The sequence below is a fragment of the Scomber scombrus genome, chromosome 23 (assembly GCF_963691925.1).
Source record: "Scomber scombrus chromosome 23, fScoSco1.1, whole genome shotgun sequence".
Classification (NCBI taxonomy): domain Eukaryota; kingdom Metazoa; phylum Chordata; class Actinopteri; order Scombriformes; family Scombridae; genus Scomber; species Scomber scombrus.
This window is the reverse complement of record NC_084992.1, coordinates 16687338-16972110: the sequence shown is the minus strand read 5'-3', so window position 1 is coordinate 16972110 and position 284773 is coordinate 16687338. Positions and strand designations below refer to the sequence as shown.

General features: G+C 40.4%; 17 protein-coding genes, 2 long non-coding RNA genes and 15 other non-coding genes across 43 annotated transcripts; 28 read left to right on the top strand and 6 right to left on the bottom strand.

Annotated features, from left to right (window-relative positions):
* Window positions 1–5170: 5170 nt before the first annotated feature.
* dok1b (docking protein 1b) lies at window positions 5171–19778 on the bottom strand. The gene is made up of 5 exons (XM_062444902.1): window positions 19413–19778; window positions 9359–9682; window positions 8498–8594; window positions 8222–8394; window positions 5171–7559 (listed from the first exon to the last, which is right to left on the bottom strand). The coding sequence occupies exons 1-5, from the start codon at window positions 19467–19469 to the stop codon at window positions 6216–6218; spliced, it is 1995 nt and encodes a 664-aa protein (XP_062300886.1). The 5' UTR covers window positions 19470–19778; the 3' UTR covers window positions 5171–6215.
* A 2447-nt stretch (window positions 19779–22225) lies between these two features.
* On the top strand, window positions 22226–25778 carry nagk (N-acetylglucosamine kinase). The gene is made up of 10 exons (XM_062444901.1): window positions 22226–22272; window positions 22655–22739; window positions 22925–23023; window positions 23179–23320; window positions 23608–23718; window positions 23799–23911; window positions 24425–24512; window positions 24601–24698; window positions 24798–24876; window positions 24984–25778. Exons 1-10 carry the CDS (start codon window positions 22244–22246, stop codon window positions 25184–25186), a joined length of 1047 nt encoding a protein of 348 aa, XP_062300885.1. The 5' UTR covers window positions 22226–22243; the 3' UTR covers window positions 25187–25778.
* An 812-nt stretch (window positions 25779–26590) lies between these two features.
* LOC134005557 (uncharacterized) lies at window positions 26591–29714 on the top strand. Its single transcript, XM_062444480.1, has 9 exons — window positions 26591–26614; window positions 27605–27748; window positions 27848–27925; window positions 28025–28196; window positions 28284–28355; window positions 28515–28637; window positions 29169–29253; window positions 29352–29520; window positions 29596–29714. The coding sequence occupies exons 1-9, from the start codon at window positions 26591–26593 to the stop codon at window positions 29674–29676; spliced, it is 948 nt and encodes a 315-aa protein (XP_062300464.1). The 3' UTR covers window positions 29677–29714.
* A 911-nt stretch (window positions 29715–30625) lies between these two features.
* On the bottom strand, window positions 30626–45233 carry paip2b (poly(A) binding protein interacting protein 2B). 2 transcript variants are annotated; one of them, XM_062444792.1, is made up of 4 exons: window positions 44992–45233; window positions 34050–34216; window positions 32914–33096; window positions 30626–32787 (listed from the first exon to the last, which is right to left on the bottom strand). In XM_062444792.1, exons 2-4 carry the CDS (start codon window positions 34203–34205, stop codon window positions 32731–32733), a joined length of 396 nt encoding a protein of 131 aa, XP_062300776.1. In that variant the 5' UTR covers window positions 34206–34216; window positions 44992–45233; the 3' UTR covers window positions 30626–32730. The 2 variants fall into 2 exon arrangements, with proteins under 2 accessions (XP_062300776.1, XP_062300775.1); XM_062444791.1 differs by lacking the exon at window positions 44992–45233 and adding an exon at window positions 41342–41499.
* Window positions 45234–52111: 6878 nt separating this feature from the next.
* hspa12b (heat shock protein 12B) lies at window positions 52112–69084 on the top strand. Its single transcript, XM_062444679.1, has 14 exons — window positions 52112–52462; window positions 54959–55022; window positions 55544–55626; window positions 56202–56326; window positions 56412–56598; window positions 57487–57591; window positions 57689–57805; window positions 60740–60917; window positions 65318–65404; window positions 66494–66598; window positions 66679–66937; window positions 67091–67194; window positions 68243–68433; window positions 68517–69084. The coding sequence occupies exons 2-14, from the start codon at window positions 54977–54979 to the stop codon at window positions 68991–68993; spliced, it is 2064 nt and encodes a 687-aa protein (XP_062300663.1). The 5' UTR covers window positions 52112–52462; window positions 54959–54976; the 3' UTR covers window positions 68994–69084.
* Window positions 69085–70883: 1799 nt separating this feature from the next.
* Window positions 70884–76120, bottom strand: cct7 (chaperonin containing TCP1, subunit 7 (eta)). 2 transcript variants are annotated; one of them, XM_062444677.1, is made up of 12 exons: window positions 76082–76120; window positions 74600–74683; window positions 74425–74494; window positions 74228–74334; window positions 73887–74065; window positions 73562–73733; window positions 73293–73457; window positions 73009–73197; window positions 72548–72645; window positions 72328–72460; window positions 71759–71965; window positions 70884–71656 (listed from the first exon to the last, which is right to left on the bottom strand). In XM_062444677.1, the coding sequence occupies exons 1-12, from the start codon at window positions 76085–76087 to the stop codon at window positions 71432–71434; spliced, it is 1635 nt and encodes a 544-aa protein (XP_062300661.1). In that variant the 5' UTR covers window positions 76088–76120; the 3' UTR covers window positions 70884–71431. The 2 variants fall into 2 exon arrangements, with proteins under 2 accessions (XP_062300661.1, XP_062300662.1); XM_062444678.1 differs by lacking the exons at window positions 74228–74334; window positions 74425–74494; window positions 74600–74683; window positions 76082–76120 and having other exon boundaries at window positions 73940–74001.
* Window positions 76121–82211: 6091 nt separating this feature from the next.
* On the top strand, window positions 82212–88619 carry krcp (kelch repeat-containing protein). Its single transcript, XM_062445042.1, has 13 exons — window positions 82212–82367; window positions 82676–82837; window positions 83596–83677; window positions 83976–84035; window positions 84544–84772; window positions 85014–85112; window positions 86222–86353; window positions 86455–86642; window positions 86753–86949; window positions 87077–87171; window positions 87290–87344; window positions 87574–87671; window positions 88037–88619. The coding sequence occupies exons 1-13, from the start codon at window positions 82306–82308 to the stop codon at window positions 88273–88275; spliced, it is 1698 nt and encodes a 565-aa protein (XP_062301026.1). The 5' UTR covers window positions 82212–82305; the 3' UTR covers window positions 88276–88619.
* A 6957-nt stretch (window positions 88620–95576) lies between these two features.
* mark2b (MAP/microtubule affinity-regulating kinase 2b) lies at window positions 95577–146670 on the top strand. 4 transcript variants are annotated; one of them, XM_062445066.1, is made up of 20 exons: window positions 95577–96988; window positions 116507–116677; window positions 118374–118427; window positions 119830–119878; window positions 120162–120227; window positions 120786–120856; window positions 121372–121428; window positions 123097–123333; window positions 125255–125374; window positions 126244–126343; window positions 126636–126748; window positions 127159–127197; window positions 127537–127594; window positions 128024–128175; window positions 129558–129652; window positions 133317–133457; window positions 138264–138533; window positions 144561–144596; window positions 145407–145516; window positions 145732–146670. In XM_062445066.1, exons 1-20 carry the CDS (start codon window positions 96938–96940, stop codon window positions 146079–146081), a joined length of 2340 nt encoding a protein of 779 aa, XP_062301050.1. In that variant the 5' UTR covers window positions 95577–96937; the 3' UTR covers window positions 146082–146670. The 4 variants fall into 4 exon arrangements, with proteins under 4 accessions (XP_062301050.1, XP_062301048.1, XP_062301051.1 ...); XM_062445064.1 differs by having other exon boundaries at window positions 127159–127233; XM_062445067.1 differs by lacking the exon at window positions 133317–133457 and having other exon boundaries at window positions 127159–127233.
* Window positions 146671–153243: 6573 nt separating this feature from the next.
* On the bottom strand, window positions 153244–161254 carry rcor2 (REST corepressor 2). Its single transcript, XM_062444872.1, has 13 exons — window positions 161131–161254; window positions 158811–158867; window positions 157777–157857; window positions 157314–157366; window positions 157071–157232; window positions 156813–156937; window positions 156395–156465; window positions 156048–156283; window positions 155883–155960; window positions 155556–155613; window positions 154558–154625; window positions 154049–154210; window positions 153244–153597 (listed from the first exon to the last, which is right to left on the bottom strand). Exons 1-13 carry the CDS (start codon window positions 161252–161254, stop codon window positions 153244–153246), a joined length of 1629 nt encoding a protein of 542 aa, XP_062300856.1.
* Window positions 161255–174350: 13096 nt separating this feature from the next.
* Window positions 174351–174432, top strand: trnal-aag (transfer RNA leucine (anticodon AAG)). The gene has a single exon. It is a non-coding gene; the product is annotated as a tRNA-Leu (tRNA).
* A 1362-nt stretch (window positions 174433–175794) lies between these two features.
* naa40 (N-alpha-acetyltransferase 40, NatD catalytic subunit) lies at window positions 175795–187159 on the top strand. 2 transcript variants are annotated; one of them, XM_062444728.1, is made up of 9 exons: window positions 175795–175969; window positions 176062–176127; window positions 179109–179204; window positions 181269–181321; window positions 181548–181643; window positions 182092–182250; window positions 182379–182462; window positions 182793–182870; window positions 183496–187159. In XM_062444728.1, the coding sequence occupies exons 2-9, from the start codon at window positions 176122–176124 to the stop codon at window positions 183641–183643; spliced, it is 720 nt and encodes a 239-aa protein (XP_062300712.1). In that variant the 5' UTR covers window positions 175795–175969; window positions 176062–176121; the 3' UTR covers window positions 183644–187159. The 2 variants fall into 2 exon arrangements, with proteins under 2 accessions (XP_062300712.1, XP_062300711.1); XM_062444727.1 differs by having other exon boundaries at window positions 175795–176127.
* Window positions 187160–188066: 907 nt separating this feature from the next.
* Window positions 188067–192570, top strand: b3gat3 (beta-1,3-glucuronyltransferase 3 (glucuronosyltransferase I)). Its single transcript, XM_062444680.1, has 8 exons — window positions 188067–188193; window positions 188529–188636; window positions 188863–189043; window positions 189144–189327; window positions 189416–189577; window positions 189730–189816; window positions 190169–190372; window positions 190791–192570. Exons 2-8 carry the CDS (start codon window positions 188543–188545, stop codon window positions 190887–190889), a joined length of 1011 nt encoding a protein of 336 aa, XP_062300664.1. The 5' UTR covers window positions 188067–188193; window positions 188529–188542; the 3' UTR covers window positions 190890–192570.
* Window positions 192571–196000: 3430 nt separating this feature from the next.
* sb:cb1058 (uncharacterized protein LOC394209 homolog) lies at window positions 196001–235331 on the top strand. Of its 3 annotated transcripts, XR_009927902.1 has the most exons (4): window positions 196002–196240; window positions 198903–199701; window positions 201511–202685; window positions 235319–235331. XR_009927902.1 is itself a non-coding variant. In XM_062445070.1 (3 exons), the coding sequence occupies exons 2-3, from the start codon at window positions 198997–198999 to the stop codon at window positions 201625–201627; spliced, it is 822 nt and encodes a 273-aa protein (XP_062301054.1). In that variant the 5' UTR covers window positions 196001–196240; window positions 198906–198996; the 3' UTR covers window positions 201628–202960. The 3 variants fall into 3 exon arrangements, 2 of the variants coding, with proteins under 2 accessions (XP_062301054.1, XP_062301053.1); XM_062445070.1 differs by lacking the exon at window positions 235319–235331 and having other exon boundaries at window positions 196001–196240; window positions 198906–199701; window positions 201511–202960; XM_062445069.1 differs by lacking the exon at window positions 235319–235331 and having other exon boundaries at window positions 201511–202960.
* LOC134005734 (uncharacterized) lies at window positions 204986–209253 on the top strand. Of its 2 annotated transcripts, XR_009927888.1 has the most exons (14): window positions 205008–205018; window positions 205587–205622; window positions 205856–205889; window positions 206248–206297; window positions 206484–206543; window positions 206728–206782; window positions 207017–207069; window positions 207268–207316; window positions 207519–207577; window positions 208022–208081; window positions 208339–208383; window positions 208644–208688; window positions 208891–208939; window positions 209112–209253. It is a non-coding gene; the product is annotated as an uncharacterized LOC134005734 (long non-coding RNA). The 2 variants fall into 2 exon arrangements; XR_009927887.1 differs by lacking the exon at window positions 208644–208688 and having other exon boundaries at window positions 204986–205018.
* On the top strand, window positions 207120–207184 carry LOC134006363 (small nucleolar RNA SNORD29). The gene has a single exon (XR_009927935.1). It is a non-coding gene; the product is annotated as a small nucleolar RNA SNORD29 (small nucleolar RNA).
* Window positions 207374–207443, top strand: LOC134006366 (small nucleolar RNA SNORD30). Its single transcript, XR_009927938.1, has one exon. It is a non-coding gene; the product is annotated as a small nucleolar RNA SNORD30 (small nucleolar RNA).
* LOC134006376 (small nucleolar RNA SNORD22) lies at window positions 207642–207766 on the top strand. The gene has a single exon (XR_009927948.1). It is a non-coding gene; the product is annotated as a small nucleolar RNA SNORD22 (small nucleolar RNA).
* Window positions 208141–208215, top strand: LOC134006371 (small nucleolar RNA SNORD31). The gene has a single exon (XR_009927943.1). It is a non-coding gene; the product is annotated as a small nucleolar RNA SNORD31 (small nucleolar RNA).
* Window positions 208446–208520, top strand: LOC134006370 (small nucleolar RNA SNORD31). Its single transcript, XR_009927942.1, has one exon. It is a non-coding gene; the product is annotated as a small nucleolar RNA SNORD31 (small nucleolar RNA).
* Window positions 208751–208825, top strand: LOC134006369 (small nucleolar RNA SNORD31). The gene has a single exon (XR_009927941.1). It is a non-coding gene; the product is annotated as a small nucleolar RNA SNORD31 (small nucleolar RNA).
* On the top strand, window positions 208971–209045 carry LOC134006373 (small nucleolar RNA SNORD31). The gene has a single exon (XR_009927945.1). It is a non-coding gene; the product is annotated as a small nucleolar RNA SNORD31 (small nucleolar RNA).
* LOC134005733 (uncharacterized) lies at window positions 210951–215988 on the top strand. The gene is made up of 16 exons (XR_009927886.1): window positions 210951–210984; window positions 211555–211590; window positions 211981–212016; window positions 212255–212288; window positions 212733–212782; window positions 212969–213025; window positions 213209–213263; window positions 213500–213552; window positions 213751–213799; window positions 214074–214121; window positions 214318–214376; window positions 214761–214800; window positions 215034–215078; window positions 215406–215447; window positions 215630–215678; window positions 215854–215988. It is a non-coding gene; the product is annotated as an uncharacterized LOC134005733 (long non-coding RNA).
* Window positions 213603–213667, top strand: LOC134006362 (small nucleolar RNA SNORD29). The gene has a single exon (XR_009927934.1). It is a non-coding gene; the product is annotated as a small nucleolar RNA SNORD29 (small nucleolar RNA).
* On the top strand, window positions 213857–213926 carry LOC134006365 (small nucleolar RNA SNORD30). The gene has a single exon (XR_009927937.1). It is a non-coding gene; the product is annotated as a small nucleolar RNA SNORD30 (small nucleolar RNA).
* LOC134006364 (small nucleolar RNA SNORD30) lies at window positions 214173–214242 on the top strand. The gene has a single exon (XR_009927936.1). It is a non-coding gene; the product is annotated as a small nucleolar RNA SNORD30 (small nucleolar RNA).
* Window positions 214441–214565, top strand: LOC134006375 (small nucleolar RNA SNORD22). The gene has a single exon (XR_009927947.1). It is a non-coding gene; the product is annotated as a small nucleolar RNA SNORD22 (small nucleolar RNA).
* Window positions 214842–214915, top strand: LOC134006368 (small nucleolar RNA SNORD31). The gene has a single exon (XR_009927940.1). It is a non-coding gene; the product is annotated as a small nucleolar RNA SNORD31 (small nucleolar RNA).
* On the top strand, window positions 215490–215564 carry LOC134006374 (small nucleolar RNA SNORD31). Its single transcript, XR_009927946.1, has one exon. It is a non-coding gene; the product is annotated as a small nucleolar RNA SNORD31 (small nucleolar RNA).
* LOC134006372 (small nucleolar RNA SNORD31) lies at window positions 215710–215784 on the top strand. Its single transcript, XR_009927944.1, has one exon. It is a non-coding gene; the product is annotated as a small nucleolar RNA SNORD31 (small nucleolar RNA).
* arl2 (ADP-ribosylation factor-like 2) lies at window positions 215991–220088 on the bottom strand. Its single transcript, XM_062444723.1, has 5 exons — window positions 219891–220088; window positions 219406–219516; window positions 217374–217536; window positions 216868–216948; window positions 215991–216734 (listed from the first exon to the last, which is right to left on the bottom strand). Exons 1-5 carry the CDS (start codon window positions 219953–219955, stop codon window positions 216600–216602), a joined length of 555 nt encoding a protein of 184 aa, XP_062300707.1. The 5' UTR covers window positions 219956–220088; the 3' UTR covers window positions 215991–216599.
* Window positions 222920–229286, top strand: batf2 (basic leucine zipper ATF-like transcription factor 2). The gene is made up of 4 exons (XM_062444479.1): window positions 222920–223184; window positions 225178–225297; window positions 228123–228497; window positions 229146–229286. Exons 1-4 carry the CDS (start codon window positions 223035–223037, stop codon window positions 229284–229286), a joined length of 786 nt encoding a protein of 261 aa, XP_062300463.1. The 5' UTR covers window positions 222920–223034.
* A 361-nt stretch (window positions 235332–235692) lies between the features above and the next one.
* ppp2r5b (protein phosphatase 2, regulatory subunit B', beta) lies at window positions 235693–269441 on the top strand. Its single transcript, XM_062444377.1, has 13 exons — window positions 235693–235885; window positions 254029–254225; window positions 256830–256931; window positions 257620–257712; window positions 258233–258363; window positions 259219–259278; window positions 262361–262469; window positions 265524–265577; window positions 266872–266922; window positions 267055–267174; window positions 267339–267466; window positions 268095–268196; window positions 269156–269441. The coding sequence occupies exons 1-13, from the start codon at window positions 235693–235695 to the stop codon at window positions 269382–269384; spliced, it is 1569 nt and encodes a 522-aa protein (XP_062300361.1). The 3' UTR covers window positions 269385–269441.
* A 6872-nt stretch (window positions 269442–276313) lies between these two features.
* On the top strand, window positions 276314–278083 carry gphb5 (glycoprotein hormone subunit beta 5). Its single transcript, XM_062445103.1, has 2 exons — window positions 276314–276517; window positions 277895–278083. The coding sequence occupies exons 1-2, from the start codon at window positions 276314–276316 to the stop codon at window positions 278081–278083; spliced, it is 393 nt and encodes a 130-aa protein (XP_062301087.1).
* Window positions 278084–280876: 2793 nt separating this feature from the next.
* gpha2 (glycoprotein hormone subunit alpha 2) lies at window positions 280877–281618 on the bottom strand. Its single transcript, XM_062445135.1, has 3 exons — window positions 281498–281618; window positions 281068–281252; window positions 280877–280981 (listed from the first exon to the last, which is right to left on the bottom strand). Exons 1-3 carry the CDS (start codon window positions 281616–281618, stop codon window positions 280877–280879), a joined length of 411 nt encoding a protein of 136 aa, XP_062301119.1.
* Window positions 281619–284773: the final 3155 nt, after the last annotated feature.

Below are 284773 nucleotides of genomic sequence, written 5' to 3'. Positions count from 1 at the left end.
TGTGCACCCGCTCCACATTTCAATTCAGTCAGTTGTGTTAAATATTTCAGTTGCCTTTATCCAGTTATGTTGGATGTATTGGCCAATGGTGTTGATGAATAAAGTAAAAATAACACTTTTACTGAGTGAATAATCAGCGTTTTAGGCATATAAAAAAACAGGCCAGTTTTGTTTGGAATAGTCTCTCATCTTATGTGGTCTCAACCTCTCTGATAACCCTTAACATTGTAATAAATCTGAAATATAGGCTTTAATATAGGTGGACCAATCCAAACGTGGTGTTAAAGGACACTTAAGGCTCTTACAGTCAGAACAGTAAAGCAACCAATTTCAACCCAGGAAACCAGTCGAGTCTGTCCCGCTTTATATCAAAAGAAAACATAAGGATGGGTATCAGTGGTGAGTCTGGAATGAGTGATCACACACTGTTTAGGAGACAGTTTGTCTCTGACTAAAAACATTTTGATTCATCATTTCGTGGGTGGAAGGGTGACCTTTCTTCGCACCATTTTGTCTCGTTTTGCAGACGCGTTGGTGCACAGACGATGGCATGAGAACAAGTTTTTGGTTCGATTTCTTGGCTTCCTCTTTATTTATCATTTGCAACTGTTATATAAGTATGTTTTTTTTCCATTTTGACCTCAAAAAAGAACGCTTGTGGTCTGCCTGGCTAAATGTGTGATAATATTTCTTCTATGTCTCATCAGCCACTATATCTGACTCAGGATAATATTAGTGCTGTGACTTCCTGCTTTATTCTCAATGTTCCATTTCCTTCTTTGTTGCAATCTGCAGAACATTAAAAAACTTCTTTCAGGCTCTCTATCTGTCTCACAGACTAGTAATACACTGTCTTTCCTGTAATTGTCTGTGTGTTCAGGCCACAATGTCGACACAGCACTCTAAGATACAAACATAGCAGAAATGCACTCACAAGAGTCACGATTCATATACAGGTTACGGGCAGAGAATAATCGACTCTCTCACTGGCACTGGTGTTGAGCGAGAACAGAAAGAGGAAGTGCATCTTTAGTGAGGAGGAAGTGAGGAGGTGAAGTCAGGAGGCTGACAGAAATCTGAAAGGCTTGTTCTCCTACGCAGGTCACAAAAGTCTAGAAAAGTCTGGAAATTTAATTTGCATATCTGCAAGTCTACAAGATAAAATCATGAGTGTGAATCAAACTGAAAATGCAATGCTGCTATCACTAAATCTTGTCTTTAAATTTAGATCTAAAATGCATAGAAACAAGAAGTTAGTGTGGTCTGGGAAGATTTTCCTGTCACTGCACACTTTTTGCATAATTATGATTAGCTATAGCAGGATTATCACTCAAACACTCTGAAAGGCAATAAAAATCACTTCACAGTCTGTCATTAGACACATATTCTGCAGGCTTTTGCATAAGCATTTCTTTTATTTACATGAGAAAGTCATTCCCTTCAGATAGCACTGAGAGCCGAGAGCGAGTGAATGAAATGCTCGTTGAGAGGCATATGACTGAATGAACTGCCCACGCACGCAGCTAAAAATACAACTTGGTGGTCTGCAGAGTCAAAGACAGAGGAAACCGGACAGTTTCAGGTGCATCTGAAGTCAGATGTGCCGAAAAAGGAAAGGCTAATATTTCGGTTATGTTAAAAACAGAATGAGGAAATGCTGCTGGGTTTCATCTCAAGACTGCAGCTGACAGGTGTGAAAATGATAAGATTTACAACATGCCTGCATTATATGAAAATAATCCTAAATATGACAAATGTGAATTTTTGATATTTGCTGTTTCTCTTTCAACACTGCAGTCCTTTGCGATCATTTGGAACATAATTGGTGACAGATTTCAGTATGTTGCCTACATAATTTGGGAGTTATACAGTGTCCGATGAGCTTACTTTTACACACAAATTATCACCCAAGTCTGCAGTTCCCTTCACATCAATAAAGCTTTTTTTTTTTTACAGCCAACCGTTTTTACTTCAGTCAGCCTCACCACTCTCACCAGCATCGTTTCAAGCCACACGAGGCATCTATTTCCAGTGAAAGATTTCTGATAAACAAGAAACAAACAAAGCAACTAGCTGATGAGCAGCGTAGAACATTAAGCAGCTAAAGAGTCGGTGGCGAACAAAACAGAGCTGAAAGGAGGGTGAAAATTGGACTTTAATGACTTCAAATAAATGCTAATCAGGGAGATATTTTCTCACAAGTAAGGACAGCCCAGCCTCTAATATAACACCTGTTAGCGTAAAGACCAGTTTCAGTGCCTGATCCTGTTTCTGTAAGTACATGACCTTTTAAAAAAACAAAGGGGGAGAGAGAGGCCAAGTAATACACCTTGAGAGGGAGAGTACAATCACGCGACACGGAAAGATAGAGGACAGGAAGAGTGTGACCGTCAGGATATAAGTGGTATGATTGCATTGCGCAACGTCTGCATACAGACATGCAGAAACCTCAAACAGGCTGATAAAACTGTCTGGACAAAGATAGCATCATGTGGCTAGAAACAGCAAACACACAAACACACGCCTACATACACAGACATGTTTTACCTTAAGCTCAAACCCTGAAATACATTTTTGATTAGAAAAAAATATGTAAGGTGTTAGTCATGCTAAAGTCAGTGAGTTTATCTGTACAGAACCAATGGAGTCTCTTTGTCCCTTTCATCATGACCCCAGAGACTTTGGAGCCATGTGTCCCTGTCTTCCTACTGACTTGACATTTCTCTATAAAACTGAGAAATCTTGCAGAAGTTGATCTGAAACTATGAAGTGAGGTCTCTGATATGCTTTCAGTATGAGGAGACCAACCCTAAGCACACACATACACACCCACACACACACACACACAATCACACAGGAATGCACACTAGGTGATTTGGCAGCAGTAGTGAAGAGTATTCTTACACTTCACATCAAGTCCCACCCTGATGTACCCTACACTGCATCAACTTGACAGCAACAGCCCTGTTTGCACATTTCCAAACACTTGCCTGTAGCTGTCAAACACACACACACACATACACACACACACACATACACACATTCATCAGTGATCAGGCTGGCAGTTGAAATGTTCTGCAGATGTGTGAAAGGTCAAAGCAGATGAGGAGAGAGATGCGAGAAGAGGTGACACAAAGCACAAAGGAAAAATTTGAAACAGAACCAGTTAGAGTTGTCAAGCCTATAACCGAATGTGTTCTCCATACGCGTTCTCATTAACCCAATATCGTATGTCACTAACTGGTTCTACTGGTGTTTAAGATGGAAAATGCTCTGAAACTACATTTAAACCATGTTGAGATACAAAAACACCCACTGAAATCCTGCCAGCGTTAGTGATCTCTCGACCCACCACACCTACAATTTTACACGCATTACTGCCTTTAAAGGGACACTCCACACATTTTACAACTAAAGGCTTAAGTCTAATAACCCCCTGATGATGTAATAATGATGTCCCTAGGGTTTGCCTTGGCTTACACTTGGAGATGGCAAATTTGTAATAAAAAAACGTACAAACTGGTAGAGAGGGTCTAACAAAAAGATGCTAATGGTTATGGGAAGTGCCTTATGGGAACTGTAGGATTTCAGCATTTTCAGAATAAAAGTCAAAATATCTCATTCTTTTGATTTTTTTCAAATAAAATGAAATATGATGGGTGAAATATTAAATAGCTGGAGGACCTCTTTAATATTTGTATATGTGATGTGGCCCAGTAGACCAGTCTAGTCCCAATGGAAACTGTGTATAAACAGTTGATTCATGGTTTTTAGCACACTATTTCTCCATGAGTATACAAAAACTTTTTTTTAAAGCTACAGCCACCTGCTCAGTCTGACCAATGCACAGTTTGCACATTTCATATGGTTTTCAGCTCCAGATGGTGTAATAATATAATAATATTTCCTTCTGTTAAGTGTGTAAATATGAGCAGCTGTGTTCAGTGTCTGGGTCAAAAGGCAAAGTCCAGTTTCCAGATATAAAAGTCATATAAGATAAAACACAATTACAGCCATTTAAAAAAGCAGGTCACTCTGGGCAAAATCTCAAGCACGCACACACACACACACACACACTGTAAATGTGTCCACAGCTTGTTTGGGATATTCTAATGAGGAAATGTTGACCCATATAAGCATAAACAAGTAAATGGTGAAGGCATGAAAACCATAACATGCACTGTAGGCTGAGTGTGTGTGTGTGTGTGTGTTTGCGTGCGCGCGTGTGTGTACACCTCTTTTCCAATGAGTTCACCGAGAGTTTAATGAGAAAGACAGAAGTTTGTCGTCCTGTTTTTCTTCCCTCTTTCCGTCTGAAAGAACAGAGGGGAGAGGCAGAATTAGGAAATGTACTCTCAGAATGTAATCCTGTTACTTTTGGAGGATTTTCTCATCCAGTACGTAGTGCAGTAGCAGGTGGGGAAAGAAAGAAAGAAAGAAAAGAAAAGAAAAAACACGGATGAAGAGGGATGAAGGGGATAAAGAGCCGCAGCAGTGGAGGGAACAGTCTGTACCTGCCAACCAGACACAGACAGGTTTCATCCAGCCAGCATTCATCATGTCAGCATCTTTTTCTCCTCCTTTAAGTCCCTTCTCACTCTTTCGTCATCCTCAGCTTCGGATAAACACCCACACGTTCCCCTCTCTCCGCAGCATTCTTCAACATGTCAATTAGCAGTTTTTTTCCCGTCTATCTTCCTTTTTTTCCATCCTGTACTCCTGCCCTCCTCTCACGGTATCTTTGCAGTTAAAATGCACGGCGTGTCGGACACAAACCAGCACCCCATTAACTGTCGCCACAGCAACCCAACAACAGAATCGATGCGGAGTCGGAGAAAGGAAAAGGAGAAAGACGAGAAATAGAAAGCAAGAAAGAAAGTCGTTGTTTCGTTTTCTTGAGGCTCAACTTTTTAACGGTGTGATTAAGTGGTTGGAAACGGACCGAAACAACAAAAACAGAGCGTGGCAGAGGGAGGGAAGTGGAGGATGAGGTCAGACCGTTTTACTATCCCGTTTGGTCCAGAACAAAAAAGTCTTTTTAACATGAATAACTGTGTGTGATTGGCTCCTGGCAGGACAAACACACCGACGGGAAGTGGTGATGTAGCAATTAGAGTTTTCATTTACAGATCCACTTTAGAGAAATATTTCAGGTGTAGGTCGCTTTTATTATTAGTTTATTTACAGACAGCACAGCTGTTTCTGAAAAAACATACAGACACATTGCAAGGGATGAATTAGTTTCATATTTAGTTTGTATATACAAACAACCATAAACAATTCAAATAATATTATCTCATAAAACTGTGATACTTTGTGCAGGAAGTATTTTAATGGCCACGTGACCACCTTTATGACCCCTTTATGACTGGTAAAATCCCACTTTTCATGCTTCCTCAAAGCAGTAGCAACAATGTTTGTCCATTTTGAGGAAGCCCATATGAAACCACCTCATGTGTTAGTGTCCTGGGCTGAAAATATTCAAATTCTCCCTGCTTTGGTGGCATGTAGAATGATTAATCAGTCCAGAAAACACAAAACCGAACGGAAAAAAAGCTCCACTCTTCTGGCTCTGCAGCCAAGATCCAGAATGTAGTCGGAGCCTCGACCTGTCAAACAAAAAGCTGTCATATTGTTTCATATTGCAGAGAAACAGAAACGCAGCAGTACAAAACACATATTTCCCAGTCGCTTTATAAGCAAGGCAGACATTTTATAAAAGAAGAGCCAAGCCGCTCTCTCAGCTTGTTAAAGTGAATCCTGGAGGCCGAGCTGCTTTTGGCAAATCCATACACTTTCTGTGTGCGTGTGTGTGTGTGTGTGTGTGTGTGTGTGTTCAAGTGAAGTGGCTGGCTCCAACCACACTGTGGCTTGGTACACCAATTATGGGTTTGACCATGCAAACACTCTCACTCTCTTTTCTCTCTCGCACTCACACACACACGCAGAAGGTGGCCCATGCCTACCCTTCAATACTTGCACTCTGTGTCTCAGGCTGTTCTCTAATGAGCTAATCCGCTCTGAATGAATCCAAAATAATTATTCAAGTCCACTGACGGAAGGAATCTGAAAGGAGAAATGTGCTTAGGCCTTAAAAGAAGTGCATCAACTGAAAGTTTATCTTAAACATCTTTTCAGCGTTAGCGTCTTTCCCCTTCTCAAAGAGGGGAGAAGCAGCAGCTTTGCAGTCCACAAAAAAAAAAAAAAGATGGGTGTCAAATGTCTCCCAAGTTGTCATAGATGATATCGGGTGACCTCAGCGGCGCTTGGTGGTGCTGGCTGTACCACGAATTAGAAGAGGAAGGTTTCTGTTTAGACACTTTGCTGTACAGCTCCCTCCCCCCATTTCCTCCTCCTCCTCCTCCTCCTCCTCCTTCACCCCAAATGTTGTTGTTGTTGTTGTTGTTCACATTACTGCCAGGTTTCCCAGGGGGCAACGGTACGGGCTCCTTCCGTCCAAAAGGATTCCTGCCAGGCTTTGGCGCGGTGGTCGGTTTGGGCCACCTCGGGGCTGGAGGTCCGCCACGGCCCAGCTGCGGAGGAGAGTGTCTTTGGGATTCCGACGCCTCCTCCTGCCTCCTGTGGCTGTGAGGCTCCAAACGGGCCTCGTTATAAATAGTCATCCCCGTAGTAATGCACGTGCTCGCCATGGCGCAACCCTCCGGCTCGTCGTATATGTGCTCCAGAGGCATAGCGGGAGGCGTTGACGGCCCTTCTGCTTGACCTGCCGGGGGTCGCCTGGTGTTATTCACCCCTCTCACTCCACCTCTTCCCAACCCTCCCGTGTTTCCGGCTCCGTTCAGATTCAGGCCGCTCGTTTTTTGGCTCAGCTCCAGGTTGATCTGGTCGTACAAATGCGTATACAGGTCTGGCTGTTTCCTGTGGTTGCTGCTTCCGTGGTGAGGATCCCCTCCCGAGTTCTCGTCGCCCACCGGTCGGAGGCGTGGGGTGGGCACTGGAGGATTCGACGGGTTGCTGGATTGGTTCTGGCCCTTGATGCTGTCCACCGGGTCGGAGTAGAGGCAGTCGGAGCTTTGCACCCGGACCGAATCGGCCGGCTCAGAATAGAAACATTCGAGTTCATCGGCTAAAGGAATACCTTTTGCTCCTCCCTGCCCTCTGGGAGACCGCGGAGGCGTGGTTCCTCCTCCCATAACTCCCAACATGGCCGGTGGTTCTGGTAAACTCCTCCCTTTGTGCGCCGCTCCTACCGCGCCGCCTCCTTGCCCCCTTCCTCCTCCCGCTCCGTCTCCTCCCTCCCTCTTCCCGAGCACGCCGTCCGCAGAGCCCGGTTTGCTGCCGCCCGAGTCGTTGTCCGCCTCCCGACTGCTGCAGCTGCTGCTGTCTCCGCCGGCGGGGTTGCGTACGTGCTGCAGCGACGAGGGGCATTCAAGATCAAAGTTGATGGGGCAGCTGAGGTGACGCTCCTCAGCCTGCACCTTCTGCGACTGGATGGCCTGGTCCACCAGCGTGAAGATCTCGTTGCCGTGCTTGGTCTCGAAGGTGAAGTTGCCCGGGCCCGAATCGCAGCGTCGGCCCGCCTCGAACGAAAACATCACCTGGAGAAGAGAAGAAAGGGAGGAATGAAGCGAGGAGAAAAGAAGAAGAAGAGTGTGAGCATATAAATAAACATGCAAATGCATCAATGTGTCTGCAGAGAGTAATGGACGCTGGTCACAGTAGTTCCTGCTCTCTTTTCCAGTCAACACTCGAAAAAAATATTTTCTCATAATATCTTTTTTATTGCTTCATTTTACTATCACCACTTCTTTTTTTTCATAAACTTCCTCCACGTGAATCTTTCACAAATGCCAAACACCTATCATTTCCACATAACCATCAATAAAGTCATCTTTTTTATCTTTAGATGCAAACTGAAACCCGATGACCTGACACATGCATAAATATAATATAATGTTCAGACAAATGTTAAAGGTCATCTGGTATTTTTAGGTGCTTGTCTTGTGCTTTGAAGCATTAAGGTGACAAAATAACCAGAGTCAAGAGCACAACATCCTCTGTGACACTGAGCCTCTGACCACACACATCTGCTAAAATTATTATTTGCACTTCTGAGCTGTGATCAATCGCTGTGCTTAAATTAAACAAACGGCACATCCTCTGTCTGCACTCGTTAGGTGTGTCAGAGATCAACCTTCTTTGCTTTTTTTTTTTATCCCTGTAGAGAAATGTTCTTTGCTCACAAGCCTCATGCACCCACCCGGTCTCTCCCATATCTCCTCAGCAGCTTGTAGGGCCAGACCAGAATTTTCTTCTTCGTCTTTGGGTCCTTACAGATCAAGATGTCGCTTTCGGCTTTTAGCCAATAGTTGCCAGCCAGCCCGCAGCGCTCTGACGCCTCGGTACGCTGAACGCTCACCCAGAACTCATTCACTGCATGGAGGAATATAAGAAAAGTTGTTTTTTGCTTTGATTAACTTCAATTGTCCTAATTATAAAGGATATTTTGTGCCTAATTCTTAGATTGTGTCCTTACCCTCCTCTCTGGAGTAGTAGATGAGGTTCTCAGACATCTGCAGGTCATGTGCTCCTCCATTAGAGTCTACAGCAGAACTGCTGGCGCCGCCTCCTCCCTGTGAACGCACAGAGCAACAGAAAGAGACACTGACAGTCAACCGGCAGTTTTTTTATTAATATTTAATTATATTATTAAACTACACCCACATGCAGGAGTTTGGATTATGTGCTGTGCTTTGTAGACTGAGAAAGAAAGAAAGAGAGAAAAAGAGTACCACAGATGGATTCTTCCCCATGGAAACTCCCTTCAGCTTCCTCTCTGAAAAACTGTGTGATGATCGTGTGTGTGTGTGTGTGTGTGTGTGTGTGTGTGTGTGTGTGTGTGTGTGTGTGTGTGTGTGTGTGTGTGTGTGTGTGTGTGTGTGTGTGTGTGTGTGTGTGTGTGTGTGCGTGTGTGCGTGAGCAATAGAAGCTGCGGCCTGTTTAGGCACTCCTGGGGCATGTGGGAAATTTTGGCAGACACAAACAAACAAAAAAAACAAAAGAAGGAGCTACTATCCCAGATGAAAACTAAATTTAAAGCAGCAGGTCTTCAGGCTCATCATTTTCTCCTTTTAAAAACATATTTTCATCACATTAATATATGTATGTATGTAGAGTGAGAGCAAAGAAACATTTTGTAAATGAAACAAAAGGCAAACACACCTACACATGGGTTAGGTTTGCACCTTAAGAATTCACACACACACATTACATACTGTGAAAACACAATTTCCTGAAGCTAACACTCTGTGGCCAGTGGCCACAGTTTTTTTGACATGCACACACACACAAACACACACACACCTAAGAACAGAGGAGAAAAAAAGTGTAAAGATACCTGAAATGCGATGTCACACATGGTATCCATCCAGTCCTTGGCGGTGCTCTTCTCCGCAGCGAACACATGGGTCTTGTCGTTGGTTTCCACACAGAACGCTGCCATGTTGTCTTTGGGACAGCTTTCCGTCAGCGAAGGCAGGATGGAAATGCACTCCGACAGGCGGATGATCTTCTTGTCCAGCTTCCTGGTTTTCTCGTTTGACCCGCTGCCCGAGCCTCCACCTGCCACGCCCCCTCCGCCCGATGGAGAGTCGAAGAACTCGAGGCGGGCGATGCCGTTTTGGCTGGCGGGGTAGAGGACGAACCAGTTCTTCTTCCATTTCTGATGGGTGGAAAACAAGGGACAGTTATAGAGGAGGAAACCTAAAGCTGCAATAGAACAAATGAGCGATGTGAAAAACTTCCTCTAAGGAATCATCACTTTAGTGTGACAACCAACCAATGACAGCAACAGCAAAACAGTAGTCTAGTTTATTTATGAACTTATGTTTTGTGGTGTTAAAACAAGCAATAAACATTCTTTTTCCATTTGATGCCATTTAGTATCAGAAACCTCCTGCAGAAACCGAAAGTAGACAAAACGAGAGGGAAGACTGGAAATGGATGACAGGAAAAAGAGGAGGTCGAAAAAACAAACAGAAAATGTGATTCTTCTTTTTTGCGCTGCACACATCTGCACAGCTGTTTAGGGAGGGTAGATAAGTTGGAAGTGGTTTGTTAAGAAAGCATTTAGGGAAAATGCAAAATGCTTGCAGAGCTCGCCACAAATAATCAAAATCTGAGTGAGTGGAGAATTCGAACACATGAAGTCTGTAGAAGATGTGAGTCAAAATGATATTTTCAGGTCTTTTTCTTACCTCTGCTCTACTGACAGAGGCTTAATGTGGGAGGCTTGCGGTGATAAATCTAATACAGTTTGACTCAGATCAGTTGCACACTACACTGTTTCCTCTACATTCAATCAGCAGCAGCGGACCACAGATACAGCATTACTCACTGCTGCTCGTAGAGAAAGGAACCATTTCCCCCAAAAAACCAAAACCGGTGCTGTCCTGGTTTTTAAAAGGTTCATCCAAAAAGTGAAAGGTTGATGTGATAACCTTGATCACAAGCGAGGAGTCAAAATGAGGGCATCATGTGTGCTCAAAACCAGGAAGAGAAAACAAAAGACGATATACCTTATACTACTTTATGACGTTCAACGCTTTCCAAAAGTATTTTGGGTATATGAAGTCACTCCACCCTTAACTCAATCTGCATCTGTCAACATCTGTTTAAGTAACAAAGACAAAAGGAGTGTTTTAAGGTACATTTTTTCTTTAAATACTCATCTGCTGAGTTGAGTTCCTTGAGATTTTGTCAACGTAATGAAATAAAGAAAAAAGAAGGTGACGTTTAAAAAAAAGAGTGGACCAGCTTCAGTTTAGGATTACACATTAATATTCATTTTCAGTATTGCAGATTTTATTTTTACAGTCTTTTGAAGTGTGCCTTGAGTCAAAATACCACTTGGTTTAAACTACTGTTGGTGACAGGTGCATCGTTTCTCCCTGAGGATAGCAGAAAGGAAGCAGCAGCTAACAATGATATCTTCCCCCTCAGACAGAGACAAATATGGACATAACACAACACCAAACAATAAGACACAACTAGTGTGTGTAACACTCCAGATGTTCAGCGCTAACAATGGACATTATGACACACTGCGTGCAAGATTACTGAGATCTCTCAATCACACACTTGTTTGGGAAGTCCCTGTCGTCCCTTGTACCCTCTGGATGGGCGTCAGCTATATTTCTCCACAGTGTGTGTGTGTGTGTGTATTTTCCCCTACATTCACTGTGTACGGCGGACGCTGGCTGACAGTCAGAGCTGAGCTGGTGATAAAAAGGTCAGCAGTATGAAAATCCTGCAACCAACGGGGGAAAATCCGGCTAACGAAGAAGAATGACACAGTTAAACCTACAGTGAGTTATGTCAGTTATGTCCACTGTAAAAAAAAATTAAAAAAAAAGAAGAAGAAAAGAAACAGCAACCAGAGGCTGACAGATGTGAATTTTGAGGCAACACCAATATCAATATTTTGAAAGTTAGAAGTCCCCTTTAGACATGCATTACGCCATGTAAAATGACTCTGCTTTGAATAATAGATTCTTTCATATGGTTAAAACTTCCACTCTCGCTGTGTGCATGCTGGAGGTTTAAAGAGAACACGTCACACTTCTTTAAGTTGCATAAAGAACCGAGTCTGACTTACAAAATATTGGTGGTTTCACAAATTGTTCTTATACATACATACGCATATTCAAATTAGTTTGAAGGTGACGTTCATCCTCCTACAACCGATGTCTGCACATACATCACTCTGACCAGATTAAAGAGAACAAACAAAACGTAAGCAAAACATATTTTTGAGTGAACGAAACTTCTTTTTTTTTTTTCACCAAACACACTTATGCAACAGTAATCCTCACTGGAGTGGAAATAAAACTATTTAAAAAATAATAAGTATTAATAAGACACATTTAATTAGACAGGATGTAAACTGTATTAAAGCTTTTTTTAAGTCATTTCCTGGAACTCAAGCCTTTTTTTACTGCAGTATTACATTTTAATTCTGTTGTACCCTGTTTTCTTTTTTATATGAATTTCAATGTTTCAGTATTGGTCAGTTTCATCGTCCTGCAGGCAGACAGCTGTCGTTGGTTTTTACACAAGACGAGCTGGTGCAGAGTCCCTGTACAGATGAAAATATAGTATTTGCATGATGGACCTGATACAGCTGTAGCCATAGGGTCTATATGCTGCACATGAACACATTATATTTAGATCTCAAGAACAAAAACCGACCACGTTGGCTCCGTTGAAGCGTTCGTGAACTCATTCGAAAATGTCAAAACTACAGAAATAACAGTGTTGATCCACTCATGCATGAAAGCTATTTTCAATTCAACATCTAAATAAAACACACACAAGATTTCAGAAGTCAACACAACATGCTAAAATTAACTGCCAGAGAGGAAACGTGTGGGATTGTCATTACCCAGGATTCTCTTCGCTTCCTTCTTTTGACTCCAGGTGCGTCTCAGTATATATATTTGTGTGTGTGTGTGTGTGTGTGCGCTTGTGTGTGTATACATGCATGCATTTCTTTCTATTGTGTATGTATCTATTGTATCTACTGTTTTTATTATTCCCCTCGTGTATTTTTGAACCATTTGTAACTGTGCACACTTGCAAAAAAGACTCAAACTAAATGTTAAGTCAGTCCTAAAGGTGTGAAACATTAACCTCTGCTGCAGCATGTTCCACACATGTGTTTGCATGTAACCCAGCGGCTCCATATAAGGCAACAGACAGTTATCAGCCGCTAATACACAGAGTGGAAAATTATGCAAAAGGCCTCATGAAAGGGAGAAAGAGAGAGAGAGATACTTCCTCACCCATGTCCTGCCTGTTCAAAGGACCACAGCAGCTTTAATACAACACAAATGCTTGGGTGTCCGGTGCGTGTGTGTGTTTGTGTGTTTGTTGCTGTCGCTGCCAAAACATTACACGGCTGTCACATTATCAGCTGCATTTTATTTGTTATGCTAAGAAAATGGCGCAAACAACAACACTGCTTTACATCCATTATTGAAGCTTTCAGATTTTCCCTTCTCGCCATTTTTCTCTTTGTCACTGATTTCATGCTTCTTCTATATCGGCAGCAGTTTTTCAGAATATCATTAATATCAAGACAGTAGTTTTGTTTCTCTTGTAAAATCATCAATTTGTCACCCGTCAATTACTGAATTCATAGTTTCATTTTGAATGCATTTACTTCTGTATTATTTTTAGATATGCTATTTTGAGATACTGATGCATATTTCAAAGTATTATTCATTCATTTGTAGCCCACAAACACATTTGGTTCCTAAAATCATACTTCACAGAGGATTTGTTTTTTGAAAAACTTCCAGAGTAACAGGTGACAGCATATTGAAAAGACCTTTATGATTCAGTGTGATTTCAGGCTACCGTGGGGAATTTAGTCACTTCAGATCAGTTTTCTGTGTAAAAAAGGGGGGGCTTCATTCATAGAGGAGTCATTATTAATCAGGGGGAAACCGCTCTAGAAATGAGGAATTTACCCTTAAACTCCACACGTTCATCACTCAAGCACAGCTAAACCACTGGACCATGTTCCCACTGGCCACAGACAGACCTCAATGACACATGCAGGAAGAGAGTGTGTGTGTGTGTGTGTGTGTGTGTGTGTGTGTGTGTGTGTGTGTGTGTGTGTGTGTGTGTGTGTGTGTGTGTGTGTGTGTGTGTGTGTGTGTGTGTGTGTGTGTGTGTGTGTGTGTGTGTGTGTGTGTGTGTGCGTTTACTGTATGTTTAAGAGAGAAGAGTGTGTTTACGTGTGTCTATTCTTGTTAGTGTTTGTTAAAGGAAGAGTGAAGGAAAACAGGAAAGTTGGGTGATTGTGTTCGCTTGTTTGTATGTGTCATGTGTGTGCGTGTCTGTGTGTGTGTGTGTGTGTGTGTGTGTGTGTGTGTGTGTGTGTCAATGTGTGAGACCACAACTTTGCTGCCCTAACCTCAGCCCTCTCCTGTGTCAATATCAACAATAGAGAGTTTTTATTTGAAATAGAAGAAGTGTACACTTCTGAGAAATACTCCAACCAGACTAAAGGGGACAATAACTTTAGTCAGGTTTCGGGGTTTTTTTTACTATTAAACCTTTTTATAAAAACACTGCGCGTCTGTCATGCATCCTCACATCAATGGCTGCTTGTTTTACTGAGAGATTTCATAGAGAGATTATGATATCTGCAAGCATGCTCAGTTGACTCGGGTGCAAGAAGTGAAGCCTGTGCATGCCCGAGTTAGCGTAAACACACACGATAAAAAGACCGGAGAGGATCCATGTCCATCACAGCGAGCCGTGACGCCATGCTGCACGCAACATACAACATCCCCCCTTTAGCTTTTTATTGTAAAGGACTGGTTCACCCAAATCACTAACTAACTCATTTCCATCAGACTATAAGGCTGCAACTAGCTATTATTCTTATCATGGATTCATCTGGTGATTAGTTTCTTAATTAATTGATTGATCATTTGGTAAAAAATGCTCATCAGAACATCCTAAAGTCCAAAATGTCTTATTTTAGACCAAACAACAGCCCAAAACCCCAAAATATTGCATTTATAGTAATGTAAGACCAAAAATAGCAACAAATTTGCACATTTTTTCTCACTATTTTAATGCATTTCCTGCCAGTAGATGAATTGTTGCAGCTCTAGACTGCAGTCTAATATAACAAAACCTTTACTGTGTAACTGAATACGGGTGCAGCCTCCCTGATGTCTTTTATCAATCGTCACAATGTAACAGAATGAACTGTTCGTGTGTCCGACTCAAGAAAGAACCTGTACGACAGCAAACATTCAACTGGTGCCTATTACGATAGAGATTATGTATATTTTTGTTTATTTTAGCCTTTGAACAACAATTACAATGTTTGTTTGTTTTGGTGTTTTTTCGCTTTCGGCACTTTCGTTTCTTTTCTCGACAGAATAAGAACCTGAATTCATAAGCAGAACGGGAACTGGGATTGATCAAATCTACATGACAACCAGCTTTGTTACAATGTCCCAGTGTGTGCACGCTAACTACAGTGAGAGGTGGACTCCCGTCTGACACAATATACAGTCGAGTTTAAAATCAGCCTGGTTTCTAGGATCATAAATAGTCTCAAAGTCTAGTTTCTATTCTCTCTTCTTTTCTTTTGCTCCTATAAATTCACATCAGTTATTGTGTCAGTGTTACAGTAAAGACGCCACATCAGCTGAGCAGCTGACCAACACTCATACCTTCCAGCTACAGACCTACATTTACATTTACAGCACACATGGTTACACACAGACAGTAGATTCATGTTCACACGCTACGAAGCTTTCTGGGTTAATCACATGTTTAAATACAGATATGATTATTGTGGAGAAAACAATATGTCAAGTTACAGTGATTCATCATGAATTGCGTGCGGGTAAAAGTCAATTAGCTTGGCTGAGATGGAGAGAATACCACAATAGGAAATGAATGAATGAATGTTGATGTGACTGGCAATGGTCCTTTATTGGATAAAAATGATTAGATACTATTTTGATATTGGAAACTATTACAATCCATATGACTAACCTCCAAAAATGACATCACATGCATCACTTTTCTGCCTATATTTAATCATTCCTTTCCACTTTGCGTCAAATCACACCTCTCTTCCTAAAAAACACGCCTACTGCAGAGTATTTACGGACCATTACACACTTTTCGGCGTATATGTGCTACTTAAATACTCTTCACACCGCGAATGATCTGGCATTCCTAAGAAAAGTCATTAGGTAAGATGTTGTCTAAACTTGTGATGAAAGAATGAAAGAACAAATGAGAACTTCTGACAAATCATAAAGCTGTTAATCCATCCTGCAGCTATTTCTGTAGACATGAATCACATAAATGTAGCCTGAGGGTGTGCAATATCACTTTATCCTGACACACCCTGTCTGTTCAAGTGCCGGCTAGCTCCTGGTTGAAGCACGATGAAGGATCATCTACTACTCCCACATCTGCAGCCATCGCCGTTAGCTGGAACGTTACAACAGCTGCCAACATCAACATGACAATAAAAGCTGTTTGTGGCTCCAGGGGGCAGCTAAGCTACAAACCGCTGGTCCAAGCATCTTGAATGCGAATGTGTGGCGGGAGAGCAGATGTGTTTACAGAGTGCTATCTACCCACTAAATCACACACTATAAAATTATTATTGCACACATCTAATGACTGCTCATCAAATGTAAAAATTGTAATTACAGCAGCAGGTTTGGGACTCGTCCATCGCGCTCTGATCATATATCACTACACTGATGTATGTAAATTCAGACAGCTCTACATCCACCTCACTGCAGATATTTGGCACGCTTAACCACTGTGCAGATTTAAATTGAGGTACGCGTCATGCTTTGAATGTTATGAATATCTTTGTTATCACAGCCTGCATCAAACTTCAGAACAAACAGAAAAATCTATTAATTTAGTTTTGACAGGGTTTCCTGAGCATTGAGCCAAGATTCAATAAAACTTCATGTCAATCCATCCGTCAAATTGCATTCCAGATGTGCAACATGTAAGATTTGAGTGTTGAATGAAGCACGTTGTGGTTAAAAGTGAAAAATAGATGTTGAAGATCAACACTAAATATTAAGGCTGCAAATTTAGAATTATTCTTAATGCAATTCATCTGGCAATTATCTTCTTGATTAATCGATTAATCATTGGGTCAGTCTAAAGCGATGTCTTATTTATCATAATCTCCATATTTTAGATTAAACAACAGTCCAAAACCCCAGAATATCAAATTTACAGTAATTTAAGAGCAAGAATAGCGATACGTTCTCACATTTGACAGCTTTGAACCAGAAAACATTTGTCAGTTTCACATGAAAAATTGCAGTTATTTATACATAGTTGTCAAATAATTGTCTGTAAATCAAATAACTGACTTATCATTGCCGCTCTAATGAATGAGTGTAGATACAAAATAACACCTGAGGCAGCAATGATCCGTTTTTTTATTTTTGATGGAACTAAAACAATTAACTGAGAAGCCAAAATCAAAAATGATGCTTCCAGTTCCTCACACGTTAATATTCTCTGTTTTTTATAATCCTCTATGATAGTAAACTGAAGATTTTTCGTTTTTTTAACTGTTTAAAGACTTAACCTTTGCTTTCATTTTATAGACCAAACAATTCATTTATTAATCAAGGGAATAATTAGTAAATCAAAAATGAAAACATCAAACTGTTGCAGCCCTTAATCTATCAGTTTGGGTGTCTTTGTGGCTTAACGGTTTATGATGTGTGCCACATAACTGCAACATCTCCAACTTTATCTGTCTTGAGTATTCCAAAAAGTACTTATTAACTTTAAACTTAAATATACAACCTTTATTTTGTTTTTTTAAACCTAATAATTTATCATTTTTTTCATAACTTCATGAGTTAGGGAAGCTGGGGATCAATCCCATCATCGACGAATCATTTCAGCACCGATAGAGACAGTGTAGTTTAAAGCAGAGATGGGTAATCTCTTGATATTATATAGATATTGTGATACAAGACTATCATCTTGAATTTTGAATATCATAATATTGTAATACAGCATAAGTGATAAGTGTTGTCTTTTCCTGGTTTTGAAGGCAGTAACGCATTACAGTAACGTGATGTCATTTTCTGAACGTTGCAGACTGTTCTAGCTGTTCTATTATTTGCTTTTACCCACTATATCATTATTTATTTAGTTTGTCAAAGCACCAATATTCATTCCTACAATATTATTGCAGTATTTTTGTCCAAAGTATTGCGATATTTGATGTCAGCTGCAGTTTAAAGGCTGCAGTTAGTGTGCGAGCTGAAGACACTGAGCATGTGAGCGTAATGTAAAAGTTTCACATATGAAAAGGTAGATGCAGAATGATGAGTTACATCCTCATAGCCTGCTGTGTAAACTCTATATAGTCATTATTTCACATGCCACTACAGTTAGAAACAGAAACCATGGTCGGACATTGCCAGTATGCTCTTGAGTCACATTTTCCGACCATGCACGTGGGAACTAACCTATATGTGTGTATGTGTGTGTGTGTGTGTGTGTGTGTGTGTGTGTCCACTGACAGCTCTAAGATTGCATAACTCTCCCAACAACCTCACACCAGTTTCAACACTTTCAGATGAGCCGCCATTCAGCTTCCTGTTCTATTCGCTCTATTATCCACTTCAGCGTACTTCAATTCGTGATAAGATAACGTGTTACTTCTGAAAATACAGACATTTAGTTTGATTGTTTTTTTCATACTGTACACAGTTTATAAAAAGGCATTGAAAGTGTGTTGAATATCTATTGTTGACTGGGAATTTTGGGGCAGGAAACAGGGGCAGAATGTTTTGTTGGTCCATGTCATATGACCAGAGAGGAGACACACAAACACACAAAGACCCTTTTACAAATCTGAAAGAGTAGATGAGCTCTTATCCAGCGGTGCAATGAGAATAAAAGCAAGGTTGCATGGACACACACAGCCACACACACACACACACACACACTAACACTCACAGGTGATATCACTAACATAACAGAGTGTCCAGTCCTGCAGATTAGCACCAGAAACGCAGATAGGTGACTGACATCATCTTCATCATGTTATCTCTCCTACAGGCCTCTTGAGATGCATCACACAGTAAAGTGAGTGCACAGACACAGCTTGTTGACAGCGCTTGCAATGCTGTGAACCGCTGCGAGCTCTGCTGAAATTAACTGGAAACACGTCTGCCACCTTTGCCATTTCCCAGCCCTGCTGTTCTGGTACTGCGGACACGGTAGTCTTTTCCTCATGCAGCTCTGTTTGTTGTTTGATCAAGTAATGGGTCACCAACACACACACACACACACACAGAGAGAGAGACACACACACACATATACAGACACAGATGCATGGCAGGTTTACTCCAAACCACCACATCAAAACAAGGGCAGCACAGTGAAACCTTCCGATGGCTTCCACTGCATCTACAAAGTGTGTCTTTGAAGCAATGCTTTAAACAATGCTTTAAACAGCAAAAAAGTTGTTATATGTGAATTAAAGACAGTTTATACCCTCAATGAGACATAATCATCTCCCTCAGACTATCAGGACGATGTGTAGTGTTTTTTTCTTTAGTAAACAGGCTTTATTTTACTCTTATGGTACAACTCAATGCTCCTAGAAAGATTTCACATTGCGTTTGTACTTATGAAAACAGTAACATCATCTATACATTTTTATAAAGACTTAGCCTACAGAGTCTTTTGTAGTGACTTTATCAACTTTTTGCTGTGCATGTTTCCTGAAGCTGAATCTCTTCGTACTTATTTATATGAGTTATGAGTCATTTATTAACAAAGCATCTTTCTTCATTTCTGTCAACGCAACACCAACAAAAACAACGGTTTTTTGTGAGACTCACCTTTCCAAACTTCTGATGCTGCACATAGAGCTGTCCCTCTTTAATGTGGGTGTCCATGCCCCCCGACCTCCAGGGGCCCCCCGGGAGGAAAAAAAAGACTTGACTTGAACTTGACAGACGACAAATAGCAACTTTTTTTGTAGGGGTTTATGTTTTTTTTTCCGTATGTCCCCTAACAACTTCCCCCTTCTCTCACTTCCGCTACCAAACTGTCACGGCGCGTGTATCGTAACGCTCGTGCGCAGATAAAGGTGTCATGGTGCTCATTTTAAAATAAAAAAGGGTCCAAACAGTCTCTGGGTGCTCGAGACCAACTTAAATAGTGTCCAAATGTTGTCGGCGAGACGCGTAGCTGTCTCCTGTCCTCCTACAGGGCTGGACCAATGACCAATGAAAAGCTTCAATTAACGGAGAACTTAAGCTTCCCTTTGTAACTTTCACAATAAAAGCCTAATTGAGAAAGTTGTCATTGATCTCCATGTTTCACCTACTGTGAAGTGTCTGAATATGATATATATATTAGTAGTGACTGGTCTACTTATTCTATGGTAACTTGGTGTATTTTGTTTAATAATGTGCACTATTTAAAGGTGCAGTCCGTAGCAGAATGAACTTGGCCAAAATGAAATGTAACATTCATAAGTATGTTTTAATTAGTGTATCATCGTGGAAAAATAGCTTACAATGAGCTGTAATGATCCCTGGTGTTATCTTTGTTTGGCCCTGTGGTTTACCTTTCTGCTCTGTCTCAACAGGTGTTCAACAGGACACCTGATAGCTCACCGGGTTGCCAGGTTATTAAAGTTCAGGCTGCATCTGCTCTTTATCTCCTCTAACTGCTTTGTGCTTCTCCCCTCAGACACTTGGTTTAGTTTGGTTTAGTTATGCAGCCTTAACTTTGTGGGTGTGTGGTGTAAATTTGCAAGACTGCAGCCAGACCCCTCGAGGTTGCATGTGCATGTGTTTTCTCTTTATCTTGAGGCCCTTATTCGTTGATGGTCCCTGTGTCAAAATCTAGTTTCAAGTTCTTAATCACTTTCATTTCTACTGTGCTCACATGGTGAATATTCCTTTAAAGATGTGCATGTAGTCAAACCCCTTCAAACTTTAGTAGATTATATATAGTATATATTTATTATATTGATGCACATAAATCCTGGGGCCAAGTTTCATTGCAGCATCAAATATACAAGCACTTTAATTTAGCTTTACTGTCCTGAGCTTGATGATTCTCCAAAGGAAATACTTAATAAAAATGAAGGCTGAATGTTCTAATATAATGTAAGTACACTTATTTTGAAGGTATGCTCAGATTATATCCGGTATGGTAGTGAGTGTGCGGCGTTTGACGGAGCTTTCTGTCTGCAGGAGGAGTGCGCAGCGCTCACTGAGCCGCTCCTCTTCCTCTCCTCCCACCTCCTCTCTCTTGTGTAACTTCTCTAACCCTAACCCACACACACACACACACACACACACACACACACACACACACACACACACTTTCTAACGCAAATAAAGCCTACAGCTACATGTAAACTACATGCACGCAGCAACAGGTGATGATTATATGGACAAATAAACATCTTGGCAGAAGTCATCCAATTATATCACATAATAGGCGATTTTAGTTTGTTTGAACTCTCTAGTAATAGTCAGATTTAATTACAGACCAATTATAAGAATTTTAAACAGCCAAGGAATGATAATTGTTTTTAAGGAGCCTAAGTTGGCAAACAGAAGCAAGTCCCTAATTGTTGCCTTAATGTGTTGCAGATGCCTCCTGCTGGCTCACAGTGTAACTCAAAGTTGGTGTCTGTGTTTTCAGTCCATAACCAAATGGTGCGAAATCTCGGTCAATATTTTTCTTGAAACAAAGTGTGGATTTTTAAACCATGAGTCAAGATACAAACTTTTTTTCTTTTTTCTTTTCTTTTTTTGTGGTTGGCCAGGTTTCCTTCAGAAGACTTGAAAGGCCTTTTTTTGTCCTGTCAGACTGTATTTCTTACATATAAAACATACAGAATTAGAAAATGCCTCATACCTTACACAAACTAACATTTACTGCAGTTCTATATGCTTTCCTTTAAACTAAATTAAACACCATGTTATTATTCATTAGGCTGTGTATTAGGTTTCCTGTGACCATAATTAACATCAAGAAAAGATGTCAAACCTTGTGTCATATTTCTGTAAAGCCTGACAAGAATTTTTTTTTAAAGCACACACATATTTTTCTCCCATCATTGAGGGTCCCTTTCTGCTTAAGGGCCCGTGGTAGATCCAGCCATGGGTATATTTTAATTGCAGATTATTCTAATCAAGGAATATCTGCAGTCTGTATTTGTAACATTTTTCAGCACACTTTTGTACTATTTTTTATCAAATTTACTTACTTTAATTTTAAATTTTGTCTCATGTATACAAAATGTTTTCCATCCATTTGATTGTATATAATGGTGATATATTAATGTTTAATTGTTCGGAGTCCTTGTATATATTAAAATACTTGGCCAATAAATCTGATTCTGATATAAAACATATAGTATCAAAAAACCTTCTCTTATATAATCCAACATTTAGGCTATTCCATATGTTTTTCCTTTTTATATCACCATAGCATCATTTATTCTGACATGCAAACATTATAAATTGTGTAATTTGGTTTATTTTAGTAGTTTAGTAATAACTAATCATGTGCACCATTCCCAGTATACAGTCCACACATAGCACACAGCTTCCCCCTACTGGTGACTGAGTAGCACTACAGGTTGAAGTTCAGCTGCTGTTCTCGCGATATCAATCTGTCAAAGGACCAAAACAGGAAGTGAGACATGGCGACAGTGTTCGGCGGAGTAGAAGGGTGAGAATGAATCAAAATGTACACGAAAACGGGCTTAACTTTGTTTTTGTGACTTGGCAGTTGTTACTGGTGTGTTTCGCAGACTTTTAATCGTTTTCGCTGTTGTTTTAGCGGTTGTCATCTTTGAATAGCTACTAGTGTGTTACTGACCACAGACCAGTCCTTTCACACTTTCACTCTGGGACTAGGAAGCTTTTCTCTTACTGTCTCGTGATCATATCCCCCCCACCCACCCCCAACCCTTATCATTATATTTGTGAAAGGACTTTTGTGTATCCCTGCCTCCTTAACTGTCAGTTTCTATATCACAGAAATGCATAATACTTATTTTTATTGACGTTGCCTTGGTCATCATGTACTATAACTGTGTTTCTGTCTCTAGTGGGGGGACCCACTCCAAAGCGGTGCTGGTGTCAGGAGATGGGAAGATCCTGGCAGAGACAGAGGGACCATCTACCAACCACTGGGTGAGCAGAAGTGGGGATGGAGGAAGTTTATGGAGAGAAATGAAAGAAATATGCTGACTAAATAAACTGTAGATACACAAAAGATGATCGATCTTTCTCCATAGTGTTATCAAAACCCCCTTATATTAGAAAAAACTGATTGTATTCTAAAGGTTTTTGTCATTTGTGTGTTGATGTGTGTGTAGTTGGTTGGTGTGGACAAATGTATCGAAAGGATCAACGACATGGTCCAGAGAGCCAAGGTGGAAGCAGGACTGGATCCAAACACGCCCTTGTACTCACTGGTCAGTCAAACTGTCCCTCACACTTTTTTTAACCCATGAATTGGTTGATAAAGTAAAATGTGTGTGTGTGTGTGTGTGTGTGTGTGTGTGTGTGTGTGTGTGTGTGTGTGTGTGTGTGTGTGTGTGTGTGTGTGTGTGTGTGTGTGTGTGTGTAGGGCATGTCTCTGAGTGGAGGGGAGCAGAAGGACGCCATCGACAAACTGATCGCTCAAATGAAGGAACTCTACCCCAATCTCAGCCAGCACTACTTCATCACCACAGATGCCATCGGCGCCATGGCAACAGCCAGTGATTGTGGTAACCAGTCATGTTCTGCTGTGTATAATAACACCATATATTATATGTTATTGCTACTTTAGTTCTAGCTACATTTACATTTAAGATACACTCACACAGTTGAGATCATGACCCTAAAATGTCATAAAAGGGCAGGGCTTGATACTTTACCCCCTGACGTGAGGCTGTATAGCTGCTATCACTCCTAGTGTAGCTTCCTAGAGTTTATGGCTTAATAAAATGGACATTGTCAGGTATTATTGTGTAGTAAAAGTCATCTCACTGAGACATCTATGTTTTCTTTCCAGGAGGTGTAGTCTTGATATCAGGGACCGGCTCTAACTGCAAGTTAGTCAATCCTGATGGGTCACAAATTGGCTGCGGAGGCTGGGGTCACATGATGGGTGATGAAGGATCGGGTAAGACATGTAAACATACACAAACAAAAGAAATATACACTCAGTATAAATATATATTTAGACTTCTTTCTGTGTCTCAGCATTCTGGATCTCACATATGGCTGTAAAGACGGTGTTTGATGCCAAAGACAACCTTGTTGCTCCTCTGCATGACATTACACATGTGAAAAAAGCCATGGAGGAGTACTTCCAGGTCAGTCAGAGAAATATGTTCATTTGTACAATAATACCAGTCATGTTAAGGTATAGAACTGCTGAATAAAACAAACTAGAGCTGAAGTAATTAGTTGGTTTATCGATTTGTTGATCAATAAAAAATAAATCGGAACAGTCACTTTTTTAGGACAAATTTTATAAAATTCACTAGTTCCCGTTTCTTGAATGTGGATATTTACTGGTTTTGTTTGTCTGATGATATTCCTATGGATATTTTCACATAGTATGAATAATATCTTTGTGTTTCAGTCAGACAAACACACTATTGAATGACATTTTATAGATCAAACCATTAATTGAATACAAAAGTAATCAGAACATGAATTAATAGTAACAGGGTTAGTTTCTTGGAGCCATAAGCACTTTGAGTTTATTAAATTATGTTCTAATCGGGGTTAGAAATGATCTGGTGTTTGGAGCAAAACCATCCATGTGAAGTCACATAGAACCAGGACTCTGGTTGAAAGAAATCATGTACAATTCATCTCAGGTGTCAGATCTGATGGGCATGCTGCCACACCTCTACAGAAACTTCCAGAAGTCTCACTTTGCCGGTCTCTGTAAGAAGCTGGCTGAAGGTAGGCGGAGTATCTTCTCTGCTTGGTTTTGTTGTGAGGAGGAAAGCAAAAGATTAAAACAATTTGTGTATGTGTGTGTGTGTTTAAGGTGCCGAGGCTGGGGATGCTCTCTGCCAGCATGTGTTCACTCAGGCTGGGAGAGTCCTGGCAAAACATGTAGAAGCAGTTTTACCTGTAGCACAGGAGGTAACACACACACACACACACTAGCACACACACATATATGATGCTGTGTTTTCACTTATTTACTATAACCCTTGACTATTTAATTTTTTCTCATGACAGCCTCTACTAAGTGGTGACCTCGGCCTGCTCATCCTGTGTGAGGGCTCAGTGTGGAAGAGCTGGGAGCTTCTGAAGCCAGGTCAGTGTCCGTGTGGAAGGACTTATCTTTCATTTCCAGCTGTCAAAACATCTGCTAATTTTTTTCTAATTTCTGCTTTGTTTCTGTGTCTCTATGTCTCTCTCCAGGTTTTACTCAGGCCTTGGATAAAGTGGCATCCTCTGACAAGTTCAAGGGCCGTTTCCATGGCTACAGCCTCCTGGTTTTGCAGCATTCTTCGGCCCTTGGAGGCGCCAGTCTCGGGGCTCGGAGTATGGGCGCCAACATCAAAATGGATTACTCAGCCAATGCCAAAGTTTTTTATCGGCACACCTTCAACAGCAACAAATGAGAGTTCAGCTGAGAAAAATGTGTAATTACCAATAATGCTTTCTGTAATGATGATAATGATAATGGTTTTTTAATAAGGTTACAGTGCCTGATCTCACTACAAGATTCCAAGACGGTGGTTGAAATGAAGACTTATCAGCTGTACGTCAACCTCTCTGACCATGGAACTGATTTTACTTTCATTGTACTGTCAAAATGAACCTCTGCACTTTCACAACACTTGTTTACATTTCACTTTTCTTATAAAAATGCAGTTGACTTTTCAGAAATCTTAATTAAGGTTACCAATACATTTCTGAAGTGACATGTTAAACTTAAGGTGGATTCAATCTTTAGATTATTTCCTGCACTTTTGTTTTAAACCAGTAGGTGGCGCAATAACATTCCCTTCTTGTGACTGACACATGTTGGCATCCTCTCTGCATAATGATGCAAACAGGGGCAGCACCTGTCTGATAGATCGTGAAATGACTGAGATATTACTTTTTTTCTTCCCAACATGGAATCAATTTTGTACAACACAATTTGTAATTTTGAGAATAATGTTAATTGTAATCAGTCATATTTTCTAATAAACGTGATGTATTATGTTGTATGAAGGCAAATTTATTGATATAGCACAACTCATGCATAAAGTAGTTAAACTTAAACTTAAAAAAATACAGAATAAATAAAAGTGTGAGCATGTACACACATTTGGAGGCAATACTGATAAAAAAAGATACGGTAAAACTTTATTGTTCATTTACACACAAAATCTGTCTTGCATTACGCATTCTCCTGCAATCATAACATAAAACATGAAATCTCACACTGAAAAAACATCTGACATAAGAACAACATTGTTGTCGTTGCCCACATGCTTCAGTAAACAGTCTCAGCGTGTGTAGGTGTCTGCAGTTCATACATGAGTGGGTGTGTGATAACAGTCTGTGTGTTAGGGGTGGGTTGGGGCCACAGTCTAAGTGTACATAGGGGAATGTATGAATGCAGGAGAACAGCACATACAAACTGAAAATAAAGACAGAATAACAACAGTAAACACATTAGATGGCAGCAGAGCTTTGGACACACTTTACATAAGGGGAAAGTAACCGAACAAAGCTTCACTCTGTATAAGTGATATAATTGTTTTATATCACAGCTGGAAGTCCAAAAGTAGAGAAAACTCATCTTAAACCCCAAAAGAAGACACAGTTTCTTGTTTCCTGCTTCAGGTTTAGCAGTAATTGTGTGTGCTGTGCTGCTATAGTGAATAAAATGAATATAAATACATTTTAATTAAAAACAGTTACTGAACATTCCAGCTGTTCCTTCACAGAATGTGACAGTCTGACTCCTCACTTCAGTTCAGCTTCAATGCTGTGAGGATGAAACTTCACTGAAGAGGAATCAAAACACCATCATGATTCCCTTTAAAGACCTGAAGGTATAAACTGAGATTTAAGTCATTTTTATTCTGCTTTCACATCTTATAGTTGAATTATGCATTAGCGAACCTTGTTTTTTTTGTTACTTTTAATATGTTTTGAATTGAATTGAGGAGGTTAAAAATGTTGTTTTCGGCTGCTGCCGCGGCCATTATAACTGCAGCACACAGCTGCTGACCTTTTTCTCTCTCGTACACTGAGTCTGCAGCCTCCAGGCGAACTCGTCACCCACCACAAACTGCAACAACACGTCAGTCAGCATTACTGCCTCACCCACAACACGCTCATCTATGCCCGTGCATAACAACTGTTTTCTCTCTAGGATTGTTTGTTTAGTTGAAAAAATGATTATCTTCTCACAAGTGTACCACTATAATTCTGTTGTTTTTGACTTCAATAATAGCTCTTGGTAGAATTAGGCTTGTCAACAATGTGGGAAATATGATTAGAGCAAATATTTCCTACTAGAATTTAAGTTTAAGCTCCACTCCACCAAAACTTTCAGCCACCAGTTCTTCTCTCAACTGTGTTTTTCACTTATGATAAAGTGTCATATAACCTTTAAGTTATATCTAGTCTATAGGTGCAGCTATTGCATATGAGCGAGAGGAAGATTGTGTTATTTCCTGACTCAAACGTTACACAGTCCTCACTTTAAGCACAGCTTTGAGGTACTTCTCTATTTCGAGCTACATTTCTTTGACAGCTGTAGTTACTAATTACTTTAATGTAAAATGCTACTTACATGAATTCACCTGTAATTATAATCCATTAATGTTAAGTAATTATTTCACCCTTTTAGCTAATAAGAAATGAATAAAAACTGTTACAAGACTCATAAAACATCACATAATAAATCTTTGAAATTTCTCCGGACAATGAAAGTCACACCATTTTTGACTTTGATACTTCAAGTTTTGCTGATAATATTAATGTACTTTAATTTGAGTAACATTTTCAGTGCAGGAAATTTTGTCTTTTCCTTTCAGACTCCAGGTATGAGGCCCTGGGAGAGATTCGTCACAACATACAGTAGTGACTACAACCCCTTCAGTGAGCGCCTCCTACAGGACAACCAGCTGAACTTCAGAACTGAAGCCAAACCTGCTCTTGCATTTATCAACCCACCACAGGTTGGATGGATTAATGAATGGATGGATGTATATACCAACTGAAGCATTAACCGATCCATAGATTTACTCTCTTCCTTGTTGACTGTGTTGTTTTCACAGACCAAACGTGAAACCTGGCCTGTATTTTATCGATACATCTACAAGACGACCAACAACACCTACGGCTCCTTTTCACAGGTGAAACGCAGCGACTCACACCTGCAGCAAGTTCATAATGACCTCTGACCTCTGTTTCAAACTAGTTTCCTTACACTCCCCTCACTCTTTATCTCTCAGCCTCCCACTTGTTCCCTCAACCTCGCATCCTCCCCTCCATTCGGCATTGTCTCTCCTGTGTCTGAAGTGACTGGAGATGTCGGCTGCGGCCTGAGGGAGGCCAGGAGGGAGACTGGGCCTTTACTTGTGGAGAAGGGAAAAGGCCATCTGCACTGTGTTTTTGGTGGAAATGGTAAAAAAAAAAAACTCTTTCTGTATAAAACGGGCAAACAGCTAAACAGACAGCATTGATATTTAAATCATTTTTTTCTACCGACAGCAAATGTGTTGGAGCAGCGGGAGGCAACAGACGAGTCACAGCAGAAGAAGGTTGACATTCTCTACGAGGAAGGTGAGACGGCTGCTTTCGCTTCAGGAATGTTGTAGCTTTGCTTTGTGGTTTAACTGGTTAAAGCTGCCGTTTTTAACATACCAACCAACCTTTGAAGTGTATGTTACCTGCCAAAGTGACTTATTTTTATAATCCCAATCTATACGTGTGCACTTTTAGGTGTGATCGTGTTGTCGTCTCATGTGATTCCGGCCTGCTGTGAGGACTTCCTCGGTTGTGTGAGAGATTCCAGACTGCAGCAGCTGCTTAACCATCCTGTACCCTCCTCTCCCTTTGTCAAAGGTTAGAAAACAACTGTCTTTAACTGTCTAACCCAATGAATGACCCTTTTACAGTAAGATTTAGGGAATTTACGCAGGTGATTTCACCAGAACATAGTTAAAACCAATCACAACACTAGCAACATTAAATTATCATTATTAGTTATTACCAGAATGAGCACAATGTTCTTTCTCTATTCATATCAAATAATCTATCAACCCTTCTAGAGAACATCTGCAAATAATGACAGAAATGATTAGTCAAAGAAATGTATAAAGACAAAAAGAGGACAACATCCAAAGAAGAAATATGCTCATTCACTTTCCATGTATGTCTAGTAAATATATACAGTCAGGATTCAGTCATCTTAGCTTACCATAAGGAGTTACAAACACCTCTAAAGCTCACTGTGTGATATGTTAAATCTTTGTTTAATTTGCATAAAGTGGAAAAAAGCAAACATCTACTGGAGAGAGCTGAGAGTGGTGCATTAATTCATCTTGAGTCTTAAATTCTAAAATATTTAGAATAGATTTGTTTCCCTGTAAGAAGTTGAAAATTGGGAGACGGGCATGAGACAAGCAGTCGGACAGATAGAGAACAGCTTCCTTCAGCCTACCTGCGGGCAGTGCACTTGGTAAGCCACAAACACACATCTCACAACCTCATCAACACATTTTTTTTTGTCTTTTAATATGTTCCTGGCTTCTTCGTCTCCTTTCTTCTCCCTCTCAGCTACACGTGGAAAACTGAAGGTGCTGATAGGTGCTGCTTTGAGATGCAAACCGAGCCTCCTCACATCCCTCAGAGCAGCACTCTACTAGTACAGCCTACTTTTAACCGCTCAGAGACGAGCAGGAGGACGCCCCTGCTGACGGAGTACCAAGCCAGCTACAGTGCTGGGGTAAGGAGAGTGTCATTGTCTTTATAATGTTCTTATACTTTATATGTCATTTACTACATTTGTGTCTCCTCCTAGTGGGCTCAACCTCCGATCCAGCAGAGTGACTTTCACCATCGTCAGAATCCTCAACAATGCAGATTTCATCCTTCACTCTGAATCTGAACTTTTGTGTCAATAAAAAGCTGATTAAAAAAAAAAAAAAAAAGCATGTCTTTTGTGTCAAATATGACAGTTTAAAGTCCTGCATTTTATCTGTCATCAGGTTTTTATCTGTAGTTTAAACAGTGGCAGAGAAACGCATCAAATAGTCCAAACATCTGCAGGTCAGAGGGCTGCCAGATGCTCACATGAAAAATATTTCGAAAGTAATGTTGTGGTCAGATCTTCTGTGACAAATGGTGAATCTCGTTGCCAAGGAATGTTCAAGCCTCAGGAGCGTCTTCTAAACCTGCATTGAAAATATATGTTTAAAAAAGGGGGAGAAAAAGGGAAGACAAGCACAGATAGGACAGTCTGGTATGAATCACAATTGTTGCAAATTTCTGTCTTATGGAGAATGATGTCAAGTCAGGGACTGAAGAAATCTGGCTTGAGATTGTGTCCAAACGGGACAGGTAACAGGCGGAACTAAACACCCGTAGAAGACATGCTTGACTTCTTACTGCCAGAGAAATGTGAATTTAAAAGACTTTCTGTTGAAAAAGCTGCTGTGAAAGTACAAACTGTTCACGCTTTATTATTTCTTCAGCCAAATGATGTGCTAATATGTAAATTAGAGGAAGAATCAGACAAACGTGTTAACTTTATTCTCCTAACTGAATCCATCTTGTAATGAATATTTAAACTTTTTTGATGTTAACACATATTACCAATATCTCGCAGCGCAGCCATCTGCTGGTAACTCCTGAAAGGTTAAGCTGACCTCTGGAGCTCCCTAAAACAATACCGCAGACCATGTCAAACTACATCTTTACATGTTTTACCAGAGCACTTCCTCTTTATGTTCAGCTCAGATCCTTCATTTGGCCACCAAATAATCGTTAGAATAACCTCAATTGTGCCGTGTGTATGAGTCAAGAGTGCAACAAAAGATGAGAAAACCACATTTGTCTTTAACATCTTTATTAACTTTTTTCATTATTTTTATTTGTAATGAAATTGATACTCTGTGTCTTCTGGACCTCTTTTTGTTTTTTTTTTTAAACGGCTTCTGTCGCCTAACTCAAATAAAATCACCAAAAATGATTTCTTGTAGTACAATCCACCTGGCGGACATTCCTATTGGCTTCACCAGGGTGCCATTCTGACAGCTGTGGTCCAACACCATGTGAGGAAGTTCAACTTTTACCTGACACGTCACTGTCTCTACTGTTTAAGAACACACCTGAGTACTTGGCTGGGCTGAAAAGCTGCGTAGATGGATTGAAGCGCTTTTGCCCTTCAGATGCTTCTAAATTCAAAGAAGCACAAGTGCTCAAGTGTCTACTTAACACTGTTACGGTAAAATGCATGACACATTATTGACACTAAAACCACAAATGAACAGTGGTCTACTTTAATCGTTAGTGTGAAAATTAATGTTCGGATCATGCAAAGTAACTGATTACTGTTGATTAGAATCTGGGTTTCCTCCAAAGCATCTTCACATATACAACCTTTTCCTATTGGCTCACAAATTAACGGAGTTTAGACTTGACTGGGAGGGAGATGCTTCAGGGAAAGCCAGACCTCAACAGGGACCCATGGTTAAAAACATGGAACATGTTTCTACAGTTAAAAAGAAGAACTTCCTCAAAAAAAAGAACAAAAAAAAAAGTCAATCCGTGTCCTTGAGGACGAGGAAGAACAGCAAGGAGGCAATACTGTCCGCCACGTGTTCCATACTGCTTTATTCAGACAGGCTGTGAGAACATCACCTCCCCACGTTTCTTCCTACTATCAGGACTGAATGGACACCACAGGCTACTGTACCCAGTAGAGACACAAAATGCCTCATCCTCAAAAAACATGAAGAAAAATAATAAAGAAAAATAGAGGAGGAGAGGCTATTTGAAAACCTGATTTGGGTATGGACACTTGATCTGATGCTGGACAAACCAAGCTGTTCCAGCTGAGAGAGGCAGTGGCTGCGTTCCACACCAAATACTCCCTGTAACAAAAACCTTTACTACACCTCGTTCTTTCACACTTAACCAAGGAATGAAGCTGTGAACGAAAATATATCTGACTGACAGCACGCTTCAAAAAGCTCTGACCTTCACTCGTGATGACTTGATGCAAGGTAATCGGAAAAAACTCGCACCTCTGATCTAATACAACTGGACAAAAGAGAAACATGGACTTCCACATAAATTGGGAAAATAATTTCTTATCCATGATTACAGCTGTCCACATCTGCTCGGATCACTTCAAAAAAAACAAGCGTGCAGGGAGGGCTGAGGGTGGGCTGTATTTGGTTTGGGACGCAACCGCTGCAGATACAAATAACAACCTGCATCTTGACATGTACGAGAGCTGTGATGTCACAGGGAGCTAATGACATCGTAGGAGCAAACATTAGCGGATTTAGACTTTGATGACTCTGCAGAGCAGCGGCAGAAACCAATGAGATCCCCTGAAATGTTAGTCATTCTATAACCTCACTTGTTGCGGAAACCCTGGATGTTTTTCAATTGGACAGCACGCAAATTAACAAGTATGTGAAGTTATTTTTCAAGGTTTTGTTTTGTTTTGTTTTTTTTAGACTTTTTGGATTAAACTTTTGTCCTGGCATCACTCCTTGGTAGCTGCCTCAGTTCCGAGGGGACATCGATGAAATCTGCGTACTCTGCAAGACATCAACGTGTATTCTGAAATGCAATGATGAGCTAGCGCCCGCTGTAGGGCGGTGCTGGTATTACACCCCTCCCCCGCCCCAGTTCCCAAATGTCCCTCTGTTTACAAGAAACAAACAGGAAATAAAAAGATTAAAGAAACAAAAAGAAAAGAGATAGAAAGAAAAAGAAATCCCCCCACCCCCCAACTGGGCCTGCCAGCACGCCATTGACTTCAAGTGTATTTGTCTGTGTGTGTGTGTGTGAGTTTGTTTGTGTGTGCATGCATGTGTGTGAGAATCAGTGTGTGCGCGGTCGTGGCCGCCAGAGTCTCTGAGAATATGTGAGGACTGCTGTGTGTGTGCGCGTGTAGGCTCCATGGGGGTGAGGGGGACTCCTAGTATTTCTTCCCCGGGACGAACTCCTTCGCTTCGGGATTCAAGATGCTCTTCCTCTGCGGAGATAAGTGATGAAAAAAAAAGTAAGAATGCATTCATCTTAAACTCAAGTCTGAGTGTTTCTAAATCACAGGTGAGATTTAAACATGATTTCATTCTGAGTTCCAGCCTTTTCAACTCACCGCCACTTCCTCCAGGTTGCTGTGGTGATCGGAGACCGACAGGCCGTTGAGCTGCTGCTGCAGCTGCCCCACGCCCTGGTTGTTGAGGTCACGCGAAGGGATGAACCAATCCTGGTCCTCCTCCTCCAGCATTTCCTGGAAGCAGCGCTCCAAGAACTCCTGCTCCAACAGCTCCTCCTCCACCTGAGATGAAGAGGGAGAGGAGTCAGAGATGAGTGACACAACACACGCAGAAAAAACTTGACAGGGGGAGGGTGGGGGAGCCTGTATATGTATATATGAGAGATTATTTGCATAGCAACTAAGGTGGGAGGTTAGTAATGTGGTGGTATTAAAACATGTGACTCATCCAGCCAAGCGAGAGAGAAAAAGACCTGCGAGGTCGAGCTGGAAAAGGTGTTAAATATCAAGGGAGCGTTTTCTACCTATACATCATAAACTTTCTAACTCAGTGATTGTGTCTGAATAATTTCAGATCCGCAGGGATTAAAAATAACTGTCTCAGAAATAAGGGAGTGGACAGGAAGAGTGTAAAATAAAGGAGAGGAAAAAAACGGCAACGGGGCAAGAAAACTGGTCGGTTAAACTCTTGATGTTATCAGTCGTCAGCTACTCTGAGAACCTGTGGAGTGGAAAACAAACGAGAGAGGAGGGGGGTGGAGAACTGCAGGAGGAGAGATAAAATGGCCGACCTGAATGTATAGGGGGGTTAAAAGGAGAGTAGAGGGAGACAGGAAGAAAAATGAGGGGGGGTGAGTTTTGAGGTGAGAGTTATGTGTAAAAAGACACAATGGGGAGGTTAAAATTAAAAAAAAAAAAAAAAAAAGTTGAATAAGCATCAGGGGCCGAGCTTTTAAAATGACTTATTTGTTCATACTTTAACACATTAAACAAATATGGAAAGACAGGAGTTTACTGCTCTGGAAAGTTTGAAAAAAAAAAAAGTCTTAAGTCCTCATAATATTGTCCAAAATGAGTTGACTAGTGGTAGAACAGAATATGTAGGTATGTAAGAAGACAAAATGAGACAGCGAAAAGACAGAGCGAGGAAAAGTCGGGACAATTTAAACCAGTTAGACAATTAAAATCAACCCAAAAGTGTCCATACTACATGTATGAGTGAGACAGACACACACCTGTCTGTTATACTCTTCCTCATTCTCCATCCACATGTATTCAGCGAACGGGTTGGCGTCGTTGCCCTCTCCTGCATGCCCATTGGCCACCGGCTCCTTGCCCTCCTTCCCTGGAGCTCCTCCTCCCGGTGTCTTGGCCACCTCTGGACCGCTCATCTCAGCCGGCTCTGCACCACAAAAGAAAAAAGACAAAAAAATAAGACTTTTTTGGTCAAAAATAATGGAAAAAGTATCCTTACAAAAGAACTAACTGAAGGTATTTTCAAATCACTTATTAATGGCTCTCAAAAACTAAAATTTCATCATACTTTTATCTTTTTATCATACTCTTATCAATCAATCCAACCAACTTTCTTTATATAGCACCTTTCATACAGGTTAATATAGTTCAAAGTGCTTCACAGTTCACTGATAAGCTGATAAGACAAAACAAGTGTGGACTGAGGACGTGATAAAGAAAACAACAACAACAAAAGAAAAAAATTACAAAAGAAAAAAAGACCGATGCACACGAGAGAATAGTAAAAATGTTTGGTTTCTTTTTCATTTTTAGGATATATAATAAATTTAAACTTAAGTCAAATAAATAAGAAAAAATTAAAAATGAGAATAAGAAAATAGATTAAAAATAAATTAAAAAGACAAAAAATAAACATAAGAGATAAAGTTTAATAAAAACAAGAGTAAGACTAGGCTAAAAATTTTTAAAAACATGAATAAAATATATAAGCTAAAAATGATAGAACGATAAAATAAAACAAAGCAACATTTTTAAAACATCAAAACAAATGAATTAAAAATAGAATAAAAAGCCTATAAACCATTCTAAATAAAGAGGCAGTCTGAACAGGTTGGTTTTGAGATTACTTTTAAGTAAGGGCAGATAACTTCAGCTTAACTCCTCTTCATTACACCACAGCTGTGTCTTATTGGCGGTTAAGTTTACATCGTCTCCTCTGAATGGAGGCTTCGACATGTCGGCCCGGGGACCAAACTGAACAGATTAGTGGCACTATCTCAATTAGATTTTAGCTACAGCTGGCAAAGTGCTCCCACGGGTGGGAAAAGTCTTCATTGAGCCTCTTTCTGCTTGTAAACAATAAAAGCAGCAAACAACCATTTCCCAAATCTCCTGATCAGAATAAGAAACAGACTGAAAACTGCAACACCAGCTGTGAGTGATCCTGCTCTCTCCACCCTCTTTTATATATAAAAAATAATAATAATAAAGTTCTTGCTAAACACTTTAAATGAGTCTGAAGGCTTAATAGAGTCGTTGGACTTTTTACTACTGCAGTTTTCCAGTTTGGTGAATTGCAGTGCGGCTTTAAAAGGCCACAGTGTGTTATTATTAACCACCAACACACACACACACTGACCCAGATTAACATCATGAAGACATACAGCACCACTCCCAGACAAACACACACCCAGTGTTAAATCAGTTAACTTAAGTTAACAGAAAAAAGAAAACAAGAGTGCAGTGTTGACATCCTCGTTTCCACAGCGGCTTCAGCATGTTTGCAGAAAGTCAAATAAAAATCTAATCATAGTCGAGGATGGCAGGAGCAGAAAATGGGAACAGACAAAAACGGTGCACATTAGGGCAGAAGAGGGGCATTATTAGAGGACGATAATTAGTCAATTTAGTCTATAAAACATGAGAAATAAGTGAAAATGAGCATAATAATTCCTCAGAGTCTTTGCATTTACTGAGAAAAGCAGTAAATCTACATTAGAAATGCTGAGGTCGTACTAAAATATAACCATTAATCAATTATTAAATTTATAGCTGCAAATTAATTTCCTGTCTATTTTACTGATCAACTTTAGAGCTTCACTGATTGGTCGATCAAGCCGTCATCTAAGAAACTTTGAGTGAGAAAAAAAAAAAACACTCATAAAAGGTCAAAGCTCTAGGTTTGTGTGCCGAGGGTCACGCGCCTCTTTCATTCATTCATGTTGCAACGTTTTGCACAAAAAGGTTATGTGACAAAACATCAACTGCGTCAATCTATGATTACTCACTGGCCTTTTAACCAATCGCTTCTGTAGAGGGCTGCACCAATCACAGCGACACATTGCTCAACATATGGGAATTCCTGTTAGAAAACTCTGAGGTGGATGTGCATCAACATGCAGCGTTACAGAGCTGCTACAATGGAACCAGAGGTGGTTGTGTTATTAATGCAGTATTTATCACATTGCTATGAATCAGACGTTTGTGTTAGCCGGACATTATTAAATGAGTAAACAGTGAGTCATTGTAGGTTATGATGCCACATAATTTACTTGAGACTGCAGCACACACACACACACGTAGGATTTCAATCAACAGGTATAATAATGTTATCAGGTGTGTAGTTTTAATGTTGATCTTTCTGCACCAACTGCAGTTATTTTGTTTGTGGTTCATTATTTTTATGTTCTAGCTGCTACTGACCTCTGAAGTATTTCATCATACACTTTCTGACTAAATTATTAGACGTGGTCCCTGGATGTCTATTCTCAGTTCAAAGAGCTTTCATCTGCATGTAAAAAAGCCTCCAACCTCACGTGCACCCGTTTAACGAGGGACATTTCATAAATCAGGAAAATACTAGAGCTGAAATTATATATTATTTTCATTATCCAATCATCTGAAGACTTTTTTGTCAAAAAATTGTGGGAAAATGCCTGTTATTTTTCAAAAAACATGCTTTCATATGTCATGTTTTGTCTGAGCAGCAGCTCAAAATTCAAAAGGACATTTAGTTTAAAATCATGCCTGACCAACCAAAAAAAGGGAAAAGAAAAATAATAAATACAGAAGCTGCATGCAGCAAATTTTTGGCACCTTTAAAAACAAAAACAAAAAAAAGAAAACACCCCTCTGTACACACCCACCAACCAGGAGTGAATCCATTCACTGAGGGGAAACCCACAGAGGCACTGAAAAGGAACCTATCTGCAACTATAAATCAACATGTCCTTCAGTGGAGCCGCTCGGAGTCTCCCTACACTGAGACTGTCTGCTTACATGTGACATTTCCTGCTGATCCTTGAGCTCAGATTGAATAAGTGATCACATAACGAGCACATCCACTTTTATTTTTATTATTACCTGGCCTTCTCTGTGCTGCTGGATTTCCTGGAAGCTGCCATGAATTCCAATCAAAAACAAACTGTATATAGTCGGGGACAGATTGAGTATTGATTGTGTATCCAGGCCTGTAACTTTTTACAATAGGACAGGCCATCTACTACAGAAACACAGAGACAGGCTTGTCATAATAACACGATCCTGCTGATATAGAATGACAGAAAAACTTGGAAAAGTTGGAGCTGAAATGCTGAGTGATCCAGATCATTATCATTTTGATCAACTGTGAAAGCATTTTACTTAGCTTCTTTCTCCCTGATATAAAAACTGTGACTGTGCTTAAATGCAGGACAGTCTGATAGAAATGTAATACTTCCATATTCAGGTATTCTACATTTAATGAAAAATAGGGGGATGATCAGACATGATTATTTACTCCTGCTAGGATGAGACATGCCCGCTATGATGACATAATCCTCAGACTGCCTGCCAGCTCCAACAGACTTGTCATGACTCAACTGCGGCCTCACAGTAGGGAGAGAGAGAGAGAGACAGAGAGAGAGAGAGAAAAAAAAAAAGAAGAAAAAAAGGGGACGATCTCAACCGAGCAGCTCACTCAGCCCCCGGGCTCAACCTGATGCAGACGCACCATTGCAATGTTTGACTTGGGGAGGATTGACTTACATTCACAAACTGCTGGCACCTTCACTCATATGATGACCTGATTTCAGATTCGGGACGTTATGTGACTTTGACAACTGGCTCCTGATGTTTCTGTCTCCGTGACAAAATCAACATCTGCGAGCAAGCGAGCTTGACCCGAGGCAGAACGCTATTCACAAGTGACGGTGTGGACACGCCGTCCTTCAGAGGAGTTCAAATAAACATGTGTTATCTAAGTAGGTTAGCAGACTGAGAGTAGGTGTGTCTGCCTGGTAATAAGCTGTCTGTCCGTCCTTCACAGGGAGTGATAATGTCCATTTTAAAGCCAAATAATGAGAACAGGAATGAATGTAGAGTGAGCAGGTGGGACAAAACGCTTTGGGGAGAAAACTAAAAGCCTGCATTTAAATCTCCACTTGTGAGCGAGGCGCCGGCATGTTCAAAAGAGTTTAAAGCCTGCATGTGCCGATGTGTGAGTGTGTCCCTGCTCACTTTTACTGCAGTCTATAAAGTGTTATGGTACGACACTGATTTTTTATAAGCCCATCTCTACTCTACTGGATGCTTTTCAAACATTGCACCGCTATCGAGGTGTGCTGCTTGTCAGGTATTCAAGTTAGAAAGGAAACTATGAAGTTAACATAATAAACATGTCAATTAGAAATGTAATGTTGGAGCTCAAATGATGATTTGAGTCATTTATCAAGCTAAAAAAATGCCACAGTCTGTTTCCAGCTTCTGAAAAGTAGGGATTTTCAGTTTTACTCTATCATATCATTTTAAATCAAGTATTTTCTTTGATTATTTTCTCAGTTATCTATCTATAAATATATCTATAAAATATTCTTGTTTTGATTTGTCCAGGCAAGAGTCAAACACCTAAAATATTCTGTTTACAACTAGAGAAATAGAGAAAAGCAGCAACTCTTTGCATTTGAGGAGTTGGAACTAGCAAAATCTTGGCATTTAGGCCTAAAAGATAAAAAAAAGTTCACAAAAAAACTATCAAAATAGTTAGATTATTTTTCTGTCCATCAACTCATCATTGCAGCTTTGGGCTCAACTTGGGCTCTAAACAAATAATTTAAAAAAAAAATGATGACCAGCAATTTTCACCTTTTTCTGACATTTAATTTAGTTCTGTGATTGAAAAAGAATAAAATGAACAGTTTAAGCAAAAAGAAAAATACCAATAAAGTTGCATCACTTCAAAAAGTATGAAAATCCTTTAAACTAGAAATCATCATGTGACTCCCAGCATTAAAATCAACCTCCCAAAAGCTGCCGAGAGTCACAGCAAACAGCCTGGGCTCAGACGACACAAGGGGGAAAAGAAAAAAGGGAAAAAAAACATGAATAAGGAAAAGTGGAGACGGCAAGCACAGTGCCATTATGTGCTGCATGAAGCACTTAACATGTTCGTGTTGCATAACCATGTGTTGGTCACCATGTAATATTTAGTTAGTGAGGCCTCGGCTGGCCCATCCTCCAGGGCTGCAGGCACAGAGTGATTTAATCCAGTTCGATGAGGGTGAAGGATAAACAGTGGAGAGGTACAGCGCTGGTCTGCAGCACGGATACACAAAAATAAGAAAACAGATTAACTCTAGCTCTGTGTAAAATGATGCGTTACGTGATCTGAAACACCTCCCGTTACACACGGGTTGTGGACTGATTGGAATATTTTGTGAATGGGTGCAGCTGATGACCACTCCTCCTCACACGTGGCCTCTCTCAGCTCAAATGTAGCCTCCTGCTAAACGCTAATAATCAATATTCACTTTGCTGCCTTGATTATGTTTTATGTCATTGCCACTCGTTGAAATGAATTATATGTTCTATTCTATGTTATTTTGCATGCATGTCGCTCCTGAAGACTTAAATACTTGTTGTATGTGAGGATTGTATAACACGTTAAACAACTATGCACACAAATGAGATCACTGATGGAAATTTCCAGTCTTCTTCACATGTAATGAGGTGAACTTTTCTTAAAACTTGAGACAAATTACAAAATTTAAAACAGATCTTAAAGCAAAAAATGCCAAACTTTCTCTCGTTCCAGATTCCCAAATCTTATTTCGCTAGTTTATCCGTTTTTTGTTGTTGTTGTTTTGTTTTGTTTTTTAAATCATTGTAACTTAAATATCTTCAGGTCATAAGACCCTTAGACAAAAATATCTGAGAAAGTCAAAATATAATTACTTCTACTTTGACATTTTGATAGACCAAATTTTATATTTTCCACAATTTCAATACATCATTGTACAAAGTACTTCACTGTTCCTAACTTGTAAAACAGGAGGATTTGCTTCTTTTCTCTTTTTTTATTTAACTGTGAACTCAATAATCTTGGACATTTTTGAAACAACGGACCCTGGCCTCTTAAAAAACTGGAAAAGTTTCACAAGGATTGACCTTTTACAGACAAAAATTTGAAATGTATCATTAATTAATGATATTAGTTGAAGCCCATACATTTGTAAAAAATGTTAACATCTAACATTTCTCAAAGTTAGGGACACTGTAGGACGTTAAGATATCATTTTAAAACTAAAAAAAAAATCTCTTTATAAACTGCTGAAATTAATGATAATACAATTAATAAGTTCTGCACTTTTCAATCATTGTGAAATTCAAAGTGTGCCAATATAAACAGAACACAATACAAATAACAATATTAATAATAATGATAATAATCCGAATAGAAAGGATTTCCGGCCTTTTAAAAAAAAGAAAAAGAGTGGGGTCTGAACTGCTCTCAGCTGGTTAGCAAGTCTGTGGGATAACAACAAAATAGGCTTAAACTCAACTCCCATTACTCCATTTAAAAGGTCATATATTAAACTCCATGTGTGAAAATGTAGTCGGTCTGCTGAAGTGTTTTTTTGTCTTCATATAATTTGTTTAAAATGGCATTAAACACGACCATCGATTGGGACGCGTGTAAAAAATAAGTCTGAAATACAAATATCCAATCTGAGAACAAGTATAAATAGGTTTATGCAACTCCATCAAGTGTACATAATAGGTGCTTTAAATCGCTCCACAACACATTATGTAATGTGTGTACATCCATCTAAAGTAATGGGGGCTACGTGGATGCAGCCTGCTAACACCTTCACGGAGCTCAGGCCTACCTGGAAAGTTGGTAAATGGATTTAGTCGAGGTAAAGCTCCAGTGGCTGGCTGCACACAGATAGAGATACATGGCTGTGCTGTCAGTGAACGGGCCTAAATGATAGCAGCAACAAAGGGTGGACGGGCTGGGTGGCTGCTAACACTTATTACCGTCAAACTCACGACACGCGCCGACATGAAAAACCAAATGTACCGTGTATAAAATAAAAGCTAACCAGTTACAATACCGACACCGTGCAGCGAGGTCAAACTCCTTCCCCGTTTTTGATGCGTGGGGCTAAACAAAAGTCGGCTAGCACGCTGTGCTACAAGCATGGCAGCATCTCTGAAGCAGGTCAACAAAAAAACAAGCTGCGCTCCGGGGATTACAGCAGCTTTACACAACGTTTTCACACGGTAAAGTTACCTGGCATTGTGCTGTCGGCGTTCGCCTCAAAGTGTCACGTTTACACAGACTTGTTTCAAGTTCACCACGAAGTGAGAGCGTGTTCGTCGTTTTTTCTCCGCTGGCTGCTTTTCTCTGTCCGCTGCTGCTGCGATGCAACGTAGCTCGAGTTAGCTAAGTCCCGTTAGCCACCTTGCTAACGTTAGAAAGCTGGGCTCGTCACGTGGTCTGATTATGGTGCATTCAGGTGTTCGCAGGAATGTAGGGAATTACAAAACTGTTCTAGCTCTTCGAGTTTATTTGTTTGTTTTGTTTTAACTCAGCTCAATTTTTCATGAATCATTTTTTTAAACGCAAAGCCATTTTTTTTAGCTAAATACCTATATCAACTATCAAACCATACCTGTAACCTGTAAAAGATTTTCATGTATTTTTAAATCTTCCTCCCTGTGTTTGTTTACAGTTATGTAATCGCTGGTAAATACTTGAAGATCCCTTCCAGGCATGTATTAATGCATACAAATATACTCTGTTTGAAACAATGTGTGTCTTATGTGTTTTTAACAGAAAAAAGTGTAATGTAAATCAATTCTACTATTAAAATAACAATCAATCATGTTGAAATTAAAGAGTGTGTGAAAACAAAATATAGGGAGTGATAATCGATCATACACTCTGTTTTGGAAACCACATATAAGTCATCCAAAATCAAAAACGTCTAAATCCATTACATTATTATCTAAAATGAAATATGTGTTGAACCAGAAATCCAGAACCTTCTTTTATGGTTACATTACTTACTGTGTGGAGGTCTGGCAAAAAAACCATCACAAATCAAATTTTTATACTACTGAAGAGACCTATAGAACTTAACACCTAACAGATTATTATGAACCAACAAATTCACTATTTATTAACTTCCATACTTTAAAAATTCTGCTATCTAAAACTGCACAAATAATGTACAAAGTTTAAAAAAAAACAACTTCCTGACTGTCTACAAAATCAGAGACAGTCAGTTTGAACTCAGGGGAATATGTTTTAAAAAACATGGGCTAGGACAAATATAAAGAATAAAGGTGCAACTGTTAAAGGGGTTAATTTATGGAATAACTGTATAGCACTTTTTGTTAATAAAAAAAACAAAAAACATAGTAAATATAAAACTGAGGTATGAACATTATGGTGAATGAAAAGTTTGATGTTTGTATTTTGGCACTATAGTTTTGTACTGTTTGTTTTCTGTATGAGTTAAAAGTGTAAATGAATGTAATAATAGCGTGCACATGAGAAGCAGGACATGCTCGTGCCACTTAGAGGCCTGGATGTCTCATAATAAGATATAATAGGGAAAATGATACTCACTAATTTTCCAGTTGCTTGCAAAGGTTTTAAACATTTGACACATTTTTTTAACAGCTGCTGTCTTGCCTTTATCTTAGTACAATTACTTACTTTCTCAAAGGAAGCATTTTGCAAACCAAGCTATGAACGATCTAAGCTCAGATGTCTTCATTCATTTAGATACTAATCTATGAAGCGAGCAGCAAATACCCAGAAAATAAGAGGATGCTGATTTCTGTTCGAAGGCTGACTTGCATTATCGCTGATAAACAGTTAAGCGAGGGCAGGCTTACCACAGCACATGTGGAGAGCGCATGAAGAACAAATATCATTTTCCAAAATACTGTCAGACAGAACAGATGCTTGTTTATTGTGCTGTAAAATATTTGGCTCAAACATTGATGCGTAGAAGCAGACATCTTGGCCCGGATATGGAAGTAGCTACACCAAGACATCTGGTTATATCCCACATTATTCCCATTCCTACCACCCCACCCCTGGGGCTAATAGTGAGTGCAGCGTGATTAGATGATGAATCCCAAGACCGAACATGGTCCAGCTCTGCTGCACTGTGAGCAGAAAAACACAGTAAATCATTGATCCTTTTTCCTCTGCTAAAGATACTGATGAAAAGGAGCCAGTCTGCTTTTTTCTGTTTCTGAAATGTGGATAGTGGGTTTTTTTCTCCTTCTCACCACCAACTAAGAATAGTGCTTATCATATCTTATCATGTCCACTTATTATGAAATGTCAGTAGAGCTGCAACGCTTCATTTATTAGTTGCCAGCTATTTAATGAATCACCGTTAACAGGTAGTAACCAATGTGGTTAACCACTGTCCCATGTGTGGAAATAGCCACATACAGAAAACCACCTGTTAAATTATAGACCCTACTGTTCATGACTAAACACATCACTATAGCTGTAAATAACTATTATTTTGATTTTATTATTCCTTTTTTCCCCTTTTATTTAGTCATAGCAGGAAAGTTATAAGACACTTCTTAGGGCATTTTCACACTATGAACACTCACCATACCCAATCCTATATATCCATAACTAAATAAATTATATTAAATATTGATCATTATTAGCAGTCCAGTCCAAAAAGTAGGTTTACTAGCACTCATTCAAAAAGTTAATACACTAAAAGGAATAAATATGAATTATTATATATTTTTCCTTGTCAATTCATCTGCTCTTAATAATGGTTTATTTGTTTAGTCCATAAAATTATAGATTAAAAAAAGAAAATCACACATTTTGTAAGTCCCAGTCAGGGTTTTGAAATTGAATTTTTTTTGTCCAACCAACAATCCAAAACCACAAATCATTCACAGCGAAATTAGACAAACACAAAAAGAGAAAGAGAAAAGCCATAAATAACATAATGAAGTTTGAGCCAGTGAGTGTTTGGCAGTCTTGCTTGATAAAAGACATAAATGATAAATCACGTTTTAATATTGTCACTAATCCTTTTTCCGTCCATCTCGTAACTGGTTAACATCACTTGTAGTTTTTACCGTTTGCTCCTGATTGATGTGTGCGAGGCCAAGAGATCAAATGCAGACACAGCTTCAACTTAAAGGGTCACAGACCTACACAAATTGGATAATAAATGACTTAACTACTGTAAACGATCAAACTGTTTCAACACTACAAATCGAGTGTCGAAAATCGGGGCTCAAAATGGGTACCTGAATGCAGCACGTGAACAAACATCCCTGAAGCTCCTCCACCACCACTTCCACTACTCTTTCTTTCTTCAGTCTCCTCCAAAACACAAATGCCTGCGTGGCTTCACAACCAAAAGCTCTTTTGTCGATTATTCACTGATAATCCAGCCAGTCAACACTTTGATTGACTTTTAAAAGATGAAGAAGACTGGTTATTAACAAGCTATAGGATCTGTTGTTTAAACCAGGGTGTTTATAACCCCACATATCACTGATCTAAGTAAAGATATATACATCCAGCATGAGGGAACTGCAGATTTTCATGACCTTGGTGGTGCTCACGCGTTGTAGTCGACTATCTCTATTGCACAGGAAGGCTCCTAAGTTGTTTCACCACATTTCACCACATAGTAGACTCATCTTTTCAGACTGATATTGAAGGTTTTGAGAGGTGAAACACAGAAGGTAATATTGGCCTACTGTGAATTTTGGTGCTGCAGATTAGAATAACATCGAGCATAAAGAAAGTAGGATAAGTTAATGAATTTTCTTGCTGCTAGGGAGGTCTTACTTTTCTTTTGTTTTTCTTTCATTCTTTAGCAATAACCCAGCTTCATTCTTTTACTCCAATAACAATAACAACAGACTCACCTCTCAACTTCAGTGCAAATGGGGGGATCTGCAAACCAGCTGTCGTGGGGGGAAACGGTCCTTTCCGGTCCTTTTTCTCCACGCAGCGAAGAAATACTTCTATAAATCCTCGATATACTAAACAAACACGTGTCTACTTTGTCCGTTTGTTCGTATTATTGACTAAAAACGAATAAATCTGCTGTTTTACTGCCTAAAACGTGAGAGGGGAGAGCAATACGTCGTGGTCGCGTTTGTCCAGCTGTACACGTCACCCATTGGCTCGAGTCTACGTCAGTCGCCGCTTTCTCGCGATGCCATTGGTCAAAATGATCACATGTCCCACCTTTGCCTCCCCATTCACGTAAGTAAACAAAATATAACACATTTTTCCTCGCCGTCCTCTCTTTGTAATCAATATAAGCGGTTAATATTTGACAAAGCGGTTACGTTAACTAGGTTTCATCCATCTTTAACAGATGAAGGTCTAGTTTCTTATGTGTTTAGACTATTAGGAGAGAGACAGCGAGTGAACAAGACGAGAATAAAAGTAAGAATCTCATGTGAGTGTCAACAGTGGCGTGCACAAGCTTTTCAGGGGCGAGGACTGCACCAGGTTGTGCCACTCAGTTATTTCAATTAGATTACATCACATTACAACATAACCATTAAGTGAGAGCGTGTTACTGTGTGGTTCATGTTGTAAACTGAGAAAGTGCATGTGTACTTTTTAGTTACCTTTTTTTTTTTATTAGGAAATGGAGCCACAACTTTTTAGTATGCAGAAGATCAGATGTCTTTTCCTCCATATGGTTAGGAGTACTTGTGAATTCTGAACAGCAGTAATGTCTGGGTTTTTCAATTCAATTTTTTTTTTTTTTTTTTTACTAGGACAATCCACTCAGTAGGCTAGCGAGACTGACGCAGGGCAGGTGTGGAGGGAAAAGTGTGATGGGAAAAGTAGGCTCTCTTAAATATGTCACACTAACATATTAAATGTAAAAACATACAGGTAAAGCCAGCATAAAGACAGACAGACTGATACTGTTGGATCGTTTTAGCATCTATAGATATTTACAGAACATCCACCTTCTGGTCCACCTACAGATTCTCCTTCAGTCTATCCGTGAATATCAACAGAGAACAGATCGATAAACACACAGGGCATCAATGGCAATGTAAGAGCATAACTCAGGTTTAAACAGTGGCATCTTTTTATTATGTTCTTCTTCCGCTCAGTCCAGACTTGACGTCACGGGGAGGAAAAATGCTGAGGGTCTCTGGAGGACTGATAATGGCAGCAAAGGAACATCGAGGCAGACTGGAACAGAACCATAACAAACAAATGCTTTTCAAGGACCGTCACGACTTCTTTTTGGTGCTGGTCAGGAAAGAGAGATCACATGAGAGAAGTTTGAAGAAGAGGAGAGGAGAAGAGAAGAAAGATCTTTCACGCTCAATGAGTTTCCCAGATTTTATGGTGACATTGTGCTTATATAAAAAGATGGAAATCTCTCTAATGTGAGTATGCCTAGATGCAATTTCAATTAAATTTGCTTTTTCACTAAATGACTGATTCAAATTAGACTCAGTGTGATTAATCCAAGCATGGAAAATAGCAGGAGAGACTGTGCCAATACTATGAATGTTTTATGCTTTTCGCTCCTTCACAGTAACTTCCTCTTTTGCATCAGATTATTTTATAGCTTCTACTATGACTCTATATTTTTGGTCAAAGCCAAATGTCTCAGTTCCACAGGTTTCTTTTTTGCAGGTTTGGAGAGTGTAGTCTTAAAAAGTGTTTGGTATGGGGAACCTCACATGTACTGTATGTGGGTGAGGATTGATAGTGGAAGTGTGTGCACAAAAACAGATATTAAATATTCCATATTGACTCTTTTTAATACTTACATGTCAAACACAGTCAAGCACAGTTTGTATTAATATGTTGAGAAAGGTGAAATGTTTGGGGAATCTTACTATTGTGAAGCTGTACTCTAAATTGCAAGTAATAGAAAATTGCACATTTACATTTCCAGGTTTAATATCTAATAAATCTCAGCTTGTGTTCTAAAAAAGGCAAGTTGGGAGCACAGATTAATAATTACAGCTTTCACACCACTTTTCTGAGGCAGAATTTTAAAAACCTATCTGAAGAATTGATTTTTCAAATCCTCATCCAGCATCTATCCTCCACACCTCCTCATCATGACTGAAGTGAAATGAACAACACATGGTAACGGCTTCCACCTGCAATCACACAGCCGTCCTCTTCAGAGGTCCTGGTGTAGTTCTTGTTAAAATGTGAGGGTGCATTACCCTAAAATCACAGTGGAGGGAGACTGTAACACACAGTGTGACTGTTGAGTAGTGTCTTCTATTACACACTGTGGCTGCTCAGTGAGAGTATGCGTCTACTGACATATTATTTATGTGTTGTAAATGTATGTTAATGTATGTATGTAAATTGTATGATCTTGATCTAAGTGGTGTACCTGCATCTGGAGATGTAAATATTGCTACTCAGCTGTAGTGTGACCAACCTTTTTAATCAATAAAATCTATCCAAACCATGCTTTTATATTGCTTTGGGAGTCGTATTATGTGTATAGTCCATCATAGAGGTTGTAAGTTTAGGAGAGTCTTTGAACAAAACACTATTGTATTCTTTCCTTTCAGATTTTTTTTTCATCACATACTTTTTATACACACAAAGAGGTCAAATTACCCAGTAATTTACAAGAAAAAAAGCAAAGATTAGAAGAAAATCTGAAAATATGTTTGTCAGTGTGGTAACTGTTAGTGCATCCCGAAATATTTATGCATCACCTGAGACACTGCGTAACTGTAAAAACAGTTAGAGAAACATGAGCCGTGAAACACAACGCAGCTCCATGTCACCTTAAACCATCACTGTAACATATTTCCAGCTTGCTCCATTATGTCTGTTTTCAGCTGGATGCAAGATGCATGGCTGTGCGTATGTGTTAAAGAAGGAGATGGGGACATTAAATCAGCGTGCAAGAGCGCCAGATGTTTCTAAGACTTTAGATTGTGAGTGTGCGAGTGTGTATCTGCAGCTGACGTATCCACCCTGACCTGTGATACGTCTCCTTGTGAAGCTCATAAAGGGTCGTAGGAATGGTTTGCGTTCGCGTGATTACATGCATGAAAACACAAGCTGTATGCAAATTAATGCCAGAACTAGTTGAATATGTTTTGAGACTAACTGGAGTAATAATAAAATATTTTGATTTAAGACACCCCATTTTGCAGAAATTCAACAGCCCATACCCACTCACTGTATTGTGCTCCTGCACACAACTATTCTCAAACTACCTATCCAGTTACAGACAAAAAGGAGGTACACTTTACTCTTTTCCCCTTTCTTTTCTTCTCCCCACTGCTATTACATCATGCCCCCCTCCCTCTCTTCTCTCCCATTCAGTCCCCCTCTACAATAAGTTTCTCCCTCTGTCTCTTCTATTGAATCATAAATCATAATTTCCCTTCCTGTTCCTCTTTCTCTCTCTTTCTCTCTCTCTCTTTTTATTACACAATGGCTCAGACTTTATGTCAGAGGGCAGTCATGTGTGTGTATGTGTGTGTATCTTCTACCCAGTCTTTCCTGTGGCCCTGCGTCCCCACCCTAGGCTTCACCGGTGAGTTTGTCCAGCGCTACTCACACAGACACATTCAAATAAATATGTGCACTGGGAAACACACCCTTTCATGCACATGCACAGGAAGCGGCGCGTTAGCACACACATACACACTCAAGGGTACAATATTGCCTTCATTATTTTCTGCACAAACTCAATATTCCTGCACGCACAAGCGCTTATAGGCTGAGGTCCTGTTAGCACTCACAAGAGGTGCTGTTAACACTCAGCTTGTAATAAGCAACAGGTCTACAGTGTGTTCAATATTAACGAGGAATTTGGTGAACATGGAAATATATTCCCGCAACACATTTGTTCCAGCAAGAAACCTTTAAGAAAGGAGTCATACAGTACACGCAGATATTTCTACTTCACTCCAACTCTCTAATGGTTCCCCTGTGTGTTCTATACCTCACATGTACAGACCCTGGGCCCCTCATTTGTTTAATGTGTTTGTACGAAAAATGGTGCAAAAAATTTCACTGTACTTGTACGAGGACATGTTTTTTTAGGGTTGTTGTTGTATGCACAGTACAATACAAGTACATTTGCATAATGATGGCTGTTGTGCACCTGTGATTTTAAGTGAATGTGATTTCACTGGTCAGCCACAACATTCAAAAGAACACTTCCTCGCTTATTCTGGAAGTGAGTCAGAGCACCGCTAGGACATCCGTGTTGACTTTATACTGTAAATAATATATCGGGTAATAATAATGATGACAGGTGTAGTTAACAATCCCATCAGCACTGACTAATAATCAGGAGCAAAGCAATTTGTTGGCTTTTCACACTTTTATGCCACTTTTCTAAGGCTGAATCCAATCTGTGCACAATGATGGGTAGAAGTATTCAAAGAAAAGAAGTACAAAGTTTTAAAAAAAAGGTTAAAAATACACTCTTAAACTACACAAAGAAAACATTAAAACAACAAAAACAAATCATCCAAAAAACAAAGTCCTCACACATATGTATTGCATTTTTCTGTTGGAAGTAATGGCTCATCATTTTGGGAGATTTGCTTATTGGATTTTTTGCCTACAGTTTGATCAACACCAGTCAGTTAGCTTAGCACAAAGACTGGAAGCTGGAAGGTACTGTCCAAAAGTTCTGTGCCAGGCTAGCTCTTTCCAGTCTTTGTGCTAAGCTAAGCTAACTACCCTGTAGCTGTAACCTTATATTTACAACATAGATGCAAGAGTCATATCAATCTCTTCATTTTACTCTGGGCAAGAACGTGTATAAGCATGTTTCCCAAAATGTCACACTATTTCTTTAAACATATGCTAACATTGATGTATGTTATGGTGGGAAGCTATCACCACAATAGTGACGAAATTCCTAAAATTGTCACCGCATGGCTGTTTTACATCAGCAGTGTGGCATTCGATGCTATCTAGAGAGGAAGTAACAGGTTCTCAATCAGGCCGTGCTTGAGATCCATGGCTATTTAGAGGACCTGGAGGAAGAACATTTTCTTGGAGTTGCATGTGTGTGTGTGTGTGTGTGTGTGTGTGTGTGTGTGTGTGTGTGTGTGTGTGTGTGTGTGTGTGTGTGTGTGTTATGGGCGTGTTTCCGTTGCTCTAGGACTTCCAGGGTCCCAGAGATAATGTGGAATTCATGAGAGGAATGGCGCACAGGGGTTCCTTCCTGTCACCTGACTCCATCACTTCCTGCACTGGGCTTCCTGTGTCTGGACCTCCAAGGAAAGACCTGGACCAAGATACCCATTCTGATTCTGCTTTCTAATTTTATGTCTCAGAAATGATGGAGCTGGATGGTGGCCCTCTTAATGAGTATAATCAGCTATAATTCAGGTTAGGTTGGAGCTGATTGCTAAACGAAGGTGTGAGGAAGCGGAAATTTTGAAAAGCTAACGTTTGATAGGGAAGCTGGTGAAATTATGTTACCACCTAAATGCTAATGTTGAGAAATGAACTGGAACAAATGGGACAGGATCAAATAAAATGCATTGAACAAAGAGAGATGCAAGAGAAAGGAGAGGAGAATGGTCTATAAAAGAGGGCAACGACAGATGTAGAACAATAAAAGAGGCAATAAAGAAAAGAAGAGGGAGAAACGGCAGAGAAAGAGAGAGGTGATGGCAGGATCCATATGGGGCCTCTTGGTTTTTGGGCAGCAAGGGGAGACATGCCAGGTAATGGCTTCCAGACACATACACACAAACACACACTCTCTCTCTCTCTCGCTCTCTAATTCAATTTTGAAATCTGAAAGGACAAGAAGTGTGTGTGTGTGTGTGTGTGTGTGTGTGTGTGTGTGTGTGTGTGTGTGTGTGTGTGTGTGTGTGTGTGTGTGTGTGTGTGTGTGTGTGTGTGTGTGTATTCCTCATGTTGTGGGGACTCGCCTGTGTTATGAGGACAAAAAGCAAGTCCCCTTCACTTAAATCATTAGTTTTTTGAGTAAAGACTCGGTTTAAAGTGAAGGCAGGGTTATTTTAAGGTTATTTTAGGGTTATGTTAAGGTTAGATAAGGGTTAAGGATAAGTCTCCAGGAAATGAATTTCAGTCAATGTAATGTCCCCTGAAGTGATGGAAACACAACTGTGTGTGTGTGTAACATAGGCCTTTCTTTCACTCAAGAGGTCTAACTTCCTCTGCCCATTGGGAGTGGGGCCGACTAGTCTCAGCATATGTGTGTGTGTGTGTGTGTGTGTGTGTGTGTGTGTGTGTGTGTGTGTGTGTGTGTGTGTGTGTGTGTGTGTGTGTGTGTGTGTGTGTGTGTGTGTGTGTGTGTGTGTGTGTGTGTGTGTGTGTAACAAGCACTGGGGGTTAATGTATGCTTTCAATCACAGCTCTAGTGGGGAGAAATCAGATCCCTGCAGCGTAGATGTGGAACCCCACAAACACAATTCTACACACAGCATAAGAAAAACACTTACAGATTTGGGGTTCGGGTAAGAATGCAGCAAATCCATTTATCTACAGTTCAAACATTAAACTGATTCTCGTTAAACTGGAACTAAACATTCGGACTGAGTCACCACTTTTCCTCCCCTCCTTCTGTTATCATGTTAGATAGTTGACATTAAAGAAAACAGGGGAAAATGGTATGGAGACAAAGAAAAAGAAAGAAAATGTTTTTTTTTTAAAGAGCAACAGCAAGTGAAGAGAAAATAGAAAGAAATGAACATGGGAAAAGATGAAAAGAGAAGTGGGGAGGAAGACAGGAAAAGTAAATTAAACAGAGGAAGGATAGATATGGAGGAGTGGGAGGGGAGAAAGGGCATGATGACTTAACTGAGATACATCGCCTGCTCAGGAATACTCCACCCTCACTCTCCAACTCACACTTACGGCATTTTCCCAATGAGGTAAATCCCCCAACATCCCCCTCCATGCGCTGTCACAGCCCTCCCACTTCTGTTACTCATGTGTGTGTGTGCATGTATGTGTGTGTGCATGTGTGTGTATGTCACCACTTTTCTCTGAATTTTCTGAGTGCAGAGCAGAGAGACGGCGAGCTTGGCTGCAGAGAGAGACACAACTGCAAATTGAAACTCAGAAGTTGGGATTTTTACAGAAGAAGAAGATAATAGGTTGCGGCTCATTTCTCCATCCATCACATCTTGCTGATTAGGGGATTTAAAATTTTTGGAAATCTGCCTGCAAGTCAGCTGGGAAGAACAGCATCCCCTTGTATCTGTTCACAGTTTGCCCCCTTCTCTTTCTTCTCCTCTACATCTTTCTCCCTGGAGGCGGATTCCTAACATCATACTGCCATTTTCCAAAGTTTGGGAACATTTTTGAGCTCCAGCCAGGAGAAGCAAAAAGGGACAAGGGCATAGTGTTGCAGCAGCACTCAAAGGGGTGAGTTAAAATTTTGATGAAATGATGAATGCACTAAAGGCAGTAAGTCCATTTTGGACAAGTGAGTGCTATATGAATAAAATGTAATATATTACTGTCTGCAGCCTTTTGATTTTCCCCTTTGTGTTGGTTTTTAAGTTGCATTAAAGGTTCTTCAGCATTGATAAGTTTTTCTTGACTTACTGAATCTGCAAGTAAAGTTTCCAGACTTTCCCTACAAATGTCAAAGTGAGAGTGCTCTATTGTTAATTGTGCGTAAAAGTGGAGTGTGTTGCACAATCGCCCTGTAATGCAGCGTCTCAGGGGAGCTAGAGTTGCTTGTTCTGCTGTTCCCCTGCTAGACCTCAGTCATATGTGTGAGAAAGAGAGACAGGAGTAAAAAAAAAAAAAAAAAAAAAAGGAAGGCAACTGAGGGAGGCTAGCAGAAGGAGAGAAGTGTATGTGTGCAGAGGATAGATGTGGAGTTTCATCTTTCTCTGGTTTTATCATCAAACGGCAAGGACAGGAGAGAGCCAATGACACACACATGCACGAGACACATTATATTCAAATGTTTCAGGCATATGTTTGATTAAATGCACTCAGATGTTGCATGCATGTAGCGTACGTGAGGAAAGGATGACAAACTAATATATCATGTCTTTCTTTCTCATGCACGCACACACACACACACACACACACACACACACACACACACATATACACACATAAATAGATCTAAACAAACACATCTTTGTTTCATTGAACTCATCTGTTCAGTTTGCTCTTGGCTCAGATCACAGACTGATCCAATCATTCCCAGTGCTGCAATTTAATACGATACGCACACACACACACACAAGCCAAACAGGACACATAATACACACAAAGACATAGTAGATCCATGTACAGGAGCACATAGCAGCACAGAGACGACTCACTAATAAGGATAGCATAAATAAACAAATTCAATTCAATCAAGTGTATGTAATCTACCAGGTCCTTTTCTTTTCTTGTTGGCTGTCTTATTTGTTTAGCCCTGACAAAACGTGTGTCTCCATATGGTGTTTGGCAAAAATACAGATATATAAACTAACACCTGAAGCTACACAGTGCAGCCTGTCTTCAGCCTCTGATCAGCTGTAGTAGCCGGGGCTTGAAGTTCAAGTGCACTGTGAGAGTTGCTGTGAAAGATGATCAGGGTGTGTCTCAGTCACTTCCCCTCTCAGGCCACTGAATGTCCAAAATCACTGCCTAGGCTATTCCCTGGCTAGTATGCTATTTTTATTTTCCCAGCTTTGTAATTGAGTGTCCAGATTCTCTGATTAAAATGTTTGCAATACATCTGTCAGTGATGGAATACATGACAATGACTCATTTGTGCCTGAGGTTTTAAATTCTGACTTATGGAGTACATTATTGAGCTGTATAAGATGATTGGCACTGGCATTCATCTGCAAGGTCTTTCAAATGAATCACTTGAAGCTGCAATTGATCTCTTTATTATGCTTGTGACAAATCCACAGATACTGATTGCTCAACTCAGTTCCCCTCAGTTCTATGGAGGGTTTTAGTGTCTTTTAGCTCATTGTTTTGGTCTTACATAGCACATAGTTTCCAGCATCAGAAAGAAGCTTTTTTCAACAAGAAAAAGCACAGTTAATCCCGCTGCAGCACTGTGTCCCAGTGCCAGACAGCAATCAGAAAAGTTAGATTCTAGCTACAGTAATAGTTAGTTGACACAGTGCAGCATTTAGCAGCTCAGGCCAGATATTTCTCTGTGGCGCAGCTGTAAACCAAAACAGAGCTAATAGCAGAATATTACATTCATCAGGTTGCCAGAAACTCAACTCTAAATGAAAGCTAACATTGTTCTGTGATTGCTGGACAAGTAAATTGTTGTGTAGTGGAAACTTCATTGACCAAAATGGGTATTGTATGAACTTAACATTTTACTCGCCAATATACAGTTTTACAGAAAGGGAAGTGCACAATGGACCTTGCACCGGACATCTTGAACACACATTTCGTCATTCAAGCTAACGGCAAAGCATAGGGCAGGTTATTTTCTACAAACTTGCAAACACTTTCCCCATAACTTACATTTATTATACATATTGTAACAGTATATACTGTAAATAGTACTTTTTTGTATTTCTTTCTGCCTTATTTAATCACAAAATAAGTAGGCAGCTGTTTGGTAGCACATTAGCCAAAACAACTTTAGCTAGTTTCGATTGTTCTGGCTAATGAGCTGCATCCAAGTGGGTAAAAAAAGACCCAATTAAAGTTTGAAAAATATCAAAATTATTTTATTTAGATGACTCATTCTACATAATAATTCACCATAAGTACCTAAATCATTGTATTGATATGTCAAATTATCTCTATATTATATCTATATATCTATTTATATTACAGCAATTCATCCCAACATTAGACTGATAGTCCATAAACCATAAAGCAGCATTTTCTTTACTAATTAATGTGTATCATGTTGGTGTTCATTTTCTCCAGACGCTGGCTCCTGTAAAGATGGCTGACGTGGTGCAGCCAGAAGCCAATAGCCTGCAGATACCGGGTGAGACACATTTACTATGGTAACCTGGTCAATATGACTCACTTCTCTCCCTTTATCTTTAGGAGCGTGGACACACTGACCTTTCCATGTCCCTCTCCCACTTGGGAATGTTACTCACTTCAAATTCCGATGACATTCCAATCATTCCTGTTCATTATAAAACATTTAATCTCACATTTATAAAGCTCCAACTGTGGTTACACCCTAACATGCTAATCTCCAAAATGAAAAATAAGTTGTTCCTGTGCATTTTTGTATGTACAGTATGTTACTATCAGTTGTTGATGACAGTCAAAACTGCCTCTTTCCTCCTGATAAGAGTTTCCCATGCCTGCATATCACTTCAAACAGACTTTTTGGCTTATCTTTTCATTTTCCAGCAAGTACAGTACGTGTGGCACTTTTCCAAAAGACACATATATAATGACATTTCATAATGAGATTTTAATTGTTTGGCACCACTGAGTGTTGCACTCCAGTTTAATTTCTCCTTTCTTACCTTCTTTTTCTTTCATTCATAGGTGATAATTTATCAGTCCCGTCTTCACCTGCCACATCTAGAAATGACTGCAGCATCACACCTCTCACGCCCTCACCTTCGCCGGTAACGAATGCACATGCACGCGCTCACACACGCACACACACACACACGCACACACAGAAATTCTTACACACCCTTTCCTCTTTCTATGTATTTTTCTTTATATAGAGCTCCTAAACAGGCCCTGTAAACCCACATCCACTTCACAGTGTTATTAGTGGTTTTTATAACGCTTACAGTCGCAGCTTAAAGTGAAGAATGGACTTAAAACAAGTACCCAATAATAACTGTAGTCTGTGGCAGAAAAATACATACACACTGGAACTTTTAAAATTTAACCCTCACAAGTAATAAAGGAAATGTGGTAGAAAACATGTTATTTCAGCAGAGATTGGAGGACAGATGAGAGAGCACTTTTTTATTATAATAAAAGATGATAAAAGTACACATCTAAACATTTATGAAATTTTAAAAATGTTGTCAGTATCCGCTCTGACACACTCTCTCTCTCTCTCTCTCTCTCTCTCTCTCTCTCTCTCTCTCTCTCTCTCTCTCTCTCTCTCTCTCTCTCTCTCTCTCTCTCTCTCTCTCTCTCTCTCTCTCTCCTCTCTCTCTCTCTCTATCTCTCTCTCTCTCAGAGGGTGGAGGTCAGACCCAGGATGGCCTGTCCGTTCTCAGTTGTCGTGGCGATAGACTTTGGGACGACTTCCAGCGGCTACGCTTTCAGCTTCACACAGGACGCAGAAGCCATACACATGATGAAGTAAGAGTGTGTGTTCTCTTCAGTTAGTTTCCTTTGTACTCTATTATTTTCTATCCTTGACAGCTTTTTCTTTCCATCCACACAGGCGCTGGGAGGGTGGTGACCCCGGCGTGGCCAATCAGAAGAGCCCGACGTGTCTGCTGCTGACCCCTGAGTTGCGGTTCCACAGTTTTGGGTTTGCGGCCCGTGATTTTTACCACGACCTGGACCCAGAGGAGGCCCGGCACTGGCTCTACTTTGACAAGTTCAAGATGAAGATCCATAGCACGAGTGTAAGAGAGAGAGAGGGATGAGGAAATTTGATGAAACAAAGAAAGACAACTTTATACAGTACATCCACATTGAAAGGGGCACTCCAATTTTACACATAGATTAATTCACCAGTCATATTAAGGTGAACAGCCTGTGAAAACAGTGTAAAAGGCCATCTGTGGCTCTGGAGAAGCTTTATCAAGTCAGAGAAGATAACCCTGTTGATGATGTCATTAGGATTTTCTCAGCTTGGTTGTGAGACTGGGTTAAAAAAAGGTGTGGATTCGATTTTAGCATTAAAAAAACATAGGAATGCTATGGAGTTGTATTATGGGATTGTATCATGGGTTGTATTAAAGGATCCAGTGTTTTGGGAATTTAAACCACACCAGGGCCTTCACTTCTTCAACTTTGACCGGCTTTTTTAATCTTCATCAAGCAAGTGTCTAATTGAAGTGTTTAAAAGACAATAACAGTACATTTCAATAATATTTTAATCAAATTCACATAATTATGTTCATTCTGACTTTGTGTCATGATATCTTTGCAATCAGTGTCAACTTTTCATAGATTTCAGAAATGCAACTCCATGAAAAACAACATATATTGGGGGCAAGCAGCGCAAGACCACCCTGAAAATTGCTCTGGAAATACATCCCTATGCAGTTAGCTACAATAGCTAATACAAGGGGTTAATTTCCATGTTTATTTTGGTCTGACTTGAAGAATTTGTATGAAGTTGTTGTTTTAGGAGAACCTCTCTGCTTGCACAGGTATATGTTGCTTTATTGAATCATGTATCCCAGATCTCCACAGCAGAGGTGGCAAGTGCATCCATTAGTTACACAAATTGACACAAAAATAATATTATTTTCCTTTTAGCAGCATTGTGTCTATGTTTGCTGCAGGACCTCACCATGGAGACAGAGCTGGAGGCTGTCAATGGTCGGAGGGTCAGAGCCATTGAGGTGTTCGCTCACGCCCTGCGCTTCTTCAGGGAACATGCTCTAAAGGTACACTTTCAAACTCCCCTCCATGTGTTGACACGGGTGAAACCTCATGTCTTCAATGAGTCTTACCAACGAAAATGTTTGATGGATCACGTTTTAGGAGGTGAATGACCAGTCGTCATCTGTGCTAGAAGGAGAGGAGATCAGATGGGTGATCACTGTCCCTGCTGTGTGGAGGCAACCTGCCAAACAGTTCATGAGAGAGGCGGCATACCTGGTAGGTGCACACATGCATTGCATACACAGAGGCACAGATTGTTGACATGAGAGTCTACAAAATCAACACATTTCTTGTATTTTCATAGTACGTTTATTCTTTTTAAATCAGTCAGAGCTATTCTGTAACTGAATATAGCTGCTTGTCTACAAAAGTTTATCTCAGATTCCTTGGCATAAGTTTTCTAGACACACACACACACAGACACACACACACACACACACACACACACACACACACACACGCACACACACACACACACACACACACACACACACACACACACACACACACACACACACACACACACACGGAGGATGACTGTATGATAGTGTGCAAGCATGAGACCTGTATGAGAGAAAAAGAAGGAATAACAGGGGCATGGAAAGAAAGACAGTGTGTAAACCATGAGATAAAGTACTACACACACACACACACACACACACACACACACACACACACGCACATCATAACACTGCACTTCTGCCTGTCCTTGGTGTACTGTATGTGTTACAGTGACTTGTAGGAAGTGTGCACAGGAACACGGGGAGTCCAATCACGATACACATCAATGAGAATGGACTGACCTCTGCGTGTGTGTTTGTGTGTGTTTTTAAATGGGTCGTACATACGTAATGTACAACCTTTTTTACATCCTTTAGTTCATTATCATGTTTTCCACATTCTCTTTCTCTCTCACTGTTCAATTGTGTCTTTTTCATGCACATACACACACACCTTAATTTGCTAACCATAATCTGCCATCTGCCATTCACTCACCCGGTTACATACATAAACAGTCTAATGCATACACACTATAAGGTGCACACTCACGTACGTATGTATATTTATATATATGGACACACACCCTGCGCTGGCTTGTTATATGAAGCTGTCGGGGTGTGTTTGCTTCCTACTGGTGATGATGTCATCACGAGGGAACAATGAGGGAGACCGGCATACAAACACAGGAAGCCGAGACCAGACCCCCGCCCTGCGCACTCACACACACGTTGTTCCAGCCTTTCAACTTTGCTCCCGATTTATCATGACCAATACTTATAGTATATAACTCCTCTTCTTTCTAACATTACTGATATCTTTTTCTCCTCTATCCCATCTCCACCTTTCACCCTGTGTTTATGTTCCCTCATATGTGTTTATGTTGTACAGCTGTCTCTCAGCATTTTCTACCCAGTGAGTCCTCCTCTATCCAGTTCCTTTCCTCCTCCTCTTTTCGATGACCTCCACAACTTGGCCTTGGCCCTCCATCCTAATCCCATCATATGTATACTGTAGGTTTGTTTTGTTCGCTGACATCTTCAAAAAAAAATCCTGTTAGTTCAATCTGAACTAAAAATATATGAATTACCCCTCTTCTTTTTTATGCAAGTCCTTGGAAAAACATAGAAGCAACATTTGCATTCATAATTTCATACCTTACATTTTTTTATTTAAATTTTACTACTGTAGGTGCAGGAGAAAAAAAATCTCGACATCTAAATGAATACATACTTGTCAGTGTGCTTATATAAATGCTGTATTTTGTCTCTGTTTTCATTTTGCAGTGCTAATTGCTGTGGTGTTCCTGCAATAACCTACAAATATGCAAATAACAACTGCATTACAGTTTTTCCTCAACACATTGCTGGAATAGATGTTCCATTTCCCAAAACTCTAAACACCACTGCATAACTACACACCCATCTTCAAAATAATATCTATGTCAAAAACCAAACTCTCCACTCAAAACCATGTAATATTAAATCTAAAAACTAAATTTGCCTTCAGGCATCACACAAAAACCACCAAATACCCAAACCAACACAGCCATTACACACTGGTGAGATCACACTACTGTAAAAACCTGATACTGCAATGAATAATGGTGTTCATAGTTTTCCCCCCAAAACAACCTCTTCATGTGACGCACTCAATATACTGTAATAAAATGAACTGAAATTGAGTGAAAAAGGGAAATGCATTGTAAAAATATGCAACTTATAACGTATCTAGAATACAGTAGAATCATTTCCATGTATTAACAATTAAAAACCATTAAAAACAACAGTTTGTACTAAAAAAAAAATCACATTTATTCATGCTTCAGATCTTTATGGATCCATTGTTCCAAAACAAGCGAATTGTCTATTCTGCTGCTCTGATTTATGTATGAACAATTTTGACTCAGTGTTTCCACCTAGTGAACTTTGTGTTAATTGGGTTCCAGCTGAGATGACTTGAGTTGATGTTATTGAATGCCAGCACTTTGTAAATGAGAACATGAGTGAAAACAGGGGAATCGTTTTGGGAAATGAGTCTGTCTTTTGGCAGATGACATCATAGTTTGAGGTGTGTAGTTAATAGACCCTGTTATAGTGTGTGTGCTATTGAGGAAAAACTGAAAAAAATGGCACTAGGCATAGATGTATACAGAGCAATGCAGAATCCATGTATATACCTCTGTACACATATGCCATTTCATGCTGTATTAGATGTGGTTTGCAGCGGCAGTCATGTTGTGAGAATGTGATGTTAAATTTAGTCGCCAAGGTCCTATATTCACCGTATTTTCATCTAGAAGCACGTTTTGGATAAACAACTAAAGATTCCACCTTCCAGTGTAGCGAGGCCTTGAAGATTTGACTTGTTTTGACTTGAATTGAAGGCAAAAACATTCTTGTGACCTCAAATCAAAACTGGAGACTGTACAGGGATTTGAGCCTAGAGGACCGTTTAAATTGTGGTATTGAATTTGATTACAAAGACATGCGAATTTACCAAAATACTTCCCCTAAAAAGCTCTGTCTCTTTATTGTAAAACAACAAACATGCTAAATAAATGTTTGAGAATTACTTTTTTCAAATCACTAATGCTAACAGGATAATACAATTCTGCTTGTACATTTGTCTCTGTCTCTCTTCTTTCACCAGGCTGGTCTGGTCACCCCTGATTGTCCTGAGCAGCTCCTCATCGCTCTCGAACCTGAGGCTGCTTCCATTTACTGCCGTAAGCTCCGCCTCCACCAGGTGATTGATCTGAGTCTGCAGCCAATCACAAACGGCCTGGATCTGGATGGGTCCCGTCCCTTCGACTCCAGCTTTAGACAAGGTATTGGAGAAAGGGGAAGAGAGTGGGGGTGTAAGTGTGTGTCTTGTAGGCTTTGTCATTAGCATAGGCATGAAACCACACTGTGTTCCTGGAAATGTTGTTGTTAGGTTTCATTTGGGAATTGTGGTTTTTGCAAAGGATGAATCTGTGTTTGTGTGAGAGAAAGAAAGAGTGCTTTGGTTGAAGATCTGACTTCAGATACTGCTTGTGGTTTTGCCTCGGATGACTTTACAGTTTGTGTGTTAGTGTGTGTGTGTGTGTGTGTGTGTGTGTGTGTGTGTGTGTGTGTGTGTGTGTGTGTGTGTGTGTGTGTGTGTGTGTGTGTGTGTGTGTGTGTGTGTGTGTGTGTGTTGGGGTTGAACACAGTCACATATGACTTTGGACAGGCAGGCCATATGTGGCGTGTAAAGCCCACAAAGCAGCAGGAGAGATGGAAACATGAACAAAGAAAGAGGAGGAAAGCTGTGTTGAAACAGGCTGCAGGAAATGGGCAAAATCTGCCAAAGCAACCATTAGTCATTAATTGTGCAACTATTTAGCAAATGAGGTCTTTGATTGATTTTACACTGTGTAAGAAAAACTTTGACCCTGTGAGGTAAGATGAAACTTTATTGCTCCTGCAAGCACAAAAACTGAGAATCAACACATAAAAGATTACAATATATTAAATATATCTGAAAATTATAATCTGTGTTCAAATGCTAACTGTGCTCTTTTTATATGCTTTTCAACTCACTGTGAAGTAGCAGAGCAGAGGGACTTATTTCAGGCATCCAAGGTTACATTTTTTGCATAGACTTTAGGTGACTCTGTGTTGGAGCTTTTACAAGGCTTGGATGGATATGAAACTCTCCTGGTTGAATCATCAGTGAAAAAGATGAGCAACTGCACAAAAAATGTGTGGTTCCTTGATAAAAGATCAAATGTACAAAATGTTAGTTTAACTTCCATTTCCAGGGATGCTACGTTCTGCAGCTTCAAAATTCACAAAGCATTTTGGATTGGCTACAGCTCTGATTAGCACCTCTATTTGGCTCTTTTAACAGAAACAGCAACTGAGACACATGGGTATTGTGGTATTCAAAGCCAACCACCGTACTAAAGCAATTGAAAAACATGTATTAATTGTCTTTTTTCCTACTTGGGATCAGTGGAACAATCTGTAAACACAACAAATATATTAGATATCACCTTATTAAGTTGATTTCATGAACGTGTTAGGTACATAGGTACACATCCAGCGGACACAGTGCAACATTATCATTCTCTTGGAGTTAATTTCTGGCCAATATTCACCCTCCTCTCAGCTCTGGTTTGTCTTCCACTAACCTTGTAGGAAAAATATTAACTGCTAAATGCTCCACTGTGTTTAAAAGTTAGTCAATAACTTAGTCTGCCTGCTCTTTGGTACTGGGCATTTACAATACAGTTAGTTTGAGCTTTTTGAGTTAGACCTTTTTTGCCAAAAACTGCTGCTTAAAGTAATAAGAGCAGCTGGAGTGAACCAAAACACTAAAGTTTCAGGCTGTAAAACCAAAACAATGAGCTAAAAGATGCTAAAAGGCGAGCTGAAGCTGAGGGAAACTGCAAAGTCGGGTGATAATTTTCTGTGGGTTCGTCTCTATGAGCAACACCTTTCGCTTTACTATAGTTATTTGATCCATTGTTAATATAAAAATATTGATTAGTGCAGCATTAAACCTTTCAAATACTTATGGAAAACAGCATCCCCTCCCACTGTGCAGCTCTTTAGTACATGCTTCAAAAAAGCTTATATGGCAGAAGTAAGTGTATGGTTTTTTAAATAACCTGTCAGACATTGTGATAAGTCTACATTACAGCTGTATAAAATGTTTTGTGTTTGCAGAATCCAATGAACTGTAGTTAAGAAACAAAGAGTGATTTTAGGCTGGGTAAAAGGAGACTTGATGCATAATTCAGCAAGCGAACAGGCCGTCCAAAAACCCCCGCACACCCCCATTTATACATATGCAGTCAGTGACACACACAAAGAGCATTCACACACTCGACTCGCACACAAAGACACACACTAAACACACGATATTGTAATTGGAACAAGGTGCAGTGAGACTATGATCTCACCCCCCCCTGGTCTGTCATTCTCCCTCTCCTTCACTCACTTTCATTTTTCTGTCTTTTCCCTCATTCTCTCTAATATTTGCTCTGTTCTTCTTTCTCTCCCTCACTTTTTTTTTAACCAGGTCGTACCCTCTGCAAAGAAATCCACCACACACAAAGATTTATTTGCACAAACACACACTTGGCATCACAGTCGTGGGTTTTACTATCTTTAGCTTTTCTTCCAGCTCATTTCGTCTCCAAAGATAGCACTGGGGAGTCATTAACAGACACACACACACACACACACACACACACACACACACACACACGTACACACACACACACACACACACACACACACACACACACACACACACACACATGCACACATGCACACACTCATACATTTTCTTTTCTGCTTTTTCATGTAAATGGTTTCCAGACTTGCGTTCCATTCATCACCCCCATACACACACACACACACACACACACACAGACACACACACACATGAAATCAAGGCCAGTATGATTGTGGTGTTTTTTGTTCAGCATCATTTACCACCTACACACACACACACACACACACACACACACACACACACACACACACACACACACACACACACTTGGGCGCACATACATGACCCCCTGCGTCATCTAGCAGGTAAAATAACTGTACATGTACTTGCTTTCAAGACAATGCAGGTCATTGTTACTCAAAAACTCTATAATCTTTACAGAAAATCTGTTCTCAGAAACATAATATCTATTTTTTTGCTTTTCTTACTCTAATTTTTGTGGCGTGTAGTATCCATGTGGTTTGAGGGAACCTTGTAAAAACCACTTTTACCTAAATTACACAAACACTTCAGTCCAGACTGTCAAACCTTTGACTTAAGACGCACACTTAAACTCCCATACACACTCTTACATCAGGCCAAAGAAGATGTTTTATCAAAAGACAGAGATAATTTTTAAAAAAATTCATTCGGACTTCCTCCTCCTGCTTCCTTGATCTGTGATTATTTATTATATTAAAGCCATTATGTCTCATTTCACAAGGCCACTGGCCTGTAATGAGTCATATACACCTATCTGATCTGTCAAACAAGCTGTCCGCTATTTCATATTCCTGACAGCTGTGTTTAAGTGTGTTGTGTTTTTCTTGGCCTCCAACTAAAGCCTTAACCTGCCATTCAGGCGGGTTACATGTCGAGAAGGAATAGATGTGTGAGAGCGTTCTGCGTTTCCAACAAATTGCTCCTGTCATGCAAAAACATTAGGACTCTCAGTTTGGTATGTTTGTCCTGTTTTACTTGGATGGAAAGACATATTATATTTTAGGTAAATGTCATGACTTCAAGGGTTATGAAACCAGTTAAAACGTAAGTACTTGTACTAATAAATTAGTCGCTGATCTTCATTTGTTTTAAAATGTTTCTGGTTTTGCTTGAATGAAGTTTGCATTGAGAATCAGTTCAACATGAGCTTATGTGTCAGTACGCAGTACGTTTATGTAGAAATCCTCCCCCCAAAATAAGGCTTGACTGCAGTTAAAACAGTACAAGCTGGTGAAAGGTGGTGGTGACACTAGGGGGCCACCGCTGGAGAGAGTCCATAGGAATTCTTGCTGAATAATTTTATTTAAAACCAGGAGGCCCACAGTTCCATTTGAGGGGTTCAGAGCCTCCTACTTGTGATCTGTGGCTCAGGTATCCTTACTCTGCCCCTGAAGCAGGCAAAATAGATCCACCATTTTACTTTAAATATTGCAGTAAACCCAATTAACATTAGTTTAAACATATAAGTTACATATAACATATAAGATATACTAAGTTTTTTACATATCCAGGATGACAGAGCATTATTAGCATTCATTTGGAGTCGTGTTTCTGGCCATCTGGTAAATATAACTCCAGTATTCACTCTCCTTTAAGCTTTGTTTTTGGCCCTGACAGACTCCTTAGCAGAATATCTGCCCCTTATCCTCTAAATACTTCACAGAGTTTATCAGCTAGTTGCTAACTTTTCTGCTGTTAAAAGCTGAGCAGGTAACACTCAGTGAACATTTTAGAGCTTTTTCCCAGTGTACTAGTAACTGTAGTAGGGAAAATGTCTTTTTAATGATTTAAACTAGCTATATGACTCTGAATGAATGAAGAAAGTTTGCCAGCAACCTACAATGTCTCATCATTCCTCACTAGTCAGAAATAAAGTCAAATAAAGTCAAGGAAGACACAGAGATAATATGATATGTAAATATAAATGGTCCAGAAACTGAAGTACATCCTGTACCTGTGTGTATATGTGTGTTGCAGCCCGTGAGCAGCTGAGGCGATCTCGACACAGCAGGACTTTCCTGGTGGAGAGTGGAACTGGAGAGCTGTGGTCCGAGCTGCAGACTGGTAAGGCTGTGTGTGTCTGTGTGTGTGTGTGTGTGTGTGTGTGTTTGTGTGTGTGTGTGTGTGTGTGTGTGTGTGTGTGTGTGTGTGTGTGTGTGTGTGTGTGTGTGTGTGTGTGTGTGTGTGTGTGTGTGTGTGTGAGAGACAGAGAGAGACAGACAGACTAGCAGACCCCACATGTCAGAGATATTGATGATTTTGACCTATGAGGCTGACTATGAGAAGCAGACACACATACTGCCTCATTTCTACTGACCCTCACATTATGAGTTTTCCTCTCTGTGAATTATCATCTCTTCCTCCTGTACAACAAGATGAACCAATGGTCAAATCAAATTCATCCACTCCTTAATCTCAGCCTTTTCTTTTTGTTGAGCCATGACAACAATCTGAGGAGCCACGTGCCCCTGCTGACCCTTTCTGCTCCCTTTCCTGTCCACACACACACACACACACACACACACACACACACACACACACACACACACACACACACACACACACAGGAAGGACCCAGCCCAATGGGACTGCGAATAAACTGAAGGAGCAGAAACCTTGTTTTCTCTTTCTTCTCTTGCATTTTCTTCTCTCATCCTTCTCATCCTGTCTCATTTTGTTTGCTGTAATTCTTCCTTTTTGTCTTTGACTCTCATACAACCACCTCCTCTCTCATGTTCAGGGTGTGGTCAGCTATACTCGGGGTTGCTGAGTTGAAAACAGCCCCTTATCACTGAAGATATCATAAACATGCACAAAAACACACGCACAGAGGGAGCGCAGCAACCACAGTTGCCTGGAGGTTGTTTATGTTAGAGGGTCCCCTGGTTGAAGAATTTCAGGACACACACACGCACGCACACACACACACACACACACACACACACACACACACACACATTTGAAACGTGACACTCTGACATTTCGCAAATAAATGAAGACAAGTTATCAATCACAATCTCCTTCTACAAATTAAGGAGAAACATCATGTTCTGGCTAAATATTTCCTGCCCCTGGAATCAAACTGAAACTGATAAGCTATCCCAAATAACTAAAGGTCATAAAACTGTGTTTATGTGTTCTCCTTTCCTGTAGGTGACAAGTATATTGTTGCAGACTGTGGAGGAGGAACAGTTGACCTGACTGTCCATCAGATCGAGCAGCCGCAAGGAACACTCAAAGAACTCTACAAGGCCTCAGGTACAATTTCTTAACAATCCTCTAAAACACAAAAATAACCATATTTTTAAGGTCCTAAAGCTCTGGTTTCTCTCCTCCAGGTGGTCCGTATGGTGCCGTCGGTGTAGACCTGGCCTTCGAAGCCATGCTGTGCCAGATCTTTGGTGAGGACTTTATCCAGAGCTTTAAAGCCAAGCGGCCGGCGGCCTGGGTGGACCTCACCATCGCGTTTGAGGCGAGGAAACGGACAGCGGCGCCGGGCAGGGCCAACGCCCTCAATATCTCCCTGCCCTTTTCTTTCATCGACTACTACAAGAGACACAGGGGACAGAGTGTGGAGGCTGCCCTGAGGAAGAGCAAGTGAGTGTTGGCTGAGGGGATTTTGTATTTTTGTGTGTGATAGAGAAAGTGATGATAGATCGAGTGCGTGAGCAGTTTAATTAAAAACCCGTCCCTCTGTGTGTGTGTGTGTGTGTGTGTGTGTGTGTGTGTGTGTGTGTGTGTGTGTGCCAGTATGAACATCGTGAAGTGGTCGTCTCAGGGGATGCTACGGCTGACACAGGAGGCCATGAATGAGCTCTTCCAGCCCACTATTGTCAATATCGTCAGACACATTGGTAAGAAACACACACACACACACACACACACACACACACACACACACACACACACACACACACACACACACACACACACAAGACACAAGACACAAGACACGTGTACAGACAACAGGGTGGCACACATCCACATGCACACATATGCTCAGACACATTCATTCTGCTCTGTTTTTGTTTATTTCTCCACTGAATACTGGGGGAAACATCTGGCTGTTTAGCTGCTAAATGCTTCACTATGTTGACCAGCAAGTCGCTGACTTTGCTGAGTGGGAAGCTTACAGTGGTTTTATCAGAACTTTTTTAGCAGTAAACAGACGCCTTTCTGAACCAAAGTAGTAAAGTTGCAGGTTGCAAACTAAAACTAAACCTCAGTAGACCTGAGGAGGACTGCAGAGTTGGGTGATAACTCTCTGTGGGTTTGTCACTACATGCGACTCCTTTCACATAACACATAGCCATTTGATCCATTGTTCATATCAAAATTTTGAATGTGCAGTTGCAAAATACACATGGCTGTATTTTGACTCCCCGACACTGCCTGAACCTTTGACCTGATGGGATAACAAGGTGCCAGAACTTGTGTCTGTGTTACTTAGGTCACACATCCTGGTTTGCTTGTACATAGACAGTTTGAATATAAAAGGAGGAAGTAATGTCCAGTGCTAAAAAAAAAAAGCACTTTTTTGCCTTGGCTGAGACCAAACAAAACAAACTCCAGCCATAAAGGCTTTTCTTAGAATCCCTTTCCTAGATGGTGGTGACTTCATTGTTTGTTTGTTTTTTAGCCCTGTCAAGACAGAAAGAAGGCAGAGACATGGAGAGTGTCTGTTTTAAATCAGCCACTTTCCAGTGTTGTGTTGCATGTAGCTTTGCTGGATCACCATAGGGCAAAGAGTGAGTGGTAAAGATGGATTATACACGTTTCAAACTGAAGAAATATCGACTCTGAAGGAAAGGAAGTCGATTGGTATTTGGAACATCTAGAGTCATGGTACACCTGCCTGTCTTACATCTCGATTTTTTAAAATTTTCTTTTTGTATCTGACAGAGGAGCTAATGGCGAAGCCGGAGGTGCATGGTATACGTTTCCTCTTCCTGGTTGGTGGGTTTGCAGAGTCCCCCATGCTGCAGAAAGCAGTTCAGAGAGCGCTGGGGCGGACGTGCCGCATCATCATCCCCCATGACGTCGGTCTGACCATACTGAAGGGTGCTGTGCTCTTTGGGTTGGATCCCACTGTGGTAAGCGTTTTGGAGCACTTGTTAGTCCTGAAGCTGACCTTTGAGAGCTGATTTTACAACATCTCTTTCTTACAATCTCACAGGTTCGAGTGCGTCGGTGCCCCTTGACCTATGGCGTGGGTGTCTTGAACCGATATGTGGAGGGGCGCCACCCCAGAGACAAACTCCTCATCAAGGATGGCCGCGAATGGTGCACCGACATCCTCGACCGCTTTGTCTTTGTTGACCAGTCGGTGGCACTGGGCGAAGTCGTGAGGCGCAGCTACACGCCTGCTCGTCTGGGCCAACGGAAGATCATCATCAACATCTACTGTAGCGCAACAGATGACGTTACGTACATCTCCGATGCCGGAGTCAGGAAGTGCGGGACGATAACTTTAGACCTACCAGAACCGTTACCGCTACCGGGAGCAGTGGGAGGAGCTGCAGGAGGAGGAGTACCAGAGAGGAGGGAGATCAGAGCGACCATGCAGTTTGGAGACACGGAGATTAAAGTCACAGCCGTTGACATCATGTCTAACCGCACTGTACGGGCTTCCATAGACTTCCTGTCTAACTGAGGAGTGGCAGGAAGGGGAGACGAGGATTCGAAAACACAGAATAAACTGATTCCAATGATGATAATTATAGAAAAAGCGGTACTTTGGGAGTGGGCCCCATATTCTTTTTGTTGAAGGAACATGAGCTTTGCATTCAAAGTAGAAACTCACATCTCATAATTCAGATATTTAGACTTTACTTCTAGAAATGTGTCATGAAAGGAACATTTTTTAAAGTGTACTCCTAAATAAAAATTTGACTGTGTCACTATCTCCCCAGCTGACAGTTGGGGTGCCCTCTCTGCACCAAAAAAAAAAAGAAATTTGTCCACCTTCAGGCTTCATGGGAGAGTTTGTCTCGATGCACTGTATAAAGGAACACTCGTGTGAACTCTATAAAGATGGAGGCTGAGTGAAGTGAACAAACACATACCTTCTAATAATTCCAAAAGTATTTGGATTTAAGTAATCTGTGCTATACTACCTAGAGTGAGACTCACTCATGTTCACCGCTGAATATAAAGACTGTCGCCTTTTACCTTATATAATGAATGACACCTGGACATCTCTTATTTCTGATCTGATACCTAATTTAAATCCTATTTCTCCATCTATATATAAGATATTGATAATACCTGGACTGCAGCTTTGTTTCCCTCATGTGGTCATGGTTGTGCTCCACCTAGTGGTAAAAAGAATGAACTACAAAAAAAATCTGGATTCATCAAAACACATTTGAATGTCCTATACTAGGAGGCAGTATTGCATCATTTTAATGTCTTTTATTAAGGACATGTGTCATGTACATGAATGTGTAAGACAAGTGTCAGTGTTGGTTTTATACTGCACCGGGTGGGTTTAAAAAATCAGGACAGATGATTTTTTTAATGTCCAAATCTGAATAAGAAGTTGAACTGTGTGACAGTTTAACAGATAAAGCTTTTTTCTGGAGCTTTCAGCTACATCCCAAGGTCATTGGTTTAGGTTTTCATCATGTGGCACAAGTATTCAGTTACATTATAACTTATTTCAGTTCATTTGTCTAAATATTCTCCACTCAGAAACAAAGACCCTAACCCAATTTGGACTTTTCGTTTGACAAAAAAACTCAAAGTCAATTTACTCAGCTTTTACCAGTTATCAGCCACATCTTGAGCCATTAGTTTGCTAAATTGTCATGGAGATAGCCATGTGACATAACTCGTTTAAATGCGACTGAAATGTCATACAGATGTGCTGCCTTAATGATAAATGAGCAAACTCCACCTGCTGAGGAAGACTGCAAAATGTTGCTAGAAGCTCCAGAGAAAGCTGGAAAGTTGACATTTGGTCACTTTCCAAGATCAAGAATGAACTTAAATCAAATGTTGATGTGATGTCCAACTGTACACGAAGTTACTAATCAAAGTCTAGGGAACTTCTGTAGATATAAGTCCGGTGGATAAGTGACGGCACCAAGAACCATGTTTTTTAAGATTTCCTTCCATCAAATATCTGGTGTCACATTTATGTTGTGTATGCTGTAATAAACTGTATCCATGTTTATTTTTCATGTATAACATTTAAGAACCACTATACCATGTTCAACATGTTGCCTTGTTTCCTCTGATTTCCAGTTTATCAACATTTCATGAGACATGGAACTAGATTTTTTTTTTTAAACATACTATACAGTATATCAGTAATAATACCAAGCTTTTCCTATTTAAAAAAAAAACTAAACTAAACTTTGCCAGTACATCTGCTATTAATATGTTGATACACTATCAGGAAGCAATTATTGTATGCATGTTTAAATAATACAAACATTAACAGCCAACAGTATGATTTCAGCTGTGAATTTATTGATAAGAATGGTCCAATAAATAGGTTCACACAGCATGACTAATGAATGGTTCAGAACTACTCAACATCCTTTCAGTGCTTTATTCTCTGTGTTACACATCAGTTTGTCACAAACAAAAAACCGGGTCAGAAATTATGAAACAGCCTTCTCAGGTCAGAGAAGAAGAACTGGCTCAAAGTGGAGAGGAGTGCTTCTCTCAAATCAAAGGGGGAACTGCTAGAACATCATTTATCAGTAAAAAAAGACATACAAGAAGTAAAGTTACAGTGCTCATTAACACTAAGAAGCTTCAACAAGTTACCAAACCAAAGTCTCAGTAACCAAAAGACTACAGCTGGAAAAAAGGAAGAAAACAGATGAATGTGAATGAAAAGTACACTGACAATGTCTTCTAACTGCCCGTTCAAATTCCCCCTTTTGTTTGTGTTTCACTCCACCTGCCATTTGCAATGAGTGTGTTCATTACACCATTTTATCTAGAATTCAAATCCAAATGCAGGTTAACAAAGCCGAGCTACATTGGCAAACCTTTTACTGTAACTGAAGACACAATCTTCTTTCTACATTTGGATTTTAATGTTAGGTTAAAATGGGATTTTGTTCTGGCCTCCTCTTAATGAGCATGGGGTCTCCCTCTGCCCCTGCCGGCGCCCCCTGGAGGTCCATCCATAGAGCTGCGAGGGTTCTTGATGGTCTCATCCACTGACAGGATGAGGCAGGCTGCCTCGGATGCTGCCGTCAGAGCGTTGATACGCACGATGGAGGGCTCCCAGACGCATGCGACGAAGTTATCTGCAATGTCTTCGTTGTTGATGTCCACACCGTACCACATGCCGCCCTACAGTGAGACGAGCAAAGTTACAAAGTTGTCTCGATTTCCTGTCAGTTCCACTTACAAAACAGAAGGCTGTGAGCTTGTGTGTGTGTTTTTGTTTCCTACCTGTGCGTGTTTGGCGCGCAGTTTGTTCAGAATGTTTGTGGCGTCAAAGCCGGCGTTGTCACACAGCTGTCTGGGGATGATCTCCAGGGCCTTGGCGTACGCTCCAATCAACAGCTGCTGTTTTCCAGGGATGGTCCTCGAATAATCCCGCAGGTACTTAGACAGCTCCATCTCCACAGCTCCTCCACCTGCTACAACGGCATCATTCTGGAAATGGATTCAATACAGTCAATTTATTGGAGTCAGTGTGCACAGATAAGCCAATAAATAGGTATTTTTCCAGGCAGACATTTTGGCTTGTAATAGTGGGAAAGGCACAGATGTTACTCATAACATTAACGATGGCTCTTGTTTTACATGTAAGACGTAAAATGACGTAAAACAAAACATGCCACAAGTTTCCATAAATGTTGCTTTTAAAAAAGGCAAAAAAAGGACACCTGAATCCTGAACAACTCAACACACAAGTCATCAGCATAAAATGTATGATGACACGGTGCATTTATAACAGCTACGTGTCTCTCACTTCCTGATACACACACACACTCACTCCCCTGTGCGTAACTGACCTTGATGGCTCTGCGCACGATCATGATGGCATCGTGCAGTGATCGCTCCGTCTCCTCTGTGAACTGTTCGGCTCCACCTCTCAGGATGATGGTGCACGTCTTGGCCTTGGGACAGCCCTTAAAGAAGTTATACCTACAAACACAAAAAAGGGCGTGAGCTGTCGCAACTAGTCGTGATGTTTGTTATTCTCTGGAGAGGATTGGAAGGGAAAGCTCTTACCTCTCCCCTCCGACCTGGACCTCCTCGAAGACTGCACACTGTCCCAGGACGTCGTCTGTCATAGAGCTGACTGTGGTCTGGATGGAGCCGCCGCAGGCCTGGAAGTCACATTACACACAATCAGTCTGATTCAATCATTTGTTAAGCTGCTTTTATCATGTGAATTCATCTTTTATGGCAGAAATATGAGTTTGTAACACAAAAGTCGACTTTAATAATTAACGTCCCTGGGTGCAGGATGAGTCAGCAAACATTTGAAACCGTTTAACAGGGAAAGAAAAAACTGATTTTGACGTAAAAATACTCTAATATTGATTTTTTGATAAATGAACAATTAACATATGGAGATATTGGATGGATTAAAACTTTCATTTCGCTGGGACTTTAATTCTTGATGTGTTGAAGCCTGTTAGCTTGAAGTCATAACTGTGTAATAGAAATTCAGTGTGAGCGTGACTTACCATCATGGTCCTCTTCAGGTCCTCCTCCTGGACTCTACCGGCGCAGAACAGGTCTCTGTCAGCAAAGTACTGGGTGGCCACATCACCAATAGGCAGCTTGGACAAAACCACCTTGGCTCCTGACTTATAGATCTTCTCCAGTTTGTCGTACAGGATGTTCCACTCTGCGTCAACAATGGCCTGGTAGTCCTGCAGACAGGTGAATAGAGGATGAGAGATTAATAACACTCATTTTTTTAATAAGATGGTTTCACATCCTGATGCAGCGTTTGGGGACTTCATACCTCCACATTTTTCACTCGGACCTCGGCGTTGTCCTTCTCAGCCTTCAGCTCCAGCTCTATGTTGAGCAGTGCGATCTTTGGATTCTCATAGGATTTAGGCTGCATCTCAAATCCGGCGTAGGAGAAGGTCTTCTTGAACGCAACTCCAGAGATCAAATGGGAATCCTGCACATTACACAGAGAAAGTATGAGATTGAGTTGTTTGGAAAAGAACAGGATGTTTAAACACAATAAATGTAAAGGAGAAGTCGATGTAATGAGATACAGACCTCAAGACCTCCACCCTGGACCTTCTTGATACCAATCATCTTCAGAGACAGCAGCTCTTCCAGAGACATGACGGCATCCACCACCATCTTGGAGAAGAAATCCTTCTGACCAGCAATGAGCTTGGAGTTGAGCGCTGTGGCCGCGCACTTCTCCAACAGCTGCCTCTGCTCTCTGAGAGGACAGAGTGACAAGTACTCTATTTTTAACAGCTCATTTTAACTACAACCGTTTATAATTATTATACATATAATAATTACATAGTGCCAACAGGATTGATCAAACAGCAGATGTCAATTGATTGTCAGAGAGTGAGTGAGCACTTACTGCTTGTCGTCTTTCTTCACAGGGACGGCGATCTCCTTGATCTTGTTGACGGCGAGGTTGGTGGCGTTGCGGAAGGCTCTGATGATGGTCTGAGGGTGGAGACCCTCCTCCACATACGGCTTCAGCTGCTTCAGGAACTCTGCAGCCAGGAGAGTGACAGAGGTGGTGCCATCTCCGACCTAAGTGTGAAGGAAAATAAAAACTATATGAAAACCTGTTTTGAACAGTAGGGATCCTTCTGTGTTGAGTTATGTGAGTGATGTCATGATGGAAACAGATGTCCACCGCCTTCATTCAAACAGAAGTGGCATCAAGACCTGAGAGACATAAAAACTTCTCACCTCAGCATCCTGGGAGCGAGCGATGTCCACCAGGGTCTTGGCTGCAGGGTGGACCACATCCAACAGTTTCAGTATGGTGGCTCCATCGTTGGAGATTGTGGCCTTGCCTAGAAAACAAGCATCCGAAGGTTTTAGATGTGGGTGCTAAAGTCTAACCCATTTCTCCCTCTATCCCTTTTCCATCCCTGTCTTCTCACCTCTGGGGTCCACCATCAGTTTGTCCATCCCTCTGGGCCCGAGGGTGGTCCGGACCGCCTCGGCAATGACCTTGAAAAGAAAGATAGCAGGTACTTTTAGCTATTTTTACTTAATTAAACACATAACAGAGAAAATACATAGACAGCTTTGCAGAAAGGAATCAATTGTTCTGACCTGGCAGGCATTGATGTTACTGATGAGCTGGGGAATGCCCTGAGACGAGTCTGTCCCTTCCTTAAGCAGGATAACCTGTGGGGACTGGGATGACAGACGAAACGAGGGAGAGGAAAACAAAAGGGAAAGGAGGAGAAGAGATCAAGTCAGATGAGCTCAATCCAGTATTTGACAATTGTGGTGATCAAAAAAAAACAGAAAGCTTGCCAGCATAGTTTGCTTCTTTATGAAAGACAAACACAGAATACCAGGGGCTTGACTATGACCCTAACCTTAACTAACAGGCTGAGTGGTTTTCATTTTATACAAACAATAATAGGCACTACATCGTCTTTCACTGTCACTGCCATCATATTAAAACAATATGGTCATATGCTGTTTTACGCTACTAAAATTCTAGTACTCAAATTAATAACTTAATTCATGAGTTACTTGGGAAGAGTATATTAAGATACAAAGTCAATTTTAGTTAGTCAGTTACCAAAATAGTTAGGTGAGGTGTCAAATATAGAAAATAAAACTTTAAATCTAAATCCACCCCACACAAATCTCTATTTTATTAATACACTCAGAATATGTCATAAGAAATTAAGGACATTTACTACATATCATCAGTATATATTAATAATGTTATTTGTTGGGCAAACATCCAAACCCCAGTACAGTCTATAACCTTAAATGGTAAAACACATCCGGGCTGAGGCTGCAGGGTGTGATGCCTTTGTTGATGCCCATCAGAGATGCAGCTTATGTGACTGTCAAATGCAAACATCTATTTAAAATCAGTTCTGCTTATTGTAGTTAATTAAATATTACAACTTATCAAAAGCCTTAACACATAAAGACAGAGACACACACACATCTCTATTTCCTGACCATTCATCAGCAAAACCTTTGCTAGTAATGACAGTGACTCAGTTCCTTCTCTTTATCCGGCCTATGTCTGATAATCTGCAGGTCATCGCTCACATCAGCTATCTTTTATTATGAAACGCAAATTCTACACAAATATAGCTGCTTAATGACAGGTAACCATAGCAATTAACTGTATCCAATGAGTTCCTTAGGGTGTTTCCAATGCAGACACTTTATACAAAGAAGCTACTAGAGGCTACTGCTGCTAACTGGCTAACAACTGCACTGCTAAAAGAGTAAGAGCACAATATATCAAAACTAGTGAAACAGACTTAATACCAGTTTCAGCTATGTCTAACTGAGCGTGCTTTCTTTATAATGAGCAGTATTGCTTAAAAACACTAGTTAGCATCCCCGTTAGCATTGTATACGCCCCATTCACATCACAGTCTGGCTCACTATTAAAACCCTTAAAAGACTAATTTCCAGTAAATAATCACTTCTAAAGCCCACCGACAGACAGTAATATAAACTCAGGGTGGTTTCGGTGCGAATGCGAGCGGATAAACATGCGGATTGAGACGGATGTATGGTTTAAGTGTCGGGCATGAATGCTAACTCGCTCACCATCATCTTTGCCGTTTCTTCGAGAAGCTTTCCACCGGCATCCCGTCCCACAATGCCTTGCGAAGTATACAACTAATCCCGAGGTGCGTTCAAGAGCTTGCTGCAGCGTTGTGCAACTGTTTTTTCAAGTTTTATTCTGTCTGTCAATCTAACAAAACGTTAATACGGCATGAAAATGACAAAAATGATAAAATAATAATAAAATGTGAAATAAAAAGTTGTTTTTCAAATTGTCGTGCAAGATTAGTTTAGATAGATAGATAGATAGATAGATAGATAGATAGATAGATAGATAGATAGATAGATAGATAGATACATACATACATAGATACATAGATATGTTTATGTTTATGTTTATGTTTATGTTTATGTTTATGTTTAATTATCCTTGTTCTGTTTGTTGTTCATGGAGATTGTTGTGGGTACATTGAGAGCCACTAGCTTCCGGAGTGAAATTCATTGTATGCATACTTGGCCAATAAAGCATATTCTGATTATATTATATATTTGTGTATACTTTTAATTAGATTTTAGTTTGATTTTGCCAAACTTTCTTAAATGTTGGTTGACACCTGTTGTCACATTGCCATAAAGAAAGGTTTAATCAGCATACAAACACACAACACACACACACACACACACACACACACACACACACACACACACACACACACACACACACACAGACACACGTTCATTTAACATTATTTTCATGTCACCGCCATCATAATGACCATGAGGTCTGTGTCTTTGCATAACGTGATGGAAACAAAGCAGCAGACACAGCAGTGGGCTCACAAAATTTGCATTTCTTAAAAATACAACAAGTCAGCTGCACTGTGTATTTATATCAGATGAGATCCTACATTTCATCCTGCTGTATAATTGTTTTGGTTATATGAGATTTTTCCTCTAAATGTATTGTTTTCCCTACAGTAACAGCAGATGGCTGGATTCACTTAATACATTTTGACCTCTAAGAAGTGCTTATAACAGATTACACTCCAATCAGAACAAGTTACAACGAGATTTTAATCAGAGTAAAATAAACACCCCTTCAAATATAACCAAACATATGATAAAATGTATTATATTCAACCAAACATGGTAAAATTGTATAGTTAAAATCACTCTCTACTTGATTCCCAGATGTATGCTGCTATACATATATACAGTGGTATGTGTAGTTTTTTCAACTTATTGTGTTTTATATGTGCTCTAAGTTTATAACATTATAGATGTTATTCATTTATACAGCAAAGACACAAACTAAGATGTATATTGACACAGTTGTATTTAATTTTTTTTATTAATTGACTGAATTCTTTATACAACATATACACAGTCAGTCTCTACACTGCAGCCTGTTTATGTAACAGTGTGCATACTGTGTGCACTGTCATGGAAAGGCCTAAAACTAAATACATCAAGTATTTAAAACAATCTGAAAACCGCTTCAAAAAATGTACAACCCTTAGATGCCTCCAGTTTTGTGATACATTTATACCTTTAAAATGTTCATAATAAGATTATTTCTATGAGTAATCAAATTAAACCAATTTAAGATACTATAGTTTGCATTTTCTAATAAGCATAAATATACTGTAGGTGATTACCTCAAGGCAAAAACCTTCTGTTGGGCCCCAGCTGACCCCAGACTACCATCCTCTGTGCATGGTGCAGGTGCCTGTGAGGCAATTTTATTATTCACCCAGTGACCTTTATAGAAGAATATGCACCATGTAAGCACAATCTCAACTTAAATCATAAAGGTCTTAAAACTACAGTAGATTTTGATACATGCAAAACAAATCCAGCTGGATATAAACAACTCTTAACTATTGAAAACTTCCTAAAACAATAAATGGACATTTACAAGTTTAGGATCAATTTTAAATGACATTTGGACATGTCAGCATACATGTGTATCACAGATCTTTATTCTTTTTTCTCCAGACATTAGACTTTCACCCAGTGGTGATGCCTTTGTCGAGTCTGTACTTCAGTGGTGCAACTATGCAGTTAAAATAAAATAAAATAACCAAAACCAAGTTTCATGCAGTCAACGTAGATCAGGATACAAAGCAGCAGCATTGTTCTGTGTATTGTAGATGTTAGAATTTATTAAAACTAAGACCACACTTCCCATAAACCTCATTCATCATGTAATTGTGTTTGTCTTTTTCTGTAATTTGGCATTAATGTTAGAAGAAAGAAATTTACTGTAGCAATAATAGTTAATAATGTTTAGTGATGCAGGTGTTGGTCTGGGGGTTTCTGTGATGTCATACAGGGGAGTTTGCCCAGTTTGTGCAGGTAGAGCAGAGGCTGCAGGAAGCTGCAGCTGCATGCAGCAGCTATAGCTATGGGCATAAACTGACACTTAATAGTATAACTTGAAAGGAACAATTCCATAGCCCAGCAGATGATGAAGGGGACGTAGTTGAATGTGAGGACGACCTGGATTATGGCGATGGTGATGAAGGCTTTCCTTTTTATGGAGTTCTTCTCTCCTATTCCCCTCGTCATGCTTTTCTTCTCTTTCATCACCCTTTCTTCCTTCCCACTGCTCTGCGTACTGTCAGCTTTTCTTTTATCCACCTCCTCTGTATCTCCCTTCTCCTTCTTCTTTTTCTTCTCCTGCACCATTTTTCTGTCTCCCGGTGGAGGTTTTCTTAATGTCTTGAGCACCGACAGGCTGCAGAAGGTGTCTACGGCCAGAACAGGGAGGAACACCGCACACACTGTGCCGCTGGCGTAGCGAGCAACACTAATTGCGGTCATCATGATGTAAATTAACCATGAGACAGCCAAGCATCCCCATCTGTACTGAGGCCCCTTGTACCTGGACATTCACACAATGACAATGTTAACTTGCTGACTTTTAAAGAATAGTGGGTTTTTACACAGATGAGACAAAGTTCTGTCAAGGCACAATAATAGATTGTGAGAAATGATATATTGGACTGGTATGAGCCTCAAAACTTGTCTAGATTTGAATACATAGGGTTTTATGTTCTACATGTGTGAGGATGTCAACCTTGTGTAGGCTTTTACCGTAGGTAGACGAGGGGTCGCACCACTGCCAGGTACCTCTCCACACAAATCAGACAGAGGAGCAACGGCTTCATAACTAGAATCATCAAGGTTACGACAGACATCATGTTCAGCATGTTAGGTTCACGCCAGAGGTAGTGATTGGCAAAGACCAGCGGCAGCATCAGGCAGAAGGACAACTGGCCGATGGAAAGGTGGAGGGGGAAGAAGTCTGCAGGCAGGACACCGGCAACCTTTGACCTTTAACAGGAAACCATTTTTACTATTTGAAATCAGTAAATGCAAAATAAAACAATGTGTTTCTAAATCTTAAATTGGATCATTTAATCGTCACTGCACCTTTTCCTGAGGATGTGAAAGATGAGCCAGAAGTTTAACGGGGTACCAATGGGGAATTCAAGAACATAGCTGATTAAGAGGATTAGGATGCCTGCAGTGGTTGCTTCGGGTTTTCCATGTTGCTTACACTCTGCCCAGAAATACGCCGAGGCTGAGGAGGCTGAGGAGGAAGAGTTGAAAGCGGAGCCGTTCATACTGTAACACAGGAGATAGAGACAGAAGGATTAAAGTAGCGGTGAGAGGAGAAAGAGATGCAGATCCACAGAGAAAATGACTGTTGTCACAAAAGTTACATTTTCTCAAAAAGGAGATAAAGAGATGTGCAGTGATTACATTAAAACTTGACACTTCACATCGGAAAATAATAAATCAGAAAGATAACATAATCTTATCATTATTGCACAGAAAAGTCACCACTCTACCTCAAGAAACTGTACTTTACTATTCTTGTTACCTTTCAGCTTCAACGACAAGTGAATGTCTGCAGGATAATGCCGATCATGAACATGCAGTAAAATAGCTGTAACTAACCTTTCAGTGTTAAGGGTGTGTGATGCTCTGGTGGCAGCTGAGTTTACTTAGGGTTAAAGAATTATTTGATTTGAATACTTAGAATGGCAGACGTGGTAGATTTGCATATAAATCACTTATGCCAGCTGTTAACAGTAAATGCTGTGAGCCTGCCAGGCACGTTTTAGATGTGTTAGATATTTTTAAACTATGTTTTTCTATCAGTACTTTATTGTTATTTTCACACACGCAGCACAAGGGGCATGTGTCTTGCACAAAAAACTCATAGAACTCATAGCAGTACTATAGCCGGTGCTGCAGAGTGGCTGCAATGCATCTTCTCTCACATCACATCTTTGCACTCCACTGCTGGATGGTAGTGTTGTGTATTTTACAAAGGAGGTGTGACGTGTGGACTATGTCTTAGACTGTTTCTTTTGTGCACACAATGCAAACCATTTCCCTCTGAGAAAATTACAAAGTAAATCTTTATACTCAATCTATGTGGTTATACTAGGTATTACAGTAGGTGAAGTCAGCTATATTGGGCCACTTTTTGGTTAATGGCATGGGAAACTAACAAAAGAACAATGTATGACATTTATTTGTGTTATTATGATTAATATGGTTTGTTTTTGATATTTTTGTGTGGAATTTATGTAAGAAAATATAATTGTTTAGGCCCTACAGCTGTTGAAAGATGAGCTACCCGACATTTTTGAGATCGACAGTGTTAAGGTAAAATGGGCCAGCTGATCAGCAAAAATGAGACACTAAAATTGCAAAGTGAAACAGAGTCATTTCTGATAAAACAATCTAATAAGCTTTAATTTCAAAACACATCTATGCACTATAACAGTATAATATTAAAGTTAAATTGCATTAAAACAACTATTTCATGAAAAAATATTCCATGCTCTTGCAAGAGAGTGTGTGATCACTTTTTGGCTTTTCTGGACTGTCTTCCTATAATAACCTCATGGTCCCCTCTTCCTCTCCTTTACCCACTGATTGTATTTACAGATTCTTCCCTCATTAACATCCTTTATTTTCCTTTCTGTTTCTTTCTTAACCTCTTCTCTACTCCCTGTTTTTTGTTTTTGTTTGACATATTGTCCGTAATCATAAATTGAATGTTACTTTCCTTAAACATCTGTTACTTCTTTATTTACATGCCTCTTTCACTTTTCCCCTTTTAAATTGGTGTGGTGTATGTGCACAAATCATGTTGGCACACACAGTGAGTGAGTGTGTGTATATGTGCATGCATGTCAAGAATGCACACACACACACACACACTCATATGCACAGACGAATATAGTTGTGTACACACAAACACACACCTAGAGGGGAAAATGGGAAACAGGCATATCATACATGCATAATATAATAATATATTAATAATATAAATATTTCTTGATAAGAGGAACCATTAAAATATCTGATAAATTCAATTCAGAGGGTGGCACATTTTACCTTAAAAGAATGGCCCATTTTATCTAACACGTTAAGGTAAATTGGGCCAGTAACTAAAAATGCCTTTTCAAAAAAAAAAAGTGTATTTGCAAAAGATCAGCATTGTATCTGATAGAGGCCATCAAGATATTTATTATGATTCACTACTTCTAGATGTTTGTTTCTTTATTATTGAGTTATCAACCTTATTATTGACGTAAGATTTGGTATGCCAGGCACCTAACCATGCAGTTTTCTTCAACAGTCTTGTAATTTTGAGCGGTTTAAAAAAATATCAGTGTACACACATCAAAATATGTACACTATTAAACTACTATAATTACTTTATAAAATATGCATTTGTGATATTTTTTTAAATATGTAATAATTACATAAATATGTTAAGATGTATATAAAAACATATATTTTCATTTGTATATATAAATATAGCTCAAAGAAAAGATTATATAAATTGTGGTAAGGGTTCTTGAACGCAGCTTTTCTTACGTTTCGCAGCGCTGCTGAATGCGGGCCTCTTATTGGCTCTTGGCCTGTGAGTCACTGACAGCGTTGTGCTCGATGTAATTTTCAGGATGTTCCGCACGGGCGGAGATTTTGTTCTGCTGTACATACCCTAATGTTAGACTCCACCCGGGAGAAAACGCTCGTTAACAAAAGACGCGCACATAATCTTTTTCCCAGAGTTTAGAAACTGTGTACATTGCAGTGGCGGGAGATGTCCTGCCGAAGAGAGGGAAGCTGTTGTTGCTTTTATATTTAACATAATTAAATTGTGTCAGGATAAAGTAGAAAAGCAGGAATAGCTTTGACAACAACAGTGTTTGCTGGAGGGAAACGAAAAGATGGATGAATTTGGAGTGTTTGCTTGTTTCGGAGTAAACGGTCCACCTCAACGGCTGCTGAGGTAACATTTAAGTCTTTTATCGGTAACGTAAATATCATATTTCATATTTTATAACTATTACAACTGTTGCTGTTGTTAAAAATAATGCTTTCATGTTAGTAACGTTAATGGTTACCAGCTCATGTCATAAACCTTCATGTCATTGGCGCCTCTTCAAATGAGTTAACCGCGATTACTGAGAAGAAAACGTCGGCTAGCCTCTCTGTCTTTATAAAACATATTTTCTGTTTCTAGCAAAGTTTTACTCTTTAACAAAAGACCAGTATTCATGTAAGCCATTTCTCTATTTTTTTTATCTTTCGTGTCAGTGCTGAAGGGTCGAGCAGGGTGGCTGTGGCTGTTCCTCCATCTGTCCGCCAGGTGGTGCTGTTCAGCAGCGGACCGTGGGGGGAAAGGATCTGTGTCAACGCGGAGCTCAACGACGCTGAGCGGATACCCATCACTATCGGCAAACTGACCCCTTATAACAAGTAAGTTATGGCTACACAGGTTTTACCAACTAATCGTTATTTGCAGAAAATCAAGAAAGACATTATTGTAAGTTTGTACCTTTTCTGTTGAGCTCAGAAACGCTGGTACATTTATTTTGGTCTTTGGCCCTCAGACAAAACAACTGTGGAGTGAATTGTCATGATTTATAGCATGATTTATCTACCCTCTCTTTCCTGATTACTTTGGAAAGATGTATACTTAAGATTCATTGAATAAGGCAGGAATCTCTTTTCGCAGTTATATTTGATTATTGTTCTCACTGTTTTGATCAAATTTTATATTCACAAATCAAAATTCTTCAAGCAAAAAGCCAAACTTTCCAGAGCTTAATGTCTATATGAACAATACATTTCTTAATTATCTGAATGTACAAACAAATAGCTTTTCAAATGTATAACCTATTAGATTTACAAGATGTTTATTTAACTTTTTTATTATTATTATTTTGATTAAAACCTTAAGTCCTCCTGATGTGTTTGATTGTAGTCTCACATTTTATTCACAAGGTGCTGTTAACTTGTTGTTTACTTTTTACAGTAATGCTGTTTATTGTTTGACTTTGGCTCAAAAGACAGGGTTGAAAAATGCTATTTACCCCCCCAGAAGATACCCTGAGACCTTATTTCTGTATCGCTGTACTCTTAAAAGGAGCTGCTGTCATCCACTGTTGACAAATATGAATATTCAGATTTAGTTAGCAGCCTTTCACTGAATATTGCATATTTTGTTCCTCTAGGTGTTTGTCATGGGAGCAGTGGGAAGAGGAGACCTGGACCGACAGCGTCACACTGAATGTCACTCTGGAAGGAGGCAACCTGGTGAATATCAAACAAAGCACACATTTTAGGGAGATAGTATTGGGAAGAGAGAGGCAGTGACTGTATTATTCCAACTAAATTATATTATATCAGTTGTTATTAATATGTATACGGAAATAAAATACAGTACACTTGAGGCAGTTTCCTTTAGTACTTTTTCAAAGCAACATTGAAGTAAAATAACAATATTTATTTTTCATGGTAAACAAATTTGTTGTCTTCATTAGTGAAAAAAAGCAAATAAGCCTGTTCCCACTCAAGGATCCATTCACAGGCTCATGTGTGTTGTTTTTTTCAGGGGAAAACAAATTGGTCAGAACCACAGCTCATCCTGGCTGTTAAGGAATACACTCCGAAGGTAATCTGTTTGAAGGATGTATGTAAATAAGCTGTTTAGACAGTGAAATCTTGTTTCAAGAACTGCATGTGGCATTCAGGTTCTTAAAAATAATTTCTTTTAGAATCAATATTTGGTGATATTCAATTGAATCCAGTTGTTTTTAGAGCTGATTTCCTTCAATTGTTCCATATTTACTTAATTTTGTGGTTTCCATTTCCCACAATGCCATATAGCAACTTAGAGTGGGTAAGGACTTGTAGGGAAAATGCAGTAGTCAGAGTTCCCTTGAGATAAGTAGTGTGATGGCTCTGAGCAGCAATGCATTCTGGTCTATTGAGGCTACTGTCAGCAGTGAAATTGTCTTGTGTTTGCATACAAAATCTCTGTTTTTTCATTGTTGAATATTGAGTGAAAGTGTCTGGGGGACTGACACATAAACCTGACCTGGAAATTCATGTTATATTAGCTGTTTGTCGCATTTCACGAATCAGACTTCTCATATCTCCTGTCCCCTGTATCATCACAGGAAACCGTGGCTCCCCTCGCTCCCCGAGAGATCAACAGCAAGAGGAAGAGAGAGCGAATGGCAGAGGAAGAGCTTGATGAGGGGAAGGAGACAAAGAGGGGGGAGGAAGAGAACGTGTGTCCAAATGGCGGCCCGGAGAAGACCACACCTGTCCGAAAGGTCAGAGGTCAAACCAAAGGAAGCCAGAAGCTTTTCACAAGCGGAGGAGACGCGAACAAAACTAAAGGAGGTGAGACTTCCATGACCTCCCAGATCAGTAGAAATGATGTTTTATGGATGCATTAAGACATTTAGTTGCTGAAATGTGTGCGTGTCTGTGAGATGTGAAGATTTTCAGTGTGAGAGCCAGAGCGGTATCTCTAATGATAATTGATGCTAAAGACCCTCTTGTGGCTCAGTGTGGAGGTGTAAAGCACTTCTTTGTGTACTGTTTTTTCTCTCAAACGTCCTCTACTTTCTCCTCTCTGCAGTTAATGGAGCAGGAGAGGCGCAGGGGATTGTGGGAAGAACGCCTCCTCAGAGTGCAGCCAGGACGAAGAGTAGGCTGGCCAAGACTCCCACACAGACCGGTGAGCCTGTGCATACACATTACATACCATTCTTGTTGTTTTTCTGTTTGCTTTTTTTTTTTTAAGTTGTGGTCATATTTATTCACTTTTTAGTCCATCGGCTCGCACACTGCTGCATATCGCCCACTTGAGTTCACAGAACGATCCTCTCTGCTCGTCTTTCTGCTATAGTGAGGAGCACAGGGCTGTAACATAAACTTGTGACTCAAAATTTATTTTTTTGCTCTTTTCTTTTATTAAACAGCTGATAAATACAACCTGAAAACACAGGTGTATGAACCAGAGACACTACACTCCGAACAATCAGTGTTTTACACATTTTTAAGTATTTTTGATATCAGTCCCTCTTCTGTCTTACAGAAAAAATATGCTTCCATTTTCAGGATATCTGCAGGTCTTGAAAAGGTTTAATTGGATTCAGTTTCCTTTATACTTCATTAACAATAATATAAAATATTTTCAGACAGTAATGTTACTTATAAACATGTTTTTGTAGCTGGTTGCGGGCATTTAACGTTAAACTACAAGAGGGATTGTTTTACAGTGTTTTACATGATTTAATGTGAATCAGCACCATCAGATCTGTAGCAAACACTGTTACTGCTTAGCGTTTTATGACACCTATCTGGGTCTAGGTTGCTTAATTTAGTTAATTATGTCAATTATGTTAATTATGTTAATTGTTAAAATGTTTATGTACAGTTACTGAAAATAATGTCATATAAATGTCATGTGTTGCACTTCTCATCATTGTTAGAGTCACTGTGGAGAGTTAAAAAACAAAAAAGATAGAAGTCAATGAAGCATAACCAGACATGTGATCTTATTATTGAATGCATTCTTCTTCCTTGGCAAAACCTGGCAGAAACACTTAGTAGCAGAGTACTTATGCAGTAGTACATGCCAAGTCCTGAGAGCAGACATTGATGTGTAAAAATATGATGTGATAGGATATCCATAGACGACCATTCAAATAATACACTGAGCTTCCGTGAGGCACAAATGTATTGACATGTGTCTAATATCAAATTTTATTGGATGTTCTTTGACATTCAGACATCCATCTTGAGGTTGTGTGTGAGACGTTTAACCCTCTGTCCTCCCTGCAGCCCCGCTGGTCAGCCCGTCCGGTCGCTGGGGTCAGACACTGTGTCCCATTGACGCCCAGACAGCTATTCTGATTGGAGGACAAGGAGCCAGGATGCAGTTCTGCAAAGACTCCATGTGGAAGCTGTGCACAGGTCAGTCAGAACACCATTTTGGAGTCTGTTTAATATCAGTGAAAACCCATTTTTAAGGTTCTGGTGGGTCCATGTTAGAGTCTGTGTCCTCCGTCCAACAGAGGACATGTCCTGGATGGCAGCGGAGACACTAGCAGAGGGTCCCACACCAGATGCCAGGATCGGCCACACAGCCATCTTCGACCCTGACTCAAAGCGGATCTTTGTGTTTGGAGGCTCCAAGAACAAAAAGTGGTTCAATGATGTTCACATCCTCGACACACAGAGCTGGAAGTGGACCATGGTGGAGGTGTGTGTGTGCGCGTGTGTGGGTGTGTTATTAACTCTCTTTGAGTCCATACATTATGAGGACTTTTTTTCTCTTCCTTCACATCCTCATCCTCCTCTCGTCCCCTCCAGGCTCAGGGTAAGGTTCCTCCTCTGGCCTACCACAGCTGCAGCTTGTTCCGGGGTGAGCTCTTTGTGCTGGGAGGAGTGTTTCCTTGTCCGAACCCGGAGCCTGATGGTTGCAGCGACTCTCTGTATATCTTCGATCCTCACCTCTCCATCTGGTACGAGCCCATCGTCACAGGAGACAAACCCTCCCCCCGCTCAGGGTAAGAAAGTTTCATTTAAATCTCATCACAATACTCCAAAAAGCAGCGCGCTTCAGAAACAGCTGTGAGTGTGGTCTGACTTCTTCTCTTCTTCTTTTCCATGTTAAAAAATAAAAATCTCTGTTAGTCATTCAGCATGTGTGATGCAGGAGAGGAAGATCTATGTGTTTGGTGGATGGGACACTCCTGTGTGCTACAATGACATGTACATGTTGGACCTCGGTAAGCCTCACACACACACACACACACACACACACACACACACACACGGAACATACATCTCAGTACCAATGCTTGATTGATAATTGATATCAAATCATATCAATTTTGTGTTTCTCAGGTTTGATGGAGTTTTCTGCTGTGAAAACAAGTGGGAAAGCTCCCTCTCCTCGAAGGTACACAGCTAAACAGTTAGATCTACAGCTCAGTATCAAACCACGGCTTGTTTTTTGTTTTTTGTTTGGTACCAACCAAAAGTAATAAAGGCTTTAATTAAATTTGTCAGAGATCCTTTACATATAATTTTCCCCCCCATTTTTAGAGCATTTTATTCAGTGAAAGTTCTTGTACGGCTACCATGATTCCTAGTTGTTTGACAAACGTGTGTGTGTTTGTGTGTGTCAGCTGGCACGGCAGCGCAGTGCTCTCGGACACAAAGTTCCTGATCCACGGCGGTTACAACGGAAACAACGCTCTCAGTGACACCTTCATCTTTGACACAGGTGAGAGGCAGCTGACGATCACACTTTTACACATGTGCACATCCCAGGAAGAAAACTTGTAACCTCTTTAGTTGTTCATTCAATTAAGAAAAAGGTTTGATGTTCAGGTAATAATCTTCCTTTTGAAGTGAGGGATCAAATGTTATCTCACTTATAGGGCTGCATCATATGATCATTGTCATTATCATTTAACCAGAAAAATGATTTCTCAATTAAAAAAGCAGAGCAAGACTGACATAAATCATTTATATTGTATATAGTGTATTATCTTATTGCAAATAAACATGTATTAGTGTATTGATATTTCATTATTAATACTGAATAGCTAAAAATATCTTTTTTTTTTGTCTGTTTTTTCACTTCAGACACCAACAGCTGGACGGAGGTGACGCTCCCTCAGCTTTCCATCCCCAGGGCGGGCCACTCCATCATCACCATGGAGACACCCGGCCACCACCACTTCACAGAGGAGGCCGAAGATGCAGATATGGACGCGGGCTCCATTAACAGAACCCTGCTGGTGTTCGGAGGCGGAGACAACGAGCGCAACTTCTACTCCGACCTGACGACTGTGACTGTGGAGGAACTGCTGGGTGCTGTTTGAAGAGACTCAGAGCTAATTCCTCACACCCCCACACCTGCCTCTGTTATTTATATTCCTGTAGTTTGCCCGTTTTGTCTCTTCATTTAAAGCTTTTAATCTTTTAATAATGTTTTAAAGAGGTTTTTTGTTTGCTTTCAGTTTTGTAAAATGTGCATGCGAGGTGTATATTTTGGGCATTTATTGAATACAGATTTCAACCGTTTAGCTGCATTTTCCATGTAGTGAATCACAGGACAAACTTTCATTAAAAGGGTTCCCACTTTAATAAGAACAAAGATCTTTTTTAAACACATAAAACAAGTACATTACTCAATTTTTTTATGTACATAGTTTAAAGCTTCTCAAGTTCATCCTCAGGTAAAATGTATTGATTTATTTTTGATACATATAAATATATTGGGGGGTTTTGTGTGTTTGTTTTTTTCTTTCTCATGAATAATTTGGACTCTTGGTATCATGGGACATTTGAAATACATTGCCTCCACATATCTGACAGTGCATAAGCTTTATTTCATTACATTCACAGTTACAGTATTGTGTGCATTTATCATCATCTCCAAACTATTGCACCGGCTTTGGTACAAAAATCTTCATGTTGCTGTGTTTTCCTGCTGTTTGTACTTAATAAAGTTTTGACTTTCTGTACAGTCTCCTTGAAGAGAAATCTGATTTTGACTGAATTTAGTTTTTTGGCATGTTTTATGCTCACTAACATATCTATAAATGAACTAAGCCATATATGCAGATGTCATAGAAAGCAAACATACCTACTCAGTTAGCAAACTTTCCATTAGCAGAGTAATTAGTCTATGAAGTAAACCTTACTGTATACCAAACAGTGTTAACCCTATATAAATTAAATGAGATTTGACACTTTAAGCAGTAAGGCCCATTAATAACATCCTGGTTTGCTTGGAAACTCGCTAATGCTAGCATGAGCTAATGTCAGACTAGCAAAGTAATCTAGTTATCTTCAAAGGAGCCACAGCTCTTTAAATGGAGACGTTTTAATTAAAGATTAGAGGAGCTATACAGAGCATACTTATATCATTTTTTAAGGCTTTTTACAGCATTTTTAGACTCCATGTTTAAATTTGACTACTTTCCAACCAGCTTAATAAATAGCTCAAGCATTCAGTGTCTCTACTATACAGTTTGATTGATAGATCCTGACAGTGTGAAGATTTGAAGAAGCATATTTGACCTTTATGTAACACTAACACTCGAGTATTTTACATTATTGATTAGTCTGTTGATTATTTTCTCGATTGATTGTTTTTTGGGGTTTTTTTAATCTACAAAATGGTGAAAAATCTCAATCTCTGTTATCCAAAACCCAAGTTGTAGCTCCATAATGTCTCATTTTGTGCCAAACAACAGTCCACAACCCAAAGACATTCATGTTTACTGTCATGGAGGATAAAGGAAACCAAAAAATATTCACTCCTGGAAATACTGGAATGATGCAGTATTGGAATTTTTACTTGACAACTATTATCAGTAATAGTTGTCAATTAATTTTCTCTCAATCTGTCAATGAAATAACTGCCCCATTTAAAATATTTAATCACTAACCAAAAAAACTGTACTTGGCTGCTGGCTGCCTCGCTGTGACAAATCTTTCAACAAAACATTCTTACCAGCAAATACAAAAAAACAACAACTTCTTTCTAGAAAAATGAGCTTTCCAAGTCAGCTGGAGGTGCAGGTTTCACCTACTCTGTGGCATTTCCTGTGGTGATGCAAAGGAAAGCCTGGCTTCCTCCAAATTTTCAATCAAAAGCAAATAGTTTCCACATTTTCATTTGTGTCACTGGATTCTCCAAATTATGTGACTAAAGTCTTTCTTGCTTTGGTTATAATTGGAGATACTGCAGTTGAATGTTTTCGTTTATATAGTTTAAAACTTTTCTTACTAGTAGAGACAGTCCTATTATAGCAGTAGTCTGTACATGAGCCTGTTTTTGGTCTTCCCTCTTAGTGCTTCACTCATTTTCACATTTCACTCAAATTCACAAACTTGTCCGTGAGGCCGGGGCATTGTGGAGCTGGAGCTGGACTCTCTCGCGGATGTGTCAAGGAGGAGGATGCTGTCCAAGGTACGTGTCAAATTGGACAATTGTCTCCCACCCACTGCGTGATGTGCTGGTCGAGCACACAAGTATATTCAGTGCAGGACTCCTTCCACTGACATGCACCGCAGAGCGACACAGGAAGTCACTCCTGCCTGTGGCCATCTAATTACTCAACCTCTCCCTCAGAGTGTCATACACTGTGAGTTGGTAGACTTATTTCACCCCTGTCAGCAGCTTCATAACCCCATAGTTAATCATTCATATTTTAAACTGGGGCAGTACTCACTTAACAGTACAATCATTTTGTGCAACAATTCAGCTGTGCAATAATCTAGTGTAAATGTACATTTATTCTGCATTAATACTGCATTGATACTGTATATTTTAACTCATATTTCTTATTTAGTTATACTATTCTTGCATTTTAACATTTAACACAGCATCTCTGAACCACCCGTCTAACCAAATGACACACATTTAGGCTTTTCAATGACATCTCCTTTTAATAAATAATGTAATACCTAATGTAATAATTTTTTCACTACCATTCAATAAGCCTACCCTGGAACAGTTTGGAGCCCCCCTGAGGAGGCCCGTCTCCCACTTTGAAAATCTCTACTGCTCTAGTCTATACTACATATATATTTCTCTTAGCGTGTGATCAACTCTAACGTGACCCAGTTTCCCTTCAGGGATCAATAAAGTATTTCTGATTCTGATTTTGCCCACGCTGTGACTCAGCACCTTCTGAATTACCAGGTGAAGGAAGGATTTTCACACCTTTTAGACCGCTGAGCCACGAATTAAATAAATGGAAGATAATCCTTCTGCTTTGTGCTCTGACTTATGTTACATGTGTGCATATAAATACAGTTGAACATACATACAATTACAGTATGATCAAAAACAACTACTGGGGTCAAAATTACAATTGGCATTGCTTGTATTAAGGGCTAATAAAAGACAAATGACACTGTAGAAATAATAAGATTAAACCTTTATTACCATATTCTTAAAATATGTCACCAAAACAGCTTTTTTTGGTGACTTATAGATTTAGTCCAATAACTTGCTTATTGAAAATGAAGTGACTGCTAACAGCTGGGTGTTTCACGCTTCAGTGCATTCAGATCACATTTGCGACAATGTGACAGAGAATGTGGGTGCCGTTTTGATCGGGTGTCACACTACTCAAGATCTGCATGCAGTTGGACTGAGCTGGGTGTTTTTTTTTTTTTTTTTTGTAAAGGGAAGTAGAGGCAGGAAAAGAGAGTCTGACTGTCACGTATCTAAAGTCTGTTGATGCTTAGAGGTTGCCAGCCTCTACTGAGAAAATTATTGGCTACATATTAAAAAAACAGTTATTACAGTCACAATCTGGCCAGATACATTTGGCACCCTGAAATAGGAGACTGGAGATAAAAAGGCTGGTATGTTTTTTTTTTGTTGTTTAATGTTCATCCAGTGAGACTTAAAATACCATCTAATCAGCTGCAATTAACAGTCTGCATCCCAGCCTCCTACTCATCATGCTGTTTCTTCTCCAGAGCAAAGTAAGAGCGCTTCAGCCAAAAAGTGTTAGCAGCCAAATATTTATGGGACTCACAGCAGGAAATAGTCCATGGATAGATAGATAGATAGATAGATAGATAGATAGATAGATAGATAGATAGATAGATAGATAGATAGATAGATAGATAGATAGATAGATAGATAGATAGATAGATAGATAGATAGATAGATAGATAGATAGATATAGTTTATACTCCGTGATATATTCAGGCATCCTGCAGATGGCGACACTTAAGCAGGATTTCCTCAGCACAAAACCTCTTACTCAAGCAGCCCCTGTTAAAAAATGTGGAGTCAACGAGTTCATGTTGTAAGTTCATTATTTAATAAGACATAATATGATGGTTGTGGTGTTTTCTGATACTTTTCAAGTGCTGCTTACATCGCACAGTACAATAGCGGTGACACAAGCTCTCCTGTGATCCACATTCAAACTGGACACGCTCCAATGTACTGAAATAGAAAAGGAGGAAATCTTCTGGTAAATCAGTAGAGTTGGTGTAAGTGTTTACTGATAGATAAGTCACAAGCGATTGTATGTGGTACAGTAACGAGGCTGTTAATGAAATGGACACACTGCTGCGCGCTGAAAACAGAGGTGTTTGTCTCTTGTAGCAGGGCCTTGAGAACACTCCCTCCATCATCAGGGATGTGATTTTCCCTTGATTCATCGGGAAATCCTGCCAGTTGGATGCTCTCCCAGTCATTACCAACAAGCCTCTCATACATCCTTCATTTCCGGATTTCTTTTTCTTTTTTTTTTGTGGTATTTTCTCCATAACATCCTTTCATTGTGCGAAGGATAAAAAATTGGGTACCATGACTTGTCCCAGCAGTCCTGTTGATGGACAAGAGTTCAGACACTGCCACTTCCCAACGGCCGCCATGCTGTCTTCGTCAGTCCGCGGCTGTTGCTAAGTAACTTGGAAATGTCTAAGCCAGCTGTCAGCATCTCACAGTCACACTTGTGGATAGCATGAGGATATATTTACAGATGACACTGTATGTGTGTGATGACAAAGTGAAAAAATAGGGAAGATCAAAACTAAATCTAAAGAATGGAATCTAGAAAAACACCCACAGAAAATGCTGAGTAAAGACTCAGAGACTTTAAAATAAAAAAGATGTATTCATTTGATCTTGTTTTTGAGTTTGATTCTATGTTTAGCCACAGGTTTATCTCTTCCATAGTGTAACACTTGATGACTGCACTATATTCATATTTTATAGTCAAAAATAGGCAAACGATGAAGTATTATGTATTCTCAATAAAGTTCATGTTATAGTTTAACACTGTGGATGGATGAATGGGTAAAATCACAAGGTGGGCTGCCCCTTTATGTTCTGTCCTGACATGCAGGACGGATGTTTGAGATTATGTATAAAGGTTGGTATTGTCTGAGGTGTAAAAGGTTCAAACTGAATGTGTGACAGGTGAAAGAAAACACAGATGTGACTTTGTTGTAGAAATATCTGGGAATCCCTTTAGAAATCACCTGCAGAACTAGAGCGTCCAGACAGAGGTGGAAAGAGGAAAAAGAAATGTGTGAGTGTGTCTATGTTTGTATATGAAACAAATCTGAACTGAAGACTCTGCTTTGCAGTGCTGTTTTTAGGAAGTCTAGTCCACCCTGAAAGGGAATTGCCCTGGGTATTTTGTGGGCTTTGTCTAGCTTCTGTCCCCCTGAGTCATCACCAATAAACAATAACATACTAGTTATTACATTTTAAAACTGCTGTTGGCTTTTAGTTATTCACATGTAACATCATATTTGCTACTGTGATTTTCAAAAATCATTAACATGGATGGATTAACTACCACTGGTGCTCAAATCTGCTGGCGTCCCTGTTGCCATCAAGTACATTTAGCATACTGTAGATGGCTGGATTATTTTATTTTGCTTATTTTTCCACAAATCATTCAGCCCTCCTGAAACACCTTTTAAAGTAATACAGGCATACAAAGAATGGGTCTTGGCCTTTACTCCCACAAATGCAACATAGAAGAATAAAATAGATCAGAAGTAAGGTCATAATAATGAAATAAACAAAGTGACACTTAGATTGAATGAAATGTTTTAAATCTCTTCACAGAAGGGAATAATAATAGTGTAAAATGGGATATGAATCTTGATGAAGAGTATGAAATATATGAATAGATTAAATGTGACATGTGCAATAAATTATGTAACAGTGGAGGCTGAATGTAATGCACAATGGTGTAAAAGTAGATTTTGACACTGCTCCACTGCAAGACAGTGCCACAAGATTACATAATGACACAGGACCGAGATGACATTGCGCTTAATTGATGTCAATTCACAAACAAATGTACAAGTAATAAACTGTCAAAAAGTAATTTACACAGTGAAGCTGGGGCTTTTGGGGCCATGCTAATCCATGCTTGATTATTAATATTTAAATTCACAAATGTCAGGTGTATCTAAGTGAGCTAGGATATGTTGCTGGAATTTTTTTCAGGTCCCCTCCACTCAAAAATGTGTTTTTCTTCTTGTTACTACAGTTGGATGTTTGAGATTCACTGTGCAGAATGATGTGTGCAGTTTGTTTTCACATTCATATGCTGAGTTGAAGGTTTCTTTGAGTACGTTGAAATACAGTTTTAATGTATGGGTCTGCGGGCATGATTCGTGACATCACAAGTAGTATCGAAGTCAATCATTGTTCAATATTCAACTCACACAAGCGTGATATGTGAACTTGAAGCCTTCAGTGCACAAACACTGAGAATGAACAATATTTGAATATTTATAGATTTCACATTTTTCAATGGGGGAGAAGAAGGATGTGGAATTTTAAGGTTTTTAATGGGGGAATTGGACTTTTGTTTTGTGGAAAAACCATATCAGAGACAAATTATTATTCAATGTAGAGTATTCTATATAAATCTTAAAACATGTCTGGATGGGATCTTTAGAGAAAATAGAGAATCTATATTTGGAGCGCACCTGCCACTGACCAACATGGAGAAACACAGGAGGACACCATATGCAGTACAGTGAGGAATGGGAACAGTGAGGTCAATTAAAGGAGCACCAAAGAGGAGAACATCTTAACAAGGGTATTCTACAAACATGGCTGATCAAAAGAATTCAGTGCTTAATTAAATACAGTTTATTTTATCTATATTTACTTTCTTGTGTTAGTCTGTTTAAGGCATGGATGCATGAATACATTGCTGGTTTAATGGGACAGATAACTTTGGTTCACACTCCAACATTGTGGGTGGCACTAAGTGACATATCCAGGTAATTTTATGGAGGGTCCTCCACACTTTTGATAGACAAAGTGTTAAAATATCGCACGACATTTTAAATGTATCTCCATGGTAACTAGCAGCTGTCCCCCAGAGTGCTTGTTTAGTTACAATATATCATCCAGACCTAATTACACAAGGACGTTAAAAGTTATATAAAGTTACAGACCAAAATATCAAGAAGGAAGTTCAGTGAAAACTACAATCTCCATGGCGACAGTAGGAATACTATCCAATCACATTGAGCAATAAAATGTGACGGTGTCCGCGACATAACAAAATTCTCCAGGTGCTATACATGAAAGGAAAGTGGCAAGCGACACTTTTTTGCCGAAGATACGTCGTTACTGTCGAGCAACACTTCTTAAAACTATCGAGCGACCTGCCATACCTCAGCCTGAATGCTAGATGTCATCCGTCTTTAAACAGAAGAAAGAAGTAACGACCTGAAGGAATCGCGGTCACCTGGTTAACGTTCCAGAAACAGCCGAGTGAAGCCGAGCCGCAGCACGAACCCCCCTCCCCGATCCTCCCCGATCCTCCTCCTTCAGTCGTGGTGCAAGCAAAGCAGCAGCCATGTTACCGCGGGCTTGTTCCGGTATCAGGGTAGGATCGTGCGCATAGACTGCAGCAGCTCCTCGCCTCTCCGCGACTCTCCAAATGAGAAACCCCCCCTTCCCAGTTTATCGATAATGGATTTTTACAACTTGATGACCCTGTCTTTAGTTGGCTGCTCGCGGGGATAACAGCAGTCGGTGTACCGACAGGACGAGCTGGTAACGTGAAGGCTACACCGCCTCACTGCAGTGCAGCAGTGGTGAACGACCTTATTCCAATCACGCAGCCCGAAGGAAGAGAGCCGGTGATTTCCGTGGATGTTGAGTTTGGTGGGTCGCTGTGTGGCCGCTGGAGGATCAGCTAACTAGCTTTCCTTCTCGAGACACTGCATTAGCTACACGGCCCTGTTAGCTAGAGCCACAAATTAAGTCTCACCTGCCATGTTACCGTTTTTACACGGTAGCGGCGCTTTTATTTCGTGGATACCGTTCCTCACCTGGATATCTCTCTGGGAACATTTTGACTTGTTTTTCAGCGAGTTGGCGAGAAGCTCGAAACCTCGCTGGGAATAAAACTTTGGCCTGAAAGTTTGTAGAGCCCCTCGGACCTAGCTTCAAAAGGAAAAACGCCTCTCTTATTACAAAAAAAACCCATCAAGAAAAAGGGTGAAAAGCCTGCGTTCAAGAAAACGACACACCAGATAAGATTTGGTGTAGATTTCGGCGACAGACGTTAGTTAGCTTTTACTGGTTAGCATGCTAGCCACCTAATTGAACCGTGTCCTGTTCAATACAACCGTCGCCCAACTTTTCCTCAAGGTAGCTGGCTCGCTTTCGACGCTGTTAAAGGCAAACCGTGAACTGAATGTTTTCCAAAAAATAAGGAGGATATTTGCCTTTTTTTCTTGTTTTGTGCTTGTTGACAAACATGGGACGTGCGGTTATTGCGAGCTAGTTTCCAGCTAGCTAACTTGGCTAGCCGCTGATGTGGGATTCAACTTGTTGATTCACGGGCTATCTGTCGTCGCTGCTGCTAGCCGGCTGGCTGGCTAGCACTGTTGGCAGTTTCTCTCTACCACCAGCTACAAAAGTTTTAAATGCACAATAGACACTGAAGAGTCGCCCTTGTTTCACCGTTCCTTTCCCCCCTCTTTTTTTGGCAACTCTCAAGTCTTTGAAAAATGTCAACAAGGATCCCTCTGGTGCAAGTCATAGAAAATTCAGCCGGGCAGGTAAGATTCACAACTAAGTTAATCCTCTATAGTAATGTTGTAGTTGATGTGAAGCCATACAGTCTCTCTCAGTGGGAAATTATTTTTCTGCTTTGGGGAGAGAGAGAGAGAGGCCTTTTGTTTGGCCTTCCACAGGCTGTGATTGTCTCTTTGCCTTTTCTCTGTCTCTGTTTTCTTTGCCACACAGCAGTGATTCACCAACTTGCCTACGCACTCGCACTGGATTTCCCACTCCTTGCAGAATAGAAGGAACAAATTTAGGTTTCTATTTAGTCTGTGTGTCAGGGCATGTCCTCCTTCTTGACTTTTCATAGCTGTGACCTGTTGCAATACATAAAACTCTTGTCAGCCAGCCACCCGTGAATTTCACATAGATGACAGTACAGAAGATCAACTTCCACATATTAGCCTGAATGTTGAGGATCAAGTTTTTAATATAGAGGACTGATTTCCAGCTTCTATAGTGTGTTAAAGGTCTTTGAATCCTCTGTAGCGATGGCCTCTTGTTTGTGATTGACATTGATTTTGACATTATATTTATATATATATATATAAAACCCAAAGCTAAACCTGCTGCTTGTTGTAAGAAGCATTGGTGCCAGTGTTATAATAGAAACCTCTTTCAGAGGTTTTGGTTTTAATAAATGAATGGCACACAGTACCCTTTGTGATCATTTGAGAGCTCCAGTGAACTTGTGAAACAGATGTATATTTAAAGTTAGTAGCAATGTTTTCATTGGTTCCCAAGGAGTCCCTTTGGCATTTGCAGGTGTTTAGCTGGAACTGTCATGTCTGGGTTTGGTGAATGGGGGGTTTGAACACACTATTAATAACATTTACGCTACACTCTACTCAAAATAGAGAAGGACTGGATGAAATGAGAAATGAAAAAGAAAACACTTTGGCAGTGTGCTTTAAAGTTTAAAAACTATCTTTCTTAATCTTACAGACAGTTATATCTGCAGCTTCTTTGTTATTATGAATAAAAGCCACACAGGCTCACATGAAAACCATTATTGTTTCCAGTGCGGACAATGAGTTACACTGCTTGGACAGCTGTCGACAGGCATCAGGTGAAAAATCTCTCTTGAGCATTGGATGGAAAAAAGTGCGTTTGTGCATCTAACATGTTGACACTGTTGTAGCCAGTGGATGATGTCAGCACCTGTGTGAAGCTAAACCCATTTCTATATTTATGTTGCTTGAGTATCTTTACGTGTATGAATGTAGCTGTGGTGGTGGTGTGATGGATGGTTTGAGCAGTTGGTCAGCGGCTTCGATCAGAGTAGCAAAATAAGTTTATAAGATCGACTTGAGCTATCATAAAGTTTGCTCATTACGGTAAATGTGGTCAATAGTTCTCACTAAATGAGAAAAAAAAGTACAACATGTGTAATAATGACTGTTATTAAATTGCCCTTTTCAATCTGTCAAATATTTTTTCTACCTGAAATATTGAAAGCCCAACCCAGGTGTGTAAGAGGGCAGCTGCACACAGGCTGTCAGACTGTAGGTTTACTCCTACAGCCAACAAGGAAACCTCATGGTGTCTCAGACTCAAAGGTTCAAAGATTTTGTCTGCCTTTGCTTCTTGTATAAATAAAACGCTGACGGAAGTTGTCTGTTGATACCATGGTCTCACTGTGTGTGTGTGCGCGCGCTGGCTTGTCCCACGCAATGGATCACTGCTTCAATTAAGATTATACAAGAGAGCAGATCGACAGCTGCGCTGGTATGTAGATAGGTGTAGGCTAATAAATGCACGCACGCACACACGCACACACACACACACACACACACACACACACACACACACACACATTCTTATATGGCTACACCCTTACCTGGAACAGAGGTCAGAAACAACACAGGTGATTAAGCTTTTGATATAGTTTGTAGCTGACTCATACAGACACACAGGGCCGTGACATTTCCAGTGGGATTTTTGAGGTTGATGCGAAAGTCAATGTTTGGTGTCTTTTGAACATATTGGTAAAACGCACACTTGTCCAAACTTGTTAGAGTTAACCTTTTAATATTAGCTGACTTCCTCGCTGAATTCAACAGCAGCACAGTTGTTTTCCTCTGCAGAGGTGTGCAGCTTAAAGCCACAGGCAGATGCATAAAATATACCGTCACTCAGATCATTTTTACTTCTGTGCAGTTGGGCGTGAAAGAGTCTGAAACTGAAATTCTGCGCCTTGGTAATTAATAGCTGCTCAAACTGAACGTCCTGGTATACCCTGTTTGTGTACTTTACAGCAACACGCCCGTACCAACGCAGCCCTTGTTGTTTTGCTGCCTGCTGTTGTCACTACCGTCGGTCTGAACGCGCCTATACTCATCCCACGGCACGTAGCGAGGATTTAGGGGCAGGAGAAGAAAAACTTTGGGGTCACGGCAAGTCCTCAACTAGGCTTGTAGGCAAAAGGTCATGGATGGATACCGCAACACAAACACACAGTCTGTTTTAAAGGCCATGTATAGAAAGCCTTTGGTGTCGGGTCTCAAGACACAGGACAAAATGGCACTGGACATGAAGGCGGGCCGAGTGTGGACATGATGATCCCTGAGAGTGGAGCGTGTGTTGTGATTTGATTAGTCTATGTGCCGCTGAGTGACAGTATGTATCCGCTGAATGCTCTCAACTCCGCCTGTGTTTAAATACTTTACATCCAGTTAGCCTGATTGTCAATTATTTGACCCGGCCTGAAAGCTCACACGCACACTTTACTCATGACTGACAAACAAAGTTGTGAGTTAATGGTTATAAAAATTTGAGGGAGGTTTGTGCAATAAAAAGTCACCGTCAACCGGACTGTCATTTTTCTAACAGTGTGAAATGGCTGAAATGTTAAGTAGCTTTTGACCTGACATGTTGATGTGTTTCACAAGTTTTGGTACTGCCGGTTATTTTGAGGAACTTGCTTGAATACGGCGGTGTGGTAAACACTGTGAGAAAGCAAACTCATTAAAATAAAGTAGGAGGATTTTTATTTTTAAATTTGAAGAAATTAAATAAATGTAGTAAACATGTCCAAAATTGGGTTCTATTTGTCAGCATGTTGTGAACTTGCCTACTTGTTGGTTTGTACTCTTTGTCCACTTCCCCAGACATGATCACTCGATTGTCTGATTTCCTGTTTTACAATGTTCCCCTCTCTATTCAGTGAGCCACGTCTTCAGAAAAGACTAATGCAGCTGGAAATAATGGTCTGCCTCTTCAATTGTTACTTCATCCTCCATTTCATTGTTTAGGTTGCTGCACACTAGCCGAGCAGGCCGGATCCTCCCCGCATCGAAGTGTGATGGATCTGAACCATTTGTTTGCCCATGAGTAATTTTTCTCATTGTAGAAGTTGTGTAAAATCAATTAAAAACTAGCTAAAATATACGTAAGACCCCCTTTCTGCTTGATTTTAATGTCTACAATGGGTTTATTTAAAGTTCACCAGGACCTTCAACCACAAAAGCAAAACAAAAACTGTGAAATAAACCGGTCACAAAAAAAGGCGTCTCTTTCCTACCCGGTTTATTCTTAGTATGGGTGTATCACGGTTTTGAGTCATGGATCAGATGATATTTTTCACGGATCACGGATTAATGACATTCCCCTTACACAACAAATTCTTCACGTCACCTGCAACCTGTCGTCCCTCAGCGAGGAAGCCGTAAAGGAAGCCAGATTGGTCCCTTTGTTGAGGATCCCCCGCTGGGTGTGTGCTGAGTTTGCAGTTAAAAAAAAAAACTTAATTAACGACTGCTGTCATTTCTTTCTGGCTGCTCTATAAACCTGCCATCACATACTGAGCACTGAGCATGTGCATTACTTTTATCAAGCAGAGAAAAAGGAACGGGTTCTCTAGAGCTCCGTATATTGTGTCGTAGAGCTCGATACCAGAATCAGCTGACCCCACCTGGATCATTTCATTTGTTGGAAGTCTTCACATTTTTGTTACTCTCCTACAAGCTTTTCCTATCATGCTCAGACACACAGGATCCAATGAAGGTTTTTGATATGAGAAACAAAGAGTCTGGAAAAGAAAGATTTGGAAACAAAACATCACAGGATGGAGAGGGAGCAGGAAGAAAATCTTGGAGGAAAAAAAAACATCTAAATGTAGGCAGTCAAGCAAAGTTTGACGTAAAACCAACTTCTCTTCATGAAAATTTAGCCTCTTTTTAAATCCTTTTTTAAGTCTTGTAAGCTGCGTATTAACTGGAAACTGTGTGACACAGGCTGTCGTATTGTGTCCTCTTTGTTCATCCTGGGAGTCGGACTGCATCTAATAAATGTCGACTCCACACGAAGCTTTCATGTTCTTTATGATTGTACCCTCCAGTGTTACTAATCAGTCAACATTATATCATGAGAAAGAAACAAGACTCGACATAATGCTTGTGATTCATATAATTATAATATAAAGTAATTCTCAGAATATGAAGCTTTTATTTGTGAATAGTAATATTTCCTCATATTTTTGGCCTGTTTTGGTGCCATCATCACTATTTATTTGTTTATTAATTCATGAAGTCAATATGAAATCATTAAAATGCTTTCATAGTTTGGCCCAAGGTTTCAGGTCCATCACAGTTTGACCTTTAGTAACCTGCGTCTGGACCCAAACAGGGAAGACTGCAGCATTCAAAAGACAACACAGATACACAAACAAAGCAAATGTTGTTAAGCAGTTTGATATATTTCACTCGACACCTCGGAAGTATGAGAGGCGAGCGGAGAATCCCCCAGCAAGCTGTTGAGCTGGAAATTCAATAAAGATGTAGACAGAGAGACACTGACTGTGAGTGTGGAGACACAGGTATGCTGCTGAAGATGTTTTAGTATTCCAGCATTCACCCTTTTTTTTTTCTGTCCGTCTTCATTCATTCCCCCTTTGAATGAGTCATCGTGTAAGTAATCTATAGCCCGCCTGCATGCACGCGCTCACACACACACACACACACGTACACGTCGCCGTTACGCCCAGGAAACCATAAATTATGCCTCTCTTCTTACCAGAACAGTCACTAGGCAGACGAACAGAAAGACAAAGCTAGCCAGGGCCCTAGCAACAGAGAAGCTGCCTTCAAACACACGCGCGCACATACACACACACACACAAGATCATTCACTCCATCACGTTCACATTTGTTCTTGCCGACACTCATGGCACTAACGCTTCCTCATTTTTCCTTCACACAGATACATGCAGTTAATTGGATTGGAAATACGTTTTGATTTAATTCAATCTGTTATAAACTTGGATTTCCTGTAGATGAACAAATATAGAATAAGCAGGTGCTACCTGGGTGTTTAACACACTGTGCTGTGTGTGTGTTGGAGTGTCTTGAGTGAGCGGGGGTAAAACAGGCCTTTCCAGTTGAGCTGAGTGGTAGGTGTGGCGGCTAACTGTAGACCTGTGAGTTGAAGGACCTGACGTCATTCAGGTGTAGGAGTGTGCGTTTCTTTCTTTGCTTAAGTGTAATTCTGTTTAGTCACCTCAGATCAGGTCGTCATCGACACTTTGATTTCTTTTTTGAGAGCTGGGGAGATTGTCATAGATTAGATTAAGCAAAAAACCCTTAAATCATGTAGTTTTTAAGTTTTCTGAACTTTATATTTTTATCTGGAGTGTAGTTTGTAAGAATAAAGAATAGAATAGAAAGCCTTTATTGTCATTGTACAAGAATATACAACGTGATTTGGAGTGCTACATCTGAAATAAGTGCTCAATGGTCAATAACAACCAATAGGACAGACAACATAAACAATCAAACAAGGGGGAATAAATAGTTAAAGAAAAAAGTGTAAAAACTAGAGAATAATGTAAAAATAAATAATAAAGACATAATAGAATAAAACTACAGGTGTATATTATGTTGTTAATTGTCTAAAAATACCTTTTTAAATGCATGTTTTGAGTAAACATACAAGCTGCCATTGTTTATGCTGTCATTCCTGCATGCAAATAGTAACGTTGCCTATCATCCAAAACTAATTTCCCAAGGCTGAGACGGTCTCTGTCGGGGGTGTCTGTTGCCATGTGTCTTCCACTACAGCTTGATTTATCACCGTCAGTGTTTTACGAGCCCCAACTGGTGCCCAACCTGACTCTTATGGGTCATACTGAGTATAATGGTGGCAACTCTCTAATATCTGCAGAGTCACCAAAGACCTGATCTAGAAATCCTTTCAGAAAGGTAAAATTATTTAGTTGGCATTCAAATCACGCTGGAACAAGCAAGCCACCTTAATAATGGTAATAATTTCTCATATTTGATTAATGGAGAGTCGACCAGTATCACAGTCACTGAAACCCAGCTGCTTAAGAAAACGTATCCTCAAAGACAAATCAGGATTTGTAATCATATAAAACATAAAATCTAATTTGGTGGCACTCTTAACTCTAACACAGTTAAGTATTTTCTACTTCGAGGTTTAAATGGAATACAGTTTGCTGAAGCTTTTTGTTTTGCAGCGTCTTCGCAGTGATTCAATTGTCCAAAAAATGCATCACACTATTCATTTAATCTCAAAACCACTATTCAGGGGTTCCTGAAGGAAATGTGTCAAAGCTGGTTAGTCACACAGTCTCTGCTGCATCTCATTTCATATCGTTTTAGTTAGTAGATGACAGCCTAAATAATAGCCACACTCTCACCTCTGTTATGGCACCTCAGCTTTTCTCCCCCTAAAGAGTGATATCCTGTTTAATAAATGTGGATTTATTTTATTATGAGCGCAGGTGATCCTTGTTTCAGGCAAAATGTCTGACCATCACTTACATACGACCCTGTATCCCATCTATCTTTACATGTGTTCACCAGCTTTTCCATCAGCACCCTCTGAAAGTTACAGACCTGTTTACTCTGGTGGTACTCTCACACACACACACACACACACACACACACACACACACACACACACACACACACACACACACACACACACGCGCACACACATACCTAGGGAGTTAGGGTAATCCAGTTCAACAGAACAAACACACACACGACACTACATTCACAGCAAACTGAGACTCAGCTTGACACTAGCTTGCTAAAGTAAAGGGCCTCTCTCAAATTTACTTAGCTGGGTGCGTGTGTGTGTGTGGTGGAGGGTTTGTATAGCAGGCATATGGATCCTGTATGGATATACTAGCTGTACTGTATATTAGATATTGGCCGGCAGAGGTCGAAAAGAGGTCACAAGACATCAGGCCAGCAAGACTTTGACTAAATTATGGTCGGAAACAGATCAGCTCAGCTCTCTGTTTTATGTAGCTGTTTATTGCTGGCAGACAAGCTATATCGTCATAGTTGCATATATACAGTGTTGTATTGTGTCTTTAAATGAGCCATTTGGCCCTCTGTAAGGTTGTGATGTGACAACTGTACACTCAGCATTTCCCTTGCCATTGCCTTGGAGGGACGACCCCCCAATTGGACACCCGTCCAACCTGAAAGTAACAAAATATGTTAATGTTATTTACCTAATTTATGTGCATTTGTTTGAGTTTAGCTCAGTGAGTCTCTCCTGTGTTTTGCAGTCATTCATGGTCGAGCTAGTTTCTCTCCTCTCTTCTGCTCTAACCTGTGGTCTACCTGGGTGTGTCTCACTCACAAAACAGTCAGCCAATCAGACGAGACGGACATCGAGCAGACGCAAAACAGCCTTTTCAGGCTCAGTGAGACAGGCATCCATGGCTTATACAGCTGTAACTAAGGGTTTTTTGACCATAAAAACATGCAAATATTTGTAAATGGACACGAAAATGAAAGTGTTAAACTTCCTCTGCAGCGATCTCTACCAGGAGGTTACATAATTGTTTATTGAAACACAGGCCTGATGAAATAACACCTTACTTTGTAAGACATTTATAAGTGTGAGTTGCAGACTTCTATTTTTGCTTCAGAGTTAAAAATGACAGCTTTGTGAAAACCATCAAATGTGACACTTGCATGCATGCTCGTCTTAAAAGATTAAAAAATATTAAAGGAAAAAATATGTAGTAATATGTAAATTGTAGTGGTGGAAATATATGCACGCCTACGCCAGAAGGTTATATTTTTAAAGCCAAACACTACCAGAAAAAATCTGAAAAGTTAAAGCGTTTATTAAAGGTTTAAGATTTTTTTTACCCGTACATGAAAATATTTTCACCTTGTCGGGGTCGAGCTGTGTGGAAATTGGTTCCCTGCTTAGCAGAGGCAGCACATGTATTCAGATTCTCCTTTTATATCCTATTGTGTGTGAAAAGGACTGTTTATTCATTTTATTTTATGTAATATTCATGAAAAACTCTGCATGCCCCCGTCCTGTTCAGCTGGCTTTCTATTGTGAGTTGGATCAGAACAGCCGCAACGTTTCACTCAGGCATTTGGCAGCTTTTTAACACGTGTCCTTTTAATTTCCTTCTCATTAGAGCGGTTGTTTCACATGAGCCCTCCTAAAGTTATTCCCTGTTGGGATTATCCTGTAATTGCGAGTAGTTCCAGTTAGTACTGTGGCCACAGGAGTAACTGGTGTTAATATGTAAAGGTTATTGTATGATACGCATGGGTGCAAGAGCGCCGCCGTAAGACGTATTTCGGTTAAAAGTGTTTTGTCTTAGATTGTTTTACAGCTAACGCAAAACTTTTTTTTTTTTACCCTGCCACTGTATTCCTACTTTTCACTTTTATATAAAAGAAAGATGCTCTCTTTATTCCAGACATAAATGCTTGTTCCAGTTTCCCCTGTTATCATATATATATATATATATATAATTAATTTCAAGTCAACCTGGTTTGTACAGCCTTTTTATGTAACGTTTAGTTATTGTAGAGAAGGGGTTAAACCACAAAGATCATAATGTCACTAAGTTTTAAAACAAACAAGCTAAAACCAAAGGTGTCTGCATTTAGTTTAACTTTATACTTCAGTTTGTAATTTATATTAAAACTTGTCCAATTATGGTAAATGTATCTGCTGGCTGAGACAAAGCAGCTCTCCTCCTCCTTTACCTGCAGCAGGGACGAGGACGGTGGAGCGACTGATACTGACTGATGTCTTTGGTCTATGTGTACTGACATGTTAGATTAGTTTCCTGTCAGATATTATTGAGTTTATACAGTGACGTTGCTGTTGTAAACATTACTGCTGCTCTGGAAACAATATGTTGTCATATTTATAATCTAATCCTGATCTGAATCAGTGTGCAGTCACATATGTTAACATGAAAGTTCTTTCTTTATTGACTGATGTAGATTCTGGTTTCTTATAAAGTAGATAAAGATAATAAGCACAGATATTTGTGTTATTTTCACTGTAAAATATCGTTAGATAGTTAAAAAAGGAGTCCTACATGTTGTTTATTCACGAGCAGCACACTTTTTGAAGTTGTTGTGTGTGTGTGTGTAATGTGTTACTTTACACGTATAAATGAGTGCCTCGCCAGGAATAAAAATCATAGTCAGATTGCACTAAATTGAGTTAAATGTACCAAAACAAAACTAATTGACATCGTTCTTCATGCATCTCTTGGTGCTCGTCATTGTGCTGCTTCACCACACAACCTGGTTACCAGTCAAAAACAAAACAAAAGTGGAGTCAATCATATATTTTTGTCTCACCAGCACATTTGTGATGGTGAATGCAGGTAAATTTGTTTGGTGATGAACACCAACTTAAAAGTTGCAACTGTGTGCAGGATTTATTGATCGCTGTGTGGTAATATCTTAATACTGACCACTACACATAGCCGGTTAAGGGCAGCTTTCACTTTTTGTCCTGAAAAAACTCATCTTGGCATTAAAGCGGAGTATAAATAGAAATGTAAACATACGACTAGAAGGCCAGGGGAAAAAAAAGAGGAGGGAGGGAGCAAGAGAGAAGGAAAGAGGCATGAAAGAGATGCAAACCAACGTTAAAATAGAAGGCAGGATTCAGAAAGCGACAAATCTCCATGGCAACACAGCCATCACAGCTCAGTCGGGCAGTGTGTGTGCGCGCGTGTGTGTGTGTGTGTGTGTCCTCCCTCCCCGCCTACAAATTTCAGTATAATGCAGCAGCTTTTGTATGTGGTTGTGTTATGTATCCAATAAAGACCCTGTTTGTTCAGAGCTTGTGCCACTTATAGGTTTAGTTGGTGAGAAATTGCTGATATTGGATTTATTTCTATTAAATGTTGTGTAAATAAAGGCTATAAATGTAATGTGTCAGTATTTCCTCGGTGAAGAGAATAATAAATAATTAAAATTCTTTCGTAAAATCTTAAATCTATTCACCAAATTGAAGTAGCAGCGCTGATATTAAAGATATTGACGAAGAGCAGTTTGATAAGGAAAGGAAAGTTCGAGAAGCATCATCAGCTATTGAGTTAATCCCTTATGGATTGGATTAATTAATAAACAAGATTAATTGAGACAAGTATAGTTTTAGCAATCTCCTTTTTAATAGCAGGTTTCCAGCTTGTTACATGGCACATTAGTTACATGACAGCAGCCCAGAGGCTCAATAGTAAGCTTACATGTAGCTGTCATTAAAACCGCTCATTTAATGAACTCACAGGGGTGATTGTCTTAACAGCTTTCCTTTCTTTTTGTCCTCTTTTTTTAGATGTTCAGACTTGCAATTAGGACTGTGTGTGTGTCCATGTAAGTGTTTTTTTATCCATCAGGTTAACCCCGGAATGCCAATCTGATTTAAGTTCACTAAAAAAAGCCTTTAAAATACAAGGTGTTTATCTGGAAGGAGCCTTAATTATTGTTGCAATCAAACAGGTATTCGGAGCTGTAATTACTGTGAGCTGGAGCTACGCTTAATTACCCAACCTCCTGTTGAGAAAAAATAAACCCTAATAATATATTTTTCATATATATTTTATGTTATATAAATATGTTTTGTACAGTTGATGTATCAGCTGTCCCCCAGCTCACCCCTCAAATACCCCTCACACCTTTTGAGGGAAGCAACATACGTAACGATGTCATATCAAATGGGGTAAAATGGTCTCTGGCAGTGTGAAAGTGTGAAGACCTTGAGTTTTAACCTCATAAATTGAGTTTCCCGCTCGTTGCTCTTAAAATTGAATCAAGTGTGATATAGTTTTTCCCCTCTGAGGTTAAAATAGTCTGTTCTGTCATTATTTCACCGTTCAGCCGCAGCACAGCGTCTAAACCACAGTAACAAACTGAAGTTAAAGTCCTTAGACAGGACAGGATGGAGCAGTTAATTTATAGCTAATTATTTCAAATGAGAGGGAACAGTGTGATTATGTTAAATTACTAACAGCAGGTTTTAATGTGGTATTTTTTTAAAAAGAAAAAAAGTCTGTATCAACAACAATAGCTCCCATTGAGCCATCAATTGTTTGGTTGCAAATTTGTCAGAATAGCTGTAATATTTTAATTTAGTATAATTGGACTGTGGTGGTCCTGTGAAATGAGGCTCTTTAGTCGGGTAATGAAAGGTGAGAAACAGTCAATAATAACGTTGAAGCCTGATATGACGTGTGGTCGATAGTTGAAATGAAACAGGAAAGACTAAAGTGTTTTGTTTTTTATAGTGTAGTTAATGGTTTTGTTTTTTTAAGCTCAGCCTAATTCAAAGTGTGTTTTTTAGCGCACTTCTCATTTTTATTACCCCTGCTTTTCCTCTCTGCTGTTGATAACATTTTTGCCGGTCTTTGCCTATCACTCATTTTTGGCTTGGCTGTCTTTTTGATTGTGCCGTGTCGCTGCGACTCTTCGTACTGTGTTAAATTCCATCTGGTTGTATCTCTGTGGCTTCCTCTCAGAGCTGCGATTACTAAAGGTCAGTGATAATGAGGCTCGAGTCAAAACACAACCAGTACTGCCTTGGATTAGCATTACTGCCCTGTGTGTTTGTGTGTGTGTGTATGCATGTTGGTCATGTGCACATGCTTGTGTTTGCAGTGTGGCAGTAAATGGCTCTCAGCTGCAAACATCTTGTCAGTGACTTTTCACTTGGTGTGTGTCTGTGTGTGTGTGTGTGTATGTAGTGTTGGGAGGGAGGTCTGAATGCTGCGCCGGATATAAACAGTATACTAATGGTCTCTCCCCACGGTCAGCAACTAACGACAAAGACTGACTGGAAAGGGCTGTGCTCAGTGCAACAGGCCGGACACACTAAAGCAGAAAGCAGGTGTGTCGCTCTTCATGAATGAAGGCTGCTGAAGAAACTGCCGACAAATCAAACCTGGAAATAGGAGAGAGAGACAAAAAATCAAAAATCTGGTGGCAAAAACGTAATAAAGGCAACACACATCCAAGTTAATCAAGTATTTAAACTGTCATTAAATCAAACTGCAAAACACGACCGCACGAATAATACATGACGGAGTGATATAAGTCTATTTAAACTATGAGCCAATAAACAGTAAAGTATATTATTCTTTTACACTCGTTTCAAGCAAAAAAACATTTACAGAGTTCCAGCTTCCTAATTGTGTGGATTTCCTGCTTTTCTTTGTTTTATGTGACAATAAACTTTTGAACTGTTGGTCAGACAAAACAAGCGATTTGATCCTTTTGATTTTTGTGATAAGTGTTTTCTCCAATTTTTTCTCCAATATTTCATAGACTAAATAGAATCAGTGATGAAAATAACGCAAAAAGTTGTATATTGTTTAAACCCCAATGCACCAGTTTTATGGTGGGATATTTGGCCGCTCTTCATCATCTAAAGACTTCATATACTCTAATCTATCTTCCAAAATGCTCCAAATCTAAACTGGGCCCAATAATGTCTTTCCTTTTATCAACTTGGCACACTGAACAGAAAGCTGCTCACTCTCAGTTAAAGTGGCACACCCACAGACCCATTTTTCCACAGTTTTGCTCTTCTCAGAGCAGGAACACCCCCTCCAGCCCCCCGGCCCTCTTTCCGCAAAGGAGCAATTAAGGTATCCATATTCTGTCTGACGTCTGTTATGAGGAGGGTCTTTGAGCGTTTAATAATTCGCACATTTTATTTGATTTACTTTGCTTTTCATTTTTTCTTATACCTTCAATTCTTCCAGTTAATTGTTTTTAAAATTTGGACTTTACTTCACTCTGAGGAATGCCACCTCATGAAACTCTCATTCATGTCCAATCTGCTCCAAGGGCTCATTTATTCATACCGGGAGCAGTGGTGGCTGTCATAATCTATTCCCCCCCTACCCATTTAAATGTTTTAATGGTGATAAGACATTAGTTGACTATTTTTTTCATTCCTTTTCATTTTTTAAAATAATTAGCACAGCTGCGCCCCTTCTGTGACCCAAAGTGACCTGTCATGGTCACAGACTCGCTCCAAAGCATCCAGTCCTCAGCTCTTCAACACGTTGTCAGCACCTGGATGGCGAGATGCGTTCAAAGTCCAGAGTGGTAGGTCAGCAACGATGCTCACATGCTCCCATGGCAATCTTTTTTTTGACAGATATAGTTACCCCCGCAATGTTCTCTATGTGTAAAATTGAGAGGGTTTGCACGTCTGCCCACGTGAGCTTAATGCCACACAACTTACTGTCATGTAAAGCCTCACTGGAACATTCATCAAGTTGTTTTTTTTTTTTGCATCCTCCACCATATCAGTCCCTCTTTTTTTCCAACTTGTTTATCAATGCCATTACAATTATCGGGCTTTTTAAGAAACTTTGGACACTCAGCTGCTGTGACATTTTACAATAGTATGCAGTGATGGATAAAGCCCACCTACACAACAAGGTCATGCACTTGAAATGAAAGACTTGATAATAAGCTCATTAAAATGCACACTCGCTACCAACTTGACAGGAGTGTGAATCACTTAAATGTACTTGTTTATTTGTTCCAGGTTACTGATTTTGAACGATACCTCATCAAAAAAAAAAAAAAATTTAGACTTAAGATGGACTCCTCCTCATTAACACTTTTCTGAACATACTACTAATTGAATAAACAGCTACAATACGTGAGGCTAAAGAAAGGACTGTCCCGTGTGTATATAGGTGCACTTTGCTGTAAATCTTTTAATCTGTGTACTATAATGTAGAGCTATTGTGGGATGGCAGGGGAGGGGAGCTGGTAGTCACATGGGTGGGAGGGAGGGATGACCTTTTTTGGTCGTAGTGGAAGTAGTTATACTCTGATATGTTATGTTTGTTCCTGCAGTGACACTTGCTCTACTTTTTTAAATTTTAATTTATGAGCTACATGTGCGTACTGGTCAGTAAAAGCTCCTTGACGTTCTCCGTAGCCTTGTTGACTGTCACCTGAAGTGGTCATCCGTGTCATGTGATTGGTTATATTTATGTCTTTTGGGCTATGTGTTTTCAATTTACTACCCGTACTCCTTCCATCCCGTTTTCTCACACTAGACGTCCCCTCATCTGGTGTGAATGTCATTAGCTGACTGTTTGAGTTTCGAGCACGCTGGAACCCCAAGTTCATATTTTCTTTGCTACATAGTCTCATGTTGGGGGTCCCGAGACAGTATTCATCCGTCATAACATCAGAGAGCGCTGTGAGAACAAAACAATGATGTCACTTATTGTCACGCAACACATCTATAATTATAACTGAGGGGAGAGGTGGGTACGTGTGTGTGCATATGTATATGTGTGTGTGTGTGTGTATTGGGGGAGGGGGTTTTTGCTTAGCCTGCAGCTGCCCAAAAATGAAGGAAGAATCAGAAGACAAAAATAGTCGGACATGAAAGAGGATAGGAGAGGAAGGAGGACTAAAGAGCCGAGGACTCTGGAAGAGGGAAAGAACTGGAAACACACTTGAATTTGACTCATTTTGTGCAAAGCTTTCAATTTAATGTTAGCAGAAGCAAAATTTAAGCTTGTCGACACCTCGGGGGGCGGGGTGGGGGGGATGATAGTAACCAAAGAATGAAAAATGTTTCCCTGTCCACTGACCTTCATGTCAGTTGTTGAGTTGAACCAGGGTTGTACATGTAACACAACCTCGGTACGCTGGTTTTGTTCGGCCCTCTATAGCAACAGAAATGTTTCTTTAGTTTTACAAAAAGAGGAGAAAATGATTAATTTAAACTTGTATGGTGCACTTTAACTGTCCAATATTTACGTACAATCTCTTTATATATGTAGTCTCGTGCTGTGATGTTACTTTTATCATTTACATGCAGCTCAGTGTATGCCTGCTTTTTAGTGACAAAATAGCAAATTGACAGACATTTGCTAAAACCTAGAGATGACACTGAGTGAATGTCACATCCTGCCGTCTTGATTAATAAGTAAAAGATGACACTTTCATTAATATTTAACTATTTCAATTTTCATTCATATTTAACTCTTTACATTTCTATTAATATTTAACTCTTTACTTGGACATGAAAGCACTTATAATTACAGACTTTCCAGGAAACCAGCACCTGCTTTGTTATCACACTGACTGTGAAACACTGAATATCCGTCTGTGTTGAGAGCTCCTTGTCGTTACCTCAGCACACTCATCTACATCGGTCGTGCATTTGTTGAGGATCCTTGATTAATTCATTCAATACATCAGGTTGGATGGTTGTTGAGTCTTTGATCATTGTTAGATTATCTCTCCGACTCAAAAACAAGCCACACACCTCAAACTGTCTTTTTAATACCTCACAGATGTTTGCTTTTTGTCGCCTATATCAGCACTCAAGCTACAAAAACCGTTAAAAGCATATTACTGTTGTCATGCTCATTGTTGCCATTGACAATGCTTTTACATACACACAAGAAAACCGGGTTGTGCAGGAAATCGGACAATGCTCACATAAATGTTCGCTGTACTTCTGCGTAAACACGCAGCAGGTCCGTAATCAGATATTTCCTCAGCCTGATGTTGGAACTGTAGTTAGTTTATTAATTAGTGATAAGAAACCGCTTCCTGATTTCTTTTTCTCTTTGTGCATCTGTGTCGAAGCAGACTGAAAACCCAGTGAGAGGACAGACAGACGGTGAAGTTTTTCCTTAGTTTTTCTGTCTGAAGTTTACACAGTACAGTTGTTCAGTAGCTTGTTACATGTACATTTGATTCATTGTCTTGTCCCCACTCTGCTATCACAGCAATAAAAAAATCTACCTGAGGAAGTGAGGGTTTTAATCCCCTATTCTGATAAGTGAAGTCAAGTTCCTCGTACTCATGACATATAAGATATCAGTTTACTGCAGAGAGTCAATTAGGTGCATATAAACGCTCCGAGGGGAAAGGGCCACGCTTGTACTTCATATGCACACACTCTTTTTCCAGTAGCAGTACGGACTACACCGAAACAGGCGCTTAGAAAATTAAATGCTTCCAAAAACCCGAAACTTTGCTGTAAAGCCCCCGAGAGACTCAAATGTTTTGTTAAGGGCAAAGCTTGTCCTGCTGGTGCTATTTTGGACAGCAGTGCTCCGCAGAGATTAATCCAAAAAACTGAGCGAGTGACAGAGGGAGTTAGATCACGTCGGACCTCTGTGAGGATCTAAAATTCATCTCTGTATGCTCAGATTGGGATTTATTGTGTTAAATAGTGTCCACATCTGACATATTGTCTGTCTCCCTCTTTCCCCTCTCTTTCCCGGCCTCTCTCTCTTCCACAGGATCCAAAAATAAAAATCATTTTCCCCCCTCCACCCCTCCTCACACAAAGCCACATAAGGCCCTTCCCTGGTCCTCCCGCTTTAATGCAACTGTCATTCGTTTTTAATCCCAGTTCCTCTGCTTGTGTTGAAGCTTAATCTGGCCTGTTACACTTTGTGCAGGTCTGCGCTGTCAGCATGAGGATGTTGGGGGGGCTGGAGGGGGGTGGGGATGGGGGAGGCTGGGGTGCAGACATTAGATCATACCATCTGGAGCAAGAAACACACAAACACAATGAAGTAATCATGGTTCTCCCCGTTTCCCATGGCCCCTAGATCTGGTAACAGAGGGAAGAAAATGTTGATCAAAATGCGGTCTGTGGGCCGTTTCCTACTCAGAGAAAGTTGCTTATTTGTTGAATTTGTTTTGAGAGATAATTGGCCGAATAAAACAGTTAGTTGGCATTGGAAGGAGAGAACAGGAGAAAAGTGGTTTGTGCGAAACAGTGGAGCTCTTCACTCCACACCAGCAGTCTGAATTTCGCCGGCCTGTCTCTCTCTCATTGGTGTCAAATCTCCGAGAGGTGTGTGTGCGTGTGATTTGTGCCGCTGTAGATGCCCCCCACGAGCGTCTGCGCACCCGCATCTTTGTGTGTAGCACGCTGGCGTTTGTGTCACAGCCCGTGTGTGTGTGTGTGTTTGTGTCTCGTCACCCTGGAGCCAGTCGTCCTCTCCTCTGACCCTGATCCTCGTCACCTGTCCGTTCAGATCACACACACACACACACACACACACACACACACACACACACACACACACACACACACACACACACACACACACACACACACACACACACACACACACACACACACACACACACACACTCACTCACTCAAATAGACACACACACACAATTGCTCTGACCCTTTCCTGGAGTTGAAACCTAATCTCAGTTGCCAACTATGCAAAACTTGCCAGCGCAGCAAGGTTTTGTTTTCTTTTTGTGGGCGTGCATATGACTCGAAAGACCCGCTGTCTGCTGTTAGGTGAAGTAGAAACTTTTTACTACACGCCAAATAAAGACACAGTTAAATAACTTTTTATGTTGTTGGTCTTGGCTAAAGCTCTGGAGGTGTAGGCTTATTATTTAAGTTCAAATTAAAGTCACAGAGAAACGGTAAAGGAAGCAGAGTTACAATATTAGTTAATGTCTTGATTCCTCTGAAGCTCGATTTGACTCTCTCACCAGGACATGAATATTGTGTGTGAAGCATTAAGACTAAACTCACTTGTCTGACCACCTTTACAGACAATTTGCAAAGTTTCAGTGTTTGGCAGTAGCTTTTATTGACATCTTCTGACCATAATACACTAATATTATGTTACTGCAAAAACTACAAGTAGAGCTACAAGTTTGAATGTTTCAAGGAATTATCATAAAGAATGAAATAGAGATACGCAATGATATCAGCACTCATCGGTATTGGCAGATAAAGGCATTAAAATAAATGATCAGAGTTGCTGTGTTCAGCTCCTCAATTGACAGGATGAATCACTCTGATTGAGGAAAAGAACAACTACTTTTTGGTTTATAATGGCGGTTGGCGACGAGCGTATTAAATGATTGCACCTTCTGCTTGGGAGTGTGGACCAGAGATTAAATCCTACCCATTAATCCCGTTTGTCTAATAAACTCAAAGGAAACTGTAATGCTCCACCCACTTAGCAAGGTCATTAAAGTTGTAATGCTGAGCTCCAGTCTTCTCAAGTTTTTCCTTCTTGTATTTCTTGATTATACTTAGTAAAATCTACAGTTGCATGCGTAATAGTCTCCTTAGTAAGTGCATATACTGGATCAGCAATCAGCAAAAAGTTCAATATTGTGTACCTCCTTGTTGGAAACAGTTTTAACCACAACATGTAACATGTGAGAAGTGGTTTCAGAAAGTGAACATCAGTTATTTTTAATCTAGTGCTATTTATGTACTGCTTTCTGTGTACAGAGCAGCGGAGCCCTTTGTTTTCCCTATAATATTTTTTATGGCTGTCAAATGAACTCAGAGTGCAGTTTTCAAAAGTTTTATTTTTTTCACCAGGTTAATTGATTGATAAGACTCTTTCTTTTCGTTAGCAATATCCCACTCTCTTGTGTTTTAGTTGTTTTAAGTCTCTCCAGATGCCTGAAAGATTTTAATCAATATTAGCTGTCCATTACAAATAAAGGCTCCAAGTCCCTATCTTAATCTTGCCACCAGATTATAACGCAGAGCTTTCAACACTCTACTCACCCTGTAAAAGCTTTAGCTCTGCTGACTGGTCCTAATCCTGAAAAGAAACTTCAGTTTTTAGACTGTTTCATAATCACTGAAAGCCTACCTGAAAGCTGTAGACTAGGGCAGCTATTTACAAAAAACATATTGTCTTGAATTTAATAGATTTCCTTTGTTAATTGTTTTTTCAAAGTTTTTCAAAAGGTAGTTCTTCAGGTGTCTTTTCAACTACGGTATGTTGTATATTTATTTAGTTTTATTTGACTGGAAGGATTTGAAGATGAATGGCCACAGTATATGATGGGAAAGACATGATATTTTCTCCTGCTGTGTATTGTTAGTGTGTATTTTCTTGTATCACTAATGTGAAGCAAATGAATGCAACTTTTTAGAAACATCTCTCTCAACTAATAAAATGTAGCAATGGCCTCAGTAATCCTGAAATATTCATCAAATGGACATAAATCTTATATTCAAAACCTTACATAACCTAATACTGTAAGCGTTGAATATTCTGTGCTGATGTGTCTCATAGATTTAGTGTTTGGGACCGACAGCTGGAAGCAGCATTTAGGATGTACACTTACACACACGAACATAACCCGTCGTGTTTTACTCCATCGTGTTCTTCTTTTCACTTTCTGTTACTTCCTGCCTAACGAGTAAACACACCCTCTGATGCTCACACATTACCTTCTCTCTCTTCTCAGGACTCCAAGTCATCATCCGGCCGCTCCAGCATGCCGCGATGTCGGAACTCCGTCTCCACGACCACGACGGATGAGCAGCCACACATCGGCAACTACCGGTTGCTGAAAACCATTGGCAAGGGCAACTTCGCCAAGGTCAAACTGGCACGACACGTCCTCACCGGAAAAGAGGTAGGCACACACACACACACACACACACACACACACACACACACACACACACACACACACACACACACACACACACACACACACAGACAGACATTAGATTGGACTGAAGCTTTAATCTCTTTTATTTTGACATAAAAATTCACGCTGACTTTTTGATATATTTAGTCACTGAAGTCACATTCTGGAGAAAATCGTCACTATTGGCTCTTTATTCAACTAGAAGCTGGCCTGTCAGTGTTGCAACGCCACCAATGCTAAGAAAGTATTTTAAGGAAGAAAATGTATAAAAATAGGAAGCCTTGTGTCTGGCAATGTACGTGAGATTAACACAAAGATTGCTTTGACTGTAAAACAAAGAGACAAAGTGCACATAAGGAAACTAAACCACTTTGTTGGCTGGTTTAAGTGACAAATGGACTCTAACCCCTTCAGACAAGTACTATTCTAACATCAAAACCAGTTCAGAATTGTACAGAAGACTCAGTTATTTTTAATTAGCCAAGAAGGGAAATAACAAGACGGGCACTTTAAATGTTTTTGTTCATGTCTAAACATTAATCTGGCTTCCTGGTTGTGGAGGATAGGGGTGAGTTCACGCTGTGATACACAGTGGGTCTGGTCTGATCTGGGGCTCGCATGGCCTTGGAGACGGTACATCTGCTCCAGGAGATTAGATCACCATTGTCTGCTTGAATAGAGAAGCCTAAATGTCTCTGGCTTACTGCTAATTCCAGATGTGATGTAACGCGGCGGTCTGTCCCTTTAAGGGAAAAGCTGTATCTGCAGTGAGCCCATGCTGAGCTCTGTCTGAGGCCCAGTCAAGTCAACTCTTGGTCTGAGAGAGAGAGAGAGAGAGAAAGAGTGGGGTGGGCGGGCTCTGTCAATGTGTGACAGCTCTGTGCCTGACACCCTGATAACACTCCATGTGACTTGCTGGCACACACACACACACACACACACACACACACACACACACACACACACACACACACACACACACACACACACACACACACACACACACACACACACACACACACACAAAGAAAACAAGGGAGAGTCAGAGGGCATGAAAGAGTCAGACAGACAAGCACAACCAGAAAGAGGAGTGGAAGAAAGGAGTTAGTCGACAGTGAAAGACAGAAATGGCAGCGAGTAGTAGACCTCCCCTTTTTTCTGTGTTCTTGTTGAGAGATAATCTTTTGTTTCTCTGCCTTTTCCCTTCATGCCCTCTTTTCTCTCTGTCGGTTTTATCCCCCCCTTTTTTTTCTACTTTTCTCACTTTGTTTCTCTCCCATCTGTCTGTTTCTCTATTGTTGTTTTTCTCAGCTTCTGTTTTATATCTCGCTCTCTTTTCTCTCTCTTTTTTTTTTTTTTTTTAAATCTTTCTGTGTCCCTCGGTGGTCACCACTGTTGGATTATGAACTATAGACCTCATTATGATCTGGGTATAAACCATTCTTCAGCACTGTTTGTTACCCTGTATTCTGCCCCCATTATGCAACTGTCGCCCGCTGTGATTGCGCGTTATCACTTAATGCTGTGAGATTGTATCACTGTGTGTGTGTTTGTGGTGCATACGGGCTTTACGGCTGTGCAAGTCTGTGTGAATAACATGCATCAAACCCACTGCGGCAAGTGTAATAAATGAATTAATGTGTCATAATAAATGAAGGTGTTCTTGTTTTGCTTCTAGGTGGCTGTAAAGATCATCGATAAGACACAGCTCAACTCCTCCAGTTTGCAGAAGGTGCGTCTCTCTTGTTCTCTCTCACACACTCAGACAAAAAAAATCAAACCTTGGTCCTTTTTATCAGTTCTCTCAGAAGTCATTTTCAAGTTTCTCTTCCTTTCCCCACGTGTCTCTCCCTTCTGCACTCTCTCTTTCCCTTCCTCCCTCTCTCTCTCTCTCTCTCTGTCTCTCTCTCTCTCTCTCTCTCTCTCTCTCTCTCTCTCTCTCTCTCTCTGTCTTTCTGAAGTGGTCTAGTTTTCAGAGAGAGTTTTAATTACAGGAAACAAGCTGCAATTACTTCCTTTGATCGTGGCAGGGTGGGGTCTGTCCACTCACACGCACACTCTAACCATGTACGCTCGCACACTGAACACACACACACACCAAATGTTCATGCATCACACACAGATAGCACATGACAAGAAGCGGGAAAAAAAAAAAAAACACTGACATGGCCGCCACGTAAATCCAGTGATAAATGCCAACGCTTACACTCCCTTACATGAAGGCGAATGTAAGGACATGCAGACGTGTTTCCATGTGCACGAGGAATCAGGACTGATAGGAAATGCTCAATGCTATATCCTATCAGTTCTTAAAGGATACATTTTTCTTTTTTTTAACAAATCCCATGTAAAAATGTTGGTCACCGACTTCCAATGGCTGGACACTGTAGTTTTTTACTAAATGTTACTCAAACTAAAGTAAATTGTGCAGTTATTGCTGACTGAACTGAAGAGGTGTGAAAAGTGTTGTGAGTCTGCCAGAGTTAATGAGCCCTCAGAATGTCCACTTAAGCCCAGTTTGACCTTATCTACGGACTCACAGAGGAAATAAATTCCTAATGACTGGAAAACGTCTCCTTTACGCCTTTGCTGAAGACAGAGACAGGCCATTGTTTAGATAAATGTCCCTGCATGTTTGCTGAATCAGTATTTTGAATTAGCATTATTAGCATTACTTTGACTTAATATGAGTTTACAAGCAGCTGAAAGCAAATCAAACTTTTCCTTGTTTGTTTAACTCTGAAATCCTTAATCGGGGCAGACCTGGGATTTAAACAGGTACTACTTGAATTTCTGCTGGTATGTCATCACTAACCATGTTTGTTATTGCTTTCCTTCTACTAATTTGGCCCACACGCTCATAAACAGGAAGTGAATGTTGTTTCTGAATGTCTTCAGCGCCATTTTATCCTCCCAATATATAAATACTACATTACTTCTACATTTCCTCACTCTATCCTCATGTGCATTTGCATTGACAGCAGATATGGTGTATCCGTGGACACACACACTTTACAATGACAATGCAAAACAAAATTATGTTTAATTTGCATAAGAAGTTCAGAGAAAAGCAATACCAACCTACATCTGATAGCGTAATTGACACAACTCTTTGTGTGGCTTGTTTCCCTCAGCTCTTCCGGGAGGTGAGGATCATGAAGTTGTTGAATCACCCCAACATAGGTGAGTCACACTGAAACGCGAGTTTCCACCCTGTCGTCACTCACAGAGAGTTAGACTTAATTGGTATTTCAAGGTTGTGTATTCAAGCCAAATGATAATAATGCCTCTGCTTATCTCTCTCTTACCTCTTTATTTTTGCTTTCACTCCTGCTGTTCTGGCTTTTTTTTCTTGCCAAATTCTTATATTTCCTCACTCCATTTTTCTCTCTTGCCCAATCTCCCTCCTATTTACTCTGTGCTTCCCTCCAACTCTCTGTCTTTGCTTTTCTTTCTCCACCTCCAGTCAAGCTCTTTGAGGTGATAGAGACAGAGAAGACTTTGTACCTGGTAATGGAGTACGCTAGTGGAGGTGAGTGTGTTTCTCTGTGAAATCATTCCCCCTGAGGCCTGGCACTCTTTAGGTTCCAAACACTAAAAAATGTAACTTACCCTCTTAATGTACAGCCTCTGCTGTCTCTTGTAACAAATTTGTCCATAGGGTTGTTTGTAGATTTAAAAAAAAAAAAAAAAGTGTTTACTGGTCATTTCTATCTTTGTGTTAAAAAATTATTGACACCATAAATGTAAAAAAAAAAAAAAAAAGCCTACATCCTTATTAATCCCTCTTTAGTACTCCTGAAATAAACACAAATGTAAGGGAGAATTGTGTGACAGTCTCTTACACGGTTACTAGTTCATTTACCTTCAAAACATGACAATGAATAAAAGACTTTCAGTCTTGTTTTGATTGAAGTCGTTTAAATGATGACGTTAAAATTAGCAGCTTTATGTCAAGTTTTCAGTAATTTGATTTTAGAAGGACAGTTTTTAGTTTTATGTCTGTTGACCCAATACTCTGACTTTGAGGACAGCAAGTATCAGGTTCCAGCACTAAATCTGCTCTCCTCTTCTTTCTCTTGTCTCCCAGGAGAGGTCTTTGATTACTTGGTGGCCCATGGCAGGATGAAGGAGAAAGAAGCCCGTGCCAAATTCAGACAGGTGTGTGTGTGTGTGTGTGTGTGTATATGTTTGTGCGTGTGTTGGAGAAAATGTCTCAGATATTTTTCCAAGTGTGTGTTGTGAATATAGATAGGTGTTTGTATGTTTTAAGGTATGTTAGAATTGGCTCAAAAGTATTTTGCTTGTGCCCAAATGTGTCTTTGGTGTCATAGTGAGAGCATTTTTTTTACTCATTTAATTGATGTTTCAAGTTATTTTAGTACATGTGTTAATCAATTACATAATTTAGTTGGGTGCCGCTGTCAGTTGTTAAATACAGCTTTAATAACAGAGGAACACAAATCTTATATTAATGTTCTTGATCATTGATATTAAAGTGTGAGCAATTCAGGAAATCAGTTACATTTTGCCTCCCTAGTGCTAATGATTGCTTCCTAATAAAATCCTAATGAAATGTTGTCGGGAACATTTATACTTTGTCTAACTATTTCAACCCCCTCCATATTGTCATCCTTTCTCTCTCTCTCTCTCTCCCTGTTTCTCTCACTCTCCAGATTGTGTCAGCGGTGCAGTATTGCCATCAGAAGTGTATAGTACACAGAGACCTCAAGGTGAGAACACACACACACACACACACGTTATTGAATTACATTGAGTGTCAAAGTAAAACAGCTCTCTCTCTCTCTCTCTCTCTCTCTCTCTCTCTCTCTCTCTCTCTCTCTCTCTCTCTCTCTCTCTCTCTCTCTCTCTCTCTCTCTCTCTCTCCCTCTCCCTCTCTCTCTCTGTGTGTGTCTCTCTCTCTCTCTCCCTCTCGTCCACATTAATCTTCATATGATTTTTTGAGATGAGGTCCCGTCCCATAGCCAGCCCAGAGGTTAATCACAAAGATGATAAACCCCTCTTCTGGTGCTGTGGCTTAAACACACATACTGATGCATCCACAGACATACACACACCGTCAGATCATTCTGTCTCTCTCATCATTTGTTTGTCTTCATGTCTTTGATTCACATTAGTTAGAACGAAAAAATGTAACACAAGACAGACACATAGACACACACACACACACACGCAGATTTAATGCCTTCGGGTCATTTTGGTTCATAGTATTATGCTGTGTTGTAAATCCTCTTACTGTGCCAGCAGGCAAACCTGTAGACAAGACATTAGCATGATTGCTTTAACAGTAACCACACTCTCATCTCAAAAAGTTGTTTTTCACCACAGATGTTTTATTTTTGCATTTTAATAAACATTTCCAATTACTTGACCAAGGTCATAAAGCATTTTCTTTTATGATAATAGACGGTATGGAAAATAAAAGGTTTGGAGGACTGACAGTACTCATTATTGTAATGCGTACCATCCTGCACATTATACTAATCACTCCTGATCTGTGGGTTGTATCCAACACAGGCTTAAGTGTAGTAGGTCCTACACTGCAAGAGTGCATTTTGATGAGCCTGCATTACATAGTGAGACTAAAATGAATCTGTTTGGGCCCTAAAATGAAAAACCCAGTGTAACTGCAGCTCTGTTTCATATGAGGATTATACTTTGTTATACTATACTGCTATATTTACTATACTGATGTTTATTTTTGCTTCAAATTGCATTAATCAGACAACATCAGAGAGTTTAATTTAGAGTTTCACACAATTTAGAGTTAATGTTGATTCACTGTAGATTTGTAAATATGCTAGCAAAAATGATAATCCAGCATTTATTTATTTCTTAGGTCAGAGCTTAGAGTTGATGTCAGTGTTGTATTTTCATGCACACACACACACGCACGCACACACACAAAAACTGCAGCGTATTCAGAGCCAGTGAAAAGGAGAGCGCACCTGTTGCTAGGCAACCCCAGCCTTCTTGCTCACTGGCTCACTTCAGGCTCAGGAATACACACACACACACACACACACACACACACACACACACACACACACACACACACACACACACACACACACACACACACACACACACACACACACACACACACACACACACACACACACACACACACACACAGAGGAATAAACTGTGATAGCTCTCTTTTCCCATTGTGTGTTAGTTGTAGGTCTCTGTCTCTTAAGTAGCAAGCTTTTTCCCCAGAAATCAATGTTTCAAACTAATGTCTGTAACAGCATATTACTAATCTTTCATTTTTTGTGTCTTTCTTCCGGTTTCACTCCACATCCCCCTGCATTCTACATCATAATTATGTCTTTCTTTCTGTCTCTTCCTCTGTCTCCCACACTCTGTCTTGTCTGCAGGCTGAGAACCTGCTGCTGGATGCAGACATGAACATCAAGATAGCAGACTTTGGCTTTAGTAATGAGTTTACTCTGGGGAACAAGCTGGACACGTTCTGCGGCTCCCCACCCTATGCTGCCCCGGAGCTCTTCCAGGGCAAGAAGTACGATGGGCCTGAGGTGGACGTCTGGAGCCTGGGGGTGATCCTGTACACACTGGTCAGCGGCTCTCTGCCCTTCGATGGACAGAATCTCAAGGTTAGGAAGAGGAATGTGTGTGTGTGCGTGTGTGTGCGTGTGTGTGTGTGTGTGTGTGTGTGTGTGTGTGTGTGTGTGTGTGTGTGTGTGTGTGTGTGTGTGTGTGTGTGTGTGTGTGTGTGTGTGTGTGTGTGTGTGTGTGTGTGTGTGTGTGTGTGTGTGTGTGTGTGTGTGTGTGTGTGTGTGTGTGTGTGTGTTACATGTGTATAATGTAAGCGGAAGTCTGTATTCTGTGGGTAGTTGTAGTATTTGTCTCGCTGGTTTTTGTTCCTCCTGCAGTACAGTGCAGAAACTAAACTCAAGAAAGAGTGAATGTGTAAAAGTGATAATGTTTCATTTTTGTTTTTAAAAAGGGATTTTAATGGTGTCGCGCACCAAACAGGCATCGAAGTAGGCATGCATTTTATTCAGTTCAAACAAAAGAGATTTATTACTTTCTGTGAACTACAGTTATTCACAGTTATTCACACCAACTACCACACTGTGCATCCAGTCAAAACCCGCATGACTCATTCTGGAAGTGCAAACATTTTGGGTGGGTGATATGACATTGAATGTGATGATATTGATATCAACATGCCTGTGAAACACCATTTGGGTTTATTGAGTGTGCCTTTGCACAAGCTCCTGCTGTGTGGAGTTTTGTTAACACCTACATTACTGCTCTTACTATTTATTTAACAGGTAGGAGCTTCACTGTCTTCTGATTTGACATTTTGATTAGACCCAACACTTAAAATATGACTCATTTTTGTGATTTGATAGATTTTTGAATGCAGTGCCTGTTGATATAAACTCTCTGAAAGCATATTAAAAACTATCACTACATGCTTTTTTATCTCAATGTCTGAATAAATTATAATTAATAAGATCTCTCTAGTGGGACCAGCAACGTTGAGGAGGTTAATGAGTTCAGTGGCACACTATTAAAATGTGATGTGTGTATAAAGGCCACCCAGGTAGATTAAAATGTTATAATGTGATGTTAATTGTGCCTGGTGATTGACAGTGCTTTTCTCTATAAATGCATGATCTTGAATTGATAACATATCATATAGATTGTATTAAAATTGTTTATCAAATATCAACACTATTAAAATACCAGCAAGTGTATTGAATATTGGTTTTGCTAATATCAGCCTGAAACTACACTGCTGTTGAGTTTGATTCACAGACCAGTTAAGATGGTGACCAGTTAGTGGTTTGTGTAAATGTTGTACTTATATCACTGGCGGTCATCTTGTGGTAGAGCAGCCAATCTTAGAGCCCATCAGCTATCTGTCAAACCATGATTTAGCCTCTGGGGCAAAGGCCAGTATTTTGGATTTCCGGTGTAGCCAGCAGATATCTGGGTAACGGATACACGGGTTAAGGCTTTGTCTTCCGTGTGCCACATTTTTTCCCCCTAGTCATGATGCACTCAACTCTAACTCTGACTGACTAGTCCTTGTTGCCTTAAACGGTTGGGCTGGTGTAAGGTTTAGGCATGAAGATTGAGATTGGTTAAGGAGTCGTAGTCAGAAGATAGGCAGTGGGTTCAGAAACTGCATTTCAGCCAGTGCCTTCCTCCTCTTTTGCTCTCCACACGGTCTGTTTACCTGTGTGCAACCAAAGCTCACTCAAACACGATTGGTCAATACTACTCTACACTACAAACAGAAACAAAGCACATATTTCCGGTACTAAAATCCTTCCTCTTCCTGTTTCCTACAGCCTGCATTCATATGCAGATATCTGTTTATAGAGATCAAAGAGCAGTTAATGTTGCAGCTTGGATAATGGTTGTCAAGCCCATCATTATTAAACACGGTTCAGTAAGCTTTGGGAAAAACTGGACCGCGTTGTTAGGATTTTGCTGCCATTTGACAGAACCTAAAGATGTCTGCTGTTGACTCTCTGTGCCCTTTGTCTTTATCCCCAGGAACTGAGAGAGCGTGTGCTGCGTGGCAAATACAGGATTCCCTTCTACATGTCCACCGACTGTGAGAACTTACTCAAGAAGTTCCTCATCCTGAACCCCTCCAAAAGAGGCAGCCTCGAGGTACACACATGAATTGATAGACACGTACATGAGCCTAACACGACACCCACGTTTCTGTAGAGGCACACAAACCCTCAAAATATCTTGAATACGTTATAGTCGGCTAGTGTTAAAAAAAAATGTACTGTATACACAGACTTCACCATCTATATGTGATTATGTAGCTGAAGTGTAAAGTGCTTTCTAAAGGTGTAGTAAATACTTGTTAGCTCGGGATTTATGAGTTACTAAATTTAGTTTCACTAAAGGTAGTCTGTTATTACTCCGAAGGATAGCAGTCTGCTGCGGTGTCACTTGACATTTGAGTTTACTAGTTTCAGTCTTCATTTTGGATTAATAACACATTGTAATTGTTCCTTTAGCAAGTCTCTGCATGACCTGCTAAATGTCATGGCAGCCCTGTAAAAAAGACTAAAGCTTCACTGTCATAATCCAGTCCTGCAACTGTTTAATTCACAAATTCCTTAAAGTTTATTTGTTTGTTTATAACGCAGCCACATTTACCAGCAGCCAACAGACTAATATTCAATTGTGCTGTTGTGGTGCCTCCAGACTTTTACCCCACACAGGCTTGTCTTCAATATACACACCATAGTTTACTTGTCAGGGAAGATTCATATCAAGATAAATTGATGAAAAAGATTATTCATTTGGGATGAATTAGTCATGAACATGTGTAGCTGACCTCTGTGTTGCCAACTTGTCTTCTCACTCTTTAACCTCCCCTCTTTTCTCTTCTCCACGCCTCGCTTCTCCTCTCCTCTCCCTTAACCTTTCCTCCTTCCTTTCTCCTCCTCTCCTTTTCGCTCCTTCATCTTTTTGACATCACATGTCTCTCTGTATCTGTGTGTTTGACTTGCTCCCAGCAGCAGATAATGAGGGACCGGTGGATGAATGTGGGCCACGAGGAGGAGGAACTCAAACCCTATATCGAACCACAACCAGATTATAATGATCCCAGGCGGACAGGTAAACACGGAAACTCGAAAATGATAAATCAGTTTCTTTCTTTACCCCTCACACAGACACATTTGAGTGCACATGTTCTGTTTTCCACTTACACAAAGGTGGAAAATTAACTTTTTAAAATGTGGACATTTACCAGCCACTAACAGAATAATGTTCAAATGATCCAGCTATTCAATAGTAAATCATTATTTTACATCTGAAATCTACCAGCCACTTTCATATTTTAATAAGTGATTATTATGGACCTCCGTTCACCATTGTAATTTTAAACTGGGCTTGTGTGTGTGTGCAGACATCATGCTGCAGATGGGATTCTCTCAGGAGGAAATCCAGGACTCGCTGGTGAACCAGAAGTACAATGATGTGATGGCTGCATACCTGCTACTGGACTATAGGAACTCTGAGGTACACTCTTTGGCTTTTAGAAAACACACATTTTAAGTAGGAGCACCATCATAGCATCCTGCTAGTTATCATTAGTATGTGAAATAAACTAGCTCTTATGAGTTCATTATATAGAGGGAAAAGTTTTTATTTTACCTTTAAGACATCAAACACACAGTTTGCTGTCATCTCTCAGTTCACCTTTATTTATTATTCCTCAAAACATTTCAGTATTCTCATAATAGTACCATGTAAAAAGCACTATTTTTAGTCCTTAGTGTTTGTTTTTACCCACAACACAGTCTCTCTGTTGCTCCTCTTGACACACACACACACACACACACACACACACACACACACACACACACACACACACACACTCTGATATAAAATGTTCTTTTTCCCTTGATTTGTCTTTTTCTGTTTGTCAGCTGGATGAAGGTGGCATCAAGTCCCGGCAAGGAACTGATGTAAGCATCATAAACGTCCCCTCCCCGCCTCACAAGGTAAAATGAGAACACAGACTGCTTTAACGGGTCCACTGGCAGAGTCCTAACCCGACACAACCCACCCTCCCTCAAAAATAAAAAAAAACACAAAAATTGTTGACCCTCATACATGTGAACAACAGCAACCATTGCCGTGCCCAGATTCTTGAATCCAGTAGCTTCAAGTGTGAACGGTGCTATAAATATATAGAGGCTGTAAACACAGCTCCTCTGCTAGCATACTCACATCCCAATGTGTGTGTAAACACTCTGACACATGCACACCCACACTGACCTCTGTATCCATCTCTCCTCTCAAAGGTACAGCGCAGTGTGTCGTCCAACCAGAAGCCTCAGAACCGCAGAGCTACTGACCAGGGTGAGTTTGGTGCGTGTCGGAGGGGGAGGTGCGAAGCAGGTGTGTTAGAGAAGGTTATTAAATGGAAAGTTGGAAGAAGACAGGCAGGGATTAGAGTGAGATGGTCAGTTGTCAGGATGTCTTCAGGGATGGAAACACAGTGCCAACAAGTCCTGTGAGACTTAATCCTCTTTAAAGCCACCCCAATGCAGATGTAGAAAATAATAAAATAAAAACTCAAGGCCTTTGAAGCCTGTTAATAGAGTCCTAAAAAAAATTCAATTTCAATATAAAATGTAATTAAAAAGTTTAATTTGTCATGAATCTGAGGAGTTAGGGAGTCAGATTCAATGATTGACAGTAAAAATATCAAATGAGATGAAGCAGCAAGTCAAAGGTTTGAGCACAGTAACCAAAAGTCTATCTGATGCATTCGCTCTGTTTCACCAGGCTCCTCCTACTCTAAGAGGGGGGGCCAAGCAGACAACAGGACTGCAACGGAGGATTCTGGGAGGAAGGGTTCATCAGGCAGCTCCACTACCAAGGTGCCAGCCAGCCCTCTGGTGCCCTCCGACCGCAAGAAGAGTGCCACGCCCTCCACCGTGAGACCAAACACCGACACTGTTTACATGACACTTTTAGTATTTAGGTTTTAATTATTTATCAAGAAGGAAATCAAACAAGTGTATCAGGTATAGGATCACATGTAGACACTCAGGGATGAGCGCACTGTCACACGCAGATCCACACAGACAAAATAATTACTTGCTGCGGTTTCAGTGAATAAACAACTTTCCCAAATGTGAGAAGATAGAAGACATCTGTTGGAAAAGTTGAGAGGAATTTTTTTTTAAACTGACGTGTACACTGTTGCCCTTCAGTGTCAGCTGCTGTCAGCCATATTTTATCTCATGCTACGGTCCAAAGATCAAAACAAGTGCTAGTTACTAATTCAACTAATTAAAATAACCGATGTCGGCCAAACTGCAAGAAATGTGAATTGTGTTCACGGTTATGCCGGGAGATCGTTACACTATCTATTTCAGATTTTAGTCATCATCTTTGTCTTAGTCTAGTTTTTTAATTACTTTACAGTTATTCTATCAACTATTTGATTTGTGTAACTTATGTGCATCACTCTTATACAAACCTCAGTTGTTACATTGTTGCGGTTTTGAGGCATAAATACATTTTCTCACCAACAGTCGGTGTAAAGAAGGATGTGTCTAATTCTGTCAAATTGTTTTCGGACACTTCCCATGTGACACTTAACAACAAATGTTTTATTCATAGAAAGTATATCTTTGAAGATTGAGAACGGATGAGAAAAGTATGTCCTTGTGTTTTGTGACAGCCTCCTTTCAACCTCTACACTGGTGTTTTCGTTTTAGTTGCCTGATAAGAACTGTTTTCAGGGCTGTGTGGGTATGTACAGACTGCTTGATTGATATCTCTCTCACTCAGCTGTTAGTTTGTGTGCCAACATGTGACGACTTTATCATTTTTATTAGTGAATGTTATTTCCGCTCCCATGATTCATGTAACTCTGAGCATAGCTAACGTGGGCTGATAAGGCAGAGGAACCAAACATAACTTTGAGAGAGTGCAGGGCCTTTTAAATGATAGCTCAGGGATACTGAGGCATAAACATAAAATTATTTTATAGTCGTATAATGGTGAGGTCAGAAAAACAGGTTTGATCAGGATGAATTGGTAAAGACTGAATTAATTTTAGGTGACTGATGTTACTCATCCTTGCTAGTCAGTCAGCTTGCTCGAGGCTGTTCCAGGAATAAACGTCACCTTTAATGCCAGGAGTCAAACTAACAGTCTTTCAAAACCTTGTCAGTCTCATTCTTCTTTTCTAAATTCTCTCAATCCTCTGTCCACCAAGTTGATTTCTCGTAGTCTTTAGCTGTGTCTTCTTTCTCAATAATTTCTATATGTCTAACATGTCTCTTATTTTATTCTTTTGTACATTCAGAATAGCATCCTGTCCACCGGCACTGGTCGCAGTCGGAACTCTCCTCTGACTGAGAGAGCTACGCTGGGCCAGGGCATCCAGAACGGCAAGGACAGGTACACAAACACACACACACACACTCTAACACAAAATCACAAAAGAGTGAGGTGGTTAGAAGCCCAAGGGCAAGTACTCCCACATACAGTCGCTTTAGCACACAATCTTTATTTTCTCTTGTCATTGGCAACCCAAGTAGCTGCTGTGAGGTTGCTCCCTCGCTAACAGACACATAATACAAACACACTCACCATGGTTTGTGAATGAAGCAGACCCACAGCTGTCCAAGTGACTGAATCCCAGACCTTGGCTGGTACTCTCCAGAGCTCTGCCAGCTGGCTCAGGGAGGCCCACAGCCTTCCCCCCAGGGCGGGGTGAGCCCTCCTGGACAAGAAACTCAGGCTCTCCTGGGAATTTAGGCCAAACCTCCAGTAGATTACAGATTACCCGAGATGGCTTGATGAAGGCCTGCCAGTCAGAGCAGGGCAGGATTCGATGGGCATGCACACCCACATACACACATGAGGGTTGACGTATACTGACACTCAACCTCATTTGTTCTTCAAACTCTTAACCTACTTTCTATTATTTTCCTTTGATAAAATATTCTCTTGCAATGACTTCCCCGGTATTACAGTCAGTCAGCAGATGGAAAGGTAAAAATCCTGAAGGAAAACATGCTTAAATTTCAAAATTGGCGATAATATTTCAGTAATAAACAGCAAAAAGCAGCACATCTATTCTTTTATAAAATAAAATAAAATAAATGCTGTAAATTTAGCCCTAAGTAAATTTATTGGTGTGTATTCCTTTTATTGGACTGGGATAATGCAGAGTGTGATATTCCCACAGTTTCCCCCTTTATCATTTTTAATCTGTCTTTAATTCATCCTTCCAGCTCTCCTTTCTTCCTCAAAACCATGAAACAATTATTTTGTAGACAAAAAGGTGTTTTGTCCACATTGGAGTTGCTTGATTGAACTTTATATATTTATTTTAAGGCTTTAAAAACATACCGTCATACATAATTTTAGCTGCCCATTGAAGTCGAAGGCGTCGCAAATTTCTTTGATGACGTCTGGAGGCTTCAGCTCCCGATGTTCAGTACACGTCACACATGTCCATACATACGGTTTAAGTGCACGCTCATCATTCATGCTTAACCAGCTTGGTGTGCCTTCTCATAAGCATTAAACATGATGCCAAACCATAATCCCTACTACGATGCAGTGTTCATTGTCATTACAGCTTTTTTACTTGTTCATGTATCAGTCTCAAATGACTCCTTTGTTCCTAATACAAAGTCTTAACGTCAAAATTTAAAAAATGATTAAATTGAGTCCATGTTCAGGCTGTAGAGTCTGATACATTTCATTTATTACTTTTGAAGATGAAGCACTACATGGTGACAAAGTGGTCATTTGAGACAGCATTGCTTTATAGTACTGTGGGTCTTTTAGCTCTAGAAGGCTCTGCTAACTTAGTGGTTGTCATCTGCTTTGGTTTTAAAGTTACTTTTTTTTTTGGTCATCATTTATGCTTTGAAGTTTGGGCTTTTTATACTTGTTACCCCCCCCCCCCCCCCCCCCCCCCCTCCTCCTTCCCTCCCCAATTATTACTTTTTTCCTTCTACCCTTTCCTAATTTCCTCCATTTGCTTTTATCTCCCTCTGAGCTCCTCTGCAACTTAGGTCGCTCACTTTTTCTTGGCTCCTCCTTTCTTTTCTTTCTCCAGCTTCCTTTTTGCCTTCTTGTCTATATATTAATCTTTTTTTCTTTCTTTTCTTTCTTTTTTCCCCCCGCTCTCTTGAAGGAGATTAGGAGGACTTGTGATGGAATATTAACTCTTAGTGGCACTATATGGTCCCTGTACTCGCCTCTTAATAGGCTTACACGTACACAGAAATATCCACTCACACTGAGTCCATACACATACAATAGCACTGACACAGGCACAAGCTTAAACATACATGTCACACACGCTCCAACTCTTGCCACACACACTGGGTTGTCCAGTTGAACCCTGTTATTTTTCCATCACTAGCTGCACTAATCCCTGTCAGGAAGAGTGTGTATATTTCTCTCAGCTATGTGTTTGTTTTCTGTGTAATAAGCAGCTGTTTGGTTGACCTCTGTAAATGTCCCTCTCTCTCTCTCTCTCGTTGCTCATTCCTTTGCTCTCTCTTTAGCTATCTCTCTCTCTCTCTCTCTCTCTCTCTCTCTCTCTCTCTCTCTCTCTCTCTCTCTCTCTCTCTCTCTCTCTCTCTCTCTCTCTCTCTCTCTCTCTCTCTCTCTCTCTCTTGTACCACTCTCCCCTGTCTCTCACCATGTGGGTAAAGTCAAGTTAGAGCTGTTGGTAACATGCAGAGCTTTGTAGCCCATAGCAACCCTGCTGATTAGCAGAGAATCCAGGAAATAGCCAGTGTTGTTTTTGCTTAAGTAATTCTCTAAAATGCTTTCTATTTCATAAACAGTGAAGGGTTGTGTACTGTAGGAAAGTACAGGAAGATTTGAAAGAAGGGGAAGTTTAGCACTCGACAGGCAGAAATCAGCAGACAGGTTGAACCGTTAAGACTGCAAGCTCAGAGGTCAGAGTGATCAACCGTAACAAGACGGTGAAAACATCTGCTTGCTTACATGGTGGAAACTCAGCATCTTAACTGCCTGTTCTTTAAAAAAATGCAAGTTAGTGTAAATTGGTGTTAATGTAAATGTAGGGATGTCACTATTGATTCATCTGCAGTTCATTTTTCTTAATCAATTAATCTTATATAAGTCTATAGAATATGTACAAATAGTGAAAAACTTCCATCACATTTTCTCAGAACCTTGTCTGGTCAACTACTACAATAGAAGACAAAGAATATGCTGCAGGAATGTAGGAAATATGCATCTAAATGTTTTTGGTTAGATGAGTTTGTTGCCCCTTCTCAGGAGGTTAAACAGGTGCAGTGGCAGATATGTGAAATAATATGAGAATAATTAAATAATCCTATGGGTATTTTTTTAATTAAAAAGTGTAAAGGGGATTTTTTTTTAAGGAAAAAAAGATTGTATAAGTATGTAGGCCTGCTATAGAGCCAATTAGCTCAGCAGTAAAAAGGTTTCCTGGTCTCTCTTTCATTTTATGTGGTGAGTGTTTTTTTTAATTATATATTTCTGTTATTTTGGTGACCTGACTTTGCCCATAAAATGTGTCTTTTAGTGTTTTTTCAATATCTGTCATCCAATGGGGAGTGTGTTAAAGTTGGTCTTTTTCGTGCTGTGCCATTTGTTTCTGGTAGATTTTACATCAAAAGATAAAAGCACGAGAACACAGTCGGGCTTTAACTGTGGTTTGCCACTTTTTGTTAAAACATGATGAAGAAAAAAAAAAGACCAACTTTTCCTTCTTTTTCCCTTTTATATGTGCTCTTTGTTTTGTCTTTGCGTGTCTACTTCCTCTGTTCTTCCTCCTGTCTCTCTCTTTTCTCACTCCTTCCTCCCTCCTTCCCCTCCCCTCCCCCCTTACTGTGTTTGACAAGTGCTGCTTCTAACCATGCTCCACCTCACCTCCCTGCCCACCCACACACAAACCCCGCCCGTTGTGTGTCCTGTCTGTTGGTGTGTTTGATTGTGTGACGTTTTGGTGCGTTTGTCCTGCATTGGTATGTTTGTGGGTGTGTGTGTGTGTGTGTGTCGGGCGGGGCACTCCTCCTGTTCCTCCTCCCCTCCTCCCTCCCAGCCTAAACACTCCGGGCTCCCGCGCCTCCACTGCCTCGGCTGCTGCCGTCCTCTCATCCTCCTCCTCACGTCCCCGCCACCACAAGTCCCTGTCTTCCTCCAATCATCCATGCCCCTCTGACCTGCACGCACCACGACCCAGGCAAGTCTCTCTCACTCACTCACACTCAGACACATACCCACAGCTCCCTTACAACCCCTCTCAGCACACAACACTTTACCCCACCTAAATCATCAACTTTCCCTAAAGACCTCCACGGACAAAGAGGAAATGAAGAAAGGATGAAGGGATTTGTCTGCTCTGAATGCTCCCATTACTGCTAGTCTAACAGAGCACTAGCTTTTTTGGGGGGAAAACAGCTCTTTGATTAAAACCAATAAAATAAAATTGATCAAATAGGTGAGGTTTTTCCACTAAGAGTTGTTGTATTCATTAAACACATACTGCTCTGTATACCAATAGCAACCACACATATTTTGACCTGAGCAAAGCCAGTTTCACCAATTGCTGCATCTCATTTATTTCTGGTCGTATGTTTTATACACTTTTGGTTTGTAAATGTCTTTTAATCAACTAGAAAATATCATTTAATAGAAATATATTTAGATGCACTAACAAACTTGAAAGAAGGCTTCTGTTTGTTGACGCACCACAGAGATTAGATAAATCAGTGATATTTGAACACTTTTAGAAATGCTCACAGCTAAAATCTGCTGTAAAACCTCAGATCACTTCCTGATGATTATGATTTTTCCCGTCATGGCAAACCAAAACCAGGAAGCAGAGTTAGCAGCAGTGTATCTGCAAAGAGAGAACATGACTCTGTGACTGTGTGACTAGAATAGTTGTGTTGTTGTGTGAATTTCTTGAACAATGCGGTTTAGTATTTACCCACATGTACCATAGTGAGATGTCCAACATTTGAAGAAACTTGCTATAAAAGACTCACCAGTTACTAAGCAACAGCCAGGAAGTAGCTTGTAGAGTTCAGAAATGTGTACTGGCTAGCAGTGAGTGTTGAGACGTTGACATGCGTTGTCTTTGGCCAGTCAATCACTTTCAAACTTCACATTTCCTACTAGACCATAACTGAAACGTCAGAGGTTGAGAACAAGAAGAGCAGGTTTTTGACTGCACTTTACCTCTGACAGACCACAGTTGCTTTTTCTTCTTCCTGGCAGGAAACAAAAAAAAGAGAGAGAAAAAAACAGACAGATTTGGAGTTCAAAAACAACTCCAATTTTAGTGAAGAACATTTTAAAGAGACGTTTATATACCAGCATGGGGTCTTAACAGCTAATAAACTAGTTTCCTTAAATGCCGGACAGTGTTAGTTTGGGTTCTGGCTTGCTTGAGTTAAAGGTGCGTTTAATCTCTGCCTTCAAGATAATGGGGATAAAAATTAGTTGAACAAGTTGAACAAGCTGACATGTCTTTGAAACTAACTGCTGACTATACTGGACAAAGGCGTTACATGTTGTCATCTCAGGAAATTCCAGTTACCTAAAGGTTATGAGAAGATTAAAACATTTTAAAGTGCCAAGAAACGTCAGAGCACAGTGTAAACAGACTTGCTTTGGTAAGTATAGCTTAGAAGTCAAGGGAAAGACATTGTAATTATGGTGGAAGTGATATCGGAGGAAAATAATCACACCATTTAGCACTGAAACTAAACCATGTCGTTTTCAAGCTGTTGTGAACGCTACAGCTGACTGTCTCTGACACAGACACACATGCGCTGCCTTCATGAGACCAAGATCTGTAATGTGTCACAGAAATGCCCCGTTTCAGTTTGACAAACTGAAGTCACATCTTAACATTCAGCAATTACACTTTAGCAATTAATAGCAGAAACAACTGGACAGATTCATCAAGCTGTCGGGGTGAATTGATTGATCCATAAACTTGCCTCTCTGAGCCCTACTAACCTGCCTAGTCTACCTGTGCTGGTAGACTGTGCAGGTAAGTGACATAAAACCTGTCAAAGAATGATATTAAAAATGCAGCTGCTCTGGGGAGAACTGGACAAAATGCAGATGTAGTTTTGTTGATGCATGTTTCTGTGAAAACATATTTGTGTACATCGTCCTCGATTAGTCTTTATGGCCTGTTGTTTGATTACACAGGATTTTCCCTGGTTCGCAGAATTTCAGTTCTGTGTTTTTAACCAGGAAGTAGGGTCACTCTGCACGTCTTTATACATGTGGCCTCATACAGCCTCAGTCAGCTAAAAAAGAAAACAAAAAAACCACCATGCAAATGAAGCAGCCAGGGAAAACCCTGTCTCCATCTATTACCTGCTAAATGTGTGGTTGATGAATTGAATGGACTTGATGGTCATCTGTGTGAAGTTGCTCTCTGTTTGCTTGGTGTTTGTGTTGCTTTGCCGGCTAGCTTCATGCAGCTTGCTTAAGACATTGTTTCAAGGGCTACTCTGATATTTTGAATTTTAGTCCCTTTTCCTGGCACTTGTTACAAAAGGGGTTAAAGTTTTATGTCTCTCAGCTAACTTAAATACTGCTCGAGGCTGAGCTGATAAGCCACTTTCACAGACATAGACCCCCACCCCCCCTTGTGACACTTGTCTAGTGGAAAAAAACCCGAAAACAAATGTCAGACTAAAATTCCAGCAGAGCAAATGTCAAAGTGGCCCTCTGGCTGTATGTGGTTTTGTCTGCTCTATGTTGAAGTCTTATTCTGTTGCATGCATCATTCAGCAGTGAGCTTGGGCCATTCAGAACCTGGTTGGGAACGCTGGAGAGAAGGTACCGCTCCAATACGTAGCCAGTACCCTGTTTGAAGAATAGGCACCTTTTCTCAGCATATAATCCCTTCCATTCCTATTTTATCCAGCTGTCCCCAAATACCTTCAGAAAAGAAAAAAAAAACATCTCAAATGCCATTCTCATAAATTTAACATGTCTATTAACAACCTGTGGTACTGCATGAGTGTTCATGTACTGTAGTCAAGCAGGCAAAGCTACACTGTGGCAGCTCCACATTTGTATAAAGCATTTAGTATAGGCAAATCAAGTGTGCAAGAAAATCCTCCAGCTGCACCATATAACCACATTAACCTGCAACCACATCATGCCACACTGCAGACTCCAGCCAGACTCTTCTCATAAGTGTCTGTCAAAACTTCAGTTAACTCATGAGCCACTGTTACAACTCGTGAACCAACTGTTGAGCCTTTTAAAAAGCAACCATGTGGCCTGTTAACAAGGCAAGCAACAGGTCTGTGTGTCATTTAATTAGATCGTTACCCCACCCCCCCAACCCCAAAAATGTGACCGTGGGTCTTTGCATATATTGAAACTAATTAGAAAAGCTACCCTCTCTTAGCAATATGTAGTTTCATCTTCATAACTATATTGTCACACTGGTTCCCACTACTCTGCCTTATCCAGCCTCTTTTTTTTTACCCTTCCATCTGTATCCATAGATGACCTCTCTGTCTCTGTGTGTGTGTGTGTGTGTGTGTGTGTGTGTGTGTGTGTGTGTGTGTGTGTGTGTGTGTGTGTGTGTGTGTGTGTGTGTGTGTGTGTGTGTGTGTGTGTGTGTGTGTGTGTGTGTGTGTGTGTGTGTGTGTGTGTGTGTGTGTGTGTGTGTGTGTGTGTGTGTCGTTAATCCATAGCAGAAAATTTGAACATATCCACATACACTGTGGGCTCGACTGAAAAGCCTCCTTTGTTACATTTTTTTAAGGATGTTGAGTGTATTAGAGATCTGCATGGTCCTGTCATGCAAATTACTCCCTGCTGCCACAGACCTGCTATCTTAGCAATTCAGGTCACTCATGCCCACAAAACTGTTTCTTTTTTTTAATACACCTGTGGTCATTTAAAAAAATCAATAGAGTTTTTCCATCTGCACTTTCACGGCCACGCGTTGATTCCCATTAACAGTGTAAACACACCGAGCAGTGCTGAGTCATCGTGTTTCGAGCCTTTTTAAAAGTCAAAAATTAAAAGTTTCAGTTGGAGGCAGTTGTAACAAAGGGGACAGAAGCGTTCCAGGTCACGTCCCTACTGCTAGTTTATGTGGTTTGCCAAAGATAAAAAACACATTTGTGCTCTCATTGGGCATCTCAGTCCTGTAGCGCTGTAATTTCCCAGCTTGGGATCAATAAAGTATATCTATCTATCACTCTTCAAAAGACTGCACGTGTGTATTAACTCATTACTCTTTACTAACTCCACTCTCTGTTTTCATTACGCCGTGTGTGTGTGTGCACTTTGTGTTTGTGCTTTTGCCATTGGTATGTTATGTAATCTGCTGCAGGTGTACAAGTGCCTCGTACTGCCACTGAAGATGCATGTTTTTGTCTGTGTGTGTGTATATGAGAGATAACTGGAGGTATGTGATGCTTTGGCCTATGGCCGAAGCTAAGAGGATTAACTGTGTGTGTATGTGTGTCACTAACCTGATGTGGCCCTAAATATTGACTTGCCTGACTTTAGGGATTATATGAAACATCAGAGCGAGCACTTTGAACAGACATAGATACTTGTATGACCTAACATTGAAGGGTAAGTAGCACTTCAGGAGGAAGTGTTTTTCTTCTTTTATGGGTTTTTCTAACTATGTTCTTCTCTCACCCACCCTCTTCTCCCATCTTATTTTTTTCTTCTCTTTTCTTTGTCTCTTCTCTCCTACCACATCACCTCAACACCTCACTTTGTTCCTCTTTTTTTTCTTTCTTTCTTCATGCTTCCTCGTGTCTCGTTTCCCATCTGCACCACCCTGAATTCTTCTTCCTTCATTTGCACCTCCTCCTCTCTACCTTGTTTCTTATCACACCTTCCAAACTTCTTATTCCTCCCAAATCTATTTGCACCTCTTTCCTTCTCTGCACATCCACTTCTCCTCTCCTTTGCATCACCTGTTCTTTACCTTTCCTCCCTCCATTGTCCTCCTCTGTTTCTTCCCAACCTCCTTTTACAGCGCACCAGCTCAGCGGGCGCCTGTTGCCTCCCCATCTGCCCACAACATCAGCAGCAGCGCTGCCGTGACAGACCGCACCAACTTCTCCCGAGGGGTGGGCATCCGCAGCACGTTCCACGCAGGCCAGCAGCGAGGCGCCCGGGACCAGCAGGGCTCCGCCTACCCCGGCGGGCCCGCGTCCCCTTCGCTGTCACACGGCAACAGCCAGGCTCGGAGGGCACATGGTGGCACAGGGATTTTCAGCAAGTTCACATCAAAGTTTGTACGCAGGTGAGTGCCGGAAAGGAGAGGAAAGAGCATGGGACAATGAAAAAAGTGTAAAAAAATTAAGATTATGCAGAGTTGATGAAAAGAAAAAAAAACAGCATGAGAAGTTAATATGTGGTTGTAGTGTTCGGTAGAGAACAGAGAGAGGAAGTAGTAAACAGGAAGGACAAGAGAGGGCATGCGGCAGAAGAAGGTACAAATACTAGCATTTGAGAGATGCACTCTAACAGTGAATGCAAAGCACTTGTGATAGCCACTGTTTTATGCAGCTAGCTTGTAGCTCAAGTACAGATTTGAGGGTTTAGCTTAAACAGAAAATGAGTAGGTTTACATTACAAGTCATTTCATGTGCTCATTTCCTCTCAGGAACGACCTAGTGTACGTCCATGTCAGCCATTGGTTTCAGAGTATTTCTTTAAAGGGGCTGCTCTCATCTCTTCCCTATCACTAAACTCTTGCTGATCTGTAACTCTGCTGAGAGTAGAAAGGGAGAGGAAGGGAACAGCTGTGTCTTCTCTATAATTTTGTTTGGTGCAGCGGTGACCAAGGAGCAATTTTGGTTTTTGGTTCCACGTCTGGCCCAGTTTTCATCTCACTCCTCCAGTGCAGGTTGCAGCAGTAAAACTACTCTCGTGGGTACCTGGTTGTAATGCTAAACTGGTTTTATTTATGTTGGTTTTATTTTCTCTGTAATTGGAGTCGGTTTTCGAGCTTTGATCCTTCTCCTCTGTAAATGCAGAGAGGAGACGATGGAGTGCGTTGTGGTTTTAAAAAGGGAAAGTAACAGACAAGAGGGAAAAGCCAGACAGACTTACATAGTATGTTGTGTTAAATATGACAATGAGAAACGGTCACAGATAGATATCTACATGGATGTTTGGCCTTTGACATGTTAATATTGGCATTAGTCTTTAGTCATGTAGCACCAATTTATAATGGTGAATTTGCCATTTAGTGCACAATAAGATTTACTGTAAAAAGTTAAAGATAATTGAAGAATAATTAATCATAGGCTGTAATTGTCTTGTTAAATTCTGAATGTATAATTTGATGATCAAGGGAAAATGGTTATTCTGTATTTATCTTACTTTCTATAAAAAACATTAGAAGACTGAAATCTACAGCGCATTAGTTGCCTGTCAATAGTTGCCAGACTTTCTATTGCTGTCTGTGGCACTCAGCCCAACTTCATTCATTTCTAATCAGTCTTAAAAAGCTTGTCACAGATTATCATTTAAAAAAAAAGGCTCAGTGATGTCCTAAAACAGCTGGGCACTGTAGCTTTTAACAAACATTACTCAAACAGGAGTAGCTAGTGTATTTGTTGGAGACTATTTTCAGCAGGACAGTGTATGTGGGATTGACCCAAAATAAATCCAGTGCAACAGTGTGGCTTATGATGTGTTTTTAATAGACAACAATGAAGCTCTGCTGCACTGAGGAATAAGATGTATTTAGCTTCAACTACAAAACAATACTTGTTAGGATCAATTTATTGTTGATTTGAGTCTTTTTTTGGAATTGGTTGACAGTAAAAAAAAAAAAATTATAATATCACCAGCTTTGTCAGATGATGGTGTGAACTGTGTACAGTCACAATGAGAAGGGAAAAAATGATGAAGAGTGTGTGAAGCTGACTGGAATATTATTATCTGAGGCTGAGGAAGAGGCAGGAAGTGAGGGCCTTTTAAGGTGGCAGGAACGAACAAGACAGGAACAGGAAAGCCCGAGAGAGCAGCGAATGAAGAATGAGAAGGTGAGAGATCCTCCGTTGTCGCCCAAGCAGCCATGCACAACATAGGTGTTGAAATATATGTAAGAAAGGAACCAAAAGGAAGAAAGAATGAGCGTACAGTGTTATTTGGGGGGGGTTCATGAGCTTGAAAGAAAGAAAGAAAGAAATTGAGAATGATCAAGTGCCTTGCCTGCATGAGTGGGTGCTGGTGTACTGTGTGTGTGTGTGTGTGTGTACAAGCACAGCCACTCTCCAGGCCTCCCACTCAGAGATACTGTAGCTCCGTGGCGACAGTAGCCATGGTTACACCGGAGATATCACTTTTCCCTCAACTATAAATACCGCTAGTGGGGACACCTTGACACACATGCATGCACGCACGCACGCACGCACACACAGAACACACACACACACACACACACACACACACACACACACTTTCTAACTTGGCGTGCTGGTAGGAAGTAGAGGTGGTGGAGAAAGAGAGATTGTGTTGCATTAGTACAGTTTGACTGAACACACACAACACACACACACACACACACACACACACACACACACACACACACACACACACTTAGGTTGTGTGTTTTATTCACATATCATATAACCTCAGCACAGCACTTTCCTGCTTGGAGTGAGAGTGATGTTTCTCTGTCCTTCAAACACATTGCATGAGTGTGTGTGGGTTTGCATGAGTGTGTGTGAAGGAGATTAAGTTTCTCAATGTATGTTGAAGATTAAGTTATTGCTTAACATGTGCTTTTTCATTTGAAATGTGTCTTTGTGTGTGTACAGGAGATGCTTTCTCTCTTTTTTCTTTTTCTTTTCTCTTTTTTTATTTATTTTTTTAAATAAAATGTTATCACGTTTGAACTTTTCACTCACAAACACTTCTTTTCAGGATTAGCCAGGACTGCTCTGTGTGTGGAGGAGCACTTCATTTCATGTAGGGAGGGGCGGGTGCAGGGTGACTGTGTTCAGACGGGGGTCTCTTAATGGAATGTTCCCACAGAGTCCATTAAATCCCTTATAACTGCATTTAATGAAGTCTGTCGACACGTTCACATCAATAATTCCCACATTTGAACACATGTAGAATGCAGAGACACTGGTTTTCTTTTTTGTTTTGTTTTGTTTATTTTTGTGTGTTTTTTAGTTTTTTTGCTCTTTCTGCTTCAATCCCTAATGAGCCTGGTTCATGTTTTTTGCTTTAAAGTTGACTATTGCGAGGGCAGCTTGTCTTTTACAGGAAAGTCATAAATATATATAAGTTTTATACATACGTTTTTTTCTCTTTCTTTCTTTATCCCTCTTTTGTTTTTGTAGAAATCTCTCGTTCAGGTTTCCGAGAAGGTAGGCAACATCCCCAACGTATATAATATAACCCCTTGACATATATCCGTATATTCTCTTCTTCATATATATTTTACATATATATATATATATATATTTCCTCCCCTTTTGGTGTTTCGTGCAGCTTTTTGTTGAAATTTTCCCTTGTGCCTTGAGCCTTATCTTTTCTCCTCCTCTTTTTTTTCTGTGGTTGGCCCCTTTTTTTGAGCCTTCTGGTTTTGAGTGCCGTGTTTTGGCCCATTTTTATTTCTTTTTTTGTATTACTAACTACCCCCTCACCCACCCACTCACTCACTTAACTCACTCACTCACTCACTCATCATCATGTGGCACAATAACACCTCACCCCTCTCACTCTTCATCCCTCCATCGTTCCTCCCACCCACCTCTCCCTCATCCTCACCCCTCCTCCTTTTCCATTTATTTACCAGGTAGAGTGTGTGTGTGTGAGCTCATACACCCTCCCACCCCCACCCCTTCTCCCCCTTAGCGCTCTAGATTTAGGTCGAGTCTTAATGGTGCAATAGATCAAACTACTCCCTTCCTGCTCTTAACTCTTTGCTTTTCTTAGCTTCAGATGCAGGTAATTTAGTCCTTCCGCTCCAAATCTTTGAAGTCATGGTACAAAAATGTTGAATCCCACACTAATTTAACCATTTTCATGACAGAAAAGAGACACAGGCTAGCAGAATTCATTTTATGATTAGTAGTAGTGTCATTTTCCCCAGTGATTTTTTAATCTTGCTAACCAGCCTAACGCTACCTACCAAACCCTCCAAACCATCACCCATCTCACCTCTCTGCTTTCATACGTTTGGTCACTTGAATTTTCATTAGCCGTAGAAGACTGAAGTTGTGACTTGTAGTTTCTGATCCCACTGGGAATACAGTTGTAATGATAAATCTCTGGCTGTAGTCGGTAGTCATGGACGGAGGTAGAGAGGAGGAGAGGACCCAGGAGGGACGGGGCTGCAGTGTTTCTCAGGCTGCACTCTTTTCTGGAGGCTGCACTCTTCCTTTCTTTCATCGCTCTGTTCTCACTCTGGCACTGGCTCTCTAACAGCAGCAGCAACAGAACTGGATGGCTTTGACCTACTCTGGCTGTAAAAGACCTTTTATTGTTGTGGACACACACACACTGAGGACACTTCATGGCACATATATGTATATTCACACTGACACAACACTCGTATAAACACAAAAATCCATGTCTTATTTCTCTCCACACATGTTGATACATTTTACATTTATAAATGCTCATGCTGAACACATATATCACAAACATGTGTAACACACACAGACACATACACACACACTTCTACATCCTACCACACAGCAGTGTTGTCTGCTTTATACCAGCAGATAGAGCAATTTTCCTTCTTAATCTGGACCATTGCTCCACCTGCTGGTCAGAAGGTGTAATGTGTAAGGTGTTTTTTTTTTTAAACACCGCACAATGGTGAACTGCTGTTGGAACTCATTTTTTGTATAAGTAACTTTAACCGTGGTGTATATAAGGATTATTATATGTATATGTATAAATATGGGGCATATTAGTTATTATAGATAATTATGAATAGATGAGTGACATGTATTTACAGTGCACCATATATAGTCAAAGTGTTGAACAATGTGACAAGTGACTCTTGTATTCATTTCAAAGTCTTTTGTTCCCCGTTGATGTCACAGTGCCCCTCCTCTGGTAGCCATTTTGCATCCCTCCATGTTTACCTAAATCATACTGAGCATGCAAAATGGCATAAGTGATTTTAATTTTGCATTGTTCACCAATTTACCTCTATAATTTTAAGATATACTTGTGTAACTTTTTCTACTTCTCCCACTTGCCATTTGTCATGTACTCTATATTTCTTTTAACCATGTTTCTATTGCAGGAGGTATTTTACCTGACATTTTAAATTATTATTATTATTATTTTTAATGGGGCAAAACAGGAATGATGTATTTTCCCACAACCAAATGAATTTAAGACCATAAACTGCTGAATTTGTCATTTGTGTCACTTTCCTTCCATCGTCTGCACGTGTTTTATTGTTTGTCCGTCTTTGTTTCTGTCTGTTTTGGCTTTTCTCCCTTAAGTTTATGTGTGTTTTCAGTCATGTCTGCTGGTGTGTGAGAGAATATTTGTGTATATGTGTGTATGTTATATTAGCTATAGTTTAAAGTGTTGTTTTTATAGAGTGTGTATGTGTGTGTTAAAGAGCCTGTGTGTAGGTCCAGTGTTACTAATAAAGGTTTTAACACAGCAGTGGGATCATTAATGCTCCTAACCTCCTTTAGTCACAGGACATGCACTCACCATGCCAACCATCCTGTTCCAAATTATTCCATCCTAGTCCAAAGTTCCATCTCATATTTTGTTTCCAACATTCCGTTTTGTTGGAATACATTTCATTTCAAACCATTCCATTCTGTCCAAACCATTCCATCTCTGCTCCATTGTTCTTTGTCACATTTTGTTCCCAAAGTTCCATTGTGTTGCAGTCCAAACCATTCCAATCTATTCTAACTGGTTGGAAATGTTTTAATTCTGGTCTAAACTGCTCCATTACTTTACCAGCAGTTTCACTTATTCCCAGATTCCCCATCCTGCTTTGAGCAGCTTATTTCATAGGGGGGGGGGGGGGGGGGGGGGTGATAGAGTGGTTGCACAGAGTGGACTGGCATTTAGACCTGGAGTGTGTGGGCTGCGTAGTCCTCAGCTGGTTCTTGAATTAAATTAAAGCATCCTCTATAAAGTCAGTGGAATTTAATATTTGGCATGGAGGCTGGATGTGCTTGGATTGGAACTGTCAGGCAGGCATGGCGAGCAAGCGTGCTTGTGTCGAGCCGGCTGATTTTACTATCTGTGTAAAAGTCAAAACTGTTGCCCATGAGCCACCCAAAAGACTAAACTTGTGTTGATTTTTCTCGAGGAGTCCGTATGAGGGAGAGGGTCGGGATGAGGGGAGCAGGTGAGATACAGAACAGACTGGGGAAAAAAAAAACCAAAAACCCTGCATACCCTTCAGAAGCCCAGACTCTACCAAAATCCGCCTGCCAAATCAGTAGACTGGAGCCAATCAGTAGATGATCTCTGAGCTTGTTTGTGAATGGCTGGGAGAGGGAAGGAGGGGGGAGGGAGGTGGGGGGGCGAGCTGGGATGTAATTGGTTGGTGATGGTGATATAGTGGCTTAACCAATCAGGGGATGGGAGATTAGCAGTGAATGGTAGCATCCCAGATAGCGAGAGTGCTGGTGTTAGAGGTTGACCTGCATGATGGTGTGTGTGTGTGTGTGTGTGTGTGTGTGTGTGAGGGGAAATCAAATCCAGTACCCAAATGTGTGTTTGTGTGTAAGTAGACCTGAAACTTATCAACCATATAAAACACACACACAGAGATGTAAATCCACACATTTTTGTAACCAGAGAAAAAGGCGCACACACAAACACATACAGGGGTACTTAAATTTTTGTTTGCTTTTTGTCTTCATTCATTTCCACGACCTCATCATCTCCCTCTTCCTCTCAATCCTCCCTGTCCATTTCTCCCTCCTCCTCCTGCTGCCTTCTTTGTCTCTACTTTTTAATAATTCTCTCAATTCTTACACTTTTCCTCCTTTTCTCTTTGCTTATTTCTCTCCTCCCTCTTTTCCTTAACAACACCCACCCCCCTACCTGTGGACCCTATTTTTCCCCTCTTCCTACCCCTCTTCTTCCTTTTTTACCTCCTTTTTCTTTCCTTTTTTCTCGTTCTCCTCCACCCTCCCATCCCTCCATCCAGGTCTATGCTGAGCAGTACGGTGGACAAGTCGGAGAAGACGTCAGGCGGTGTTCTCTCCTCCTCTTCCAACAATGATGAGAACAACTCCTCACCAGGATCTGGTAACACTGGTAAGTCAGCTTTAATGATCACTTTCTACTTCTGTAAATAGTTGAAGAAACAGAGTGAACAACTTATAATATCCGACTTTCAAAACAAATTGCCGTCTACACCACGCTACTGAGTGTCTTATGCATAGAAGTGTAAACATATACAGTTAAAACATCTCTCTGTGATTCCTCCATCGCTTCCCACTCTCACCACTCTACTCTCCTCCTCCCTCCAGGTGGCACCGGCACGCCTCCGGCCATCGCCAGCCAGAAGGACTCAGCCAAACCGCGCTCGCTGCGCTTCACCTGGTCCATGAAGACCACGTCGTCCATGGAGCCCACGGAGATGATGCGCGAGATCCGCAAGGTGCTCGACTCCAACAGCTGCGAGTACGAGATGCGCGAGCGCTACATGCTGCTGTGCGTGTCGGGCAACCCGGCGCGCGACGACTTCGTCCAGTGGGAGATGGAGGTGTGCAAGCTGCCGCGGCTCTCCCTCAACGGCGTGCGCTTCAAGAGGATCTCGGGCACATCCATCGCCTTCAAGAACATTGCCTCAAAGATTGCCAACGAGCTCAAGTTGTGAGTGCGAAGGAGCCAGCGAGGAGAGATCAGATTAAAGGGTGGAGGCGGGAGGGCGAAGAGGGTTTGAGCAAGGGGCGGCGAGGATGAAGATGATGCTGTAGACGGGGTGGGGGCACTGTGGAGGTCAGGAGGTAAGCTAAAGGGTGGGATCACTTTTAAAATAACGCGATTGTTATCGACAAAGGTCTGAAGTAGGGCTATCGGTTCTCTGAGACTAGAAAATGTTTCTTTTCTAGAGGTTTCTGTTCCTTAAGTTCCCGACGCCCTGCGTTTAGAAACTCTGAGTTGATCTGCTCTGAGTTGTGAAGTACTTACAGACCGAAGTCTTCTCTCTCCCTGCGGGGTGTTTTTTTTTGTTTGTTTTTTTTGTCACGTTCTACTTAGACGTTCCACTCTTCTGCATGTCCGATCTGCTCTGTTTTTTTTATTTTAGGAGTCTCACTTTGATCACTTTGACCACTCCTGTCACTTCCTGCTGTTTATTCAGTTTCTCTGCACGGTTCTGCTGCCAGGTGTTTTGGGTAGGAGGGAAACCGGGTGAATATCGGGGGTTGGATGGAGGACAAATATAGCGGAGAGAAGCTGGAAAATAAGAAACTTTCTTTGAATCTTGGAAGGATTGACAGAAAGTTCAGGTTGGAATATGGAGCCTTATTTTGCTGGAAAACTCAAAGAAGTTTTGATTGAATATGTTCTGATTGTCCTCCAAATCTGAACGGACTCCATACTGAGCCAGGAGCGTAGTCCTCGAGACACGCACGCACACACACACACACACACACACACACACACACTCTCACACTCATACACAAACAGACGGACTATAGATGGATTTGGATGAACGAACTCTCTTCTTGTTGGTGTTGGTAAAAGGACGCTTTCCACGCTCCGCCTGCCCAACCCCCACCCTCCCACCCTTGAAATGAACTTTAAAAAAAAAAAATCCACCTGATCCTTCCTTCCACCACCTCCCTCCCCCCCCACACACACACACCCTTCCCTACTCTTTATGCACACAAACACACCCCTCTTTTCCCCTCTGATTTCAAACTGAACTCGGCACAAACACATCCATGGTTTTCACCTCTTCACTCCCTTTTCTGCCTCTTTTATTTTTAATTTCTCTCGCCATCAAGTCCGAGGAGGCCAGTTAGTCATCAAGTGTTGATGTTGTCATCGATCCTACAGGCTGAGACTGTAAGCCTGTATTTTTTTTTTTTTAATTTAGTTTCTTCTTTTATTGCTTTTAAAACGAGTTGTGCACTGGAAAAGAAAAGAGGGGCATATTGGAAACCGTGGAGGAACGGACTGATGAACGGACGGGGTCGTCGATGGATTTTTATGTTGCCTTTCTTTTGAAGAATTACATTTTTGGGGTATGTTGTTGTTGCATACGTCAGCACATAAATGCTCAAATGATCTATTTTGTCTTTTTTTTCTTTTCTTTTTTTTAAAATGTTGGTATCGCTTCGGTTGGCATCACGCCTTCATATCCAGAATGTCAACCCTGAACCGACGGATTTCTCTCCCATTTTGTCTCTCAATTTCTTTCTTTCCTTTTCTTTGTTTTCCCCCCCCTCTCCCGCCCCCTCCCCCTTCCTTTTCTGCTACACGTGTTCCCAAAGAGTAAACAGAAAACACAAAGGTGTCGTTGGTAACAAACAGTATGTGTGTGCGTGAGTGTATTAAAAAAAGATCACTGGAAAACAAAGAAAACAAAAAAAAGACAAAGAAGAATCAACGACGACGAATGGTGAATTATTTTCTTCTTCTACTTTTGATTTGATAATATATTTTTGTGTCGTTTAAGAAATTTTGGGTTTGTACAGATCTGGATTTTTTTTTTTCTTGGGAGGGGGGGGTTAGTCAGGAGGGGTGTGAAGGGTCATGTCAGATCATATCATTGCTGCCTTTTCGGTGTAGTGCACCTTTAAAACCCACACACACATATTAAACATCAGCACACAGATCATTTATTGGATTAAACACAGAAAACCCCCCAATGCTGAAGTCAGTGATGTAGTTAATGAAGATGATGATGATGATGGTAGTGAGGACAACTACTGCTCATTCAGTTTTGGCCTTTTTTTTTTTCTTCCATCTGTCTTCATCTGGTTGTTTTTTTACTGGTTCAGAAAGGCTTGAAGCAGAGAGATAAAAGCAGGACAGACTTCTTCATCAAATGTTCTCATATCAGAGCTCACGTTCAAAAAAGAAAAAAAAACACAATAAGAAGCAACTTCCTTTTCTCTTTTTTCTTCCTTTTTTTTGTGCAGACGCTCCAGTTTTCTCAAAGCAGAAGTAAAAAAAAACATCAACACACACGCTGGGGTCAGAGAAAGGGGGTCGATAGGGCGGGACGGCGCTGGGGAGGGGGGGGGGGGGCTCAAGGCTGGGTCCCGTCAGCTGGTTCTACCTTAACTTCACACTTTTCTTTCTTTCTATCACGATGACACACTGTCGTTTTATCATTATTATTTTTTCTTCAGTTTTTAATACGTCAGATTTGTTTTTCTTAAAGTTGATCATTGTATTAAGGTGCTGGGTATTGGATTCTAATTATTATTCTGGCTGTGCTGTTATATTATCTCTTTCAGGGTTGATTTTATTTTACATTATTTCGTTTTACATTGCTGTAATTTACATTGATTTTAAAAACGTGTTCTGAGCAAACTGTAACTGTAGTAGTGGGTTTGGGGTTGGGAGGGGTGATCAACTCCTGAAAAATGTATTATTTGTTTTGTTTTTTTTGTGCAAAGACAAAATGATGAAAAATTACAATGATAGTAATAAAAACAATGATATAATGATAGTCTGACTCTGAAATCCATCTTTTGAAAAGAAAGATGTATGAGGGTTTTATTTTCATTCAAATCAAATCTGTCTTTTCAGGAAGCTCTTCGATGTAGAGCAGACAAAATAATCTCACCATGGGGTTCATTTAGTAGCTGTTGCAGATGATTTTGAACAGATCACATGGTGGTGATGGTCTATGAGGGTCTCATTTACAGACACTTGTTTATGAGACCTTTATTCTGCCTGAGAAGTTGTGGGCTCAGCATGTTCACTTATATTCAGAATATTTCCTGTCAGTTAGTGAGATGAACACTAGAGGACTTTTTTTTCTTTAATTTGCAGATTTAATATTAAATTGGTCAATCTGATTGCAGAAATTAAAAAACAAAAATATTAATACATTTTCTAATTAGAGCGAGACCGATAAGTCAGCTGATATTGGTATCTGTGTGTCAGCGTGCAGGTAGAAGCACCTTTAAGCACAGAAATGTCTCAGATATGTTTAAGAAAATAAATAGAGTCTCTATTATAAAGGCCCTGTTTGTACCTGCGTGTCGGATGACGCGACCACAGGTATGACCAGCAAAGACACGTAGCTGCTCACACCTGTCCTGACTCTGACATCACTTCCGCTCATGGTTACTATGGAAGCGCCAGATGTGTTTACAGTGCGGGTTAAAGAGTTAATAAAATATTTCGATCACTAATAAACATGTACGGGCTTATTCCAGCTGTTCACATTACTCCACGTGCATCTGTGCACATCTCCATTTTTACCAAAACATTCACCCTACTTCGTCCTACATTGATGACGCAATTTCCTGTTACGTTCTTGCCGGGGGGGATGCATTAGGACTGCGTGGTCAAATGCCTCCAAAATCACCTCTAACATACGTCACCACCTTAGTGACGTATGTTAACGTCAGGTGTAACCAGGGTCAGCTGCCAAACATCCCACTCTGTACTGTGGTCACATTTCTGTAAAAAGACAAAAAAAATGGGACTTTTTAAAGGATCCTTGTGAAAAATATATAGCCAATATATTAATAAATGATCAGTTAACTGTCAGCCTATATCTCCATATAAAACCAGCTTCTTCTATTATTGTTTGATTTTTTCTAATCAGTGTTTATCACAGAAGCCTAATGTTGTGTGGATGATGGTTTTGTTTTAGATTGAGATGAAAAATGTCGCCTTGTGTGTGGAGATGATAAATATGTGAGTAAAGGTCTGTTGAAGCTGTGATGCCGCAGCTATAAAGTCATCCTCACCAGCAGACCAGCAGGATGCTTTCTGTGGGGTCACCTGTAGTCTGCGCTGTTGGATCGGTCTATTTCTTGCAGAGTAGTTGGTAGTAAAAAGGCATTTGAATACATTAGTGATGAAACCTGCACTTTTTTTTCAGTGCTGATGGTGCAAACAGACAGAGAGGTGCTGCTGCGCCTCATTTTCCTGCACCAGTGTTCAAACAGCTGCTAACAGAGGCATAGAGTAACAGCTCTCAGGCACCGAGCACTTTTAAATTCATATACAATATTTAATGCAATACATTTCCTCCTGGATGACAATCAGGCTCAAATCTTTCCTTTTTTTAATCCCTTAAAGCAACAAAAGTGTGTTAAAGTGTTATTTTTGTTTAAAATGACAAAACTAAGATGAATAAAGGTGTTGAAATCCTGACAACTCTTTACTTCTTAAACCTTAGATACTTCCTGAGTGAGTCAGAGCTAAAACTTCATCCACCTTTAACTTGAGTCATTGTTTTCCTTTTGTTTTTTTTCAAACATTTCTTACGAGCACCAGTCGGGTTAAAACCCAACAAAACGTGCTTGTGTCCACAGCCCTGCTCAGGAATGTGGGAGCTGCAGGTATTCCAACCTGTTAAAAGTCAGCAGATGCTGTTTTGACAAGACTCTGCATTCGGGAACAGATAATATGCACAAGTTGCTTTAAAATAAGAAAAATGAAATACTATTTGGTCATTTCTTTATTCTAAAAAAAACAAAAAAACATTTGTCAAACACAAACAGTTCAGTTTCCACAATGTAAACAACTTCTCACATACAGTAACACACAAGCAGTTTTTGGAGGAAGGAACATTTTCCACGCGAAGTCAAAAGGCCGAGCCGCTTTAAAGCCAAATGTAGTGATGGGTCGCTTCCACTCCCACACTAAACAGTCTACAGAATAAAGTTTATACATGACCTGTGATCCCAGATCTGCTTCATACTGACTGGCAGAAATAAGCAACTATCAAAAAAATCATTCAGTCGTCTACAATAGTTCGTGACGTTACTCATTTCGCTGCCTCAGGAAGCATTAAAACACAAGACGTAGAGGAAGCTGCACTTCAGCAGGACTGAGAGGCGAGATGCAGCATTTCCTGTCAGACACAGGCCAGTTCAACGTGATGAGTTCTGAAGTGATCAACTGGCTGACGTTACAGCAGAAACTTCTTTTATGCGCCCTCTGACCCTCTCACGCCTCTCACGCCTCCTTTCTCTGTGCCTGGACAGATCGGGGGGGAGCTGCCTCAGCTGGACTTCACATCTCTGTAAACTCACTTTTTTTTTGTAAAGACTCGGACGTGCCGGCTAACAGGACGCTGGAGTGAAACAGAATAGGTTTTACTTTTTCTTCCTCTCCTACATGGAACCTCAATGTATGCAGAGCCAACACTGAAATATAAAACAGACTCTTCTTCTTGCAGACACAGCTAATCTGTGCTTTTAAAGCGACGACTGACTTTGGCTCAACATTTTCTTCTTTCTATTTTATTTTTTTTTTAATGTGCGGGAGCTCAGAAAAGTGTCTCCTTCACTCTGTAAATCAGGTTTGAATGTCAAGTGGAAAAACGAGCTGTGGCAGACGTCTTATTGAAATGTGAGACGAAGTCCAGCTGCACGTGTTGAAAGGCTCTTTTTCTCCTTAAGAACTGAAATACACCAGGGACGGACGCGGCGCTGCGTTGTCTACCTGCTACACCTCCTCTGTCTCCGTCACTGCATTAGGTGATGAAGCAGGATTTTGGAAGCAGAGGCTATTTTTAGTGGTACTGAGTAGATTTAACGTTTTAACTGCAGGATCATGGATACATATCGATTTGATTGATTTGAATATGCAATGTTTAAAAAAAAGAAGCTGTGTTGCCTCTGGAACAATGAGGTGGAGGAGATTATTTTTTAATGTATTTTTTACTTGCTGGATGCACTTAAAGAAAAGAAAAAAAGACCACAAAGGAGTGGCGCAGCGTCAGTGCCCGGTGTGTTTCAGCCGTTAGTGCTCAGTCAATAATCATAATAAAGTATGCAACATCTAAACTACTTACAAGAACTACCTGCCTACCCTATGGCTCACCTTTAAAAGTCTAGTCAAAAAAACAAACAAAAAAGAGAAAACATCACTCCAGTTAATAATACTAGTAATACATGGCTATGAGAGAAGAGGGAGACAAAAACCAGGCTCTTTTTTTCCGTTTTCGCCCAATTCTGAAAACCTCTAAACCGTACCTTCGCTCCTCACTGAGGGTCCCAAGTTTTAAAGCAGAGCTCCGAAAAGAAAAAAGCAGGTTACTTCACATCATTTGAAGGATTGTTCTAATCTACGTGACCTCTCAGGAGGAGCGGGTTGGGCTCGGATGTGAGAAACTCTTCTTCCAACCCTCCTTTTCAAACTTGTCTGTCTCTCATTTATTCTTTATTCCTGAAGGCTGTTTGGATGACTTGATACCTGCCCAGTGGAACCTACAGTACATATATATATATAGTATATGTGTGTGTGTGTGTGTGTGTGTGTGTGTGTGTGTGTGTGTGTGTGTGTGTGTGTGTGTGTGTGTGTGTGTGTGTGTGTGTGTGTGTGTGTGTGTGTGTGTGTGTGTGTGTGTTTCACCACACTCCTCCACAATCCAGATGTTCGGCAGTTGCCATGGAGACTAGCAGGTGGGTTTCCTCTTTGTGGTAGTGATATTTTTCAACAGCCTGATGATACAGTGTCTCTTTTTGTTGATCAGGGCGGGTGTGTCTGTGTGTGTGCAAATAAGTGTTGGTTTTGACTCTAGCTATTTGTAGGGTGTGTGTATGTGTGTGTGTCTGGAGGTAGGTGTTTGTTGTTACAGTGAAGGGGCTTCGGGCCCCTGCCTTTAAAAAATGGAGTGAAGCAGGGGGTCCTCACACTCTTCCTGCCACATATTAAGAGCTGTGACGTCACCTGTGGGACCTGAGTGTGGTCAGTGGATCCGAGCTGGTCATGTGATGTGTGATGGTCCCGGGAAAGAATCAAGACTGAAGGATCGTGTGTGTGTGTATATGTGTGTTTCTATTCCTACTGTCATATCTGTGTGAGTGTGTATGTGTGTTTGTGTGTGTGTATCAGTGCGAGTTGGGCTGCTCTACTTTGAGCCCCACCAGTGACGGAGGCATCTGCCCTGCAGTGGAGGAGGAGCTTGGAGGAGAAGCCCTGAGGCTGGAGCCCCCGGAGGAGGAGGAAGAGGAGGAGGAGGTCACTGCAGGCCGGATGAGTGGGGGTGGAGGGTGGTTGTGGGGCGCCCGGTTCTGGAGCGGACGAGTCTGCAGCGGAGGAGGCTGGCGCAGGAGGCTGGGGGGGGCTGAGGGAGGCGCCGGGCGCAGCAGCGGAGGAGGCTGGGAAAGGGAAGAGGGGGTCTGGGTGGAGGAGGGGGGAGAGGAGCTGCTGGCGGCGTCTGAGGGGGAGTCTTCCATTTTGACCTGAGGGGAGGGAGGAGAGCCAACAGTGGAGACAATGAAAGGAAGATGAAGTGAGATAAGAGGAAAGACAGTTGTAGGGAAGTAAAGAGGAGGGAGGAGAGAGGGAGAAGAAGGGAAATTGAAAACACACGTCAGGAGACTCATCTATGTTTAAACCACAGCAGATGACCAAATATTAGCAGCACCACCTGCTCCTTCTGTTCAACATCATGACACATCACGTATGAACTGTTGGTGTTATAATTTAAAGGAGTAGTTCAACTTTTTAGTAACTACACCTATTTAATTTTTTTCCTGTCTAGAAACTAAGATGAGAAGATTTATATCAATCTCATGTCTGCAGGTGAAGTATGCCGCTGGATGTATTAACAAAATGTTGAACTACTCCTTTAAAAGTGAAAATTATATTACTATCCCTATCTTTGTGTGTATCTATCTCGGTCAGGCCTACCTCGTCCTCCTCCGCGCCTCCGTCTGTGGCTGCTGCCATCTCCTCGCTGCTCCTCCTGGGGTCTCTCTGGTCTCGGCTGGTGGCCACCTGCTCGGCCGCCCACTCCCTCAGAACCTCGTCCAGGTTGAAGCGGCGCCGGTAGCTCACGAAGAACGAACTGACCTGAACCCAGAGGGAGAGATGCAGAGTTAGAGGAAGGAGGAAGGAGGAAGGAGGAAGGAGGAGGAGGAGGAGGAGGAGGAGGAGGAGGAGAAGGACAGACGGTGATGCTGCGTTCAAGGACATCGGAGGCAGAAGGGAAATGAAAGGAGGGATGGTGGAGATTATAGCCTACAAAGAAAAAGTGCTTATCTAAGACGGAGGGGTGAAGGAGAAACTGGAGGAGAGAAACTGAATAAACTGCTGGATGGAGGGTCAGATTAAGGTGAGAGGTGATCTCTGGTGTGATTTCTTTCTTTTCTTTCTTTAAACGCAGCATGTGTTCAACACTTGAGGAAGCGGAAGCTCACCTGAGCCGGCGTCTTGGTCCCTATCACCTCGGCGATGGCTGAAAAGTCTTTACCGTAGCGACGGATAGCTGAAGGTAACAGAAAAAAACATTTGGTTAATACTGCATCGATACATCATTCCAAACTTCTTTCTTTCTTTCTGTGTCACATGTAACGGGGTGGGAGAGGAGAGGCAGGAGACTTACTGCAGGTGTGTGTGTTTTCTGTTAACCTTCATCTGAGGTCGGCTGGCTGAGTGCACCTGCTCTTTTCCAGCCCTGCCCTGCTTCTCGCTCAGATCATTACACACATTCATACGTTTCCGCCTCTGCTTTCTCTTCCACCATTTGTGCCGAGCAGCTGCAGCTGATGGAGGTTAAATGCTTTGCTCAAAGGCATGCCGACTGCAGCTGTGTGTGTGTGTGTGTGTGTGTGTGTGTGTGTGGGGGGGGGGGGGGGGGGGGGGGGGGGGGTTCTAAATTTTTACCTGCGACTTTGAACTTGAAAGAAATTTTAATCCCTGCTCCTCTAACTCCTCACTTTGACTGTTTTTTTTTTTTAATCAGTGTCAGTCAGAATTACAGACACATTCATCTCGTGGCATGCAGAACCCTGTGTCCATGGCAACAACCAATAAATAACCTCATCACTCATGAATCCACTTCTAATGAATCGGCCTCATTGAATATTCATCTACAGTGTCTCAGCTGTCACACTGCTGTAGATGCAGCTTCACTTCAATTCACGTACATTACAGCTCTGCAGAAGCTGCTGCTGATTTCAACTTTAAATGTAGGAAAATCGAATCATGAAAAGGTGGAACACAAACTATCATTTCCAATATATCCAGCCTAGCATACAGTGTTCTTCTCTGGCTCTCACACCTGCAGTATGTGCAGTTTCTAAGTGTGGAGAACATGAATATGAATATGTCTAACACCCTCGATTCTAGCTGTGAATGTGAGGAAGGTAAAGAGGAGGAGGAAGAAAGGATGATGATGCTGCAGCTTTTTACTCACCCTGCACAGCCAGGAGCTGCTCCTCTGTGGTCCAGCGAGAGTTCATCTTAGGGGCAGGCTGGGGAGAAGAGGGAGAGATTAAAGTGTGAGGGAGGTAGGTGCACAAGAAAGAATGGGGGGGGGGGGGGGTGAAAGTGACAGCGTGGGAGCAAAGAGCAGATTAAGACTAATCTCAGTCCCACAAGGAGTGAAATAATATCTGAAGGGAGTTGAGGAAGGGCAGAGTGAGTAAATGAAAAGAGGAGAGAGGGGGTCAGGAAAGACAAATATCAAAGAGGGATGGATGAGGGATGTAAAAGAAAAGAGAAAGCTGCACAGAAGACTTACCTCAGAAGGTTTGAAAGTGTCGACACCATCATTTAGGCTCTGTTTCACACTACTGTTGTTCTGTTTAATAGACTGGACCTGAAAAAAAGGAAGAAAGAGTTTATTTTTTGGCTTCTACAACCTCACATTTGTGTTCTGATGACCAGATTCAAAAAACACTCGTACCTGTCTCTTGAGTGACACCAGATGTGTGTCCAGCTGTCTTATTGTCATCACTCCGGAGTCGTGGGAGACCGACAGGGACGTGATGTCTCCCTGCTCCAGGTACATGCCTTTAGGCGGCCTGCGGCGGGCTCGGAGCGGGTGGTGGCGGTACTGAGCACCGATGCTCTCCTTCTTCACCGGGCCCGAGCGGCCGGGGATCACCTTGTCGGAGGCGGTGCTGCTGGGGTTCTGTTTCACTGCCTGCGCGGGCCGAGAAATCACAGAAATATCAGAAACCTGTGACTGCAATGCAGCATCAACGTTATGTTAAAAACATGAAGCTCAGTCACTGCTAAATTTGATATCACTCGCCTCTTTCTTGGCATCAACCTCAAAGTCGCTGTCACTGCCGGGGTCTGCTTCCTCTACGTCTTCATTACTGCAACAAGAAAACAAAGGAACTCAACTAAACATAAGCAGAGTTAAACTTAGTCCCCCAATAACTGGAATCAATTGTGATGACTCCTTTAAAAAATTATCTCTGAAACGCTCAAGACTGTCAGCTGAAAATGACGAGCCACGAAATAATATCAAAAGTGCTATTTCATATTCTGAGTGACGTGCTTATCGAGTGTCATTGAACTAAACACTCGTCTAAATGTCACATCTCAAAAGGTGTTTCTGGGAACTTCTTTCCTGCTCACTCCCTGCCTTCTCCTCTCTCCCTTCTAGTCAGTCAGTTTCCCTCCAGGGAGTGATGAAAGTTTCATGCTTCAATTCTCATACCTCTCATCTTTCTCTCTCTTGCTGACCAGCCTCCTGGCTTGTCGGTCCATGACTGAAGTCCTGGTCCTGGTTTTCTTCCAGCTGTAGTAGTACTTCACCAGACTGGAGATCAGCTTGTCTGGAAGCTGCGCACGAACACGAGAAAAAAAACACACCGAACCAATCAGAAATCAATAAAACGAGACTGAAAGTGTTATTATCGTGTGTGTGTGTGTGTGTGTGTGTGTGTGTGTACGTGTGTCTCCCCCAGCCTCTCACCATCTGCTGGATGCGGTGAAAGCTTTTCCCGTGGAAGCTGAAGGCCTGTTCAAACAGCACTTTATCCTCCACCGTCCACTCGTCTGGGAAGGGGGTGAAGTTAGCGAGGTCGGCCAGCGACCGCTCCACGTCGTGTTTGTGCCACAGCAGCATGCCGAGCGCCTGGAGGAGCGGACGTGTTCCTTTAATACGTTTTAAATGACTGAAAATGTGATTAATGTGTGAATTTGTTTTTTACTTTACCTGCTCCATGTTGTAGCCATGTTTCTCTTTAGCCATAAAGATGTACTCATCCACTGAGAAGAGGAGAGGAGAAGTTGAATTTTAAAAAGAGTACAGGCAGTAAATATCAGTAAGAGGAGGAGAGATGGAGAACGAGAAATTAATGAAAAAGTGAAAAAGACAAAGAAAGATGACGCCAAGGGAATTTCAAGAAATGAGAGACGGTGATGAGAAATGAAGGCAAAGTGAAGGAGAGAAAATGAGAGCACAGGAAGAGACAGAGACAAAGAAAATTGTCATTCTCTGCTCAGTATAGAACCATTAAAACTGAAGGTCATGTTGTTAAGCTTGTACCGGTGTGTGTGTGTGTGTGTGTGTGTGTGTGTGTGTGTGTGTGTGTGTGTGTGTGTGTGTGTGTGTGTGTGTGTGTGTGTGTGTGTGTGTGTGTGTGTGTGTGTGTGTGTGTGTGTGTGAGATCACTTACACATCGCATCAGAGAGCTGACTGCTGGGACACCAGACCAACATGCTCCTCTGGTCCTTCTCATTGTAGCGGGTCGGACTGTCTGGTGACGGAAACAAACAGACATTTATAGAGATCACGCATATATCTGAATCTTCTCCTCCTCCTCTCTCTCTCTCTCTCTCTCCCTGACACTCTATTTGTCAAACTTTTTCCTCTCCTTTGCACGTTCTCTTCCTTCCCTTCTGTCTAGACTCCCATCAGTGCTCCCTCTTCATTAGGAGGAAAAACGAGGAGGCGACAGTCACCCCACCAGCCTGTAGACTCTTTTGGGGATTCGACACCTGTGCACTGCCAAAATCCAGACAGTCATATTGCTTCTTTGGTGTGATCTGACTGCTGTGGGACGACTCCATCTTTCTTTATAGAGTCGTGTTAAAAGGTAAAGTGGTGTTTCACTGAGCCAAATCAAAAACCACGGCGCAGATAAAAGCCAGAAAATTTGATTTTAATCTGATTTAACTGAGCGACTGCACGTTGTGAAACTATAAACATTCAGAAAGAGGAAATTAATTGAGGCCGGTTTGTGTTTACTGAAGCAGATATGGCAAATCAAATTGAATTTTGTTTTAACAAAGGACTGGACACCCACCTCTAAGAAAACAATCTAAAACACTACGGACACATATCTAACACAAGATTTCTAACTGTTAGGAATTCAAATTCAGCTTTATAGGATTGATTTAGTTGATTTATAGGGTTTTATGGGGTTAATTTGAATATACATACACATCCACTGAAGATCTAAAGGGTTAAAATAATGACGTTTCCTCAGTGATTCCTCTGGCACTCTCTTCCCTTCTCTCCATTTTCCTCGTTTCCAACAGTAACGCTGGTCATTTGAACTTCAACCCTCTCCTCACCTGGGTTTCCCCCCCCCCCTCCATCTCAGCGTCCTACACATCTCTCTTCTCCTCTATGTCTTCTTTTCAGGCTTGATTTCCTCCCTGTCATCTGCCTGTCCCTCCCTCCCTCCCTCCCTCCCTGCCAGCTTACCTGGTTTGAACTCGGGGATCTGGGCCTGGTAGTCTCCTCCCACTCTGATCATACTGTCTGTAGAGAGAGAGAGAGAGAGAGACAGAGAGAGAGAGACACAGAGAGAGAGAGAAAGAGAAAGAGAAAGAGAGAGAGAGAGAGAGAGAGGACAAACATGAGTTATTACTTCCTAGAAGGATGGATAAGACAGGAGTGGTAGACACAGGAGAGGAGGATGAGGGAAGAGCATTTTCTCCATCTTACAATAAACCAACAAAGCACCAAAGGTTTGAAACAAAAACATCGATGGCAGAATAAACCAGAGGGAACAACAACAGAGGCTGATAACACAGCTAATGCTAACAGCTAACAGCTACACCTAAAACCCTTCACAAGTCTTAATGTTTCAAAAGTGCTCTGAAGTTCTGGCGTTAAAAAGGTGCGGCCACATTAAAGACCCCAGTTCATGTTTTATGCTGAAATGTATATTATTGTAGGATCAAAGTTTCCTTAAGGAAATTAGTCAGCAGAGTTACAGTGCTATACACAGATTGACTTTTTTCCTCCCACATCAGCACCTGATTATCTCTTTTATCAACTTTAATAACTCACAATGTTTTCTATTTTCTCTCCACTGTGACGTGCTGCTCTGATCAAAAAGACGACTTACTGAGCTGAATCAGACGTATCCAGATGTGTCCCATCTGGTTATTGATGAGTGTTTTAACAATGGCCTGTGAGGAGCAGAGGAGCTCCTTATGTCCCTCCATTATAAAATGCTCCAGTGTAAGCAGCAGATGTAATTAGTCCAAACAATCCTCAAGTCGACGACCTGTGTGCGACACTTTGCCTGCAAACTTTTCAGACATTGGACCAAACCACACAGTTGGCTGATAACCCCGACACTGGGAGACCTCTTTTAATCCATTATTTAAATTATAGTGGCTCTAATGGCTTCAAGAGGCCAAGAACTGCTGACTCTTTCTGTCTATACTTCAATTTACTTAAAAGGTGCCCTGAGTTTTTTTCTTGAACACAAACATAAGTTATGTTTACATTCAGTGTCACTCACTAAATAGGTGAATCCTTCAGGTCTAACTGGAGTATTTCCTTCCTCATAAAACATCTGCAAAGCCATTTTTTCTTGAACATTTGAAACCTGCAGTGTTTACACCCTGTGTTTACTAGCTTGTGGCTTTCTTCGCTGTCTTTTTTGGCACTTTGTTGTATTTCTTGGCGTCTTTCAACCATCCGCAGATCAGTGGAGTACTGTGAAAACATTGGCACGACTGTGTATTGTGTCACCCGCGTGTGTGTACATGGGTGCGCTGTGCAAACAAAGCAGGGACCAGCTAGAGGTCAAAAACTCCAAGGGGGTATCTTTAATTGCTCTAAACGTTTTGGGGGTTTTGAACAGTTTGGCTGAACCAGGAAGTCTTTAATCACAGCATGTAACGAGCTGATTAAACACAATTATTATATATTGTGATAAATATCGGTATGCGCCATCATTTATCGTGATGTCGCTCGTCCCTGAGTGAGAGATCCAGACAGAGACAAACAAAAAGTACGACAGCGGATGGCAGACATTAAGTAATTAGAGCTGTAGTAAAGCCAGAGAGAGATGGAGGTGATGGAGAGAGATGTGGAAAGCGAGGAGTGAAGAGAGACTGCAGAAGCATGAGAGAAGCAGGGAGGCAGAGGAGGAGGAGGAGGAGGGAGAGACAGATTACGCTTTCCTGAGGGACAGAGGACAGGAAGGGAGGAGAGGGGGATGATAGAAACTGGAGGAGATGGTAAGAAATGGGTGGAGAGAGAGGCAGGAAGTAGAACAGTAAAGAAGAGGGTTGGAAGGACAGAAGGAGACACTGGGTGGAGAGATGAAATGAACACTAGAGACGGACAGAGGAGGAGATGGAGGCAAAGATGAAAATGGCCGTTGTAAAAAAAAAAAAGCTTAATCAGCTGTGGAAATTTAAAAAGTCTCAAAGTTGAACTGTTTGTCTATTGATCTGGAAAAAGACGAGGCGCTGAGTGAAATACCGGCTTAAAAAGAAAGATCAGCAGCGAGTCAGAGGGTGAAGGAGAGAACGGAGGAAGGAGAGATGTATGTGGGCAGAGGATGACAAGGATGGAAGAGTGTGGGAAGGGAGTCGAGGACGGAGGGAGGGAAAGGAGGAGACGAAAGAGGAGAGAGCGGTGTGCAGGGACTGGAGAAGCACTGCAGCGATGCGATGAACGCAACCGGAGCAGCTGGCATTGATGTGAACGTCCGTCTTCACGATAGAGGAGCGAAAAGTCAGGAGATTTAACGTGTGTGTGTGTGTGTGTCTCTCTCTACCGTGAGCGTGCTCTTCATCACTGCTCTCCTCCTCAGAGTGCGGTTGGCTGTTGCCGTTGGTTACGGTCTTGGCTCTGCTCCTGGACAGGACCCCGGCCCCCGAGCGCTCCATCACTGAGGGCATGTCTGCAACAAACACACAAAAAAACCCTAAATATAAACATTTCAACACTCACACAAAACGCTGCTTTGTCCCCATCGACGATTTAAGTCCCCATAAAACGGTTCAACGTGTCATTTATCAATCTCGAGCTGGCTGCAGTTTATTTTCACTTGAAACCCCATAAAACCTAATTCAGTCTTGTAAAGTAGAACAGCACCTTATGCCGCTGCCTTGGAAGCGTTCCTGTTGTTTTCCCCGGAGCCGACTTTTATTTTCCAAACACTGGTTTACTGTACGAGAACTCATTCACACTCAGAAACTCGGTTATCTCCCCCTGACCCTCATTATCACTCCGTGGCCCTCGGCGTCGGCTTTGGCTCTCGAACCAAAATAAACCTCGCTCTGTTAGCAGCTAAAGGAAACGTAAGGTGAAGATGTTGTAACGTGGCCTCTGTTGGCTGCGACGCAATGTTCACATCAGCGCTGACTGCTGGATCCGAGCTCACGTTCTGATACTGACCTGAAAAACACCCACACTGATTAACTCCAGCGTTCCTCAGTTCCTCCACATAGATTCAAACATGCTCCTGTCACAGAGTACAGATGATAGTGACTCCTGGGCTTTTATATTGGCCAATACAGAGAACTGGTCCAGTAGCAGTGTGTCATTAATAAGCCGTGGGGAAGATACTGGGATCATTATTTATCTGTAAGGCAACATCAGGCTTTACTTAAACCTTACTTTACTAACTTAATAAACACAAAATGTAACAAATAAATACATTGATATTATTCAATTAGTTGTTCAGTCTATGAAATGTCAGAAAATTATGAAAAATGTTCATCATAGTTTCCCTGAGCTCATGAAAATAACTACAATTAGGAAAAAAATACTTTTTCCCCTTGAAAAACGATGAATCAACTATCCAAATAGTGATCAATTTAATTGTTGGCAACAAATCAAACATTTATATTTAAGAAACTGGTACCAATGTATTTTGCTCATTAATCTTATGTTACTATCCACCGACTGATTACGCGACGAAATAGTTTCATCTTCAGCCCTGACCTCCGTTATGTGATATAAGGCTTTATACACACTGTATATCCCGTTTCACCATTAATATGTCTGGCCTGACACCACACAAACCATCATTTATATATGTACACATTACAGCTGCAACAATGAATAAAATTAGTTGCTGACTATTATAAATAAATGGCCAACTATTTGGATAATTGATTGTTTTGAGTAATTTTTTAAGAAAAAAAATTGTCTGATTGAAGCTTCTTAAATGTGAATATTGTCTGCTTTATGCAGTCTAACATGACATTAAACTAAATATCTTCAAGTTGTGGACAAAACACGACATTTGAAGACATCATCTCTGGCTTTGAGAAACAGTGATTGACATTTTTCACCATTTTCTGAACCAAACAACTAAAGTTAAACAATCAACAAGCTAATCAATAATGAAAACATGTAAGTTGCAGCCCTACTATACATAAATGTATTTTTAAACATGCTGAGGAAATCCATCACAGCAGCAACTTGTACCCCCTTCAAAACCTGAAAAACAGCCTCCACGAACACCCACAGTCCCAGCTCACAGTGAGGTAGCAGCTTCTGAGAAACACCGTGGAAAAAACGTGCCATGGATAACATGAGGGCCCTCCTGCGTACAGGGGGGCTCTCATTTTAAAGTGTAGAGCTATGTTATTATGTAGCCATGCCTCTTTTTCTTCCTATCTCTCTCTCTCTCTGTATATCTCAGGGCCAGTTGAGTCTCTCAGTAGCACAAAAGACTAGACGGTCAGCCCAGGACACAGATCCACCAAACAGTAGAAAGTAACCCATCAGAGCCCTTCCCTCCCACACACACACACACACATTTACAGTACGGCTACAAGGTGACCACAATAAAAGACGTGTGTATCAAACAGAAATCAGGCACAGAGTGTGACACGCTTACACTTGCTTTCTTCCTCCCTCACATCAGCAACTTCATCTCCAGTTTCCTGACTTGAACTGCGGCCAGAACAATGCAGGGACGGGCGGGTAGGAGCTGCTTTCCCTCATTCCCAAACATTAAACATGAGTAGTTATGATGCTGCTTTGTGAGCCGGGTGAGAGAGAGAGAGAGGGGAATCTTAACAGCCAGAAAGAGATGAAATCACTTCTAGCAAAAACTCCCTGCAGACAATACAAGTGTCTGAGAGGTTCTCTGGGGGTCTTTGTCTCTCGGTGGTGGCCCCTCAAAATACTACAACAGCTGTCCCCTGAAAACTCACATCACCCAAACCTTCATATCTTTGTTTACATACACACACAAACACACACATATATATATCTGCTTTTAAATGAGAGAAATCGATTAAGTCATACAAGCTATAACCACTTTCAATAGTAAAGTTTTACTTTGTGGTAGCTTCGGTCTCTGTCACAATCAACTCCAACGAAGTTATGTGCTTAAACTACTAGACAAGCTCCATATGTACTAACAAGTATTGCTCAACCAGCCACTTCATGCTTAGTAATACATTTATCCTAATACAACATCTCACCACCACAAGGAACTTTGTGCTCCTGAAACTTCCAACACTTTAAATCTGATATAAACATGTATATATAATGCAGCACAAAGCTCATCCACACTACACATGGTTTATTAAGTGTAATAAAAGATAAGCTATAACATGTTTCATTTGTTCCACTCACAATGAGGAATAACATTTAAAAGGATGCATGTAAAATGAATGGTAATAGTAGTAAGTTCAGAGTGGCCGCATAGTGAAGCTAACATGACTTTTTTGTTATGTAGCTTTTTTTTGTTATTTTGTTATAATCGGTTTATTGTATAAATGAGTTCATTATTGAACTTCATAAAACATGTGAGGTGGCTGGTTTTGCCTGAGCCACGTTTACTGGCTAAATAAATCAATAATTCCCAGCTTGTGGTCGGTAGTCATCCTTGTGTGTTGTGTGTCAGACTCTCAAGTCCTTTTGTTTTCTCCCACGCTAACGTCGCTCTCCGGGTCATAATAACTCCACTCGGCGGTCTCTTTCGGGACACACGGTAGCAGTTTGGACGGTCCAAGTAATTTCTAGTGGGGGTGAACAATAAAATAAAAAAAAACCAAAGGCGACATTCCCCCCTCTCTCCTCTCCTCCTTCTTCATCAAAGTGCAACCTGAAGTCACACCGACTTGGCCGTCGGGATGCTAACGTTAGCTCGCGGCTAGTACCCCTCGCGTTAACGTTACATTATAGTAACGTGAATAGTTAGAAGTGGAGATAACAGTCATACCTGCTTGTTTCCTTCCTTTCCGCTTTTCCCGAACTCAAAAACTTATCTCACGCCTCTGTCCGTGGCTCACAATCCTCTCCGAAGTGCTAAAAAGAGAATTATTGCATCTAAAACGGCTTAATTCTTGCCTAATTGATGAGCACGGGCAGTACAATGAAGTGGATAGATGGAAGCAGCCGTGTGTATGTGTGTGTGTATGTGTGTCTATGTGTGTGTGTGTGTGTGTGCGCCGGGGACGGACAACACCCACAGAAAAGTAAGGTGGGCATCCGCCCCAATGCCTCTCCCCAACCAGCCGTTTGGATTGACAAAAAGTAGTCCCGTAAAAACTATTAAAGTGTACTCCTGTTAGGTTGCATTCTGGTCGCTGAACATGAGATTTATTGCTTTCTTTTGCAAGCAAATCCCTACTGAGAGGCTTTGATAAGAAAAGCAGCATGTAAAACTGCCTCCCTACAAACTCACACCATGGCTGGTGTTTACAGTTCATCTAATAGATTTAAATGGCATCGATGAGAAAAGCTGCGGGTGTATTTTGTGGGAGCTGCAGCTAGTTTAACACTCTTAATCTGCCATCTATCAAAATCCCATAAATTAAGGGACTACTTGCCAGTGTGTCGGCGGAGGGATTCGTCAGCTGTGCATCTCTGTGCTGAGGCAGGCTGTCCAGACTCACACTGATGTATGCATGGTGGAGAAAAGGGCAGCAGAGTGGGGCACAATTGAACCGGGTGTGTGACTTTGTGTTGCAGCATTAACTGACACATAAGTAGCCTTAATGCACTTGTTTTAATTGATTATTTATTTAACATGTCGAACAATTCAAAGAGTGAGTTCTGCCTCGTGCCTCTATGAGTGTGTGTGTGTGCGCGCGTGCGTGTGTGTGGGCTATGTTTGTGTGCGTGTGTAAGTGTGTGTGTGTGTAGCAGGATATCTCACACCTGATGCTGGTAATAAACACAATAACCCCCCCCCCCCCCCCCACACACCACACACACACACACACACACACACACACAGAACAAGAACCCACTGTTGGCTTCACACGTGTGCCTGCTGACATGTAACAGCCTGTTACATGCTCTTCCAGCTTCTCCTCTCTACTTTCTCTTTGGCATCATCACCACCACCAGTTCCTCCTGTTTTTTCCCCCCACCTCCCCTTCATCTTCCCAGTTTTCTCATCTTCCCACCTCCTCTATGTTCTCTCCCCATTTGTCACCCCCCCTCCCCTCACACCACACCACCACCACCTTTCTATCCACTCTTTCCTGCACCTCCTCCATTTGTCTACCTCCTCTCCCCACAGCTCTCCTTCCCTTAACTCCTCTATTTCCTCCTTCTCCATTACTTTCTGCCCATCCCTCCTCCCCCTCTCCCACCTCCTGTATATCTGCCCCAATTCTCCTCCTCCTCCTCCCCCCTTTCCTCTGTCCTCACTCCCTGGTGCCCCCTCCTTGATTTTTTTTGTTTCTCCTCCTTCCTCCACTCTCTTTCCATTTCTCCCCCATACCTCCCTCCTTTCTCCCTATTTCCTCTCCCTCCTCTTTAATATTTCTCCCCCTCCACTCCCTACTCTGCCCCCCCCCCCCCCCCCCCCCCCACTTCCTCTCTCCAATGATGACTCCTCTTCCTCTCCTCTGTCTTTCCTGCCTCCCTCCTCCTTCCTCTTCATCTTCTTCCTCACTCCTCCTGTATGTCTCTCGTCCTGGCTTCTTATCTGTCTTTCTCTATTGCTGTCTCTCTCTCTCACATCTCTTTCGACTTCAGCTGTGTGTGTGTGTGTGTGTGTGTGTGTGTGTGTGTGTGTGTGTGTGTGTGTGTGTGTGTACGTGTGCGTGCGTGTCTATGTGTGTGCATGTGCGTGTGTCTACGTGCAAATTCTTCCCTTCCCCTCCCCCCGCCCTCCCCCTACGATGACACAGTAAAGCAGTTTCGCTTCGCTCACCTCCAGCCCTCCTCACTGCCTTCCCTCCCTCCCCCTCTTCCTCTTCCTCCTTTCCTCCTCTTCCTCTCCCGTCTAATTTTCACCCCTGCCACTTCCTCCTCTCCCCTCTCCTCTCCTCTCCCCCCTCCGCTCCTCTCCTCCTCTCCTCTCCTCTCATTAGTCAGTGTCCATGAAACTCACCATTCCACTGTCTCTCTTCTTGCTCAGTCCTCCAGTCTCTAACACATCCCCACTAATGAACAACACCCCCCCTCTCCCTCCCTCCTTCCTTCCCTCCCTCAGCTCTCCTTTTATCTTCCTCTTCCTCCCTCTGTCCTCCCCTCTCCTCCTCCTCTGTCCTCCTCTCCATTCGTCATTCCATCTCTTTCACCCTTCCCTTCTCTCCTCTTCTCGCTCGGATTCCCTTCGATCTCTAACAAGTGAGTGTCCCTCTCACTCTCCCGTCAGCTTGCTCTTGTTCCACTTCCCTCCTTCCCTTCTTCCCTCCTTTGTCTTTCTCCACCTGTCCCATTTATTCTCCTTGCTTGTCTATCACTCTGCTCTTCTCACTTTTTTTTGTTGCTAACCTGTCTGTCTCCTCCTCATCATCATCATAACTCTTCTTCTTTCCGTCACTCCTCACTGTGACTTCCTTCGCTCCCTCCACTGGATACTCTGAGTTTGTGTGTTGTCTCAGGAGATGTGATGAGCTCTTCCTGCATCTTTACTCATGTCGCTGCATGACACACATTAATATGACTCATTACAGTCTGCCACAAGCTCTCAGTGACATACATGGATCGTAGTATCTAAATCCAAAAAGATATAAGTAATAAAATGATGTAATAGATAGATCTTTAATGCTGGATGTTACAGCATTACTCCCTGTTGTATTTGCCATATGTCATCACACACAAGATTTGTGGCCCTCTTTTCAAAATGTACGTCACTGTAGTCTCTCTTAAGGCCTTGAAATGATCTTTAAAGGGAAACTTTGTCCTGAGTTCTCTCTATCTATAGATTTGACGTGATATGCTGAGATGTGGAGATATTGGTTATTGCTGCTTTCTCATTAGCATTCAATTTGTGTTGCCTTATACAAGACAAGAAGAGTAAAGACTCAAAGTCTAAAATCCGGCTCGTGCCCTCATCAGGCTGCAGTGTTCAATGTAATTCACAATGTAAAAGTGTTAGATGGACATACTGATCATTTTTCTATTCTAATCTCACTCCATTGTTTTTAATTTTGGTTTAATCCTTTTTTTGTACTTGATCCATCATTTTTATTTTTTATATTATGTATTTTGAATATTTATTTCGTGCTTCTTCTATGCATAGTTTATGGATTGTAAACTTTCATTGTTTAAGCTATGGCATCATTTTTTTTAATTTTAGGGGCAAAAATGTTTCACTATTTCAATAATTTCAACAATAAGCAGGTGGGACTCATGATTAGTTCAAGTTAAAATATAGATCTATTCACAGATTCAGTTAGAAAATAAAGAACAAATAAACTGGGTCATAGTTTTAACTCCAATTCCAGTGTGGGACTGGTATGAAGAAAGGTATGTTCAGCATGTTGTCTGTCTCTGTAGCTGTATATGTGTGCACAGTGCAATCCTACCGCATGTGAAGTAGGTGGAATACATGAATGTTACTTTACAGCCTTCTTACTGCAGGCAACAGGTTCTGTATTTTGCGGGTTGGCTCGCCATCCAGTAATGGAAAAGGGTTTCTCTGGAATCTCTGAAATCTCCGTTGATGGCTCTGAAATCTCCTCTGAAGTCGTCTTAAGAGGGCGCCAACTCAAAAAACCTGACCGGTGTGTCTTAAGAGGGCGCCAACTCAAAAAACCTGACCGGTGTGATGCATTGGCACATAAGCTTAGAAAATGGCATCATGCCTCAGTGCACAGACTGGAGCAGACGGCATACTCTTCTTTTTATCCACAAATTCCAATAACAACACTTTGCTATCACTGAGGATTCAGCTAAGACTGGCACTTCTACCTTTCACCTTTACCAGCATGACCAGTCAGTAGATGGTCAGGCGGTGGGCTGAAACTTTTGATTGGCTAAAGTGAAAGTAAACTTGAATTCATTGGCTATTTCCAAGTTTAACAACAAAAACATTTCTGTCTATCCTTTAAACTATCTCAAACATACGTGTAATATGTAATAGAAGTTTATTTATTTCAAGTGAAATTGTATGATTGATTGAATATTAATACAGAGATTTATTTTGTATTACTGATGTAGCTACTCTGGACAACACTGGATCCTCCTCTTGAAAGCATGATTGAATTCAATACATTTACCAGACATAGTTTTATTGGACTTGTGTACAAATGAACATTTTGGCCTAACTATAGACTATAGATGAAGGTCAAATAGTTGTCAAAAAGCATAATCCATGCACACTCTCATCCTTTGGAGATCATGAATATTAGTCACAAACAACATCCTTAATATCTATCTTGTAAATCAAGCAATAATCGTACACTTATCATAGTGAAAATGTCTATGAGACAGCTTTAAGATTGTCAAATGAGGCTAAAACTCACTACTGAAATTCAGAACAATACATATCTTTCAGGTTTTTACAGGTTTTGAGACAAACTTGGCTCACACTGCTTCACCGTTACATATAAAAGCTGTCAGGTCCATGTTGTGGACAGGAGTCACAGTTCAAACACAGTCAGCCATAAATCACTTCCAGTTACTGCACACGTACCGAAATACCTCTACAAGACACAGATAACAGACATTTCCAGGCCATATGTATACATGCATTTCATCTCATGAGAATCTTCGATGGTGGCTGCGGCTCCGTGTGTTGTAGCCTGATTCTTTGCTGCAGGACTCGCTGTGCTGAGAGAGGCCTCTTCCTCATCCACCGTTCTCCCCCACTCCTTTCCACACTGCATCTGTTGATTCCCTCTCTCTCTCTCTCGCCCTCCTCCCCTTTCCTTCCCTCCTCCCCCCTGCTTCCTCGCTCAGCCCATTGCCTTCTCCTCTCCTCTCCCCTCCTCATCTTCATCTCTCTTTTCTTTATGATCTTCCCTCTTCACCCCCCCTCTCCTTTGCTCTTAACTGTTTTCCTGTCATCTCCCTTCTCCTCCATATAGCTACTCACTCACTCTATCTATCTATCTTTCTTCTTTGTTCTTCAGAAAGAACACCACACACACACACACACACACACACACACACACACACACACACACACACACACACACACACACACACGCACACACACGCACACATTGCTGAGCTGTACAGAGGGATTTGTGCATGTATGTGTGTATCAGTATATATGTGTGGGTGGATGTGGGAGGGGAGGGGGGGGTATCCTGAATTTCATTATCCACTCCTGCCAGCACACGCACGTTATAGGTCACTTTTAGGCACATGACATAGACTTACAGTCATTTCCTGAAGACTAACCCCAACCCTAACCACTACAAAAGGCCAAATCATCTAGTTTTTAGTCAGAAATTGCTACCTAAAAGTACCCTACATACACACACACACACACACACACACACACACACACACACACACACACACACACACACACACACACACACACACACGAGACAAAGAGAGTTTCTGTCTGTAGAGAAGGGTCTGGGGTGGTTTTGTTTATATATATACTGTATATGTTCCTTCTTTAGCAGTGCATGTGAAGAAGGAGCTGTGTCTCAAGGACCAGCAGGCCTCTGTATCAACTCTCAGAGCATCGCCGCGCCCCCTACTGACACACGAAATAAATAGTTCTTCTACTGACAGCCAAGAGACTGATTCCCCCAAGACAAAAGACTGTAGGCGGGGTTTCAAGACGGGGCCATCTGCGTGCTGGGGAGGGCTGCTGTGTGTGTGTGAGAAAGAGAGAGAGAGAGAGAGAGAGAGAGAGAGAGAGAGAGAGAGAGAGAGAGAGAGAGAGAGAGAGAGAGAGAGAGAGAGAGAGAGAGAGAGAGAGAGAGAGAGAGAGAGAGAAAGAGAGAGAGGGAGAGGCCCCCGACACAAGGCCTTTATTTGCATTATGAAAAAGTGGCTTGTGTAGGTGGCCATCTCATATCCCACCAAGCCAAGAAATCACAGTTGTGGTCAGTGATGTATTGTGTTATATTCCCCTCTTTTGTTTTGCTGACATTAGCTTTACTTTCTCATTGTTTGGGGTCACACAGACCCCTTCTACTTTATGTAAAAATAATAAAAGATGAGAAGAATTACACAATCAACCATTTTCCCTTTTTCTTTTCTTCTTTGTTATATTATTATTTTACCTTATTACAATAAAACCCAAATTATAAAGAAACGGACTGAAGTGGTAACCTTTCAATTTGCTACTAACATTTAAACATTAAACATTTAAAGCAGGTGAAAAAATACATAAATTACTACAAAACAATTGTTATTACACCAAAAATGTTATATATACACACACACATATATATATAAATATGTTTTATACATTAAATTAGCAATCCATGAACTATGCTGTGTATTTAGTCAAAAAGTATTTCACAGACTTTTCAATGAGTTACTCATATTTAGGGTCAATTAAACCCCTGAGAGGTTGACCTGGTTATATCTCTTATGAACAAACTGTTATGTAAAACTTATATGGGATTTGCCATGGATCATGCTGTGTAAACAAAAGTATTGTGAGTGCCAGTCACAGCTATAGAGAATAGAGAATATAATAATCTAATGTATTTAACCATGCTTTGCAGCTGCTGTCTCTGAGATTCCAAATAACAGTAATGCCTGATTTTCTGTAGCAGACGCCTGAAACATGTCACTTCAAAATCAGGGTTAGAAGTCATTCTGTTGAAATGAGATAAGCATCAAGAAGCAATGAAGTATCAATCATTCTTATTGACACTAAAATCTAAGCTCGGACATTTAGTTGATTAAATGATTAAGAAGTTATTCTGCAACCATTTCGATTATCGATTAATAGTTTCAATGTTTAAAGCAAAAATGCTTCCAGCTTCCTAAATGTGAAGTTTTGTTGCTTTTTCTTTATAATATAGAGAGTTATTTGAATATCTTTGGATTGTTAGCTCATGGTCAAACAAAACAAGCCATTTGAATATGTCAGCTTGAGCTCTGACACTTTATGATGGGTGTTTTGTGCAGTATTAGATCACATTTTGAGAAATGTGTAATTGCATCCCTAGAGTAGAAGATGTACACTCTAGCAACAAAGAAATATCACAATGCTACTTTAATTTTCATGTGAAGAGTTAAGTCAGTGTTTCTGTACTCCATAGTGAATTTGGCTATAGTGACCTTGTCATACTTTTGCTTGTGTCTCCTTGGGAACAACTCTGTGCTCCTATTTCTACAGAGGCCTATATAATAGTGGGCCTTTGATATAATATGCCTCTCCATTTTTGTGTGATGCACCTTATGAAAGAATATGCAGCTGTATGTTTTATGCTGCAGGGTAAATGAAGATGCTGCAGTGTGTCCTTGTTTTACACTCCACCAGCCAATTACTGTGCTTTTCTTCCTGCAAGAACAGGCATCAGGAGTAAAGGAATGCTCATATAGGCAGTAAAAGTAAGGCAGTAAAAGTTAAAACAAAGGCTATATTTTCTATTGCCATACTCATCTTTTATCATGTCTGAAGCTTAATTCTAGGTTTGAAAGAAATAAAGGGTTGCAACATCAATTGAGGGATTCTATACCCTACACCGCCACCTAGTGGTGACAGTTACAAACTGCTTCTCAAATAATTGTGAATATGCCAGCAGCTGATTTCACCCTTTAGAGTTCTTTAAAAGTAATTTAAGCACAAATGAGCCAGAGATGGGTCCCTCTTTGACCATGGAATCCACATCTGAGAATTCAGAGTAAACTGTTTCACATATTGTGTCGGGTTTAAAAAAAATCTTAGGATGGGAACTGAACAGAGACTTGAAATCTGCAGAAGTGGATTCCCAGGAACGCTTCATGTAAGTATGACTGGAAATCCCCATACCCCGCCTTCAAAATTGCTGAGGATATATTTGTAAAGTTAAATATGACAAAGGCAGTAGTCAAAACAACCCTTAAAAACTCATATACTTTAAGATACCTAATAATTATGTACGTTTCTACTAATTTGGATAATTTTTCTGCAGAATTCATTTATTTGGGATGTAAAATTCTTTATTCATTCAAAACATGTCCCTCAGTTTCACTATGAAATGGTCTGTCAAAGATAAATGATGTTCGTTGTCAAATTGTTTTATTCATTCATGCATTTCTATACTTAACAGGACACATAGTCTTAAAAAGTGAGTGTATCTTCCTTTCAAAATTCCACTTTGAATTATATCATACACATACTTAGTGTCTTTAGCTACAGCCCACAATATAATCTATTGAAAATACTTACAATACCATTCAAATAACAAAATGTGTCACCTTTACTCAATATAGTTGTCTCAAAATCTGGAAAATCCAGCCTAAAATAGAATTAAGATATCATTTTTGTAATATGCAGCTCACCTTTATCATTATTTGAGCTTTATATTGTTATCTCTCTTCGCTAAATGACAGAGTATAGCACCAATGATGTAATCCAGAGACAGAGACGAACCCTGGAGCTGCTCCATCGACAATGAATAATGGAACGACTACCAGGACACTTGACAGAGCCCATGGTGATATTACCCATACACAGCTATGTTGTCACTTTAAATTAAACTGGGTGTGCAGGCCTCACTTTCATTGTTAGACATTTTGACATACCACAGTTGTAAAAACCACAGGTGTAAATAATGGTGGAATTCCATTTACCTGCTACCTGGTTTCAGGTTGTATTGAGCTGCTGGTTGTGCTGACTGACACTGTCATGCTGTCGTGGCTTACTGTGACACTTAAAGTCAACAAACCCATTGTTAATGCTATTAGTAACACCCGCGATTATCCGGCTATGACATTCAAAATGTCTGCTGTGAGTTGTTAACAGCTCCATTTAAAGAGAGATTTTTTTCCCTCTAACCTTCTTACATGGTTTCATTCCAATAAACGTTAAAAAGATAAGAGAAAAAGTCAAAGAACTGAAAACAGATTTGTGTGTAAGAACTTCTTCGTTCCTCTCCCATTAATGATCTCACCAACCCTCAGATTTATTTGGTGACCCTTTGGAGGGGCCCCACCCCTAGGTTGGGAACCACTGGACTAAACTAGCAAACACTGATGCTTCAGTATTAATTATCTAATGATGTGATATATAATAATATCTCAGTCATAGGGACAAACCACTACTTTTACTGTAATACTTTAAGTATATCAAGCTCATAATACTTATGTACTTTTACTGTAACACTTTTACATTGTTGTTTGGGTACTTACTTAAGTAAAAGGTCTGATGACTTCGTCCACCACTGGTTTACATGTTTACATATTAGTTGTTTCATATTCTTAATAGGTGACCTGTACATATGATTTACAAAGAATAGAACATTGGAAATAAATTATATTAAAAGAAATTACATTATGGTGAAATGTGATTAAAATCAGACTGCTGGTGGAGTATAATTTAGGTTTCTGTTTTCCAAGATTGAGTTTTTTGTAATCTAATAATTTTAATTGTATCACATATAAAATGTCATTCCCACCTCCCTGCACTGCTGATGGTTATAATGATATGGTAAATGTCATATATGTTGTTATGATGGCTTCATAATACAATCTGGCATGGAAATGTGTGTAGAGGTCAAAGGTGAAGTATGATGTGTTTCTTGACCCGGTCCAGCCCTCTGAGGGTCTGTCGTCACTTTCCAAACAAGGAAACCACATTCGCGCTAAAGTAGTGTTGCCTTCACGTACTGTCGGAAATATGTTCAGCCAATAGTTAACAAGATATTAGGTACCGCATAAGGTAGCGTGGCCGAGCGGTCTAAGGCGCTGGATTAAGGCTCCAGTCTCTTCGGAGGCGTGGGTTCAAATCCCACCGCTGCCAAGGAACCTTTTCTACAGATAAGAGGTGTTACACTATATCAATAATATATGTCCAAATAAAAGGATATAGGGTTGATTTGTGTGGCATGTTAAGTCATGTAGGGAACATGACTCTGTTTCAGGGACTGGTGGTAATAAAGAGAATGAAAAGTATTCAGAGAATTCAGTACACTGTACAATACAGTACAATGCTTCCCAACAGGAAATATGACACAGTATGATTTGGTATTTGCTTTGAGACACTTACATGTAAAATGTACAAGGTTGCTGGTTTCTGTTTTCTGTTATCAGTTTTAAAGAAATGTACCACTTTATTGATGAAAGTGTTTTCTTCTTTGTTAAAAAACAGGGTTATTGTCAGCTGAGTGGTGCTGCATTTCTATATTTATTTTGTCATTTGTTTTTATTTTGGCAATTCATGTTATTATCGCATATTTTGCATCCTCACATGTGATTCAATTTGTGTGTTTCTGTATTTGTAAAGTGCAACTGAACTAAACTCACCTGAACTTTAATACATGAGCAGAGCTGTTTGCTCAATCAACAGACACGTTTTTGGCTGTTTTGTTCATGAAGTATATCACTTTTCACTCAATATGTTATCTGAGCAACATTTGGGAAACAACTTTGTTGAAGGTGATAAATATTAGAATAATCTTTATTGGCCAAGTATGTTTATACATACAATGAATTTGACTCTAGTTTAGTGGCTCTCAATGTACTTACACAGAATAACAACACAACAATCTTAGGAAATATACACAAGGATATATATAATTAAGGCAGCTTTCACACAGGTTAGTGCAGCTCAAAGTGATTCACAGATGACTGACAAGCTGATAATAAGACAGAACAAGTACTGTAAAACTTAAAAACAAAACATTTGAGACCAATGCAAGCGAGAGATAAATGCTGGAAATGTATAAAATAAAATAGGATTAAGCTATAAGATATAATAATGGTAGTAATGGTAAAATACAGTAGATTAGACGACAAAACAAAGCCAAATAAAATAAATGAGAGGGAAAATATATATAATATAAGAATTATAACAAAATAAGAGGTAGGTTTAAAGGGAAGAATGTAGGGAGTACTGATATACATATTAAGTCATTACATATGGATAGATGACACTTTACATACATAGAGTGAGTAAAGGTAGATAAATATAGTACTTCTTTGGACTTTACCTAGGCTATTTACTTACAAGTACATTAAAATGTAACAAAACCCTTGAATAAAATACAAGAAACTCCAAGGGCAGTCGCTTTGTGTTTACTTTTCATTTCCATCTGTGGCTGAGTGGAGTCTGAGAAGTCTGAGCTTTGGCAGAGCACGTGAAGGCCTCATGGTTGAACGCGACGGAGAGAAGAGGAAAAAGAAAAGAGCGAAGACGGGACCTGAAAGAAATTTAGCCTCGCGGTCTTGGCGCCACTCCGACTGAAAAAGCGGAATAAAGCGGCGAAATCATTTTTCCACATACGTTTTAATCAGATGTGCGTCTAGCTGCGGCTCCTCTGTGTGTCTCACAGCCGCGGGTCGGTGCTGTAGTTAGCCAGCTAGCCTCGTTAGCTCACTCTCTATCTATCATTGTCATATTAATCTGGCTGCCTTCTCTCGCTGTCTGCAGTCACCATCGTACTAATAACTCAGCAACTGTGAGGCTGATCGATAACACACGGCCGCAGAAATGGGGGTGAGTTGGACGTGTTTTGCTTCATGTGGTGATACAATGAAAGGTGAATGCGTGATGGTGAGAAAGAAAGAAAGAAAGGAGAGGATGGATGGATGGATGTAGCCGTAGGTGTTGGTTGGCTGCGTTAGCCGCAGATATTTGGGCTTTTTCAGCATTATCACCGCATTGTCCTCGCCGCTGTGCACTGTTAACTTCCCCCTGTGTGTGTGGGGAGATATTATCACCGTGCTAGCCGTGTTAGCCACTTAAATATGCCTTTCTTTTAAATGACGGCCGCTCTGCTTAGCTGTGAATGCTAATCACTTTCTTGTGTACATCATTTTCTTTGACCAAAGCAAGCCAGAGTGTGCTGCTGAAGCCCACAGGGATATAATACACTGGATGTAATGTGCTTGTCGGCTTTAGCCAGGCCTGATCTGAGTTACTTTCCACAACTTTATCTAAACATAGCCCCCCTTGTAGGCAGACTTGACTTTATCCTCCACTTTCACTCCAGATAAACCGATCCACGTGTTTCCACAGCACCAGCTCAGTCTGCAGCCTCCCTGTGCTTGGTACAGAGTTCATGCTCTCTCAGCTCAAACTTGGCAATTAAAGTGCATTCCTTCCCCTTATTGTTACACTCTCCTGTCCAGGTCTGGATCCAATGAAGGAACTGAGCTAATGCATGTTTGTTTGTCCACTACCATTGTTTAGTCCATGAGGCTTCAATGCACCATTTCTGCACTGTAAACACGCCTCTGCAACCTTGATTAACATGCTGTGAGGGTTGTGCCCTTTTGTCTGCATTCAAGTGTGATACTGTTGCACTAAGACTGCAACTAATGAAAACTTTCATTACCACTTAAGATGCATTGTTTTATTGTGATTCATTGATTCATTTTAATGTAACACAGAAGCCAAAGTGACTTCCTCAAATAGTTTTAAACCAAGAATATTACATTTACACTGATGATAAAACAAACGCAGCACATTCTCACATTAGAAGGGCTGCAACCAGAGAGCTTTGTGGTTTTTATAGAAGGAAATAGTTTTTTGTAGAGGTGGTAAACCACCAGAACCTGATGCATCTTGTCACATGATCAATTTAGTGAGTAGATAATGGCCTGAAGAACAGCCTCACCCACTACATGTGTAGCTTTTGCTCTGTCAAAGTGCTCCCCCTCCCCCCCCCCCCCCCCCCCCCGAAAGTTACTACAGCTCTTCCCTGAAGTGTATTAATATTTTATAACGTCAGAGAAGGTTGGGGTTTTTTTATATTTCAGGTGAGGTGGCAAACCTCCAGCACTTAATGGCACAAGGTTGGCTCATTCCACCAGCAAACAATCCCTTAAAAATAAAAGTGTCAAACCACTTATGCCGTGAGTGAATAAGCGCTAATTTTCTCTGCGAGTTACAGATGTTGATAATCAAAAACATCTTTTTAACAACTATTGCACGCTCTATTCTGGAGCATTTACAACAGCTTTTGAACTTTGTGTGTGTGTGTGTGTGTGTGTGTGTGTGTGTGTGTGTGTGTGTGTGTGTGTGTGTGTGTGTGTGTGTGTGTGTGTGGTCTTGGCTGTTTCAAAGCATAGATGCAGTCATTTGTGTGAATTATTGCTGCACCAGAGCTGATACTTAACGGTGGACATCGAGCCAAAAGCGGGCTAAATTAGAGTATCAGTATCAGGATTTTTTCCAACACTATAATCCCACACTGATGGTAATATGCAACATGAGTGATCTAAACACTCCGCTGCTCTAACGGGGATGTGAAACCCACTGATATGAATGCAGATGCTCTTTCTAACTGACAGGATGAGCTTAGTCATAAGATTCTTTATATATGTGTAACTATCGCTGGTGTAAATCAGTGCTTTGATTTGCATGATTCATCTTTTTGTCTCACTTTGATGTTTTTGAAGTTTGTCTTATAAAGTCTTTGTTATGTTGATTTGTAGCCCACACACAGAAATGAACAGTACTATAGGACATTTAAGTTTAGGGGACGTCTACAAATGCATAGGCGAATAAATAATTAAATATAAGGCAGCTTCGGTTTCTGCTTTATCCAGTTGTGAGTAATTAATACTGTAATTTGTGCATTCCTGAAGTATTTTCCTTCCGATTTAGAGTGAAGTTATGGCTCTAACACAGGCTATTCATTACATCAATTGTATTAACAAGAGGCAGACTGGCTGACTGAATTGCATTGAATTGTTTTGCTTCATTCACTGTTTGAGTCTCCGTAGGAGCGGATGATGAATCACAGGCTGGGCTACCTTGTTCTTTAATCACACTTCAAACCCGCGCTGTAAAAAAACAAAAAGCTGTGTAGCCGACATTGGCTGCGACTTTTACATTTTTTTCATTTTTGCCGTGTCCCGCCAGATATTTGACAAGTTCCTCACGCTGTGTGATTTCACCAAAGTTTTGAAATTCCTCAACATTTAATCACTGGAGATTGCAGGCTTGATGTTTCTCATATTGTTCCAGTTAAAGACACAATGAAGGATGGCATCATATTTTAATCGGAGGCAGCCAGCACTAAATTATTCTCACAGCTCCACGGTGGACGCACAGATGAAAGGGATCAGTAATGTAATGATGTAATGCATCATATGAAATAAAGACGAGGATGATTACATGACAAAATAAAAGCACAAATGAATTAAATAAGTGGATTATTGACTAATGAGGATTATGAAGTCCAGACCTCCATTCTTCCATATGCACGACTGCACTCACGTGTGTTTTACTGCACAGTTATAATTAATTGTCTGTCAGTGGGTGAGTGTTGCCCTGAGTGGTTGAATAAATTATGTAATTCTGACACATCTGTCTCCTTTTCTTCTCCCTCTTTGCCCCCCCCCCTACTCTGTCCCTCTGTCCTCCTGTCTCCTCCTCTCCTCCACACTTTTTACCTGTTCCTTTACCCCACCACCACTTCCACCCATTTCCTCCATTTCACCCCATCCTCCCTCATTTCCGGCGCGCAGAGGAAGTCCAACCGAGCGAAGGAGAAGAAAGCCCGGCGTCAGGAGGAGAGGGCGGCTATGGACGCCGTCTGCGCCAAGGTGGACGCTGCCAATAAGGTGACTTGACCGCAGGGGTTAACCAGTGAGGAATAGGCCAGGTGGAGGGGTCGACATGATCACACACACACACACACAAAAAAAAAAGCAGAGGTAGAGTTCTTGGCTGCGTGCTCGCTGCCAAACAAATTACAAATATGTGGCTGCATAGTTCTTACAGTGGATAATGGCGTCGCTTTGTTGTTAAAAATAAATGTCCTCATGGCGCTGTGAAGTGCTTCACATGAAAGCATCCACCACTTGGCCCCTTTTCATGCTGTTGTAGGCTTTCCACTGGATTCAGATTGCTTGACTTTGGCACGTAAAATCTCTATTGTGAGCTGTGTTTTTTCTCTTTTTAAAAAAAAATCAGTTACAGTCATACATATTTTTCCATTTAATGACACTGAAAGCCAGGAATGCCCCGTTTGCCCTAATTACAGCCGTAATTGATATGCACACGGCAGGAAAAGTCAAATCCAGCACCATATGTTTCTCTATGCATAATTAATCAGCATTATTAAAACCTTTTAGACGTGAAGTAGAACACACAGCAGGCGGCTCCAGCAGCTCGGAGGTGGGCTACACGGCCACAACATGGCTGAGGTGGGAGAGCAGGGGCAGTAAACCTTTTTTTTTTTTTTTTTACGGGAGCCCGGAGGAGAACAAAGCTCGCACAGTCACAGTTACGAGCAGAGCTGCAGCGGCTTCCTCAACAAGCTCTCAGCAGGCCTGGCTGAGCTTATTACTTTTTCTGTGTCACTTTGTCCCAAAATGGGGCGCCCTGTGCTGCTCGCCCCCCTCCTCCCCCCTCCTCCCCCCACTGCCCTCTCTCTCCCCCGTCCCGCTATACTGTTGACGCGCCACCTGAGAAGGAATGCAAGAAACCCTCTCAAAGTCACATTTTATTACTTGTTTTCGTTCTTGCCAACAGTAATGAATCCTGACTTGGACTATTGTTTCAAATAAACAAATAGTCTATTCATTGCTTTTTTTTTTCTTTTTTACAAAGATTTTAACCTGATTCTGGTAGGTTTCCCTCGGTCCTAATATAGGAGGGGCGTGGATGTATTACATTACAGGACCAGAGGGACCATAAGTAAGAGCTTCTGTTTAGAATAACTTATAAGCATTGTACGGCTCATTTAAAAGTAGGGATGCCCAATCACATTTTTTTTCATCTTGATCCTAATAGTATAATATAATGTATTAATTTTAAATGTCTGATGATGAGTAAATCTAAACTGAAATAAAACTGCACAGTTTACACGTCTGTACCCAGGGGCCCAGTGTCCCAGTGTTATTATGCCTGACTAATGGGGCTATACCACTAATAGCCCTGTAATTTTCCTGCCTGTATGGGCCCCGTTTGGGCTATTTAGGGAGGTATAGATTAGAAATGTAGTCTATTTTATTGTGTGTATTTGGGGTTCTTGACTGATTCAGTTTAAAGGAACAGAAATAGAGAAGATTTCATTACTGTTGAATCTTCTCATTATTTTCCTCCTATGGTGATGTCTTCAAATATTGTTTCATCCAATCAACAGTTAAAAAACTCAAAGATATTTCGTTTATTATCATATGAGACAAAGAAAAGCAGAAAGTCCTCACGTTTAAGAAGCTAGAATAAATAAATGTTTGGCATTTTTAGCCACACTGTGACTGTAGGGAGGGCAACGTCGGCTGGCTCAGACTGAAATATCTGAACAGCTGCAGGATGAGATTTTGTACAGATGTTCGTGGTTCCCAGATGATGAATCCTAATGACTTTGGAGATCCCATGACTTTTTCGTAGCACCACTATGAGGTTAACATTTCCTTTTTTGAGTAAAAATGTCTTAGAAACCATTGCACGGATGGATGGAATCAATCAATTAATCGTTTCAGCTCTACATTAAAGCTCTCTCGAAGACTTGAAAATCAAAGTGGAGCTGCATTTGAAGCCACAGCGTCAGTATCTTTAGAAAAACAGCATGTGCACAATAAAAGCTGAGACTCTGGAAAGGGGGAGGGGGGCACAACTGATCATTTTGTGTGTTTTTTTTGAAAACACTCAAAAGCTAATTTTGCCCCTTTTGCTCACAGCTTGATGACCCACTGGCTGCCTTCCCAGCCTTCAAAAAGTACGACAGAAATGGGTACGTATTGTTTTTTCAAGTCTTTTATAAAGGACTTATTCAGTATTTCATGAACCACACACTTGTTCTATTTCTTAACCAGAGGGGACAGTTAAAAAAAAAAGTTGTTCTGGTGGTATTTTGGCTTCTGTCTGTTCCTCCCTGTGACTTTCTTTCACTCTTAATTCAGCATGCATACACTCATACTGTATAATTGATCCTGTGAACTTGTCCCCCTCCCCTCTAGGCTGAACCTGCAGATAGAGTGCAAGAGAGTGACCACCCTCAACCCGCTGTCTGTGGAGTGGGCCTTCGAACTCACCAGAGCCAACATGCAGACACTGTAAGACATCCGCTCGGCTCGAGGAAACACACAGTGACCCGTCTTTTACAGATATGAATGAACAGATTCACTCGGATTGCGAGTGGGAGATTACGGCTCGGAAACGGAGGGAAGAAGTGCAGACGAGCCAGAAATTCTTTGCAAAGTGACATCAAACAGCGACTAAAAGATGTGCATCAGTGTGTTTTTCTCAGCAGCTTTAAAAGAGAATGAATTAGAGCCTGCGGAGAAGAGAGAAGAGGTAGAAGTTAGGAGATAGAAGGCGAGAAATTATGTCAATTTATCTTTTTTCAATTTGCCAGGACGTGAGCGTGAGTTTGTCGAAAGGGCGCAGTCGGTCGAAACTTTAATTTGTTCCATTTAGAAAACACTTCCTAATGACCGGGAGAAGCGTGAGGGTGAAATGAGGGGGTTATGTGTGAGTTGACCCATTTTTCTGTACTTGTAGGTACGAGCAGAGCGAGTGGGGGTGGAAGGAGAGGGAAAAGAGGGACGAGATGAACGACGAGAGGGCGTGGTACCTGCTGGCCCGCGACTCCGACTCTGCCCCTGTGGCCTTCTCTCACTTCCGATTTGACGTCGAGTGCGGGGAGGAGGTACTATATTGGTAAGATGCCGATCCCTGAGTTTGTGTATTTTCAGCTGTTGCTTTTATTTTCATCAGTATTTCATAGCAAAAGAAGTGTTTTCACTTTTTACTGCTACATGACAAGTGTTGTTGTCTTGACTCTCCAGCTATGAGGTGCAGTTAGAGAGCAGAGTGAGGAGGAAAGGACTCGGCAAGTTCCTCATCCAGATACTACAGCTCATCGCTAACAGGTAAAAATTAATGAAAAGATGAAAAGTGTTAATCTATCTGTGGCACTCAGCCCCAAACCCATTGTTTCCTACTGAGTACATAAGTCTTTATAAATGGGTCACAAAGGGTTTAATTTTTTTTAGAAGGCTCTGTAATTTCCTAAAACAATTAGATTTTATAGTTTTAATAAAACAAACAGGAGTAAATTGTGAATTTGTTTGGGACTATTTTTAACTGTAGATCAATACACATTTGATAATTCCGATGAATTTGCTGGCAAAAAAGAAAATATAGTATATTGCCTGACTTAAAACGTTTTTTAAAATGTCTTTCCTGCTCTTTCTATCCAGTACACAGATGAAGAAAGTGATGCTGACAGTTTTTAAACACAACCACGGGGCTTATCAGTTCTTCAGAGAAGCTTTACAGTGAGTATACCGGCTCTTTTGGAGATAACAACAGTTTAACTTTGCAGTATTCCTTTTTTAAGGGCTTTAATCTTAGTAAACATGAACTCTGAGTGTAATCTAAGGTGAAACATTTTAATCTCCATGCTTTTAGAGATTACAAATGGAGCCTGACCGATATATTGGTCAGCCAATATTATCAGCTGATATTGGCCTATCACTATGGGCCACTATGTATATATTCTATATATATATATATGTATTATCGGCCAATATATTGATATTTTGCAGATGCAAAAAACGGACAAACATAAGGCAGACTGTGATTTAATGTACAGATTTGCATGTTGTCCAAAACACATTTTCTTTTCTTCTAGACAGTGGTTCCAAAGCTGAGGGTCAGGACCCCCACAAAGGGTCACATGTTCAGTATGAAGGGTTGCAAGATGATGAACAGGATTTGAAAGTAGAAAAGACAAATTAACGCAACACAAAATTATGTAAATTGTTTTAGACTTTCCTGTGATCTTCAAAAACCTTGTCACATGACTCGTCCGACCTGCTTAGTCCTTTTTAACCAACCTTTTCCTGTCTGTCTCTCTCTCTCTCTCTCTCTCTCTCTCTCTCTGCCTCTCCATCTTTCTAGGTTCGAGATCGACGAGACCTCGCCGAGCATGTCCGGTTGCTGTGGCGACGACTGCTCTTACGAGATCCTGAGCCGGCGGACCAAACACGGCGAGGCCTCGGTGGGACACACCCACGGGGGCGGGCACTGCGGGGGCTGCTGCCACTGATCGACTGCAGCAACCTCCGCCGATTGGTTAAAAGCCAGCAACTTTCATGGCTGTGTGTGAAAGCTTGAGCTGCCTGCTACTTGGCAGGCGTTTTGAGTTTGAATGGCCGTCTCCGTGGCCGTTAAAAAAATGAACCAATGGTGGAAATGCGCCATACCTGGTTACAGATATTGATGTTGCATTATGGATTGAGATTTCTGTGTCTTTTGTGTGTCCCTGCTACAAAAGCAGTATGCAGTGTGAGCTTTCACACATAGCTCCTGATTTTTTTTTTCCTACTTCTTGGTTCGATGTCCAAGCTATCTTTTCCCATCCTCTCATCCCAATGAATTACTATTAGTGGTTCCCAGTAAAGAACAAGCTAAGCATTGCTGACATTTTCTACCACTGCAGTGAACCTCATCCCACCCCGCTCTCATCTCCTCATGTGCTATACTGCAGTGCTTAACATGGGTTACTGGCCTGGGGCTGTTTTATAGAAACTTAGTGTCTCCAGTCAGGGTCTCTTGAGTCTGAGACACAGTTGATCTGAGGTCGTAAATTCTTCTAAATCGATAATTCAATCCTGAACTCAAATCATCACGGTTACTAAGCAGATCAGATTTATACTCAGTTTCTGTAATACAGCTCCTGATCTCACTCTGAGACTACAAGCTTGTTTCACTGAACCAGGGTCCACGATTAGGCTGACAGACTCAGTTTTATGTCCCTTAAAAAACAGTTTGAGTACCCCTGCTGCACCCTAACATTATCTGTTATAATACAAGTTATATGCACATATGGCTTGTAGGTTGTTTTTGTAACGAAAGCACTGCAGCTAGCAGCAACTGCACTGTTTTGAACCACGTTGGCTCGTGATACTACTGTTACATGATTACAGTATAAGCACTACCAATCTTCTATTATATTCTGTTATATTCAGGTGATGCCTAGGTGTAGACCTCCGCCCTGCTTTTATTATATTTCTTTTACTTACGAGACAATATCGCCTTTTTCTTGATTACGAGTTCTCTTTTTCTCCCCAGTGAAATTAGTAAATAACAATAAAACAAAATCATACTTGTCTTATCATATGTGCTGTAAAATCCGCATCCAACCCTGGAAAATAATTCCAGTACTGTCAACTCGCTTCAGCCTCTACCCGTGTTTCCTTACCAGAGGTACAACTCAGAACAGTTTATGCTCACTTTTCACTCTTTGTCTTCATGTTTTCCTCGTTTCCATGCTTACAGACAGACATGGGAGATTTGCCTGCTTCAGTTCTGTAAAAAAGAAAAAAAAGAAAGACAAAACATCCTTTCCTTTCTCCTCCTCTTCGTGCCTCACTCCTCCCTCCATGTCCTAAAGACACTGAATGATGACACCAGACCCGTTTACGTTACTCTCAACTTCGGTCACCTTTGTAAATTTTGCATCACTCCCCGCTTCGTTGTCTTCGTTTCCGAGAGGTACTGATGATAAGTCGATGTTGACGCTAGCTTCAGCTGTATTTTTCCAAAAAAAACTACTAAAACCACCCTCCATCCCTCCTCTATATTTTGTTAGCATGAGCAAATCATATTGATTTAACAGGGATGAGGACAGGTAGAAGTCACCGCTTCATTTTGTACAGTGGCGGTCATTAATCTTGAAGACGAATGGAGGAAGGAACACGGATGGATTAATGGTGGAAGTTATTGCAGAATACTGGAGTTTTTTTTTTTTTTTTTTTTAAATGGATGTTGCTCCTTCCCCCCCGCCCCTTCCTCAGTAATCACCTGTTTTCCCAGCCCACTGTCATTAGTTTGCATGGCGAGATTTAAAAGTGTTAAATTAACCTTGTAGTCTAAATGAAGATCACACAACAGCGATGTCGCTTCTGAACCTTAGCTGCACTGTTTTGAACGCGTGTCTAAAATCCTCACGCCAGTCTGACGCCGTGACTTTGAAATACTTCACACCATTGAACATCAGCGTTACGGTTAAGGAGGATTTGTGTGACGTTTGAAGTCATTGCTCTGGTTTGTTACTCTTAAAAGCATCTTGGAACAAAGTCAGAACTGTCAGATTTGAGTAATGGTAAAAAAAAAAAAAAAAAAAGTTTGACAAGATGCTTTTAGGTCCCGCTGAGGATTTTAGAGACCACATTGCTAGTAAATCTAGGCTGCTGTAACCACTTGGGTCTTGTTGAATCCATATCTGTTTACAAAACCTTCAGGGTATCTTTAGAGTGCTAGTAGAGTGAGTAAGATTTTTAGAAACCACCATAAAACCCTTAAATCCAGGACTTTAGTCAGTTTGTTCAGATTTCATGTGGGCTGGAAGGGTGAAAAGATCTCTTTACACTACTGTGGATGTTTTTTTTTCTTCTTAAAAACAGGTCATATGAAAGCTTAATTTGAGATTTCAAACAGATAATAAGACATCTGGTTAAAGTATGTGAAACAGGGGCGATTGAAATGTGAAGCTGACGGACACTTTGTTTATTATGCGATTTCCTACACGGAAACAAAGATGTATTAGCAACAAAAAAAAAACACTTTGATGCTCCTGGGGTGAAAGTTTCTGATTGTTGGAGTAAATACAAAAAAAAAAAAAGAAAGAAGGAAAATGCACCAGAAGAAGACATACTGCATTGTGTTTCATGCTTGGTTGAACAATGATCATGAACAACAAGAACAATTAAATAACATATTGCTCGTTTTTAGTTCTAGACTACCTTCTGATGAGTACAGTAATTCATTTTTTACTGCATAGAGTACAATAAAAAAAAGAGGATGTTGTACATAGTGGTAGTATATCAACTGACTGACAGTCTCTCTCTCTCAGGTTAATCAAACGTAATCAAACCTCATCTGTTTTACTTAACAGCCATGTTGTCAGTTCTGGGTTGGCTGGATCGGATTGCTCCACTGTTTGATCTAGAGTCAGTTTTTGCTTGTGTGTCATGCCCATTTTAACTAAAGAAACTGATTTGATAAGCCTAAAAAAAAGAAAAAAGTTCAATTTTTAACAAACAGGATGCTACTTTTCAGGGGGGACTTGTAATTTTTGTGATAAATTGCAGTAAAAGAAACTGCTGAAAGGCCCCTGAGCTCCTGCACCTGTAAATTTTTCATGAAAGTGAAACTTGACACAAAGTGTGAACTGACCCTAGATCAGCACTCAGTGGTCACATTCAATCCAGACAGGTGGGCTGTCTTTAAAGGAGGCTCATTGAGGTGAAAATGCTTTTTGTGAAAAATATCCTAAGTTGGAAAATGAGCCTGAACTTAACCAATTTATTTTAAGTCAGTGAGTTCTTCTATTTTAGAAAATGGTAACATACCCGCACCAATCACAGATCCTTCTCTTGGTCTTTTCTCTCTGTATATATATATAAGCTGTTGTGGATCCATCTTCATTTTCATTTCTAGGCCTTTTACAGGTTAAAAACACTTTTTTAAACATGATGTGAAATTTAAAGAAAACTCCATGTTTGAGAGTGAGTGTTAGAGTCCTGTCCATAAACGACAATGAAAGGGAAAACTAAGTCATTCTGCCTTGTCAGTGTTTTATTTGTATGTTACAAATAAAGGAAAGTTGTTTGACTTTTCAAGAGATGCACTTTGTTTTTTTTATTATTTATATGATTATAATCATGTTTTTTATGCACAACATTTTTCAAGGTACACTTTACATAGAAGATGAAAGAAAAAAATGTATATGTAAAACACTAAAAGCAAGACTAGAAATATGAGAAGATGGAAGATGTTTTCTGCCTGGAAAAGACAAAAATAGATAAACAGGAATCATAATAAATCAAAATAATGAGATTGCATGTCAAGTTCAAAACTATTAAATCAAAAATGAATTAGCTTTAAGTCATAATTATGGTAGTAAGTCAATAGTTTGAATTACTAAGTAAAAAGTCACAGTATGTAAGTTATGAGCTAGAAAGAGATTGTATTAATTTTGATTTATACTTTAAAAAAAGACCCAACTCTCATGGGATTATAAAACACCTTTACAAAGCATCCATGTCACTTCAAATTCACAACACCAACATAAAAAACCCCAAACAAACAAAAAACAAACCCCAAAACATAAAGTTATAATGCAGAAAATAATAACACTAATCACTGATCAGCAACATCCAAAATAATCATCCACATCTTACTAATACAAGGTATTCTTCCTGAACCTATACATCAATAATTTAGTCACTGTGAAAACTATTAAACTTAAAAAAAAAAAAAAAAGAAATGTTACCCATCTATTTTCTTCATGTAAAATACATTAATATAATATAATCAAACATTTTTTTGAATGGCGGTTGTGTTGCATCCATGTGGAACTTAGTTGTGTACCTGCATGTTTTGGGGAGACTCCTTAGTGTGTGACGCTCAAACCGGAAGTTGTTGGTGCATTGCTGCAAAAAAAGGAAAAAAAAGAAATGTCAAAGCTAAGCTGAATGAATGGATGTTTTGATGCACTGAGGTGTCTTCTGCTCACATCAGTCCAAAATGACATGAAGGTTTGAGCTCGTCACCGTCTGTAGCGCTGCTGTCGTCCACCATTTCCCGCCTTTGGTGAGTGTTTGAATATGAAAGTGATTTACTGTGAAAACATAGCTTAGCTCACACTGATATACCATCCATGTTCCATGTATATTCATATTAGCCGACCTTCTCAGAGAAAGCGCACACAAACCCGTCCTTAACCTCGACATGTATGCCTTAAGCCTCACACAAATTAGCATATTTTTCCTGAATGGGAAACTTATTTCAGCTAAATTGTTGAACACATTTGAACAGCTTTAAGTGTTTAGGTTAGGTTGTCCGAGACGCAAATAAACAATTAAAATAAAATAAAAAACAGTCAAAAATGCTTTGTAACTAGTAACTTTTATTCCTCCCGTTTTCAGCTGGTCAGGGTACCATGGCAACCAGGATGAAGCTGAAGCTGAAGACTGTGTTTGTGCTCTACTTCATGGTCTCCCTGTTGGGCCTCATCTATGCACTGATGCAGCTTGGTAAGTGGACAAGACCTGACCCCCACTGGTAGTGTGAAACTGTGCCCGTGAATGCATCAATTCTGTGTCAGTGTGAATGCCGAGAAGTGAAGAAATGTGGGAAAATTTCAAGTTGCAAGCATCTCCATGCCTAATTTGACATAAAATAATGAAAAATAGCGGAGGATGAAAACAACTCTGAGACAGCGGGTTAAAAAATATCCGTTTTCTACTTAATGTTATGCAGGTCAGCGCTGCGACTGCACAGAGCACGACCTGCCTAAAGACCGTACCATATCTCGGCTGCGGGGGGAGCTGCACCGCCTTCAGGAGGAGATGAGGAAGTCGGAGGCAACTAAACAGCCCCAAAAACAGCCAGTCAAGCCCACCCAGCCCACCATCTTTGTCATCACCCCGACATACGCGAGGTAACCAACAGGCAGATTTCCTTGCTACATATTCTTCTCACTATCCTCCAGTTCTTTTTCACACCTAAACACGCGGTTGCTCTGATTTCTGTCCGTCCAGGCTGGTGCAGAAGGCTGAGCTGACTCGTCTATCTCAGACCTTCCTCCATGTTCCTCAGCTTCACTGGATCGTGGTGGAGGACTCTCCACACAAGACGCCTCTGGTGTCAGACCTCCTGGTCAAGAGCGGCCTGACCTACACACACCTACACATGCCCACCGCCAAGGACCGCAAACTGCAGGAGGTGGATGCATAGCAGTTTAAACATTCTCCTCATTTAATTATGGGCAATTTTAGCAATTATCAGTCTGAATGATTTTTCTCCACCCCAGGGTGACCCCAGCTGGCTGAAGCCTCGTGGAGTGGAGCAGAGGAACGAGGGTCTCCGGTGGCTCAGAGAAGACAGAAGGGCTCAGCAGGGGGGATACAACCAGCAGGGAGTGGTTTACTTCGCTGACGATGATAACACGTACAGCCTGCAGATATTTGAAGAGGTGGGAGTTTGTGTGTGGATGGAGTGTTTTTATTTTTTAGAAGGAACTAGTTTAGGTTGTCACTGATGTGTGCAAAGTGTACAGCTGAGGACGTGTATAAAATGTGCCGTGACTGGAGGAGGAAAACAAATGTTGCTCTTGTCTCGTGTCAGATGAGGAGTACCCAGAGAGTGTCGGTGTGGCCAGTGGGGCTGGTTGGAGGGATGAAGTATGAGAGGCCTGTGGTGGAAGGAGGAAAGGTAGGTGCTGTCTGTGCTTGTAAATAGCCAATTAGGAAATGTGGTGTACATGGCCAATGTACACCACAATGTACACCTTAGACACACTCGTATTTTCCCACTCATATGGATTGATGTTGATACTAATGAAGTTTTCAGGAGTTTTGCTAAACTATAAGCTTTCTTAAAGTATATATCATAAGTCTTGCCGGTCAGCATTGCATTTCAAAGGTGACATCTGTGGAAAATTGATATGTATCTGTGCTTCTCTTCTCACAAAGGCCTAATAATGCCTCCTAATTAATATGTCATTGGAAACACTCAAACTGAATTATTACTAATACTGTATTTATGTTTTTGATTATTGTCTCAGGTGATACGTTTTCATACTGGCTGGCGTCCCAGTCGCCCCTTTCCAATGGACATGGCTGGATTTGCTGTGTCTCTCAAACTGGTCCTGGCCAATCCAGAGGCTTGTTTTGATGGAGATGCACCAATGGGTTTCCTGGAAAGCAGCTTCCTTCAGGGATTGGTTACCATGGACGAACTGGAGCCCAAAGCGGACAACTGCTCTAAAGTACGTGTGTTTGTGTGTGTGTGTGTGTGTGTGTGTGTGTGTGTGTGTGTGTGTTTGTGTGTTTGTGTGTTTGTGTGTTTGTGTGTTTGTGTGTTTGTGTGTGTGTGTGTGTGTGTGTGTGTGTGTGTGTGTGTGTTTGTGTGTGTGAGACAGTAAACTATAAATGTTTCTAGCAGATGATGATGATCCAGTTTAGATGAAAAGGGACAAAATCCTCAAACTTGTAAATCATCACAGACAAAATGTGTGAAATACTGTGTGTATATATATTAATAATGTGGTCCTGGTAGACTAGTTACATTTATTATAGAAACTGCTGGAAGTTTTTCAGAAGTTAATTGGGACACGAAATGTGTGATTTCAGGCTTTATTTTGTATTTGATTTTATATCCATTCTTTGTGTGTGTGTGATTTGTAGGTGCTGGTGTGGCACACAAGGACAGAGAAACCCAAGATGAAGAGAGAGGACGCTCTGCAGGCTCAGGGACTGGGTTCAGATCCGGCTGTGGAGGTCTGAGGAACACACACGCACACACACACACACACACACACACACACACACACACACACACACACACGGTGTCAAGCCTACTCTGCTGTTTAATGCTGCATATGTAACTCTGCGTTGTAAATATTGTAAAAAAGAAAATATGGGTTAGAGGTGACGTTTAAATTTACATTGTTATGACTGTATTTTTTGTGTGTGTGTCAGCTAGTAAATGTACACAAGTTTGTGTACTGAGTGAGTGTGTGTGTTGTTGCAACTGTACTGACTGTATGTTAGTGTACATATCAGAGTCTCCGTTAGTTTTAGTGAGTTAGATAAGTTTTCTTTGTCCAGCAGTAAAGAGGATGAGGACTCTGGAGTTCAAGTAACTACCAGAGGGGGGTGCCAGTCTTAAATTTTGCAGAGCCATATTGTTACATGACCGGTCCATTTTTGATTAAAGCTGGAGTTATTATGCATCATTCGTAGAGTTTTACATGTTTACGTGTGCTCAGTGGAAATCCTGCGGTGTAACTCATCCTTGATAGCAGTTAGATGTTTTTTATGGCGAGCTCCTCCGGGTCTGGCTCAGCTTCCTGTCTCTGTTCCCTGTGATGGTTGGCCAACTGGTTTGTACCCTAATTCATCAGTGCAGCCACCAACATGTCGACTGATTTCTGACTGAGATACAGCAACAGAGCACTTTATTCATGCATGGCTTCTGTTGCGTGATTAGTATATGTGAGTCTGTATTTTCAGCCGTATAGATGCTTAGAATTCTTTTAACCATTGCCAAAAATGACATCATCATCATAGCATGATAAAAATCTTTATGCAACATGTGTAATCACAATTTGCTGTCAAGATAATAGTAGAGTAGAGCAAAGATAGTGCCAATTTTTTTGACAGTAAACATTCATAACAAAAACAGCAGGTACAAAATGCATCAAATAGTGAAAAAAGTCCTCCTAAATAGTTGTTGCCTTGTATTTATCTCACTCTCATACACTTGTGATACAGACAACTGGTGCAACCTAGCAACACTGTGCTGCAGCAGTAACAATAATAAATACAGAGATGCAGAGGCTCCACACCATGTGCAGTCGTAAAGGTAGAGCTCAGTGCGCAAAATGCTGGTTAAAGCATGACACCAGCTCTAACCAGTATTTTCATATATATATATATATTTTTAGTGATGCTTTTTAAAAATCACAAGGTTTGTGGTATCCTTTTAAAGCCACAAATTAGAGAACAGCACTGCTGAAGCTCATATCAATTCCCAATAACAGAATACAAAACACGCTGTCTGCGTTACGTTTCCACCCTTTGATGGTCAGAATAACACCTGAATTTGCCTTTTAACAGGCAGGAAATCCCTGATACTTTACATCAGGGATATTTCACAATGTTTGAGAACAAAAAGCTTCAAATATAAACTGAGCTACTTAAACTGTGCTTGATTATCTGCCACAAAACTTCCTCAGAGATTGGATGAATGAGGAGCAAAATAACCCGAAAACTCAACAAGTGCTCCTCGGATACTGTTGTAAGATACTGTAAAAAAACAGCTAGTGCCTGCTTACGTGTAATTAGTGCCTGTAAGTCAGTTCTCTACTGGTGTATAATGTATTTATTACTGTAATCAATTGTTCCTTACATTGTACAATGTGATAATGTCTATCCCTGGACTTGACAATAAACCTAGATCATATAAAACAAGTTTTGCTATTGTTTCTATCTCTTTTTAAATGTCAGTGATATTTGTGTGTAATTGTCTTTAACATCTCAAGTGTTCCCTGACAAAATAATAGATAATTACTACATTGCAGTCACTCATCACTCACATTACACATTACATTACTTCAGACCTGTTTGAAAACATATAATTACTCGACTTTTAATAATAATCATTAGTGTCTGATATGAGTTTTCCATTAAAAAAGTTAAATTGCCTTGGTATAAATTCAAATCTATGAGTATATAAATATCTTTCATTTCAGAAGTTTAACATCTGATTTGAAAATGTTCACTTTCCAAGTCCATTCTCAGTGTCTGTGTGCTGGAGGCTTCAAGTTTCCACATATTGCCCACAATGGTGCCTGCGCTCTGTATGGCATCAGTGTGTGTTTGTGTGTGTGTGTGTGTGTGTGTGTGTGTGTGTGTGTGTGTGTGTGTGTGTGTGTATGAATGAGCAGCAGAAACCTTGTAAAGCACTTTGGTTAAAAATTGTGATATAAAAGCAACCATTTAAGCATTTGGCGCTTATTCAACTTTGAATGTTTCTTTAAATAGGAGCGCATGTTTCTGTCAAAAGTTGCTGCGTTGTCTGTGAGCCAAGAGATATTCTGTCAAGCTTGCTTAGATTTACTCAAAGACATCACACCCCCAAACTAACTGCATTTTATGGTTCTCATGGAAGATTAAATCCAGAAATGAGAGTCCTGAGGAAAAAACAAGAAGCATTCAAGCCTTGAGAATCACTTTCCTTAATATTCACCTTTGTTAAAGTGGTATTAAAGGGTCAGTCCATCCAAATTAAGGGGTATTTTGTCATGCAAATAGTTTTAGGTTTAGTTTTAATAGTTGCAAGTTATAGGACTAGCAGCAGAGGAGTATTAGTATAGTATAATAATATAAGTTTGTACTGTGTTAAAAAATTGCTGACTCAATTAAGAAATTAAACATCTGGAGTGTATGCTGAATGTGCTTTATTGAAACCCAGCCAGCAGCACATCCGTTCTCTGTCTGAGTGTGTCAGGTAATACATTTCAGTAGCCTGAGGCATCTCTGACTTCACAGTGTCACACTGTCATGAGTCTGTGTCTCATCACTGTCGTTTATCTCTTTAGTTCAGTTTTAGGTTTCTCCACTCTCTCTCTCTGGACCTGACTTTCTTCTGAATCACCACATCACAGTCAGCACTAATCATCCAGCTTCAGCGCTCAAACCCTAACTTGTCCCTGCTTGACAGTAACCACGGCAACTTGCTCCCAGCGTCCTCTTCCTTCACCTATGATTACCCGTGTCTCAACACAGCTGAGGTTTCTACAGGTCTGTGTGACTGACAGCTGTTAACTCCCTCACCGGAGAAAAGTCGCCCACTCGCTGACTAAATATGAATTGTTAGGGAGGTGTGAGTCTACTTCAGCACACAATACACACTGATGAAGGTGCCCTGGGAGGTGAGTAAGAGGACATGAAGTCAGTCAGACGTACACCATGTTTGATCCAAGATGATTCACCAACACACACATACAACTGCAATTGCACACACACCTGTAGACTGGTTGTAACACTAGACAGCAGTTTTATTACTGTCTGTAACCTTTAAAGTATCAACTACACTGTCAAGTCATGTCAAATTATCACAGCTCATTTAATGTGGATGTTTGACTGAGTGTGTGTGTGTATGTGTGGGTGTGTGTGTTTGTGTTTTTTCTTTCCCAATATTATGTTTGGTCACAGTTTCACAGTATGCATGTGTGAGCATGTAAATGAAGGCGTGTAGGTACTGTACATCCTGATGCTGACTTAACAACAATAGGCATGGAGATAATTACCCAACACACACACACACACAAACACACACACACACACACACACACACACACGCGCGCACACACACAGAGAGAGAGACGGACACCGATCTCACTCTTTGTCCCATGTACATGAAGATATGGGTCCTGTACAACCTGACACTGACCCTACAACAACAGGCATGGAGATAACACACACACACACACACACACACACACACACACACACACACACACACACACACACACACACACACACACACACACACACACACACACACACACACAGTGGGATCTAAACAGCTCCCACTCCCTGTCCCACCCAGACACAGTATTTACTAAGCAAACAGTAAGATAACATTTAATGACACCATGCTGAATCATTTTATCCATATGCATACTTTCCATTAGGAAGCACCACCTTAGGAGAGTGTTTTGGACACATTAGTGGTCACAAATATAATCGTTTGTAATTATTATAAAATTAGTAGCAGCCATTTTGAACTTTAGTACACATCGAAGCAAAGCAAAACGCATTGTTTGATCTTATTGATGTTATTCTTTAGGCATAAATTACAATGAATAATTTAATGTTATAAAACAATATCTAAAGTAAAGGTAAGTAAAAGTAAAAAGATGTATTCAATGAGTGATGTATGAATTGTATGCATAGTTTTGTGAATGTTTTTATGGGTTATTAATGTGAGTGGGTCTTTTAATGTCACCCAAAATCAGGAAATGACATCTGACTTGACAATCTGACAATGCATGGTGCTTAATTTTGTTTTTTAAAGTCAGTAACATTCATTTAATGACTTCACTTTCATGTTCTGATTTTGACAAAATGAATGATCTTCTTCAAAAATGTTTTGAGGTTGAGGCAATTTTATTGAAGCCTGACTGTTAGGATGAGGTTATCACAGATATATTGATATATCAGCATGTATGATTGCTAGAGCAAAGATTTCTGAGGTTGATATCAATATGTGAGAGTTTAACAAGTTTAACTATGTATGTGCCATTATTTTTGTTTTAACACAAACATTTTTGATGTGAGAATTATGACAAAAATGTTCTGAGAGGGGCATTTAACTGTCACAGATGAAATTTGTCAGTGCTTTTTGATGGACGAATCATGTAACAATGACACTGAATTGTGACCATCTGAATAATTTGGCCAACCAGACAGCCCAACAGTAATGTATCTTGTAAATAAAAAAGGAATATCAGCTGTATTGTTATCAGATATTTATTGTTTTTAAGTATCAATGTGGTTTGTAGAGCTACAGATGGGAAACTAATCAAATTACATGTCACATCTCTGTAGCCCAACAGGTTTATCTATTATGTCAGCTGAGGACATTCATGGTTAATAAATGACAGGCTCTGATACCAGAGTAGGATATTTGCTTCTGGTGGTGTGTGTGTGTGTGTGTGTGTGTGTGGGGGGGGATTATGTGTGTGTGTATTATGTGTATTGTGACATGCTTTCTAGAATTGTATCTCTTTTTTAAATATATGTTAAAGGAGGTAAAGAGGGGGTGTGTGAGTGTGGGTGGGTCTAAGAAGAAAGAGCCAAAGTAAGACGGAAAGAAAGAGTGAGAGTGGTTTATTGCATGTGTGTGTTTCTTGGTATATGATTTGGTGACGACAGAACGGCAGGTTTGGGCAGGGGTGGCGTGTGTGACGTTTTGTGTGAGGGGAGTATCCTGAGCTCCCTGCGCTCAGTCATTCACTCAGGCTCACACACACACACAGAGGAGATATTGCTCACCGGTGCTGACACACACACACACGCACACAATTACACACAAAGAGGCAAAAGAGACAACAGCAAGGGCTCAGGTAAGACTTCCAACTCCTTTTTAACATTGTGTCTTATTTTGACTGCTTGATGCTACTTTATGACATACTTATTATACATATATTGTGTGTCTTTAAGTTACTTTAAAAAGGAAATCAGCATTCTCTTAACAGCACTCTTTCTTCTTTTTACATTACATGACATTAAATGAAATGTGTTAACCTGCTTGCTGCTCAATTAATCGTTTTCTTTGTTTTCTCTACATTGTGTCTTTGTATTTTAAATGTTGCCATACAGCTGTCTTCTTATGTCTTTCTTGTCACATTCACACTCACCTTCATCCCCCCCCCCCCCCCCACCCCACCCTTTGCTCAGTAATCTATCTTTACTTTGTAATCTGAGCTATTGACAGAGTATGTAGATTGTGTCAGGTGTTACCTGCAGCTGGCATATCTTTGCCTGCTTAGCACATATTTCATAGAGAGTTTATCACTAGACATAAATCAGGTATCTTAATCACTAAGACTTGCTTAGCCAGCTTTAACTTATCCTTACTTTAAAGCTGATTTGGGTGAACAATTAAATGTATACAGCTATGTCAAGAGTTTGTACATTAAGTTATGATGTTTTGGTCTAAATGACATCCATCAGGTATATGAACAAGCAAAACAACAAATCCATTTATATACACCAACTTCCACTCCAACACTTGTTCTTACAGTTCGTAACTTAAGTTGAGTGGGTATGTCCACCCCTGAGAAACAGTGTACACCTGGATGTAACTTCAGGTCAATTGGTGTCTCACCAATATGTTATTATCTAACTATAAGCCCTAACCGTGGTATGTGAAGATGATGTGGATCGTAATGTATGTCGTTCATAACACTAGCTATTAGCTAATACATTTTAGTACACAGCTGCTGTGGGTTCAGATCATGACGATCACAAAATAGGCCAGAAGCACAGCGAGGGATGTCGCAACAGTATCCCAGTGTCAATATTGCAAGTTTTGCGTGAGCAGCATGTCTCTACACGAGCACTCACTGCTCCTGCTCTGCTAAACATGCTGCTCACACTATGCTTGTGGTGTAGACACAGCATTAGTGTTTGTGTGTTCCCCTTCAAATCACGTTCACTCATCTTACAATAGTGCTCAGATATCAACAGAATTAAATGCACCAGCATCCTGTAATTACCACTTGTGGCAGCAGAAGCTGCAGTTGCCGCTGCTAGCCGCCTTTAGCCCCCCCAAAAAACTACAACGTGTTGCTTTTGCACTTTAGTTTCTGAAAAATTACACACATTTGATACAGCATGCTGGTTAGCAAATTTTGAATCTTCAGTTCAGACTAAGCTAAGCTAATTAGCTACTGGCTGTAGCTTCATATTTAACAGACACAGTTTAAGAGTGGTATCAATCTTCTCATATAAAGCTTTCAGTAACAGAGTGAAAAAGAGTAATTCTCCAAATGTCAAACCATTTCTTTAAGTGTTAACTGTCTGTGAACTCTCTGTCTTTGCAACAGGCGTTGTAGTTTTTTCTTTTCTAAAATCTGAAGACCAAAAGGTACAGATACATTAGTAACAATAATAAGCAACAACGATTCTGCATATTTTCAGTGGATTATTGTGAGATGTAGATACTGACAGGAAGCATTAGAGGTGTAATCCATTAGAGCAGCATTTATGCAGAAGTGTTTGTTATGTAGGGTGGGTGGGTGAAAGAAGTGAATGAAGGTAATTATCGATGAATCACTTCTGCACTGCTATATTTAGGTCGAAACTATGAAACATGTTTCACTTTTGGTGACAAGTAACTCAGTGATGTGAAAGCAGGTGTTTTGTTCTTGATGGTTGATGGAAAGCACCTGCTGTCAAATTGCTGATACCCCTCTGTTTTAGTATAACAACCAACTTTAAGTTTAGCCTCTTTTCATATCTGTTAAAATGGGCGAGGTTGATACTGTACCCTTTTTACACAGTTGACAACAGGACAACAGTTAGGCTGACACTGAAAGTTGATCAATATGAAGTCATTGATTTTGGCTGCCGTTCAGCTTCCAACTTGTTAAATCAGTGTCAAAGTCTGACTCTCTGTGTGCATGTGTGTGTTTGTCATCAGTTGTAAGAACATTGTGTCTTCAGCTTTTGACATCCAGTTATTATCACAACCCTGATAACACTGACTCTGACCTCAAGCCTCAATAACACACACACACACACACACACACACACACACACACACACACACACACACACACACACACACACACACACACACACACACACACACACACACACACACACACACATACTCAAGTGGTGTAAGAATTCCAAAAGGCTCATAGTTATTTTGCTGCATAAAAGTCTTGTGATAGATTGCAAGGCAGATACTGTATAACACACAGAGCACAGTGCATGCCATTCACAGCAACATCTACACGGATAAAATATGCAGACAAACACACAAAACCATGTCATTAGATTTGGAAATATCTGCCATCTGTGGTCTCATTTCATAGCATTCTCTCCGATTTTATTTTTCATCCGTCACCTTTCTTGAACTTTGACTAATATGAAATTTTGCAGCGGCTATGAAATGATCAAGACTGTGCGTGTGAAACAAGGAGACCAAGAGAGTGTAGTTGAGGGCAGGATTATATACCAGAATTAAGCTAATCTCTTTTGCCACTTCTCTTTCAGAAGTAGCAGAAAAGCAAGCGAGAAGAAAACGTGTGTGAGAAGTGAGGGAGCAACAGAGGGCCCAAGAAAAGAAGAAGACAAGAGTAAAGAGAAGATGACAATTGGCAAGAACTCCAGGAAGAGCTCTGTGCGGAGCTCCATCCGGGCCCCAAAGTTTCTGGACAAATCCAGCGGCTTCTACGGTCGCCTTGATGAGCCTGAGACCACTAGAGAAGGGGAGGAGGTGATTGGAAAAGAAGTGGAGGAAAGGTGGAGTGGGACGGAGGATGGCAGCAGAGAGGGGGGAGTTGTGAGCAGCCCGAGCCCACGTGTGGTGCACATTCCTGGGGCAGATGAAAGGGAAGAAGCTGAGGCATTTGACTTAAATGAAGGGATGATGGAAGACGATGGTGAGAGTCTCCTGCGCAGGAAACCCAGCCGCCGCAGCAGCAGGTGGAGAAGAAGCTCCAGGAGGAAGCAGAAGGAGGGGAAAGCTGAGGAAGACACAGCCAGAGATGAGAGGCCCAGCCTGGGCACAGAGAGTATGGCTGACACCCACATCCTGGAGGACACCAAAGCGATGATCGAGGTGGAGATGGAGAAACTGAAGACGATGGAGGGAGAAAATGAGAATGCAAGAAGAGGGAAGGAGCCTGAGCTCGTTCACTTTCCGGTTCGAGAGGAGGCGGATGACCAGGTCCTGATCAGAGACAAGAAGAGGGGTAGAGAGGAGGAAGGAGAGGAGGAGAAGAGGATGAAGAGGGAGCAAGAGGAGGGGATGAAGATGGTGAAGAGGAACGCGATAAAGAGTTACCGCAAGGTGAGAAAAACAAACTGACAGAGACATGTAGACAAAGACATACAAAATGAAAGCCATATATTGTGTTATTTTGTTATCAGTATATTGCAGAAGAAATGTTTTATTAACTTCTGCTTTTGAGAGCTTCCGTATCTGGCATTTAAATAAATTCCATCCTCAGGTTTACTCTACCTGGTTAAACTTTAAACCATTCAAGGTTATATAACTGAGTCCCGAGAGTTTGTCGAACAGAGGGGTAAAGTTCTCCCTGGACATCCTCCGCATACTAGCCACTGGGGCTATTAATCACTATGGAAACTATCATATCGCCTTAATTATAGACTGCAACTATGCAGGGTCAAAGTACAGTAGTCATTGGTGCATGTCACCAACACATTAGGTAAGCTCTGGCAGGGTTTTTCCTTTGCGTCATGTTTAACGACATGAAAACATTAAGCTGTAACAGAGGTTTCACTAACATAGGTGGAACAGCTGTGCAGCGGTGTGAACGTACTGTACCGTATGTACCTTCACCTGATTCACATGTTTCTAAAGATTTTCCGCTTCCATTGAATTGCACATACATCGAGGTGAAATTCCTGTGCCTCCTATATCATGTGTTTTGATCAGTGGAACGAGGTATGGCAGTGTTGACCCGCCTCCTAAACCCACATCATAAACATTCCATTGCTGTTAACCAATCAGCTCCCCCGTCAGGCCTCGGAGTCTGACCTGCCGTGAGATTACAAGACAATCATGGTTAAGAAATTCTGTCTGCAGAACATTTGTTTCTGTGTATAAAGTTAAGTGGAAGATGCTGAAAAATGAGCATCTCTGCAGCTGAGAAGAGCTGGCTGTAAATGAATACTAAGGGATAGGCACACGTCTAAGATAAATATGGGGGAGAGGGTTGCAAAAGTATAATCAGGGTGTTGGATATTTGTTCTGGGTGGAACTGAAACAATACTTCATGTAAGAAAAATGGGTAATGCTGTATTTTTGTACGTCATTTTCAAGAACTATGTAATTTATAGTATTCAGTACACTCATATAATCTAATAGTGCACAGCAGGTCAGCTGAAGATGCATACAATTCTAAATGTATGAAGAGTAAAGTATTATTAAAGTAATAATAATAGATGAAGTGAAATCAACCGCTGCTTATGGACAACACAACTGAAAAAACTCCAACTAAAAGTCTAAGACCTTTATCTCCATTTCCTCTATAATTATCACTAAACTATACAGTTCTTTACAGAAAACTTCCAAAGAAATTATTTGGAAAATACAGACCCATAAAGTAAAGTGATAGAGAGAAAGAGAAAGTGTTAAATTGTACAGGAAAGACCCACAATCTCAGCCTTTTTAGCCATTAGCCGATAATGGCTGTAGTCATGGTAAAGTTCACCACTGTGGTCCAGACTGATATACCTCAACAACCATTGGATGGATTGTAATTAAAAGTGTGATGGAGTTTTTAGTCAAACTATCATCAAGTATGCCTACTTGAATCACTTACTGTAGTTACCCTTCACTTTTCTGCTAGTGCCACCATCGGGTCAACATTTTTGTGTGCCCAATAGTTTGGTTACGTAAGTTAGCTGCTAGTGTGGCTGTAGACTTATTTCTCTTTCTTATTCAGCGGCAGTACAACACAACGTAACCTGCTTTCATCTAATCTTTGTGTCTAATATTTACAGAACTGTAATAATACTGTGGAAAGGACATTTAAATGTGCTCCTGTTCCTCATTCATTTTATTTTTAGCATATACGTCTGATATTTTCTATGTGGTATACTGACCTTTATGTGTTTCCCTTTAACTCACCAGGCTTTGGACAGAGCGTTTCGTCGCGGCTGGGAGGCCTTCGTCACCAACCTCTACAGTGTCACCCTCACGCCTGTGACATCCTCATCATCTGCGAGCCATCTTCATGTTCATCACTGAAAAAACAATTGAACAAGAGAATGATATGGACAATTACCCCCAAACCATAATATCTAAATATCTTCTATACTGTAATCTGATGCAGTGTTTCGGACAAACTTGCCCGTTTGACATTTACCTTCACTTGGGACTTTTATAGTCACATGATGTGTTTCAGTCATGCATTAGGTCTTAGAAACATTTCAAACTAATTATTTATGTTATTTAGAGTCTTAATTACTCAGCATAAAGTTGACTGCCTTACCTCATAATGCAGATTGTTAGTTTGATACTGATCAATCAGTTAAGTAATCAATTAATGTAGGAGCTGCAGAAGTCCAGCTATTGATTTTGTGAAGTCGATGGGTCTGGCTTGAATGGAAAAGTTCAGTCTTCAGGTGACTGAATTCAGTGGCTTCTGGTTTCATTCTTCTATGTTGCTAATTTCAGATTTTAGGTCAGTTGTGTAAGCCAGTCTTCACATCTTAGAGCCTTACATCAGGTCCGCTATTAAGAGCTATGCTTCTGTTGGTTTAGCACTATGAAACTAGTAAAAGTGTTGATGTGTAACCAAAAAGAGAAAAAAAAGGAAATTGTTCAGTGAATAGCAATGACTGATTAGTGGACATGTGTTCTGGAAATATTCACATTTCTGTGTGTTAATGATTGCTTTCTGGCAGCTAATCATTAATGATAGATTAAGAGTCTGGAGGACACACACAAATCACTGCAGTTTTTACCAGTCGTAACCATTTAAACCCAGGGTTTCTCCAATCTGTGTGTGCACAGAAATAAGTAGGACATCTTGTCTGTGTTTGACTTCTCACTGTGAGTACTGATGAAGGTTCATTAACCTGAAGAGACAAGACAGGAAAGTGTTTTCATGTTTGAAAGAGAGAAAATGAAAAAAAAGTCGTTTATAGAGTTATAAATCAATCCGAAAAACAAAAACAAAACCAACTTTATGTCTTTTTATTGTTACAATTGCATCTGCACACCATATGCATTTTCATTTGAAAAAAGTACCCCAACCTAAAGGTCAAATAGTATTTAAGAACTAAGCTATAACAGCAGCCGGGGTCAAGAAGACATAATATAATGGTCCAGGAGATTTTACAATTAATCCACAATTTAGCCTTACTAAAATGAAACATATAATGTTTATAATAGGTCTGCTATAATTCCTTGTTATCTGCTATGTATTTCTTTTTTATATTACCCAAATTGTGGTAAATATAAATGTGGTAATTTTTATAAAAAATCTTTTTGTATCCTAATCAAACCTTCTGAAGTCATGGACCATAAAAAGAAGCACTTGTTATGTGAGAGTAAATAAAGAAACTGTCTCTGTGAATATCAATTGAGTTTTTCATATTTGAATTAACTCAGGTCAGATCCATTTCAGAATGAATGAAATGCGTGACACAGCATTACATCATTGTAAGAGAACACCATGGCAACAGGTGCCCTGAATCAACGAGAAGCCAAAAAGTGACTAATCATAATATGAAGATATTACCTTTTCCTGCTAAACTCATTAGACTGAGTATCTCTGCACACTTTTAACCTATTAACAATACCTCAGGTAGACACACTGGATATGTCATGGCAAGCTGTATATTTGAATCCTGCTCTTATATTGTGGTATTTACAGGTGGTCATTATGTGGATATCAGCACATAAATCCTTTCACAGCTCCTGCCTCACTTACTGTTCCTTACCCTGCTTCTTACAGAAGATTGTATAGTTTATATGTCATTTCAGCCAATGAAAATAAAGCAGATGAAGCTTTCTGTTTCTACAGGGATAGTCTTAAAGGGTCAAAACTCAAAGAACAGCTTCAATGTTTCAGCTTGGGGCCTGTTTACTCCAAGTTTTGCTGGAGTTTGACCCTTGATAAACCCAGTAAACTTCTATGTACCATGGATGTATTTGTCCCTGAAATGCCTACTCTAGGACATAAAAAAACAAGAAAAGAAACTGATCGTAAAAAATATGAAGTCAGAAGAATCTTAAACCTATCTGTAATGGAAGATCAGGGTTTAAATTTAAATAAAATGAATATAGGATAAATAGATAATGTACACATATGTATAAGTAGCAATAAAATCATCTTAAGTGAGTATCTTCACTTTGTGTGTATTACCATATTTTTTATTAGTGCTATGGATTTTTCAAAAAAAGACACAGAGAAGAAACAAGACTATAAAAACTGTTAAAAAGCAATGATATGGGAGGCTGGACCATACTGTTGAGCTTGTTTCATGGGCCCAATTCAACAAAACACCAGTTACTGAGAAAGTGCCACAGACACAAGACCAACAGGATATGTTCCCCAGCATGGAAAAGGTTATTTGTAAGGCTAGAGGAACTAGATGAGCAGTGATGGTGGCTGGACACCTGCCTATCAAGTCAGCTGGGCCAGGGATTGTAGCTTAGCCTACGCAGATATCATGTAGGTATAAGGCCTAATTCAATGGGATTTGAGGGGAGTTTAAAGGTGCATTAGCCTAAGCAGATACAAATATACGTTTGGTTACGAGAAGGATTCAAAGGCAGCTTAACCTCTTAAGTGTTACTACAGTCCCACCTGTGGGAGACTTTAACCTTGGTGGCGTAATTTTCAGGATCACTTATAGTCATTCTCACTTTCTGGTTAAGACTGTAATTAAAAGGGTTGAAGAACAGCAATCTTCACATTTTGGGTACATTGTTTTCAAGCTTGTGCACAAAAAATGAGGTGCCTGGTAGGAGTTTAAAGGTATTTTGTGATAGGTCAAAACATAACTTAACATGACTACTGGGCACATAAATGCTTGCCCACCTTGTTCCCCATTTCAATGTGCTTTGATTACTTTTCTGTTTCCATAAGAGTATGAAAGAGAATATTTGAGAACCATTGCTCTAAAGTGACAGTCAGTGGTCCAGTGAAACATTGTGTCTTCATTGTGCGCAGTGTTTGTCGTTGTATAAAATAATTTTGTTGTATGATGTGACAAGCTGTGGTTGATGTCTAGTTAGATTAGACCAAAAAAAACACTTAGTTAGAGTTAGGAAAAGATCAGGGTTTGCTTTCAAATGATAACTAGAAACACATCACCATGGACATGACCCAGTTCAGTAATGCCATGTTTTAGTATGACTGCTGCCACCTCGTGGATGTATAAAGTATTTTAAATAAGGGAAAGGACGTAGTGACGTTTTTTTCCAAATGTGCCTTTATCTTACATGATATTTGTTTTTCTAGGAGAGCGAAGAGGCAGAGTACAGCGGGTCATGACTTAGCTATCCTAGGAAAAGTAAAGTGACTCACCAGAGGAAGGTTTGCGGGGCTGGGAGGAGTCTTGCAGGCGGCACATAAAGAGCAGACGCACCCGCTTCCCCTTCCACTTCCTGCTCACATCTGGTCGAGGTAAGAGTGTGCCCACGTTTTAGCTAACACATATTTAGGTGCAGATTTTTTCTTTACATTATATAAAGTAAATAACCTGAAAGCTGTTTCTTTTAAAATGCAGCATACTACACTGCAGTAGAGATTGTTTCAACCGGTTTATTTGGTCGAGTGGCCTTTTGGCAAAAAACTCAGTAGCAACACCGGTCAGGATTAACTTAAATCCATAACCATCCTGCAGTAATATTGAGTAATTTAATCAGATTGACTTTAAATACATGAACAACAACATGTTCTCTAAATGCTGGATGTATTATTTATTACAAAAAACAGGCCCAACACGATTTTAAGAAGCAGTTTGTTGAAATTGCTGCTTGTCCTTTTTGGCGGGGCTGCTAGCAGTGTCTCTCAATGATGAAACTTACACAGACCTGTACTGAATGACTGTGATTGCACTATTTTTATTCTGATGTGAGACGCTTATAAAATGTGTGTGTGTGAGCACCTCATGCCGTCCTGAGCACGCTGCATGGAAGTCATGTTAGCAGCTGCAGCAGCTAAAGTATCTCTGCTCACTTTTGTCTTCCAGATACTGAAGAAACTTCCAGATCATCCTGCTGCAGAGGTAATTATTCATTCATACTGTTACACTTGGCAGCATTGGTGCTAAAATGAAATAAAACTGACATGATTAGATAGCCTGACATGAAGTCTGATGCTACAGTGATGTTGTTTTTGAACTCTCTCACTGAATCTTTTTGAGGAAAATAACTCAAATACTGAGTAGCATGAAGCTGCATATAAAAGTGTTCATGTATATATCTGCTTTCTAACCCATGAAATGTTTATTTTGTTCAGGTGTCAGTGGAGCAAGGTGAAACTCAACATGAAGGTAATTATTTTATTTTTTTAAGTCTTGTTCATCTCAGGCAATATCATTGTTCAGTAACTTGTCTAACTAGCTTTTAAATAAAGTATGATTTTTATTTTAACTGCTCATCAGTAGAGAATCATAGTGCTACATCATTACTACACTAGCTTTGGGTCTATGCGCTCAGTGCTTCAGTGATGAATCTCTGAACTCTCTCTTACTGAATCAGCCTTTGAAGGAAAAACGTCTTTACCAGATTCTGAGTGGCATACTTGGGTGCCAATGAATCTTGGAAATTGATGTTAAGAAGTAGTCTTTAGACTGCTCTGACCTTAAATGTTTCTATGGAGACCTGATGTTTTATTCTTTTCCTCAACAGATGAACAGCACTGGTCCAGAGAGTTTAAGGCTCAGGCTCAGCCTTGAAAGGTGAGTTACAACAAAAAAAAATCTCCTGTGCAACTTGAACAAGGGTCAAAACTGATGAGCTTTTAAAATAGACAAGCATATGCCTGATTCAAGTGATGCTAGCCTTTTTAATCTGATCAGCCCTTTTAAGACACTGAAGCTCTGGTAAGTTTGTGTTTTTGACTAACCACTGATCATCTTTTGTAGGTCCATCTGCACAATCTGCTCACTGAACTCAAGACCAAACCAGCTGAAGCATGCACTGAGGTATGAAGTGTTATTTTTTTTATTCATATTGTGTACAGGGCATAAAAATGATGATTACCTTTTAATGACAAGCATATGCCTGAATATAGTGATGTCAACCTTCAATCTGATTGCCCTTCAGTGCAACTTGTACAAGATGTTTCTCTTTAGTTCTGTAATTGACTCATTTGTGTTTCTCTGGTAGGTGGGAGTTTGATTAGAGGTTTGAGGATGGATACCACACTTCAATGTCTCAACAAGTAAGTTTTACTTTAAGATTGTTTTTGTGAGAAATACCTTTCCTACCAGGCAGATAAAACCTCAGTTTTGGACATTTCTGACAGTTTGAAAGGATGACATGGGTTAACACCCATCAAACAGCTGGACGACTAATGTCACATGGCAGTTTGTCACCAAAGCCCTGATCAAACCTTTAGGTCTCAAACATGCTGCAAAAAGTTGTGTTCTTTCTATTAAGTTATATTTCTTTGCAGGATCTCTTCAGTGGATCATTGAAGATGAACACATCATTGGTTGGAGTATGATGGTAAGCTTTTATATCAACACGAGATTACACGACCTCCACCAGTAATGCAGTTCCAATGATGATGATACTTAGCTCACTTTGAACCAATGTGAAACGACATGAACTTCTGAGAAACTGCATTTATTCACAGCTTCTGTATCAGTTTAACTCTAAACTAGCTTTGAATTTGTATTGATTGAACTCAACTTCTGTCAACAGATGGTGCAGTGACTCCTTCAGCAGCATCACTGAGCTCTTCTAGCTGGAGGTAAGTTATCACATGATTGTGGAAAAGTGTTACCACTAGCTCAAACTCTGACCTGCTGAAAATGATGAGATATATTTGGAATCTCGTTCGTCTGAACTACTGTTGAGAAATTTCATATCTGACATCAGTAAATGTCGACAGTGAACTAGTATGAAACGCTGCCATTTTGTGCTCATACCTGACAGCTTGTTGTCCGTTACAGGTATCTGTCTGTGGACGTTTAGGAAGATGCTGTGATTTCTGCATGGAGTGTCTGCTCAGGTGAGTGAGCTTGTCTGCTACACAGTAACATGGAGTCCAAATCACAGCACAAGCATGACGGTTTCCTTTGTGATGACACCCGCACACGTCTTACGCCTTTTCAATGCCAGAACCTGAAAAGGTGGACCCACTGGTGTTGCCTTGGCAACAAGGGGAAAACCTGTTGGGGTTACCAACAGTCTGAATGGAAACAAGCTAACATGGGTGTGAGAACTGACTTAGGATGTAGTTAATAAAAAAACTGACATGTGGCTGATTAGACATTACAGCTAGTATCAGATGTGTATGTTACAGTATACAAAGCTCCACTGCTGGAATTGAACTGCAGACATTGTAGTGATTGTGCAATGTGTCTTAACCAGTAGACCAACAGTGTGCACCATACTTAGGTTCTTCTAGGTTGACCTATATTGTATCCGTTCATAACGAGATGTGTTCTTACAGGTCTGGCAACATGAAGTCTTCACATACTCTTGGTCTTGGCTCACTATGAGACACAAATTGGTACGTTACATTTTTTTCCCCCTCTTTTATATGTTGAATATTCTAGTGTCCAGTCTTAAAGCAGAAGTGATGAGTTTCTTTTTACCGCCCCAGTCTGAAGATTCATGACTGATTGGTACCCCTCTGATCATGAGATATTATGTTACAGAATGATTTAATTGAATGTAATGAGTGATAATTAGTCACTGGGCCATAGTGTTAGTATCAGAAGTGTAAAGGATTGCTCACTAACTTGAACAACTTGTCTGCACCATTAGGATCAAGCTGCCTGTCAACTATCCATGTGAAGCAAGATGATGGAGGTATGTTTTAAACTCAATCCCCACGGTCACATTAACACTGTCATGTTTCTCAGCCTTTCTTAAGCAGAAGTGATGAGTTTCTTTTTACCGCCCCAGTCTGAAAATTCATGACTGATTGGTACCCCTCTGATCATGAGATATTATGTTACAGAATGGTTTAATTGAATGTAATGAGTGATAATTAGTCACTGGGCCATAGTGTTAGTATCAGAAATGTAAAGGATTGCTCACTAACTTGAACAACTTGTCTGCACCATTAGGATCAAGCTGCCTGTCAACTATCCATGTGAAGCAAGATGATGGAGGTATGTTTTAAACTCAATCCCCACGGTCACATTAACACTGTCATGTTTCTCAGCCTTTCTTAAGCAGAAGTGATGAGTTTCTTTTTACCGCCCCAGTCTGAAAATTCATGACTGATTGGTACCCCTCTGATCATGAGATTGAAATCCTTAGTGTCTTCATCATATTAGTCACACATTTTAAAAGTGAATTCTTGTGTTTCAGGTGTCGACAAACCAACTGGATCTGTTGCCTGCTGCTTTGTGGCATTGTGGTAAGAGCTTTAACTTGAATTTTTAAAGTTGATGTAGAAATGATGAGTTTCTTTTTACCGCCCCAGTCTGAAGATTCATGACTGATTGGTACCCCTCTGATCATAACTGTAGTTCTAACAAAGTTCAGCTGTTTGTCACTGTTATTTCTAAGATGATTTTTCTCCTTTGCAGATGCTGGACACATCTGAGTGACAACATGGAAGCATCAACCATCTTATGCTGCAAATACTGACGGCTACAGTTAAAATTCTGCTGTAGCTCAATACAGACTTTAGAAAACATGTAAAGAATATTAAACATGTCATAAATAATGTTTCTGTTACTCGGATATATTTTGTATTTAATACTTTCCTGATTGACCTGAGTGGACAGTTTTGATGGTGCAAATTTCAAATAAACTAAAACACAAGCTTGTGTAGCTTAATTTTGCAGTGTCTTCACATGTTCCACACAAACATTCACGACACATGTAACACCAGGGAATTACAAAATGTGCTCATAAGTCAGACAAAACTACAGTCTTAAGTGAAATCAGCTGTTTCATGAGTTAGGTAGATTTAGGGAAGATAGTATTTTCTACAAGTACACAAAAGAATCATTTTCATCCACAGCCACAAATGTAAGCTTTGATAGGGGGATCTAAAGACAACCAACTAGATCGATATGGGTGTCATGACAGTGCTAAAATATAATCGCACTGGTGGCTGACTGCGGTATAGGTCATACATCCCACCCTGTTTAATGTTGGCAGATGTGATGCATACTTAAATTTAAACAAACTTTCCTAAAGGTGCATTCTTTCATTTATGATAGGTAGGTGGGCTCAGTGGAAGAGGGCATACTCATGTCAACACTGGTCCTTCAAGTTATCATAGACCAACCTGAGATGGAAACATTGAACACAGCTTAGGTCATGACATTACTGCTACAATATTGGATAAAATGTAGTGTAATTTGACTGAGTGTGTTAGAATATGCATACACATGCTCTTGATGTCATTGATAACTTCAGGAGGTATTTACATTTATTAGGAAAAATAAACATTCACAAGTAATCAGATCTGATATACCATACTATTAATGTCGGGGCTCGTCTGAAGTGTTCAGTCACCGCATTGCATACGTAGTGATGTACAAATAAACTTCATTCAGCTTTGTTTTAATTGCACAAATTTCCACTTTTTTAATGTGAATCCTTCCCTCATATATACCATTAGAATCAAGTGTTAACATAAAGTAAAGGATGTGCAGCCATTTGTGACTCGAGTGATCACAGAAACATACAGCGCAATAGAGCTTTTTAAAAAAATCAATGGTGGAAATGAAGAGCAGAGAGAAAGGGCTTGTGTAGGAGGTAGGAAAGCATTAAGTGATAAGTGCAAGCTTTGTCGAGAAGGAAAGCAGTAGGAACAAGGGAGTGATTTGGGGAATACCAGTTGAGATCACTATGGATGAAGTAAAGGCAAATCTAAAAGGTGATGGATGCATAAAGATTATAAGTCTTCAAGGAAGGGATGAGGAAGGACAGTGAAAGTGTATTGTTGGAATTTGAGGAAGCTAAAGCAGTAATATGGAGCAATATCATGACTGCCTGGTAAAAGGATTAATATGAAGGAAACAAAGGATGTCATCTATATAAAATAGAGCAAAAAGCTGGAGGAATGCAAACAAACTCCAGACAGCAAACAGTCATATCGAGGCTGAGGTTACGACACACGGGGGGATATTCAAACAATGCATTTAACAGGTAAACATCCACCAGTACTGTGTATATGTGGCTTAGAAGAAGAAGCAGCTGAATATATAATCAGAAGTACAAAAAACACACAGAGACAAGTTAAAGAAGCAGCTAAAGAAATGTAGGGTGGGTGGGAGTATGGAATATTAAGAATTTCTTTAGCATTGGCATGGCATAGTAAAAAGCACAAGTAGGTGGCGCTAAAGCCGCTGAGTTGCCACCCACCAACAAAAGAAGAAGAGGAAGAGAAGTAGTTCCTCTCTGGCTCCTCTGCTCTCTTCCACTTCCTGCTCGCGTCTCGTCGAGGTAAGATGATACACACGTTTTTGCCAACACTCGTTTAGGTGCAAACTTTTTCTTTATATTATAAAAAGGAAAGAGCTTGAAAGCGGTTTCTTTAAAAATGCAGCATACTACACTGCAGTAGAGATTGTTTCAACCTGTTTATTGGGTCGAGTGGCGTTTTGACTAATAACTCAGTAGCAACACCGGTCAGGATTAGCTTAAATCCATAACCATCCTGCAGTAATATTGAGTAATTTAATCAGATTGACTTTAAATACATGAACAACAACATGTTCTCTAAATGCTGGATGTATTATTTATTAGAAAAAACAGGCCCAACGTGATTTTAAGAAGCAGTTTGTTGAAATGGCTGCTTCTCCTTTTTTGGCAGGGCTGCTAGCAGTGTCTCTCAATGATGAAACTTACACAGACCTGTACTGAATGACTGTGATTGCACTATTTTTATTCTGATGTGAGACGCTTTTAAAATATCAGTGTGTGTGAGCACCTCGTGCCGTCCTGAGCACGCTGCATGGAAGTCATGTTAGCAGCTGCAGCAGCTAAAGTATCTCTGCTCACTCTGTCTTCCAGATACTGAAGAAACTTCCAGATCATCCTGCTGCAGAGGTAATTATTCATTCATACTGTTACACTGGGCAGCATTGGTGCTAAAATGAAATAAAACTGACATGATCAAATAGTGTGACATGAAGTCTGTCATGTTCTCTAAATGCTGGATGTATTATTTATTAGAAATAACAGGCCCAACATGACTTTAAGAAGCAGTTTGTTGAAATGGCTGCTTCTCCTTTTTGGCGGGGCTGCTAGCAGTGTCTCTCAATGATGAAACTTACACAGACCTGTACTGAATGACTGTGATTGCACTATTTTTATTCTGATGTGAGATGCTTTTAAAATGTGTGTGTGTGAGCACCTCATGCCGTCCTGAGCACGCTGCATGGAAGTCATGTTAGCAGCTGCAGCAGCTAAAGTATCTCTGCTCACTTTGTCTTCCAGATACTGAAGAAACTTCCAGATCATCCTGCTGCAGAGGTAATTACTCACTCATACTGTTACACTTGGCAGCATTGGTGCTAAAATGAAATAAAACTGACATGATTAGATAGCCTGACATGAAGTTTGATGCTACAGTGATGTTGTTTTTGAACTCTCTCACTGAATCTTTTTGAGGAAAATTACTCAAATACTGAGTAGCATAAAGCTGTGCATGTAAAAGTGTTCATGTATAAATCTGCTTTTTAACACATGAAATGTCTATTTTATTGTTCAGGTGTCAGTGGAGCAAGGTGAAACTCAACATGAAGGTAATTTAAAAAATATTGCCCTAATATACATTGATCTCAAGCAATATCATTGTTGATCAGTAACTTTTCTGACCAGCTTTAATTAATGTTTAATTTGTACAGCTCTTTTCATGGGTAGTGAATCTCAGTGTGCTACAGAACTAAAATATAATGATGATAATTAAAAGAGTAAAGCTGGAAAAATCCTTCCTGAATAAAGGGTTTTTTGTGGGTGGTGGTTTTACTTTTTTTAAGAGTCTGGGGTCTAGGCGCTCAGTGCTTCAGTGATGAGTCTCTGAATTCTTACTGAATCAGCCTTTGAAGAAACTTCTTTACCAGATTCTGAGTGGCAAACATGAGCGCCAATGAGTTGTGGAAACTAGTGTTAACAAGAAGTCTTTAGACTGCTATGGCTTAAGAAAATGTTTCCATGGAAACCTGAATTTTTATTCTTTTCCTCAACAGATGAACAGCACTGGTCCAGGGAGTTTAAGGCTCAGGCTCAGCCTTGAAAGGTGAGTTACAACAAAAAAAAAATCTCCTGTGCAACTTGAACACGGGTCAAAACTGATGAGCTTTTAAAATAGACAAGCATATGCCTGATTCAAGTGATGCTAGCCTTTTTAATCTGAACAGCCCTTTAAGACACTGAAGCTCAGTGTAAAGTTTGTTTTTGACTAACCACTGATCATCTTTTGTAGGTCCATCTGCACAATCTGCTCACTGAACTCACCAAACCAGCTGAAACATGCTCTGAGGTATGAAAGTTTTCTTTAATGACCATAGTGTGTACAGGGCATAAAAATGATGATTACCTTTTAATGACAAGCATATGCCTGAATATAGTGATGTCAACCTTTAATCTGATTGCCCTTCAGTGCAACTTGTACAAGATGTTTCTCTTTAGTTCTGTAATTGACTCATTTGTGTTTCTCTGGTAGGTGGGAGTTTGATTAGAGGTTTGAGGATGGATGCCACACTTCAATGTCTCAACAAGTAAGTTTTACTTTAAGATTGTTTTTGTGAGAAATACCTTTCCTACCAGGCAGATAAAACCTCAGTTTTGGACATTTCTGACAGTTTGAAAGGATGACATGGGTTAACACCCATCAAACAGCTGGACGACTAATGTCACATGGCAATTTGTCACCAAAGCCCTGATCAAACATTTAGGTCTGAAACATGCTGCAAGAAGTTATTTGTTCTTTCTATTAAGTTTTATTTCTTTGCAGGATCTCTTCAGTGGATCATTGAAGATGAACACAGCATTGGTTGGAGTATGATGGTAAGCTTTTATATCAACACGAGATTACACGACCTCCACCATTAATGCAGTTCCAATGATGATGATACTTAGCTCACTTTGAACCAATGTGAAACGACATGAACTTCTGAGAAACTGCATTTATTCACAGCTTCTGTATCAGTTTAACTCTAAACTAGCTTTGAGTTTGTATTGACTGAACTCAACTTCTGTCAACAGATGGTGCAGTGACTCCTTCAGCAGCATCACTGAGCTCTTCTAGCTGGAGGTAAGATATCACATGATTGTGGAAAAGTGTTACCACTAGCTCAAACTCTGACCTGCTGAAAATGATGAGATATATTTGGAATCTCGTTCGTCTGAACTACTGTTGAGAAATTTCATATCTGACATCAGTAAAGGCTGACGGTGAACTAGTGTGATATGCTGCCATTTTGTGCTCAGACCTGACAGCTTGTTGTCCGTTACAGGTATCTGTCTGGCCATTTAGGAAGATGCTGTGATCATAATTTGTATTGATTGAACTCATCTTCTGTCAACAGATGGTGCAGTGACTCCTTCAGCAGCATCACGAGCTGTTCTAGCTGGAGGTAAGATGTCACATGATTGTGGAAAGGTGTTAGCTCAAACTCTGACCTGCTGAAAATGATGAGATATATTTGGAATCTCGTTCGTCTGAACTACTGTTGAGAAATTTCATATCTGACATCAGTAAATGTCGACAGTGAACTAGTATGAAACGCTGCCATTTTGTGCTCATACCTGACAGCTTGTTGTCCGTTACAGGTATCTGTCTGTGGACGTTTAGGAAGATGCTGTGATTTCTGCATGGAGTGTCTGCTCAGGTGAGTGAGCTTGTCTGCTACACAGTAACATGGAGTCCAAATCACAGCACAAGCATGACGGTTTCCTTTGTGATGACACCCGCACACGTCTTACGCCTTTTCAATGCCAGAACCTGAAAAGGTGGACCCACTGGTGTTGCCTTGGCAACAAGGGGAAAACCTGTTGGGGTTACCAACAGTCTGAATGGAAACAAGCTAACATGGGTGTGAGAACTGACTTAGGATGTAGTTAATAAAAAAACTGACATGTGGCTGATTAGACATTACAGCTAGTATCAGCTTTGTATGATGGGTACAAAATGAATCTGATCACATTCCTAAACAGTTATTCTATGTACCAGCAGGCAGGTATAAAGTGTTGATGTTTTGCTCTTGTTCTTTTAGGTTGCCATCAAATTTTAGGTCCTCTGGATTTTGAGTTGAGGTAAGCATCTGTCAGTGCTGTCATGTTTATCAGCCTTTATGAGCAGAAGTGATGAGTTTCTTTTTACCGCCCCAGTCTGAAGATTCATGACTGATTGGTATCCTCTGATCATGAAATGTTACAGAATAGTTTAATTGAATGTAATGGGTGATAAATTAGTCACTGGGGCTCAGTGTTAGTATCAGAAGTGTAAAGGATGCTCACTAACCTGAACAACTTGTCTGCACCATTAGGATCAAGCTGCCTGTCAACTGTCCATGTGAAGCAAGATGATGGAGGTATGTTTTAACCTCCACCACGGTCACATGAACACTGATGAATGTTGAAAGGATGGCCAATCTACAGTCAAATGCTTTCAGCTGGGTACCAAGCTTTCTAGTGTTTACTCAGACTTCTGTTGGCCCAAAAAGACACTGAGAACCCTGGTTTGTCTTTGCCAGGTGTAAGGTGATCTTCAGGTTCCCTCAAAGGAGGTTCTGGTAGATTAGACTGTTTGGTACCAGACAAATGACTGAAAAACAAAATCTGATCAAATTCCTAAAGAGTAATTCTATGTACCAGCAGGCAGGTATAAAGTGTTGATCCTTTTTATCTTGTACTTTCAGGTTGCCATCAGATTTTAGAGGTCCTCTGGATTTTGAGTTGAGGTAAGCATCTATCAGTGCTGTCATGTTTCTCAGCCTTTGTTGAGCAGAAGTGATGAGTTTCTTTTTACCGCCCCAGTCTGAAAATTCATGACTGATTGGTACCCCTCTGACCATGACATTTAAATATTCAGTGTCTTCATCATATTAGTCACACATTTTAAAAGTGAATTCTTGTGTTTCAGGTGTCGTTAAACCAGCTGGATCTGTTGCCTGCTGCTTTGTGGCATTGTGGTAAGAGCTTTAACTTGAATTTTTAAAGTTGATGTAGAAATGATGAGTTTCTTTTTACCGCCCCAGTCTGAAGATTCATGACTGATTGGTACCCCTCTGATCATAACTGTTGTAGTTCTAACAAAGTTCAGCTGTTTGTCACTGTTATTTCTAAGATGATTTTACTCCTTTGCAGATGCTGGACACATCAACCATCTTCTACTACAGCTCAATACAGATACATATATTTTGTATTTAATACTTTCCTGATTGATCCCGAGTTTCCAGTGAACATTATTGATATGGTGCAAATTTCCAATAAAACTATTAAACTCAAGCTTGTGTAGCCTTATATTTCAGTGTCTTCACAGGTTCTACAAACATTCAGGACACACATCAGAACTAAAATGTGCTCATGAGTCAGAAATGCCATGTTATAACTATTGGGTCTTTAGGTTTAAGTGAAATTACTCATTTTATTATATAGGGACAAATTCTGTGTACAACAGGTTATGGCATAGTGTTATTGATTTACACAATTTGGGTATATTTATTAGAAAAAAAACATACACAAATGATCTGATGGACCACAGAATAAAAGGGGGGCTCGTGTGAGAAGTTGTCAATCACATTGCGTTAACAATGTTTGTTCCAATGTATCCTCTTTCACACATACATGCCAGAATCAAGTGGAAACATAAAATAAAGGCTGTGTAGTGATTCTAGTGATCCCACATACAGTGCTGTATGTTGGATTCCAGTGATCACACAGACAGTGCTGTATATGCAGTACTACACACAGCAGGTGAGCGAAACAAAATGCAGACTGCTGTTGAGCTCTAGGTACCTCTGATGCCTGCAGTCTGATCAAAAAGTCATGACAGAGCTCATCAAATAAAGAGATGCTGCTGTTTTGCCTTTTAAACAAAACCGGACGTGTGCTCAGTCAGCAGTGAAGATCCTTGCAGCGATATCGTCCAGTAGCCAGTCCACTCCAGTTAACAAGTTCTCTCCTGTTACTGCACTGCAACCAATGATACACCAGTGATGACTTTTAATCTCATCCAGAGCCAGCGCCTGCAGGAAAACACAGAAGTGATTATTACTGTAAATAATGAACAAATACTCCCAATTTCTTTTTAAAAATCAACTATAATCTGACATGAAGAGTTTGAACCAGAAGTGGTACTAATGTGTGAAACAGACTCACCTCTCGTATCGCCTCTTTTGACAGGGCTCCTGGTAAGTCCTGTTTGTTGGCAAACACCAGCAACGTGGCACCAGCTAACCTCTGCAGGGAGGAAATGATGATACAGCACATTGACAGTCTTTAATTTGACATATTGCAGTATTTACAGGGCACTCTAGCTCTGATTTAAGAAATAATGTAGCTTGAAACGCACATGAACTTCATTTGACAGGTGAATGTGATGCAGCATTTACAGTATGTAAAATATTTTACCATCTGCATGTTTATATGAAACAAAAGGTCTTTAAAAAAAAAAGTTTCTTAACACTTAACCGCACAGCTGAATATAAAAAATAAAGCATTGATTAAATATCATGGATTTCAGCTTTAAACACAGTAAAATACGGGTGCAGATTACGGGTGAAATATAGAACAAAGCCAACATATAGATCTACAATTAACCACTAAACTCTACTTGCTGTATATGTGCCTCCCTACAGCTCCTGTGTGTGCATGTTTCTGTGTACCTCCTCCAGCAGCAGTGCACTGAGCTCCTGCCTGCAGTCCTCCAGTCTGAGTCTGTCTGCGCTGTCCACCACCCACACCAGCCCGTCTGTGCTCTCAAAGTAGTTCCTCCAGTAGGAGCGCAGTGACTTCTGACCCCCCACGTCCCAAATATTGAGTTTGAACCTAGAAAAAAAACGGAGAGAAGACCGAAGAACTGAGGAATGTGAAGTAAGTGAAACCTTATATAGCGATTTTCTTAAAACCACAGTTACTATGTGCTGCTTGGCAAATTTAAGTTAATAACAGAAACAATGACAACAGGAAAGCAGTTATGAATATTCAAATCAAAGACGAGCTAGATTGTTATAAGAGCAATAGTGCTTCATAAATAAGACTTTTCAGTAGTTTGTTGATCTGACCCCCAGAGAGAGAGACTCAGCCTGGACAAAAGAGGCTCAGCACAACCAGGAGCCCCTGTTCTCATGACCTGAGAGACCGAGTGTATCTACACTATGTGGCATCAGCAACTCACTAATATACAGCGGAGGGAATTATGTACCGTCTTGAGAGTAGTTATGAAGGATTTTGAATGAATTCCTTAATATGGATGCCAATTTAACAAAGCCGCCACTGTGGGCTCTTTGTTAGTAAAGGTTCAGCAGGATTGTGAACTAATTATAGACATGCTCCAGATTCTTGGCTTGAACAAGAATACAGTTCAGTCAAAACAAGAGGAGGGAAAAAAAACAATGAGTTATTTGTTTTAGCTGTTGGGAAGATGAGGAGGAGACTGACTGAAAATGACAGGAATGAATGGCTTAACTAGGGCTAAAACTAACAATTATTTTCATTATTATTTAGTTGTTTGGTCCATAAACTATCAAAAAATGATGAAAAATGTTGATCACTGGGACATTAAAACAAACAATCAAAATAGATAATTTGACAGTCAGCAACTAATTGTTTAACTTACTAATTGTTGCAGCTCTATTACACTGTTCCTGTAAGCATACTGAGACCGTTTTTCTTGGTGTTCAAGATAGAGAATTTAATAGTTAGACTACTGAGTTGATAAAACAAGAACTACATTATAGAATGACATTTCTAGTTGGGAAATTGATATGCATTTATATTTATTTTATTGAAGCAGAGATACTGCTCATTAACTATCACGAGCACTGGGGTCCATCATGTAAATGTGTCAGATTTACTCATATAGGCTAATTTTTATCTGCAATCCCTGGCAGGTTGATGCCATAAAAAAGACATACAAGAGCACATGAGCACAGACAAATATTAAAACAATGACATAACCACTACTACGGATTATGACTGCATGTTTAATTGTCCACTATTACTGTTTTATGGATCTGGACTGTTCTAGATATGTGTACTCGATAGGAAAAGACTGACTGTCCAAAGGTGCTTTTGGGTGGCTATGTGGTGTTTACAGTCTCCTCTGGTAGATATATTTTGATTTTGTTTAATGAGTTCATTGAGTAGATGGGAGATCACACCATTAAATCTTTTTATACACTGCAATATCTGCAAATTTTATCATGTTTTCTTGTTAAAGAAATCATATTTAGTTAATTTTTTACAATGATGATATGAATGTGACTTTTTATCCTATGTTATCAAAACTGCTTATTAAGTGTTTCTCCCGATTGTATTGTGGTCCGGCCTGTCTGTGTCCAGCTGGTAGGACAGCAGTTCATGCTTGAGAAAATCAGTGATGTACAACTTTGAAGCTCTGGTAGTTACATTGTTCCTGATGTGTATAACATTTGCCAAATCGAGTTTTGATTGTGTTGACACCTTTCATACAAAAGCTATAAACTCACACACTACTAGTCTAGATCTAGTTCATCCCTATTATATCACAGATTAAACCTTAGTTACCCTAAGTATGACTGGAGAACACGAATACCACAGCTAAAACTGGAAAACAGGGCGGAAAGCAATCTTTGCATGAGATCAAAGTGTGTGTGTGTGTGTTTATAATGTGCAGTATTTTAGGTACTAGCCAGGATATAGAGTAGCACAACGTACCCTCTGTGCTCCAGTGTTTTAATGTTGAAGCCCAGTGTTGGAGAGATGGTGCTGACATCCTCTCCGTTAAACTTCTTCAGGATGGTCGTCTTCCCCGCGTTGTCCAGACCTCTGTAGGAGCCAGGTTAAAGAATAAACACACACACACACACCCTAACTTTAAACACTAACCCAAATGTAAGCCGTTCCCAATTAGGTTCTAACAGGCCATAAGTCTGAATTTCCTCTCCAAAAGTATCCTATGACAGCCTCCATCCAACACACACCAGGCTGCTATTGTCTTGTTAGTAATGATAGCTTAACTGTAGCATGACGCAGCACAAAACGCACCAAAAACACGCCACAAACAACTATTATCTTATGTGTATTCACCAGAAACTGATACAGTTATAATGTTACTTCAGAGTATGCGCTAACTAACACATGAACGCTATTGTGTGTCTTGCTAAGCTAACTTAAACTGTATTACAACATTAGCAGGATACAACATTAGCAGTCTCATCTCCCGCTCCTTCTGCTTCATCTTCTTCAGAATCGTCAGCAAACCCATCGCGACTGTGTCCGGCTCAGCTGCTGTTATTATAACAGATTCGTTGTTTTTTTTTGCTTGTTTATAGCTGTGTATGAAAGATATTCAGCATCCACAACAAGCATGTCGCACCAAGAAGTGAATGTAAACGATAGTCCCGCCTCCCACTCCCACTGATTGGTCTGTCAGGACAAGGGAGCGCTGATTGGTTAAGAGAAACGTTCGAAGCTGGTTCTTTTATTGGCGGAATGCAAACCCAACTTTAAAGGTGCATATACCGCCACCTGCTGTAACAGAGTGTGTAAATTTAAGGCATTAGATAATCTGAAAGTTTGGTCTATTTAAAACGAACCACACAAACAAATAAACAACATTACATACACACACACACACACACACACACACACACACACACACACACACACACACACACACACACACACACACACACACACACACACACACACACACACACACACACACACACACACAAACAATTCCTACCAAAACAACTATTTTCTAATCCTGCCTGCATTATATAACATATCGACCCCCTGCCCTGTATACTATGAATTATAGGCTATTTATTACAATGTATGTTCGACATATGTTTTGTTATATGTTCTACATCTTATAAAGTGTACACTGACACAGATTTGATTGAATTTTCCCCATTACAGGAGTGAAAACCTGCATGCCTGAATCTAACCATATAATAAGCACCTCCCCTCTTTTGTTAGGATTTCCTCCTTTAAACGGTTTAACATGAAATAACTTCTGTATATAATAATGTCTTCTTTTATTGTCTGTCTGTATCCCATTGCCTCTGCCTGCCATTAATTATGGTTACTCTAATGAATGATTTTATCACTTTATTGTCATACAAATGAATTCTTTGCCAATTTATCCACTTGCTCATTTCCTTTAACACCCATATGAGCAGGGACCCCCAAAAAACTGCACCTCTACCCATCGTATTTAACCGTTCGGTAAGTCCTACTTCTTCTGATCGATCAATCTATCAATTTATCAATGAAGCAAGCCAATAAATACATACAGAAATAGAAAATACTGTAAACCTACTATCAGTATTAAAGATGTTAGGAGAATATTAAAAGAATGCTATAATAAAAAAAGATATGAAGTAAAGTTAGATAATCATATAGCTATATATCAATTAAAATATTAGCAAGTAAGTAGTAGTATGTCACTCTAAAATGTTATATTAAAAGTGTAATGTGAATTTCTATCATTAGATTTTCTCTGACTGTTTAACTCAATGATAATAACTCATCTGAAGAGCAGCTGCTGAATCTGAGCTGAATCTGATTGTTTTTATTGGCTGAATTTGCTCTATCCCCTGAGGGCCATGAATGAGAGCAATAATTTCTGAAACATTTTAAGGTGTGGCTAATACCGGATTTGGAGCCCTGTTGCGTCTTTTGTAGGAATGACTAACTTGACTGTCTCGAAAACATACATATTGGCAAGTAAATTTGCACATAGAAGGAATTTGTCTTGGTGTTGTTGTGTATGACAATCAAGAGCAGAAAGTAAGAGAAAAGGTATCTGTACAAAATAAGAAAAAATACAACTATCACAAATGACAAAAGTGATGTAAATATATAAATAGAATGTTACAATAAAGAATAAGTAAAAATCTATGAGAAGTGAACAAGATATTGGGCTCCCCAATTTAGTAATGCCATATTAATCTCGTAACCAAAACATGAGTTACAGACTGCTGTGGGACTTCTGAGTAATCTTCATACAAGTATCAGCTTTCAGAGTCATACTTGACTCAGGAAGTTGACAAGGAATGTTCTCATTTCATTCACATCATTTCTGTACAAGTGCTCCCCAAGACTTAACACCCTGGCTTGAAAGAAGATATTGATCTACAAGAGTAAAAAAAAACAAAACCCTAACTCACAGTCCAACCTTTTGAGCACAAATGTGACATAAACCCATTAACCCTAACCCTAACCCATAAATGCATTATGTATTTATTGTAACTTCAGGCTATGCACTTTACACTGCCCACCAATGTCATCAAGCCAAGTCACAACATAATTCTTTCTTTGTGAATATGTGGGAGGATTTAGCAATGCCCCTTCTTGGTAAAAGAAGTGACATAATTTCCTGCTAAAGAGTGGTAAAAGCTGTTGGCTGCTGTAAGGGGGCTTGGCCGTTTATTTCCTGGCAAGGCGCTTTTTTAGAAATTCCCTGCACGTGAAGGAAGTTACTTCCTAATATGGTAACCTCCCGACCCCCCACCTAAAACACTTCCCGTCCCAAACTACAGCTCTCCTAAATCTCTCCATCATGCTTCCTCCCGGCACTATTGAAAATGTGAGGATGGGATTATTAGCTGACCTATCAGACAATGCAGTAGCGGGTAAACTAATGTAAACTTGAGTTTTATGGCACTTCAGGAAGGCATACAAATAAAGAAAAACACGAAAACAAGCCTGATGTTATAGAGGTTTATTTTGGGGGGTTTAGACTTTGTTAGATTTATAATTGGTCAATAAAAAATCCCATAACATACTTGTCATGAATATTTAGCTGCCTGTTTATTACAAGTTTGTCACAGCATTTATTTCATTTATTATTATTTATAACCGATGTAATAGTAATAGTTAAAAAAAAACTAATGCTTACGTGTAGATAGCTGGTTATGCAGGCTTTGAAAAAGAAAGCATTGCCTACTACACCGCCCCTCCATTCCCCTCCTCCCTAAATACACACACCATTACATTGCAACGGGTCAGTTTAAAAGAAAGAGAAACTGAAAGCAGTCACATCATGTTGCATCATCATCATCAGCTCTCTCTGGTGCCAAACCTCCTGCTCAAAAGCCACCAGACTGAAACTGAACGTTGCTCAGTCCTGGACACACAGAGTCAACAAGTCACTAAGCAACCATCACCATTGGTTTGCAACACAGAAATATAGCAGTACCTCACCTCCGTCCTCCTGACTCATCCACAGGTTATCCCAAACCGCAGAAAGTCGCGCAGCTGCTGCAGATTCTTATATGACAGTCGGTGGTTGCACCTGCGGGCATGTTGCACCGGTGAGGACAGGCTGAAGATTTATGCTGTTGCCGGAGACCTATTCAACTGACCAGCCGGTCTGCAGCGTGGAGGGGGCGCAAGACATGTCTCCGTTATTCATGGATACCGTTTATGAATCCAACAGCTCCGGCTCGCTCTCAGCTGATTGCAACAGCAACACTGCTGGCTCGGTAAGTCCTCCTCCTTCTAATCGATCAATCTATCAATTTATCAATGAAGCAAGCCAATACATACATACAGAAATAGAAAAACACTGTAAACCTACTGTCAGTATTACAGAACTTATGAGTATATTAAATGAATGCAATAATAACAAAAGATATGAAGTAAAGTTAGGTAATCACTTGAACAAGTCATTTCATTTGAATATTTGATGATACATTGTCTTTTAAAAGCTATATCAATTAAAATATTAGCAAGTAAGTAGTAGTGAGTCACTCTAAAATCAATTCAGACTCCCTATTGAGCATAGATTATATTATATTGCATTATTCTTTTACATTTTCTTTAAGAATTAGGCATTCTGATCACCATCAAAAGAGACCAAAATGTAGTCCCAAGACTCACTTTGGAATTTCTAATACCAGCATACATTTTTCTATCTCTGAATGTCTGGCGCTGTTGGAATAGTTCATGCCATTTATCACAGCTGATAATGATTTTGGCATCAGCTCATTTCAAATTTCTACAACCTGGCTGCAGGGCACCTGTCCTCTCATATGGGTAAAGAAAATAACCAAATTAGGCTTGACATATTATTCATATCTTCAGATTTTATCCTGGGTGATAGCACTTTCTTATGTCTAGTTTTATAACAAAAAATCCTAAGTACTTGCTCTTGTTCTTGTAGCATTTTGGTATGATTCAGACTCAGTGATGGATCACTGAACTTGTTTCCTCTTCAGTGTCAGTTATAACTCAACGAGTGCTGAATTTAAAGGAAAACTGGACCTGATCCCTATTTTCATCTTCTTGTGCCTACTGTAAGTGACTAATGCTGTCAGTAATTTTTGAAAATGGTCCAGTATTGAGCAAGAGAGCTTTAGCCGGCAGCTGTACCACAGGCTGCAATGTAATCCTTTGGGGCAATTGCGCCTGATCAATGTACTTCCACTAAAAGCTCAGACTCTCAATCTAAGTATCACTACCATGGCAACAATGTTGGTAAGGAAATGAAACCATGGCATAACCCCATATTCACAGAGTATAGGGTTAGCCATAGTTGTTGCTATTTCAGTGTGTTTGTAGTTTATGAAAATTAATTGTAACATGTTGGTTGCCTAAAAAGTCTTCTTCAGCGTTTGGTTGTAATCAAAGACCCTAAGGAGTTGGATGTTCAGTTTTTCCTGTTAGTACATTTTGTTTTAATGGTTTTAAGTCTTTTTTGTTGCTGGGGAAAATTAAAAATAGTACCAGCATTATCACAGTTAACTATAGACTATAAATGTACTAACCAAGCTAGCAGCAAGCATTAAGGTCAGCTGCACCAAAAATCCAAGATGCTAAACTTGAGGCTTCAAAATACAAGTCCAACCAATGGGTAATGTCAAGGTGAATACAACCATTATTTTTTTTACAGTCTACGCTCAACTATCGTAAGATTTCCGAAAGAGACTTGTCCTTGACTGAGACTTGGTTTGACACAATCATAAAAAAAGACCATATCAAGCAAAAGGTGAAGAAAAATGTTTTATTTCTCTGTATGTAATAAGTACTTTTAGGGAACGTATATTGATGGGGTGCAGTCGCCCCAAAGGATTTGATTGCAGCCTGTTTTGTGGCTGCTGATGCTCCCACGCAATACTGGACCAGTTTCAAAAAATGTTGTCACAATTAGTCACTTAGATACGAAAGGATGGGAAAATGTGGTCCAGGTTGGAAAATACTGAAGTTTCCCTTTAACATCACGCGCTCCAACACAATAAGTTCCTCTCTCTTCAAGTCCAGGTCTGTTTATTGCTTTACTGACCTGCTCAAACTGGGAGACTACGTGTCATTTCATGTATTAGATTTGCCTCATGACCTCATGAACTAATACAGGTTTCACAAACATGCAATATAAAAAAGTTATTAATGTCTTGAAAAAGGAGCACTCCTTTAAAGGCAATAGAGGATGCCATATGAAAAGTATGCAGGGATGTTCATGAATGTTCATCTTGACAGGAAAAAGAGGGAGAGGGACCAGGGACGCAATACAGAGGGACTAAAAGACGACAGAAGAACAGAGAAGCAGCGAGGAAGAGCAGGAAAAAACAGACAGAGAGGGCTGATGAGCTCCATGAGGTTTGAAACATTTACTCCTTCTTTCTTTCCTTCCTTTCTTTCTTTCCTTCCCTCCCTACAACATCATACTGTGATTCTGTCTCACACATGCACACACAGAGGCTATGTGACTAGCGGTGTGTATGTGTCTTGTGTAATCTGGCAGAAGGCTCACAGCCGTTTCTTGGAAATGCTCAGCTTAAGAGAAGGGCTTTCACTCCCTCTGGTGAGCCCTCCCTTTCCTTTCTGCCCACTCCACACACACACAGACACACACACAGACACACACACACACACACACACCCATATTTTTCCTTTCGTGTCTCTTCCTGAGGGGCAAATTCCACAGGTACTTTCACAGACATGTGCATTACGGGTTTTATGAAAGACATTTCTGATTGGATTCCATGGAGCAAATAATGTTCTGACTCAGAAACTTCACAATGTGAACCACTGAGAACAATGCATGTATAGACTGTACACATTTTTTTATGATTTGAATTAGACATAATAATATCCTCTGTAAATATCCATTTTAAAGAGCAAAATTTGATGCACTATTCAAACAGGTCTTCACTGTCAAAATTCTTTTTTCTTAATACTTTGAGTAAAGTTTTAATAAGACATATTGTAGAGATTCAGTGTCGCAGAACACAGTCACAGATCTGTCTGACTGAAAGTCCACATTTTTTGATGATCTTTGTAGTGTTGTCATTCTGAAAAAGCTTCACCATGAGTTTTCAGTTTGGTTGTCGTAAGGATGATTAATAACAAGATGTTTGCCCGTGCAGTAAACATAAAGTTACCTTCAGCAGGTGATTCGTTTAGCTTGGCAGAATCACTGGAAACAAGGGGAAACTGCTAGGCGGGGGAAAACTCCAAAGCACTCACATTTACATGTTATATCTAGATTGATTAATTCATACAAAAACCGAAATGTCAAAACGACAGATTTTAATGTTTCCAGTCACTACATACCTCCTATTAAACCACAATTTGTCATTTTTACCCTTTGCCTTTTTAATAGAGTAAACAAATGAGATACAGTGTGTTAATTAGTGAGTTTTTTAGAGGTGCTGAAGTGAGATTAAGAAAGATTTTGTTACCTTTTTAGCCAGGCTAGATGTTTCCGTCTGTTTCCGGTCTTTATGCTAAGCTAAGCTAAGCTAATCGTCGTCTGGCTATAGCTTCTTATTTAGCGTATAGACACAAGAGTGGTATCAATCTTCTATATATATATATAACTCTTGTCAAGAAAGCGAATAAGCGCATTTTCTCCAAATTGTTTAACTATTCATTTAAGTGATCCAATCTTGATGTATTTTAGTTTTAGACCCATCACCTTTACACACAAGGATTTTTTTTAAAAGGTGGAAGGAGGTGAGGTCATTTCTTAAAATAGGGAAGTGTAATAGTTCACTGCAGCATGAATGGCTGCATAAGGTTAATGATTAACTCTGGATAATAAAATAATAGTTAACATTACAGTTTGTTTTCTAGGTTGTGCCCCCTTCAGTAGTGTCATTAATCTTATGGTACTGTACTGTGATCTATCTATCTATCTATCTATCTATCTATCTATCTATCTATCTATCTATCTATCTATCTATCTATAGATATAGATATATAAAAGGTTACCATCAGATTTTCATTAATCTGTCAAATCTGTCGTGATTTATTACTTTCAGGACTCAAATAAGATATGTTGGCTGTGTTTAACGGCTGATGTTTCTTCTGCTTGTCGTCTTTCATGCTCATTCAGGTGTGCCTCATTTTTCCTCCCACATAATATCCTACCTGTCATAACTGGTTAGATAAGTGTACGTTTACCAGTTTTGTGAATGGGTGTGTGTTTGGAGGGAATCCAGACTTTCACTTTCTCTATCTTCTTCTCTTTCACTTCTGCTCTCTTTTATTGTTCTTCAGGTTGATTTGAAGAAGCTTCGAAGTCACAAACGAGTTTAGAAGATAGTTGATGTCAGCAGTTGAAGGTTGAAAGGGTCAGTGCACGTGTTGCACGGCCGCATACAACTGTTGCTTTAAATGTAGACTTCGTGACCTTAAGAGAAAATAGCGGACACATACTCATACTGAAAGAAAATGCTTTTTTTCTCAGCATTGTTCATGCTTGTTGAATCATTGATAAACTGGGAACAAGCAATTCTAGACACGTTAAAAGTCGGAAATGTGTTTTTCTCCTTGTTTCCTCAGTTGGAGGTCTGACCTTCACTGTGTAGAATGATGTATGTGCAGAGTTTGATACCAGAAGACACCTCACATTCATTTGCTAAAAGTGAAAAGTTAAAAGCCTGTAGCTGCGCTCATGATTTGATTTAAATCTCAGAGATGTAATGTACTTACATATTGATAGAAGAAGAAGGATATGTTATTTCAAGGCAATTTAGCTTTTTTTGCAGGAAATCCATATCAGACATTATAATTCCAAGCTGAGCATTTGCAAAAGTTATAAAACATGACTGGAGGGCCCCTTTAACTTGACTTTTTTGGCTTTTACATGATTTGTAGAAAACCTCACTGCTCTCATTGCCGTACCCGCTCAGTTCCTGCTGAATTTCACTTAACAGCAATATTTCAGTTCTCCTTTGTGCTCTAGCTTCACCCTGTCGTGTTTTCTGTTAGAGGAATCTTAAAGAAGAGTGTCATCAGTATTACAGGACGTGTCAGGCCTGGTGTGATTTTATGGGAGTGGAAAGTGTGATTGCCTTTATTTGTCTTTTGATGTATGTCTTTAATCAGTTTTTATTGCTGAGGAGTTCACCTCTTAGGGATAATAAAGATAAACCTGAGTTTTTTTTTCATTTTTCCCTTTGCCCTCTTCTCCATAGGAGCTGCAGCATCTGGAGCAATCAAACTCTGCCCTTCAAAAGGAGATCGCTACATTGAAAAAAGAGGCCAGTCGCTTTACAACAGTTCTGGAGCAACACAAGCCTTTCTGCTGCCTCAGAGCATCGGGGTCTAGCTTAACCAACCGCCTCTCTGTTTCCCCATCGCCAGTTGATACCACACTTCCTCAAAACTCCTCCAGCCCTTCCAAGAACCCTCACCAGACCTCATGCTCCACTTTGACAGCTGCACCCTCTCCTTCTACCTCTGCAACTCCCAGCCTAGGTCATCACACCCATGACTGCGCTGACAACACTCAACCTTCACCGTCGTCTGGGTTGCCTGCCGAACTCTTTACCACCTCATCCTCCTCCAGTGCAATGACTGCTACTTTTTCAGCTATGGCTCCTCACTCTTTGTTTAGTGATGAACCTCCTTCTCAAATCACCTCAAGACCAAAAAAATCAGCCCTGACACAGCTGTGCACCAGTCTTATTTCAAATCCAATTTGCTCCACAGTTGCTCCTCTTCCATCTGAGCAAGACATTCATGAAAGTTCTTCAATGTCAGTGAATGCTCCTCTCCACATAAACAGCCGTGCCTCGATCCCTTCCTCCCACCCAGCTCCCTCTACACTTCCATCCAGGGAACTGGAAGCCTTTCTAATGAAACAAGCCTCTTTTCAAGCTGCTTCATCTAACATGGTGCCCCCTTGCTCCCATTTAAGACCTCCAGCGGCAGAGAACGCAGGTCTAGCAGCACAACGTTTCCCAATGAATGTGCCCCAGCTTCATCAATGTCAATTCAGAGGAAATTCAAAAAATTCAAGCCCGCCATGTATTGTTTTACCAGCACCTATTCAAGATCCTGCTTTACCGTTTCTCTCGGTTTCCCAGCAGACAAACCAGATTCCTTCCCCTGCCTCTGCTTTCACATTAAAGCAGAGTTCCGGCCATCAAATGATACCTACTACTTCGTCTCTGCTCTCCCTCCTCACTGTCCCCAGTCCTCTTAACGTTCCTCAGACTACCTCCGGCAGCTTGGCTAGACCTCTCGCTCAACCTGCATCCTTGGTGCCACCTCTTGGTGATCCCTTAAGTGATCTCTCCCTTTCTGAGTTCCTGGAGGTCAATGATTGGATACTAAGTGGGACTAGCAACCTGTAGCAGTTCAATCAAACTCTGTGGGACTCAAAATCAAGTGGTAACACATCACAGCACAGAAGAACACCTGATGATTGAGGCCTCCAAAGTGCTACAGTGTAGTTTGTTAGGAATGAAAAAACTGGTAACACCAACAATGCCAAAATACAAGCTGTTATGAGTATAAACTGAAACACTTGAAACATTTGACAATCAGATGTTCTCATGTTTGGAAACCTGGCATTAGAAAATGAACCAAGAACTAAACAAATGTCTGGGCTGTTACCAATATTCAGCTTTTTGTCTCTTAAAGAAGCACTCTGGTGATTTAGTAGGGCACTTCTATAAAGTTGGGGCACTCACAAGAGAAATACTTTTAAAAAGAATGGTTAAAATTGAAGCAACGGAGGCAGAGTTAATTGACTTTTAAGCTCTAGTGTGCTTTAAGAGACAGAAACACTTAATCCTACATTTCCCACGATGCACCTCTTATGTTAAACCCACTCTGAATGTAAAGCCAACATCTTAAACTCTACACCTCCACTTTGTAATGTAGGTTTCCTGTTTCTGTTATGAGTTTATAGACTGAGTTCTTCACAATGACATCATCAGGGGGATATTAACTCACTTGACTCCTCCAGCACAATAGACATTATATATCTGTTTTCACAGGTTGAGTAAGATAAATAAACAGTGGAGTTCCCCTTTACTGATGGTAAAAGGAGCCTTGCTTAAGTTACAGGGAATCCCAGGAAATCTTAAACTCTTCGCTGGATAACAGGCCGAAACTCCAATAATCAAGCAATGTGAGACTCCATAATTGACAAGAAAGTGCAACAGCAAAAAAAACTAACTTTTTCAAATGAAAGAAAAACAAAGGAAGGAAGCTTTATAGCTTACAAAAGACGAGATACTGACTCAACATCTAAAGCTTATAATTTTAGATAGGGTGGGGGACTCACTTCCTTGCAACTTCACAGAATTGCCATCTGAAGAAATTTCCATCTCAAACCGGAGCCGTGAGTCTGAATAATGTGCCAAAAATAAGATTCAAGATTCAAGAACTTTATTTGCCATTTGTGCTTGCACACATAGGAACTTTTGTGCAGTTTGTTCAGAGAGTCAAGTCAAGTTAAAATTTAAAAAGACACACAAGAAAGACACATAAATCCATAAAACACATACCCATAACCACACAGCTCCGGTTCGGCTGCTTATGGTAGTTTAACTAGAGGAAAATGCATTTTTTCATTCACAATGGAGACATATGATCAGACACACCGTCATAAAACCTCTGCTGCTATTTCAAATGTATTTATGTCTTACAATATTTGTATCCAAGACAAAATTAACATCAGTCAATTGCTGAATAATTTTTTAAATATATATATAATTATTTATTTTTCAACAAAATTGATTTATGTTTTTTCTTCTGCACTTCAAATCATACAATTACCATATTTGTACTTGCTGCAAATCATGCCCCTATATGATACATTGTCAATTTATTTTTGTTACCACGCTTTTTTTCATAAACCAGACTTAAATGTAAGGCCCTTGAGCCACTGTGTCAAATGATACTTTATATTTTCATATTACTAAATACACATGTTACCATAAACAACCCTTTAGTGGGTTAGTCCAGCCATGAATTATGTAGACTTACAGTTACTATATGACCAAGTCCAGCCAAATGTATGTGTGTGTGAGATTACATGTAATTATGATAGCTTGCAATAATGTTGTAAAACTTGTTGTATAGGTTTCACCAGTCTGTATTACAAACTAAGCTGTTTTAACAAGTGGTATACTTTCAATTGCAATGATCTGTGTAGGGGACATGGTAAAAGGAAAATGTGATGAGAAAGAAATCATAAATCATTTCATTGCTTTCCTTATAGCTAACAATAAGAGGATAAAGAGGCTGCTTAAACCTGTTGTAAGAACTACCGCTGTGTTTAAAGTGTGCATTTTCTTAAGGAATAGCAAATATCGCTGCGCTTATATAGCATGATTGCATTAAAATGACGATTTTGTTTTTTTCAATTGATACTATTTCTTCTTTTTTTTTATTTTGCAGGGCTGTAGTCAGGATTTTTAGATAATATTACTGAATACTGAGGTCATATGTGTAGGTCCTGTAATGTATCCCACCCCAGACACAAAAACAACAAAAAAGGGTCTCTAAATTTTTTTATTTTATTCACTTAACTGTTCATTTATATGCACACACACACACACACACACACACACACACACACACACACACACACACACACACACACACACACACACACACACACACACACACACACACACACACACACCAAATTGGGGTGCCTCCTGAGCCCCAGCCACCCTTATATGTTTACCTCTGTTTATTGAATATATTTTCATATATTGAGTCCTTAATTCCCAAATTCTCAGGAAACGCATATGACTTCACTGTTGTCAGCAGTAGCCACGGCCCTGCTAATGTGTATATTACTTCTCTTTTATATTGTAATTGTATATCATATACATACATATAGGAAGCATATGGGACTTTACTCTATTAGCTAATAATTTAGTTAATTAATTTTGTATTTATCATAGATGAAATTAATATATTTATGTTGCAACTCAGGTTGTAATAAAGAAGTTAATGAAAAATAAAAACATTTTGCTTCCCTTATTCGTTTGATTATTCAATTCATATAGGAAGAGAGAAAGGGGCGCAGGCGCACAGTATAACTCTCGCCCTTGTTCAGGCTATAAGAAAACACTGTGCGTGTGTTCATGGTGAGGAGAGCAGTAAGCAGGATCAGGTCTCACATCGCAAACGCCATCAAAACACACTCACTGCCAGCCAAGGTGTGAGAGACAAGCGCGTGGATAATTGCGGTTTTGAGTGTGCGTGTGCGTGTGTGTGTGTGTGTGTGTGAGAGAGAGAGAGAGAGAGAGAGAGAGAGAGAGAGAGAGAGAGAGAGAGAGAGAGAAGAGAAGTGGCTTAGCAAACAGAAGAATAATGTATGGAACTTGATCCTTAAAGCCAAGTACACACACACACACACACACACACACACACACACACACACACACACACACACACACACACACACACACACACACACACACACACAGATGCGCGCTCACCTCACATAGGAGGCGAGGAAGATGGGGGAAAAGGAGGGGAGGAGGAGGAGTGGGGGGAGGCGGAGAGTCAGACAGGAGCACTGGTGGAGCGGGGGGGGGGGGCGAACATTTGATAACGGGATGAATCCATGGCCAGAGGTTTGTCAGAGGTGACGGAGTGAGAGCGGAGCGGCGGGACACTCATGACGCATCTGCTCATAATGACCCGGGTTTAAGAGGCAGAGACGGGCCACGTAAATAAAGACAAATAAATAAATAAATCCATCCTATAGCGTCATCCGCAGTGAGGAGCCTCACTCCTCTCTCTCCTTGCACCACCTTTAGGCTGGAGAGCCAGTGTCAAGACAGTCAAAGGGAGATAGGAGAGCATCCGGTCCCAGCTTTATAAAATAAAACGCTTTTTATTGCAGCTGGCAGCAAAGCTCTGGAGCATCTTCAATGTTTTTTTGTTTTTTTGTAATAACCATCATTTTATATTTTTTGGGAAGAATGACAAAGGAGATAGTGGATCAATGTTGAGGATATAAAAAGTAACTGCTGTGAAATTAATTATGAAGAAGAGGCGGCACATTATGTCCACAGCTGCCAAGATGGAGAGAAATGATGAGGCACAATCAATGTATGGAAGAGATGTGCTGAAAACAGCATTACATTAGAACAGACTTTTCGATTTGTCATGGGAGGAAAAACACTGGTGTTCCTTATAACATCAAAGAGGTCGTTTAATTGAAATGTTGCAGTATATTCCAGTGAGCCAGGACTCTGAAACTAAAGCAGTTAAATGGAACCATGGCCATCATTCATTTTAGGATTTACACCTGTGTTTTTGATACTGTGACATGTCAAAATAGGTGAAACAGCCCTATTGGTGCCTTATTATTCCTGCGATAGTGGACAGGAAAATATTAAAAATGTACTATATATATATATATATACTTTTACATACACAGATGAGAAACTGAGTTTTGCAGACAATGTTGATTTTATATGTAAGAAAGCTGGTCAGAGACTGTTTTTAATAAGGAATCTGAAGGGTTTGGGGATCAGTCTTGTTGTTTCTGAAAGTGTTTGATAGAGAGCATCCTTGTCTGTAATATATCTGTCTGACATGGGCACTTGACTTTAGTAAATAGAAACAAGCTGACCAGGATTGTTAAAACAGCAGGGAGGATAGCAGGCCACCAACAAAATCCATTAAATGACCTTTACAGCACAGCTGTACACAAGAAGGACCTGTCAATCACCTCTGACAAAACACACCCACTGTACCCTGAGTTTGAGTTGCTCCCTCCAGTGAGAAATGCAAACGCAATTCATGTGGTACATAAATATTTCAGTGTAGACCGTCCAGCATGGGTATGAATACACTGATGTACAACTGAGAGGTCTCTGCTGTGTTAATGTGATGTTTTTATCTTTTGGACATGTTTGTGCTTATACTTTCCTGAGTTAGACCAATGACAATGTTCCTGCCTGGCCTGGACAATAACGTTTATTCTATTCTATTCTATTATTTTCTATTCTATTGTATTGTTTTCTATTCTATTCTATTCTGTACTATTCTATTCTATTCTCTCCACTTCTATTCTATTGTATTATATTCAATTATGTTCTATTCTATTCTATTCTAGTGTTTTATTTTCTATACTATACTATTTTATTCTATACTATTATTTTCTATTGTATTGTATTGTTTTGTATTCTATTCTATTCTGTACTATTCTATTCTATTCTCTCCACTTCTATTCTATTGTATTATATTCAATTATGTATTCTATACTATTCTATTCTATTCTATTCTATTCTATTCTATACTATTCTATTTTATTCTATTGCAATCTATTCTATTCTATTGTATAATTTTCTATTCTGATTCTATTTTATTCTATTGTATAATTTTCTATTCTATCCTATTCTATTGTTTCATTTTCTATACTATACTATCCTATTCTATTCTCTTCTTATTTTGACAGACAGACGCTCTTATTTCCGGTGTACTGGCTCACTGCGTGCGTCTTGACGCAGCTCTCTGAGCCTCTAGGACGACCGGATAACGGGAACCGAGAAGGGGGACAAGAGCAAAACGCGTCAGTGTGACAGACATAGACGGGGTGCTATTGTATAATATAGGCCTTAAGATTTTTTTCCTCTCCGGGCTGCCGCTGTGGGGAGGAGAGGCTGCTTGCTTTTTATTTCTCTTCTTGTGTGTTTTTTTTTTTTCTACCCGAGGAGGTGGAGACAGGAGCGGAGGGCGCAGCGGGGCTCGGTGTTGCATCGGCCGCTGCTGGCTGAGGACCTGCACATGTCGGCGCTGTGAGGGACCGTTTGTTTCCCCGCCCTGAAACGATTGGAGAACGGCAGGAGGAGGCTGTGTGGAGAGATGCAGAAGAACAACATCATCATCAACCTGTGAGAAAAAAAGCAGAAAATAATAGTCAGGTGCGGTCAACAGAGGATCCGTTAAAAAACGAGCCAGAAGGACAACAGTGATGCGGCAGCCGAGGTGGGCCCAGATTGATGATTTTATGATATCATCACCATCATCCACCGCCAGGACCCATCACTAATTTTTACTGAGAAGGAGCCTCATCGATGAGAAGGTTATATGCTATAAACTGACCCGGAGTGTTTGTTTTTTTTGATGTGGATAAGCAGGAGGAGGATCATCTGTGCTTGATTACATTCATTTTCCCTTCTGCATAAGGAGCTATATGATCAAAAGGTTACCAAACATCCACATTTAGTCTGTGTGTGTGTGACGCCAGAACAGCAGCAGAGAGACGAGCGTGTGTGTGTGTGTGTGTGTGTGTGTATGTGTGTGTGAGGAGACGCGCCTGTCTGAGCATCATCTGGCTGTGCAGGCTCTGCTCCTTCACGGGGATGATACACAAGCGATTTTTCATCTGTGCGTGAAAAAAAAGGAGAAGATTCAGGGATGCTGCTGCCGATGCTGCCATTTCCAGTCCGGCTCTGATACAGACAGCGAGGCGCACAGCACGGGACTGGACATCCAGAAAATAGCTCTCCTCTCCTCTCCTCCGACTCTGCACCTTCTCCCCCCTGTATTTCTCTCCCCTGTCCTCCCCCTCCTCCTCCTCCTCCACCTCTCCAGAGAGTCTATTCATTCTGATCAATTGATAATACATCTGTGATTCAGATAGCCACCCACTCCTTCATCCTCTCTTCCATTCACCCGTACATCCTCTTAAACGCCTCTTTACGCACTCGCACGCACGCACACACGCACGCACGCAAGCAGTAGCACCACCACCATCACTGCCATCTAACAGCCATCATGGAGACGACCAAGCTGCCTCCGTCCAGCCCGTCCTCGCCGACCACCAGTTTCTCGGTGCCCTCCGCGGAGAAGGTGGATGGCTTCCCGCGGAGGTCCATGCGCAGAGCCCGGCAGAGGAGGTCCCACAGCTCGTCCCAGTTCCGCTACCAGAGCTCCCAGGTGGAGCTCACACCGCTGCCCCTGCTCAAAGGTGAGACACTGATTTATTGTGGCAGCCATCCTGTGGGTCAATGTCAAGAATACATTATAGTGATACCACGAGGGATGAAAAAGTCCAGTAAGGTCACCACCAAAGACACCATTTTCACTTTATGTATGTCATCTTCATTATTTAAACATCAGATGAGTTTACATAACACACCTACTGATCCATACTGTGGAGAAAGTCAATTTATATATAATGTATTTTCTATGATAGGTGTCCACTGATACATATTGTCTTTTCTGTTTTGGTCTTTTCTGACAGAGGTGATAGCAGCGACTTTACATCTTAATATCTTAGATTCTTCACAATTATTTAACGGACAGAGTCAAACTTACTTTTCAGTGTGTATTTGCATACTAGGCTCCTTAAACGATCAAGTTTTCCATAATCTACCAAATTACATAACCCTTTCAATGAAATGCCCTTATAATGAACAGTTACATAGCAGCCACTTTTACGAAATGATTGGGAACATTTCCTGGCAATCGATGGGAAACTAAAGGACCCATAAAATAAAGTGTTCTTCCCATTATTCATTCATCTGCCAATTACATTCCAGAGACATTTTGTCCTTTTTTTGTCAATTCTGTCAATCATCCACATTACTGTACGTTGCCTCTAACAGCTTTACATTTCAAAGGGCATGTTTCACAACAGCCTTCTCACACTAACGCAGTTTTCTTTCTTATTTTTTTTCATAATAATCTGGGTGAATTTTACATTTTTGTGGTTTTCTTTTTGAAGGATGGAGAAGAAATGCCCAGAGGTACATGTTCAAATTCATGTATGCAGAATAACTGAGCTAGACTCACTCATGCACACACATAAAAAATACAATACAAACTCTTAAACAAAAATACATCACATAAGAAAGAGAACCTCTATAATTTGGATGTCCTGACATTCAGACCTATATGACATACCTCATAAAGGCAGTTGGAGTTGCACTTCTTGCAGGTGTGTTGTTGCTATAGCTCTAATCCCAGAGCTGCTGTTACTACACAGAGGCCTCTTTGATCTATGGGAGCTTGTTCGATATGATCTCAGACTGAAGGCACAAGGCTACAAAAGACATTGGACCCATTTTCTTTCATTTTCCAATACAGTGTAGTGCTGTCTCCATCTGCCAGACCACTTCAGACTCAGGGCTCCACCTGCAGACAGATAGACAGGCCTGGGTGGGGTTTGATGTGGTTAGAAACAGAGTGCAACCACAGCAAAGTAGCCAAAGTTAGATTTGATTTTGTTTGTTTCTCTAAGGCAAGATAGGGATGATCCGTGGAAATGAATCAAGCAATTTATTAAGAAAAAATGCCGTACTTTTCATGCTTGCACCTTTTCAAATGTGACAATTTTCTGCTTTTAAGCGTTTTATATTGTTTTTAATTGAATTTCATTGGGCTTTGGGCTATTTGGTTGACTAAATAGGGCATCACATTGGACTCTAGGAATTCTTAACCCTGTTTTTACCTTTTAAACATTAATAAATAAATCTAAAAATGAAGTGAGAGATGAATCCATAACGAAAATAATCAGTAGTTGCAGCCCCAGAGTAAGCATCTGCTTGCACAGTGAATGGTTCTATCATGAAAAGGTGTTCATTGCTGATAAAAATTACGTCTCAGGTCTCTTCAAAAACCCTGAAAAGACATTTCCTTGATGAGACATTTTGTGTGTACTGAACACATGTCAAAAGATGTCCAAATATATATTTTTGAATCTCATCTTTTGGTACATTCAGTTAAAAAGACCTCCCCTCCATGTTTTTTTATGCTTGTTTCCTCAAGAGCTTCTCTGTATCTCCATCTGTGCTTCATCCTCACCTTCAGTGTCTTCTTTCTCTCTCGCCTGTGTGTACAGCACAAGGGCACATTGTATGTCCTCGTATATGCCTCTGACCGCTCTTTATAAGGTTAGTCCTCTTTTATGTCACCTACAATCTCTTTCCATTAACCCTCTATGAAGAGAAGACCTTTCTGCTTTTAGAGATGGTGCTCCCGTGTTGACGCTCTGTACCTCATTCCCCCACCGTTGATTTCCTCTCCGGCCTGTGAGTGATGGGCATGTGCGCCATGATGATGGAGGGTTTTCACTTGTGACTCCATGACACCCCTCAGTTCAGACCTCTCTGTGCAAACGTCCTTTAGCCTTCATAGAAACAAGTCCCAGTTAATACAAGGCTGCTGCACTGCTGCGGCACTCTTTCTGGATCCCTGGAGGAACTGATAGTAAGATCCTGCAGCACAGGCGCAAGAGAAAAGCCTGGTGTGGGGAAGTCTGTAACGGGCAGTATGTAGGCCAAGTGTAGACAGACTTGTGGGTGTTTTGCCCTCCAGGGAATCACATTCCTATTGTTAATTCCAACCGCTTCTCCTGTTAATGGCGACACATCTCTTCCACTTTAAAGCCTGAGGAATGCTTCATTCTCGCATAGTTTCAAGCTGACGATGACACAAGATGGACATATAACAAAGAAGCTGCTGGTGACTTTAAGTGGGTTCTTATGGATCCATTTTGTTGTTTGAGGTTTTATTTTTCCTATTTCCAGAGATGACTAGCCAAATATGTACATTTTTAGCACAGATGCAATGGAGATTAATAGCAGGAGATGTTTAAAATGACTAGTTTTAGATATTAGTCTCAGAGAGCAACAGCCTCATTGGTCCTAATTTGGACCAATTTCAACAATCAAGACAGGAAGAAATCCATCATAGAAGAGAACATTGTAACATCATAGAAGATGCTGATTCCTGCATCAAGAGTTGACCAGGATGCATCTTTGCAGACTTGTTATCAGTAGTGTTTGAAGCATATTGGCCTTTAAAAAGACTTTTTACGTGGAAAGGAGAGCATGGAGAACTCTCTTTAGTGCTGGTTGAAAGGCATTGTCATATGTGGCAAAATTTCAGTATATTTTCTCTAGTTGGCACCAGATGTACAATAAATGCAGCCCTTTATCCCGGAAAATACCTTCAAATTCGATGATTCCGCACCTTACAAATTAACATCCAATGCCAACATTTAGAGTGAGTGCAGGACATTAAGAGTGTGGTGGATGGGTGTGCAGCGCGTCTGACTTTTATGCTCTAGACCAGTGTTTTAATGTACACACACCAGCAATTATTGTACCAGTAACCACAGTCTTTACCTATAACCTTAACCATACTGTGGGTGCTATGCATAGATATGGAAGAAAATTAGACTCTAAAAAATGCTGGCTTTGGGAATCAAAAACATAACCTGTTTTTGTGCAGTCCTTGTCTGGTGTATTCTTATATAAACAATTTGTTCTTGGCATTACTCAAAATGTTTTTAGTGGAGTTTCATGACCTCATTGTGTTGTAATCTCAACTCATGCATTCATATATAATGCTTTAACATTAATTGTTAGCGGGCTTACTTATTATTTGTGAAAATCACCCAAATTAGAATTACATCACTCGCACAGATTTCCATTCACTTGGAGCAATCTTCAACCCCTGTGCAAGCACTGATCCACCATTCTGAAATGTCACCGATCAACACATTGACTTTCCTTCCAGTGACTTTCAGGGTTGCTGTTCTGTAGTCAGACACTGACCTCCGAACCTTCAAGAGTTTCCCTAAAGGGGATTAGTGTCACGGCATAACTGTGTTACTAATATTTCCTGCGCTGAGGTGAGACGTACCAAAGTTGCTGTAAAGAATATCTGAAGGATTTTGTTCAGTAAAGAAATAATTGAGTGATACAAGAATATTGTTGACATTGACATGATGACTAATAAAAAAGCATCAGGCATGGTCAAAGCAGTCAGTGAACCCACAGATGACGGATGAAGGGTACAGAGCTCCTATAACCCCTTTTACAGTGTCTTCATGTTTGGCTACAGGCCTGCAGCATGTGTGCATACTCACACACAAACACATGCATGAAACCTTTCTGGACGCTGTGTTCTTGGACCAGTTTTAGGACTTCAAAGTTGCCTGCACTCTACCGCAGTGTGCAGTTTATTTCTATATCAATGGATGTACTTGTTTAAAACATGTGATTTATGAGTGAGTTTTTGCTTCAAGGTCTAATTAAAAAGAAACATAGCACTCCTCTCAGTTTTGTAAGATTTAAACACCTTTCAGTAAACAGCTGTGGTCTTAATGTTACTATAAGCTATTTAGTATGAAACGAAGATGAATCCCTGCCTTTATCACTATTGAACAGTTGCTCCATTTCAGGTGCTTTTCTTTGTTTCTGGGTAAATGTTCCCCGTTAAAAAAATTGAGCTTTAATGTAAGTACTGCTGAAAATTTCCGACAGGGCCCCAAATGAGATGATGATTAAGTTATAACTGAGGCAACAGGCCTCAATAAACTTAGTGTTTCTGTGGGACTCAGGCAAATTAAAATATTTAATATCTGCTGTCACACAGTAGGCAGCCACCAGATGGGTATCATGGTGGAAGTCTCTCTTTTCCTCTATCTCTGCACTTTAATCTTCATGTTAAATAATGAAATAGTTGAGGATGGTGTCCAGTAGAGATGACAGTTCTGGAAACTGGCCGAGTACAACTAACTGGCTGCTATCTCTGTACCATTAGATATTAGATACCGTAAGATATTAAACTGAATAACTTTAGGTTTTGGACTGTTGGTGTGCTTTGAGAAAGCCCACCATGCTTTAGCAAACATTCACATTTTTACATTTTTGTCATTTGTCTAACTAACTATTGAGCTAGCTAAGTAGCTTTCAGATAAGTGTCCTGCTAAGGTGGCAAGACAAGAACTGTTGAAGACAACTCATTGATTATCTTTGGATAAATCTGCCAAAGTAATGTAAAGTCGATCATGCCTCACAGCCTATCACATAAGAAGAGAAGTTATTTGTCGCAGCATAACCAGAGTGGATTGCTAGGTTGGTCCTTGGCTCTCCTGGTTGTCCTCCTCAGTGTCTTCAGTTACACTGCAGCTCAAACCAGAGAACAGGCTGTTAGCTCAGCGCTCCTCCCCAGCTGCGATGCTCTCCCCTGGGGCTACAGACACCAGTCAGGCTCCCAGTCACAAGTGCTGTGCTGTCGCTGGCAGGCTAACCAGACTAAGGTCACATTCCTGCCCAACATCTAGTCAGCAGATAAACAAACTTATGATTAGCATTTATGCCTTGTTCACACAAACCAAAGACAATTTCCATGAATGTGGTTCAAGATGATTTTTAAATGACTGAACCTGTTATTTCTGCCTTTTATTAGTAGATGATCTTGCAACCATGCAAGGCAGCACCAGATTCCTTTCTTTTGACCTTGGGATAGGCCTGGCCACAAATCCCTCTGTCGTTTATTTGTAGATTTTCCATCTCTTCCTTTGCTGCTCTCTCTGTGATTTGTGAAATGTAAAAATGTCTTTTTAAATAAATGTTACGTATACATTCAGTATGCACCACATTCAGACAGTGCTCAGCTAGGTTTGCATTTCGGTTTGACGCATAGTAAGTATGAGTCATACACGTGAAAATATGATCCACACATTGCTCCTGTATTTGTGAAAAAGTAACCATCTGAGGAGTATGTCATCACCACAGGTAGAAATATATTTAAGGTGCCCACCTCGTCAAAGATGTATTTTTCTTCTAGTTACTTCAGTCGGATGTTTGATCACCACTGTGCATAATTACATATGTGAAGTTTGACACTTCAAAGCTGTTTTCACATTAATGTGCTAAAAGTGAAAAGTTACTCTCCAGTTTTCACTCACCAAATATCTGACTTAAGGGCGTGTACAAATGAGCAGGACTTGTGACATCACAACAAATTTGGAGGCAATTCTGGTCCAATATGTAACGTAAACAGTGCACAAACCAGTGCACAAACACTGAGATTTGCATATTCATCGACTCTCAATTTTCAATGAGACAGAAATATCACCATCATGGATAGAAATATCACTATTTTAATTTAAAAATATTTTCACTGAGGATAGAAATCGTATCACATGGTGCATAGAAATGCTATTACCAGAAGAAATGTAATCCGGATAGCAAATTACCATGATAATGGATGTAAGTTCGGGAATAGGTTTGACCTCTGTGGGTTTAACTATGCAGTAAATCAGTTATTCTATTCTGAGCTGAGTCAGGATGAAACCGTCCTAAAAGCATTGTAGTACTTATTAAGCTCTGAGTGTGTCTTTGTGATTGTGCAAAGTTAAAACACATGCAGGACGATCATGGGACGCGTTCTGGTCTATCTTGAGATCTTGGGGAAGATTGTTGCAGCCAGCAGCTACCTCAGCAGGAGCTAAGAGAGCAAACACACAAAACACTTTCTGCTCAGCTCGGCCCAGCGGCACATCCTGCCGGCTTGTTTTGTAAAGCTCAGATTGCATTTTTGACCATAGCAAATGTTATAGACCTGGGCTGACAGGACAGGAGACCTTATACATAGTAAAGGTCATGGCATGCCTCTTTTATTAACTCAAATAATCCCACAATGTGCCTCATATTCTAAATTTGAAATTAGGGCATTAAAATGTATCTGTATTAGGAAGTCACAAGATGATCATACTAAAACTATTCCTGTAAACCGCATGTCACGAGAGGCTCTACTTTTATCGTCCTAGTTAAAAGAGAAACGGAATTTTGTCAGTCTCACAGTCTGATCTGGAAAAACAGCAGCAGATGAAGTCAAAAAGTGTGAAATAGTCCTTTTTTTTCTCTTCTTTTTTTTTTTTTTTTTTTTTAAATCACAGCTGTTTCTTACAGTCAACTGTGGTGCTGGATTTCTTCTCATCAAAAATGGATGATAGTTGTTTATTATTATCTCCCACACCAATGTGAGAGCAGCAGAGCCGCAGAATAGCAGCGCGCCTAATTGCTGTTTTGAAAATGAATCAACATGCTGAGCTCCAGTTTGCTTATCTGGGTGCTGAATCCTCAAAACAGCTTTAAAAAAATCAATAAGAAAACACTCGCATAAAGTAATTAAAAAGAGACGTTTCGTGCAAAGAATATTCAGCATGCAGACTAGCGCAAGCGTTGCTAATTGCTGCTTTGACCATGCAAAAAAAAAACCTCATACAACAAAATAGCCATGCATGATGTTTTCAGTCTTTGACGTTTCAATAAGTGGCTTCCAGCAGTAGTAGCTTTACAAAGAATTGCTGAGTGGCTTGAAATAACTTTGTGAGGCCCTAAAGGATGTTGTGTGAGCTTAGTGTTATTGTTAAATCTCCTGTACCTGCACGAAACCCATCCTGCTGGTTGGCGTTAGCATTTAAGCATCTTTAAAAGCCCAGAAAACACCCTGAAGATACAAGACAAGCACTACAGACAACGTAAGTGAATCAGACGTTGTTGCACAGAGGAACAGATGGTGAGCTGAAGCTGAGTGGGCTCACAGGAAGAAGTAAGAGAGATTGTAGGTAAAACGGTATCGTGAATAATCAGGTTATGATCCTTATTGCAGGCCATCTAATAGTAAATCTTTCTTTCATAGCTTTCAAAGAAGTGTTTCTGGCTGTTTCGCGTCTTGATATGTGTCCGATGTTGCTAGCAGCCCACTTGATGCTGCTTAACAGGTCAAAGTGGGCTTTTTTTTGCAATCCTCCTGTTTCCAGGGACTGATGGGAAATGCATAATGTTCCCACTGCTGTCTGCTGAAGAACAAAAATACACCGCTGCTAATGTTTCATAATGCACTCAAAAGTGGGCCATTTTCACTGCTAACAATGAGCGGATTAGAAGGAAAACATGCCTTCAGACATATGCGTTATAAAATCTTAAAGACCACGTCATGAAACAGAATAAGGTGAAGGAGATTTAAAGACACACTGCATGAGCCTTATGAAGCTTATGAATGTGATAAGCTATCCAAAACCTCTTTTTTAATTGAATAGAAGCATTTTTTTAAACATCTCGATCCAGTTGCACTTGTCTTACCGTACCAACAAATCCTTTTATTTCAATAGAATCAGAGCAATACATGGATTCACTGGTGGGGAAGAGGTAAATTCATGTGAATCTTTCCCATCTTTTATGCACCCTGCTATGTCGGAGTATAAATTGCTCCTAAAAGAGGCACAGTTTGATATGACAGGCGTGGCACAAATACAGGCTTGGATAAACTGAGTGAACCTATTGTCCCCTTAGCAACCAACCACATCATTTTTGTCTAAGTGGACCTTAATTTTAGACCAAAAAAACAACAAACAAACTAAAAAAAAAAAATGCATTAGCTTGAATGAGGAATGCTGACAAGGCTTATTAACCGCTTTCGTTTGCAATAACTCAATAGTTAAATGTAAATTCTGCTGAACAGTATGGGCACAATTAACAATAATGGAATAGTGTTAAATGCTAAAATATATTCTAACAATAGCAATAGTAGAGAAGAGCCATAAAGTCAGTGAACTGAAACAGTAGTATTTACACTATCTGACGTTTGCTTTCTACTGTAAATACTTGCAGTTTGAACTGTGTGTAATGAGAAAAATAAATATTGCAGCATACTGTGTGTAATCCTAACAGACAAATGCCACAGACATAGTGATTCATGTGGTGAAAGTGACCTCAAGCTCCTGTTTCCCACCATATTTTAGGTGTATTTGCTTGCTTTAATATTGCTTCTGTAGGCCATAATGTGAATATTCTACTCTGCAATATGTTAACCTGCATGAGAAAATATGGCATTTGTGTGTTTTCATTTTTCAAATCTGTCCAGCATGCTTGTGTATCAACATTAGGCTGTAATAATGGATGTAGGAAGCTTTGTTGTAAATATGCTGTTTACTGTAAAACAGTCACCTTCTCACAAAGATTGTGTGTGGGAGATTGAATGACTGTGTGTGCATGTGTGTGTGTGTGCGTTTGTGCGTGTGTGTGTGTGTGTGTGTGTATATGGAAGGGAGAGGCCAGCTGGATGGGCTTGGTATTGGGTTACAGAAGGCATGGAGTAGTTTTTGCTCTATGACTGTCTCAGATCAATTAAGAGGGAAAGAGGGAGAGAAAGTGAGGGGGGTGATGAAAGAAATGGAGTGGATGAGCAAAGAGGAAATGAGTGGACATTAAGCTGACAGGTGGAGGAGGAAGAGTGGGAGGAGAAGCGATGCCGAGATTAAAAAAACAAAAAAAAAAGAAAAGGAAAAAAAGAAAAAAGCCAGAGGATATTGCAGGAGGGAGGATGTAATGAAACAGCTAGCGATGCAATAACCACAACCATTGCTGTGTCACGGAAAAGAGAGTTGGTTCTTAAAGGAATATGCTGATACTTTGGCAAATAAGCTCTTTGATTGAATCACCACAAGTTTCACCTTTATGGGTGTTCACTGTTAAATATTCTCTCCTGGCTCCGTGGTAGCGCGGAGCTAAGCAAACAAAGAAAATCAAATACTGGACAGGCAGAGGTGACGGGTCGTGAAGCAGTCTCAATTGAAAATGTTTCAGTTGGGATGAGATATCGGAAGCAGAACATATGAGAAAAAAGTGTGTTTTGTTGTACATGCTCGTCTTAATTAAGGACAACGAGATGGGAGATTGATTTTTTTTTTCATTTATCACATTTCCTTGTCTGTGACGAGCAGCAGCAGCAGCAGCAGCAGCAGCAGTAGCAGCAGCAGCAGCAGGATGGTGACGTGTGATGTTGCCTGTACGCTGCAGAGCAAACCGACAAATTATTATTCAACAAGTGAGCGTTACAAAGCCGCTAATCAAATGTTGAGGATGTCTCCAGCTGGGATAACCGTCTCCCATATTTGTTTACGAACTGTCTCCAATTTGTGTTTGCATTTCAGGCTGCAAGTATTGCTCTCGGAGGGTAATATTAATATCTAACATGCCTGCTAGTCATTGGGTCAAGGATTTTTTTTTTGAAAGAAGAGGACAAATATCCAGTAACTCAAACAACTGTGAGAGTCTGGCTTTATTGTTCCTCATAGAATCTATTTATTGATAGTGATTCAGCTAATTATAGGGGGAGTAAACGACAAAAATTACAGCCAGTGCATCACGCAGCTATGAACCACAGCCTGTAACACCCAGACGGTCTCTAATCATTATGCTGTGTGGTGGAAACATGTATTATTAGAAACATTGGATTATTTAAAGATAGGCTTAGCACGCCTCTTAATCTTTTGCCATGACTTACCCTCCTCTCACAGCTTTTGTCAAAGAGAGAATGGGAGTTTTCTGTCTATGCATCCATTGAATACAGGAGCATAAAGACTTTCTGCCACATTTTGAAATCTGCGGCCATCACAACACAATGCTGTTGTAAAAGGTTTTCAGATACAGCAGCTGTCACTTTCACTGTTAGTCAGTCATGAGTTTTACTTCACCGATTTGTATGCAGCTTTAACTGAAGGTCCACTCACTAGCTTTTTCAGAGCTTTCGACACCATCTCGCATTCTTCATTCTAAACCAAGGTTGTTCAGTTCTCCCCGCTGCATAAAACCACTTGTCATCATGTGAACACACATCATGTGATAACTTAACCATGAGTGTGAGATGCAGTTGAAAGCTCCCCCCACATAAAAGGCCAGTAAGTAGACTTTGAAACGGCCTAAATTGATTTTTCTCCCTTGGTAGGCAGTGGAACAAGCTGTAAACACAACAGTGATATATTATCAGAGTACAGTACAATCTAGATATGACTAACATGTTAGCAACGAGGTTGATAACGCAGCGACTCTGAAGATACTAGAGGCCGTAAAAACAAAACAACTTGCTGAAAAACGCTCACACAATCTTCAGAGGTCATTTGATCCATTAATAATATAAAAAGATGATTAATGCAGCTTTAACCTTACCTCAACCTTGTTTAGCTGCCATAACTGTGATCTTTCTCTAAAATGAACAATACTGTGGTTGCTATTTGCAGGTGTTGTAGAAAGAAATTACCGTAAAACCTCAACAGCAGGATTGTCCGTCAGCATTTTGTCAGAAAATAGAGTTAAACATTTTGGTAGCTTGCGCCCTTATAATTACATCATTTTTTTGAATTTAGTGTCTTATTTTCATTATTTTAGGGAGTGGAGTGTAACAAAATGTAATGACTTGTTCCTTGGCTCAACACCAATTCGTCCACCAAATGTCATAAAAATCTGTTTGTATTTTGGCTAGATCTGCCGCTGTCAGACAGTGAGGCTAACACAGACACATAAAACACCACATCCTTGACAGAGAACACAAACATGTCCAAAAATGTGTCCGTTTCTGTCAGCCGGACGCACTTGATTATCAGCAACAGACTGTACATACGACTCTATTTACATGTTATATGCTAATAATGCTCAGCCGCTCTCATTACCCATTCTCAGTACCATCACCAAGTGACAACTTCCGAGTATTTCCTGCTCTAATTTAAAGCAGCTGGATGATTCGTCCTGTTCTTTCGTGGCAGGTACATTTCCGTTTTACTCCTCAAGTCTTCCTGAAAATCTGACGATGGGTGACAGGAGGGGGATGTATTCAATCACACCTGATAACATCCCACCCCTCAATTTTCCTCTCTAATCACTCTGTTTATGAGCAGGATAAGGGATAACTACGTCCATGTTTCCTTGACAGTTTGTCATGATGTGGACAGAACATGTGTTATTAGGAGGATTAGATTATTTAGAGATAGACTTAGAGCACGCCACTTAAACCCCTTACCGTGATATTTATACTGCTCTGACTTCCACACTGCAACTCTGTAGCTCCCTTATACTATTTATAACTGTCTCTCTCTTGCTTTCCTTCTTTATCTGCCTCTTTCTCCCTTTCCCCACCCTCCCCATCCGCTCTTCCTCTCTGCGTCACTGTATCTGTGCATTGAGCATGAGTGTGTGTGCTTAATGACAGAGGTGCAGAGGCGGCTCGGATGCTAGCTAAATCAGAAGCTGTCCTCTTCGCTTTCTGTCTCTCTCTCTCTCTCTCTCTCTCTCTCTCTCTCTCTCTATCTCTCTCTCTCTCTCTCTCCCTCTCTCTCTCTCTCTCTCTCTCTCTCTCTCTCTCTCTCTCTCTCTCTCTCTCTCTCTCTCTCACACACACACACACACACACACACACACACACACACACACACACACACACACACACACACACACACACACACACTAAGCCCCAAACAGAATAACTGTTATTTAAAGACTAGAGCTGTACTCGCTCATTTACTAAAAAAAAAAAAAAAAAAAGGCTTGGAGAGATGGATGGGTGGAGGAGAAGGGATAGATGGAGAGAGTGAGGGTGTGAGAGAGAGAAGAGAAGGGAGGCACCTAGAGATGGAAAGATGAGAGGAGGAGGAAGAGGATGATGTCATCTTTTAACCCTATACCGCTCCCCTCGCCTCCCTCCTGTTTCCTCCCGAGATTCTCTCCCCTCCCCACTCTTCCCCTCTCCTCTCTTCTCCTCTCCTCTCCTCTCCTCTCCTCTCCTCTCCTCTCCTCTCCTCTCCTCTCCTCTCCTCTAGTCTCCTCTCCTCTCCTCTCCTTTCCTCTCCTCTCGTCTCGTCTCGTCTCCTCCCCTCTCCTCTCCTCTCCTCTCCTCTCCTCTCCTCTCCTCTCCTCTCCTCTCCTCTCCTCTCCTCTCCTCTCCTCTCCTCTCCCCTCTCTGTCGCTCTCCAGCAGCTCTATATTTAGATTTGTGCAGCTGTGTATATGTGTGTGTTTTGTGTTTTGATGCTGTGTGTAAGTGTTTGGCACAGCTCATTCTTATATGTTGCTGCTCCTTTTACCAAATCCACCCCGCTCCTCTCGTCGTCTTCTCTCGCTCTCACCATCATTTCTACGTCACTTGCTTTTTTCTTTTTTTCCCCCTACTCAACGTTTCAGGTTGCATTTGTTATCTCTTCCTCCCCTACATGTTTAAAGGATCAGTCTGCTGATATTCTATACTCTATATTTGGCTTACAGGCAACAAATCCCATGTGCAGACCCAAACTAACAATCAATTGATCCTTCTAACAAATGCAGCCAAAAGTCTGATGTAGCTTCTTCCTCTGTGCTGTAGTTGCCCAAAAACTAACACTGTTGCACTGGATGACATGTTCTTTAATTGCTATGATCATGGTGCTCTTTAGTTTATTTTGAGTTAAGTCCACACACACCCTGCTGCTTTAAATAATCACTAGTTCACCAAATGTGTGTTAATCCGCAGCTGAAAATAGTCCCCCAACCAATGCACATTTTTTGTTTTTTTGTTTACCTAAATACTACAGTCCCTAGCTGTCTTAATTAATTAAAACTAGATTAAATTATGTACTTGTGAAGTGTTTATAAAAATGTATAGTATGTCTTTACTAGGAATGATTGGTGGTGAGGCTGAGTGCCACAGACAGAGTAGGGAAACCAGAAAGTAATGAGACGTGTGTGTTTTCTCATGGGATTTTGTTGATCATAACAAAAATACAGCACTTTGCCAGCTTTATTCTTCATACCTAAATGTAGAGCTACAGATTGTAGAGATTGTTGTAGAAATCGTCCTTTTTATGGCGTTGTTGTTACACTGCGGCATATAAATGCAATATTCTGGCATTTTAAACTCTCTGTCTCTAGAGGATAAAGCTCAGACATTCATATTATTTGGACTGTTTTAGAATGCACACACAGATATTAATGAAAAACTGGGAGGATTCAGGTTTCAGCACATTTGATATACTGCTCCAGGGGAGAAAAATATGGGTGAAGTGAACTTATCCAATCAGGGATAGAAGGTATGTTTTATTGAAACACACATGAAGAGTTGCAAGCTTCTCAGTGTAATATCTAGTAGACTAAAGGATTTTTTTTTTTTTTTACTCTTTCTCTCTTCAGGGCTGGATAACTATTGTTAATGTTTGCCTGTAGCCCAATGAGTCTTTGTATGTAGAAGACTTGACATGCAGGATGGACTTCTGCTAACAGCTAACACGTTTATGTCTTTGTCTATTAATGAGAGACCAACCTGCAGAGCAAATTGTTTAACTGAAGATATTTCCGATGTAATTTAATCTTATATATCATGACTTCCACTGTAACACTCGCTATGAAGTAAATAACTTGCTCTTTAGCTGATAAATGATCACCAGCTAGTTAGCATTGCCTGTCTGCCATTTAGAACTGGACAGGAAGTGCAAAGCATTTGTAGGACTGTTTTTGTTGTTGTTGTTGCTGAAAACAGCTGACTGCACTTATGGGAGCGGTGAGAGTGAACCAAAACAGTAAAGCCGGGGGCTGTTAAACCAAAACAATTAGTGAAAAGACATAAATGCTTTGTAGAGTTAAGGGGATCTAGACAGTCAGGTGATAATTCCCTGTGACTCATTTGGCATTACATTTAGTCATTATATCCATTGTTAATATAAACATAAAGTAAGAAAATGTGACTCATTCAGATAGCTAGATTCTAACTAAAGAGAAACTACACACAGAAACGGATTATTTCATTATTCTTTGTGGATATACATTTAGATTTTATATCTCCACATATGAAGAACTGCAGAAAATCAAATACAAAGCTCTGACCACCATGGATTATATAACATTTTAAATCAGGCTTGTATACCCGCCTTTCTTATTTAGCTGCATTTATATTATTTCTTCAAAAAGAGATAAAAAACCTCAACCTTTCAGACCTTTTGACATGAAATATAATGAAATATAATGCATTTAGAGTTGCATTTTTTGGATCTATACAAAATCTATGTATATAACATATTAGTGATTCAAAACTCCAATGACTCACTTCCCATGATTAAGATCTTAGCATTCTAATCAATGCACTGACATGAGATTAAAAGCAGCTTTGAATAAATGAGACTGGTGTGACCCGTGATGGCCTAATAATAGCAAAGCCACAAGGGAAACAATTAAATTCACTTTCACTCAATATATACTAACAATAATACTTACAAATAGTTTGATTTCTTGCCTGTTTATTTGTGTCTTCAGACATTTTCCTTGCACACTTATCCATTTTTGGACACATTTCTACATGTGTGGGGAATAATATCAGACAGTAAGGTACTATCAGTGGACAGTTTAGCAAATACAACCCAAAAAATAGTTGTGGACTTTTACTGACCCTCTGTCAGTGATTTCTATTTTTCATTTTCTTTGCTTCAGAACATATATTGTGGTTGCGTCTGTGCCAGTCACCTCCCTGTACTTTCATCTCGGCTTCATCTCTCGCTCTCTCCCACACTTGCTCTCACCTGACCCACCTAGTCTCTTCATTTCCTTCCATCCTTCTCTCTCTCTTTTTCTCACCTCCCATCTCTCTCTCCTTCTCCCAAACACACATACTTGCTTTTTCTATTCCCTTCATCTTTTCACCTCGCTCTGTTCTTTTTTTTTTTTTTTTCTCTCAGTCCCAGCACAGCACATCTTCATACAATTACTCTCCATTAAAAATGGATTAGATTTCACCTTCACAGTCTGTCTACAGAGGGAGAGCAGGAGGGAGGAAGGGAGGAATCAGGAGAGAAGGACAAAGAGATAGGAGGGATAGGAAGAGGCAGATTAAGATGGGGCCAAGCAAAGAAGAGGACAGAAAAAGAGGAGTGGAAAAAGAAAGGAAAAGATGGTACTCATAAAAGAGGGAGACACACTTGTTATCAGAGTCAGAAGCAACAGTTCCCCATCTTACACATTTAACACTTGTTTTTTTTGGTCACAAATAGCCCGAAAATGATGTGAACACGGGGCTCACACGTTTTTTTTTCCAGTCACTGAGAAATGGCTGCAATTCAAGAACAAATTGACCACTTAGAACGGCTCAATGAACAGGCTCATAGTGGATGTAAATTCTTCAAAATAAGGCAGGAAGGTTACAGAAAAGTCAATGCATTCAGTGCAGGTCATTGCTTTTACTGAGGGAATATATCACAAACAAGAACCAGTGGGAAGTCTGAAAATCAGAATCATTATCTGGTATTACTGAAAGCCTAAAAGTATGGATTGAATAGTTGGTTATAAGTGATGGAATAAGCAGCACCTTTTTGTGGTCTCAAAAGAGTATGTGTCTTCTTCCTCGACACCTCAAGCAAAGGGCAATCCTCTTCTATTGTTGTGCAGCTCTGTGCCAGAGAGAGCAGATGGTCCTGGTGTGCCCACAAGAGGTGAGGGGGTCTGGGGGTTGGAAGAGCTCCAGTCAGCCCCTCACCCCTTCTGTGTCTCCCACCTAGGGGTTAAGAAGGGTTAAACCTAATCCTCTCCAACTGTGTTTGTGTGTGTGTGAGTACTGGATCATCATCATCCGTCCAACTGCACAGTCAGTCTAGACTGCCTCCCAGCCCTCTTGGAGTATCCTCTGGGTTAACGTGTATTGTTTTCCATGTACAGAGGGAGATTATTTGCACTGGCCTGTAAGCACATTGTGTTACCAGCTTATCAGGTTGATCTCTGTCTTCATAGCAGAGCGTTTCTTTGTTGTGACAATAAAATAACCCCTCTGTCCAGATATTTTGTGTGCTGTCTGGCTAAAGCTGCAAATACTAACAGCACTGAATCCCATCTCTATCTAAATTAGGGAAATGGAAAGGAATCGATCCCATTACCAGCAGTGACAAAGCTAAACAGTCGTCATCAGTTTAGCCAGGCTAATGCTGCGTTTGCACTATATTGGATCTGAAAGATTTCCATGTTCAGGACTGGCAAGCATTCACATCATCTGACAACTATGATAACAGAATCGGCTCTGAGGCTTTAAAATACTGTGTATTGATTACATTATATCCACAATACTTGTAATTACGGTGACTCCAACAGGACATGAAGGTGGCATGAGACCAGCATTCACTTTGTGTCACAGAAACTGATGTCTCGCTCAGGTTTTGGGGCACAATTTATGCTATTTTGGGTTACTCACTCAGTCATTGCTTGAAAGTGTGTTATTAGGAATTATTAATAATGTCCATTTGCTTATAGCCAAAATGTATAAGCCTCTTGTATAAGTCTTGTGAGTAAAAATAGTGACACATTTCCCTATTTGGATAAAAAAAAACTAAAACATGAAGGAACTGTGAATTACACAACACACTGAAATACATGTAACTGGTTCTGCACAGATGTCAGAGCATTGTGCACCCATCTGAACTTGTCAAAAGTGCAAAATGGTGCAGCACAAGAACAAAAGAAAGAAATTAGTGACACATTCAGGTCTACTCAGATCAATATAGTGATTAGCCAGTTAAAAATCCAGTAATATTCAATGAGGTTCTTCAGGTCTGCAATCATATCTGCATTTTCTCTACATTTTCTTGGTAATTATTTGGGCATATATCATTATCATCATCATGATTATCATCATCATCATCATCATCATCATCATCATCATCATCATCATATATATGTCATAAATATATGTATACAGTTTGAAATATCTGCATCAAAAACAAAAAGTCTCCAAACATTTGTTCAACACTGACACATATGTTTGTGTATAACATTTGTTTCACATTTTCAATATTTTTTACATCATTTGTTTCAATGTAGATAATCATATTAGTGTTCAAATCAAACCTCACATACAGCTCACCTGGTTATATAGGAATCTCAAACCTGGATATTTCACTGCTATATTTAGCTACTGAGTCATCAATCATCTGCTTACTCAGAAAAAAAGAACCAAGCATCCCATTTGGCTGCTGTCACAGCTTCTGACTCTATTTTGGTGTTTGTTTCTTTTTTTTTTCTCTCCATATAACTTGAGTTACATTTTTGCATGATGATTTACAGGCCGAGCTGTTAAGTTTCACAGCCCCTCAGGCACGCGGAATCAATTTAAAACTGATTACACTTGCTCAGTAATCCGTGGATATTAGATGCTTTCTCTACATCCATGAAAAGTGGAGTTTTCTCAGAGGTACAAGGTTTTAATCTGTCGGCCAGCAGCAGGTTGTTTCATTGTGATGAACAGGTCTGGAGAACGAATCTGACAGGTAATAGTTCTGAGATACAAATGTGTTTGTAGAGTAATAGTCTGCTCTCTTTCCCTCATTACCTTTGAGAGAAGATCTAGCTTGTAGAATACATCTCTGTGTACTCCAGCATGCTTTCTCGCACACCCCAACGATTCACTACCAAACACAAAATGCCTTTGAGGAACACCATCGGATTTAGTTGAGCAGCATTGCCCTTTTTTTGTCCTTTAACCTCCTGATCTAACATCTCTCTCTTTCTCTTTCTTCCCTGCCTCTCAATCATCCAGACGCCCCGGTGGCAGAGTTACACGACCTGTTCTGTAAGAAGCTGCAGCAGTGCTGCGTGCTGTTTGATTTCCTGGACTGCGTGGCTGACCTGAAGGGGAAGGAGATCAAACGTGCAGCGCTCAATGAGCTGGTGGAGAGCGTTGCCACTAGCAGAGGAGTCCTCATAGAGCCTCTCTACCCAGAGGCTATAAAGATGGTATGAGGGGAGAGGGAGAGGGGAGGTTTGGGGTTAGAAATGATGGACTAGTGGATGGATAGACAAAAAATTAAAAATGAAAGACAGAGGAGTAAATGCTGTGTATTCAAATGTCAGAAAATGTAGCACAGACAGTGACAAACAACGATCCGGAGGATGAGCAAAGGGTTCAATAACTGAATGGATGGAGGGTCAAAAACATAGAAATCTAGAGAAAAAAAACATTTTCACAAGTGAATCGATCCTCATCAAATGCAACACCTGGAGGCTCTACCCGCGGCAAGAGAAAAGGAGGAGAGAGGGATGAAAGGATGGTGGTGCAGAGGCGGCAGACAGTGTTATATCCAGCTGAGGAGCTCTGGTGGAGTCACCAGAGGCTATAAACAATGGTGGTGAGAGAGGGGAGGAGAAAGGAAGAGAGGGAGCGATAGATAAGGGGAACCAGGGAGAGAGAGAACGGTTGCAAAGGGTGCTAAGAAGCACAGATGGTGAGAGAACGAGGGATGGAAAAGAAAGATAGAAGTGTGGTGGAGAGTGTGGCCATCAAAACAGAGCAACAGAGGTCTCAGAAGCTATGAAGAGGAGGGAAGGAAGGAGAGACAGAGTGTCTAGTACACAGGAAAGGAAATCCAACAGAGGATATAGCTTATGCTATGGTATATGGGCCTATTCATACCCAGAGGATATGAATAGGCTGATAGGACAGAGGATGGAATGGAAGGAAAGGGGATGAACGCTTTCATATGGGGCCACTAGCTTAAAAAAGCTTAAATTATTAGATGACCAATAATAGAAGAAGCCCATAGGATTGTACATTCACCATATTGTGAATGAAATGTAGGAAAGAGAGGCTGGAAAAGAAAGGAAAGTTAGATGGTCCAGGAATATCCAGAAATCTGTCACATTTAAAATTAGCATTTCGCAAACATTTGGTGTAAAGTTTGGGGAATTTTAGCCTAATTTAAATTACCTCACAAATTGAAATCAAGGAAATTGGCTCCTAATGTAAGAATAAGATGTTTATAGCTACGCAAGCAGCTCTGTGAGGCTTTGCTAAGGCGAACAATATCTATATGAAATGTTTGCTACTGCCACAAAAAGGAAGCGAAAGACTGAAGGATGAACTGCAGAAAAAGAGGAAGAAGTGTGGAGAGGAGGAAGTGAAAAAAGAAGAAGCCGGATGGACATAGCTTTGATGTGTATTAACCTTATAGGATTTAAATGTCAAGATAACCATATACGAGGAAGAGTGGCTGAATGGTTTGGACCTTTTTATTTCCCAGTGAGGATTTTAATGGTCACATGAAATGAGCCCACATCCTCTTGCAGTGACAAGTTTCACTAAAACACTAAGCGGTGTAGAAAGGAGGAAGGGAAGGAGGAGAAAATGCAGCTGGATTGGGGGCGTTAGGATTTACCATGTTGGCTTTTTGCAAATAGAGTTTATGCACAAAGTGGGCAATGTAAATGCATTTGTTGAATAAATGATGACATAGCGAGCAGTCAGGTTGCATCACTTATCAGCTGTTCATTTCATACAGCATCAAATCTGGCTGATGTTAAAGATGAAAACCCTTCATGAGGACCAACATTTTTTTTTTTTACCCTCAGCTGCCATCTGACATAATAGTAGATGTAGAGTCAGACCAGTGGTTAATGTAGTTTGAAGTGATGCTATGTGTTGCCAACTCTAAAGTTCAGTACGAGGCTAAGACCTTTAACTCAATCCTAAAATATAGAAGTGAGAATATGTTTTCCCTTTTTCAGTAAGTACAGAAGGCCACGACAGCTGATACAGAGGAGGAAGAAAGTAAACAATGCGAGACAGTAGCAGGACCATTTATGCATCTCAGCTGCTCCACTTGAGAATTTAAGGTTCCTGTTAGCTAGTTAAAAGAGAAGTACAACCAAATACATTATCTATTTCTGCAGATCCAGACCTGAGTCAACAACTAAATTTTAAGCATATGTCACGTACACATATACTATGGAAAGCCCCTAAAGTAGGACAAAGGTAACCAGTGTGAGCCAATGAGATAGTAGCACATAGCATCACCCAAACTGCAAGGTATATAAGGACACTAAATTTTATAACACTAAATGTCCACCCTCATCTATCTTTAGAGCTAAATTGTTATGTAGTGACACAAATCTCATCAGATGACTAATGCTTTGGTGAAGAATCCTGTTAGAAATCAGCGTGATGATGAGAATGAGTCAAAATGTGTTTCAATGCTCTAAAACATCATCACTATATTTATACTTAATTAGGACAGTTATGAAACTTTCACTCAGTTTTCAGTCAGTGCAACTGTTACACCCCCTTTGTGTTGGCTCAGTCCTGAAATGATGTTCAGGGTATCCACAGTACAAACAGAAATGTATTGTATGATATTTGGCCGCCTCTAATCTCTCTTTACGCCTCACTTCACTCTTCTCTCTGACCTGCTTTTCCCTCATCTCCCCTTATCCCCTTCCTGTATTCATTTCCCCCCTCTCCTCACCCCTCCATTCATCCATTTTCATCTTTTCCACTTCCTATTTTCTTCATACTGTTCCCCATTACTTTCCTTCTCCTCCTCCTCCTCATTTGTGGTTTTCTAGATCTCGGTAAATATCTTCCGGACTCTCCCACCCAGCGAGAATCCTGAGTTTGACCCAGAGGAAGATGAGCCGACACTGGAGGCCTCCTGGCCACATCTGCAGGTACTAATGCCGTGATAATTGTGATTATGGACCATATTCAGACATGAGTTCATGCGTTTCCCCCCTGCAGAGCTAGAGGCAGAAAAGGAGAGTTGCTGTGTGAAAGGATATGTTCAGCAAAATGTGTTGGCCTTTTTCACCAAAAATCACTCTTGTAATATATATACTTTGTTATTGAAGTTAAACAAAATGCAGTGTCAGCAAGTGCGATGACAAATGGGACCTTCCTTATGTTATGTACTATATTTGGCAGAGCAGAGGATGCCGTAGTGCATGCAACTCCCACCAGGTGTTGCTTTTAATGCAGCGCTCAGCAATTATCTGCACACAAACATACTGTACCTGAGCCTTAGATCAGTTAAATATGCTGTTTAAGGCAAAATTAAATGGCAAAATATACCTGTTTTTGTCCTCCTAAAGATGTGATGTTTGCCCAGATGATATTTAGATGTGACGTACAGGTACTTCTCCACTTTTGTCACGACATGAGCCAAGAAATAAGCGTGAAATCCAAACTGTCATGAAACAGCAATATTAGATCCTTTTCTCTGCCTCGCTCTGACATCTTTTGGTACAAGGCATCACTGTCTGTAGTCGTGGTGCAGTTTTCTCACCTGTCACTTGGAGCAAGCATCATGTAAGGTTGCCGAAATGACACCTGACTTCCTGCCATTTGTCTCTCTGCCAGCTGGTGTACGAGTTCTTTCTGCGTTTCCTGGAGAGCCCGGATTTCCAGCCCTCCATGGCCAAACGCTACGTTGACCAGAAGTTTGTCCTGCAGGTAATCCTCTTTATTTTCCTTCTTAAAAAATTGCAATTTGTCAAATTCAAATCTCGGAGATGTTTCTAAAATACTCACAAATGGAGACGTATAAATAAATGAAGCCTGAAGTACTATCTTATAGTACCTCTCCTGAAGTGCGCTCAATTTTTGGTATCTAGGTTGGGGGCACATATAAAAATTGACTCCACGGTTGGTTTCATATCTTGCTCTGTTTTAGAAATTTATGAGGAAATAAAACAGCTGATGTAATATTAATTTTACTGCGAGTGTGGTTCAAATGTATTTCTATGATCAAAGACCAAATAATTAGAGGTTATTTTGCTAGTTTTTACTTCCTGGAGGAGCTGTTTTTGGGTTAGGTCTTTAGTTAAGATTGGTAACAGTTCAAATTAGTGTAGGTTTAGGTATTGGGTGCAAGAATGAGAAGATTAGATTTGTGAATGCAGTGTACATAGGGGCAGAATTAGAAACATACTGCATTGGTGTCTGCAATTATGTCATGTTCGTGCATGTTTAGCTCCTGGAGCTGTTTGACAGTGAGGACCCCAGGGAGAGGGAGTACCTAAAGACCATCCTGCACCGTGTCTATGGAAAACTACTGGGCCTCCGAGCCTACATCCGCAAACAGATCAACAACATCTTCCTCAGGTACAGGCTGCAATCCACCCATCCAATACTCAGGATTTAAAGGTGATATTTATAGCGTTTCAACATCAATAAATCAAACATTACCCAACAAAGAAAGAGCATCAACAAGGAGAAGAGCTGCCTTTGTGACCTCTGTATTGCAGTTTTTTTCCATTAATTATGGTTTTACAGCATTAAACAAAAAGATTCTTACTTTAAACAGGAACAAGTATGAACATCCTTATTGTAACAAGAGTTTCACAAGCGGGGTACCAGCATTTAAGGGCCCTTAAATTAGTTGTGTTGCTCAGATACAGCCGTGTCCTTCCATACTTAAACTACACACAAACATGACTCTGCACATTTGCAGTCGTATCACTCGCTGACTCCGCCCTTGTATCTCTATCCTCCATCTATACTAAGAGCTAAATTATTATGTCGCGACACAAATTATTGGTTAAATAGCTCAGACTAACAAGATTGCTGTGATGTACAGTCATGTTTCTTCTTTTCCCTTTCACCAAGCTTGGCTGAATTGTCGTCTTTGTTTCTGTCTCAGTTAACTGGTTTCAGTAGCGTTGTTTGTGCCTTTTGACAGCTAAAAGATAAAGTATAAGCATATATCTCCTTACCGGTATGTGCGCTTCTTTTTCTTTTGTTTCTCTTTCACATGATAACATCACTGTGGGTATAGAGGTGTATTCCCGGCAGCCGGGTACATCAAAGATATGCATCAATTCCTTGGGAGTTTTTTTATGCATGGGTCACAATGGCCTTTTTTAATGGCTTCTACCTTTGATGATGTAGAAACAGTTGCTTCATCTACTGACATATAATTGCAACAGTGTTTATATGTGTGTTGTTTCCAATCTTCAGGTTCATATATGAAACTGAGCACTTCAACGGAGTCGCAGAGCTGCTGGAAATCCTCGGCAGGTCTGTACGCACACAACACACAAACACACACTTTAGAGCACATAGTACTTTGCTGCTTTGGTGCAGGAGAATGCATTAGATATAAAACGGAATAACAAACACACATACACACACACACACACACACATACTGCATTTTTCCAGCCAGCAGGTTTACGAGATACTTAGTGAAATTAAGCAACTAAGAAAAATGTCGACAAAGCAACTGTTCAACAAAAAAACAATATGCATAGAGTTTTATTTTTCCTTTATTATCCTTGCTCCATGTCTTATCAGGTAAAGACAACTGTGGGTGAAAAACCTGGTGGAGCAAGAAATGACGGATGAGAACAGGAGGGAAATGAGTAAAGGTGGGAGGTGGCAGGAAGGAGAGATAGAAACAGGAAGGGGGGGTTAAAGATATAAATGAAAAATGACTCAGTGGTTTGTGTAGCATGTTGCTTTGTCTCTGAGGCCTGTGAGAGAAATATGAGGACAATAGACATGATGGGCAGACAAGGAAGGAAACCAAACTGATCAACAAACATGTCTTTGGTCTTTGGTGATGCTCGTACACAAATCGGTGGGAAAAAGGAAGGAAAGATGACAGTGACGAAGAGAAAGAGAGAGGAAGGGAGGGTGGACAAAAACAACACAAGTGATATTGTTTAGTTTGTGTTCCTCACTCATTGCAAACCGATCTCATAATTTGCTTGATCGTTTTTAGAATCAATTCGCTGATGTTACTCTGAATAACCAGCTATCTGCTTTTAGCTCTTGTGAGTAATGAACCAGAATAATCTGAACTCACATGACAAATCAGCTCTCCTCTCCAGATAATTACCGACATGTTTCTGTGCGCTTATTGTTAGACATAAAAGAATTGGAGGAGACTGGCTGGATTAAAGAGACTTTAGAGAGACTGGAGTTGGCCTGAGGTTGGATTATTAATCAGCATTAAATTAACGAGCAAGTGTTAACAGTGTTGGCTCGCTCCTATAGAGACCACAAAGAAAGACTGTTCATCGCAGAGTTGTGTATCTTTCTCTAGGGAACATTTTAAGGTGCTAACTTTAGCTGCCTAATAATGCTAGCTACAGGCTAAACTAGCTTGAGGTAGCCTTGTTAAACTGTACAAAATGAGAGATAAGTCACTAACTGTGTATTTATTTGCGTTCTTCTCAAAAAGGATGTAAATATGTATCTCCAATAGCAACAGCAAGACAATGACTTAAGTTTGAGACCGAGAATAGCTGTGACATTAGTCCATGGCGCTGACATACTTCCGTTGCTTTTGATACACAAACAAAAGTGTCGACGGTGCTGAAAGATTGAGACGCGGACAGTTTGAAAGAGAAAGACAAACCAAGCAGAAGATGATGGCAGAAGACGCAGCAGGAAGTAAACAAATCAGTATTAGAGTCAATAAATGTTTGTTTTTCTCAAGGGCATTCTGGTTGCTAGAGTCGAGTCGTGCACACTGTCTTCGTCTTTCAATATCTGACGCTAGTGAGGCAGACGTGCCTGTAAATAATCTGCATTGATGTTAAACATAGAAGAAAAAGGAAGACGATGGATATGAGGCTTGGATTCAAAGAGATTTGGAGAGACTGGAGTAGCTGAATGCTGCTAAGTGCTAGAATATTTCAGCAAACGTGTTAAAGGTTTGAGAGATTGGCGAAGAAACTGATCCTCTCCCTCTCACCTGTCACCTCCATCTTCCTTGAGTGATCAAAAGATGAAATTAAAAACGGATGGTGGCCTTTGAGTGCATTTTTTGTGCTTCTGATATCAGTTCAGTTGAGGCTCAAGCATGAGGGGTTAACGGTGAAGGGTTGAACCCAAGGCGAGAAAAAAGGGAGGAAGCGATGGATGAGAGAGATAAAGAGAGAGAGAGAGAGACAGAGAGAGAGAGAGAGAAAGAGAGAGACAGATAGACAGAGAGAGAGAGAGAGGGGGGGGTATATGAAGATGGAGGGGAGATGAGTGAGTGAACAGTGAGTCAGAAGTGGAGGAAGGAGGAGGGAGAGCAGGAGAGGAGAGAGAGGTTTGTATTCATGTTGGTGGTAACAGGGGTATTTATAGCTCCTCCCACACAGGGAGAGAGGGAGAGAGAGATGGGCTAGGGAGGATAGAGAGATATTAAGAACAAGGGTGAGAAGAAGGCAGAAAGAGAGATTAGATGAACGGCAGGAGGGAGATATTACTGAAGGAATGCTCTATTAAACAGACAAAGATGCTATTAGAAAAAATGAAGGCAGACACACAGACTAACTGATACTGAGATAGACAGATGAGCAGTTTGTGCCCACTGACAGCTCAGAGAGATGCTAAATTGGTTTCCAGCTCTCCAAGTTTAGTTCCCACTCCTCCTCTGCTGACATTTTGCCCTCCGTAGGCTGAGCTACCACTACATCAGTCAGCGTGGTAGTGAACTGAGCAGACCATTGGAAATGGACACAGTACAAGAATAGACTCCACCACACAGACAAATGTACAAGTAGATGTGAATGGTAGTTTTTACAACAGCCTCAACTATGGCACAGCAGGGTTAAAGTTCACGTTTGAGCCTCTCATGTTTTACCATTACATTCTAGTCAAAGAGCTAAACATCATATTTTTGGAAAAATAAATACACTCAAGGCTTAATGCAGATCTGAAAGTATTTCCAGAGCCCCCAAATACATTAACAATAATCTAAAATCATTAAAAAATATCCTATTTGCTGCAGAATAGCTGAATATTGGACCTTTAAGGATCTCACCTTTACCTTATCAACCTTCATTATCAAAATTGCGGCCTCATTAAACTTTTGAAAGCTTGTAATATTAGAGATCTGTCAGATTTTTATAATTGTACTGTAAGAACTGATCTGGGCCATATGAAGCATCTAATCAACATATACAAGTATTTGACATATTCCACTAAATCTGTCGTTCCCAACCTGGTGTACCCTCCAATGGATAACATAATAAATCTGAGGAGTCATAAGGTGATAAATGGGATAAAAAAGTTGAAAATACATTGTTTGTCTACACAAATTTGGATTGATTTTTTTGTATTGTGAAACGTTATCTCCTCTCCTCCCTTCTCCTCTCCTCCAGCATCATAAACGGCTTCGCTCTGCCGCTGAAAGCTGAACATAAGCAGTTCCTGGTCCGAGTTCTCATCCCGCTACATACAGCAAAGTCCCTTTCCATCTTCCACGCACAGGTCAGTGACATTTTACATTTCTGTTTAAGAACTGCCGCTCATTTCTGTTGATGTTTGTTACCATTAAAATTGATCGGCTTGGACCATTTTCCCGATATTGACACCCATATCTGATGTGATGTGACACCACAACGCCCTTCCACTTGGATGTATAGATTTATTTAACGTTACCCTGCGGGTGTATGCTGATATTTTGTGCCAAAGTTGTGGACATCATTTCCATCTGTCAAGCCATTGGCATCACCAGTTCTAATGAAAAGTTTGAACGGTCAACATTTTAGGTTGAATATGAAGGGTGTGTGTGGATATAATCCAAGAGGAGGAGACATATTTATCTTTCTTATCTTGAAAAATCAACTATATGTACAGTACATGAGTCCTTCTATAAGCCAAACCATTAGCACAAATCAGTCAATGGTTTCTGCAATATGCAACATATACCACTAAGAGGCAGAGTTGAGTCATAGATAATCCTGCAAAGAGACGCACTCACCTTTGAGTCACACACAGTGTGTGTTTGTGTGTGTGTGTCTTTGGTTTCTTTGGTTTGTGACTGTGCCAGTATGAGTATGTTTGTTTGTGTTGTCATAATATTTGATGATTTAGATGGTCACAAGTCTATTGTGTGTATGTGTGTGTGTGTGTGTGTGTGTGTGTGTGTGTGTGTGTGTGTGTGTGTGTGTTTTATTTGTGTCACACATTATTTGATTATGCAGAGGGTACAGTTTGTTCTCCACAAACTGGTCTGATGTGTGTGTGTGTGTGTGTGTGTGTGTGTGTGTGTGTGTGTGTGTCTATATTCTGGGTCTCAGCATCACCGTGCCCTACATTTCTCCTCCCCGTCTCTCTCCCTGTGGTTCACACACATGCATTATTCACACACTTAAACACACACACATACACACACACACACACACACACACACACACACACACACACACACACACACACACACACACACACACACACACACACACACACACAGATACACTCAGTTTGACAGGGTCACGGGGGAAACGGTGCTAGTGGACAGCAGTTCTGCACTCAGTAGGTGTGGCCATGCAGGAGTGACCCAGATCTGGAGCTAAATATCAAAATATAATATCACAGTAGCACCTTTAAATCATCTTAAAGGTTTCTTGATGCTGTGAATCAGTCTTCTTGTGGTCTGTGAAGGATGTGCTCATTTATATTCATGTCGCTGTGTTGAAATAACATCTGTTGGAGCTATAGTGTGTAGCCACAACATGGTTTGAGCAATAATCATCCTGGATTTTCAAATAGCAAAAAGCAAACGCAATGCATTCATGTGTTAACACTCACATCTGAGGCTCCTATTTTAAAGATGAACTTGCTAAGGAACTAATAGTCTTCATGTATCATCAGTGTTTGCTTTGAGTTTTGGTCAAAATCATTCTAAAAAAGAGTTTTTTGTATTTTTTTGTAGTGACTCTGCTTCCTATGTTACTGTTAAGGGGTGTTATGTTTAAAATTACCAATGAGACAAACCAACAGTAAATTGGAAAAGGGGGGAACGACACCTTGAAACTACTTTCATAGGCTGTGGAAGTTGTCTCCTCTGATTCTGCCTTATTGGGAAACTTCAGGAAACATAACCACGACTCACAAAGTGTTAATAACTATGTATCTATCTTACAGTGCAGATTAAAGAACTGTAATTACATGTTAGGGTTACTTTTATATGGAAAAGCTGCAAAAAGTACATAGAGAAAATGCCATCATTATGACTCTCTAGAATAGCTTAATCCAAAAAAAGGGGGCAATTTTTGACCTGTCACCTTAGCAAATCAATATTGGTAAAATCTCAGCCTTAAAAAGACCACAGAGTTCATAATCCTTAGCCTAACAACGGCCTCCCGCACCCACAAAGCCCGGCCTGACAACGGAATCCAACATCATATTTACCCCGAGCAATTTCTCTTATGCCTCGCTAATACTTTAAATAGTTTGACCGCTTAGTACCTTTATTTTAATCCTCCTCTCTTTCCTGCTTTTCTTTTTATTCAAGCTTGACATCCCTCCTTTCACCAGTCCCTTTTTTTAGACTACACACACTCCTTCTTTCTGCCTCTGTAACCATGTTATGGTGCAAATGAAGGACAGGAAAGTAAAGGGCTGGAGCGAGCGGAGAAGAAAAGATGAAAGGTGCCCCGTAAGAAGGAAAATGGATTAGACAGGGGAAAAAAACAACAGTAAAATAGATAAAAGCTGCAGAAGATGTGAAAGCCTGACAGACAGAGAGACAATGCAGCTACAGGTCAGGAACGAGACAAAGGAAGAAACAAAAAAAAGAGAAGAAAGAAAATCTGATAATTCTACAAAAATGCAAAAAGTTGAGACAAGAACTAACAACAATCTGACAATGGACCACATCTACTGTCTTTAACTTTCAAATTGGACAGTGTAGCATACTTTTAATTTAAAGATATATGAACTAACTTATCTGAAAGTTATAAAAAGGGACCAGCACAGTATTCATGTGAACAAGGCAAAAGTGTAAGTAGGAAAGACGGAGAGGGAGAGACAAGAGGTTTAAACTCTATCTGAGATTGCCCTTAAGGGACTTTGTGTGTGTGACATCACTCCTTCCGAAGTAAACACACGCATACACACAGTCTCCGTCGCCACGGTGCCCACTCGCCACGGCAACCGGCCTGGGTGGAGGGGGCAACCGCAAAACACACAGGCACACAGACACAGACACACACACACATATGTAGGCACACATGTACGCACACACTTGCTGAATAATAGGAAATGATTGCAGATCATATAAGAGGAGACAAGAGCCGATGTAGAAGGAGACACAAAAACACACACACGTACATACTTGTGACACACACATCTCCCCTCGGAAAACTTGTCTTTCCGATCTTTAGCTGTGTGTAATCCTGTGGGATAAGTGCTAAGATCTCCCTTGTCTCCTTGTCAGCTTCAGGGAATGTGTGTGTCTGTGTGTGTGTGTGTGTGTGTGTGTGTGTGTGTGTGTGTGTGTGTGTGTGTGTTCTCACCACATCTCTTCTGTCCTTACAGCTGGCCTACTGTGTGGTGCAGTTTATGGAGAAAGATGCTACTGTGACTGAATATGTAAGTTTATATAATGAACTCATTGAACTGTCTACCGCTATGTTGGTAATCAAAGTTAAAGAGTGATTCTGGTTTATTAAAAATCGCTTCTTATTTTTGTCTACCCAAAGTTAATTGCTGGGATCTGGGAATGCGGTGACATCACTAAAATGAATTCAGACAGGTCAAGAAGCAATCATACAAGTTTTAAAGCTGCACTCACCAATATTTTTATATTAAAAATAAATCCACTTAATACGTCTAATGTAAAAGGTGAAACTCAAACAGTATTATCTTCCAACTGTAGATTACTGCGGCTCTACGGACCGTTTCAGCATGTGTCAGCTCATTACTTTTAGCTCACAGTACCAGCACCAAATGGCAGTTAGACAAAGTTAGTAACTAGCTTGTGAAGTTGAGTTGTGAAGTTGGATGTGTTAATAGGCAGTTTTTAGGTAGCACATTTGTCATATCAAGTCAATTCAGCTTTATTTATATAGCGCCAAATAACAACTGAAGTTATCTCAGGGCGCTTTTCACATAGAGCAGGCCTAGACCGTACCCTTTCATTTACAGAGACCCAACATTACCCCATGAGCAAGCACTTGATGACAGCAGCAAGGAAAAACTCCCCTTAAATGGAAAAAAACCTCAATCAGAACCAGGCTCTAGTTGGGCGGCCATCTGCCTCGACCTGCTGGATTGAGAAAGGAAGAAGGAGAGGAAAGAAGGAGAGAAAAACAGAGAAGCACAGCAACAACAATAACTATAACGACAATTATAGAAATATGACTAATGATAAACTAAAAGGTGTGCTCGTTTCCAGGGTTACCTCCAAATAAAGCGGTTCAGATAATCTGGCTAAACTGTTGGCTAGTTTAAAGCTTGTCCGAGGTTCTAAACTTGCCCTGTTTGACTTGTAGTAGTGATGAAAGTGTGTAGAGACTTATCTCATCATAAAACTGATGGTCAAAACAAAATAAGATCCAAGTTTTAATAAACAAGAAGTATCCTTTAATACCACAGCCAGTCACATGACCATCAAACATTATAATTAATGTCAGTCCTACAATTGTAAAGACCTCCATGTACCCCTGCTGTCAGAGGTTGAATAAGACTATCAGCTATAGTTTGCTTCATTCACCAATATCAGAACACTAAAGATTAGACTCAAAGTGCAAAGTTAACATCAGATTTCTTAATGCACTAGACATGAATATGAGATAATGCCACACATGGATGCCAGCCAGCTACCCTGCTGAGCTAATGGCTGCAGTGTTTATTTATTTTAATGGGTTTCATATTTTTTCTGCAGATCATCAGAGGGCTGCTCAAGTACTGGCCAAAAACTTGCACGCAGAAAGAGGTGAGTCAGTTGATAAGGAATACAGAGCTTTAAGTCACCGATAGCTCTTTAAAAATGTACTTCTGGGAGCCTTTTGGATGTCTTTGTTTAGTTCTTCAAGTTAAAGACGTGTGTGTTGTCGTGTGCCTCTAGGTGATGTTCCTGGGGGAAATCGAAGAGATCCTGGACGTGATCGAGCCGTCTCAGTTCATCAGGGTCCAGGAGCCACTCTTCAAACAGATCGCAGCCTGTATCTCCAGCCCTCACTTCCAGGTGAACACCCCACATTTGATTTAAACAGGGCCGCATTACGCAACTGTTATATGAAACCGTCTTTATTATGTCACTGTAGCACGAAAAAAAAAAGTCTGTTCAAAAGGAATCTTGTCAGGACTTTGAGAAATGAAAGTCCATTATTCTGTCTGTGTCTGTTTTAGGTAGCGGAGCGGGCTCTTTACTTCTGGAACAACGAATACATCCTCAGTCTGATAGAGGAGAACTGTCAAGTCATCCTGCCGCTGGTATTCGCCACCCTCTACAGAGTCTCCAAGGAGCACTGGAACCAGTCAGTAATATAAGCCACAACTTTGGCCATTCTGTTTCTGATCAATTTGGGTTTAATCTTAGATGGAGAAAGAATACATTTTAAAGCACTCACAGTTAACAATCAAATCAGTAAAATTACTTCTATAAGTCCTGTAATGCAGTATTAAAAGCAAAAGGTCAAGGTGTAGCCAATTTTAACAATATATTGTTAGTGAAGAACATTGCATCATATTTTAAAGAATCATATTTTTTTTTAATGTAAAATCTTAATATGCAAAAAGCACTGGAATAAAAAGTACAATATTTCCCTGTGAAATTTTATGAAGTAGAACTAGACAGTGGCACAGACTAGTGGAAATACTATATCACTATTAATACTTATGAAGTTTACTTAACATTATGCTTCACAGTTGCTACAAATTCCCATCTTTTATACTTTATCACTTTCCAGTATATCCTGAAGTATCTGAAGTATTAGCATGGATGGACACACAAAAGTGCCCAAGTGTTACAGTATTAGTTAGGTAACATATTAAGTTGACCAACCCTAACCCCAAAACAAGGGCTAGTCCTTTAATTTGTATCCGCACCCATAAACCCATGGGACAGATGATCAACCAGATTCATTATTAACTCCATCCCTGCAGGACCATTGTGTCTCTGATCTACAACGTGCTGAAGACCTTCATGGAGATGAACAGCAAGCTGTTTGATGACCTCACTGCCTCCTACAAAGTGGAGAAACAGAAGTGAGTATGACTCACTTTGTGTGCGTGCGTGTGTGTGTGTGTGTGTGTGTTTGTGTGTGTTTATTTGTGTCACTGGATACAACAGTGACAACAAGAGGAAGAAATAGTCATAAGTCAAGTCTTAAGACTTAAGTCATGTTTTAAACGGTATTTGTTCCATTATCCATCACGTTATATTTCACATTGTAAGTATGTATCACTTAGGTCATCTTGTCAACACGGACCACATCATGATTCTTATTCGTAATCCCTTTTCTAAGTCAAGATAGTGGACACTATTGGGAAATAAAATAATGTGTCCTGCTCTTACTTTTCTGTGAGTGAGATAAAAAAGATCAATATGAGTTGGGAGCCAGTTAGCGTTGCTTAGCATAAAGGCCAGAAGCAGAGGGAAACAGCGAGCCTGGCTCAGTCCAAAGTTCAATTTATGTTATTTGATTAAGCTGTATGAAAGGAGAACTGTAAAATGACAACAGTAATTTTAGGGGAAGTTGCTGGTGTGTGTCAATCAGTCATGGACTTATGTGGTTTAGTAGTTCTAGCACGTAACCACCCTCCACCCCCCACCCCCACCCCCTGCTTCAAACCACACATTATTATATTTCTGCTTGTGTTATATGATGAAACAAATGGGATGATAATTTTAGGCTAAGCTAGGCTAACCACATCCTGATTCTGGCTCCAAATACACAGACAGACACATGCAAGTGTAAATAGAAGCATGACATTACTATCTTTTTACCTTTACTTTTCTTTTCTTGTTCTCTCCAACCATTCTCTTTTTCTCTTCTTGTTACTTCAACAATCATTTTACAATCTCTATCCGACCATGGGAGACAAATATAAAAGTGAAGCCTTCAGTTCATCAGATGCATCATTAGCTTCTTCATCGGGCTCCCTCTAACGGCTCATTTCTCTTTCTTTAAACCTCCCTTTTTCTCTTCTACCCGCTTCACCAGGGAGATGAAGCGAGAGAGGGAGCGCACCGAGCTGTGGCGAGGCCTGGAGGAACACCAGGATCGCTGGCTGCAGATGCTTACCGAGGCCGCCAGGAACCAGCGCAACCTCCAGGAGCGAGGCGAGAGAGGGGACCCGCCGACCCCTTCGTCTCCGCAGACGGCTCACACTGACCAGCCCGAGCCTAAGCCAAGCGGGGCCTCCTCTGGTGCTGGGGAGAGTGCCACCTAGACGTCGCCCCGCAAAGATGAGATAACACAGTGGTTAGGGGACAGGGAGAAGACATGAAAGTTGATGGTAAAAGTGTTGGGAGAGCTCAGATTAAAAAAAAAAGGTACAAAATGAATCCACAGGTTTTTGTGTCTTGTATCATCGAGGTGGTAGCTTTTTGTGAAAAAGCGCACAAACTCAGTGATCCAAGGTAAAAAAAATTGTACCTTTTTTTCTGAGTTGTGTGAAACTGGTTCATTTTTTGCTGTACACACATTATGTTGCAGATCAGAAGATGAATATTGTCCAAAAGTGCAGACTATCATTTTAATGAACAGCAGTTTATTAAGCTGCAGGACAGTACCCAAAAATTGGTGGCTGACCTGCTTTAAATCAGCCTCAAAATAAGGGATGAAATTTCTCTTTTGGTGCAACACTAACAAAGTTTAACATGTGTCTAACTTGTTTCAACATTTAACCAACCGAGTCAAAGGCTGTACTGTGGCCTTGTATTTATCTTTTGGTCAGAGATGCTTATTTCATGCGTGGATAGCACAATACATTAATAAACAAAAGAAACAATTTCACACAAATGTCCCAAAACTATTGCCGCACAGACCAGACAAACACACACAGACACATGTACATGCACACACACACAGATGCAGGTACATATTTACTGTAAATATGAGAAGACAGAGCTACAGAGAAACAGACAGAGAGTGTGTACAGGTAAAACAAATCTCACACACCAACAATCGATTGATGCACCGAAATATTTCATACATGCATGAACATGAATTTCTTTTTGACACAGTCACACACACACACCTGGTTCTGGCGCTAAACTCCTCTCCCATTCTGTCGGGTTCCACCAAAGGGCGAGCCTTAAGTCCCAGAAGGTTAAATAACCACTGATGAAGATGATGAAAATGATATAAAGTACAATAATGTTCCTTCTTCTTACTTGTTACTCTACTACTACTACTCTACTCTACTCTAAGTACTACTGATGATGATGATGATAATGTTTTTATATATATACATATGTCTCTGGATATTTCTGTAGTGTATTATGGAAGAAACACTAGTGTAGCAGATACCATAAAGGGGAAGGCCGGCTCGAATTTTGAATTCACATCACGTTAACTGTATGAGGCCATAATGTGAGTGCTGAAATTCAGCAGAATTCCCCTTTAACAGACCTTAATCAGGGGAGGAATGAACTGGATTGATGGCTGTTTTTCTTGTATATTGAAACTTTGGATGTTTGTGGTGCGGTGGGTGTATTTTAAAGGGTTATTGCATAAAAATCAAAAAACATTCCACTTTTAAAGGTCATTACTATATTGTTTTTTTAAAGGTGTCCTGTGGAGTTTGGCTGTAAACAAAATTTCTGTTTACATTTAGTGTTAGACAACAAAACGCACCGTGTGTATCTTTGTGGCTTGACAAATGACAAAATGATGCATTTTCTTCCTCTTAAAACATTTGCAGTTTTTTGAATATTTTAAATCGTGCATTGTTTACATCCGTGTTTGCTCTCTAGCTGTCTACTTCACCACTGCCTTTGTTGGCGCATTTTAAAATTTCTTTACACGTTAACGCCACATAATTGATAAGTGGAGTAGCGTGAAACTGCCACCAGAAATATGCATTGTGTCCTTGTGCTCTTGCACGATGTAAACAAAACAGGGACCCCACTTATAAAAACATTGCTCCATAGAGCTGCTCCACAGGGAACCTTTAATATTGATGTTGTGACACAAATCATAATAATATTTCAGTGAAAAGTTTAACAACTTTATTAATTAGCCAAACCAAAAATGTATCCATACAGACCAGGAAGCCCCACCCAACACAGATGTTACGGGAGGATGAATGAAGCGCACCACAAGTATCCCAAACCAAAAGAAAAACACTGTAATCCAGTTGACTTTCCGAACCTGGAGCGTCTGTTTATTTAGGCTCAGCAGACCTGACGCTGCTAGATGGCGCCCATGACGATGATAACTTTTTTTTTTCGGTGTGAACCAACAAAAATCTGTTTATTCTTGTCTGATCATGATGATAGAGTGATGGGATAAAGAGAGGGAAAAAAACTGAAAAAAAAAATTATTTTAGCAATATTTTCATTCTTTCAGGATCTGTGTTTTTAGGGGGTTAAACAGGAAGTGGGTGTCACACTCAAATGTTTACCCCCCCACTCTTGTTTTTACTCCTGTTGCGTCCTTGATATTCACATTGTCTTAAAGGTACTTTATGTGTAAATTTCTTTGATGAAAATGATTTTGCTTTGTAATTATGTTGTTTTTTTTCTTGGTTTTTGTATGATCTTGTTCATTTTGTGGAAAACTGATACTGATGCTATTTATTTTCTATTTGATCAGGAAATGTAACCTTATTTGAAGATGATGGTCAGGTTGTGTGAGTGTGTGTGTGTGTGTGTGTGTGTGTGTGTGTGTGTGTGTGTGTGTGTGTGTGTGTGTGCGTGTGTGTGTGCGTGTGTGTGTTGGTGTGTATCCAGTGAGTGAATCGGTGAGCAGGAGATGTGCGTAGACAGAGTGACAGAGAACGAGAGAAAACAGGTCTCTCTTTGCTTCTTTTTCTCTCTCTCTGCTTCTCTCCTTCCTGAGGGACAGGGTTTGAATCCGAATGTATCGTAAAACGAATTGATTGATTGTTTTTTTTTTTATGCTTGAGACGCAGAGCTACCTGTCGGCTGCTTCGTAACCAAACATTCAAAAACTCTTCAAACCAGCAGTTTTTCAAAATGCTCACTTCAAATCCTGCCTGAGTCAACGAGGTTTTGAAACCCATTCAATTTGAAGCTATCAGATTTGACATTTCAAGTTTTACTGCGAAACTTTTTTTTGTTGAGCACTTTAACTTGGTTTGAGTTTGACTTGTTCTAAAACTTTCAGGCTGCCATCACACCAATTCTGTCATCTGTTCTTAGTACAAATGAAGTTGTTGGTTTCAAACATAGACACTATTGTTTTGCATTTCACGTCATTTGCAGATTATGCATCCAAAGTCCAGTTTTCAACTTCCAACGTGTTGCTCAGCCAAAGTGAAAGTTAATTGTTGAATGGGGTTAGTAGCTTGGCAACATAATCTTCACTCAAGGGCCACTTACTAGCTTTTCTCGTAGCCACAACCACATGCAATGGTCTTCATCGGTGGATGGCATTTGCTCGGTTGTCAAAGAGATGGCTCAGTATTCAGCAGTTTGGCAGGTGTTCAAAACGTAGCACTGAAATGAAGCCGTCTCCATGACAACTGAGCAAATGTGGTTTATAGTTGGATTCAACAATGCTACATCTTTTTTTTCCTTTTAAGGCACCTTTCTTTTCTTTCGCATTTGCCGTTTCTGGACACAACAGGAATGTAAACATGCATGAAAGAACTACAAGCTTGCTTCATGGCAACCACATAGATTACAATGATTGATTAAGTGTAATAGTAGCCTCATACTGTACCAGTAAACACCTGCAAACACCATCTGGCTGGCAGACTAAAAGCAAACACGCTCATTTGTTTGGATTTTTGAAACGTTACTTTGACTCAGGCAAAAAAACAAAAAACACTCAAAAATACAACCGAAAAGAGACAAAACTTGACCTCGCTGTCATGAAACTCAGCTTTTTTATGATTTTCGTTTTGGCTAGCTTATTCAAAAACCCTCTTGATTGTTATTGTCAGTCGGTCAGCTGACTCGGGGAAATTAGAACCCCTGCTCCCACTGTTCTAGAATTCTTTAATGACAACGAACAATACTATTTCTCTTTCATGAATTCTGTTGTCCATTCTAGAACTGCTCCAGAACAGGCAGCGAGAAAGGAGAGAGTGTGTATGCGGAGAGCTCTGGTATCGCCTCACAGACAGCCATTATATTGCTGCTTTCGGTTCATCACATTTCCCATCTGTGGCCGTTTTCACGTGGCCAAATTTAAGCAAATGCTTTAAATCAGAGGGGAGGTGTGAACCGATTCAGCAAAAAGCAGTTAGTGAAGGTGAAAAACAGAGGAGGAGAAAGACAGAGGAAAGAAAAGACATAGAGTTAGAAACGATAGAATGGCAATAAGTCAGAGCAACAGTAACGAGAATGAGAATATAATGTTACCGAAACCTACAACCGCATTACGTAGCAATTTCACTGAATTTCTAGATTTGCACTGTCTGCCCAATGGTCTGTGTTTGTTGTGTTGAAGAAAAACCTTAGAGAAGATGATTAAGACGATGCAGAAGAAGAAGATGATGTATATTTTGGGGACCAACACAGTGGTGGGGGGTTTGAATGTAGAGAGGCTTACTACTGTACGTAACATTACAGGGGGGTGTAGAATGGAGAAAAAAAACTATGTGCTAAAAATGAAACTTCACTTTGAGAAAACACTCTGGGAGTCTGCGCTGTTTCTTGTGTCACATTCTTGTCTCCTGTGTAGGATATCTACATCCTTCATCTACAGGCATGATTTGCATGAATCAATATTTTCATATTGACAATATCAAATGACCGTTTGTAATGTGAATGATATTGCTCCAAGTGATGAACCCACAAAAGAACTGTCCCTTCACTCTGCTGTTGTATTCAGCCGTCCTTCATTGTCATTTTTTCAGCCTGTGAACTCCACTCAGCAGCTGCTTTTAATGGAAAAGCTCTGATAAATATGCTACCTCGCTGACACCAAATGGCAGCTTAGTGACTAGCTGGTGAACATAGTGGAGCATTTGGGAGTAAAGAGCCTGAAAAACAACTCGAAAAAGTGATGGGATGTTGCTCCATTTCTCATTATGTAAATAATTGCATGTTTGCAAACGTGTTTGGCATAACAACATTATAAGATGATACATCATTATGATTTCAGCTTGCTCTGCTGCCTCCAAGTCATGCAAATGATTAATTAATGAAGCTTTAATATTTTAACATTCATGTTTTAGAAGACTTTGCACAGTTTTTGGGTTTTTTTTAAAACAAGTTTTAGCTCCTTAAAGCTGCATTAACTGGTTTTTGGCCACTTGAGGGCAGCAGATACAAGCTGCACACATAAACTGACATATTATCACCTTTTAAACTGATAAAATGAACTAGTGAACTTGTTGAGAAACGGTTGCTACATTTTTTACATCCAACAGATAGGCCTACATAGCAACATTGATATTCAGTTGGAGTCCTGTTTCTGGCCACCTGATGAATGTAAACCCAATATTCACTCTTCTTTTAGTCCAGACTAGAGGCTACAGTTTTACATTTATTTGAGATAGCCATTAATTTCCATTCATGTTTGAACACAATTAATTAGCAAGCTCTTGAAAGTTGTCAGTAATATTGTTGTGTTGAGATTCAATTAGCAAAGTCTGCATTACAAGGATGAATGGAATCGGAAAAGGTAGCAAAATTATGTCCAAAGATATAACACATTTGTCACACATTCTCACACGTTCACTGTGATGTAAAGTCTGATTTAACACCATTAGTTTAATATAAACTTGCTTGTTAAAGTCACAGCAATGTAGATTTTACCCAATTCTTTGGGTTAAAAGTTGAAAATTACAGGTCTTTCTACATGTTACTGAAAATCATTTAGTCAGTGTAGGTGTCAAGTTCAGTGCTGATACTCTTCACATCACTGAGAAAAGTTGGATCAAGAACTGAACTCGCACACACTGGCGCACACACACAGAGAGATACAAGCTGAGGTTAACAAAACATAGACAAACATCAGTATTTTCCAGGGAGTCTCCATTATTTCTGGCTTGGGGTCTCTAATGGTATTTCATTGTAATTGCTATGATGTCAGAGTGTCCGTCCGCCCTAATGGCCTTCTAAAAACAACAACAAAGACAGATTGGTTCCATTCACTGGTTGTTGTCTGAGCAGAGACACACAGGACTCCAGCAGCTCAAATCTCTGCAAGACCCTCAACTGAGAAGGTGAGATGTGTTTTTGTTATTCATTAAGTAACATAGAGCAGGTATTTAGTATTATATTTTTTTCATTCACTATTAGGAAACTTTGAACTGCTTTAGGATCAAGAATTGCACATAATGATAATAGTAATCTATTTTACACCACAGTTAGTGTAGTTTCATAGCCTATATGAAGTCTTTGTACACATGAGTGAACATAGTGCAATGTTGGTGGCACACCATTCTTTTCATGTAGAAAGTATTTCTATTCCAGTGCTATATTTCTTAAAACAAGGGAAAGACTCTGCAGCCTAGATGAGTTGAGCTGATATAAGTTATTTCAGTGCGGTTTATGTGGTTTGCTTAAAAAATACTATCATTTAGGAAATGACTTTTGATTCTGATCCAGACAACAGGAGAAAAAAATTCCTTTCATGCAGCTGAAATTGAGTGTCAGTCCATTGTTGGATTTCTCGCTTAAATGGCATCAAGATGCTTTTTTATAGTTGTTTTGAAGTGTAATCTTCGGATCATTAATTACCCCTTAAAACAAATATATTTTTTACAATGTTACAGCACTATTGGCTGTAGTAACTATAATAAACACCAGATGGAGTCATGCTGGCTCTCACACTATACAGTATACTACTCTAGGAAGTCTAAAAAGAGCAGTAGTGGATCAGCTTCCCTTGTAGATGTAAAATATTGTCAATTAAACCTTTTATTATCTGTTTCATATAAGATGTCAAACTGAATATTTTAATATGTTGTGGTTATAAAAACACATCTAATTTTAAAATGATATGACAAATGACAGGGAGGGGAGGAGCACAATACATATAACTCCTGATAATATTAATTATTTTTTAAATCAATACAATATTTCCTCACCAATAATATTTACAGGACAATAAATTACATTTTTCCCTTTATGGTGAACTGTATGACACCCTGCAGAGGTCACTTAGCTGATAAATCCGGGATATAAAAACTTTAACCCTCTTTCTTTATTTCATCTCCTACCCATCATTCCCAGCATGCATCTACATCCCTTGTCCCTCTCCTTCCTACTCCTCCTGGTTGCCTGGGCAGCCGTGGTGTGTGTTGCTGTGACGACCACCACGCTCCACGGTTTCCGAGGCTGTGCAGTACGAGAGTTCTCCTTTGTGGCCCAGAAGCCTGGCTGCAAGGGACTGCGTATCACTACGGAGGCCTGCTGGGGGCGCTGTCACACCTGGGAGGTATTGCTCACACACATGTACACACACACACACACACACACACACACACACACACACACACACACACACACACACACACACACACACACACACACACACACACACACACACACACAGATTATCCTTGTCCATCCAAGTGAAAAAGTTCAGGAGGTTAAAGGCTTGGAAGTTTGCTCAATTGATAAAATGAAATTGACAATTTGTGGTTATGGGTTGTCGTGTGCTGAAACTATTTCTTGGCTACTGGGAACAGTGACGTCCTCAAGAGAAAAAAGCTAGCCAAGTTTGTTTTCCATTACTTTCAGTCTTTATGCTAAGCTAAGCTAAATGCCTGCTGGCAGTATCCACCTGCCATTATACCAAAGCCCACAGTTCCAAAAGCCTGTTGTCTGTAGCGCTCTCGCCTGAAGTTCAAGTGATCATTTTAACCCAAACCATGATCTTTCCCTAATCCTTACCAAGTAGTTTTTGTGCCTAACATATCCAGACCTTAACCACAGCATAGCCACACCATAAAACACAATTATTTTTTAAATAGCACATCAAAATACACAAAGATACTAAGGGCCAAAGATGACAGAGCGAGCCTAAGTGGAACACCTAACCATAAATAATGACAGTTCGTCATTATTGGTTATTAGATACTGATAATGTCTATCTGACAAAACAGACTTCTTATATATTACTGAGGTCTTCTTCTAAATTCGGCGTCATGTTTACTTCAGTACAACTCTGATTGTAAACTGCATTGCTAAGGCAGATGAGCATTATCTGGGAAACATCACGTTTATTAAATGGAGCTAAAACAACTCAAAGCTACATCAGGCTTTGGCTACACAGGCAATATTTGTTAATAGGCTCAATTCATTGCTGGTTTTGGTAGTTTCATGGGAAGAAAAATAGAGAATATCACCAGACTTTTCCTTTAAGGATTAGTATGTACGATTTAGTGGCATCTAGTGGTGAGGTTGCAAATTGCAACCAACTGAATACTATTTTCAGAACAATGGGCATTTTTCAGACTATTGGGGTTTCGGCATAATGCGCTGTCAGACTAATGGGCAGTCCTCCTGTTGGCAATAAAGTGAATAAATGCATATCTAAAACTATTCTCTTAAGAGGAACATGAAACTAAAACAGTAAGTTTCACTAATTAAGAAACTAACAAATCATAAATTGTAAGCACAACAATTACTGAGTTAAAAGAATGAAAGGTTTACTTTTCACTTTAATAATAAGTATATCTCACAGCAAGAACCACACCCAGCTCCACCTGTTCTGTTAAGGAGCTTTGTGCATAGAAACTTTGTTGGTAAAGCCTGTAAAAGATAAAGTGTTCCACCTGTGTATTTGTGTGTGTGTGTGTGAACCCTGCAGAAACCTGTCCCCGATCCTCCCTACATCCAGCGACAACACCGTGTGTGTACGTACAGTCGTACCCGTCACATGACTGCCCGCCTGCCGGGCTGCCAGCCCAACATCTCTTCTCTGTACCACTACCCCATGGCTCTGCACTGCCACTGTGCTGTCTGCTCTACACAGGACACCGAGTGTGAGACCTTCTGACGGGCAGGATGCCGCTCTCAGAGAACAATGTTGTCAACAACTGATATGAAAGACACATTAAAATGATGAAATCAAGATAATTATTGTGTGTGACTTTCTGAGAGGATTAACAGCACTTCTGGGAAGAAATCTTAGAAAGTGCTATAATAATAATACCTTTATTTATAAAGTACCTTTAAAAGTGTTCGTAAAAGTTCACAAAGTGGAAAAAGCAGGATACTCAAAGGGCAATATAACAACAGAAAGATGAGTGAAGATAAAGCAATATCAACTCAAAATTAAGGTAAAGTTAGGATAAAGAGAGAAGATAGAAGGATGATGAAACATAAAGAGCAAAAGAAATAAAAGACATAAAAAACATACAAATTATTAAAGCAATAAAAAGATTACATCACATAAAAGCATGTAGATAAAAATGGATTTTAAGAAGTGATTTAAAAGAAGTTGCTGACTCTGCAAGCCTTATATCCTTAGGCAGGTGGTTCCAAAGCCGAGGGTCCCTGATGGCAAACGCACAGTCATCTTTAGATTTAAGACTTAACTTTGGAATGGCCAGAGGGGCCCCAACTGAGGATCTAAGGCTCTGAACTGACTCAAATGGGCCCCACGTCTCTGTTATGAAGCTTCGTTGTATGTACCCCGACGTGCTTTAAACATGATCAGTAAAATCTTTAAATCAATGGAGAAAAGAAGCCAAGTCTAGAGAAAATAAGTGTGTGAATGACATTTCCCAGGTCAGAGTGTGAGAGCATTGGTTTAATTCTGGAGATGGTTTGTATAGTCTCTCTAATAACAGAAAATGTCCTGAAATACAGCTATAAATAATAATAATAAATCAGTATGATTAGAAATTTCATATCAGTGACCCAACAATACATGTTTCTGTGGACTAAAGACCATGTGTGTGTAGTTATGTATGTCTGTATGTAAGAAAGGAGAAAGAAATGAACAAAGTGATCTCTGTAATTCCTTATTCTTTACACCTTATGATGTTAATATGCAGGATTTCAGAACACTTGGTCTGAAAGGAGACACGTTCGCATTATATGTATAAAGAAAAAGCAAATATTGACTGTAAATATCAAGTGCAACTTACTAGCCTTTTGCTGGGCTTTTGCCTTTTTCAATTTCATCAGCTGAAGTTTGCCCAGTAATCGAAGGTAAATATACATAGTGAGTGTGTGTCTGTGTGCATGTCTTTCTATGAGAGAACCTTTCTTTTATTTTTGAGACAAGATTTCTGTGTTGTGAGTACATTTTGTCTGGTCCCCCCTATATAAAGGGCAATTTGAAAGAGAGGGTTAAGATTTGTTTTTAAAAATTAGGTTTAGGTTTGGTTCAGGGTAAGGATGGAAATTAGGCATTTAGTTATGTTAGTTAGTTTAAGGTTAGGGTAAGGGGCTAGGGGATCCATTTGTCATGGTTCAGCTAGGTTTTGGGGTTCGTTTTGTTATTTTTCCATGTTCGCCTATGTGTGTATGTCCTGGGCCTGGCTTCCTGGATCTGGCTTGCCTACCTGCACACCTGGCAGCAATCAGCTCATCGCCCACTGCTCAAATACTCTGGCTGTCCCTCCACTCCCTGCCAGATTGTTCAGTCAGGTAAGTGGTAGTTACCTGATCTCTGCCACTCTTACTTCAGCAAATCAAGTGTTGCTTTGTCCATTGTACTCATCCCTCTCTCTGTGTCCAGATCTCCAGAGTCTGCTTCAACAAACTCTCACCACAACAGAATACTGTCAATGAGTGCGCTCATAAGGATAAAAAGACAAACGTGTGTGTGAAGAAAGAACAAAAATCAAGTAATCACTTAAATCAATTTACATTTGCAGAATAGAATTTTATTGACATACAGTTTCATCACAAATTATACAGTGCAGTCTTTCTCTTTTTCATTTTAACAAACATTCTTTGGTTTCATCAATAGATATTATTTACAAAATGTCCTTAAGTTCAAATTCATAAATATAAATAAAATTTGTACATTCTTTAGTCTCTTGTCTGTGTTTAGTGGTTATTGTAGTTAGGTTTACAATTGTTTGACTCTTTTTGTTTAATGCAGGTGAATTAGGTGACGACCCGTTAACCAGCACCCCTGTCTTAACTGTCAGTGTAATGTTCTCGTTCATTTAAACATGAAAGAGAGGTGAAATCAATTTGATTGATTACAATACTACACTCTTTTTACACTTTTTAAAAGTCACTCAGTGGGAAGGGGAATGGAGCTAATTTAATTTCTAGCTGCGTAATAAGTCAAGTGTTTGCCAAACCTCAAAGCAAAAATATGGAAAATAAAAGGTTCAGTTTAACTGAAGTGAGTGTGACAAAAACACAAATGTGTACCAATCAAGCTTCTTAAAAAGCCTCTCTTGCAGAAACACACACATACACACACTCATACACACATTTACAAACAGTACATCTGAACACATATACAAAAGTCCATAATGGCCATTTCAATAATACAGAACCAAGTGACTGATGCAGAGTAGGTTTTACTGCTTGAATTTTTCCTTTCATTCTCAAATTTAGAAAGCTTAGAAAAGTAATGACTACTAACCCTAACCCTGGTTTTCACAGTAACATGATGGAAGGCCAATTCATTTTAAATCAATAAGTTAAAGTGTATTTTCTTCAACATTCAGAACAAGTCAACATACTATAGATAGAAAAGGGATAGTTACTGATGCTTCATTGAAAATAACTCTGAAGTTTTGTACCGCTGGACTGACTGAACTGTAATTTGGTTGTTATCCTGGTGTATGTTTGATATGCAGCATGCTGGCTTGATGTATCAGTAGCGGGACTTGCGGCACATGTCGCAGCGACACGCCTTCGCTGTCAGGATCTCTATTTCATCATGGTGACGACCTCGAGGGCAGTCCAGGCGAACTTTGACCTAAGAGACGATAAGCCAATGGTTAGAAATGATAGAATGATGATGAAGTACATCTCCAGTTATCATCCAGATCTCTTCCCCCTCACCTTGGTGTCCTTGCTGATGGTGCAGCATCGTGAGGCGGAGGTGATGTTGTGGGTGAAGTTGGAGGCCACCAGTACAGAGTATCTGGATGGGAAGGCGCTGGATTCGCAGTAGCCGACGCAGGCGTGGACCAAGTGGGTGCCTTTACAGGTGCCACGGCGGTCACTGCGGATGGTCACGTTGAAGGCTGGATGAGCAGGCATGAAGGTACAGATTTTAATATATCAGTACATCATTGTTAAATTGACTGTTATATCTTCATCCACAATATACAAACTTTACATTACAACTACAGGAACCGTTGACTCTACTGTTCTCAAGACTACATTTTCCATAAACCCCCAAAAAAGGAAGCTTATTTCATTATGAAAATATGCCCAAAATAAATATATGTTTTTGGAGACCCCGTGAATGTATGTGTGTAAAACTTACGATACAGGTGACATCCAGGGGTGAGGTTCTCATAGCTCCAACCAATTGGAGAGAAGAGCAGCATCAGTGACATCACTGGTAGGACCAGCAGGAAAAGATGTGAGGTCAGGCACAGCGACATCTGGATGGTAGCCTGGAGGATCTAAACAGAACAGTAAATTATGTCAGAGGTTAGGGTTAGGGTTAGCGGTTAGGGTTAGGGTTGGAGGTTAGGGTTAGGGTTAGGGTTAGGGGTTAGGGTTAGCCCGAACCCTTTTAAGAGGTTTTTATGCAAAAACAATTCCACTTTTACAAAAATCATGTAAAAAATGTTGATTACATTGTATCACGCAAATGGTTGTGAGATGATTATAAAGATTGGCAGTGGGAGGTGGGGGTGGGGGACGTGTTTATTTTTCTGACTTTTCTCAAATCCTTGTATTTTTCCCTGTGACTCATAGAAATTAGGAACCAGTGCGTCTTCAGACACATCTTAACGTGGTTTCCTGAACTGAAGAAACAGCAGAAGTTGTGATTGAGTGTCCGCACAACCTGAGGTGATCTTCTGCTTCTCAAATCAAAGCGTTGCCCTGAGCTCCATCTTTCATCTACCAAGGTGATTTCCCATCCCGCACATCTGCCTGTGTGTCACTCAGTTAAAGAACAGCTAATGTGAATAAAAACAATAGTCTCTTAATCTTTTCAGTCTGCCTCATTTAACAGCTACCTGCTGACACACGTACACGTTAGCTCACACCGACTCATACTGTACAGACGCACACGTAGGCACACATGACAGCATACACATAGTCAAATACTATACATGAATGAAAGTCCTGACTTAAAATGTATGTTTTGCACATATCCTGTGTGAATGTCTGTATACACACGTGCTCATGCCCCCCTCTCACACACACACGCTCCAACACGTGTGTAAACAATAAAGTCATGTTTTCCTGGGAATTTCATGTGCCTGACCCTTGCCCTCTAAAATGGCAGCTCTTTCCAGCTCCGTTTCCCTCCAACTTTGAGCGTTGGGAATCACCAGCTGTGGTGATGGTGGAGCGGCCCTGGGGACACCAATTAACACTGCCGGTACAACCAAATTAACGGGTCAAGACTGTGTGTGTGTGTGTGTGTGGCAATTAACCCTGTGTCAGCTGTTCGGGAAGGGGGAAATGCCCGGCTTTTTCCTCTTATGTGGGCTTTCCATGCCTGAAGGTTTGGTTTGTCTTTGAGGAAAATGGGTTGTAATATGCTATAGGAGGTGAAAGTGGGAGGGCTGTTTTTCAGTCTGGAAACACAAGACCACCAAGACAGCGTATACAGAACAGGCACACTCAGAAACCTATAATCGGTCAGTTTCCAATCTTTCGAAGGCTAAGTGAAAATAGCAAAGATGCTGTAATCTGAATTAGTAATTCAGTATTGACAAAAAAAACCCTTCCTAAACCCGTGGGGAAAAGGCACTATAGCTTACATAATGTTACAGAATGTTTCAATATAAATTACGTTAAAATGTTAAATGAATGACATAGTTTCAGGGTTGTAGTGTGACAACAAAACTGTGACTGACCTTCAAATCACAATAGATCACTTTATTTTGGATTGTTTAAACAGCGACACTTTATAATTGCTTTACATAGAGACTGCTGTGACCACTTGCATAATTACATGAATGCAATCTGGCTTTCTAATTTCTAAATTAACTCAGCAGAAAATGCTAATACAGTAATATCTTCTAATCATTATCTAGTGTATGTAGTCTCACTGAGAGTTGGAAATAAATCCCCAAAATGCCAAATACCCAATGTGGTTTTCCAGTATGTTTCAAATTAACTTGTCATTGGAATAATAATGCTTAGCACTAATGTTTAGTGCAATAAATCAGCTGAATTGTGAGGTATTTTAAAATGAAACTTTCAACACTACAAAACCCTCTCCGCAAACTGCACAACTTCAGTATTTTGTGTATTTCAGAAAGAGGTAAGAAAGAAGTGCAACTCACACATTTACAAGTAATGTATTAATATAAACACAGGAGAGTGTGGCAGCTAATAAGAATACATGCAAATACCTGCAAAGAAGTGTGAAATATTAGTAGAGATGAAAGGGTTTACAGGTGTATTTTCCCCAAATTTACCACACTTTCAATGCAGTCTGGCTTGTATATTCTAAAATATATAGGAAAGAATGTCTCTCTCTATCTCTCATTTTCTCTCTTAAAATCAAAGGATTTAAAAGTCTATCTCACCAACAGTCAAGTCTAACTTAAAGTCAGGTGTAAAAAGGAGCTCAGTCTTACCTTGAGACGCAGCTTGTGGAGCCTGGATGAGTGCAGAGCAGGTGTGTCGACTGACAGGTGTGTATGAGTGTGTCTCTTCTGAGCCCTGTCCAGGGATGTAAGTAACACAGGTAAGAACGGAGACACTTATACAGTAGCTTTGGACACACCCACAATTAGAGAGCTGAGAGTGTGTGAATCTTTTTTCTTTTCTTTTTTTTTTACCTTTCATACAGGTCCCTCTTTTTCTCTTTGTGACCAGTCTTTTGAAACTCATAAAAAAACTTTTAAAAATTCAAATCCTCTTTAACTTCTCTTCGTGTTTCTCCTGGAGTGTGTAACCATCTCTGCCTCCCTCCGCCCTCCCCCTCCTCGCTCTCTGTTTGAAACCTTTAGGGGGACCGCTGTGACACAGAGGAAAACTAGATAGGTTTTCCATCAACGCGCTGCCACAATAGTAGGAACACACACAACTTTACCTCACACACGTATGCATGGAGACACACACACACACACACACACACACACACACACACACACACACACACACACACACACACACACACACACACACACACATGCTCGTATAAAGCCATGAACGCACACAAAATCATAGAAAAATAATATTTTAGGCCTCGACTGCCAGTTGATACACATAACAATTTAAATAATAAACTGAATTGAATTGGAGATGTCATAAAAGCACACACACACACAGACACACACAAACTGCCTGGGTTTTCCATTTGTGGCTACAGGAGGAAGGGCAGGGTCGGGTCAGAAGATATTGTGGGTTTGGGTCAACTGTGTGTATGTGTGTGTGTGTGGCACATGATGGGTATATTCTGGGCAACGCCTGGATCTGCTTCTTCTCTTCCTTGTCTTTAACAGAAGAGGTCAGCTTAGCAACCAACATGCAGTGGGTAAAGAAATCTTTTTAATAGGGTCTTTCTTCAATGATTTGTTGGATTTTTTGCAGCAGTTACTGTGACATGGTTAAAAAAAAGGGGCAA

Bases quoted from the DNA above. Each gene is read 5' to 3' on its own strand.
- nagk (XM_062444901.1), top strand. From the start codon at position 22,244: ATGGCGACAGTGTTCGGCGGAGTAGAAGG. The intron at 24,513-24,600 runs GTAGGCGGAGTA...TGTGTGTTTAAG, and splicing joins CTGTAAGAAGCTGGCTGAAG to GTGCCGAGGCTGGGGATGCT. The intron at 24,877-24,983 runs GTCAGTGTCCGT...GTCTCTCTCCAG, and splicing joins CTGGGAGCTTCTGAAGCCAG to GTTTTACTCAGGCCTTGGAT.
- paip2b (XM_062444791.1), bottom strand. The intron at 33,097-34,049 runs GTGTGTGTCTGT...TCTTCATCTCAG, and splicing joins AGGAAGAGTATAACAGACAG to GTGGAGGAGGAGCTGTTGGA. The intron at 32,788-32,913 runs GTGAGTTGAAAA...TTATCTCCGCAG, and splicing joins GCAACCTGGAGGAAGTGGCG to AGGAAGAGCATCTTGAATCC.
- arl2 (XM_062444723.1), bottom strand. From the start codon at position 219,955: ATGGGTTTGCTGACGATTCTGAAGAAGATGAAGCAGAAGGAGCGGGAG. The intron at 219,517-219,890 runs GTATCCTGCTAA...TGGCTCCTACAG, and splicing joins GAGATGAGACTGCTAATGTT to AGGTCTGGACAACGCGGGGA. The intron at 216,735-216,867 runs GTGAGTCTGTTT...GTTTTCCTGCAG, and splicing joins CAAAAGAGGCGATACGAGAG to GCGCTGGCTCTGGATGAGAT.
- gphb5 (XM_062445103.1), top strand. From the start codon at position 276,314: ATGCATCTACATCCCTTGTCCCTCTCCTTCCTACTCCTCCTGGTTGCC. The intron at 276,518-277,894 runs GTATTGCTCACA...TGAACCCTGCAG, and splicing joins GGCGCTGTCACACCTGGGAG to AAACCTGTCCCCGATCCTCC.
- krcp (XM_062445042.1), top strand. From the start codon at position 82,306: ATGGATGAATTTGGAGTGTTTGCTTGTTTCGGAGTAAACGGTCCACCT. The intron at 83,678-83,975 runs GTGAATATCAAA...TGTTTTTTTCAG, and splicing joins CTCTGGAAGGAGGCAACCTG to GGGAAAACAAATTGGTCAGA. The intron at 87,172-87,289 runs GTAAGCCTCACA...TGTGTTTCTCAG, and splicing joins CATGTACATGTTGGACCTCG to GTTTGATGGAGTTTTCTGCT.
- gpha2 (XM_062445135.1), bottom strand. From the start codon at position 281,618: ATGTCGCTGTGCCTGACCTCACATCTTTTCCTGCTGGTCCTACCAGTG. The intron at 281,253-281,497 runs GTAAGTTTTACA...CTGCTCATCCAG, and splicing joins CCCTGGATGTCACCTGTATC to CCTTCAACGTGACCATCCGC. The intron at 280,982-281,067 runs GTGAGGGGGAAG...ATCGTCTCTTAG, and splicing joins CCATCAGCAAGGACACCAAG to GTCAAAGTTCGCCTGGACTG.
- hspa12b (XM_062444679.1), top strand. From the start codon at position 54,977: ATGGCTGACGTGGTGCAGCCAGAAGCCAATAGCCTGCAGATACCGG. The intron at 57,806-60,739 runs GTAGGTGCACAC...TTCTTTCACCAG, and splicing joins TGAGAGAGGCGGCATACCTG to GCTGGTCTGGTCACCCCTGA. The intron at 60,918-65,317 runs GTATTGGAGAAA...TGTGTGTTGCAG, and splicing joins CGACTCCAGCTTTAGACAAG to CCCGTGAGCAGCTGAGGCGA.
- mark2b (XM_062445064.1), top strand. From the start codon at position 96,938: ATGTCAACAAGGATCCCTCTGGTGCAAGTCATAGAAAATTCAGCCGGG. The intron at 121,429-123,096 runs GTGAGAACACAC...TCTTGTCTGCAG, and splicing joins TAGTACACAGAGACCTCAAG to GCTGAGAACCTGCTGCTGGA. The intron at 129,653-133,316 runs GTACACAAACAC...CCTCCCTCCCAG, and splicing joins ATCCAGAACGGCAAGGACAG to CCTAAACACTCCGGGCTCCC.
- dok1b (XM_062444902.1), bottom strand. From the start codon at position 19,469: ATGGACACCCACATTAAAGAGGGACAGCTCTATGTGCAGCATCAGAAG. The intron at 8,595-9,358 runs GTATCTTTACAC...GTGCGTTCACAG, and splicing joins TGTGTGACATCGCATTTCAG to GGAGGAGGCGGCGCCAGCAG. The intron at 8,395-8,497 runs GTAAGGACACAA...TCCTCCATGCAG, and splicing joins CTACTACTCCAGAGAGGAGG to TGAATGAGTTCTGGGTGAGC.
- batf2 (XM_062444479.1), top strand. From the start codon at position 223,035: ATGCTGTTGCCGGAGACCTATTCAACTGACCAGCCGGTCTGCAGCGTG. The intron at 223,185-225,177 runs GTAAGTCCTCCT...TCATCTTGACAG, and splicing joins ACAGCAACACTGCTGGCTCG to GAAAAAGAGGGAGAGGGACC. The intron at 225,298-228,122 runs GTTTGAAACATT...TCTTCTCCATAG, and splicing joins GGGCTGATGAGCTCCATGAG to GAGCTGCAGCATCTGGAGCA.
- sb:cb1058 (XM_062445070.1), top strand. From the start codon at position 198,997: ATGACAATTGGCAAGAACTCCAGGAAGAGCTCTGTGCGGAGCTCCATC. The intron at 199,702-201,510 runs GTGAGAAAAACA...TTAACTCACCAG, and splicing joins CGATAAAGAGTTACCGCAAG to GCTTTGGACAGAGCGTTTCG.
- b3gat3 (XM_062444680.1), top strand. From the start codon at position 188,543: ATGGCAACCAGGATGAAGCTGAAGCTGAAGACTGTGTTTGTGCTCTAC. The intron at 189,044-189,143 runs GTAACCAACAGG...CTGTCCGTCCAG, and splicing joins ATCACCCCGACATACGCGAG to GCTGGTGCAGAAGGCTGAGC. The intron at 189,578-189,729 runs GTGGGAGTTTGT...GTCTCGTGTCAG, and splicing joins GCCTGCAGATATTTGAAGAG to ATGAGGAGTACCCAGAGAGT.
- ppp2r5b (XM_062444377.1), top strand. From the start codon at position 235,693: ATGGAGACGACCAAGCTGCCTCCGTCCAGCCCGTCCTCGCCGACCACC. The intron at 254,226-256,829 runs GTATGAGGGGAG...GTGGTTTTCTAG, and splicing joins ACCCAGAGGCTATAAAGATG to ATCTCGGTAAATATCTTCCG. The intron at 267,175-267,338 runs GTGAACACCCCA...TGTCTGTTTTAG, and splicing joins TCTCCAGCCCTCACTTCCAG to GTAGCGGAGCGGGCTCTTTA.
- LOC134005557 (XM_062444480.1), top strand. From the start codon at position 26,591: ATGATTCCCTTTAAAGACCTGAAG. The intron at 28,638-29,168 runs GTTAGAAAACAA...CCCTGTAAGAAG, and splicing joins CTCCTCTCCCTTTGTCAAAG to TTGAAAATTGGGAGACGGGC. The intron at 29,254-29,351 runs GTAAGCCACAAA...TCTCCCTCTCAG, and splicing joins ACCTGCGGGCAGTGCACTTG to CTACACGTGGAAAACTGAAG.
- naa40 (XM_062444728.1), top strand. The intron at 181,322-181,547 runs GTACGTATTGTT...CCTCCCCTCTAG, and splicing joins AAAAAGTACGACAGAAATGG to GCTGAACCTGCAGATAGAGT. The intron at 181,644-182,091 runs GTAAGACATCCG...CTGTACTTGTAG, and splicing joins AGAGCCAACATGCAGACACT to GTACGAGCAGAGCGAGTGGG.
- rcor2 (XM_062444872.1), bottom strand. From the start codon at position 161,254: ATGCCCTCAGTGATGGAGCGCTCGGGGGCCGGGGTCCTGTCCAGGAGC. The intron at 155,614-155,882 runs GTAAGTCTTCTG...TCTTCTCCCCAG, and splicing joins ACACTTTCAAACCTTCTGAG to CCTGCCCCTAAGATGAACTC. The intron at 154,626-155,555 runs GTGAGTAAAAAG...TGTTACCTTCAG, and splicing joins GCAGCTCCTGGCTGTGCAGG to CTATCCGTCGCTACGGTAAA.
- cct7 (XM_062444677.1), bottom strand. The intron at 74,335-74,424 runs GTGAGAAGACAG...CTTGTTTTCTAG, and splicing joins ACTGATGGTGGACCCCAGAG to GCAAGGCCACAATCTCCAAC. The intron at 72,646-73,008 runs GTAAGTCACGCT...TGTGACTTCCAG, and splicing joins ACCTGAAGAGGACCATGATG to GCCTGCGGCGGCTCCATCCA.